At 39.4% G+C, this 288,358-nt stretch overlaps 4 protein-coding genes and 1 non-coding gene across 5 annotated transcripts; 1 reads left to right on the top strand and 4 right to left on the bottom strand.

The window, feature by feature from the left end:
* Nucleotides 1-10,694: 10,694 nt before the first annotated feature.
* LOC138083519 (glycerophosphodiester phosphodiesterase domain-containing protein 4-like) lies at nucleotides 10,695-139,267 on the bottom strand. The gene is made up of 14 exons (XM_068977379.1): nucleotides 139,085-139,267; nucleotides 134,989-135,092; nucleotides 108,244-108,337; nucleotides 102,087-102,146; nucleotides 91,184-91,282; nucleotides 91,020-91,113; nucleotides 90,120-90,197; nucleotides 88,670-88,815; nucleotides 88,204-88,286; nucleotides 68,682-68,832; nucleotides 28,802-29,023; nucleotides 27,701-27,855; nucleotides 20,452-20,599; nucleotides 10,695-10,781 (listed from the first exon to the last, which is right to left on the bottom strand). The coding sequence occupies exons 1-14, from the start codon at nucleotides 139,265-139,267 to the stop codon at nucleotides 10,695-10,697; spliced, it is 1,704 nt and encodes a 567-aa protein (XP_068833480.1).
* A 40,627-nt stretch (nucleotides 139,268-179,894) lies between these two features.
* On the bottom strand, nucleotides 179,895-275,722 carry PAK1 (p21 (RAC1) activated kinase 1). The gene is made up of 15 exons (XM_068975900.1): nucleotides 275,576-275,722; nucleotides 256,633-256,843; nucleotides 244,283-244,383; nucleotides 240,085-240,232; nucleotides 235,000-235,037; nucleotides 222,924-223,040; nucleotides 219,690-219,864; nucleotides 217,325-217,388; nucleotides 206,059-206,107; nucleotides 199,629-199,741; nucleotides 196,102-196,219; nucleotides 191,433-191,532; nucleotides 187,193-187,389; nucleotides 184,630-184,767; nucleotides 179,895-180,022 (listed from the first exon to the last, which is right to left on the bottom strand). The coding sequence occupies exons 2-15, from the start codon at nucleotides 256,820-256,822 to the stop codon at nucleotides 179,936-179,938; spliced, it is 1,635 nt and encodes a 544-aa protein (XP_068832001.1). The 5' UTR covers nucleotides 256,823-256,843; nucleotides 275,576-275,722; the 3' UTR covers nucleotides 179,895-179,935.
* LOC138084281 (phosphatidylinositol N-acetylglucosaminyltransferase subunit Y) lies at nucleotides 257,856-258,434 on the bottom strand. Its single transcript, XM_068978473.1, has one exon. The coding sequence runs from the start codon at nucleotides 258,432-258,434 to the stop codon at nucleotides 258,219-258,221; it is 216 nt and encodes a 71-aa protein (XP_068834574.1). The 3' UTR covers nucleotides 257,856-258,218.
* Nucleotides 258,523-258,890, bottom strand: LOC138084280 (protein preY, mitochondrial). Its single transcript, XM_068978472.1, has one exon. The coding sequence runs from the start codon at nucleotides 258,865-258,867 to the stop codon at nucleotides 258,523-258,525; it is 345 nt and encodes a 114-aa protein (XP_068834573.1). The 5' UTR covers nucleotides 258,868-258,890.
* Nucleotides 264,279-264,351, top strand: TRNAG-UCC (transfer RNA glycine (anticodon UCC)). Its single transcript has one exon. It is a non-coding gene; the product is annotated as a tRNA-Gly (tRNA).
* Nucleotides 275,723-288,358: the final 12,636 nt, after the last annotated feature.

A 288,358-nucleotide genomic window follows, 5' to 3' on the forward strand; every position in this document is an offset into this window, starting at 1 on the left:
TGGACCTAACTGAAGCAGAAGATATTAAGAAGAGGTGGCAAGAATACACGGAAGAACTCTACAAAACAGATCTTCACGACCCAGATAATCATGATGATGTGATCGCTCATCTAGAGCCAGACATCTTGGAATGTGAAGTCAAGTGGGCCTTAAAAAGCATCACTATGAACAAAGCTAGTGGAGGTGATGGAATTCCAATTGAGCTATTTCAAATCCTGAAAGATGATGCTGTGAAAGTGCTGCACTCAATATGCCAGCAAATTTGGAAAACTCAGCAGTGGCCACAGGACTGGAAAAGGTCAGTTTTCATTCCAATTTCAAAGAAAGGCAATGCGAAAGAATGCTCAAACTACCACACAATTGCACTCATCTCACATGCTACTAAAGTAATGCTCAAAATTCTCCAAGCCAGGCTTCAGCAATATGTGAACCTTGAACTCCCTGATGTTCAAGCTGGTTTTAGAAAAGGCAGAGGAACCAAAGATCAAATTGCCAACATCCGTTGGATCATGGAAAAAACAATAGAGTTCCAGAAAAACATCTACTTCTGCTTTATTGACTGCGAAAGCCTTTGACTGTGTGGATCACAATCAACTGTGTAAAATTCTGAAAGAGATGGGAATACCAGACCACCTGACCTGCCTCTTGAGAAATCTGTATGCAGGTCAGGAAGCAACAGTTAGAACTGGACATAGAACAACAGACTGGTTCCAATTAGGAAAAGGAGTACGTCAAGGCTGTATATTGTCACCCTGCTTATTTAACTTTTATGCAGAGTACATCATGAGAAACGCTGGACTGGAAGAAACACAGGCTGGAATCAAGATTGCCGGGAGAAATATCAATAACCTCAGATATGCAGATGACACCACCCTTATAGCAGAATGTGAAGAGGAGCTAAAAAGCCTCTTGATGAAAGTGAAAGAGGAAAGCGAAAAAGTTGGCTTAAAGCTCAACATTCAGAAAACAAAGATCATGGCATCCGGTCCCATCACTTCATGGGAAATAGATGGGGAAACAGTAGAAACAGTGTCAGACTTTATTTCTGTGGGCTCCAAAAGCACTGCAGATGGTGACTGCAGCCATGAAATTAAAAGATGCTTACTCCTTGGAAGAAAAGTTATGACCAACCTAGATAGTATATTCAAAAGCAGACATTACTTTGCCCGCTAAGGTCTGTCTAGTCAAGGCTATGGTTTTTCCTGTGGTCATGTATGGATGTGAGAGTTGGACTGTGAAGAAGGCTGAGTGCCAAAGAATTGATGGTTTTGAACTGTGGTGTTGGGGAAGACTCTTGAGAGTCCCTTGGACTGCAAGGAGATCCAACCAGTCCATTCTTATGGAGATCAGCCCTGGGATTTCTTTGGAAGGAAAGATGCTAAAGCTGAAACTCCAGTACTTTGGCCACCTCATGCGAAGAGTTGACTCATTGGAAAAGACTCTGATGCTGGGAGGGATTGGGGTCAGGAGGAGAAGGGGACGACAAAGGATGAGATGGCTGGATGGCATCACGGACTCGATGGACGTGAGTCTGAGTGAACTCCGGGAGATGGTGATGGACAGGGAGGCCTGGCGTGCTGCAATTCATGGAGTGGCAAAGAGTCGGACATGACTGAGCGACTGAACTGAACTGTATGTTAATCCTATATTCTGCCACCTTGTTGGATTCATTTATCAGTTCTAGTAGTTTTTGTATGGAGTCTTTAGGGTTTTCTATATATAATATCATATCATAGCAAAATGACCATTCTACCTCTTCCAATTTAGAAACTTATTTTTCTCTTTCTTATCTAACTGCTATGGCTAGGACTTCAATAGTATATTGAATAGAAGTGTTGAGAGTGGACATCCTTGTCTTGTTCTAGATTTTAGAAGGAACGCTTTAAGCTTTCACCACTGAGTATTGTGTTGGCTGCAGGCTTGTCATAAATGGCTTTTATTATCTTAAGATATATTTCCTCTATACCTACTTTGGTAAGAGTTTTTATCATGAATGGATGTTGAATTTTGTCAAAAGTTTTTCTCCATCATATATCATATTGGCAATCTCTCTCTTATCTTACTACAAGTTTATAAATTTTATTAATCATCTCAAGAACAAACTTTTTATTTTCTCTGTTTGTATCTTTTGTATGTCTTTGATTCCTGCTGTCTTTATTATCTCCTTTTACTTAGAAAATATTTACTTAATTTTTTTCTAGATTTTTAAGGTAGAAACAATGAATACTAAACCAATCATTCTTCTAAGATTTAAACTTAGAAATTTCCCTGTAAGGCCTGCTTTAGCTATACCACAAAACTTTTGCTACTGTACATGCATTATCCTTTAAAGTATTTTCCAACCTCTTTTTTTTTTAATTTATTTAATTGGAGGCTACTTACTTTACAATATTGAGGTGGTTTTGCCATATATTGACATGAATCCACCACGGGTGTATGTGTGTTCCCCATCCTGAACCCCCCCTCACACCTCCCTCCCCATACTATCCCTCTGGGTCATCCAAGTACACCAGCCCTGAGCACCCTGTCTCATGCAATGAACCTGGACTGGCGGCCTGTTTCACATATGATAATATACATGTTTCAATGCTATTCTCTCAAATCACCTTACCCTCGCCTTCTCCCTCAGAGTCCAAAAGACTGTTCTATACATCTGTGTCTCTTTTGCTGTCTCGCATACAGGGTTATCATTACCATCTTTCTAAATTCCATATATATGCATTAGTATACTGTATTGGTGTTTTTCTTTCTGGCTTACTTCACTCTGTATAATAGGCTCCAGTTTCATCCACCTCATTAGAATTGATTCAAATGTATTCTTTTTAATGGCTGAGTAATACTCTGTTGTGTATATGTACCACAGCTTTCTTTTCCATTCATCTGTGGAAAATCCCATGGATGGAGGAGCCTGGTAGGCTGCAGTCCATGGGGTCGCTAAGAGTCGGACACAACTGAGTGACTTCACTTTCACTTTTCACTTTCATGCACTGGAGAAGGAAATTGCAACCCACTCCAGTGTTCTTGCCTGGAAAATCCCAGGGATGGGGGAGCCTGGTGGGCTGCCGTCTATGGGGTTGCACACAGTTGGACACGACTGAAGCGACTTAGCAGCAGCAGCAGCAGCTGATGAACACTGATGTTATTTCCATGTCCTGGCTATTATAAACAGTGCTGCGATGAACATTGGGGTACATGTCTCTTTCAGTTCTGGTTTCCTCGCTGTGTATGCCCAGCAGTGGGATTGCTGGGTCATAAGGCAGTTCTTTCCAGCTTTTTAAGGAATCTCCACACTGTTCTCCATAGTGGCTATACTAGTTTGCATTCCCACCAACAGTATAAGAGGGTTCCCTTTTCTCCACACCCTCTCCAACACTTATTGCTTGTAGACGTTGGGATAGTAGCCATTCTGACTGGTGTGAAATGGTACCTCACTGTGGTTTTGATTTGCATTTCTCTGAAAATGAGTGATGTTGAACATCTTTTCGTGTGTTTGTTACCCATCTGTATGTCTTCTTTGGAGAAATGTCTGTTTAGTTCTTTGGCCCATTTTTTGATTGGGTAGTTTATTTTTCTGGAATTGAGCTGCAGGAGTTGCTTGTATATTTTTTAGATTAATTCTTTGTTGCTTCATTTGCTATTATTTTCTCCCATTCTGAAGGCTGTCTTTTCACCGTGCTTATAGTTTCCTTCATTGTGCAAAACCTTTTAAGTTTAATTAGGTCCCATATGTTTACTTTTGCTTTTATTTCCATTACTCAGGGAGATGGGTCATAGAGGATCCTGCTGTGATTTAAGTCAGAGAGTGTTTTGCCTATGTTCTCCTCTAGGAATTTTATAGTTTCTGGTCTTACGTTTAGATCTTTAATCCATTTTGAGTTTATTTTTGTGTATGGTATTAGAGAGTGTTCTAGTTTCATTCTTTTACAAGTGGTTGACTAGTTTTCCCAGCACCACTTGTTGAAGAGATTGTCTTTTCTCCACTGTATATTCTTGCCTTCTTTGTCAAAGATAAAGTGTCCATAGGGGCATGGATTTATCTCTGGGCTTTCTATTTCGTTTCATTGATCTATATTTCTGTCTTTGTGCCAGTACCATACTGTTGATGACTGTGGCTTTGTAGTAGAGCCTGAAGTCAGGCAGGTTGATTCCTCCAGTTCCATTCTTCTTTCTCAAGATTGCTTTGGCTATTCGAGTTTTTTTGTATTTCCATCAAATTGTGAAATTATTTGTTCTAGTTCTGTGAAAAATACTGTTGGTAGCTTGATAGGGGTTGCATTCAATCTATAGATTGCTTTGGATAATATACTCATTTTCACTATATTGATTCTTTCAATCCATGAACATGGTATATTTCTCCATCTATTTGTGTCCTCTTTGATTTCCTTCATCAGTGTTTTATAATTTTCCATATATAGGTCTTTTGTTTCTTTAGGTAGATATATTCCTAAATATTTTATTCTTTTTGTTGTAATGGTGACTGGAACTGTTTCCTTAATTTCTCTTTCTGTTTTCTCATTGTTAGTGTATAGGAATGCAAGGGGTTTCTGTGTGTTGATTTTATATCCTGCAACTTTATTATATTCACTGATTAGCTCTAGTAATTTTCTGGTGGAGTCTTTAGGGTTTTTTATGTAGAGGATCATGTCATCTGCAAACAGTGAGAGTTTTACTTTTTCTTTTCCAATCAACCTCCTTTATGATTTATTGTTTTTAATACTCAGTGTTTAAGAAATACACTAATTTCTGGAATCTAGAGGTATTTATGGATGTCATATTAATGTTTGTCTCTAATTTAATTTTGCTGTGGTGATGGAAGATATTCTGTAAGGTTTCAGTCTTCTGAAATTCATCTATTGATGACACTTTCTACATCTTTTTATTTTATGCATTCCTTAATTACTGAAATTTTACATATTTTTACTACTTTTGTCTTTTAATCTTAATGCTTACCTTATAAGTGATTGAACCCCTGCCTTTATTATATATGTATATTTTCCAGTGAGATTTTAATTACTGCATGTTTTCTTATTATCATTTAGTGTCATTTTTTTTTCAGTTTAGAGAAGTCCCTTTAATATTTCATGCAGAACAAGTATAGTGGCAATAAACTTCTTTAGCTTTTGTTTATCCTAAAAACTCTTAATCTCTCCTTAATTCTGAATGTTAAACTAGCTGTGTAGAGTCTGTGATGGGAAGTTTTTTCCTTTCAGCACTTTGAGTATATCATGACACTCCTTTATTATCCAGAGTTACTTTTTTTCTCTTGCTGCTCTAAGGATTCTCTTTATTCTTAACTTCTACAATTTTAGTTGCAATGTGTCTTATGTGTGTGTCTCTTTGGTTTCTTCTTATTCATAGCTCTTTGGGCTTCCTGGACCCAGAGGTCTGTTTGCTTCCCCAGATTAGGAAATTTTTTAGTCACTATTTCTTAAAATAATTTTTCTGGTCCTTTCTTTCTTCACCTTCTGTGACCCATATAATGCAAATGTTATTCCACACAGTGTTGTCCTAAAGGCAACACATGGTATCTTCACTTTTGAAAATTCTTCATTTTGCTGCTCTGTCTGAGGCAGTCCCACCATTTTATCTTTTAGCTCACTCATTCGTTTTTCCACCTCATCTACGCTGCTGTTGAGCACCTCTAGTGTATTTTTCAGTTTAGTCATAACTTCTCTTTGGTACTATATTTTCTATTTCACTGTTAAAGTTCTCACTGTGTTTATCCTTTCCTGAGTTTGATGAGCTACTTATGATCATTATACTGAAGCCCATCAGGTGGACTGCTTGTCTCAGTTTCATTTAGTTTTTTTTCTGAGGTTTCTGTCTTGTTCATTTGATTGGACTATATTCCTCTGCCTCCTCATTTTCCTTTTCTGTTTCTTTCTATGAATTAGGTAAATCATCTCTCTCTCCCAGGCTGTTGAAAGGATTGTCATGTACTCTATTTGAAGAAACATGCCAGGTACACTTGAAAATACTGTATATTCTATAGTTCTTGGGTAAAATGTTATATGCCATTAGGTCAAAGTGGCTGAAAGTGTTCAGACTTCTATATTTATTCTTGTTTTATTTTTTGTGTTTAATTGGTATTTTAAGTACTAAGTGAAAAATATTAAAATCTCCAACTATGATCTCTCTTTCAGTTGCTGACTAACATGTTCGGAAACTCTTTTACTAACTGAAAACAGTTATAACTACAATGTCTTCCCTGATATACTGACATTTTCATCATTATGAAATCTTTGTTTCCAGTAATTTTCCATGTTTTAAAGTTTATTTTTTCAGAAAATATTTTTTATATTTATTGTTTGCATGGCATATCACTGTCCCAATCCTTTCATTCTGTAATCTATTTGAACCATTGTATTTGAAACATTTGTATTGTAGACAGCATATGGTTGGGTCTTGCTTTCTTCCTATCTTACATGAAGTCTTTACTTTTGAGTATTTGTTTCATTGATATTTAATGATTAACAAAGTAGTTGAATTAATGATGACCATGTTTCAACTTGTCTCCTAATTGTTTCATATGTTATTTTTCCTTCTTCTGTCCTTTTTTCTCTGAATTCACCTACTCTAAAGAGATATTCTCCTGCTGGCATTGAAGAAAAATCTGCCACATTTTGAGAGGACAAAATGATGAGGACTGGATACAGTTTCTAAACTCAAATCAAAACCCAGTCAACAGTAATCATGAAAACAGGAGCACTTTAGTCCGACAACTTTAAGGAACTAAATCAGTCAATAACCAGTGATCTTGCAAGTAGAATCTAAGTCTCAGATGAGATTGCTGCCGAGGTGAACACCTCAATGTTAGCCTGGTGAGACTCTATGAAGAGGACCAGACAAGCACATGCTTAGACTCCTGACCCACACAAACTCTGAGATGATAAATCTGTGTTGTACTGAGCTACCAAATTTGTGGTAATTTGTTCTGCATCAATAAAAACCTAATATATACAGAAATATAATCTATCCAAATGAAGCACAGACATTAAACAGGCTAAAAATAAAAATGAACCGAGTTTTGCTAACTTATAGGAAACTAAGAAAGAAGATAGAGGCAAAAAAAATTCTGAAAATCAAAGACTGAAAAAAACTATACTCTGATCTAAGGATCTCTGAAAACTCTAAGCAGGATGAACACACACACACACACTCACTCATATACACACTTAAACACAACAAAATAAACTATAATAAAATTACTGAAAACCAATAATAAAAGAAGCAACCTTAAAAAGCAGCCAGAGAAAAAGGACATATTACCAGTAGATGAACAATGATTTTTTAAATGGAAGATGTTTTTATAAGACTTTTCATAAAAACTATATGAGACAGGAGACAAAGGATGAACTTCTTTAAAGGGCTGGAAAATGTATCCTAAAGCTAGGGAGGTGATGAAAGCCGTCTGGAGGCAGCATTAGGTGCAGCAGTATATGCCCATCTTGGAGGTGGTCATGGTACAAGATGTGAATTATGCTTAAGTGTTCAAAGCTCTGTTCTCAACCTAAATGAATCTGGGCTGTGGTTTTGGCTTCTTTTCGGTCATCTTTGTACCTTTTCTGATTCTGAACTCGGCCCCAACCCTTCTAGGAGTTGGGGTGAGCCCCTAGAAGTGTCTCTTGGAGGTACTCAAACAGCTTTTCAACACATTTACGTAGATCAAAAAAAAAAAATTGGTTTCTCTAAATGGGTAACTGGAAACGCTATAAAAAACAGGAAACTTTTCAATTTATTTCTTATTTACCTTATTTCTTTATCATAATTTCAACATGGTGTGAAGCTGAGGTCAAGTTAACTGTACTTTCTAAGGCATTTTAGATATGTCTTTTATCCCAATTTAAACAGATCTTAGAGTTTTCCTTGAAAACTTCTCTCATTCATGCATTCCTCAGCTATTCCATATTCTGTTCATTTCTTCACTGGATTATTGTTACAGGCTGAATTCTGTGCCCCACATTGATATGTTGAAGCCAGAATCTCCAGTGCCTGAAAGTCTAACTATATATGGAAACTGGGCCTTTGAAGAGGTAGCTGAAACGAGGCCAATGGGGTGGGCCCTGATTCAATCTGACTAGAGTAGAAAAAATTTGAACACACTGAGACACACTGGGCAGTGGTGGGTAGAAGTGTGTGCACAGAAGAAAGGCTATGTGAGGACACAGCAAGAAAGTGGCTATCTGCAACCAAAGAAAGAGGCTTCAGAATAAACCAAACGTGCTGATACATTGATCTTTCACCTCTACCCTCCAGAACTATGAAAAGAATCAACTTCTGTTATTTAAGCCCCCTCAGTTCAGTTCAGTTCAGTTCAGTCAGTCAATCATGTCCAACTCTTTGCGACCCCATGAATCGCAGCACGCCAGGTCTCCCTGTCTATCACCAACTCCCGGAGTTCACTCAGACTCTCGCCCATCGAGTCAGTGATGCCATCTAGCCATCTCATCCTCTGTCGTCCCCTTCTCCTCCTGTGGTATTTTGTTTTCATAGCCCTAGTGTACTAATATAACTACTAAAAATCGTAAGGGAACTGGAACATGGCCTTCAGACTTCTTACTAGCTAGCAGAGTGATCCAAAAATCCATAGAACTCAGAGTTACTTGAGATGTCTCAGTCCCTTAAGAGATTTGAGTGAATATGGCTTAAGCCTTCAGTTTCACAGAATGAAAATACATTTCTTTTCATTTATTTCATTTAATTCCCTTTCATTTGAGTTGTTCTGCTGAATAAGTTGTTCTGCTATTCTATCCTTTTACACAGAAGTCTAAGCATATTGCTGCCTTGTTTGAAACTCATTTGCCATCTCCTGATTGCTTACATGCAAAGCCTATGTTCTTTTCAGCATGTCCCCTCCACAATTTTCTCCCTCCACCTTCCAACATACATATCACAACTAAAGTCACCTATAGCACCCAGCCCTGATGAGCGTGGCAGCCTCACTGTCTTATACCTAGGCATTTGGCCCAAAGGTATCAATTGCTATGCCTTTGCCTACTTCCTCACCACTCTCTGTGGGCCAGTCCTCTCGTCTCTTGATCCACCCTCCATAGGCAACTTTAAGTTCCTTCAGTCTCTCTCACAGTGCTTGGCACAAAGTGGATACTCAATAACTATGTGATAATAAATGAACCAGTGAACAAAAAATATCAATTTCAAAACCTTCCAAGGAGTGTCAACACTTAGAAGATAAAAGTCCACAATGAATCCTGATGCCAGGGGCCCCCAGAATCTGTGCCCAACCTATTTATCCCAACTTCTTGGTGGTCCCCACTCCCCAATTTCAGACTTCCTTCAACTCTTGTCAGAAACATTAGGGCAGGCCCAGAATCCTGGAGGCAATGGGTAGGGATAATGAGAGTGGGCTAGGCCTCTAACTTTACCTGTGTGAATGCTGGTGCTCTTGAGGAATTTTTCTTGTTTGCTCTCTTTCCACCTGGAAGGAAGCAGAGTATCCATGAGCCTCATGGATCTACTCCAAAATAGGCAACAATTCAAGGCAGTGGCCAGAAAAGAACATTATCCAGTTAAATTCTATGTTAAACAGAGGGTTTGTAGTTTCCTCCTTTTTAAAGGATAACTCAAATGAGGAAAAAATGGGCATGATGAGATCTAAAAACCATGGTCTCCTCTAGCTAAAAATTCTTCTACCAGATGTTCCATCTCCCACCCTGAACTCTGGAATCTTGTAGCATTTTCCCCTCAAGAATTCTCGAATGTCATTTTCTCAGACAAATACAAAAACTATGGCCTGGAAAGGGGCAGTGATTTCCCCAGGGTCATCCAGCAACTATGGGAAAAGCCAGGACCAAAACCCAGGTCTCCTGGAGGGTGAGGTTGCTCTTTACACAGCACCCTGTGAACCATCCTGTGGAAGGTGGGAAGGGAGAGGCACTTGTTCTGAACAGCCTTCAACTCCAGTTCTCTCCCAACTGATCCACAGGGGATCTGCAGTAAGTAACAGGCTTTGATTAAGCTTTAGCTATGTCAGTCACTCCGGAGAAGGCAATGGCACCCCACTCCAGTACTCTTGCCTGGGAAATCCCATGGATGGAGGAGCCTGGTAAGCTACAGTCCATGGGGTCCCAAAGAGTCGGACACAACTGAATGACTTCACTTTCACTTTTCACTTTCATGCAATGGAGAAGGAAATGGAAACCCACTCCAGTGTTCTTGCCTGGAGAATCCCAAGGACAGGAGCCTGGTGGGCTGCTGTCTATGGGGTCGCACAGAGTCAGACACAACTGACATGACTTAGAAGAAGAAGAAGATGTCAGTCACTCAGTGGCATCTGACTCTTTGTGACACCGTGAACTGTAGCCCCCCAGGCTTCTCTGTTCGTGGAATTCTCCAAGCAAGAATACTGGAGGGAATTATTCCCTTCTCCAGAGGATCTTCCTGACAAAGGGGTCAAATTCAGGTCTCCTGTATTGTAGGCAAATTGTTTACTATCTGAGCCACCAGGGAAGCCTGTGAGAGTCCTTATTCTTAGAATATGGTCTCAGGTAGAGGCAGGAGAAGGGGTGTGAAGGCAGCACGAAAAGAAATCGGAAGTTCCGATGAGAAAACACTGTCTCCCTGAGGACTTGCCACATGAGATTATGGGACGAATATAACTGTTTTTCTTCAAACTTCCTTAAAACGATTTATATTTTTATTCAGGGGGAAAATCATATAAAATTACAAATATATGCTTACCAATGAAAATAAAATATGGCAACAATGAAAACTGCAGAAAGAATATCCGTGAGAATCCACACAAACAAATAGTACTTCGGTGTCTGCAAAGCAGAGAACACAGTTAAGGACTGACAGCTGAAAGGGAATGTAGATCATGTGGGTCAGGTCCCTTGCTTGGCTGTCAGGGATGGAGCAGGGTCAGAGCAGGGAGAGGAACCTTGATTGCTGAGGTTGGTGTCTAACACAGAGAATACCTGCTGCCAACCTAACATGTAATCTCCCCTTACATGTCCCGAGGTCTCTACAAGGACTAAAACACTTCACACAATTCATTTCCCTGGACGGTCAACAGAGGTCTGAGGGAGTCGCAGAGATGTCACAGAGCAACTCTTCTCTAGATGCAGGACTACAACCCAAGATCCTTGGCTTCCAGTGCTCTATGTGTTCATGGCACAGCTTCCCAAACCTGGCTGTGCATCCAAATCTACCTGAGCCACAGCCTTTCTTACTACAGCTTCCTGGGCCTCACTACAGACTCAGAAGTTAGAATTTCAGCATTTCTTTACAAGCTCCCCAGGAATAAGCAAACAGTCATTGAACTAGAATCCTTCTTCTAAATTGTCATGCTTCAAATCAGTTCAGTTCAGTCACGCAGTTGTGTTCGACTCTGCGACCCCATGAATCACAGCACCCCAGGCCTCCCTGTCCATCACCAACTCCCGGAGTCTACCCAAACCCATGTCCATTGAGTTGGTGATGCCATCCAGCCATCTCATCCTCTGTTGTCCCCTTCTCCTCCTGCCCCAATCCCTCCCAGCATCAGGGTCTTTTCCAATGAGTCAACTCTTCCATCAGGTGGCAAAGTATTGGATTTCAGCCTCAACATTAGGCCTTTCAATGAACATCCAGGACTGATCACCTTTAGGATGGACTGGTTGGACCTCCATGCAGTCCAAGGGACTCTCAAGAGTCTTCTCCAACACAATCATTCAAAAGCATCAATTATCTGGTGCTCAGCTTACTTCACCATCCAACTCTCACATCCATACATGACCACTGGAAAAACCACGGCCTTGACTAGACAGACCATTGTTGGCAAAGTAATGACTCTGCTTTTAAATATATCTAGGTTGGTCATAACTTTCCTTCCAAGGAGTAAGCATCTTTTAATTTCATGGCTGCAGTCACCATCTGCAGTGATTTTGGAGCCCCCCAAAATAAAGTCTGACACTGTTACCACTGTTTCCACAACTATTTCCCATGAAGTGATGGGACCGGATGCCATGATCTTCATTTTTTGAATGTTGAACTTTAAGCCAACTTTTTCACTCTCCTCCTTCACTTTCATCAAGAGGCTTTTTAGCTCCTCTTCACTTTCTGCCATAAGGGTGGCATCGTATGCATATCTGAGATCATTGATATTTCTCCCGGCAATCTTGATTCCAGCTTGTGCTTCTTCCAATCCAGCGTTTCTCATGATGTACTCTGCATAGAAGTTAAATAAGCAGGGTGACAATATACAGCCTTGATGTACTCCTTTTCCTATTTGGAGCAGTCTGTTGTTCCATGTCCAGTTCTAACTGTTGCTTCCTGACCTGCATACAGGTTTCTCAAGAGACAGGTCAGGTGGTCTGGTATTCCCATCTCTTTCAGAATTTTCCACAGTTGATTGTGATCCACACAGTCAAAGGATTTGGCATAGTCAATAAAGCAGAAATAGATGTTTTTCTGGAACTCTCTTGCTTTTTCCATGATCCAGCGGATATTGGCAATTTGATCTCTGGTTCGTCTGCCTTTTCTAAAACCAGCTTGAACATCTGAAAGTTCACGGTTCACGTACTGCTGAAGCGTGGCTTGGAGAATTTTGAGCATTACTTTACTAGCATGTGAGATGAGTGCAATTGTGCAGTATTTTGAACATTCTTTTGCATTACCTTTCTTTGGGATTGGAATGAAAACTGACCTTTTCCAGTCCTGTGGCCACTGCTGAGTTTTCCAAATTTGCTGGCATATTGAGTGCAACACTTTCACAGCATCATCTTTCAGGATTTGAAATAGCTCAACTGGAATGCCATCACCTCCACTAGCTTTGTTCGTAGTGATGCTTTCTAAAGCCCACTTGACTTCACATTCCAGGATGTCTGGCTCTAGGTGAGTGATCACACCATTGTGATTATCTGGGTTATGAAGCTCTTTTTTGCACAGTTCTCCTGTGTTTTCTTGCCACCTCTTCTTAATATCTTCTGCTTCTGTTAGGTCCATACCATTTCTGTCCTTTATTGAGCCCATCTTTGCATGAAATATTCCCTTGGTATCTCTAATTTTCTTTAAGAGATCTCTAGTCTTTCCCATTCTGTTGTTTTCCTCTATTTCTTTGCATTGATTGCTGAGGAAGGCTTTCTTATCTCTCCTTGCTATTCTTTGAAACTCTGAATTCAGATGCTTATATCTTTCCTTTTCTCCTTTGCTTTTCTCCTCTCTTCTTTTCACAGCTCTTTGTAAGTCCTCCCCAGACAGCCATTTTGCTTTTATGCATTTCTTTTCCATGGGGATGGTCTTTTTTTTTTCCTTTATAAATTTTTTTTATTTCTGAAAGGTCAGTAGTAGTGTCTCCTCTTTCGTTTTTTTTTGTTTTTATTTTTAATTTTAAAATCTTTAATTCTTACATGCGTTCCCAAACATGAACCCCCCTCCCACCTCCCTCCGCATAACATCTCTCTGAGTCATCCCCATGCACCAGCCCCAATCATGCTGTATCCTGCGTCAGACATAGACTGGCGATTCAATTCTTACATGATAGTATACATGTTACAATGCCATTCTCCCAAATCATCCCACCCTCTCCCTCTCCCTCTGAGTCCAAAAGTCCGTTATACACATCTGTGTCTTTTTTGCTGTCTTGCATACAGGGTCGTCATTGCCATCTTTCTAAATTCCATATATATGTGTTAGTATACTGTATTGGTGTTTTTCTTTCTGGCTTACTTCACTCTGTATAATCGGCTCCAGTTTCATCCATCTCATCAGAACTGGTCTTGATCCCTGTCTCCTGTACAATATCACAAACCTCCATCCATAGTTCATCAGGCACTCTATCAGATCTAGTCCCTTAAATCTATTTCTCACTTCCATTGTATAATCATAAGGGATTTGATTTAGGTCATACCTGAATGATTTAGTGGTTTTCCCCACTTTCTTCAATTTATTTCTGAATTTGGCAGTAAGGAGTTCATGATCTGAGCCACAGTCAGCTCCTGGTCTTGTTTTTGTTGACTGTATAGAGCTTCTCCATCTTTGGCTGCAAAGAATATAATCAATCTGATTTCAGTGTTGACCATCTGGTGATGTCCATGTGTAGAGTCTTCTCTTGTGTTGTTGGAAGAGGCTGTTTGCTATGAATAGTGCATTCTCTTGGCAAAACTCTATTAGCTTTTGCCCTGCTTCATTCCGTACCCCAAGGCCAAATTTGCCTATTACTCCAGGTGTTTCCTGACTACCTACTTTTGCATCCTAGTTCCCTACAATGAAAAGGACATCTTTTTGGGGTGTTAGTTCTAAAAGGCCTTGTAGGTCTTCATAGAATCGTTCAACTTCAGCTTCTTCAGCGTTACTGGTTGGGGCATAGGCTTAGATTACTGTGACATTGAACTGTTTGCCTTGGAAACAAACAAATCATTCTGTCATTTTTGTCATATTGCTTCAAATAAACATACTGAAATTACAGTTCTTAATTAACACATCCATTTCTCTGGGCTCCTTGCCTGAATCACTGGTTTCACAGAGCTCCATATTTTAGGTTATCTTGCATGAGTTTTTTTTTTTATCTCCACAGCCTTCTGGTTTTTTGTTTTGGCTACACTGGATCTTCGTTGCTGCACTCAGGCTTTCTCTAGTTGCAGTGAGTGTCGTACTCGGGCTTCTATGTGGAGCTTCTCCTGTTGTAGAGCACAGGCTCTAGGAGCAGGGGCTTCAGTAGCTGCAGCACACGGGCTCAGTAGTTGTGGCACACACCCAAGCTTAGTGGTTCTGTGCAGCCTGTGGAATCTTCCCAGACCAGGGATCAAACCTGTGTCCCCTGCATTGGCAGGCAGATTCTTACCCACTGCACCACCAGGGAAGTCCTTAACTCCCTAGTTTGATTATCCCTTTTCACCTTCATTGCCTCTCCTCTAATATTACCTGATGGTACTGGGACTACCATTTTTATTCTTTCATATGCCATTTCTAATTTATCCAAAGGTCTTTCCTTGGACTTAATAACAGTGATAATAATAACAACAACATGAGCAATCATGATAATGATGAGAACAACAACTAACATTAATGAGAACTTAAAGGAGCTAAGGAAATGTCTGAAGCACTTTAAGGCTATTTTCACAGCTTATCCTCACAACAGCTCTACTAGACAGGTACATTAGAAGCTCTTAAACCACTTCCACTAAACTGAGGTTCTTAATCCCTTCTGGGAACCTGACTGATAGATGTTTTGGCCTTCTCCAGGATGCCCATAAGGTGAGCTGTACAGGCACCAAGAATCAGTTATCCTTACTACCCAAATGGCTTAGAACAGTTGTACCAGTTGTTAACAACTATGCAGTGTAATTTGATTTAGGTCATACCTGAATGGTCTAGTGGTTTTCCCTACTTTCTTCAATTTGAGTCTGAATTTGGTAATAAGGAGTTCATGATCTGAGCCACAGTCAGCTCCTGGTCTTGTTTTTGTTGACTGTATAGAGCTTCTCCATCTTTGGCTGCAGAGAATATAATCAATCTGATTTCGGTGTTGACCATCTGGTGATGTCCATGTGTAGAGTCTTCTCTTGTGTTGTTAGAAGAGGGTGTTTGCTATGACCAGTGCATTTTCTTGGCAAAACTCTTATTAGTCTTTGCCCTGCTTCATTCCACATTCCAAGGCCAAATTTGCCTGTTACTCCAGATGTTTCCTGACTTTCTACTTTTGCATTCCAGTCCCCTATAATGAAAAGGACATCTTTTTTGGGTGTTAGTTCTAAAAGGTCTTGTAGATCTTCATAAAACCATTCAATTTCAGTTTCTTCAGCATTACTGGTTAGGGCATAGACTTGGATATCTGTGATATTGAATGGTTTGCCTTGGAGATGAAGAGATCATTCTCTCGTTTTTGAGATTGCATCCAAGTACTGCATTTTGGACTCTTTTGTGGACCATGATGGATATTCCATTTCTTCTGAGGGATTCCTGCCCGCAGTAGTAAATATAATGGTCATCTGAGTTAAATTCACCCATTCCAGTCCATTTTAGTTCGCTGATCCCTAGAATGTCGACGTTCACCCTTGCCATCTCTTGTTCGACCACTTCCAATTGGCCTTGATTCATGGACCTGACATTCCAGGTTCCTATGCAATATTGCTGTTTACAGCATCAGATCTTATTTCTATCAGCAGTCACATCCACAACTGGGTACTGATTTTGCTTTGGCTTCATCCCTTCATTCTTTCTGGAGTTATTTCTCCACTGATTTCCAGTAGCATATTGGGCACCTAATGACCTGGGGAATTCCTCTTTTGGTATCCTATCATTTTGCCTTTTCATACGGTTCATGGGGTTCTCAAGACAAGAATACTGAAGTAGCTTGCCATTCCCTTCTCCAGTGGACCATATTCTGCCTAGATCTGATAGATAGAGTGCCTGATGAACTATGGAATGAGGTTCATGACACTGTACAGGAGATAGGGATTAAGACCATCCCCATGGAAAAGAAATGCAAAAAAGCAAAATGGCTGACGGGGGAGGCCTTACAAAGAGCTGTGAAAAGAAGAGAGGCGAAAAGCAAAAGAGAAAAGGAAAGATATAAGCATCTGAATGAAGAGTTCCAAGGAATAGCAAGAAGAGATAAGAAAGCCTTCCTCAGCAATCAATGCAAAGTAATAGAGGAAAACAACAGAATGGGAAAGACTAGAGATCTCTTCAAGAAAATTAGAGATACCAAGGGAACATTTCATGCAAAGATGGGCTCAATAAAGGTCAGAAATGGTATGGACCTAACAGAAGCAGAAGATATTAAGAAGAGGTGGCAAGAACACACGGAAGAACTGTACAAAAAAGATCTTCATGACCCAGATAATCATGATGATGTGATCACTCATCTAGAGCCAGACATCTTGGAATGTGGAGTCAAGTGGGCCTTAGAAAGCATCACTATGAACAAAGCTAGTGGAGGTGATGGAATTCCAGTTGAGCTATTTCAAATCCTGAAAGATGATGCTGTGAAAGTGCTGCACTCAATATGCCAGCAAATTTGGAAAACTCAGCAGTGGCCACAGGACTGGAAAAGGTCAGTTTTCATTCAAATCCCAAAGAAAGGCAATGCAAAAGAATGTTCAAAATACTGCACAATTGCACTCATCTCACATGCTAGTAAAGTAATGCTCAAAATTCTCCAAGCCAGGCTTCAGCAGTACGTGAACCGTGAACTTTCAGATGTTCAAGCTGGTTTTAGAAAAGGCAGAGGAACCAGAGATCAAATTGGCAACATCTGCTGGATCATGCAAAAGGCAAGAGAGTTCCAGAAAAACATCTATTTCTGCTCCATTGACCATACCAAAGCCTTTGACTGTGTGGATCACAATCAACTGTGGAAAATCCTGAAAAAGATGGGAATACCAGACCACCTGACCTGCCTCTTGAGAAACCTGTATGCAGGTCAGGAAGGAACAGTTAGAACTGGACATGGAACAACAGACTGGTTCCAAATAGGAAAAGGAGTACATCAAGGCTGTATATTGTCACCCTGCTTATTTAACTTCTATGCAGAGTACATCATGAGAAACGCTGGACTGGAAGAAGCACAAGCTGGAATCAAGATTGCTGGGAGAAATATCAATAACCTCAGATATGCAGATGACACCACCCTTATGGCACAAAGTGAAGAGGAGCTAAAAAGTCTCTTGATGAAAGTGAAAGAGGAGAGTGAAAAAGTTGGCTTAAAGCTCAACATTCAGAAAACGAAGATCATGGCATCCAGTCCCATCACTTCATGGGAAATAGATGGGGAAACAGTAGAAACAGTGTCAGACTTTATTTTTGGGGGCTCCAAAATCACTCCAGATGGTGACTGCAGCCATGAAATTAAAAGACGCTTACTCCTTGGAAGGAAAGTTATGACCAACCTAGATAGTATATTCAAAAGTATAAACATTACTTTGCCAACAAAGGTCCGTCTAGTCAAGGCTATGGTTTTTCCCGTAGTCATGTATGGATGTGAGTTGGACTGTGAAGAGGGCTGAGTGCCGAAGAATTGATGCTTTTGAACTGTGGTGTTGGAGAAGACTCTTGAGAGTCCCTTGGACTGCAAGGAGATCCAACCAGTCCATTCTGAAGGAGATCAGCCCTGGGATTTCTTTGGAAGGAATGAGGCTAAAGCTGAAGCTTCAGTACTTTGGCCACCTCATGCAAAGAGTTGACTCATTGGAAAAGACTCTGATCCTGGGAGGGACTGGGGGCAGTAGGAAAAGGAGACGACAGAGGATGAGATGGCTGGATGACATCACGGACTTGATGGACATGAATTTGAGTGAATTCCGGGAGATGGTGATGGATAGGCAGGCCTGGCATGCTGCAATTCATGGGGTCACAAAAGTCAGACACGACTGAGCGAGTGATCTGAACTGAACTGATATATGGAATCTAGAAAGATGATACTGATCAACCTATTTGCAGAGCAGCAATGGAGACACAGACATACAGAACAGATTTATGGGCACAGTGGGAGAATGGGAGGAAGGGGCGAATTGAAAGAGTTGAAACATTACCATATGTAAAATAGACAGCCAGTGGAATTTGCTGTATGACACAGGGAGCTCAAATCCAGTGCTCTGTAATAATCTAGAGGGCTGGGATGGGGTGAGAGGTGGGAGGGAGGTTCCAGAGGGAGGGGACATATGCATACCTATGGCTAATTCATGATGATGTATGGCAGAAACTAACACAATGTTGTAAAGCTATTATCCACCATTTAAAAATAAATTTAAGTAAAAAAATAAAATATATCAGTCAGGATAGTTTAAAACATGTTTCAGTAATAAAGCAAGACAAAAATTTCAATGAAAAAAGTCTACAACAAATTATGGAGAGGATGTGGAGAAAAGGCAACCTTCTTGCACTGTTGTTGGGAATGTAAACTGACACAGCCACTATGGAGAACAATATGGAGACTCCTTAAAAAACTAGGATAAAACTACCATATGATCCAGCAATTGCACTACAAGGCATATACCAAGTTCAAAACCTGACAAAATCATAATTCAAAAAGACACACGTACCCCAATGTTCACTTTGCACTATTTGTAATAGCTGGGACATGGAAGCAACCTAGATGTCCATCAACAAATGAATGGATGAAGAAGTTATGTTACATACAAAACAATGGAACGTTACTCAGCCATAAAATGGAATATATTTGAGTCAGTTGTATTGAGGTGGATGAACCTAGAGCCTATTATTATTATACAGAGTGAAGTAAGTCAGAAAGAAAAAAAAACAAATATCATACATTAATGCATACACATGGAATCTAGAAAAATGGTACTGATGAATCTATCTGCAGGGCAGGAATAGAGGTGCAGAAATAGAGAACACATTTGTGGACACAGTGGGGGAAGGGGAGGGTGGAATGAATGAGAAAGCAGCACTTAAACATATATACTTAAAGTTGCCCTAACTCAAAAAATAATAATAATAATAATAATAAACATATATATTACCATTTGTAAAACAGATAACTAATGATGGGAAGTTGCTGTAAAACACAGGGTGCTCAACCCAGTGCTCTGTGATGACCTAGAGGGGTGGGGTGGGGTAGGGTGGTAGGTGAGAGGGATGTTCAAGAGGGAGGGGACATATGCATATTTATGGCTTGATTCACATTGTTGTATAAAAGAAACCAATACAACATTGCAAAGCAATTATCCTCCAATTAAAAAAAAAAATAACCTATCTAAGAGTGACTAAAAATGCTATGGGATCTGAGTGAGATCTCATTCAGGGGAAGGGAAAGACCCAGCTCAGAGCAGTTTAAACAGTCAGTGGAGAGAAACTGTTTTCTTATGCTGACTGTCCCACTCAGTCTACACAGTCTATACCAATTAGAAAAACAGGCTCTGCAGTCATTAAGTGGTTAGGTAAGGTTCCCTCCACAAGTAATAAGTGAAGGGATTTAGCTGGGATTACAACTGAAGACTTCAAGTCCTCAATTCTCTTGCCACAGTAGTAGCAGGACAGAAGAGAAAATCAAACTAGGTGGCTGGACACTTGCTCATCTTTTCAAAAGCATTTTGCTTAGGACACACAGTGCTTACTTTGGAATCAAGTGCACTGGGTTTTCTCCCCACACCTCATGCCACTGTTATTGTTGCCGTGCCTTCAGGAAAGTGAGACTGCAGTAACACACCTCTGGAGTCAGACTTCATTCTGAATCTTGCATCATGTGACACTTCATATTCTCCACAAGGATACTCCCAGTGGCTAACTCAGAGGTTTAAAAACTACATAATGCATGAAAGGCACATTGTGAGGATTCAATAAACAGCAATTAGTATACCAATATTAATTTCCCCCTGAAAATCACAGAAGGATCTGGGTGAGAGAAGGGAGAATGGCACATCTCCAATCTCACATAAGTCTTTTCTTAAGTAGCTACCCTGGGGAGTGCATAATGGGCAATGTCAGGGTTGATGGGGGACAGAGACTCCTATTGGACCAGACTTGGAAGGACAATCTGGACAACCAGCTCACCATGAAGTAGGAAGGTTGAGTCATCTCATTCAGGACCTGAATGTTGTCTGTGGTCACGGAGGGAATCCTGGAGCACCAGGCCAGTGAGAAGAGCCAAGGTTCATTGACAAGATATAAGTTGATGCTGATGTTAGCTGCTCTATATTCTCTAGGGAAAATAAAAAAGAACCCACAGGAGACTCAGAGTTAATCTCACTCTCATCACCTAAGAGGGAAACAGTCACTACATTTGAGAAAGGATGTTGCCTACATCACCAGAAGTAGGTGATAGTAGGACAACCTATGATATGACATGCAGAATTAGCTCATATTGCAATGAGATAAAGGACTGAATTTAATACCTTTGCTACTATGCCAGCAGTAGTATTTTAGTAAATTGGCTTCCTCAAGGAAAGAAAAGTGAGGTAGGGAAGAAAGGAGGGGAGAGAGGGAGGGAGGAAGGTAGGAAAGAGAGAGAGGGGGAAAGGGAAAAAAAGGAAAGTCCTAACAAATTCCTAATGGAACTTGTCAATTTCCATGGTATAAATACTCACAATTTGCTCCCAGAAGCTGATATGCACCAGCTCCAGTACACTATTGGGCAGCAAATGTACTTATTTCCATCAGAGCACTTACCGTCCTCTACTCTATGTGCCTTCCTATCAATCTTCTCTACTTAACTGTAAGCAAATTAAAAGCAAAGACCATGTCTTACTCAACTCTGAATAGTCAGTGCATGCGTGCTAAGTCACTTTAGTCCTGTCTGTCTATGACCTTTTGGACTATAGCCCACTAGGCTCCACTGTCCATGGGATTCCCCAGACAAGAATACTGGAGTGGGTTGCCATGCCCTCCTCCAGGGTATGTTCTCAACCCAGGGATAGAAAATGCATCTCTTAAGTCGCCTGCATTGGCAGGTGAGTTCTTTACCACTAATGCCACCTGGGAACCCTCTGTATATCCAGTGGTGGTGGTGGTGGTTTACGTACCATAATACCTGCCTGTAGAAATAGTTAAATGAAGGAATTAATAAATGAATACTAATCTGGTGAATATTTAAATTTCAAATATAAAAAAACTTCACAAGCATGAGTAGGGGGGATGGTACACAGTACTTTCCAATGGCAGAATGAAATGTCAGTAAATATTTGTGTACTATCTGTAGAAACAGTAGAAGAACATCAAGTCAAGTAGTCATTAGAGATTAAATTTCTCAGAAAATACATCATGTAAGTGCTTTTGGAAGACTTTTTAACCCTGAGATGTTATAACATATTGAAAACAGCTCTGCACAAGCCTGGGGTTGAATTCCAGCACTGTCACATAATAGCTTGGCAATTTCTTAGGCTCAGTGTATAAATAAAAATAACCATACAGCCTTTACAGGAGTGCTTGCAATTAGTTACCCAAAATGTTAGCCTGTGTCTAAGAAAATTCTACACATCATTTAAAAATAAATGTATCATGGATCAGAAGAATCAATATAGTGAAAATGAGTATACTACCCAAAGCAATCTGTAGATTCAATGCAATCCCTATCAAGCTACCAACAGTATTTTTCAATAAGCTAGAACAAATAATTTCACAATTTGTATGGAAATACAAAAAAACTCGAATAGCCAAAGCAGTCATGAGAAAGAAGAATGGAACTGGAGGAATCAACCTGCCTGACTTCAGGCTCTACTACAAAGCCACAGTAATCAAGACAGTATGGTACTGGCAGAAAGACAGAAATATAGATCAATGGAACAAAACAGAAAGCCCAGAGATAAATCCACACATCTATGGACACCTTATCTTTGACAAAGGAAGCAAGAATATACAGTGGAGAAAAGACAATTTCTTCAACAAGTGGTGCTGGGAAAACTAGTCAACCACTTGTAAAAGAATGAAACTAGAACACTTTCTAACACCATACACAAAAATAAACTCAAAATGAATTAAAGATCTAAATGTAAGACAAGAAACTATAAAACTCCTAGAGGAGAACATAGGCAAAAACTCTCTGACATAAATCACAGCAGGGTCCTCTATGATCCACCTCCCAGAATACCGGAAATAAAAGCAAAAATAAACAAATGGGATCTAATTAAAATTAAAAGCTTCTGCACAACAAAGGAAACTATAAGCAAGGTGAAAAGACAGCCTTCAGAACGCGAGAAAATAATAGCAAATGAAACAATTGACAAAGAACTAATCTCAAAAATATACAAGCAACTCCTGCAGCTCAATTCCAGAAAAATAAACAACCCAATCAAAAAACGGGCCAAAGAACTAAACAGACATTTCTCCAAAGAAGACATACAGATGGCTAACAAACACATGAAAAGATGCTCAATATCACTCATTATCAGAGAAATGCAAATCAAAACCACAATAAGGTACCATTTCACGCCAGTCAGAATGGCTGCGATCCAAAAGTCACAGTTTAAGTGTTGGAGAGGGTGTGGAGAAAAGGGAACTCTCTTACACTGTTGGTGGGAATGCAAACTGTTCTCCATAGTAGTACAGCCACTATGGAGAACAATGTGGAAATTTCTTAAAAAACTGGAAATGGAACTGCCTTAATAACCCAGCAATCCCACTGCTGGGCACACACACAGAGGAAACCAGAATTGAAAGAGACACGTGTACCCCAATGTTCATCACAGCACTGTTTATAATAGCCAGGACATGGAAACAACCTAGATGTCCATCAGCAGCTGAATGGATAAGAAAGCTGTGGTACATATACACAATGGAATATTACTTGGCCATTAAAAAGAATACATTTGAATCAGTTCTAATGAGGTGGATGAAACTGAAGCCGATTATACAGAGTGAAGTAACCCAGAAAGAGAAACACCAATACAGTATACTAACGCATAAATGGAATTTAGAAAGATGGTAACGATAACCCTGTGTGCGAGACAGCAAAAGAGACACAGATATATAGAACAGTCTTTTGGACTCTGTGGGAGAGGGAGAGGGTGGGATGATTTGGGAGAATGGCATTGAAACATGTATAATATCATATATTAAATGAAAAAATAATAATAATAAAATCCCATTCAAAAAAATAAATAAAATTTTTTTAAAAAGACACAAAGCAGTTCAAAGACAATTAACATAAAAAAAGAAATGCCACAGAAACATTAATTATAAGAAAGCCAGTGTGGCAATATTAATAAAAGCAATTTTTAGGCAAGAATTATAACCAGAGAGAAGGGACATTTCATAATGAAAGGATGGTAATAAATCCAAGAAAATAATCTAACAATTCTAAATGCAAATACACCTTTAAAAAAGTGTTTAAAATATGAGAAGCCAAACAACCACAATAATCACAATAACAACAACAAACACAGCCAAAGGGAGAAATACAGAAATCAACAGTCAGCTGGAAATATTACATCCCCTTTTCTACAACTGACAGATGAGGCACAGGAAGTCCTTAATTTCTCTCTGACTAAAGAGGTTGCTCCCAGAAGGAAGAAGGAAGAAGTCATGGTCTAATATCCTTGTCAACATGATATCTACATCTTTTCTAAATAGAACAATAATATTTGCTAGAAAGAGAGGTCTTTATATATAGAATATGTTCTTTAATGGATGTTCTTGGTTGTTTACTTTTTATCATATATTTTGTAAATAAACACAGAATGTGGATTTATGAGGTACGGGTCCCTGGACAAGGTCACAAAAGCTATGCAAGTCTCTGGGAGTATTAAATGCAGATGTTTTATAACTCAAATGTTCTCCTTCAAAGTGAAATAATCCCATAAAAACACATTTGGAGCCTGTATCTATTACTGTGGGCCATAGGGAATGTGTCCAATAAAGGAAGAAACCTGCAAAGTTGAAATCAATGTCTCTGACCTCTCCTTGCTTTGTCTGAGCCTCCTGACTGCCTTCTGTATCTTTGAAATTAATAATAAAACTTAATAGTAAGTTCTCTGATGTGTATGAGTTTGATTTGAAACCTAATGCTTTGTGTTAACTCCACAGAAAAAGCAGAAGGAAAATGCAGTATAAAATACTTAAAAAGACTATTAACCAATTTAAATTATATATTTTGGAAATTAAACCAACCCCTGTTGGAATCATTTGTGGTTATTTTTTCCCAGTCTGTAGGTTGTCATTTTGTATTCTTTCTGGTTTCCTTTGCTGTGCAAAAGCTTTTACGTTTGATTAGGCCACTTGATTTTCTAATAGGACTCAGGATATGACTGACCCTTCTTAAAGTCTGATGTCAGCTGATCCTATTCCCATATAACTATGGCCAAGGAATAACTTTTAAAAATTACTAGTAAAAGCATTAACACTAGGGAATCTGTCAAACCTATATTTAAAACTCAGTGTGGTCCCCCACTGACCAATTATATGGACTTTGGGGAAATATTAACACCTAACCTCCCCGAACTTTTCCTCATTAAAGATAAGATTCCCCATTTGAAACATGGGGAGTGATGCTAATTTATAGAGCACAGCATGTAACGATGGTGATGATGAAACAACAGGTAACATTTACTGTGTTCATATATTTGCCCATCATTTTGCTCTGTGCATGTATGTAGTATGTCACTTAATCTTTTAACCATTCCATCACGTTATTGTTATCCCTAATTTACAAATGAGAAAACTGATTATTAAAACTTGTCCAAAGTCAAACTTGTAGCTGATGGGTAAGCCAGAATTTTAAAAAGAGCCTGTGGTTAACCAACGGAACTTGACATATAATAAAGGCTCAGTAAGGGAAAGTTATTATAATTATTTTTCAACTACTAGATTAATCTAAATTATGATTAGCAGAGAAAGAAATCACCTTGGAATCATTTTTTCTTTGATAAAAAGTAGAAAGGAATAGACATACATTCAAAACAGAGGAATAGTTGGGCAAAGAAAAATCTTCTACATAGGAAAGAGAGGTAAAATATGTATAATTTTCTAATGTCGAAAAAATATATATAATTTTATGGTCAACTGCCCCATAGCCCAAGAGGCTGGAAAAGCCAGAACATGAAAAGAGGTAAATCCAATAGCCTAGCTCATGACTTGAGATACAAAAATGAATCTAGAGGAATTTCTGTAGCTCAAAGAGATTTTGGAGATAGGGAGATACATATGTATATCTGGACAAAACACATATATATGTTCAGTCTCTGAATCATTTAGAATCATCTGGAAAGAACTTTCCAATATACAAGCTGGATTTAGAAAAGGCAGAGGAACCAGATATCAAATTGCCAACATCTGCTGGATCACAGAAAAAGCAAAATTCCAGAAAAACATCTACTTCTGCTTTATTAATTATGTTAAAGCCTTTGACTGTGTGGATCACAAAAAACTGTGGAAAATTCTTCAAGACATGGAAATACCTAACCTGCCTCCTGAGAAACTTGTATGTGGGTCAAGAAGCAACAGTTAGAACCAGACATGGAACAATGGACTGGTTTCAAATTGGGAAAGGAGTACGTCAAGACTGTATACTGTCACCCTGCTTATTTAACTTATATGCAGAGTCCATCATGCAAAATGCCAGACTGGATGAAGCACAAGCAGGAACCAAGATTGCTGAGAAAAATATCAACAACCTCAGATATTTAGATGGCACCACTCCAATGGCAGAAAATAAAGAGGAACTAAACAGCCTCTTGATGAGGGTGAAAGAGGAAAGTGAAAAAGTTAGCTTAAAACTCAACATTCAAAATACTAAGGTTATGGTATCCCATCCCATCACTTCATGACATATAGATGGGGAAAAAGTGGAAACAGGCTGATTTTATTTTATTGGGCTCCAAAAGCATTGCAGATGGTGACTGTGGTTTTGAAATTAAAAGATACTTGCTCCTTGGAAGAGAAGCTATGACAAACCTAGACAGTGCATTAAAAAGTGGAGACATCATTTTGCCAACAAAGGTCTGTATAGTTAAAGCTATGGTTTTTCCAGTAGTCACATATGAATGTGAGAGTTGGACCATAAAGAAGGTTGAGTGCCAAAGAACTGATGCTTTCAAACTGTGATGCTGGAGAAGGCGCTTGAGAGTCCCTTGAATGACAAAGAGATCAGACCAGTCAATCCTAAAGGAAAGTGAAAGTCACTCAGTCATGTCCGACTCCTTGTGACCCCATGACTACACAGTCCATGGAATTCTCCAGGCCAGATCCCTGGAGTGGGTAGCCTTTCCCTTCTCCAGGGGATCTTCTCAACCTAGGGATCAAACCCAGGTCTCCCACATTGCAGGTGGATTCTTTACCAGCTGAGCCACAAGGGAAGCCCAAGAATACTGGAGTGGGTAGCCTATCCCTTCTCCAGCGGATCTTCCCTACTCAGAAATCAAACTGGGGTCTCCTGCATTGCAGGCAGATTCTTTACCAACTGAGCTATGAGGGAAGCCCCTATCCTAAAGGAAATCAACCTGAATATTCACTGGAAGAATTGATGCTGAAGTTAAAGTTTCAATACTTTGGCCACCTGATGCACAGAGCCAACACAATGGAAAAGACACTGATGCTAGGAAAGACTGAGGGCAGTAGAACAGGGTAACAGAGGATGAGATGGCTGGATGGCATCACTGACTTAATGGACACGAGTCTGCGCAAGCACCAGGAGACAGCGAAGGACAGGGAAGCCTGGTGTGCTGCAGTCTATGGGGTCGCAAAGAGTCAGACATGACTTAACGACTGAACAACAATGACTAATGTAAGCAGTGACTATCAATAATTAAATCTGAAAAAGTTACCATTCTCAGGTGCTTTTAATTCTGAAAACTCTGTCTCTGACTATGTAATTATAAATGTGGTGATGGAGAATTTCAGTTTCTTCTCATGTTTGGCTGTTTTAAGGGTTTTTCTAATAATGATTTGATTATGTTTCAAATTACATCTATGAGAAATCTGGCTATCTGGATTACAAAGTTATTTATTAGGTATTTCAATCCATCTGGTAATGGCAGAAGGAAATCAACTCAACTTTCTGAGTTCTTACTTTTCAGTGATCACTTTATATAACAACAAAAACACCAAGCACATAAAAGGGTGTGCTGATGAGAGACTGAAGCATAAAGGAGAAGAGGCTGAAGAGCATGTTCCGGGAACAGAGTGTAACTTTGATAAATGTTTGTTGGCACAGAGTGAGGGAAGGATAAGAAGATGAGGACAGGGGATTCCAGAAAGATAACTACACATGGAAATCCTGAGATAGGAGGAGGAACCTACGTAGCTTGGCTGGGATGCAGATTTCCTGCAAGTAAGGCAATACGTGCTGAGGAAAATGTGGTCAAACACTTACCTCATCCCATTGTAGAACAAGTTCTTGTAGTCAGCGTTTATTCTAGTGATATTTTCTTTTGTGAGGCGTTCAACAGGGAGTAACCGGCCCACTTGCTGAAAACCAGGAGCTTTTTTCTTGACATACTCCCTTTCAAAACTTGGCAACCAAAAAATCTGTAAGGAGAAACAGGAAGTCTTTCAGTGGATAATCAGCTGTCTAGGCACAAACAGATCCTACGTAGAATGGGAGGAGCCCCAATCCAGCATAGGTAACAGTCTCTAAGGAGCAGAGAGATTCTAGACCTTGGTGAAAGAGTCAACCTCGCTAATACTGTCTATTCTTATAAAGAGGCTTTATAAGAATTCTTATAAAGGGGCTTTCACCAGGGTTGTTCTGGAGCTGAGTTTTCCCAGTTAACATCATGGAACCAAGGGTCATCCATGTCACCACACTAGCTAAAGTAAGTATGGAAGAAAGATTAGAATCATAAACACATCCTCTGACTGATCCTAAAAATCATCTTTGTGAGAGGTCCTTTCCTGCCAACAGGGAAGGCTATTATGACTCATCTGTGGAAATAGTTCCGTTTGCAAAAAAAAAAACCCACATATTTGTTTCTTTCATAACATTCTTCCATATTCTGAGAATTTGACATTTGGAATGACTCCCCAAATGCAGAGTAGCTTCTGAAAAACAAGATGAACAAATCTCTGCTCAAATAAGAACCAGATGTCCTTTCTATATTATTAATGATAGCCAAGTCCTCAAAGTCTTAAGCATTCCATACCCAGGCCCTTTCTAATAGATATATGTTGGTGATGGTGCAGGTCACATCATACAGCCATTAAACACATATTCCCTTTTAACAGAGGGGTGACATTTCATTTGGCTTTGAATAACAAAATACTCAATGTTTTCCCCTACTGATACAAATTTAACGGGGTCATTCTTAGATTGCCGAATATAGCTGCATAAAATAGTCATCTTCATATTTACAGGGAGCAAAATTATTTAAGGATCCCAAGGAAAAGCTACAAGGTAGGTTAGATTCAACTGCTATGGTTGTGGGACATGTGACCCACCCACCAACCTCTATCATAAATACTGAGATAGACATACCAGATGTTGCTCAATCTGAGAGTCAAGGATTATGCTTACTACATGGCGGACATACAAAGCTCTGAGAGAATGATTTGGTGCAGGGCCATTAAGATCAAAGATCACAAACTTTTTTTCCTTCTGTGCAAGTTCCAATAATTCAGTTAGCTTTGGAATCTTCTGATTTCCTGCTCTTTCCCTGTCAGCCTTTGATAAGGGTTTCATACCAAAAAATGGTTTGACCTAAAAATACATAAGAGAAAACACTGGCTCCCATCAAAAGCATTTTCCAATTCTCCTTCTTTTAGCCCCACACCAATTACCATTTAACCCACCCATCAGGCCCTCTGTAATACTGGTCCTGAGATAAGAGTTGCCAAGAAGAGAAATTAAATGTAATCTCCATAGGTAATCATGGTATTTGGAATGATTTATTCTATATTGTAGAACCTATACTGTTGATTTATTCTATATTGTTGTATTTGCACTGAAGGTCTCCTCATGTTCTTGTCTTAAACTTCCTTTTCAATCTTTTTTTCTATAACTCTCCTCAAAGTATTACAATTCCTTTTCAGGCACACTGGCTTCCCACACATTCTCTCACTGTTCTGGTTTTGTGTAATGGAAAGAAAGCAGGCTTTGTCTTCAGACTGAATTGGACTCAAGCCCAGTGCTGCCACTCATTTGTCTTCCTTACCATATCCACCTGTTAAAACCCTACCCTCAAACTGCAAAACCCAGTTCAAATGCTACCAACTTCATGAAGTGCCCACTTAAATATTCCTAAACTAAAGAGACTTCAATGGTGTTAAACCACAGTTACCAATTTTTATGCCTTTGTATGTTTCATCCTGCCTTCTAGTCATTTGTATATATCCTAGATCAGGTTCAAACCCCAGCTTCATGTACTTCTTGCTGTGTAACAGTGGTAAAACTATTTAAAATTTCTAAGTTTTCATTACCCTGATATAAGATGGAGAAGGGGAGAGTAATATGTGTATTTCTAGGATTATTCTGAAGATCAAAAATAATCAAATATTTACCAGGTCTAGCAGCATGTCCAGTACACAGAGAAGTGCACAGTTCATAATAGTTCCCTCACTCTGTACTGGTTCTACTGGAGGGCAACTCCCTAATGGCAGGCACTGTCATAATTTCTTTGCCGTACACAGCATTTTATTTTATTCCTCAGTACATACATGTATTGGCTATTTAACATAGCTACTTTTATTGTCATTTGCCAACTTTAGATCATTTGTGTGTAAAGTCAGTGATTAAACACTGTCTCTCAGGAGAAAGACACAGTAGCTACACCTCACATATTCCCAAGACTAAAATAATATTTTTCTCTATACAACTTTGTCTTCTCTCTCCTTCCCACCCTATTTATTTTCCTTCCTTTACTTCCTAAGCAACCTGTCTTTTCTCACCTTTTTCTCAAGAAAGAGTCAATCACACTGAACATTGTTTCCATGCTATACCTGAAGGCAGATTGTAAGTGTGGAATTAAACCCTTCCACATCTGAGTTGAGGTCTATAATTAAAGGTCTTCTTAATCCTCAGGAAAAACAGAAATTTGCTTTGAAATACAAGATATTGTTAGATTCTATCAGATCTAGACCAACTGATTCACTTAATTGTTAGAACTTTGTGTGGGAAAAAAAAGTTGTTAAAAGAACAGGATGGGAAAGATGAAGAAAAGATTTAAATAGCCCAGCTGTGCATAATTTTTTCAAAGTCCTGGAAGGGGTTAAAAAAAAAAAAGAAATGCACTATACAAGGACATTTATTTCTGAAGCCTTTAATGATAAAGTGAATGAAAAATACAGAATAACACAACTATAAAGATTAATCAATAGAAGAGTTTAAAACCAGATTTCAGTAATCTCTAAACAGCATTATGAGGTAGATCTAATATCTGATGTAAATTGAGCCTCTTTTTATATTAGGTTAGCCAAATTCCAGGTTTTCCATATCATAGAAATATTTTGGCCAACCCAATATATAAAATGAGTGGACTTATTCATAAAAATAAACTGGAATAGGACAATACCAGTTTAGATTATCTCCAATATAAAGTTGAACATTTTCAAAACAATAATAAAAGACCCTTGGTCCTCTATGCCTATGCTTAGAAAAATTACAAGTAGAAGGGCCATCGAATGATCCAACATATTATACTGGTTTAGAAGTCTGAAAATTTATAAATTCAGCCCAATGATGCCACTTAGAGGGAAACAATACAGCTCAACAGACAATTATGAGAACTACATGTAAGTATCAATGAACAATACAGTTCTCTTGTTGATATAGGTACTTTTATTATTAATCTCACTACCATAAAAAATCAGATTGCTAAAACCAAGAAGCTGTATTTTCTATCAATCCTAGGTCCTTTTCCATGTCCTTTTCTATAAATGACATAGGAACATTCCTTTCTTCTCCATGGCATATTCTTATTGTTAGGAATCTACTTTGCAAAAGGAACCAGCAAAAGAAATGTACCACAGACAAATAACTATCAGGAGTCACAGAAAATTCTATACACATTATTAAATTATATCTGTGAACATTAGTATACTGATTTTAAAAAACAATCAGATAATTATCCGTGGTACTTAGCAACTGAATAACAACAACCAGAATCCCTGAGGGGAAAAGAGGCAGAATAGTTAGAGTCAAACTCCTAAGAGTTCACATTGACTCTATTGACATTGTTGCCTAAAATCCTGTTAATGCTGAAGTTGGAGCAGATTTAAGTCAACTTTGCTGTTTTTGTTCAGTTGCTAAGTCATGTCTGACTCTTTTGTGACTCCACAGACTATAGCCCTCCAGGATCCTCTGTCCATGGGTTTGCCCAGGCAAGAATATTGAAATGGATTGCCTTTTCCTTCTCCCAGGGGATCTTCCCAGCCCAGGGATCGAACCTGTGCCTCCAGCATTCCTATACTGGCAGGCAGACTGTTTACCACTGAGCCACCAGAGAAGCCAATATAACAAAGATTAACTATCCCTTGTCCAAGCAATGTCTATTTTACATGTTTTTTAAAAACACCAAAACTGAGGTGGTGGTCCTCCACCAATATCTGTTAGCTATTAACCAAAGATTTATACTTCATTTTCTAGCACTGCTTAACCTGTATGTACTCTCTTTGGTTCTATCTTTACCTTCTTTCATGTTCCAGCTAATAAAGATAGCCACTATTTATTGCTTTCACCAGAGCAAAATCAACAATTTACCTGAAAAGTTATGTTTCTATCATTTACAGAAGGCCCACTCTACTTTCTCAAGTCTTAAACAAAAGATCTTAAGGATATGCAGTAATCTCGTATCATAACTTGAAATTCTAAGACTTACTCTGTAATTCTATTGTCACAGTTTCTAAGGAGAAATTTTAACTCCACAAAATAACAGTTCATCATACAGAATTCAGCAAACTTACTCTGTGAAGGGCCATACACTAAAGATTTTTGGTTTTGTTAGTCTCTGTCACAACTAGTCAACTCTATTATAAAACAAAAGCAGCCATAAACAATTAGTAAGTGAATAACCATGGCTATGTTCCAATCAAACTTTATTTATGGAAATCGAAATTTGAGTTTTATATAATTTTAACATGTCAGGAAACATTATTCTTCTGATTCTCCTTCAACCATTCAAAAACACAAGAACCATTCTGAGCTCACAAGCTGTACAAAAATAGTCGGTGTGCTGCATCTGAACAGCAGGCCATAGTTTGCAAACCCCTGGATCCAGGTCATGACACTAGCTAATGAGAGACATAATTTAATGAGAGATTGCAAATTAACCAAATTATCCATGGTCAAATACTGAAGACAATTAAGATGATTTCTGGGATTAACTGGATATTACAGAGTATAGGTAGCAAGCTTTTTTGAAATACACAGGTGTGTTGACTTACACAAACATCTTAGAACCATTCTCACAAAACACAGGAAACAAAAAGACCTTTAGCAGTCTCAAAATATTTCTTCCAGATCATCAAAATCTTTGTTTTTGAAAGTAAAATGGAAGGCCATAGTCCAAGGGTATTAATTTAACAATCTGATATACATCAAAAAGTCTGCCTAATAATGTCTTATCCCTGAATCCAAAGCTTTTTATCTTTGGCTTAGAAAAACATGCAGTCTTAGCAAAACTAGTCTAATAGTCTTCAGACCTCACACTAGGTTCATTTTTCTAATTATGGTACCATATTCAATGTAATCCCTCTTGCTAACTTAAAATATCCAGTATTTTTAATTTAGTTGATTAATTACCAAATACTAACTTTCTTGTTCTCATATTACCATTCACTAATATCACACTCTTACTACAGCAACTGCATCATCCTAATCAACAAAGGAGAATCTCATCATTTCCATAATTTGAGAACTGTCCATACATGGAACATATCTTTTAGATGCCCCTAAATCAAATCTTGGTTTAATGTTATTTACTGTCGGTTAAACTTAAAAAGTTATGACCAACCTAGATAGCATATTGAAAAGCAGAGACAGTACTTTGCCAACAAAGGTCCATCTAGTCAAAGCTATGGTCTTTCCAGTGGTCATGTATGGATGTGTGAGTTGGATTGTGAAGAAGGCTGAGCACCGAAGAATTGATGCTTTTAAACTGTGTGTTGGAGAAGACTCTTGAGACTCCTTTGGGCTGCAAGGAGATCCAACCAGTCCATTCTGAAGGAGATCAGCCCTGGGATTTCTTTGGAAGGAATGATGCTAAAGCTGAAACTCCAGTACTTTGGCCACCTCATGCGAAGAGTTGACTCATTGGAAAAGACTCTGATGCTGGGAGGGATTGGGGGCAGGAGGAGAAGGGGACGACAGAGGATGAGGTGGCTGGATGGCATCACTGACTCGATGGACGTGAGTCTGAGTGAACTCCGGGAGTTGGTGATAGACAGGGAGGCCTGGTGTGCTGCGATTCATGGGGTCACAAAGAGTCAGACACGACAAAGAGACTGAACTGAATTGAAACTTAAAAATGAAAAAAGGTAATAACAGGTCAATTATGCAATTTTTCTAGACTCTCTTATAGAATCCCAAATACATTCAGCTCAGCTCAGTGAGTGCCCCCGACCCTGCAGCAGGCCACTGCAGACCCACACCACCTCTGGAGACTCCTGGACACTCACAGGCAAGTCTGGGTCTATCTCTTGTAGGATCACTGTTCCTTTCTCTTGGGTCCTGTTGCGCACAAGGTTTTGTTTGTACCCTCCAAGAGTATGTTTCCCCAATCATGTGTAAGTTCTGGTGGCTCTATGGTGGGGTTAATGGCAACCTCCTCCAACAGGCCTTATGCCACACCCATGTTGCCTGCACCCACATCCCCTGCCCCTGCAGCAGGTCACTGCAGACATGTACCTCCACAGGAGACACTCAAACAGTCAAAGGCAGTTATGTCTCAGTCTCTGTAGGGTCTCTTGGTGTGCACAAGGTTTTGTTTGAGCCCTCTGAGTGTCTCTGGCGGGTATGGGGTTTGATTCTAAATGCAATTTTGCGCTTCTTACAGTCTTTGCTTTAGTTTATGATAAGTGAAAATACAAACAAAGCTAGTGGAGGTGATGGAATTCCAGTTGAGCTGTTTCAAATCCTAAAAGATGATGCTGTGAAAGTGCTGCACTCAATATGCCAGCAAATTTGGAAAACTCAGCAGTGGCCACAGGACTGGAAAAGCTCAGTTTTCATTTCAATTCCAAAGAAAGGCAATGCCAAAGAATGCTCAAACTACAGCACAGTTGCACTCATCTCACACACTAGTAAAGTAATGCTCAAAATTCTCCAAGCCACGCTTCAGCATTATGTGAACCGTGAACTTCCAGATGTTCAAGCTGGTTTAGAAAAGGCAGAGGAACCAGAGATCAAATTGCCAACATCCAATGGATCATGGAAAAAGCAAGAGAGTTCCAGAAAAACATCTCTTTCTGCTTTATTGACTATGCCAAAGCCTTTGAATGTGTGCATCACAATCAACTGTGGAATATACCAGACCTCCAGACCTGCCTCTTGAGAAATCTGTATGCAGGTCAGGAAGGAACAGTTAGAACTGACATGGAACAATAGACTGGTTCCAAATAGGAAAAGGAGTACGTCAAGGCTGTATATTGTCACCCTGCTTATTTAACTTCTATGCAGAGTACATCATGAGAAACACTGGGCTGGAAGAAGCACAAGCTGGAATCAAGATTGCCGGGAGAAATATCAATAACCTCAGATATGCAGATGACACCACCCTTATGGCAGAAAGTGAAGAGGAACTAAAAAGCCTCTTGATGAAAGTGAAAGAGGAGAGTGAAAAAGTTTGCTTAAAGCTCAATATTCAGAAAACTAAGATCACAGCATCCGGTCCCATCACTTCATGGGAAATAGATGGGAAAACAGTAGAAACAGTGTCAGACTTTATTTTTTTGGGCTCCAAAATCACTGCAGATGGTGACTGCAGCCATGAAATTATGATGTATGGCAAAACCAATATAATATTGCAAAGTAATTAACCTCCAATTAAAATAAATAAATTTATATTAAAAAAATAAAGACATGGCAAATATTTCCAACCAGTTTGTTGTATTATAAGGCAATAAAAAATAAATAATTAAAAGACGCTTACTTCTTAAAAGGAAAGTTATGACCAACCTAGATAGCATATTCAAAAGTATAGACATTACTTTGCCAACAAAGGTCCACCTAGTCAAGGCTATGGTTTTTCCAGGAGTCATGTATGGATGTGAGAGTTGGACTGTGAAGAAAGCTGAGTGCCAAAGAATTGATGCTTTTGAACTGTGGTGTTGGAGAAGACTTGAGAGTCCCTTGGACTGCAATGACATCCAACCAGTCCATCCTAAAGGAAATCAGTCCTGTTGTTTATTGGAAAGACTGATGCTGAAGCAGAAACTCCAATACTTTGGCCACCTCATGGAAGAGTTGACTCATTGGAAAAGACTCTGATCCTGGGAAGGATTGGGGGCAGGAGCAGAAGGAGACAACTGAGAATGAGATGGCTGGATGGCATCACCAACTCGATGGACAAGAGTTTGAGTGAACTCCGGGAGTTGGTGATGGACAGAGAGGCCTGGTGTTCTGTGATTCATGGGGTCGCAAAGAGTCGGACACGACTAAGCGACTGAACTGAGCTGAAGTGAGTGAAAATAATGAATGTGGTATCACTTAAATGCACTAAAGTTTTGACAAAGTTGGTTCAGAAATAAATTCATTGAAGATGTTTTAAAGTCCTCTGAATCCTTTACCAACAAATATTACTGCAAGATTACAATTCAATTTTCTCTTCATTAAAATGACAAACTGATCATTCAGTATTCACTCTTCTCCTTAAAATATGGACTAAATCTTTATTTACATGTGGGTCATCTGTCCAAATAGTAGAGGTCCTATATTTTCCCCCAAATAACTGTGTGCTTTGGGTTAACTTTGGCATGCCTGGTATTGTTTTTAAATACAAACAAAAACTCACTTCTGAAGAAACTCAAGTCCTTAAAATTATGTTACCTTCTGCTATTTTTATTTTAGAACACTGTATTATTGGCTTAGAGAGTAAAACTACAAACATTTATTGTTCTCAAATACTTAATATTCTTGCATGACCAATCCACGGTAGTTAACATTTTTTTATATCAACTTCCAAAACCGGACTCTAATTTCAGAAATATAGAACTCCTTGAACACAGGAGTTAGAGGTGCTGATCCCCACACAGTTAAAAATCTGACTATAACTTTATAGTCAGTCCTTTTTATCCAGTTCTGCATCTGCAGATTCAATAAACCACAGATGGTGTGGTACTTAGCATGCATTTTTTTAATCTGCATAAAAGTAGATCTATGCAGTTCAAGCCCATGTTGTTCAAATGTCAACTATAAAACTACTAAATACTTCTGCAACCCAAATTATGTGTCATCTCTTGGATCAGTTAGTTCAGTTCAGTCGCTCAGTCATGTCCAACTCTTTGCAACCCCATGAATCGCAGCACGCCAGGCCTCCCTGTCCATCACCAACTCCTGGAGTTCACTCAGACTCACGTCCATCGAGTCCGTGATGCCATCCAGCCATCTCATCCTCTGTCGCCCCCTTCGCCTCCTGCCCCCAATCCCTCCCAGCATCAGAGTCTTTTCCAATGAGTCAACTCTTCGCATGAGGTGGCCAAAGTATTGGAGTTTCAGCTTCAGCATCATTCCTTCCAAAGAAATCCTAGGGCTGATCTCCTTCAGAATGGACTGGTTGGATCTCCTTGCAGTCCAAGGGACTCTCAAGAGTCTTCTCCAACATCACAGTTCAAAAGCATCAATTATTCAGTGCTCAGCCTTCTTCACAGTCCAACTCTCACATCCATACATGACTACTGGAAAAACCATAGCCTTGACTAGATGGACCTTAGTCGGCAAAGTAATGTGTCTGCTTTTCAATATGCTATCTAGGTTGGTCATAACTTTTCTTCCAAGGAGTAAGCATCTTTTAATTTCATGGCTGTAGTCACCATCTGCAGTGATTTTGGAGCCCCAAAAAATAAAGTCTGACACTGTTGCCACTGTTTCCCCATGTATTTCCCATGAAGTGATGGGACCGGATGCCATGATCTTTGTTTTCTGAATGTTGAGCTTTAAGCCAACTTTTTCACTCTCCTCTTTCACTTTCATGAAGAGGCTTTTTAGCTCCTCTTCACTTTCTGCCATAAGGGTGGTGTCATCTGCATATCTGAGGTTATTGATAGTTCTCCCGGCAATCTTGATTCCAGCTTGTGTTTCTTCCCCAGCGTTTCTCATGAGGTACTCTGCATAGAAGTTAAATAAGCAGGGTGACAATATACAGCCTTGATGTACTCCTTTTCCTATTTGGAACCAGTCTGTTGTTCCATGTCCAGTTCTAACTGTTGCTTCCTGACCTGCATACAGATTTCTCAAGAGGCAGGTCAGGTGGTCTGGTATTCCCATCTCTTTCAGAATTTTACACAGTTGATTGTGATCCACACATTCAAAGGCTTTGGCATAGTCAATAAAGCAGAAATAGATGTTTTTCTGGAACTCTCTTGCTTTTTCCATGATCCATTGGATGTTGGCAATTTGATCTCTGGTTCCTCTGCCTTTTCTAAAACCAGCTTGAACATCAGGAAGTTCACGGTTCACGTATTGCTGAAGCGTGGTTTGGAGAATTTTGAGCATTACTTTACTAGCGTGTGAGATGAGTGCAATTGTGTGGTAGTTTGAACATTCTTTGGCATTGCCTTTCTTTGGGATTGGCAAAGTATCAAAGTTGATTTCTTCATGCTATACAAATTATAGTACTTACAAGCAAGAAGGATGCCAGAAACAATTAGATATGTTTGCTGTGCTCCATATTACTTTTAATCTTGGCACTATTCCTTGTTTTGAAGTCTTTGTTAAGTATATGATTATCATTATAAGCCAACAGTCAAATGGTTTTCTAGAGTTGGCTGTTTCAATTTGCATTTCCACCAGCAATGCATGGGAGTCCAATTGATCCATATTCTCTAAGGTTTTTTAAAGTCATTCTATAGGTTTTACAGTAATATCTCATTGTGGCTTAAACTTACATTTTCTTAATGATTAATTGAGCATCTTTTCATGTGCTTATTTGTTATCCACGTACCATTCATTCATCTTTGGTCAAGCAGTTAATCAAATATTTGGCCATTTTTTAAATGGCTTAATTTTTTATTTTTGAATTTGAGTTTTTAATATATTCTAGATAGAAGTCCTTTGTCAGATATGTGATTGGAAAGTACTTGCTCCCAGTTTGTGTCTGTGAGAAAACAATGTATTTCACAGGGCAAAAGTTTTTCGTTTTGATGAGGATCAACTTATCATTTTTTTCTTTTAAGGATCATGCTTTTTTTGTTCTAAGAACTCTTTACCTAATCCAGAGTCACTGCAATTTTCTTCTACATTTTCTACCAGAAGTTTATGCTGAACAAGAAAAATAAAATATTTTATTTTTTAGTGTCATTTATTCATTCTATGGTGCTCTTTTTTTCATGTAGATCCAAGTTTCTGACCTACATCATTTTCCTTCTCTCTGAAGAACTTCTTTTGATGTTTTTTCCAAGGTAATTCTCTTGGTGACAAATTATGTTTTTGTTTGAGAGAGTCTTCAGTTCTTTAATTTTGAAGAATAATTTTTCTTGATATATAATTTTAGGTTAGTGGGTTTAACTTTATAAATAGTATATTTTTTTTTCTTATTTTCATGGTTTCTGATGAGAAGTCTGGTGTAATTCTTATCTTTGGTCCTCTATAGGTAGGGATTTTTATCCCTCTCTTTGCATCCTTTTGTCTTTGGTTTTCTGCAATTAAATATAACATGGTTAGATACAGATCTTTTTGGTGTTTATCTTGCTTGTTGTTGTCTGAAGCTCCTGGATGTGTGGTTTTCAATTCGCTTACATTCTTTGTTGTTGTTTTAAGGAGAGGAGTGACAGCTTCCAAGCTCTTTGCATATCAAAGTTAAAACTGGACCTCCCCTTTGTTAGATTAAGGGGGTTGGGGGGTGGTTCTTTAAACAATGACTGTATTCTGTGTTCACTCTAAACTCACCTATTAATTCTTGGATATTTTTGTAGATTCCTTGGTATTTTATACATAAACAATTAGGTTCTCTGCAAATAGAAATAGTTCTATTTCTTCCTTTGCAATCAGTATGCTTTTTTCCTCACTTATTGCACAGGCTAGGACTAACAACATGATGCTGAGTAGAGTGATGAGGCATGCTTCCCTTTTCCAGGTCTTATGGAAATGAATTCAGTCTTTCACCATTTAGTATAACGGTAGCTGTTAAGAAAGTTTCTTTCTATTTTCAGTTTTCTGAGAGAATCTATCACGACTGGATGTTTAACTTTATCAAATGATTTTTCTGCATATATGAAGATGATTACATTATTTCCTTCTTTGTATATGTTAATATTATAAAATTTGCTGATGTTCAACTGTGAACCAGATTTGCACTCTCAGGATAAAACCCTTTTGGTCATAACATATTATTCTTTTTATATATTACTATATTCAGTTTGTTAATATTTTGTTGAGGACTTTTACATTTTATCCACAAGGGATATCATTCTCAAAATCTCTTCAAATGCCCGGAACTTCCCTCGTGGTACAGTGGCTAAGACTTCATGCTCCCAATGCAGAGGACACAGGTTCAAGCCCTAGTCAGAGAACTAAGATCCAACATGTCCCATGGCACAGCCTAAAAAATATTTCTTCAAATGCCTTTTTAGAGATCTGTTATCACAGAAATGCTTATATCACAAAAATGTATTAAGAGATTATTCTTTCCTCTTCTATTTTGTGGAAAATATCTGTAGAATAAGAAATAGTCTAATTTCTTCTTGTGCATTTTGTAGAATTTGCCAGTGAATACATCACCGAATGGAATTTTCTGTTGGAAGTATTTCCACTACAAATTCAGTTTATTTAACAGATATAATACTATTTAGGTTATGTACTTCTTCTTGAGTGACTTTAGGTAGTTTGCATCTTTAAAGAATTGTTCCATTTCATCTAAATTGTCACCTTTATTAGCATAGAGTTGTTCATGGGAAATACTGTGCTGTGCTCAGTCGCTCAGCCGTGTCCAACTCTTTGCAATCCCATGGAGTGTAGCCCATCAGGCTCTTCTGTCCATAAAGATTCTCCAGGTAAGAATACTGGAGTGGGTTGCATGCCCTCCTCCAGGGGATCTTCCTAATCCAGGGATCAAACCCAGGTCTCCAGCATTTCAGGCAAATTCTTTACCAGCTGAGCCACCATGGAGGCCCAAATCCCAGTTGACTACAGACATTTATCAATTCTATTGATCAAAAGAACACATTTTTGTTTCACTGATGCTTTCTGCTTCTCTGTTTCTATTTCATTGATTTCTGTTGTTTATTATGTCTTTTCTTCTGTTTATTTTTTGCTTAATTTGCTCTTCTTTTTCTAATTTCTTAAAGAGACAGCTTAGATTATTTATTGGAAACTCTTAAAATAAGCAGATAATCCAAGACTTTTCCTCTAAGCATTGTTTAGTTGTAGGCCACCAATTTTAATATGCTGTATTTTTATCTTCTTTCAGTGTAAAGTATTTTCTAACTTTCCTTGACAATTATCTTTTACCTATGGGTTATTTAGAGGGTTTCTTTTTTTTTAATATTTGGGAAGTTTCCAATTTTAAAAAAGAGCCAAACACAAATTCTAGAGTCAAAGAACTCAACAAATGCAGTAGAATTCACTGAAAACAGAGTAGGTCAGATGGAAGAGAGAGTAAGTGAGCTAAGACAGGAATCAAAAAATAATTTGAGCAGAAGAGGAGAAAAAACTAAGATTTTGAAAGTTAAAAAAAAAAATCCCTGCAAGAGCTATCATACTCCATTATGAGAGCCAACATAAGAATAATAGATACACCAGAAAAAGAAGAAAAAGAAAGAGGGCATAGGAAATAATAGCTGAGGAATTCTAATCCTGGGCAAAGACCAAGACTTACAAATCCATGAATTTAATTGTACATCTTATTATCTCAATGCAAAAAGACATTCTCTCAGACTCATTATAAGGAAGCTATCAAAAGTCAATGATACAGAAAAAAATCTTAAGGACTGCTGTGAGGAAGTGGAGGGAGAGTAACCTAAAACAACAACAACAAAAACCACTAGACAATCATCAAATTTCTCAACAGAAACTCTACAGGCAAAGAGGGAGTAGAATGACACACAGAAAATACTGAAAGCTAAAAATGCCAGCATAGTCTACCAAGCAAAGTTATCCTTCAGATATGTAGAAGAAATAAAGGCTTTCCTAGATAAACAAAGGCTGAGGAAGTTCACCTCCATTAAGCCTGCCCTACAAGAACTGTTGAAAGGAACTCTTCTATCTGAAAAGACAAAAGTACACAAAACTCTGAGTAAAGTGATAAACAGGACTAGGAAAATGTAACTCTATTTTAGAAAAGGTTTAAACATTTAATTATAGCATAAACGTTAAAGGAAAAAAAATCACTAATACAAACTAAAGCTACTGTATTTCAGTTGAACTCACAGCATAAGAAGAGATAATTTCTGGCAGCAAAATTATAAAAGGGGAAGAACAAAAGGATAGGATGTGTACGAGTAAATGAAGATAAATTGCTATCAGTAAAAAAGAACTTTAATTTATGAGATATTTTATGCAACCTCATGGTAACCACAGGGCTTCCCCAGTGGCTCAGTAGTAAAAAATCCTCCTGCAATGCAGGAGAAGCAGGAGACACAGGTTCAGTCCCTGAGTGTGGAAGATCCCCTGGAGGAGGAAATAGCAACCCATTCCAATATTCTTGCCAGAAAAATCTCATAGACAGAGGAGACTGGAAGTTTACACTCCACAGGGTTGCAAAGAGGCAGACATGACTGAGCAACTGAGCACTCCCAAATGCATGGTAACCACAAAATAAAAACATTTAAAAGGGGGGAAACTGAGCACACTATCATGGAAAACCACCAACTGAAAGAGCCATACAAAAAGAAAGCTATACACAATGGTACTGATGAACTTATTTGTAGGGCAGGAATACAGACACAGATGTAGAGAACAGTCTTGCGTGGGAAGCAGTGGGTGGGACGAATTTAGAGGGTAACACTGAAGTATATATACACTGCCATGTATAAAACAGATCACTAGTGGGAAGCTGCTAGATAACACAGGGAGCCCAGCTCAGTGCTCTGTGAAGACCTATACGGGGTGGATGGTTGGGGGGGTAGCTCAAGTAGGAGGGGATATAAATAAATACTTATGGCTGATCTGCCTTGTGGTACAGCACAAACCAACACAATGTTGTAAAGCAATTATCCTTCACTTTAAAATAAAATTTAAAAGTTGTTTTTTAATTTTTAGAAAAAGCTTTACACAGAGATTGGCCAAGATGACAGAATAGGAAGACCTTCAGTTCACTTCCTCTCATGGGTTCACCAAAATTACAACTATTTACAGAGCAACTATTGATAAGAAAGACCAGAATTGAGCAGGAAAAAAAAATCTGCAAGTAATATATAAAGAAGAAATGATGAGACATATAGAAGGAGTGAGGTCAAATTTCCCTGCTGGGCAACCCACAAATGAGAGATTAACTGCAATTGTACAAGTTTTTCCCAAGAAACAATGGTTCTAAGTCCTAAACTGGGCTCCCCAGCCAAGGGGTCCTGCACCAGTAAGATTAACCCCCCCAGAACATTTGTCGATGGAGGCCAGCAGGCTTACTTTTGGGAGACCCAGAGGGTGGTGGAAAATAGAGACTCCATTCTTAAAGGGTAAACACGAAACCTTCCATGATCCAAGGCAGAAGCAGAAGTTTGAAAGAAACCTGGTTCAGACATATTGGCTGATCTTAAAGAGTTTTCCAGAGACAAGAGGTAACTAGAGCTTAGACTGGAGACAAAGACACTGTAGCAGCCATCTTCAACAGCTCATTCTACCACATCGACATTGGTACTGTCAAGCACCATTTTTCAATCCTCCCTCAAGTTTATTAGCACTGGGACCCAGCCCAACCTACCAGTCTGTCAGCACCAGTATTGAGACACGTCAGTTCAGTTCAGTTCAGTCGCTCAGTTGTGTCTGACTCTTTGCAATCTCATGAATCACAGCACGCCAGGCCTCCCTGTCCATTACCAACTTCCAAAGTTTACTCAAACTCATGTCCATCAAGTCGGTGATGCCATCCAGCCATCTTACCCTCTGTTGTCCCCTTCTCCTCCTGCCCCCAATCCCTCCCAGCATCAGAGTCTTTTCCAATGAGTCAACTCTTCCCATGAGGTGGCCAAAGTACTGGAGTTTCAGCTTCAGCATCAGTCCTTCCAATGAACACCCAGGACTGATCTCCTTTAGGATGGGCTGGTTGGATATCCTTGCAGTCCAAGGGACTCTCAAGAGTCTTCTCCAACATCACAGTTCAAAAGCATCAATTCTTTGGTGCTCAGCTTTCTTCACAGTCCAACTCTCACATCCATACATGACCACTGGAAAAAGCATAGCCTTGACTAGACGGACCTTAGTTGGCAAAGGTCTCTGCTTTTCAATATGCTATCTTGGTTGATCATAACTTTCCTTCCAAGGAGTAAGCATCTTTTAATTTCATGCTGCAATCACCATCTGCAGTGATTTTGGAGCCCCCCAAAATAAAGTCTGACACTGCTTCCACTGTTTCCCCATCTACTTCCCATGGAGTAATGGGACCAGATGCCATGATCTTAGTTTTCTGAATGTTGAGCTTTAAGCCAACCTTTTCACTCTCCTCTTTCACTTTCATCAAGAGGCTCTTTAGCTCCTCTTCACTTTCTGCCATAAGGGTGGTGTCATCTGCATATCTGAGATTATTGATATTTCTCCTGGCAATCTTGATTCCAGCTCATGGCCAAGCCAACTACCAAGGTGGGGACATAGCCCCACTCACCAGCAGGCAGGCTGCCTTATGACACCCTGAGCCAACAGGTGACCATGACACAGCCCATACACTAGACAGGCACTAGCCCCAGGACCTCTAGGCCCTGCTGCCAGAGATCCTAGAACCCAGCTCTGCCAGAAAGTGGACTGGCACTAGCTCTAAGACTCAGCTTCAACCACTGGTTGGTGGGAATCAGCAACAGGATCTCCTGGGCACAGAGCCTACTGACCAGCAGGTGAACACCAGCCCCAGTACCAGTGCAGGACCAGAACATGCCATAGCAGGGCCTAAAGCACACATCAGCAGGCTGTTACCACCCTAGGACTCTATAGGTCACAGCCCTACCCACCAGAAGGCCAACACCAATTCTGAGACACATTGGGCCCCTCATCCAGCTGTCCCAGGATACAGTTCCACCCACTAGTGGGCTTACAAAAGCTTTTGGACACCTTGAACTTCACAGTTAGTTGTGTAAGAAACCAGCTCCACACAACAGCAGGCCACACCAGCTCTAGGACCCACAGGACCCTGCAGCCAGAGATCTCAACACCTGATCCTACCCACCAGTGAACTGGCACTAGCCCATGATGGCCCAGGCCCTGGCCACACTAACAAGTCACATTAGCACCAAGATACCTTAGATTTCTCAGTAAGTCAGTTTGGCATCAAGCCCTACTCACCAGCAGTCCAGTACCAGTTTTGAGACACCTCAGAAACCACAGTCAGCCATGTCAGGAACCAGTTCCCCCAACCAGCAGGCCAAAAAAGTAGTAATAGCAAGTTCATCTGCGGTAAGTATTAAGGGATACAAAACAGAAAGAATAAAATATAACATCAAAAACCATGCAGAAAGAAAACTGAAATTCAAGATTTTTACAATGTGTTAGAAATTAAGAGATTAGAAACTTTAATCACACACACCATTGCTATTATAAACCTGACAGTAACCAGAAGCCATAAATCTACAACAGATACACACACAAAAAAGAGAAAGGAATCCAAACATAACACTAAATGCAGTCATTAAATCACAAGGAAAAAGGACAAAAGAAGATGAAAGGAACAAAAAAAACTATAAAAATAATTAGTATATTGTTATTTAGTCACTAAGTTATATCCAACTCTTTTGTGACTGCCATGGACTGTAGTCCACCAGGCTTCTCTGTCCATGGGACGTCCCAGGCTAGAATACTGGAGTTCCCATTTCCTTCTTCAGGAGATCTTCCTAACTCAGGGATCAAATCCGTTATCTCCTGCATTGGCAGGCAGATTCTTTACTGCTGAGCCACAAGGGGAACCTGGTAATTAGTATATACCCATCAGTAATTAAATATAAATGGACTAAATGTATGGATGTGAGAGTTGGACTGTGAAGAAGGCTGAGCACTTAAGAATTGATGCCTTTGAACTGTGGTGTTGGGGAAGACTCTTGAGAGTCCCTTGGACTGCAAGGAGATCCAACCAGTCCATTCTGAAGGAGATCTACCCTGGGATTTCTTTGGAAGGAATGATGCTAAAGCTGAAACTCCAGTACTTTGGCCACCTCATGAGAAGAGTTGACTCATTGGAAAAGACTCTGATGCTGGGAGGGACTGGGGGCAAGAGGAGAAGGGGACAACAGAGGATGAGATGGCTGGATGGCATCACAGACTCGATGGACATGAGTCTGAGTGAACTCCGGGAGATGGTGATGAACAGGGAGGCCTGGCATGCTGCGATTCATGGGGTCGCAAAGAGCCGGACACAACTGAGCGACTGAACTGAACTGAAATTTATATTTAGTCCAACCAAAAGACAAAGAGTGGCTGAATGAATAAAAAAACAAGACCCATATATATGGTACTTACAAGAGATTCACTCCAGATCTAAGGACACACATAGAGAAAGGAGGAGGTGGAAAAAGACCCTGTGTGAAAATGGACACAAAAAGCCAGGAAGAAATAGAAAATATCAACAGACAAATTATGAGTACTGAAACTGAATCAATATTAAAAAAAAAAAAATTCCTAACAAAATCCAGCATCACAGGGTTTCAATGTTGAATTATATCAAACATTTAGAAAAGAGTTAACATTTATCCTTCCCAAAACATTCCCAAAAACTGCAGAGGAAGGAATGCTTCTGAACTCATTCTATGAGTCCAGTATTACCCTAATACCAAAACCAAAGATAGGACACACACAGGAAAAATTACAGGTACAAAAATTCTCAACAAAATATTAAAAACTGAATTCACAACACATTAAAAGATCCATACACCATGATCAAGTGGGATTTGTCCCAGGGACATAAGAATGCTTCAGTATCCACAAACCAAACAATATGATACACCACAATGACAAGCTGAAAAACAGAAATGATATGATCATCTCAACAGATGCAGAAAAGCTTGTGACAAAATTTAATATCTATCTATGATAAAAAGACTCTCAACAAAGTGGTATTAAAGGAATATATGCAAACATAAGAAAGACCATGTATAAGTCCACAGCTAACATCATATCCAAAGGTGAAATGCTGAAAGCATTTCCTCTATATCAAGATCAAAACAAGGATGCCCACTCTCACTGCTTTTATTCAGCATGGTATTGGAAGTACCAGCCATAGCAATGAGAGAAGAAAAAGAATCTAAATTAGAAAGGAAGAACTAAAACTGCAAATGACAAGATACTATACAAACAAAATCCTAAAGCCACCAAAAAACTACTAGAACTCATAAATAAATTTAAATAATTATAAATAATTTATAAAATTTATAAATAATTTTTATAAATAAATTTATAAATAAATCTGGTAAAGCTGCAGGATACAAATGAACTATCAGAAAGAGAATTAAGAAAACAATCCCATTCATCATTGCATCAAAAAGAATTAAAAACCTAGAAATAACTAAGAAAGTAAAGAATTGAACTCAGAAAAGTACAAGATGTTGATGAAATAAATGAAGACAATACAAACAGATGGAAGGATACACAGTGTTCATGGATTGGAACATTAAAATATTGCTAATATAACAATATTAATAAGTCATCTATAGATTCAATGCAATTCCTGTCAAAATTTCAATGGCATTTTTCATATATCTAAACAAATAATTTAAAATTTTTCATGGAAACACAAAAGAGACTGAAGAGCCAAAACAATCTTTTTATTTTTTTTTACTTTATTTTACTTTACAATACTGTATTGGTTTTGCTATACATTGACATGAATCCACCAGGGGTGTACATGAGTTCCCAAACATGAACCCCCCCTCCCACCTACCACCCATATCATCTCTCTGGATCATCCCCATGCACCAGCCCCAAGCATCCTGTATCCTGCATCTAATATAGACTGGCGATTCATTTCTTACATGATAGTATACATGTTTCAATGACATTCTCCCAAATCATCCCACCCTCTCCCTCTCCCTCAGAGTCCAAAAGTCCGCTCTACACATCTGTGTCTCTTTTGCTATCCCGCATACAGGGTCATCATTACCATCTTTCTAAATTCCATATATATGTGTTAGTATACTGTATTGGTGTTTTTCTTTCTGGCTTACTTCACTCTGTATAATTGGCTCCAGTTTCATCCATCTCATTAGAACTGATTCAAATGTATTCTTTTTAATGGCTGAGTAATACTCCATTGTGTATATGTACCACAGCTTTCTTATCCATTCATCTGCTGATGGACATCTAGGTTGCTTCCATGTCCTGGCTATTATAAACAGTGCTGCGATGAACATTCGGGTACACATGTCTCTTTCTATTCTGGTTTCCTCAGTGTGTATGCCCAGCAATGGGATTGCTGGGTCATAAGGCAGTTCTATTTCCAGTTTTTTAAGGAATCTCCATACTGTTCTCCATAGCGGCTGTACTAGTTTGCATTCCCCACCAACAGTGTAAGAGGATTCCCTTTTCTCCACACCCTCTCCAGCATTTATTGCTTGCAGACTTTTGGATCGCAGCCATTCTGACTGGTGTGAAGTGGTACCTCATTGTGGTCTTGATTTGCATTTCTCTGATAATGAGTGATGTTGAGCATCTTTTCATGTGTTTGTTAGTCATCCGTATGTCTTCTTTGGAGAAATGTCTAATTAGGTCTTTGGCCCATTTTTTGATTGGGTTGTTTATTTTTCTGGAATTGAGCTGCAGGAGTTGCTTGTATATTTTTGAGATTAGTTGTTTGTCAGTTGCTTCATTTGCTATTATTTTATCCCATTCTGAAGGCTGTCTTTTCACCTTGCTTATAGTTTCCTTTGTTGTGCAGAAGCTTTTAATTTTAATTAGATCCCATTTGTTTAGTTTAGCTTTTGTTTCCAATATACTGGGAGGTGGGTCATAGAGGATCCTGCTGTGATTTATGTCAGAGAGTGTTTTGCCTATGTTCTCCTCTAGGAGTTTTATAGTTTCTGGTCTTACGTTTAGATCTTTAATCCATTTGAGTTTAATTTTGTGTATGGTGTTAGAAAGTGTTCTAGTTTCATTCTTTTGCAAGTGGTTGACCAGTTTCCCCAGCACCACTTGTTAAAGAGACTGTCTTTAAACCATTGTATATTTTTGCCTCCTTTGTTGAAGACAGGGTGTCCATAGGTGTGTGGATTTATCTCTGGGCTTTCTATTTTGTTCCATTGATCTACATTTCTGTCTTTGTGCCAGTACCATACTGTCTTGATGACTGTGGCTATGTAGTAGAGCCTGAAATCAGGCAAGTTCATTCCTCCAGTTCCATTCTTCTTTCTCAAGGTTGCTTTGGCTATTCGAGGTTTTTTGTATTTCCATACAAACCTTGAAATTATTTGTTCTAGTTCTGTGAAAAATACCGCTGGTAGCTTGATAGGGATTGCATTGAATCTGTAGATTGCTTTGGGTAGTATACTCATTTTCACTATATTGATTCTTCTAATCCATGAACATGGTATATTTCTCCATCTATTAGTGTCCTCTTTGATTTCTTTCATCAGTGTTTTTTTAGTTTTCTATATATAGGTCCTTAGTTTCTTAGGTCTTTAGATATATTCCTAAGTATTTTATTCTTTTTGTTGCAATGGTGAATGGAATTGTTTCCTTAATTTCTTTTTTTACTTTCTCATTATTAGTGTATAGAATGCAAGGGATTTCTGTGTGTTGATTTTATATCCTGCAATTTTACTATATTCACTGATTAGCTCTAGTAATTTTATGGTAGAGTTTTTAGGGTTTTCTGCGTAGAGGATCAGGTCATCTGCAAACAGTGGTAAAGGCTTTTTTAATCATGGAAGGCTTTTACACTTTGTTCATTGTTTTTTGACATGATCATGTGAATTTTATTTTTCATTTTGTTGATACGATGAATTATATTTATTGATTTTGTGCACATTAACTTGTCCTTGCATCTTAGTGATAAATCCCTCTTGGTCATGGTATATAATTTTTTTTATGAATCCTTGAATTTGGCTTGCTATTATCTTGTGGACAGTTTTTATACCTATATTTATCAGGACTGACTTCCCTCATAGCTCAGTTGGTAAAGAATCTGCCTGTATTGCAGTAGTCTGCCTCCAATGCAGGAGACCAGGTTCACTTCCTAGGTTGGGAAGATCTTCTGGAGAAGGAAATGCAGTCTATTCCAATATTCTTGCCTGGAAAATCCCATGGATAGAGGACCCTGGTGGGTTACAGTCCATGAGGAGTCACAAGAGTTGGAAATGACTTAGTGAGTAAACTACCGTATTTATCAGGACTATTGGTTAATAGTTTTCTTTTCTTGTGGTTTTGGTATAAGGCTGACTTCATAGAATGAGTTTGAAAGTGTTCTCTCTTCCTTGATATTTTGGAGAGTTAGGGGAGAATAGGTCTTAATTATTCTTTAAATGGTTGGTAGAATTCATCTTTAAAGTCATGTGGTCTTGGAGTTGTATGCATGGAGAGATTTTTGATGACTGGCTCAACCTCTTGACTCATTATTGATTTGTTCAGATTTTCTATTTATTCCTGATTCAATCTTGATATATTGTGTGTTTCTAGAAGTGTAATATTTCTGTAGTATTAGTTGTAATGTCTCCTCTTTCATTTCTAATTTTAATTGTTTGAGTCATCTCTCTTTTTTCTTAGTTAGCAAAACATTTGTTTTTTTTTTTTCTTTATCTTTTCAAAGAACCAGCTTTTAGTTTCATTGATTTTTTTCAATTGTTTTTCTGGTTTCTATTGTATTTATTTCTGCTCTGATTTTTTATTATTTCCTTCCTTTTGCTAACTTTGGGCTTAATTTGTTCCTTTTTTCCTAGTTACTTGAGGTGTAAACCTAGGTAATTTATTTGAGATCTTTCTCATCTCTTACTATATGCATTTGATATAAGCTTTTCTCCTGGAAATGCTTTTTCTGCATCTTATAAAATATGGTATGTTGTTTATTTTCATTTTGTTTTGAGATAGTTGTTAATTTTCTTTGATATGGTGCTCATTTGGAAATGTGTTGTTTAGTTCCCAAAGATTTGTAGCTCTACTTTCTTTTTGTTGTTGATTTCTGATATCATACCATTGTGGTCAGAGAGAAGTGCTGGTATTATTTCAGCATTCTTAAACTTGCTAACATGTTTTTTGTGGCCCATATGACCTGTCCTGGAGAATATTCTGTGTATACTTGAGAACAGTAACAGTATGTATTCTACTGATGTAGAAAGGAGTGTTCTATATATGTTTGTTCATTTCATTTGTTCTAAAGTATTGTTCAGTTCCATTGTTTTCTTGTTTTCTATGTGGCTGATGTTTATTGTTCTTAGTGCAGAAAGTGAAGAGGAACCAAAAAGCCGCTTGATGAAAGTGAAAGAGGAGAGTGAAAAAGTTGGCTTAAAGCTCAACATTCAGAAAATGAAGATCATGGCATCTGGTCCCATCACTTCATAGGAAATAGATGGGGAAACAGTGGAAGCAGTGTCAGACTTTATTTTGGGGGGCTCCAAAATCACTGCAGATGGTGACTGCAGCCATGAAATTAAAAGATGCTTACTCCTTGGAAGGAAAGTTATGATCAACCTAGACAGCATATTCAAAAGCAGAGACATTACTTTGCCAACAAAGGTTCCGTCTAGTCAAGGCTTTGGTTTTTCCAGCGGTCATGTATGGATGTGAGAGCTGGACTGTGAAGAAAACTGAGCGCCGAAGAATTGATGCTTTTGAACTGTGGTGTTGGAGAAGACTCTTGAGAGTCCCTTGGACTGCAAGGAGATCCAACCAGTCCATCTTAAAGGAGATCAGTCCTGGGTGTTCATTGGAAGGACTGATGCTGAAGCTGAAACTCTAATACTTTGGCCACCTCATGCGAAGAGTTGACTCATTGGAAAAGACTCTGATGCTGGGAGGGATTGGAGGCAGGAGGAGAAGGGGACAACAGAGGATGAGATGGATGGATGGTCACTGACTCGATGGACATGAGGTTGGGTAAACTCTGGGAGTTGGCTATAGACAGGGAGGCCTGTCCTGCAGCAGTTTGTGGGGTTGAAGAAAGTTGGACACAACTGAGCGACTGACCTGAATTGAACTGAAGTACCCTAATGTTCTTAGCATATCCTATTCTCTCTTTCTTCCCTAAGTCCTTGGGTATTGTAAATATATATGATTGCTATATCTTCTTGATATAGTGACAGCTTTATCATTATATCATCATATATATTTATTTTTATCTCTTGTTATCATTTTTGGCTTGAGATCAGTCTGTCCTAAGTATGGCTACACCCATTTTCTTTTGGTTATCACTTGCTTGGAGTATTACATTGTACCCCATTCACTTGGATCCTGTGTGTGTCTTTATAGCTGAAATGAGTGTCTTGAGTCAGCATATTGCTGGGTCTTGTTTTTTTAATTCATCCAGCCACTCTGTGCCTTTTGATTGATGAGTTCAATTTGATCACATTTAGGGTTACTCTGTTTCTGTTGTGTTACATTAATTTGTTTGGTTTACTTTGTAGAGTCCATATGTAAGTGAAAATACACAGTATTTGTCTTTCTCTATATGATTTATCTCACTTAGCATAATACCCTTCAAGTTCTTTGTTGCAAATGGAAAGATTTCCTTCTTTTTTGTGGCTGAAGAGTATACCATTGTATATATATACTATATAGAAGAGTTATACCATTGTGTGTGTGTGTCTGTGTGTGTATATAGCATATCTTCTTTATCCATTCATATGTTGATGGATACTTAGGTTGCTTCCATATCTTGGCTATTAAAAATAATGCCATTATGAACATTGGGATGCATGTATCTTTTCAAAAGAGTGATTTCTTTTTCTTTTGATATATATGTGTGGGATTATTTCGTGGCTCTCTATTCTGATCCATTGATCTATATATTTGTTTCTGTCCCAGTAACATATCGTTTTGATTACTGTTCCTTTGTAGCATAGTCTGAAATCAGGGAACTTTATTCTTCCTGCTCTTCTTTCTCAACATTGTTTTGGGTTTTCTATGTAGAGGATCATGTCATCTGCAGTGAGAGTTTTACTTCTTCTTTTCCTATTTGGATTCCTTTTATTTCTTTTTCTGCTCTGATTGCTGTGGCAAAAACTTCCAGAATTATGTTGAATAGTAGCGGTGAAAGTGGGCACTCTTGTCTTGTTCCTGACTTTAGGGGAAATGCTTTCAATTTTTCACCATTGAGGATAATGTTTGCTGCGAGGCTTGCATTCCTATACACTAATAATGAGATAGTAGAAAAAGAAATTAAGGAAACAATTCCATTCACCATTGCAACAAAAAGAATAAAATACTTAGGACTATATCTACCTAAAGAAACTAAAGACCTATATATAGAAAACTATAAAACACTGATGAAAGAAATCAAAGAGGACACTAATAGATGGAGAAATATACCATGTTCATGGATCAGCAGAATCAATACAGTGAAAGTAAGTATACTACCCAAAGCAATCTACAGATTCAATGCAATCCCTATCAAGCTACCAGTGGTATTTTTCACAGAACTAGAACAAATAATTTCACAATTTGTATGGAAATATAAAAAACCTCGAATAGCCAAAGCAATCTTGAGAAAGAAGAATGGAACTGGAGGAATCAACTTGCCTGATTTCAGGCTCTACTACAAAGCCACAGTCATCAAGACAGTTATGGTACTGGCATAAAGACAGAAATGTAGATCAATGGAGCAAAATAGAAAGCCCAGAGATAAATCCATGTGCCTATGGACACCTTATCTTTGACAAAGGAGGCAAGAATATACAATGGATTAAAGGCAATCTTTTAACAAGTGGTGCTGGGGAAACTGGTCAACCACTTGTAAAAGAATGAAACTAGATCACTTTCTAACACCATTCACAAAAATAAACTCAAAATGGATTAAAGATCTAAACCTAAGACCAGAAACTATAAAATTCCTAGAGGAAAACATAGGCAAAACACTCTCCGACATAAATCACAGCAGAATCCTCTATGATCCACCTCCCAGAATTCTGGAAATAAAAGCAAAAATAAACAAATGGGATCTAATTAAAATTAAAAGCTTCTGCACAACAAAGGGAACTATAAGCAAGGTGAAAAGACAGCCTTCAGAATGGGATAAAATAATAGCAAATGAAGCAACTGACAAACAACTAATCTCAAAAATATACAAGCAACTCCTGCAGCTCAATTCCAGAAAAATAAACAACCCAATCAAAAAATGGGCCAAAGACCTAATTAGACATTTCTCCAAAGAAGACATACGGATGACTAACAAACACATGAAAAGATGCTCAACATCACTCATTATCAGAGAAATGCAAATCAAGACCACAATGAGGTACCACTTCACACCAGTCAGAATGGCTGCGATCCAAAAGTCTGCAAGCAATAAATGCTGGAGAGGGTGTGGAGAAAAGGGAACCCTCTTATATTGTTGGTGGGAATGCAAACTAGTACGGCCACTATGGAGAACAGTATGGAGATTCCTTAAAAAACTGGAAATAGAACTGCCTTATGACCCAGCAATCCCACTGCTGGGCATATACACCAAGGAAACTAGAATTGAAAGAGACATGTGTACCCCAATGTTCATCGCAGCACTGTTTATAATAGCCAGGACATGGAAGCAACCTAGATGTCCATCAGCAGATGAATGGATAAGAAAGCTGTGGTACGTATACACAATGGAGTATTACTCAGCCATCAAAAAGAATACATTTGAATCAGTTCTAATGAGGTGGATGAAACGAGCGGGTTATACAGAGTGAAGTAAGCCAGAAAGAAAAACACCAATATAGTATACTAACACATATACATGGAATTTAGAAAGATGGTAACAATAACCCTGTATGTGAGATAGCAAAAGAGACGCAGATGTACAGAATAGACTTTTGGACTCTGTGGGAGAGGGAGAGGGCAGCATGATTTGGGAGAATGGCATTGAAACATGTATAATATCATATAAGAAACGAATCGCCAGTCTAGGTTCGATGCAGGATACAGGATGCTTGGGGCTGGTCCACTGGGATAACCCAGAGGGATGGTATGGGGAGGGAGGCGGGAGTGGGGTTCAGGATTGGGAACTCATGTACACCCATGGAGGATTCATGCTGATGTATGGCAAAGCCAAAACAGTATTGTAAAGTAAAAAATATATTTTTTTTAAAAAAAGAAAATCAAAATGTAGACAAAAAAAAAGAATAAAGTCAAGTCTCCATACAGAGACTTGTACATGAAAAAAAAATTATTTTATTGAAGTATAGCTGATTTACAATGTTATGTTAATTTCTGCTGCATGGCAAAGTTTAAATTATATACATATATACATTCTTTTTTATATTCATTTTCACAGGATATTGATATGGCATGAGTCCCTGTGTTACACAGTAGGGCCTTGATGTATATCCATTCTATATATAATAATTTGCATCTGCTGATCCCAAACTCCCAATCCACCCTTCCCCATACCTGATCCCTCCTGGCAACCACTCTATGTCTATGTGTTTGTTTCTGTTTGGTACATAAATTCATTTGTGTCACATTTTATATTTCACATATAAGACATAGCATTTGGCATCTGTCTTTTTCTTTCTGACTCACCTTACTTAGTATGATAATCTCTAGGTCCATTATTTCATTGTTTTTCACAGCTGAGGACTATTCCACTGTATATATGAATCACATCTTCTTTATCCATTCACCAAAAGATGAACATTTAGATTGTTTCCACATCTTGCAATTGTGAATAGTGTCCCTTTGAACATACAGATGTATATATCTTTTTGAACTACAGTTTTTCCTGAATATGTGCCCAGGAGTGGGATTGCTGCATCATATGGCAACTCTATTTTTAGTTTTTTGAGGAACCTCAATAAAGTTTTGGAGAAGGCAACGGCACCCTACTCCAGTACTCTTGCCTGGAAAATCCATGGACGGAGGAGCCTGGTAGGCTCCTCCATGGGGTCACTAAGAGTTGGACACGACTGAGTGATTTCACTTTCACTTTTTACTTTCATGCATTGGAGAAGGAAATGGTAACCCACTCCAGTGTTCTTGCCTGGAGAATCCCAAGGACAGGCGAGCCTGGTGGGCTGCCGTCTATGTGGTCACACAGAGTCAGACATGACTGAAGTGACTTAGCAGCAGCAGCAGCAATAAAGTTTTCCATGGTGGATACACCAATTTACATTAGGGAAGGCACTCTTGCCTTGTTCCCAATCTTAGAAGAAAAACATTCATTTTTTTCACCATTAAGAATGATGTTAGCTATAGGCTTTTAAAAGTTCTCCTTTGTTAGTTTAGGTAAGTTCTCTGCTATTCTTACTTTTAAGAGTTTCTAATCACAAACAAAATGTTTGCTGAATGTTGTCAAATGCTTCTGTGGCAACAATCTAAGGTATCATGTAGTTTTCTTTCAGTTCAGTTCAGTCGCTCAGTCGTGTCCGACTCTTTGCAACCCCATGAATCGCAGCACGCCAGGCCTCCCTGTCCATCACCAACTCCCGGAGTTCACTCAGACTCATGTCCATCGAGTCAGTGATGCCATCCAGCCATCTCATCCTCTGTTGTCCCCTTCTCCTCCTGCCCCCAATCCCTCCCAGCATCAAAGTCTTTTCCAATGAGTCAACTCTTCGCATGAGCTGGCCAAAGTATTGGAGTTTCAGCTTTAGCATCATTCCTTCCAAAGAAATCCCAGGGCTGATCTCCTTCAGAATGGACTGGTTGGATCTCTTTGCAGTCCAAGGGACTCTCAGGAGTCTTCTCCAATACCACAGTTCAAAAGCATCAATTCTTCGGCGCTCAGCTTTCTTCATAGTCCAATTCTCACATCCATAGATGACCACTGGAAAAACCATAGCCTTGACTGGCTGGACCTTAGTCGGCAAAGTAATGTCTCTGCTTTTCAATATGCTATCTAGGTTGGTCATAACTTTTCTTCAAGGAGTAAGCATCTTTTAATTTCATGGCTGCAGTCACCATCTGCAGTGATTTTGGAGCCCAAAAAAATAAAGTCTGACACTGTTTCCACTGTTTCCCCATCTATTTCCCATGAAGTGATGGGACCAGATGCCATGATCTTCGTTTTCTGAATGTTGAGCTTTAAGCCTAATTTTCACTCTCCACTTTCACTTTCATCAACAGGCTTTTTGACATTGACTAGATTTTTATTTTTTTTTACTGTTGAATGAGTCTTGTACTCCCAAGAGGGACCTAATCTTGATCATGATATATTCTCTTTTTTCTGTAGTCATGGATTTGAGATGCTAATATTTTATCAAAGTGTTTTCTATATTCTTAAGTTATAATTATCACTGATAAAGAAGGACATAATATTATGATTAATTTTCTATTACTACTGAAACAACACAAATTTAGTGACAATAAAAATGTATTATTTTATAATTTTACAGGCTGGAAGACTTATCTAGGTTTCATTTGACTAAAATCAAGATGTCAACAGGGCTGTTCTCCTCTCTAGAGTCCCTTGGAGAGGGAAAATCCATTTGCTGCTTATTCAGGTTGTTGGCAGAATTTAGCTCCTTGTGGTTCTTAAGACTGAGGTCACCTATTTCCTTGTTGTCTATCGACTAAAAGTCATCTTCATCTTCTAGAGGCCACCAGCATTTCTTGGCTCACAGCCCGGTTTCTTCATTTTCAAAAGCAGCAACAGTGGGTTGAGTCTTTCTCATGCTTTAAGTATTTCCAGCCTTTTCTCCACTGATGCAGCTCTCTGACTGCAACTAGGAAATGTTCTCTGTTTTTAAGGACTCATGATTAGATTGGGCCCACCAGGTTAACCCAGGATAATCTCATCAACGGAGAATCCATAACCTCAATTACATCTGCAAAGATCTTTTTACTATGTATGACAATACACTTACTGCTTTCAGGAATCAGGGCATGGCTTTCTTTGGGAGGCCATTAGTCTGTCGTGAAAAAGGCAGATTCTCCAAGGAGACATCCTAATCCTACGTATGTCTGCTCTTAAGAACAGAACTTCAAAATACATGAAGGAAAAAAAAAAAATACATGAAGGAGAACTGACAGATCCAAATACACACACACACACACACACACACACATATATATATAAATCAACACGTATGGTTGAAGACATCATTATTCCTCTCTCAGTAATGGCTGAGGGTCTGACACAACTGAGTGACTTTTCATGCATTGGAGAAGGAAATGGCAACCCACTCCAGTGTTCTTGCCTGGAGAACCCCAGGGATGGGGGAGCCTGGTGGGCTGCCGTCTATGGGTTCACACTGAGATGGACATGACTGAAGCAACTTAGCAGCAGCAGCAGCAGCAGTAATGGATAAAATAGGCAGAAAATTCTCAAGAAGAGAGACAATCTAAACATTATTAGTCAACTTGATTTAATATTTATAAAACAATTTCCTAAATTCATCTCATATGCTCTTAGAATATTAAGACAGGCCATATTCTGGACAATAAAATGAATTCTAGTAGATATGAAAGAACAGCAATCACACAAACTAAACTCTCAGATGAGAATAGGATTAAACTAGAAATCAATAACAAGAAAATAACTTCTGAGACATCTGCAAATGTTTAGGAATTTGAAAAAACATTTCTAAATTACCCATGGTCAAGGGAGAAGGATTAAGGGGAAATTTTTACATATTCAGAAGTAAATAAAAATTAAAATGTAACATATCAAAATCTGTACAGGATTACCTTGGTGGTACAGTGGATAGGAATCAGCCTACCAATGCAAAGGGACACAAGTCCGATCCCTAGTCCAGGAAGACTCCACATACTGTGGAGCAACTAAAGCCCATACGCCACAGCTACTGAAGCCCACACACCTACAGCCTATGTTTCACAACAAGAGATGTCACACAATGAGAAGTCCTTACACCACAATGAAGAGTAGCCCCCACTCACTGCAACTAGCGAAAGCCGGTGGGCAGCAGTGAAGACCCAGCACAACCAAAAATAAATAAATGAATGACAAAATCTGTGCGATGCCACTGAGGCAGTGCTTAGAGGTAAATACAATAAATGCTATGATGGAAAGAAAAAAGACTTAAAATCAGTAACCCAAGTTTCTACTTTAGCAAACTAGAAACAAAAGAAAAAATGAAACTCAAAGCAAACAAAAGAGTCCATATTATAGATAACCAATGGGAATCTGCTGTATGGCTAAGAAAACTCAAAGAGGGGCTCTGTTATCAACCTAGAGGGGTGGGGTGGGAAGGGAGATGGGCGGGAAGTTCAAAAGGGAGGTTATGGTACTGGCACAAAGACAGAAACATAGATCAATGGAACAAAACAGAAAGTCCAGAGATAAATCCATGCACCTATGGACACCTTATCTTTGAAAAAGCAGGCAACAATATACAATGGAGAAAAGACAATCTCTTTAACAAGTGGCATTGGGTAAACTGGTCAACCACTTGTAAAAGAATGAAACTAGATCACTTTCTAACACCATTCACAAAAATTAACTCAAAATAGATTAAAGATCTAAATGTAAGAACAGAAACTATCAGACTCTTAGAGGAAAACATAGGCAAAGCACTCTCTGACATAAATCACAGCAGGATCCTCTATGACCCACCTCCCAGAGTAATGGAAATAAAAGCAAAAATAAACAAATGGGACCTAATTAAACTTAAAAAGACAGCCTTTACAATGGGAGAAAATAATAGCAAATGAAGCAATGGACAAAGAATTAATCTCAAAAATATACAAGCAACTCCTGCAGCTCAATTCCAGAAAAATAAGCGACCCAACCAAAAAAACGGGCCAAAGAATTAAACAGGCATTTCTCCAAAGAAGACATACAGATGGCTAACAAACACATGAAAAGCTGCTCAGCATAACTCATTATCAGAGAAATGCAAATCAAAACCACAATGAGGTACCATCTCACTCCAGTCAGAATGGCTGCTATCAAAAAGTCTATAAACAATAAATGCTGGAGAGAGTGCAGAGAAAAAGGAACCCTCTTACACTGTTGGTGGGAATGCAAACTAGTACAGCCACTATGGAGAACAGTGTGGAGATTTCTTAAAAAACTGGAAATAGAACTGCCATATGACCCAGCTTGAAAGAGACACATGTACCCCAATGTTCATCACAGCACTGTTTACAATAGCCAAGACATGGATGCAACCTAGATGTCCACCAGCAGACAAATGGATAAGAAAGCTGTGGTACATATACACAATGGAATATTACTCAGCTATTAAAAAGAATGCATTTGAATCAGTTCTAATGAGGTGGATGAAACTGGAGCCTATTATACAGAGCAAAGTAAGTCAGAATGAAAAACACCAATACAGTATACTAATGCATATATATGGAATTTAGAAAGATGGTAACAATGACCCTATATGTGAGACAGCAAAAGAGACACAGATGTAAAGAATAACTTTTGGACTCTGTGGGAGAAAGTGAGGGTGGGATGATTTGAGAGACTAGCACTGAAACATGTATATTATCATATGTGAAATAGATCGCCAGTCCAGGTTCAATGCATGAGACAGGGCACTCAGAACTGGTGCACCGGGATGACCCTAAGGGATTGATGGGGAGGGAAGTGAGAGGGAGGGTCAGGATGGGGAACACATGTACACCCATCGCTGATTCATATGAATGTATGGCAAAAACCACCACAATACTGTAAAGTAATTAGCCTTTAATTCAAATAAATTGAAAAAAATTAAAAAATTTTTTTAAATCAGCTTTAAAAAAAAAGGGAGGGGATACATGTATACCTATGGCTGATTCACGTTGAGGTTTGACAGAAAACAACAAAATTCTATAAAGCAATTATCCTTCAATTTAAAAAAATAAAATTTTAAAAAAGCAAACAAAAGAAGCAAAATATAAAGATTTGAGTAGAAAGCTATGAAACTTGACAACAAAAGCAGTAATCAAAGAAATCTTCCAGTTCTTTTGACAATGTCAATGGAATTGATCTATCTCTAGCCAGCTGAACAGAAAGGGGAAAAAATTACAAATTATGAAAAGCAGGGATAAAAGAGGAAATATAAACACTGGTCCCACAAGCATTAAAAGGATAACTAAAAATAAACAACTTTGTCCATAAATTCAACAACTTAATGCTACAGACTAAGTCCTTAAAAGACAAAAGCTATCAACAATCACTGAAGAAGAGATAACTTGAAGGACATATATCTATGAATAAAATTGACTTTATAATTAACAACCTTCCAAGAAAACTTGAGGCTCAGGTGTGTTTATAGTTGTATTCTACCAAATACATAGGAAGAAATAACACCAATTCTACACAGCTTCCTCCAAGTAACAGAAGAGGACAGAATATTTTCAACCCATTTATGAGGTCAGCATTATCATAACACCAAAACCAGATAATGACATTATCAGAAAAGGAAACTGTAGACCAATATCCTTCATGAAAATCTTGGGAATTTTAAATTGCAAATATTACAGTTTGTTAGTTATAGAAACACTATTTGGTTCAAAAAATTTATTGGAGTATAGTAGATTTACAATGTTGTGTTAGTTTCAGGTGTAAAGTGAATCAGTTATACATATACATATATGTATGTATGTTATACATACATATATCATATGTATACATATATCCACTCCTTCTTAAATCTTTTCCCATATATGCCCTTCAGAGTATACAGTAGAGTTCCCTGTGCTATACAGAGGGTCCTTATTAGTTATCTATTTTATATATAGTAATGCATATAAGGGAGACGGCAATGACAACCCACTCCAATACTCTTGCCTGGAAAATCCCATGGATGGAGGAGCCTGGTAGGCTGCAGCCCATGGGGTCGCAAAGAGTCGGACACGACTGAACAACTTCACTTTCACTTTTCACTTTCGTGCACTGGAGAAGGATATGGCAACCCACTCCAGTGTTCTTGCCTTGAGAATCCCAGGAACAGAGGAGCCTGGTGGGCTGCCATCTATGGGGTCGCACAGAGTCGGACACGACTGAAGCAATTTAGCAGCAGCAGCAGCAGCAGCAGCAGCAGTACATATATCTCAATCCCAATCTCCCAATTTATCCCTCCTCCATTACTCCCTGGTAACTAAAACCTTGTTCTCTACATTTGTAACTCTATTTTTGTTTTGTAGGTAAGTTCATTTGTAGCCCCCTCTTTTTTAAGATTTCGCATAAAGGCACTATCATATGATACTTTTCTGTCTCTAACTTACTTTACTCAATATGACAATCTCTAAGTCCCTAAATGTCAATCTACAGAGGAATGAGTAAAGAAGATATGGTACATATATACAATGCAATATTACTCAGCCATAAAAAGAATGGAATAATGCCATTTGTAGCAACACGGCTGGAACTAGATTTTAATAGCTTTTTAAAAGTCCGTTTCTATCTAAAAGTCCCTATCAGTCTGTCTTTCCTGAACTTTTTTTTAATATAAATGTATTTATTTTAATTGGAGGTTAATTACTTTACAATATTGTATTGGTTTTGCCATACATCAACATGAATGAACTTTTAATGAGCAGTTTTGCTCCTGGTTTTAAGCTACATTTCCCTGCTTTTGTGTATGCCAAGAAATTTTATTACTGGCTGTTGGACACTGTGACTGCTACACTGTTAGAGGCCTGACATTGTTGTCTCTTTTAAAGTGCAGTAAAAAAATTTTGGCAGGCATTTTGATTACCAGCAAATCAAATGGATATTGTTTAGAGCAGATCTAAAGGCAATTTTAATAGCCTTTAATCTAGGGCTTATTTATCCCTATAGCTAGGTGTGACCTTTCCAGAATTTTTACTAAAGGCCCCGTGTGTCCAACAAAGCCTATCTTCTAATATGGCTAGTTAGAACTTGAATATTTTCCAGATCCATGTGAGTTCTTAGAACGATTCCGCTAAAAGCTCCCTAGTAGTACTCTGCCCAGCCTTGGGGAGCTTCACTCTACTTGTGTGCCTCTTAGGTATCAGCAACATACTCAAGCAGACCCCACACAGATTTCCAGAGGTCTTTCTCTGGAGAGCTCTCTCCTTTGGGTACTCTTCCCTCAAAATTGCCACCACCTCTATCTCAAAAAAAAAAAAAATCCAGTCTCTCCTCAGCTCCACAAGACCACCATGCTTTGCTTAGGTTCCTCCTGCTATATGACAGCTAGAATATGCCTCCAGGCAGAATATGAGGGCAATTATAATGCTCTATTATTCCCTACTTTCACAGCTCCACACTGACTGTTGTCCAGCATCTAAGAATGGATATTTCATATGTTTTTTCTGGTTTTCTAGCTATTTATGGCAAGATGACACAGCTAACACCTGTACACTGTCATGGTCAGAAGTAGATACATCCATGCTTCATATATGGTTCGACACTATTATAAAAACTGCCCACATGTTAAGATATGACAGGAGCTGTAAAATATAAAAAGGGAAACTTTATCATCCCAGTCAATATTTTGCAGGTAAAATAAAAATATAAATACATTTCAGAGTTTGACAATTTTTTAAGTTTTAAAGAATGGACTGGAAGAACCAGGAGAGCTGCTAATGTTTTCAATGTCCATAATATGTTCTTACTCCTAAAGGAAACAGGCCAAATCTTCTATATAGTTATGTATTATATTCGGTTAGGTAGGCGTCCCTGGTGGTTCAGATGGTAAAGAATCTGCTTGCAGTGTGGGAGATCTGGATTTGATCTCTGGGTCGGGAAGATTCCCCTGGAGAAATAAATGGCAACCCCCTCCGGTATTTTTGTCTAGAGAATAACATGGACAGAGGAGCCTGGCGGGCTACAGTGCATGGGGTCACAAAGAGTCACACTAATAGTATTTGATTTTCCTTTCTGACACTGTTGTTTACTATAATAAATTAAATAGATTCAATTCAGTTATCAAGTGGTTTCTTCTTTCTTCCCATGATTGTCTGAAGGTTTTTTATATAAGATACAGATCAAAAATTGGAAAGGCCAAACTCAAAATCTTGTTTAAAAGGACTGTACAGACACTCTTATCTTTTGATACACAAAGAACAAACTCATAAAAAGGCTTCCTAGTGTAAGCTGACACTGTCATCTCAATCAGACACCAATCCATCCGTATCAGAGGACTGAGGCACAATTCCAAAGATTAAATTTCAGAGTAGAAGCAGATAACTTCATGGAAGCACACTGATAACCCTAGATATAGCAGGACATTACCTATGCCAGATTGAATGAACTGATGAGGTCAACCTAATCATGCTTATTCATTTTGGAATTTTATTGGTACTCTTTTTAATATTCTATTTTCTAATGGGCATATGAGAAAACCCATTCTCTTTTTTACTTTTCTCTAATTCTTCACTTCAGTTCAGTTGCTCAGTCGCATCCGACTCTTTGTGACCCCATGAATTGCAGCACACCAGGCCTCCCTGTCCATCATCAACTCCCAGAGTTCACTCAAACTCATGTCCATCGAGTTGCTGATGCCATCCAGCCATCTCATCCTCTGTCGTCCCTTTCTCCTCCTGCCCCCAATCCCTCCCAGCATCACAGTCTTTTCCAATGAGTCAACTCTTCGCATGAGGTGGCCAAAGTACTGGAGTTTCAGCTTTAGCATCACTCCACTGATCTCAGTTCAGTTCAGTCGCTCAGTCGTGTCCGACTCTGCAACCCCATGAATCGCAGCACGCCAGGCCTCCCTGTCCATCACCATCTCCCAGAGTTCACTCAGACTCACATCCATCGAGTCCGTGATGCCATCCAGCCATCTCATCCTCTGTCGTCCCCTTCTCCTCCTGCCCCAAATCCCTCCCAGCATCAGAGTCTTTTCCAATGAGTCAACTCTTCGCATGAGGTGGCCAAAGTACTGGAGCTTCAGCTTTAGCATCATTCCTTCCAAATTCTTACCTTGTGAAAAACATCTCTTTGTATCTTGTTTTCACTATCCCTCAGAATTCAGGTACAAATACTTTTTACTGAGTCTTTATGTCCCATGACAATGCAGTCATTTGCATGAGCTTAAATAAAAATCTGTCCTTTCACTGGGATATAACTGGAAAAATTTATTGCATAATCAAAGCCATACCTAATGGATGATATTTGAGAATAAATTTCATTTAGTACGATATGGCAAGCCCCCAGTCCCCACTAAGGACACAGATAAAATTGGTATTTGGACCAATGCCTATGAGGCTTCCTAGGCAAACTGTCTCAAGTCCACTGTTGTACACTGTTCCAGCATTACAAATAGTAAGAAAGCCACTGACTTGAAAGAAAAGGAGAGAGGAATTTGTCCACATTTGTAAGTGTAGAGGTAAAACCTGGCATAAATGAATTTAATTTGTAAATAATAGTGATAAAAAGACCTCTGGGATAATAGACTGCTAAAAATAAAATTCTAGACTCTCTACAAACTTTTGTGATGGAATCTAATTTAAGTGGCCTGAGCAGTTGTCTAATATGATCCGACTCTAGATTTGCTAGAACCTTATGTGTGTTAAGTGACTTTTAACTACACCGATGTAAGTTAATGAAGCCACATGATGCAAAATCCCAATGAGACCAATCTCACTCTATAGAAGTTATTTATGATCCCAAGAGGAGACTTACATTACTCAAAACTTAGCAATAAGGCAAAAGATAATATCATGGTAACACACTATTTAACAAGCACACCTAAGGGTCATCTGACTCTTAAGGAAATGTACCTCTCTTTGAATTATTAGGGTCAGACTATGTAAAGTTAGATGGTGACTCATAGATAACTAATAAAAGTGGAAATAATTTTTGTCCAATAGAAATGTACATGATTTTTTATAAAAAAGATAACTCCAAAAGGATGTCTTCATTGTCATATAGTATATTAACAAGGTAACATACTAGGTTTGTATCCAACTTAACAATGTGATTTCAGCATTTCTTTGTTGCTTTGACTATAGGCATGTTGAGTTCTTACTTCTTTTAAGTGTCGTTCTGCTTATTTCATTAATGTGCTAAATAACATTATAATCTGCTCACTATAAGCATGAGGATTGCATTTTTATACTTTTGAGATTTTTTGAGATTGAAGCTTTTGAACTGTGGTGCTGGAGTAGACTCCTGAAAGTCCCTTGGACTGCAAGGATATCAAATCAGTCAATCTTAAAGGAAATCAACCCTTAATATTCATTGGAAGGACTGATGCTGAAGCTGAAGCTCCAATACTTTGGACAGCTGATGCAAAGAGATGACTCACTGGAAAAGACGCTGGTTGTGGGAAAGATTGAGGGCAGGAGAAGGGGGCGACAGAGGATGAGATGGTTGGATGACATCACCGACTCAATGGACATGAGTTTGAGCAACCTCTAGGAGGTGGTGAAGGACAGGAAAGCCTGGTGTGCTGCAGCCCATGAGGTCACAAAAAGTCGGGTATGACTTAGTGACTGAACAACTTTTGAGACTTATACTTTCACAAAAGGATATAAAAATGCTCCACAGAAATGTTGGCTTTACTAGTAAAATAAGAACTCAACTGATCTTCCAGGGACAATTTGCAGAACTTCTGTATCTCTTTTTATTTCATTATTCAGTTCAGTTTAGTCGCTCAGTCATGTCCAACTCTTTGTGACCCTATGGACTGCAGCACACCAGGCTTCCCTGTCCATCACTAACTCCCACAGGTTGTTCAAACTCATGTCCATTGAGTCGGTAATACCATCCAATCATTTCATCCTCTGTCATCCCTTTCTCCTCCTGCCTTCAATCTTTCCCAGCATCTGGGTCTTAATGAGTCAGTTCTTTGTACCAAGTGGCCAAAGTATTGGAGTTTCAGCTTCATCATCAGTCCTTGCAATGAATATTCATGACTACTGGAAAAACCACACATGACTACTAGAACAACCATTATAGATCACACTAATTTTCACAAGCAATCTCAAGAATAATAACTATACCAACAAATTTAAGTTGTGCCCAACTCCTTGCAACCCCATGGACTGCAGCCTGCCAGGCTCCTCTGTCCATGGGATTTTCTAGGCGAGAATACTGGAGTGGGTTGCCATTTCCTTCTCGAGGGGATCTTCCTGACCCAGGGATTAAACTTGAGTCTCCTGCACTGCAGGCAGACTCTTTACCACTGAATCACCAAGCAAGCCCCTGAATAGATCAGCTGATCTTCCAGGGACAATTCCCAGAACTTCTATATCTGTTTTTATTTCCCTATAGATAAAACTATTTAATTTTCACAAGTAATCTCAAGAATAACTTCACTGTCAAATAATCAACTCACCACCACCATCAATTCATAACTATAACCAACCAACAAAGAGCACCCAGAAAAACCTTCGCAAATCAAAGAATTTCTTTGCTCTGAAAAATTATCCAAGCTTACGAACCTTTTAAATAATGTGCCAACCCACTTTGACTACTTCTGACCACACAGGATGCAAGCAAAGAAAGCTCTACAAACAAACCTAAAAATAAATCCCCCTAGATAAATATATTTGAAGTCAAGGTTTCAGAATACTCTTCAGTAACCAGACTAAAGGCATAACTAAACACTGCAAACACACTACCCAGATAAAACAAAACTACTAATCCTAAAACATACAGATAACATTACTAAAATAACATACCCAATCCCATCGCTTATGGTAAGTAAGACTTTTACAAACCATACATTACACAACAAATATTTTAACAGCCTTCTCATTTGGAATACATATTTGTCAAAACATTACCTATGGCTATCAGGGCTTCCATAGGCAGCACTAGTGGTAAAGAACCCATCTGCTGAAGCAGGAGATTTAAGAGATGTGGGTTTGAACCCTGGGTCGGGAAGATCCCCTGAGGAGGAAATGGCAAGCCACACCAGTATTCTTGCCTGAGGGACTTTCATGGAAGTCCAGTCATTGAATCTGCTTGCCAATGCATAGTATTCTTGACTGAAAAATCCCATTGGCAGAGGAGCCTGGAGGGCTACAGTCCAGAGGGTCACAAAGAGTCAGATACAAATGAAGCGACTTAGCACATGGCTAATTAAACCAATACAATTAAACCAACAATGGAGCCTCTCTAGTCTGTATATTTCTGTTTATTCCTATATGATGAGACATATGCAGAGCCTACATACACATAGAAACCTGGAATATCAGATGTATCCCTTTATTTCTCACATGGAAACAGCATTTGTAGGCTACGTACTCATATGAAAATAAGTATTCTGAGTTGATACAATCATTACAAATCAATGTTCAGCTATCCCTTCAGTAACACATCTTAAAAGAAAGAATTTCAAATGGATAAGTATCTCTTTATGTAAGTCTTTACTTTTCACTTTCAAAATGAAAAAGGATCAAATCGGTCTTCAGGATTAACATCAAATGTAAATAAATTCCATTCCACCTAGTACACAATCAAAAGTCCCTGAAGATTTATTTTCCTAATTATACAACTTCCTGATAGGAGAGCCATTACCACAGCTGATCTCTAACTATTGTAGCTCTGCTACCATAGGTGCTAGCAATTTGAGTGCCTGCTGTCTGTCCTGCTCAGATGTTTGTTGTCAAAATCAGACTGAAAATGAGTATATCTGATAGGTGAAACCTAGGTCACATGGATTCCCTGTAGACATGATAACCTGGAAAATGTAAGTTGCTTTTTCTTTACCTATGTTCAGAAGGCAGGCTTGACTTTTATCACATGTAAATCTGACTTTCTATTCAGGATAATTCTAAATTCTCTAACTTATTATTGAAACACTGCCAAGAATCAAACTCAGGTCTCCCACATTGCAGGCAGATTCTTTACCATCTGAGCCACTAGGGAAGCCCTAAGTTCAAGAAATTATTGGATTAAAAGGAAGTAAATGACAAGAATAAGTTTAAAGCTTGTTTTCAGAACTTCCAGCAGCAATTAGACTGACTACATTACTGGAATAACATTCCTGCGAATTCTAACCATACTCATGCTACCAAACTGGGATGAAATTGTGTGCACACCTGCCTATCCTCATCTAAAGGCTTTATCTCCAGGAGCAGCACATGACCTCATACAGAAAAGGGAGTTCAAGGCAGGTTTCTTGAAGTGGAGAACATGTCTTACCGGAGCATGTGAAAACCATTTGCCTGCATTCAGAGTCGACAGGAAATCCCAATCAAATAAGGATGGGTGTGTCAAAGAGGCATTTGGCAGGACCTCCTTGATATTGGTTGTTCTTCTCAGGTCAGAGTCATGCATGAGAAAAGGCACATGATCATAACTGCAGGCAGAGGGGGAGAAGAGCAGAAGAGGTGGATAGACTGAATTCAGCCACCCTGACAAACAGGGTTCTCAGAAAGCCTATCAAGCTCACAAGTCTTACTAGGTTCCTTACTCCCTCCCTTATCTTAGCAAAGGATTAAGAACAGGAATTTATACTTTGATATGAAAATTTTTCTGCCCAAGGAAGCAATCTTTTGTAATGTACAATAAGCCTATTGTGCTGTGCTTAGTTGCTCAGTCATGTCTGACTCTTTGTGAACCCATGGACTGGATCCTGCCAGGCTCCTCTGTCTAGGGGGATTCTCCAGGCAAGAATATTGGAGTGACTTGCCATGCCCTCCTCCAGGGGATCTTCCTGACCCAGGGATCGAACCTGGGTTTCCTGCACTGCAGGCTGACTACCATCTGAGCTACAAGGAAAGCTCCATTAAGTCTATTAGCTATGGTGAAAGAGTAACCTTCCTACCAAGGGAATTTATATATCTAGAAAACAATAGGTAGAGTAGTCATCTGAGAGTAAGGTAAGTGAGAAGTGAATGTGGCAAGGTCCTGAAGTCCCTAGGACCATACTAAACAGGCACGTACACAATCCTCCTATGTTTTTTCTGACTCATTTCCCAATTGGCAACTGCCCTGAGTAATTCTGGTCCTAGATTCTCATATCAGGTGGCATCATCAGAAAAGTTTATTATCTGAAAACTTCTGTTACAGCTATTTGCCTTGAAGAATATGTTTTTATGAAAATCTCTCTTTTTTTATGATTAAAATATACATGATGAGAACTCTGTAACGATCATTAAGGAGTAACAGGATTGAGACCTAGTCCCCTGCCCATAAACAACTCGAAAACTGGACAAAACTAGAGAATTAACTTTTGTAGGAAGTGGACAATGGGGAGCACAGTACAATTATTTCTGAGAAAAGGCAAACAAATGAAATAGGCTTTACCATTACCCAAGCTTCCTTCTTGCAGGTAAATACTGGAATTTGGCATGGGACAAGGTGGGCATGCATGATAAGTCGACTCAAGTTGGGTCTCACTCTCTGCAACCCTATGAACTATAGCCCAGCAGGCTCCTCTGTCCATGGGATTCTCTAGGCAAAAATACTAGAATGGGTCGCCATGCCCGCCTCCAGGGGATCTTCCTGACTCAGGGATCAAACCTGAGCTCGTACATCTCCTGCATTGTCAGGCGGGTTCTTTACCACTAGCACCACCAGGGAAGCCCATGGAGCAAGGAGGGGAGCATCTAAAAAGTATCCAGCCACTTACTGAAATGAGAAGAAGATAAGATTAAGGAGAGGTCAAGAAAGCTAGAGTCCCATAGGGAATGGAGGTATGCAAAAAGAAAGCATTCTGGAGAAATATGTACAAGGATCCCTTGAAGTATGGCTAAATATCAATTTGTAAATGTACAGAGTAAAACTCTTATGAAGCTTGTCAAGAATAACTTCCAAGGAAAGGAAAATAACGAGAAAGTCCTAAGACAATTTACAGAGCTCACAAAGGGATGTAATTCATTCAAGCTCTATCAGTGGCATGACCTCAGTAATAACAAAGATACATCTTTGAGATGGGAATAATTTAGAACTAGAATTACTTTAGAATCTCCATAAAAGAACTTAAAAACAATCCTCCAAAGGATCAAACTAATCTTCAAGTAACTTAATTGTCTGCTAGAACAAGCACAAAATTCTTTAATGGAATACAAAAAAATATACCACCCAGAATGGTAAAGTCACAATGTCTGGCTTATAACCAAACTTTACCAGACATGTAATGAAGTATAAAAATGGGCTGGTGCTCTGAGATGACCCAGAGGGATGGTATGGGGAGGGAGGTGGGAGAGGGGTTCAGGATTGGGAACACGTGTACACCCATGGCAGATTCATGTTGATGTATGGCAAAACCAATACAATATTGTAAAGTAATTAGCCTTAAATAAATTTTTAAAAAATGTAACCATAACCTAGAGAAATTACTCAGTAAAGACAAACTTGGAAATGACAGAGGTGACAGAATTCATAAACAAGAATATTAAATCATGATAAAAAATAAAACGATGTATGTAATAGATGGAAAGGAACACATGAACATATGAAGACATAACTCTAAGAGTCAAAAAAGAAATAAATGGAAATTCTAGAGATAAAAAAATAACTGAAATGAAAATTTCACTAAATGAATTTAACAGCATATTTAATATTACAGATGATGTAAAGATCAATGAATTTGGAGGTGCAGCAGTAGAATCTATCCAAATGAACTGTAAGACAATATCAAGCAGTATTATATACATGCAGTTGCAGTCCTAAAAAGAGGGAAGGAACAGAAAAAAATCTGAGGAAGTAATAGTAAAAATTTCAAAAATTTATAAAAGTTAGGCATCAACAGATCCAACAACACTGATGAATACCAAGAAAAGTAAATATAGGAGTGCACATACCGCTATGTGCATGTGTATGACTGGTGAAAAATTGGTGAGGAAAAGAAAATTGTAAAAGTAGCCACAGGGAAAGAAAATACATATTTAGATAGAAATAAAGATAAGTATATAGCAGACTTTTCAACAAAAAATATGAGATATGAAAAACAATGAAACAATGTATTTTAAATGGTGAAGGAAGAAAACAACTATTAACTTAAAATTCATCAAAAATGAAAGGAAGAAGAGATGATGCTGGAAAGATGACAGAGTACAAAGCATCAGGAATCTGTCTCCCCACCTAGACAACAACTGCATTCAAAGACTGTCTAATGTAATTCTCTTGGAAGTTTGGAGTACATGAAAGGCGTTCAACTTCCATGGGAAAACTCAGATGTAAACTGGGGTTAATTTCAGTCAATTCCAACTCTTAGCATAATAGCAGCTACTCATTACCCACCCCTATTCACATGGCAAACAACTGTGGACAGGTTCCTGGAGTAACTTGCACAGCAGCTGGTGAGTGCCAAGGTGGCAAAAAAAATCCTCTATTCCAAATATAGGGTTTCTCTGCTCTGGTCACTGGTTACTTCTTGTCACAAAAGAGCAGAGATAAGACTGTTGTTGCACCTTCTTCCGCTGTTGCAAAGCCCTAGCCCTCTAACAGAAGTGACTTTCATAAGATTTAAAGGGCAGCACCCTTTTCAATGCTCATTTATGTTCCTCCTTTTCTCCTATTGTAAATCAGCCATTAAACAGTAGCTTTATATTAAAGAGCTCTATATTAAAAACTTAAAATATTAAAAATATCTGTACATACAAATGGAGAAAGCAATGGCAACCCATTCCAGTACTCTTGCCTGGAAAATCCCATGGACAGAGGAGCCTGGTAGGCTGCAGTCCATGGGGTCGCAAAGAGTCAGACATGACTGAGTGACTTCACTTTCACTTTTCACTTCCATGCACTGGAGAAGGAAATGGCAACACTCCAGTGTTCTTGCCTGGAGAATCCCAGGGACGGGGGAGCCTGGTGGGTTGCCATCTATGGGGCTGCACAGTGTCAGACATGACTGAAGTGACTTACAGCCGTAGCAGCAGCAGGGCATACAAAGAGAAATTAGAAAGTGACCATACATGGCCAAGGGAAGATCAGAAAAACCTAAAAAAATACTCAAGTTTACACCTCAGGCTGATCCATGGCACAGAGACATCTAATAAAAATTAAAACAACAACAACAAAACCCAGCAAACCCAAAGGAAGGGGGAGAATCTCATTTCCAGTATTACCATACTACTCATCTCAAATGCCCAGTTTTTAACCAAAAAAAAAAAAAAATCACAAGACTGACAAAAACAAAGTATGGTCCATTCAAAGAAAAAAAATCAACAAGAACTGTCCCTGAAAAAAAGCTAATGGTAGATATACTAGATAAAAACTTTAAAACAATCATATTAAAGACACTGAAAGAACTAAAGAAAGATGTGGATAAACTCAACAAAATAATGCATGAATAAAATGGAAATATTAATAGAGATTTCTTAAAACAGAAAAATAAACCAAAAAGTTATAGAGTTAAAAAGTACAACTGAAATGAAAAACTGACTACAGGGATTCAAAGGCAGATTTAAACAGGCAAAAGGAAGACTCACTGAACTAAAAGATAAGACAATCCAATTTATTGAATATGAGAATAAAAAAAGATTATGTAAGAGCTAACAGACTCTAAAGGATACCCCAACATCAAAGCCAGATAAACATACTACAAGAAAATAAAATTATATACAATATCCCTCAAAAACCTCAATAAAATAGCAAATAGAACTCAGCATTGTATTAAAAAGGATTATATGTGAGATTTAGTCCCCAAATCCAAGAATGTTATTGAAATCCATCAATGTAATAAACCACATTAAAAGAATGAAAGAGAAAAAAACACACAATGTTTCAAGTGATATGGAAAAGGAATTTGACAACATTCAACAGCCTTTAATGATAAACATTCTCATCTAGCTAAAAATAGAAAGAAACTACACCAAAGTAATAAAAGACATATATGAAAAAGCCATGGCAAACATTATCACCATGGTGATGACAAAAAGCTTTTCCTCTAAAATTAAGAACAAGGTTAGGAAGTGTGCTTCTGGCACTTCTACTCAAAGTGACGCTAAAAGTTCTAGCCAGAGCAATTGAGCAACACAGAGAAATAAAATGGATCCAGGTTAGAATGGAAGAAGCTAAAATTACTTCTGTTTTCATATGGTATTACCTTATATGCTCCCTTCATAGATCATGGTCTTGTCATTGGTGAAGGGGCCTGCATAATTTCAATGAAGCTATGAGCCATATGATGCCATGCCACCCAAGACAAATGAATCACTGTCGACAGTTCTGACAAAATGCAGTCCACTGAGAAGGGAATGGCAAACCACATCAATATTCTTGCCTCAAGAACCCCATGAACATTAACAGTATGAAAAGGCAAAACGATATGACACTGCAGATGAGCCCCACTGGAGAAGAGCAGAGGGCAGTTACTAATAGCTCCAGAAAGAATGAAGCTCCTGGGTTAAAGTGGAAAGGATGCTCAGTTGTGGATGTGTCTGGAGGTGAAAATAAAGTCTGATGCTGCAAAGAATAATGCAGCATAGGAACCTGGAATGTTAGGTCCATGAATCACGGTAAATTGGACGTGGTCAAACAGGAAATGGCAAGAGTGAACACTGACATCTTAGGAATCAGTGAACTAAAATGGACAGGAATGGGCAAATTTAATTCAGACGACCATGATATTTACCACTCTGGGCAAGAATACCTTAGAAGAAATGGAGTAGCCCTCACAGTCAAGAAAAGAGTCCGAAATGCAGTACTTGGGGGCAATCTCAAAAACAACAGAATGATCTCAGTTCATTTCCAAGGCAAACCATTCAGTATCACAGTAATCCAAGTCTACGCCCCAACACTAACGCCAAAAGACCTAAAGTTGACCAGTTCTATGAAGACCTTCATGACCTTCTAAAACTAACATCAAAAAAAGATGTCCTTTTCATCACAAGAGATTAGAATGCAAAAATAGGAAGTCAAGGGACACATGGAATAACAGGCAAGTTTTGCTTTGGAATACAAATTGAAGCAGGACAAAGGCTAACAGAGTTTTGCCAAGAGAACACTCTGGTCATAGTAAAACCCTCCTCCAACAACACAAAAGATGACTACACAAAGACATTACCTACAGGTCAATACTAAAATCAGATTGCTTATATTCTTTGCACACAAAGATAGAGAAGCTTTATACACTCAGCGCAAACAAGACCTGGAGCTGACTGTGGATCAGATTATCAGCTCCTTATTGAAAACTTCAGGCTTAAACTGAAGAAAGAAGGGAAAACCTCTAGGCCATTCAGGTATGACCTAAATCAAATCCCTTATGACTGACTATACAGTGGAGGTGATGAACAGATTCAAGGGATTAGATCTGGTAGACAGAGTGCCTGAAGAACTATGGACAGAGGTTTGTAACACTGTACAGGAGGCAGAGACTAAAACCATACCAAAATAAAGAAATGCAAGAAGGCAAAGTGGTTGTCTGAGGAGGCTTTACAAATAACTGAGAAAAGAAGAGAAGTGAAAAGCAAGGTAGGAAGGGGAAGATAAACCCAACTGAATGCAGAGTTCAAGAAAATAGCAAGAAGAGATAAGAAGGTCTTCTTTATGAACAAGGAGAAGAACTGTAGAGAAACACAACAGAATGGGAAAGATTAGAGATCTCATCAAGAAAATTGGAGATACCAAGGGAACATTTCATGCAAAGAGAGTAAAGTTGCTCAGTCGTGCCCAACTCTTTGTGACCCCATGGACAGTAGCCTGCACCAAGCTCCTCCGTCCATGGGATTTTCAAGGCAAGAGTACTGGAGTGGGTTGCCATTTCCTTCTCCAGGGAATTTCCCAACCCAGGGATCAAACCCAGGTCTCTAGCATTGTAGACAGATGCTTTACTGTCTGACCCACCAGGGAAGTCCAATATTTCATGCAAGGACGAGCACAATAAAGAAGAGAAATGTAAGCACCTTACGGAAGCAGAAGAGATTAAGAAGAGGTGGCAAGAATACACAGAAGAACTATACAAAAAAAGATCTTAATGACCGGGATAACTATGATGGTTTCAGACATTCTGGAGTGTGAAGTCAAGTGTGTCTTAGGAAGCATCACTATGAACAAAGCTAGCGGAGGTGATGGAATTCCAGTTGAGCTGTTTCAAATCCTAAAAGATGATGCTGTGAAAGTGCTGCACTCAATACGCCAGCAAAATTTGGAAAACTCAGCAGTGGCCACAGGACTGGAAAAGGTCAGTTTTCATTCCAAACTCAAAGAAAAGCAGTGTCAAAGAATGTTCAGACTACCCGAAAAATTGTACTTATTTTGCGTGCTAGTAAGGTTATGCTCAAAATCCTTCAAACTAAGCTTCAGCAGTACATGAACCAAGAACTTCCAGATGTACAAGGTGAGTTTATAAAAGGCAGAGGAACCAGAGATCAAATTGCCAACATTTGTTGGATCATAAAGAAAGCAAGGCAATTCCAGAAAAACATCTGCTTCATTGAAAAAGCCTTTGACTGTGTGGATCACAACAAATTGTGAAAAATTCTTAAGAGATGGGAATATCAGGCCATCTTACCTGTGGCCTGAGAAACTTGTATGTGGATCAAGAAGCAACAGTTTGAACCTTATATAGAACAACTGACTGGTTCAAAATTGGGAAAAGAATAAGACAAGGCTATATACTGGCACCCTGTTTCGCTTATATGCAGAGTATATCATGCAAAATGCAGAGCTGGATGAATCACAAGCTGGAATCAAGACTGCTGCAAAAAATATCAACAACCTCAGATGTAAAGATGATACCACCCTTATGGCAGAAAGCAAAGAGGAACTAAAGAGCCTCTTGATGAAGATGAAAGAGGAGAGTGAAAAAGCTGGCTTAAAACTCAACATTCAAAAACCAAGATCATGGCATCTGGGCCCATCACTTCATGGCAAATAGAAGGGGAAAAGTGGAAACGGTGGCAGATTTTATTTTCTTGGCCTCCAAAATCACTGCGGACAGTGACTTCAGCCAAGAAATTAAAAGATGCTTGCCCCTGGAAGGAAACCTATAACAAAGCAGAGACATTACTTTGCTGACAAAGGTCTGTATAGTCAAAGCTATGGTTTTTCCAGTAGTCAAGTACAGATGTGAGAGTTGAACCATAAAGAAGTTTGACTGCCAAAGAATTGATGTTTTCAAACTACAGTGCTAGAGAAGACTCTTGAGAGTCCCTTTGATTGTAAGAAAATCAAACCAGTCAATCCTAAAGGAAATCAACCCTGAATACTGACAGGAAGGACTAATGCTGAAGCTGAAACTCCAATACTTTGGCCACTTGATACAAAAAGCCAACTCACTGGAAAAAACCCTAATGCTGGGAAAGACTGAAGGCAAAAAGAGAAGAGGGCAGCAGAGATGAGACGATTAGATACCATCACAGACTCAATGCACATGAATTTGAGCAAATTCTGGGAGATAGTAAAGGATAGGGAAGCCTGGTGAGCTGCTGTCCTCAGGGTCACAAAGAATCAGACATGACAATGACTGAACAACAAAAACTCTTACATGCAGAAAAGCCTAAAATTTCCATAACAAAAAGAAACAGAATAAATAAATTTTACAAAACAGCAATACCAAGGAAACAGCCAAAAATCAGCTGCATTTCTATACACTAAGAATGAAGAATCTTTGTACAGGTTCATGAAGTAACTTGCAAAGCATGTTAAGACTCAGGGTGTCAAAGAGAGATCCTATACTCCAAACATAAGAAATCTCCACTCTGATCACTAATTACAGAAATTACAAAAACAATCTCATTTAAAATGGCATCAGAAAGAATAAAATACATAAAAGAATGAACTTAAACAAAGGAGGCCAAAGATTCATGCAATGAAAATGAGAAAATATTTCTGAAAGAAGTGGAGGAAGACAGATAAATGTAAACACATCTTATGTTTATGGATTGAAAAAATTAACAATGTTAATATGTTACTATTAACCAAAGCAATGAGAAGATTCACACAATTCCTATCAAAATCTCAGTGATTTCCCCCTAGTTTTATTGAAATATACTTTACATACAGCACTGTAAAAGATTAAGGCATACAACATAATTATTTGACTTACATCCATCACAATATGATTATACTAGGTTTAGTGAACATCCATCATCTCATTCAGATACAATATTGATGATGTTGTTGTTTAGTCACTAAATCATGTTCAACTCTTTTGCAACCCCATGGACTATAGCCCGCCAGGCTCCTCTCAGTCCATAGTTTCCTAGGCAAGAATACTGGAGTGGGTGATCATTTCCTTCTCCTGGGGATCTTCCCAACCCAAGGATCAAACCCACGTCTCCTGCATTGGCAGGTGGCTTCTTTATCACTGAGCCGTCGAAGAAACACTAGATACAACATTAAGAAAATAAAAAAATATTTTCCTTAATTATCTTTAGCATGTTACATATTACATCCCTATATTTATTTGTCTTGTAACTGAAAGACTGTACTTCATCTCGTTTCACCAATTTCACCCCTCCTGTCTCTGAGTCACAAATCTAGTCACTGTCTCGAGTCACAAATCTGACCTCCTTTTCTATGAGTTTGTTTGGTTTTTGTTTGCTTGCTTGCTTTTGAAGTATAATTGAAGAATAACTGAACTACAACTATATTAATTCCTGGTGCACTACACGGTAATTTGATATTTCTGAACATTTAACAATGATCACCATTAAGCCTAGTTGTCACCTGTCACCAAAGATATTACATGATTATATTCCCCACACTGTGCATTTCATATCTGTGATTCATTTTGTAACTGAAAGCTTGTACCTCTTAAGGTCTTTCACCCATTTCTCACCTCTCCACAAATCTCGTCCCTTCTGGCAACCATCTGTTTGTTCTCTGCATCTATAACTAACTCTGTTTCTATTGGTTATGATTGTTCATTTGTTTTAGGTTTGACATATAAATGAAATTTTACAGTACTTGTCATTCTCTGACTTATTTCACTTGGCATAATGTCTCTAGGTACAAACGTGTTGTCACAAACGGCTAGTTTCATTCTGTTTATGGCTGAGAAATACTGCATATTTACATACATTATTTCTTCTTTATCCAATCACCTATTGATGGGTACTTAGGTTGCTTCCTTATCTTGAATGTTGTACATAATGCTACTATAGTGAACACAGTGGGGTATATATCTTTTCAAACTGGTGTTTTCATTTTCTTCAGATATACAACTAGAAGTGGAATTGCTAGAATATACAGTATTTATATGTTTAATTTATTTAGGAACTTCCATATTGTTCTCCACAGTGCCTATACCAATTTACATTCTCATCAATAGTACACAAGAGATCCTTTCTCTCCACATCCTTGCCAATATTTATAATTTGTTATCTTTTTGTTAATAGCCATTCTGACATGTGTGAGGGGATATCTCATTGTGGTTTTGATTTGCATTTCCCTATTGATTAGTGATATAGAGCATCTTTCCATATGTCTGTTGGCCACATGAATGTCTCCTTTAAAAAAATGTCTATTCAGGTCTTTGGCCATTTTTTAATTGGTTGTTTCTTTGATGCTGACTTGTATGAGTTCTTTATATACTTTAAGATATTAATCACTTGTCAGATATGTCATTTGCAAATATCTTCTCCCATTCAGTACACAGCTTTTTCAATTTGTTGTTTCCTTCACTGAGAAAGAGCTTTTTTCATTTGATGTTGTCTCATTTATTTTTGCTTATGTTTCCTTAGCCTAACAAAACAGACCTCCCTTCAAAATTCTAAGACTTAAGTCAAAGAGTACATTACCAATGTTTTCTTCTACAAGTTTATGTTTTATGATCTTACACCTAAGACTTTAATTCATTTTGAGTTTATTTTGTATATGGTGTGAGAAAGTGGTACAGTTGTCCCAACACCATTTTCTGAAGAGTCTTTCCTTTCCCCATTGCATATTTTAGTCTCCATGGATATATACTAACTGCCTATATAACTATGGACTCATTTCTGGGCTCTCTATTCTGTTCCACTGATTTATGTGTGTTTTTGTGCCTACATCATCCTGTTTTGATTACTGTAGCTCTACAGTATACTTTGAAGAAAGTCTTCTATCTTAAGACTGTTTTGGGTACTCAGAGGTTTTCTGTGTTCCCATAAAAACTTTGGAATTATTTGTTCTAGATCTGTGAAAAATTCCATTGTCATTTTAATAGAGATTTCACTCAATCTGTAGATTCCATCTGGTTGGTATGGTCATTTTAACAATATTAATTCTTCCAGTCCATGAGCATGGTGTATCTTTCTATACTTCTCCATTATCTGCAGTTTCATTTATTGTGTCTTGCAGTTTTCAAAGTACAGATGTTTTAGCTCCTTAGTAAGATTTGTTTGCAGGTATTCTACTCTTTTTTATGTCATTGTGAATGGGATTATTTTCCCTTTCTGATAGTTATTTTAGTACATAGAACTGCAATATATTTCTGTGCATTAATTCCATAGACTGAGACTTTACCAAATTCATTAATGCGTCATTGATAGGTCCATAGCAATCTCTTATGCTCCTTTCTATTTTTATGCTGATTGTTGTTAAGTTTCCCTTATTCATTTCTCACTTTATTGATTTGCTGCTGCTGCTGCTAACGCACTTCAGTCGTGTCCGACTCTTTGCAACCCCATAGACAGCAGCCCACCAGGCTCTGCTGTCCCTGGGATCCTCCAGGCAAGAACACTGGAGTGGGTTGCCATTTCCTTCTCCAATATATGAAAGTGAAAAGTGAAAGTGAAGTCACTGAGTTGTGTCCAACTCTCAGCGACCCCATGGACTGCAGCCTACCAGGCTCCTCCTACTATGGGAGTTTCCAGGCAAGAGTACTGGAGTGGGGTGCCACTGCCTTCTCTGTTATTGATTTAGGTCTCTTTTTTTTTTTTCTTGAAGAGTTAGGCTAAAGGTTTAACAATCTTGCATCTCTTTTCAAAGAACCAGTTCATACTTTCAGTGATCATTTCCATTGCTTTATAATGTCTCTTTTACTTGTTTCTGCTCTCAGCTTTATGAAATCCCTTATGATTATACAGTGGAAGTGAGAAATAGATTTAAGGGCCTAGATCTGATAGTTAGAGTGCCTGATGAACTACGGAATGAGGTTCGTGACATTTACAGGAGACAGGGATCAAGACCATCCCCATGGAAAAGAAATCCACAAAAGCAAAACGGCTGTCTGGGGAGGCCTTGCAAATAGCTGTGAAAAGAAGAGAAGCGAAAAGCAAAGGAGAAAAGGAAAGATATAAGCATCTGAATGCAGAGTTCCAAAGAATAGCAAGAAGAGATAAGAAGGCCTTCTTCAGCAATCAATGCAAAGAAATAGAGGAAAACAACAGAATGGGAAAGCCTAGAGAACTCTTCAAGAAAATTAGAGATACCAAGGGAACATTTCATGCAAAGATGGGCTCAATAAAGGACAGAAATGGTATGGACCTAACAGAAGCAGAAGATATTAAGAAGAGATGGTAAGAATACACAGAAGAACTATACAAAAAAGATCTTCAAGACCCAGATAATCACGATAGTGTGATCACTCATCTAGAGCCAGACATCCTGGAATGTGAAGTCAAGTGGGCCTTAGAAAGCATCACTAAAAACAAAGCTAGTGGAGGTGGTGGAATTCCAGTTGAGCTGTTTCAAATCCTGAAAGATGATGCTGTGAAAGTGCTGTACTCAATATGCCAGCAAGTTTGGAAAACTCAGCAGTGGCCACAGGACTGGAAAAGGTCAGTTTTCATTCCAATTCCAAAGAAAGGCAATGCCAAAGAATGCTCAAACTACAGCACAACTGCACTCATCTCACACGCTAGTAAAGTAATGCTCAAAATTCTCCAAGCCAGGCTTCAGCAATATGTGAACCGTGAACTTCCTGATGTTCAAGCTGGTTTTAGAAAAGGAACCAGAGGAACCAGAGATCAAACTGCCAACATCAGCTGGATCATGGAAAAAGCAGGAGAGTTCCAGAAAAACATCTATTTCTGCTTTATTGACTATGCCAAAGCCTTTGACTGTGTGGATCACAATCAACTGTGTAAAATTCTGAGAGATATGGGAATACCAGACCTCCTGACCTGCCTCTTGAGAAATCTGTATGCAGGTCAGGAAGCAACAGTTAGAACTGGACATGGAACAACAGACTAGTTCCAAATAGGAAAAGGAGTACGTCAAGGCTGTATATTGTCACCCTGCTTATTTAACCTGTATGCAGAGTACATCATGAGAAAAGCTGGACTGGAAGAAACACAAGCTGGAATCGAGACTGCCAGGAGAAATATCAATCACCTCAGATATGCAGATGACACCACCCTTATGGCAGAAAGTGAAGAGGAACTAAAAAGCCTCTTGATGAAAGTGAAAGAGGAGAGTGAAAAAGTTGGCTTAAAATTCAACATTCAGAACACAAAGATCATGGCATCCAGTCCCATCACTTCATGGCAGATAGATGGGGAAACAGTGGAAACAGTGTCAGACTTTATTTTGGGGGGCTCCAAAATCACTGCAGATGGTGACTGCAGCCATGAAATGAAAAGACGCTTGCTCCTTGGAAGAAAAGTTATGACCATCCTAGATAGCATATTCAAAAGCAGAGACATTACCTTGCTGACTAAGGTCCATCTAGTCAAGGCTATGGTTTTTCCAGTAGTCATGTATGGATGTGAGAGTTGGACTGTGAAAACGGCTGAGCTCCGAAGAATTGATGCTTTTGAACTGTGGTGTGGGAGAAGACTCTTGAGAGTCCCTTGGACAGCAAGGAGATCCAACCGGTCCATTCTGAAGGAGATTAACCCTGGGATTTCTTTGGAAGGAATGATGCTAAAGCTGAAACTTCAGTACTCTGACCACCCCATGTGAAGAGTTGACTCAATGGAAAAGACTTTGATGCTGGGAAGGATTGGGGACAGGAGGAGAAAGAGACAACAGAGGATGAGATGACTGGATGGCATCACTGACTCGACGGACTCCGGGAGTTGGTGATGGACAGGGAGGCCTGGCGTGCCGCGATTCATGGGATCGCAAAGAGTCGGACATGACTGAGCGACTGAACTGAACTTTTGAGTTTTGTTTGATCTTCTTTTTCTAATAATTTTAGGTGTAATGTTATGTTATTTTTGTTTCCTAAGGTTGGCTTGTAGTACCACAAACTTGTCTTAAAACTGCTTTTGCCTCATTGCATAAATTTTGGATCACTGTTTTTTCATTTTGCTTCCAGGTATTATTTTTTTCTTCTTTGATTTCTTCAGTGACTCATTGGTTGTTTAGTATCATTCTTCAGCCTCCACATGTTTGTATGTTTTCCAGGTTTTTTTCCTTCTAATTGATTTATAAGCTTATAGCACTGTGGTTGAGAGAGAGGTCTAATATAACTTCAGTGTTGTTAAACTTACTGAGGCTTGTTTTATGGCCTAGCATGTAATCTGTCCTGGAGAATGTTTGATTTGCATTTGAAAAGAAGAGGTATGCTGCTGCTTTTTAATGAAATTTAATGGAATGTGATGCTGCTTATATATCTATATATATATATAGCTAAAATGGGAGACCACTGTGATCTTAGGAGACAAATGCTGCCATTACTTTTAATACTTGGATGATAAATTCCTGTTGTAAATGCAATGGTAAGTGGTTTGAAGGGGCAGTCTGTAGGAAAATCAATTGTTAAAAAGAATATGCCACCTTCATACGGGCTGTCATTAGGTGCCATAACTGCAGCTTGCCAAGGAAATGTATCTGTACCAAATGGACCTGAAGAAACACTGCTGAAGGCTCATGGGCTAAATCATTAAGTTCCTTATTAATCTGTTTCAATACCACAGTCTGGGCTTTTCATCTGACTTCTCAATATCTTGTTGTGTACTCAAAGGTGTGGCCAACCAGCCGATTATCCTAGTGACTGGGAAGGATTGCCTCACTGTCCCAAATCAGCTCTGCCAGACATAAGTGCAGAAGGGCTAGGGCCTTCCTCAAGCCACTGTCGGCCTTCTCCCCATGCAGTAATCGGTCCTTCCTGGTCCTACAGGGCTCACAAGCACAACACAGCCACAAGATGTCTGGCCTGACATCGTATTTTACACCTTCTTATTTTGTGCATCCCTTAACTACTTATTGCGGACATAGATGACTTTCTTACTTTTACCTTGCAACCTTCCTACTAGCTTTATAAGTGAATGATCATCTACCTTTACTGTGTATTTGCCTTTACCAATGAACTTTTTCCTTTCAAATTTTTCTATTTCTAGTTGTGGCTTTTTCCATTTAGAGAAGTCCCTTTAACATTTCTGGTAAAGCTGGTTTCATGGAGCTGAATTCTTTTAGCGTTCAGTTCAATTCAGTCACTCAGTTGTGTCCGACTCTCTGTGACCCCATGGACTGCAGCACACCAGGCTTCCCTGTCCAACACCAACTCCAGGAGCTTACTCACACTCATGTCCACTGAGTCGGTGATGCCATCCAACTATCTCATCCTCTGTTGTCCCCTTCTCCTCCCATCTTCAATCTTTCCCAGCATCAGGGTCTTTTCCAGTGAGTCAGTTCTTCACATCAGGTGGCCAAAAAATTGGAGTTTTAGCTTCCAATGAATATTCAGGACTGATTTCCTTTAGGACTGACTGGTTGGATCAAACTTTATTTCACCTTCAAATGTGAGTGAGAAGCTTGTAGAGCATTCCTGGTTATAGATTTTTCCTGTTTATTGTTTTAAATAATTGACCTTCATGGCCCGCATAGTTTCTGCCAAAAACTTGGCTCAAAATCTTATAGGAATTCCTTTGTACATAACGTTTTGCTTTTCCCTTGCTGCTTTTAAGATTTTCTCTTTAACTTTTGCCATTTCAATTACAACTTGTCTTGGTGTGAACTTCTTTGGGTTTGAGCTGTTTGGTATTCTCTGTCCTTCTTTGACTTGGATGTCTGTTTCCTTTTCAAGGTTAGGAAAGTTTTCAGCTATTATGTCTTCAAATATATTCTCTGCACACCTTCTCTCCCCTCTTTCTGCTGCTGCTACTTGCTGTTTAATCACTAAACCATGTCTGACTCTTTGCTACCCCAGGAACTATAGCTTGTCAGTCTCCTCTATCCATGGGATTTCCCAGGCAAGAATACTGGAGTAGGCTTCCATTTCCTTCTTAAGGGCTTCTCATTATGAGAACCCCCTCCCAAATGTGAATGTCAGTATGCTTAAGGTTGTATCAGAAGTCTCTGATTGTTGTTCAGTCACCAAGTCACGGCCGGTTTGTCATGACTCCATGGACTGCAACATGCCAGGCTTCCCTGTACCTCATCATCTCCTGGAGTTTGGCCAAGTTCATGTCAATTGCATCAGTGATGCTATCCAACCCTCTCAACCTCTGTCACTCTCTTCTCCTTCTGCCTTCAATCTTTCCCAGAATCGGGGTCTTTTCCAATGACCTCTTTGCATCAGGTGGCCAAAGTACTGGAGCTTCAGCTTCAGTATCAGTCCTTCCAATGAATATTCAGGGTTGATTTTCTTTAGGATTGACTAGTTTGATCTCTTGGCCAGTCTAAGGGACTCTCAAGAGTCTTCTCTAGCACCACTGCTGCCAGTGTCTATGTGTCCATGATGAGTTTCAACTACCTCCTGTCTCTCCAGATGGTTCTCAAAGATCATCAAGTGAGTCTGACCAAAGATTCTTTCAAATCACTGTTTCTGCCCTGAATCTCACAAATGTGTGAACGCTTGTGTTTTCTATTTAAGTATGGAGTCTCTATTTCCCACAGCCCTCTGGCTCTCCCAAAAGTAAACCCTACTCACCCAAAGTGAAATGCTCTTGGGGTTCATCTTCCCAGTGCAAGACCTCTGAGGTGGGAATCCCAATGTAAGGCTCAAACTCCTCACTCCTTGGGAAGAACCTCTGTGATAATACTTATATTTGCATTATACCTACCCTGGGGTATAAAGTCTTAACTATACCAAATCACTGCCCCTCCTACCTGTCTCACTGTGGTTCCTTCCTTATATCTTTATTTGTAGAAAATCTTTTCTGCTAGTCTTCAGGTCATTCTCATGGATAGTTTCTCTGTAAGTAGTTGCAGTTCTGGTGTGCCCATGGAAGCAGACAAGCTCATGGTTATCCTACTCTCTTATTATCTTGGCCTCCAATGACATTTTTTGAAGAAAGAAAAAGTCATCCTAAAATTCATATGGAATCACGATGGATCCCAAACCAAAACAATCTTAAAAAAGAAAAAACTAGAGTACTAACACTTCTTGATTAAAAACTTATTACAAACCTACAGTAATCAAAACAGTAGGGTACTGGAATAAAGACAAACAGACAAGGAACAGAACACAGTCCAGATATAAACCCTTGCATATATGGTCAAATGGCTTTTGGCAAGGGTAGCAAGACCATTCAACAGAGAGAAAAAAAACAATCTTTTCAACAAATGGTGCTGGATATTCACATGAAAAGAATAAAACTGGACCACTGCCTAACATCATATACAAAAACTCAAAACGGATCAAAGAACTAAATGTAAAAACTAAAACAATGTATCTCTTAGTAGAAAATACAGGGGAAAATATATTTGGCAATGATGTGGCAATGATTTCTTGGATATGAAAATAAAGATACAGGCAACAACAATGTAAATAAACTAATTGGCCTTCATTACTATTTAACATTTTGTGCATCAAAAGACAATATCAATAGAGTAAAAAAGCAATCTACAGAATGGGAAAATATTTTCAAGTTAAATATGTGATAAATGATTAATATCCAAAATATAGAGAGAACTTCTAAAACTCAACAGCAAAAAAATACAACCCTAGAAAAGAATCTGAAAAAGGACAGAGACAGATAGATGTGAATCATTTTGCTATACACCTGAAACTAACACAGCAATATAAATCAACTGTATTTCAATTTTTTAAAATCAAATTCAGAAAACTAAAAAAACAAAAAATTCAAACATGGGCAAAGGACTTGAATAGACATTTCTCCAAAGATTATAGATAGATAGTGAATAGAGGAAAATATGGTCAACATTAGTTATCACTAGGGAAATGCAAATCAAAATTATAATGAGATATCATACTTCACATCCACTAGATGGCTCCCACCAAAAGAACATAAAACAACTACTGTTGGCAAAGATGTGGAGAAATTAGAAGACTTCTACACTGTAAGTGGGGACATACAATGATGCAACTACTGTGGAAAACTCTAGGACAGTCCTTCAACAAATTAAAAAGAGAATTATCATTGTAACCCAGCAATTCCCTTTCTGGACATACACCCCCAAAGAACTGAAAGCAGTCTCAAATAGATATTTATACACCCATGTTCAAAGCAGCATTATTAACTATAACTAAAATATAAAACCAACCCAAGTGTCAAAACTGACGAAAGCAAAATGCAAGTGTATATACATATATGTGTGTGTGTGTGTATATATATATATATATATATATATATATATATATGGTAGAATATTATTCATCCTTTTAGGATGGCAATTTTGAAATAAAATATGAATGAACTTGAAGACTACAAGACTAACTGACAGACATGCCAGTCACAAAAAAAATCACATACTATATGAATTATACATTTATATGAGGTACCTAAAATATAGACAAAGTCATGGAGACAGAAAAGTACAATGGAGTTTCTAGGGGCTGGGGGGTGGGGGAGGAGGGAATGGGGCATCATTGTTTAATGGGTCTAAAGCTTTAACAAGATGAAAAGAAGTCACAGAGATAGTTGGCTGAAGTTTCCGCAACATTAAAAATATGTAAAATACCACTGATACATACATCTTAGAATAGTAAGCATAGTAAATTTAATGTTCTGTATTTTACTTCAAAAAATTTTAATTGAAAAAATGAGGCCAACACAAAATATTTACTTGGCAAAGCAACCTCAATGACCTAATTGTCTTCTTAGTGAGTAGGTACATTTCAAAGTAGAGAAATGAAGAATTAAATATATGTATGTTCATAAAGCATACATGTTATTAATATTTGTACTTGAATCTTTGGGTATTTGGCATTTTAAGTAAATTTTAAGTAAAATTATCTTTAAGGCAATTTGGAAAGTTTACCTTTGTAAATCCAATTTAAAATATGAAATTGAGTAACTGATCTAGATTTGTGATTATAAATTCACATCTCATTTATAAAAGGATTTGAAATATATCAAATAATGTATATAGTTATACATTTAATGTGCTAGATTTGTAAGAATTACTCAAGTAGTCTGAAAAGACTGAAACTGCAGTACCTAAAAAAGAAAACACATTAAATGCATAATTGCAGTTTAAAACATCTAAAGCATTTAACTAAAATGCCTAAGTATTATTCAAAGGCCCTGGAAAATGTTATTTAAAATGTTAAGATCCATAAAAGGAATAAGGTTCTATGTAAACATGCCATGTCTCCTTCACTGGCTGGGAACAGCTCTTGGACAGAACTCTATCTCACTCATCTCCCCCTCCCTAGCACTCAAAAGAAGGATATAGTAGGTGCCCAGGGAATGCTAACTAATTAATTAAATAGATTGCTAAGATAGGGCATGGGGACAAGTTGTAAGCATGTTGGCAGGGGACACAAATTTGAGCTATTTGTGGAGACTATATAGAGTGTGTGATTTATGAGTCTGTGATTGAGAATGTAGGGGTGCAGATATGTGGTTTGTAAAGGAGAAGTGATTTATGTATGTGTGTTATCTACAGATGTACCCGGTTAATAAGGGAGAAACTTCCCAGGGCTTGCCCTCTCTACAGCTTGGGCCAGGCTAGAGTCATCCACTGGTCTTTTCTCCTCCCACTCTGGTCCCTTCTTTCCTACCTTATATGTACATCACTCTCCAGTCCATAGGCCCCATGTTCAACAGCCTTCTCAAAGGACATGATGGTATTCTCAGGCCCCAGCTGTGGAAGAAAAGGACATTAGGCCTTTAATTTCACAGTCTTTTCTGCTGACATCCCTTTTAGGGTAGTGACAGGGCCCAGTAAGAAAGGACTTTAGAAAGCAAAATTTGGTTCCCTTGGCTCTTTGTTCAAAGAACCTGCCTACATTCTTGTCTACCAAATCTAATTCAGGGACTCTGCTCATCTGAGGCAATATCACTGGACACAATAAAGAGAAATGGACTGATAATTAGGTTAGTCCAAGTCCAACCTCTACAATTAATTACTTATTCTTGTCATTTCAAGTCAACCCCTTTACTTCTCCAGGGGGTTCTGAGGATCTGATGGGCCCTCTACACCCATGCACACATTTACTCACCCACATTCTTCATGCTCAGACCTACCATGGGTGCACCTCTATGTCCAAAGAAGTCCGGCTTGGATGCCAATTTATTCTTCTCCTGAACGCAGGGAGAAAAATTCCCCAATGGAAGCAAATAGAGACACAAAAGGATAAGAAAAAAGGGCAATCCAATAGCCACTTGTAGAGCTGAAAAAGTTGAAGGAGGAGGAAGTAAGGGGGGGAAAAAGCAAACAGGAATGGAGAACCATCCCAAGCAACTATCCCCAAGCAACAACCAATAAATACTCAGTCCATGGGTTCACTAACTCTGTAGACTCACTGATTTACTCTATATTTCTTTCATATCCTTATGTTCTCTCAGTGATTTGAAAACACAGGAATATCCAAATATAAGCATTATTATTAAGTCACTACTGTTACAAATTAAATTTACAAAGGAATGAATTGTACAAGAGGTGGGAAGCAAAGGAAAAAGAGGGACTGTTAAGGAATATCTTCTCAGAAAGAGGAGTTTAGTTGGTTCTGAGAAAGCCAGGAAGCCCTTTAAAAATAAGCTTTGTTAGTCACTGAGTCATGTCTGCCTCTTTGTGACCCATGGACTGTAGCACACTGGGCTCCTCCATCCATGGGTTTCCCAGAGAGGAGACTGGAGTGGACTGGCGTTTTCTTCTCCAGGGTCTCTTCCCAACTGATGGATCAAACTCACATCTTCTGCATTGGCGGGTGGATTCTTTACCACTGAGCCACCAGGGAAGGCCAAAGATAAGCTTTAAATGCCTCTATTTCAGGCAGTAAGGTAGAATAGAAGGGATAGTGCTGATGTGTGTTTGGTTGTGTGTCCAACTGTGACCCTTTGGACTAGCCTTCCAGGCTTCTCTGTCCATGGGATTTTTCAGGCAAGAATACTAGAGTGGGTTGCCATTTTCCTACTCCAAGGGTCTTGCTGACCCAGGGACTGAACCTGAGTCTCCTGCATGGCAGGCAGATTCTCTACCTACTAAGCCACTGGGGAAGCCCAGACGGGATAGTAGTTGACAGAAATGTGAATTCAACGTCAGATGCTACCACTTTCTAACTGTGTGACTCAGACATGTTGCTTAACCTCTCTGGGTCTTCATTATCTTCATTCTGAAAAATGGAGCTATCTTGCTACCAACATCTACTTCATAGAATTGATACAATAGTTGACACCACAGGTACTCAGTATTTTGTGCTCGTTCTCTCTCTCTCTCTCTCTCTCTCTCTCTCTCTCTCTCTCTCTCTCTCTCTCTCTCTCGCTCTCTCTCTCTCTCTCGCTCTCTCTCGCTCTCTCTCACACACACACACACACACACACACACGCACACACACACACACAGAGCCTGACCATAATACCTATTTATCATTGGCCATTTCCCACTTACTACTTTAGACCTCTGAACATTTTACCCATTTGTAAGTTTTAAAATTACCACCTATGTCACTTTCGAACATAGATCTTCAACTCTAACCTCTCAACTTTGTGAGCACATTACACCTCTTGTTTCTTTTTCTCTCATTACATGTCATCTGGTATCTTCTGATTCTAGCTAAAATTTAGGAAAAGAAAAGAGTTAATTATTGTTTCTTCTAAGATCTTGCCCCCAGAAACATTTCCTAAAATTCACCCTCCACCTACAATATATACACATATACAAACACACAAGGGCAACACTGCAATCCTAGTCTTTCTCTTGCCTGCATCTGTACGAACAAGTAGAATGCAAGCAACTCCTTGTTTAACCAGTAATCAAAAAGACACAGACAGAAGGTCCTCCTGGTTTCTCAGTAAGGGTGTGGAGAGATAACTCCATTCTCAAAACAGTTTCAAGTACACCTCTGATTCTTATTTGTTTCCATGATATTAGGACAAAGAATGGAGAGGAACAGAGGCACATATTTCTGCTTCTGGGGAAGTTCCCAGATGTGACAGGGACTCACACACTTCTACTCTGAGTTACTAAGATGTACCCATGGATATCTGCACCTGGTTCATGAGTTGAAACTAGTAATATTTAAATACAAACTTAAAGAACTGGGATTTATAACATCATTCTGGTCAAATAAAACTACCTCTATTCTCTCCCTAATCCCAATCCATTTCAAGACAGTCAATGTGTAACAAAAGAGAGAAAATTCTTATTTTTCTAGAAGAAGAATCCCTCTTGACAAGAAGATTGGTTTGATCAGGGAAATGCTATGATAGGTCATGTGGGGTTGTCTAACTATACGGAGCTTGACTGAGTAATAAGCTGAATGAATTTCAAAGAGGTATACTGGTGGCTACCTATCCAGCTTGTTTCACTGAGTAAGGTACAGAAGTTAAAGGCAGAACTGAAAGGATCAGGCAAGGTTTCACCCACAGAACATACCTTCTCCTTCCAAATGGATCAAGTAGAAAGCCAAAGGCCATGAAAGAATAACCATCATAGCTATGCTGCTCAGGTGTATGTAGGGAGCAAAGACCTGGGAGAAAGCCAAAAGTCAGGCTGAACACATTTGAACAGACAGGGCTACAACTAAGAATGGTGCTTACCTGCAGTGACAGCCCAACGGTGAGCCATCTGTCCTTCCAGTAAGTGAATAAAATCCAGAAAAAAAATGAGCATATCACAATCACTAGCAGAATCAGGGTCTGGGGAAACAAAAAGAATTTCCTGACTTCCAAGCACTAATCTTGGATGAGAACCATCCTTAGGAAATGTATGTGTGCCTATAGTGTCTGGGTCCTCATTTCCTCATCCTTTTAACCTAACCAACCTGCAAATGCTCAATATTAGATGAATTCAATAATTTACCTTCTTTGCTTTCTGGAGAAAAAAAATTACACAGCTATGTATATGGCCTGATACCTTTACTAACTTATCATCTCCACCTCAGCTGGGCCTGGCATGTCTCACTCAGCTTCAATAATGGCTATTATAAATATTCACTACTCTTTTATATGACTCAATATGGTAACAAGTAAAAAATATTTTATAAGTAAGTACCTTCTCAGTGAATGTTTTCCCCAGCTGACTGTAAGTTTCAAGAGGTCAAGGACAATATTTGTTTATAATTATATCTTCACTGCCTTGCAGAATATGTCTGATTCATATAAAATACCCAGTAAACATTTGTTGAACAGATGAAAAGTATCTGTTAGCCAGAACACTAATTATTTCATTGAGAAAGAACACTGAGACCAAGAATATACAACTTTAAATTTCTCTCCTTCAAATATAGTTTTTCTGCTTCTATGTTGCCTGTAAAGAATACTTGGTTCCCACTCTCTCATAATCTCTATATAAAAGCAATTGATTCCATAATTAAACCTTCTCAAAAAATAATTCCAGGTTATACTGCCTTCAATGGTTAATTTTCCAAACATTTAAGAAAGAAATATTTCCACTTTAACAAGCTCTCCTAGAGAATAAAAAAGAGGGAATGCTCTCTAACTTGTCTTATGAAGCCAACAAAACATTGATATTCAAATTCAATAAGGACATTACAAGAGAGAAAAATTATAGTCCAATTTCTCCTATTAACAGATGCAGAAATCTTAACCTATTAGCAAACCAAATGCATTACAACACAAGGGTTTGACTGTCAAATAAGATTCATATGAATCTTCTGTGATTCTGTGATCACACCCAACACCAAACTTCACTAATGATTGAAATGATATAGTCAATTAAAGATAAAAATTTTTCTTGTGGAAAAATCTGATTCTATCAAATGCAGCTATTCATAAAAATGTCTTTCCTCTCCTATATTAGGATACGTGCTGATCCTGGACTTAAAATATGAGGTGTGTTTTTTGTAGCAATATTTTTTGGAATCCATTTTCTTGAATAATGGAAATAAAAGCAAAAATAAACAAATGAGACCTAGTTAAACTTAAAAGTTTTTGCACAGCAAAGGAAACCAAGAACAAAATGAAAAGACAATCCACAGAAGAAGACAAAATATTTGCAAATGCTGCAACTATCAAAAAATGAAACAACCCAATCAAAAATGGGAAGAAGACCTAAACAGACCTTTTGCCAAAGAAAACATATAGATAGCCAACAGGGAAATGAAAAGATGCTCAAGAGCACCAATTATTAGAGAAATGCAAATCAAAACTACAATGAGGTATCAACTCACACCAGTCAGAATGGCTGTCAAAAAAAGTCTACAAATAATAATTGCTGGAGAGGTGTAGATAAAAGGGAACCCTCCTAAACTGTTGGTAGGAATGTAAACTGGTGCAGCCATGGGAAAATGGTTGGAGGTTCCTTAAAAAACTAAAAGTAGAGCTACCATATGACCCTGCAACACCACTCCTGGGTATATATCTAGAGAAAAACATGGTCTGAAACAATACATGAACCCCAATGTTCATTGCAGCACTATTTACAATAGCCAAGACATGAAAGCAACATGAATGTCTATCAACAGATGAATGCACAAAGAAAATGTGGTACACAGATACAATGGAATCTTACTTAGCCATTAAAAAAAATGAAATATTGCCAAGTGCAATAACACAGATGAATCTAGACCTTGCCAAACTAAGTATGTCAGATTGAAAGGCAAATATCATATGATTTCATTTATATGCAGAATCTAAAAAAAGATACAAATGAAGTTATTTACCAAACAGAAATAGATTCACAGACACAGAAAACAAACTATGGTTGCCAAAGGGGAAAGGAGAAGGGGAGGGAAAAAAGAGGAGTTTGGGATTAACAAATACACATTACTATATATGAAATGGATTAAAACACAAGGATCTACTGCATAGCACAGGGAACTATACTCAACGTCTTATAGTGATTTATAATGGGAAAGAATCTTAAAAAGAATATATATGCATGTGTGTTTATAAATGATCACTTGGCTGTACCCCTAAAACAACACTGTAAATCAGCTAAGCTGTTGTTTAGTTTCTAAGTTGTATCCAATTCTGGGTGACACCATGCACTCAGCACGCCAGGTTTCCCTGTCCTTCACTATCTCCCAGAGTTTGCTCAGACTCATGTTCATTGAGTCAGTGATGCTCTCTAACCATCTCATCCTCTGCATTCCCTTCTCCTTTTGCCTTCAATCTTTCCAAGAATCAGGGTCTTCTCCAATGAGTCAGCTCTTCACATCAGGTGGTCCAAAGTATTAGAGCTTCAGCTTCAGCATCAGGCCTTCCAATGAATATTCAGGGGTGATCTCCTTTAGGATTGATTGGGGTCATCTCCTTTAGGATTGACTGGTTTGATCTCCTTGCAGTCCAAGGGACCCTCAAGTCTTCTCCAGCACTACAGTTTGAAAGCACCAATTTTTCAGTGCTCAGCCTTTTTTATGTCCCAACTCTCACAACTCTCACATGACTACTGGAAAAATAATAGCTTTGTTTAAAAGGACCTGTGTCAGCAAAGTGATGTCTCTGCTTTTTAATACACTGCCTAGCTTTCTCGCAACTTTTCCTTACAAAGAGCAAGCATCTTTTAATTTCATGGCTGCAGTCACCATCTACAGTAATTTTGGAGCCCAAGAAAATAAAATCTTTCACTCTTTCCACTTTTTCCCCTTCTATATGCCATGAAGCAAATCAACTATACTTCAATAAAAAGAAATTTGTTAATGTGAGGTGTGTGTTTTGAGCAAAATGTATGGAAACTTCGATTCACGAAGGAGCCTTTTGAGTTATGGAGCATCCTTATCTTATATCCCATTAATTATGCAACTTGGGTCAGCCATGTCTCCCACCATACAAATTTATAAATTTCAAGATTATTTACAATAAGCAACCCAAATATACCAGGTTATATTCTGCTAGAAATTTTCATAGATAAAAATTCTTCATTATCTTTTGACTAATAACTATTTTTAGTATGTTTAAATACCTTCGGTATGTTTATAAAGAGTTTTGATTGTGGTCATTCATTCCTCTTTGAACATGCCTAAGTGGAAGGAGAATAGTTTACAGGCCTGGTACTAACCCTTTCCTTCCAGGTTTATTCTTTGCACACTAAAAATGAAACTCCAAGCTCCACAGAATCCCTGTTGTCAACAGAAGCAATCTCTCCTCACAAGTCCAGGAAACCTAATCCTTCGATGGATGAAGCCCTGACTAAGGTGGTCACCTTTCAAGGGGGTGCCCATTCTTTCTCATACCTCACCTGCATCACTTTCCATTGTCTCAGGTCAGTTCAGTTGCTCAGTCGTGTGCGATTCTTTGCAACCCCATGAACTGCAGCATGCCAGGCCTCCCTGTCCATTACCAACTCCCGGAGTTCACCCAAACCCATGTGCATCGAGGCGGTGACTACATCCAACCATCTCATCCTCTGTCATCCCCTTCTCCTCCTACCTCAATCTTTCCCAGCATCAGGGTCTTTTCAAATGAGTCAGCTCTCCGCATCAGGTGGCCAAAGTATTGGAGTTTCAGCTTCAACATCAGACCTTCCAATGAACACCCAGGACTGATCTCCTTTAGGATGAACTGGCTGGATCTCCTTGCAGTCCAAGGGACTCTCAAGAGTCTTCTCCAACACCACAGTTCAAAAGCATCAATTCTTCGGCGCTCAGCTTTCTTTATAGTCCAAGTCTCACATCCATACATGACTACTGGAAAAACCATAGCCTTGATTATGGACCTTTGATGGCAAAGTAATGTCTCTGCTTTTTAATATGCTGTCTAGGTTGGTCATAACTTTGCTTCCAAGGAGCAAGCGTCTTTTAATTTCATGGCTGCAATCACCATCTGTGATTTTGGAGCCCAGAAAAATAAAGTCAGCCACTGTTTCCACTGTTTCCCCATCTATTTCCCATGAAGTGATGGGACCAGATGCCGTGATCTTCGTTTTCTGAATGTTGAGCTTTAAGCCAACTTTTTCACTCTCCTCTTTCACTTTCATCAAGAAGCTTTTTAGTTCTTCTTCACTTTCTGCCATAAGGGTGGCGTCATCTACATATCTGAGGTTATTGATATTTCTCCCGGTGATTTTGATTCCAGTTTGTGCTTCCTCCAACCCAGCATTTCTCATGCTGTACTCTGCATATAAGTTAAATAAGCAGGGTGCCAATATACAGCCTTGACGTACTCCTTTTCCTATTTGTCTACAGACTTATAATCAGAATTAGACCTAAGAATACTTCAAGAGATGGCTTTATTAAATTCATTGACCAAACTCTACAGTCTATGTACAAAAAAATTCCTAAGATTGTTAAAACAAGGAGAAAAGAATTCAAGACTGGGCTAAACTTATGTACGTATGGGCTTCTCTTGTGACTCAGCTGGTAAAGAATCCGCCTGCAGTGCAGGAGACTGGGTTCAATCCCTGGGTTGAAAAGATTCCCTGGAGCAGGGAAAGACTACCCACTCCAGTATTCTGGCCCAGAGAATTCCATGGATTGTATAGTCCATGGGGTTGCAAAGAGTCGGACATGACTGAGCGACTTTCACTACGTGTGTGCGTGCGTGCGTGCGTGCATGCGTTTGTGTGTAATTTATTTATTTATCCATCCTAAAGGAAATCAACCCTGAATATTCACTGGAAGGACTGGCGCTGAAGCTGAAGCTCCAATATTTTTGCCACCTGATGCAAAAAGCCAACTCACTAGAAAAGACCCTGATACTGGGAAAGTTTGAGGGCAATGGATCACTGACTAAATGGACATGAGTTTGAGCAAACTGAGGAAGATAGTGAAGGACAGGGAGGCCTGGTGTGCTGCAGTTCATGGGGTGCAAAGAGTTGGACATGACAGTGACTGAACAACAACAAAATGTTGATAAGTGTGCACTTACCAGAGATTCTGAATTCACTATACCAGAATTCAGGTATTATATATTGTAAAATGATTCTAACTGCTTGTTTCATTTTCTGAAACCTTGGCTCAGTAGTGGCCTGCACATGCAAAATGTACACTGGGGAAAAGACAGTCTCTTCAATAAGTGGTGCTGGGAAAGCTAGAGTGGTACATGTAAAAGAAAGAAGTTAGAACATTTTCTCACACCATATATAAGAATAAACTCAAAATGGATCAAAGACCTAAATTTAAGACTGGAAATAATAAAACTTCTAGAAGAAAACACAAGCAATAACACTCCCTGATGTAAGTCATAGAATATTTTTTGGGTTCATCTCCTCAAGCAAGGGAAAAATAAATAAATAAATAAATAAGACCTAATTAAAATTAAAAGCTTGTATACAGCAAAGGTCCATACCATTTCTGTCCTTTATTGTGCCCATCTTTGCATGAAATGTTCCCTTGGTATCTGTAACTTTCTTGAAGAGATCCCTAGTCTTTCCCATTCTATTCTTTTCCTCTATTTCTTTGAATTGATCCCTGAGGAAGGCTTTCTTATCTCTCCTTGCTATTCTTCGGGACTCTGCATTCAAATGGGTATATCTTTCCTTTTCTCCTTTGCTTTTCACTTCTCTTCTTTTCACAGCTATTTGAAAGACCTCCTCAGACAGCCATTTTGCTTTTTTGCATTTCTTTTTCCTGAGGATGGTCTTGATCCCTGTCTCCTGTACAATGTTATGAACCTCTCTCCATAGTTCATCAGGCACTCTGTCTATCAGATCTAGTCCCTTAAATCTATTTCTCACTTCCACTGTATAATCATAAGGGATTTGATTTAGGTCACAGCTGAATGGTTTAGTGGTTTTCCCCACTTTCTTCAATTTAAGTCTGAATTTGGCAATAGGAAGTTCATGATCTAAGCCACAGTCAGCTCCTGGTCTTGTTTTTTCTGACTGTATAGAGCTTCTCCACCTTTGGCTGCAAAGAATATAATATATCTGATTTCAGTGTTGGCCATCTGGTGATGTCCATCTGTAGAGTTTTCTCTTGTGTTGTTTTCTTCAAGAAAATTAGAGATACCAAGGGAACATTTCATGCAAAGATGGGCTCTATAAAGGACAGAAATGGTATGGACCTGACAGAAGCAGAAGATATTAAGAAGGGGTGGCAAGAATACACAGGAGAACTGTATAAAAAAGATCTTCATGACCCAGTTAAACAACATGGTGTGATCACTCACCTAGAGCCAGACATCCTGAAATGTGATATCAAGTGGGCCTTAGGAAGCATCACTACTAACACAGCTAGTGGAGGTGATGGAATTCCAGTTGAGCTATTTCAAATCCTGAAAGATGATGCTGTGAAAGTGCTGCACTCAATATGCCAGCAAGTTTGGAAAACTCAGCAGTGACCACAGGACTGGAAAAGGTCAGTTGTCATTCCAATCCCAAAAAAAGGAAATGCCAAAGAATGCTCAAACTACTGCACAATTGTGCTCATCTCACACGCTAGTAAAGTAATGCTCAAAATTCTCCAAGCCAGGCTTCAACAGTACGTGAACCGTGAACTTCCAGATGTTCAAGCTGGTTTTAGAAAAGGCAGAGGAACCAGAGACCAAATTGCCAACATCCACTGGATCTTCGGAAAAGCAAGAGAGTTCCAGAAAAACATCTATTTCTGCTTTATTGACTATGTCAAAGCCTTTGACTGTGTGGATCACAATAAACTGTGGAAAATTCTGAAAGAGATGAGAATACCAGACCATCTGATCTGCCTCTTGAAAAACCTGTATGCAGGTCAGGAAGGAACAGTTAGAACTGGACATGGAACAACAGACTGGTTCCAAATAGGAAAAAGAGTACGTCAAAGCTGTATATTGTCACCCTGCTTATTTAACTTCTATGCAGAGTACATCATGAGAAACACTGGGCTGGAGAAAGCACAAGCTGGAATCAAGATTGTCAGGAGAAATATCAATAACCTCAGATATGCAGATGACACCATCCTCATGGCAGGAAGTGAAGAGGAACTAAAGAGCCTGTTGATGAAAGTGAAAGAGGAGAGTGAAAAAATTGGCTTAAAGTTCAACATTCAGAAAATTAAGATCATGGCATCTGATCCCATCACTTCATGGGAAATAGATGGGGAAACAGTGGAAACAGTGAGAGTCTTTATTTTTCTGGGCTCCAAAATCACAGATGGTGATTTCAGCCATGAAATTAAAAGACGCTTACTCCTTGGAAGCAAAGTTATGACCAACCTAGACGGCATATTAAAAAGCAGAGACATTACTTTGCCAACAAAGGTCCATCTAGTCAAGGCTATGGTTTTTCCAGTAGTCATGGATGTATGTGAGAGTTGGTCTATAAAGAAAGCTGAGCACCAAAGAATTGATGCTTTTGAACTGTGGTGTTGGAGAAGACTCTTGAGAGTCCCATGGACTCCAAGGAGATCCAACCAGGCCATCCTAAAGGAGATCAGTCCTGGGTGTTCATTGGAAGGTCTGATGTTGAAGCTGAAACTCCAATACTTTGGCCACCTGTTGCAAAGAGCTGACTCATTTGAAAAGACCCTGATGCTGGGAAAGATTGATGGCAGGAGGAGAAGGAGACGACAGACGATGAGATGGTTGGATGGCATAACTGATTCTTGGACATGAGTTTGGGTGGGCTTGGGGAGTTGGTATTGGATGGGGAGGCCTGGTGTGCTGCAGTTCATGGGGTCGCAAAGAGTCAGACATGACTGAGCAACTGAACTGAACTGATACAGCAAAGGAAAAAAAAATCAACAAAATGAAAAGACTATCTTTTGAATGAGAGAAGATATGTGGAAATCACATGCTTGATAAGGGGTTAACATCCAAAATATATAAAGAGCTCATACAGCTCAACATTAAAAAAAGAAACAACCCAATTTAAAATCGGGCACAAGACCTGAATGACATGTTTCCAAAGAAGACATAGAGATGGTGAAAAGGGCACATGAAAAGATGCTCAACATCACTAATCATCATAAAAATGCAAAGCAAAACCACAGTGAGCTATCACCTCACACCTGTCAGAATGGCCATTGTCAAAAATTCAACAAATAATAAATGTTGGCAAGGATGTGGAAAAAAGGGAATCCTAGTACACATTGGTACAAATGTAAATTAATACAACCACTATGAAACACAGTACGGAGGGTCCTCAAAAGAATTGAAAACAGAACTACCATATGTTCCACCAATTCCATTCCTGGGGTTATGCTAAAGAAAATGAAAACATCAATTCAAAAAGAAATATGAACCCCAATGCTCATAGCAGCTTTATTTACAATAGCCAAGATGGGGAAGCAACCTAACTGTTCATCAACAACAGATGAATGGATAAAATGATGTGATGAGTGTGTGTGTGTGTGTGTGTGTGTGTGTGTGTGTGTAGTTACACACAATGGAATACAACTAGGACATAAAAATGGAACTTTTCCATTTGCAAAAAATGGATGGGCCTGGAAGATACTATGCTTAGTAAAGTACATCAGACTGAAAATGAGAAATACTGTATGTTTTTATGCATATGCAGAATATACAAAATAAATGAATGAATATAATGGAACAGAAACAGACTCACAGATACAGAAAACAAACTAGTGGTCACTAGCAGAGAAAGGAGTAGGGGAGGAGCTAGATAGGGAAAGGGGATTAAGAGACACTAACTACTAGATATAAAACTTAGCAAGATACAAGGATGTTATGTACAGCACAGGGAATATAGCCAACAGCTTATAACAATTTTAAATGGAATATAATATAAATATATTGATTACTATGTTACATACCTAATACTAATATAATACTGTAAACCAACTATACTTTAAACATATAAATATAAATATATTGATTACTATGTTACATACCTAATACTAATATAATACTGTAAACCAACTATACTTTAAAAAAAAAATGGTAGCCGATGCATTATAAAATTGGGATGCCAGCGATTTCTTGGTGTAATATGGAAGAAAGAATTCAATGGTTTATTGAGAAAAGGTTTCTGGAATGCTATCACCTATAATAAGCTAAACCACACCACACTGGGCTCTATGGGCGGTCTCAGAGGACACTGAAAAACACATAGTGAGAAAGTGTCAGCGTCCTTGAAAAGCACCAGAGTGGCCATGTTTTATGCCTGGATAAAGGTGAGGGGTGTTGCCACTCAAACTGGCTTCCTGAGTTCAAAAGCAATGATGAGATTCTACTGTGGCAGAGGCCAAGTAGCAGCACTCACTGCCAGCAGCAAGGTAAGCATGGTTTCTGTAAAAGGCTAGAATGATCATCAGAATGGTACAACCTATAGGGTTATAACTTGGTAGTAACTAACTGATAGTGCTGTCCCAATTCCAAAATAGATGGTGATCTCAACAGGCCTGTTTATGTACTTTTCAGTCTACACTCTTTTCTTGTAAGAACTTACAACTTCAATTTCCATCTGTTCTAATCCTTAAATTTATATTTTCAGTTCATACTTTCCTTTTGAAAAAGAGGAAATTTAAGGAGATCACTCAGAGAATTTGACATGCTCCTGGATTTGAGGAAATACAAGGAAAACCATGCCTTAAAAAAAGTCTATAAATACCAAGAGGCTGTGCTGGAGATGCTCAAGCCCATGGCAGTATAAGACAAGACAGGCAGTGTTGGAAATGAGCTGCATGTCTTCAGATGTTGGATCAGTAATGACTGCTTCCTCAGAACAGGTATGGATCCCTTGTAATTGCTAATATAACTTTAAAGGGCTTCAAACTAAGGGAGAGTCAAAAGGACCTCAGCAGAGAAGCATCAGGGCATATAGGAAGACAGGCATTCACTTCACCAAGAGAGTTGCAATCAAGGTTCTCAACGTTAGAAAGTGAAAGTGAAGTCGCTCAGTCTTGTCTGACTCTTTGTGACCCCATGGACTGTAGCCTACCAGGCTTCTCCATCCATGGGATTTTCCAGGCAAGAATACTGGAGTGGGTTGCCATTTCCTTCTCCAGGAGATCTTCCCAACCCAGGGATATTGAACCCCGGTCTCCCGCATTGTAGGCAGACACTTTACCATCTAAGCCACCAGGGAAGTCAGCAGAAGGGTCTCTGAAAATACACATGGAAAAATCCATGCGGTTAAGAGCCAACAACTCCATTAACTTGGTCCTGATAGAACCAACCCCTCCGTGTGGGACTGTGTTCTTTTATCCTATCTCTCCTTCCCCTGAGCCATACTCTGGAAGAAAGATAAAAGGACAATCATGCTCTTTCCACCATTGCAAGTTCCCAGGCCTGGGTCATGTGAAATTGGGGAAGGGAAATACTTCAAGAAGTTGGAGTGAAGTGAAATTTTTAATGAATGAAACTAGACTGTTCTTGTGACTATAAAGGACTGGGAAAATAATGGAGGTTGCCTAAGATTTTACGGGAATGAGAAGAACAGAGTCACAGAGTCCAGAGTAGGGAGAAAAAATAAAGTTGAGGTTCAGTTCCTTCAGTACATCAGTTACCTTTCTTACAAATTTAATGATTTCAACTGAAACGGTGTAAGTAGTCTTTTTCTATAAGGGGAACAACAAAACAAAGGGAAGCTCTTTATTTGACACAATGCTAAAGAGGCACATTCAGTCCTGGTCTCAGGACTCCAATGAAGATTCAGATGTCCTACCTTATGACACCAGTGCAGGTACAATTCAATCCCCTCCCAAAGCAACAAAATCCCAAGTACCTGAAAAAAGAAAAAAAAAAGATTATATTGAAATCCCCAAGATGCTGCCAAAAACTCTTTCCTGAATTCAAAATTCTTTCAGAGTCTGGTATTACATTCACTTCTTGCTACATCAGCAGTTTTCATATGCTGGGAATTTGCCATTCTGTTCCTCTGCTAAAAAGCTCTCCCCCTTCCCATGCCACTGAAGCTTCAAAGAAAGTTCACGTGTCACCTCCTACTTGTACCTTTCACCAGCAACCCCTGGAAGAATTTATCATCATCTTCTCTGGGATTTTGCAAAGTTAGTGTACTGATATCTTTCTTGAGTTCCTACCAATTTCTTGGTAGGTATTACTCAGTCACTTCTTAGAGAACAGAGGTCAGGGGTCAGCCTTTCCAAGGGTCATCTAAAAAACCTTTCTTGAGGAGCCAGTGCCACTGTTGTAACTACTAGCCACTATCATTAACATGGGTATTTAGGCAATAAATCCTAGATTGAATTTGAAGCTAAATCTAACCAGTCACCAAGTCAGTGTGGAGACAGGAACAGAAAAACAGAGTCCTCAGATGCTTAGGATATGAATGAGAGAATGTATGAGACAGATTTTTATCAAAACAATTTCACAAATATAGTTCACTTGTTCTTTATTCAGCCTTATAAAATACCATTCTATTAAATATTATCTTGCTCATTTGGAAGAAAAGAAACTGAGGCTCCACACCACAACTTCCAGGATGATTTTCCTAAATAGCAATCTGATTTATGCTTAATGCACTAGCTCACTTTTCAGGCCTTCCAAGGTCTGTTACAAGCCTATCTAAAATGATGTTATTCCTTTATCTTCAACATCCCCTGGGTTCAGTTCAGTCACTCAGTCGTGTCCGACTCTTTGTGACACCATGGACTGCAGCACATCAGGCCTCCCTGTCCATCACCAACTTACAGAGTTTACTCAAACTCATGTCCATTGAGTAGGTATTGCCATCCAACCATCTCATCCTCTGCTGTCCCCTTCTGTTCCTGCCTTCAATCTTTCCCAGCATCAGGGTCTTTTCAAATGAGTCAGTTCTTCGCATCAGGTGGCCAAAGTATTGGAGTTTCAGCTTCAGCATCAGTCCTTCCAAAAATCAGGACTGATTTTCCTTAGGATTGACTGGTTGCATCTCTTTGCAGTCCAAGAGACTCTCAAGAGTCTTCTCCAACACCACAGTTCAAAAGTATTAATTCTTCAGCGCTCAGCTTTCTTTATAGTCCAACTCTCACATCCATACATGACCATAGTTTTGACTAGACAGACTTTGTCAGCCAAGTAATTTCTCTGTTTTTAAATATGCTGTCTAGGTTGGTCATAGCTTTTCTCCCAAGGAGCAAGTGTCTTTTAATTTCATGGTTGTAGTCACAATCTGCAGTGATTTTGGAGCCCAATAACAGAGTCTGTCACTGTTTCTGCTGTTTCCCCATCTATTTGCCATGGAGTGATGGGACCAGATGCCATGATCTTAGTTTTCTGAATGTTGTTTTAAAGCAGCTTTTTCACTCTCCTCTTTCGCTTTCATCAAGAGACTCTTTAGTTCCTCTTCACTTTCTGCCATAAGAGTGGTGTCATCTGCATATCTGAGGTTATTGATATTTCTCCCAGAAATCTTTTTTTTGGGGGGGGATACACAAGATTTCTTTATTTTTAAGGAAGAAGTTACTCAAACAGTAAAAGAAAATAAGTAAATGGCCAGTGTTTCTCAAAATAGTTTTCAAGAGACTTAGTGTGTTGCTTGTACACATAAACACCTGTGTTCACTTCAAGACAAAGACAAATTTTTTACACTTCCAAGAGAAATGAATATCATAAAAGCAGAATTCATTACCATATGTAAAATAGATAACCAATGCAAGTTCCAAGCATGAAGCAGGGCACCCAGAGCCAGTGCTCTGGGACAACCTAGAGGAGGGAGGGATGTGGGAAGGGGTCCCAGGATGGGAGGGACACATGCACACCCGTGGCAACTCGTGTTGATGCATGGCCAAATCCATCACAGTACTGTAAAATAACCATTAAAATTAAAACAAATTAATTGAACATTAAAAATTAATGAAAATTATTTTTTTAATTTAAATTTATTTTAATTGGAGGCTAATTACTTTACAATATTGTATTGGTTCTGCCATACATCAACATGAATCCGCCAAGGGCATACACGCGTTCCCCATCCTGAACCCCCCTCCCACCTCCCTCCCCGTACCATCCCTCTGGGTCATCCCAGTGCACCAGCCCCAAGCATCCGTATCATGCATCGAACCTGGACTGGCGATTCGTTTCTTATATGATATTATACATGTTTCAATGTCATTCTCCCAAATCATCCCACCCTTGCCCTCTCCCACAGAGTCCAGAAGACTGTTCTATACATCTGTGTCTCTTTTGCTGTCTTGCATACAGGGTTATCATTGCCATCTTTCTAAATTCCATATATATGCATTAGTATATTGTATTTGGTGTTTTTCTTTCTGGCTTATGTCACTCTGTATAATAGGCTCCAGTTTCATCCACCTCATTAGAACTGATTCAAATGTATTCTTTTTAATGGCTGAGTAAAACTCCATTGTGTATATGTACCACACCTTTCTTATCCATTCGTCTGCTGATGGACATCTAGGTTGCTTCCATGTCCTGGCTATTATAAACAGTTCTGCGATGAACATTGGGGTACACGTGTCTCTTTCAATTCTGGTTTCCTCGGTCTGTATGCCCAGCAGTGGGATTGCTGGGTCTTAAGGCAGTTCTATTTCCAGTTTTTTAAGGAATATCCATTCTGTTCTCATAGTGGTTGTACTAGTTTGCATTCCCTCTCCAGCATTTATTGAGTCTAGACTGTTGGATCACAGCCATTCTGACTGGCATGAAATGGTACCTTACTGTGGTCTTGATTTGCATTTCTCTGATAATGAGTGATGTTGAGCATCTTTTCCTGTGTTTGTTAGCCATCTGTGTGTCTTCTTTGGAGAAATGTCTAATTAGGTCTTTGGCCCATTTTTTGATTGGGTCGTTTATTTTTCTGGAATTGAGCTGCAGGAGCCGCTTGTATATTTTTGAGATTAGTTGTTTGTCAGTTGCTTTATTTGCTATTATTTTCTCCCATTCAGAAGGCTGTCTTTTCACCTTGCTTATAGTTTCCTTTGTTGTGCAGAAGCTTTTAATTTTAATTAGATCCCATTTGTTTATCTTTGCTTTTATTTCCAATATTCTAGGAGGTGGGTCATAGAGGATCCTGCTGTGATTTATGTTGGAGAGTGTTTTGCCTATATTCTCCTCTAGGAGTTTTATAGTTTCTGGTCTTATGTTTAGATCTTTAATCCATTTGGAGTTTATTTTTGTGTTTGGTGTTAGAAAGTGTTCTAGTTTCATTCTTTTACAAGTGGTTGACCAGTTTTCCCAGCACCACTTGCTAAAGAGATTGTCTTTAATCTATTGTATATTCTTTCCTCCTTTGTCAAAGATAAGGTGTCCATAGGTACGTTCTCCCAGCAATCTTGATTCCAGTTTGTGCTTCATTCAGCTCAGCATTTCGCATGATGTGCTCTGCATATAAGTACCCCAATGTTCATCGCAGCACTGTTTATAATAGCCAGGACATGGAAGCAACCTAGATGTCCATCAGCAGATGAATGGATAAGAAAGCTGTGCTTCATATACAAATGGAGTATTACTCAGCCATTAAAAAGAATACATTTGAATCAGTTCTAATGAAGTGGATGAAACTGGAGCCTATTATACAGAGTGAAGTAAGCCAGAAAGAAAAACACCAATACAGTATACTAATGCATATATATGGAATTTAGAAAGATGGTAATGATAACCCTGTATGCGAGACAGCAAGAGAGACACAGATGTATAGAACAGTCTTTTGGACTCTGTGGGAGAGGGCAAGGGTGGGATGATTTGGGAGAATGGCATTGAAACATGTATAATATCATATAAGAAACGAATTGCCAGTCCAGGTTTGATGCGTGATACGGATGCTTGGGGCTGGTGCACTGGGATGACCCAGAGGGATGGTACGGGGAGGGAGGAGGGAGGGGGGTTCAGGATGGGGAACACGTGTATACCTGTGGCGGATTCATGTTGATGTATGGCAGAACCAATACAATATTGTAAAGTAATTAGCCTCCAATTAAAATAAATAAATTTATATTTAAAAATAAATAAAAATAAAAAGACAGTCTTGCAGGAGAAGACAAAATTTAAAAAAGAATAAGCAGTAACAATATTCAGCCATGACGTACTCCATTCCCAATTTGGAATCAGTCTGTTGTTCCATATCCAGTTATAACTGTTGCTTCCTGACCTGCGTACAGATTTCTCAGGAGGCAGGTAAGGTGGTCTGACATTCCCATCTGTAAAAGAATTTTCCACAGTTTGTTATGATCCACACAGTCAAGGGCTTTGGTACAGTCAATAAGGCAGAAGTAGATATTTTTCTGGAACTCTCTTGCTTTTTTGATGATCCAGTGGATGTTGGCAATTTGATCTCTGGTTCCTCTGTCTTTACTAAATCCAGCTTGAACATCTGGAAGTTCCCAGGTCACATACTGTTGAACCTGGCTTGGAGAATTTTGAGCATTACTTTGCTATCATGTGAGTTGAGTGCAATTGTGCAGTAGATTGAACATTCTTTGGCATTGCCTTTCTTTGGGATTGGAATAAAAACTGACCTTTTCCAGTTCCATGGCCACTGTTGAATTTTCCAAATTTGCTGGCATATTGAGTGCAGCACTTTAACAGCTTCATCTTTTAAGATTTAAGGACTATTATAACTTTATATCTCATACCTGTCACTCTGAAGTGCCCCACATGCAAACAGAAACTGCACTTGTCTTGTTGATTTCTGTATCCTCAGTATTTATCACTCATATAATAAGCAACACATTTTGTTGAATGAAAAATTAAGGCAAATATTAACTGATTTGGGGGTTGGGATCTTCTATATCAGACAGGAAATCAGTGGAGACAAGGAATCATGAAATCAGAGAAAGATATATATGCCCCATGTATAAAAGGGCACTGAAAAACTCCAGTTAACTAAGAATCAGTCTCACAAGCTTTCCACTTCTTCAAATTCTTCTATTTCCTGGCCTGAATTTCTCATACTACATGACCTTACTGTGTCAAGAAACACAGGCAGGGTCTCTACTGCCTAAACATATTTGCTAAAATGTATTCTGCACCCGGACTAAGTGAAGTCACTCAGTTAAGTCCAACTCTTTACAACCCCATGGACTGCAGCCTACCAGGCTCCTCAGTCTATGGAATTCTCCAGGCAAGAGGACCAGAGTGGGTTGTCATCTCCTTCTCCAGGGGATCCTGACCCAGGGATTGAACCCGAGTCTCCCATATTACAGGCAGACACTTTACTGTCTGAACCACAGGTTAGTGCACCTGGACTAGTTCAGTTCAGTTCAGTTCAGTCGCTCAGTCGTGTCAAGTGGGCCTTAGAAAGCATCACTACGAACAAAGCTAGTGGAGGTGATGGAATTCCAGTTGAGCTGTTTCAAATCCTGAAAGATAATGCTGTGAAAGTGCTGCACTCAATATGCCAGCAAGTTTGGAAAACTCAGCAGTGGCCACAGGACTGGAAAAGGTCAGTTTTCATTCCAATCCCAAAGAAAGGCACTTGGACTAAGGGACTAGCAATTGTGCATTAGAACAGGTTTGACATGCTAGCTAACTTATAAGACCCATAAAGACTTACTCTTAGGGGACAGGCTATGGAATGAGTAGTTCAATATGTAAAGGTACTGCCACGTGAAGGGGTGAGCATCTAAAATGATAATACTAAGTGAACCAGGAAATAGACTATCAAATAGGAGAAGAGAAGAAGGATGTTCTACCACTCTTTCTAAGGGTCAAAATGGTAAGACACATCCTCTAACAGCACAAGCCTTTTTGCCTCCATCTATCCCTCCTGCCTAATATTCAAGTGGCTAATGTAAATGCCAACTCTGCTAAGTGTGATCTGAGGTTCTGAGGGCTCCCAGCACCAACTGAGAACCACGCCACAGACAGAGCACTTAGTGAGGCTACTCATGAAAGGAGTGGGAGAAACAGAAGACATTACTCACCAACAACAATGATGTGTAGGCAGCCAGAATCCCCAGGAAACTCAGTAAGACAATGGACCAGAAGAACCAGAGTCCTGTACCTATAAAAATGACCCTGCAAAAATAAGTTTCAATCCTTAAAATACAGTAAAAAAAAAAAAAAAGTAGCATCCACATCAAGGATAAGGCAACAAGACCAAGTAGATGAGGTATAAGAAAACAGAGGGAGACAAGAGAAGCAATTTGGGAACAGATGTGTGGAGAGCTTTGGGGATATTTAGTGGAGAACTTTTAACTTTGCCCTATAGGTAACTGGGTACTTTAAATGGGGCTCTGTATAAGCGGTATCATTTTTTAAAAGTTATTCAGAATATATATTCAAAACACATATTCTCTTTAAAAAACAATATGATATAGAAGTTCTGGAATTCTAAAAGAGAAAAAGTCTACTGCCTTAATAAAACTTAACACTTTCTATTTTGGAAGGTTTCTGGTTCATGTGAATGTACGTTTTATTATATAACTGCAAGCCACCATGTTAATTTCTCTATCCTGTGTAAGATATTTGACCTCTTTAAAAACTGTCTTGACATGTTCTATTCCTAAGGGAGATTATGAGAGAAAACTGTTAATGATAATCTAAGAGAAACAGGATTAAACTTGTTCCACGTATTGTATGTCAAAACTGTTTTAGACTGTTCAAGAAAACAAAGATTACCTTCTCACCATATAAAACCTGGAGAAATTATATTTTAACAATACAGACCTATAACTTGTCTTACTGCACTTTGAAGACATTGCATTTTTTACAAACTGAAGGTTTGTGGCAACCATACATCAAGCAAGACCATTGGCATCATTTTTCCAACAGCATTTGCTTACTTCCTATCTCTGTATCACATTTTGGCAATTCTTGCAATATTTCAAGATTTTTCATTTCTATTATATTTGTTGTAGTGATTTGTGATCAAAGATTTTTACTGTTACTACCACTATTCGCTGAAGGCAAGTAATAAATAGCTATGGTTAGCTTTCTAGCAATAAAATAATTTTTAACTAAGGCATGAAAATTTTTTATAAATAATGCTATGGTACACTTACAGACAACAGTATAGTATAAAAAGAACTTTTATGTGCACTGAGAAACCAAAAGACTGTGTGATTTGCTTTATTCCTATATTCACTTTACTGCTGTGGTCTGGAAATGAACCCTCAGTATCTCCAAGATATGCCTGTATAAAATATAGATGTATGAACAAAAACCACATTACAAATAAGTAAAGAAATTCTCTTTGGTGAGGAGTTATACATCAAGAAGAAATGTAATATGCAAGCAGCTATCTGAGCAAGAGCTATCCCAGATCAAGACGCTAAGAGTACTCTGTAAAAGATGAGCTCACAGACGGCAATCAAATAAGGACTGTCAACAAATTCAAGCAGTATGTCAATTAAAAGAATAACCTGAATACTAAAAACATAATTAATAGAATGATCAGAAAAGAGGCACAAAATTATCAAGATCTTCAGAAAAATAAAGGTCTCACATTCATATAACTAAAATAGATGTTTTAAAACAAGCACATTAACTATCAAAACAATAAAATGGAGATCTTAGAAAACTTGCAAGATAATCTTTAATGGAAAAGGTCTGAAAAATATATATATATGTATGCACGTGTGTGTGTGTGTATATATATATATATATATATATATATATATACACATAGTTGAATCACTTTGCTTACACTTGTAAATTAGCTATTTTGTTGTTGTTTTAGTTGCTAAGTTGTATCCAACTCTCTGTGAGCCCTTGGGCTGTAGCCCCCCAGAGCTTCTCATACAAGAATACTGGAGTGGGTTGCCATTTCCTTCTCCAGAGGATCTCCCTGACCCAAGGATCAAATCTGCACCCCTTGCATTACCAGGTAGATTCTTTACCACTGAGCTACCAAGGAAGCAAATTAGCTATATTTCAATTTTTTTTTAATGAAAGAGGGACTTAATAGTTGTTGAGATACAGTCAAAGAATTCAGCAAACTGCTTAGCCAAGTAATGATACTGACTTCATTTTCCAAGTGAAGAAGTTAAAGTTTACCATTTAATGGTGCCTCTATCTTTCCTAATCATTTCTCTGGCCACATCTATTTTCTTTCAGTCCCTTTGAACATAAAAGGTCTTCTTTTGTACATTCAATCACATGTAAATATTGATATTGTTATAGTTTAGTTCAGCTCAAAATCCTCTCACCAAATTCAGGTAAAGTTACCACCCACTCACCATGAAATGCAGGAAGAATTTTACATGTTTTTTTTTCTTTTTCTCCTTCCACCTTCTACTTCTTCTTGACCGATGGATTTGTACTCACTATAGGTAGTAATAGTCAGGTAGCACAGAAATGAGAAGAATAAAAAGGTGTTTGTTTAGCTGAGTGGAACTGAAAAAAGTGGAGGGGGTGATCCTAAGAGGACGGAGGAATAGGACAGGGAGACAACCTTCTCCCCCACAAATCCATGGAAAGAACATTTGAATGCTGAGCAGATTCCACAAAACAACTTCTGAATGCTGGCCGAGGACGTCAGGCACCCAGAGGTAGCCCACTGTCTTCTAAAGGAGGTAAGAAAAAATATAAAAGATAAAAAAAGAGACGAAAGAGGTAGGGATGGAGATCCGTCCCAGGAAAGGAGTCTCAAAAAAGAAGTTTCCAAACACCAGGAAACACTCTCACCGGGGAGTCTGTAGCGAGCCTTGGAACCTCAGAGGGCAACATAACCAGGAAGAAAAATAAATAAATAATTAAAACCCACAGATTATGTGCCTAATGGCAACTCCCAGCGCAGAAGCAGAGCAGACGCTCACATCTGCCACTAGCAAGCAGGGACTGGACAGGGAGGTGCGGGCTGCATTGGTTAGGGTAAGGACCAGGCATGAATGCCACAAGGGCTATCTGAGGAAACTATCTTGAGATAGCAACCCAGACAGTGGGATAGCTATCCCATGAAAAGCCCTAACCTAAGACACCCCCAGGCCTGCTCACAGAACAAAGGACCGAGCAGAGCTAGCCAGCTGTGGACAGCCCATCCCTTGCCGGAGACAGGCAGGTGAGGGCAGCCAGAGCAGGTAGGGGGAAACTGCAGCCCCAGAGAGGCATCATCTACCAAGCTGCAAGCAGGCTTCGAGCTAACCAAGACTTTTTGGGATTCTGGACGGTCGACATCTACCAGGAGGGTCACAGCCCGAGATCAGCTCCCCAGAAGAGACATACGGCACACCTGAGAAGGTGCACCGGTTGTACACCCAGAAAACTGAGCGGCTGGGACGCGGGAAGCAAGAAGATGCAGCCCCCAACTGGGGGGCGACTGTACTCGCCAAGCACCTGGTCACCTGACCTGCTCAGACCTGGAAAGGGCACAAAACGCAGGCCCAACCAAGTCTGTGCCTTTGTGGAGTACCCGAGTACCTGAACCTGAGCGGCTTAGACGTGGGAAGTGCACACAACCCAGGGCCTGCCCCAGACAGTTCCTGGCAGAGCAACCTAGAGCCTGAGCAGTATAGACAGGGAAAGCACACACACTGTGAGCAGGGGCAAACCCAGTGTGGCCGAGACACTGCGAGCCCACTCCCCACACACACACCAATGATATTTGTTTGCAGTGTTCCTCCCTCCCCACAGCATGACTGAACAAGTGAACCTAAAAAAGTGATCACCACCGACTCCTTGTATCAGGGTGGAAATTAGACACTGAAGAGACCAGCAAACAGAAGAAGCTAAAATACACAGAGGGAACTACTTTGGAAGTGACAGGTGCAATAGATTAAAACCCTGCAGTTAGCACCGACTACATAGGAAGGAGCCTAGAGATCTTGAGAAGTATAAGCCAGATCAAGGAACTATCTAAAGATGAACTGACCCCACACTGTCCACAACACCACCAGAGAAAGTCCTAGATATATTTTTACTATTATCATTTTTAAAATTTAAAACAAATTTTTTAAGTCTTCTATTACTCCTTTTCCATTTTTATAACCTACTATTACTTTGCCAAAAAAAAGACCCTATTTTTAAAGCAAGCTTCATATATATATATTTCATAATTTTTGTGACTTGTTTTTTTCTTTAATATTGTATTTTTGAGAATCTAACCTCTACTCTAGATTTTTAATCTTTGCTTTTTTTGGTATTTGTTATCAATTTTGTACCTTTAAGAACCCAATCTTCAGTACCCATTTTTACTTGGGAGCGAGATTACTGGCTTGACTGCTCTCTCCCCCTTTTGACTCTCCTTTTTCTCCACCAGGTCCCCTCTATCTCCTCCCTCCCGCTCCTCTTCTCTACCCAATTCTGTGAATCTCTTTGTGTGTTCCAGGCTGTGGTGAACACTTAGGGAACTGATTACTGGTTAGATCTGTCTCTCTGCTTTTGATTCCCACTTTTATTCTCCTGGCCACCTCTGTCTCCTTCCTCCTTCTTCTCTTCTCTGTGTAACTCTGTGAACATCTCTGAGGGATCCAGACTGTGGAGAGCACATAAAGAAGTAAATACTGGCTATCTTGCTCTCTCCCCTTTTGATTCTCCCTCTTCTCCTAGTCACTTCTATCTCCCTCCTCCCTCTTCTCTTCTCCATGTAACTCTGTGAATCTCACCAGGTGTCCCTCACTGTGGAGAAACTTTCCATCATTAACCTAGATGTTTTATCATCGGTGCTGTATAGATGGAGAAGTCCTGAGGCTGCTGTAAGAATAAGACTGAAAACCAGAGGCAACAGAGATAAATCCACGCACCTATGGACACCTTATCTTTGACAAAGGAGGCAAGAATATACAATGGAGAAAAGACAATCTCTTTAGCAAGTTGTGCTGAGAAAACTGGTCAACCACTTGTAAAAGAATGAAACTAGAACACTTTCTAATACCATACACAAAAATAAACTCAAAATGGATTAAAGATCTAAACGTAAGACCAGAAACTATAAAACTCCTAGAGGAAAACATAGGCAAAACACTCTCCAACATAAATCACAGCAGGATCCTCTATGACCCACCTCCCAGAATATTGAAAATGAAAGCTAAGATAAACAAATGGGACATAATTAAAATTAAAAGCTTCTGCACAACAAAGGAAACTATAAGCAAGGTGAAAAGACAGCCTTCTGAATGGGAGAAAATAATAGCAAACAAAGCAACGGACAAAGAATTAATCTCAAAAATATACAAGCAACTCCTGCAGCTCAATTCCAGAAAAATAAACGACCCAATCAAAAAATGGGCCAAAGACCTAATTAGACATTTCTCCAAAGAAGACATACAGATGGCTAACAACAACATGAAAAGATGCTTAACATCACTCATTATCAGGGAAATGCAAATCAAGACCACAATGAGGTTACCATTGCACACCAGTCAGAATGGCTGCTATCCAAAAGTCTACAAGCAATAAATGCTGGAGAGGGTGTGGAGAAAAGGGAACCCTCTTATACTGTTTGTGGGAATGCAAACTAGTGCAACCACTATGAGAACAGAATGGATATTCCTTAAAAAACTGGAAATAGAACTGCCATACAACCCAGCAATCCCACTGCTGGGCATACACACCAAGGAAACCAGAATTAAAAGAGATATGTGTACCCCAATGTTCATCGCAGCACTGTTTATAATAGCCAGGACATGGAAGCAACCTAGATGTCCATCAGCAGACGAATGGATAAGAAAGCTGTGGTACATATACACAATGGAGTTTTTACTCAGCCATTAAAAAGAATACATTTGAATCAGTTCTAATGAGGTGGATGAAACTGGAGCCGATTATAGAGTGAAGTAAACCAGAAAGAAAAACACCAATACAGTATACTAATGCATATATAAGGAATTTAGAAGGATGGTAACAATAACCCTGTATGCGAGACAGGAAAAGAGACACAGATGTATAGAACAGTCTTTTGGACTCTGTGGGAGAGGGCAAGGGTGGGATGATTTGGGAGAATGGCATTGAAACATGTGTATTATCATATATGAAATGAATCGCCAGTCTAGGTTCGATGCATGATACAGGGTGCTCGGGGCTGGTGCGCTGGGATGACCCAGAGGGATGGTATGGGGAGGGAGGTGGGGGGTGCGGTTCAGGATGGGGAACACATGTACACCCGTGGCGGATTCATGTCAATGTATGGCAAAACAAATACAATAATTAGCCTCCAACATAAAGTTATATTTTTTTTAAAATAAACATACCAAGGCATTCAGACAAAAATGACTGTTGGATAATAAGAATTTTAGAAATTGACAATGAATAGCTTATAATGAAGAAGGCAACGGCACCCCATTCCAGTACTCTTGCCTGGAAAATCCCATGGATGGAGGAGCCTGTTAGGCTGCAGTCCATGGGGTCCCGAAGAGTCGGACACAACTGAGCAACTTCACTTTCATTTTTCACCCTTATGCATTGGAGAAGGAGATGGCAACCCACTCCAGTGTTCTTGCCTGGAGAATCCCAGGGACAGGGGAGCCTGGTGGGCTGCAGTCTATGGGGTCACACAGAGTCGGACACGACTGAAGCGACTTAGTAGCACCAGTACCAGCAACTTATAAATGTGTGTTTCTAACATGTTCTGTTCCTTTTAACTTACAATCTTGATTATATTAAGAATTTTCTAAACTCACTTGCATTTAAAGCAGAATAAATTCTGAATCAGAATAATAGAAAAAAAGAAAAAAGTGTTTCTTGGTCGTCACATCTTTAAACTGGGATTATACAATTGCTCAAGATTATGCAGTAGACTTCACTCCACATGGATTGTCTACTTCAGGATTCTTCTGACTTACTCTTTTCAAGCAGTTTCCTCTGTTCTACAACATTGCTTTACATCTCTCTAGCAGAATCATCACACATCTTTTTGGATGAAGTCCTTCTCATCCAATAGACACAGTCTTTGTCTGGCAGCCCAGTCAACCTTCTCATCTAAATCCAGTCTCTGCACTCATATTTAAAGAAACTTTCTAGGACCCTTTCCTTGCATTCCCAGAGATACAAGGTACAGATTATTTGCATGCTCTCCCAATGTTTACCATACATACCACAATGCTTATCAGCAGAATCAATTGTCAGATGACAGCAACTCTGAGGAAAAACAAAAGACACAACCAGTTCTACATGAGGACACACACAAGCCATGGAACTTTTGTCTGTCTACTACCATGTCAAGAGGTGATGATGTTGTCCAGTTGCTAAGTTGTGGCCGATTCTTTGCAACCCCGTGAACTGCAGCATGCCAGGCTTGCCTACCCTTTACTATCTCCTGGAGTTTGCTCAAACCCATGTCCATTGAGTCAATTATACCATCCAAACCTCTCCTCTGTCACCCCCTTCTCCTACTGTCCTCAATCTTTCCCAGCATCACGGTCTTCTCAAATGAGTTAGCTCTTCACATCAGGCGGCCAGAGACTGGAGCTTCAGCTTCAGCATCAGTCCTTCTAATGAATATTCAGGGATGATTTCCTTTAGCATTGACTGGTTTGATCTCCTTGTTGTCCATGGGACTCTCAAAAGTCTTCTCCAGTGCCACAATTGAGTATCAATTCTTTGGCACTCAGCCTTCTTTATGATCCAAATCTCACATCCATACACAGCTACTGAAAAAAAACATAGCTTTGACTAGAAAGACTTCTGTCGGCAAACTGATGTCTCTCCTTTTTAATATGCTGTCTAGGTTGGTCATGGCTTTTTCTTGCAAAGAGTAAGGGTCTTTTAATTCCGTTGCTGCTGTCACCATCTGCAGTGATTCTGGAGCCCAAGAAAATAAAACCTGTCACTGTTTCCACTTTTTCCCATCTATCTCCTGTGAAATGATAGGACCAGATGCTATGATATTAGTTTTTTGAATGTTAAGTTTTAAGCCAGCTTTTTCACTCTCCTCTTTCACCTTCTTCAAGAGGCCTTTTAGTTCATCTTTGTTTTCCACCATTAGGGTGGTATCATCTGCCATCATCTGAGGTTAATCATATTTCTCCCAGTATTTGATTCTCTCATATTTGATTCCAGCTTGTGAGCCATCTAGCTCAGCATTTTATGTAATGTATTCCCCATATGTTAAATAAGCATGGTAAAAATATACAGCCTTGATGTACTGCTTTCCTAATTTTGAACCAGTCCATTGTTCCATGTCCAGATTTAACTGTTGCTTCTTGACCTGTATACACGTTTCTCAAGAGGCCAGTAAGGTGGTCTGGTATTTTCATCTCTTCATGAATTTTCCACAGTTTGTTGCGACTTAAATTGAAGAAAGTAGGTAAAACCGCTAAACCATCACGTATGCCCTTATTCAAATCCTTTATGATTATACAGTGGAAGTGAGAAATAGATTTAAGGACCTAGATCTGATAGATAGAGTGCCTGATGAACTATGGAATGAGGTTCGTGACATTGTACAGGAGACAGGGATCAAGACCATCTCCATGGAAAAGAAATGCAAAAAAGCAAAATGGCTGTCTGGGGAGGCCTTACAAAGAGCTGTGAAAAGAAGAGAGGTGAAAAGCAACGAAGAAAAGGAAAGATATAAGCATCTGAATGCAGAGTTCCAAAGAATAGCAAGAAGAGATAAGAAAGCCTTCTTCAGCGATCAATGCAAAGAAATAGAGGAAAACAACAGAATGGGAAAGACTAGAGATCTCTTCAAGAAAATTAGAGATACCAAGGGAACATTTCATGCAAAGATGGGCTCAATAAAGGACAGAAATGGTCTGGACCTAACAGAAGCAGAAGATATTAAGAAGAGGTGGCAAGAATACATGGAAGAACTGTACAAAAAAGATCTTCACGACCCAGATAATCATGATGATGTGATCACTAATCTAGAGCCAGATATCCTGGAATGTGAAGTCAAGTGGGCCTTAGAAAGCATCACTATGAACAAAGCTAGTGGAGGTGATGGAATTCCAGTTGAGCTGTTTCAAATCCTGAAAGATGATGCTGTGAAAGTGCTGCCCTCAATATGCCAGCAAATTTGGAAAACTCAGCAGTGGCCACAGGATTGGAAAAGGTCAGTTTTCATTCCAATCCCAAAGAAAGGCAATGCAAAAGAATGTTCAAACTACCACACAACTGCACTCATCTCACATGCTAGTAAAGTAATGCTCAAAATTCTCCAAGCCAGACTTCAGCAATACGTGAACCGCGAACTCCCTGATGTTCAAGCTGGTTTCAGAAAAGGCAGAGGAAACAGAGATCAAATTGCCAACATCCACTGGATCATGGAAAATGCAAGAGAGTTCCAGAAAAACATCTATTTCTGCTTTATTGACTATGCCAAAACCTTTGACTGTGTGGATCACAAGAAGCTGTGGAAAATTCTGAGAGAGATGGGAATACCAGACCACCTGACCTGCCTCTTGAGAAATCTGTATGGAGGTCAGGAAGCAACAGTTAGAACCAGACATGGAACAACAGACTGGTTCCAAATAGGAAAAGGAGTACGTCAAGGCTGTATATTGTCACCCTGCTTATTTAACTTCTATGTAGAGTACATCATGAAAAACGCTGGACTGGAGGAAACACAAGCTGGAATCAAGATTGCCGGGAGAAATATCAATAACCTCAGATATGCAGATGACACCACCCTTATGGCAGAAAGTGAAGAGGAGCTAAAAAGCCTCTTGATGAAAGTGAAAGAGGAGAGGGAAAAAGTTGGCTTAAAGCTCAACATTCAGAAAATGAAGATCATGACATCTGGTCCCATCACTTCATGGGAAATAGATGGGGAAACAGTAGAAACAGTATCAGACTTTATTTTTGGGGGCTCCAAAATCACTGCAGATGGTGACTGCAGCCATGAAATTAAAAGACGCTTGCACCTTGGAAGAAAAGCTATGACCAACCTAGATAGTATATTCAAAAGCAGAGACGTTACTTTGCCGACTAAGGTCCGTCTAGTCAAGGCTATGGTTTTTCCTGTAGTCATGTATGGATGTGAGATTTGGACCGTGAAGCAAGCTGAGCACCTAAGAATTGATGCCTTAGAACTGTGGTGTTGGAGAAGACTCTTGAGAGTCCCTTGGACTGCAAGGAGATCCAACCAGTCCATTCTGAAGGAGATCAACCCTGGGATTTCTTCAGAAGGAATGATGCTAAAGCTGAAGCTCCAGTACTTTGGATACCTCATGTGAAGAGTTGACTCACTGGAAAAGACTCTGATGCTGGGAGGGATTGGGGGCAGGAGGAGAAGGGGACGACTCAGGATGAGATGGCTGGATGGCATCATGGACTCGATGGACGTGAGTCTGAGGGAACTCTGGGAGATGGTGATGGACAGGGAGGCCTAGCATGCTGCTATTCATGGGGTCGCAAAGAGTCGGACACGACTGAGCAACTAAACCGAACTGAACTGAACTGCGATCCACACAAAGGTTTTAGTGTAGTCAATGAAGCAGAAGTGGACTTTTTCTGGAATTGTCTTGCTTTTTCTGTGATCCAAACGATGTTGGCAATTTGATCTCTGGTCCCTCTACCTTTTGTAAATCCAGCTTGAACATCTGGAAGTTCTCAGTTCATGTACTACTGAAGCCTAGCTTGAAGGATTTTGAGCATAATCTTGCTAGCAGGTGAAATGAGTGCAATTGTATGGCAGTCTGAACATTATTTGGTATTGTCTTGCTTTGAGATTAGAATGAAAACTGACCTTTTCCAGTCCTGTGGCCACTGTGAGTTTTCCAAGTTTGTTGGCATACTGAATGTAGCACTTTAACAGCATCATCTTTTAGAATCTGAAATAGCTCAGCTAGAATTCCGTTACCTCCACTAGCTTTGTTCGTGGTAATGCTTCCTACGACCCACTTGACTTCACAGTCCAGGATGTCTGGCTCTAGGTGAGTGACCACACCATTGTGGTTATCTGGGTCATTAAGAAATACACAGTTCTGTGTATTCTTGCCACCTCTTCTTAATATTTTAATACTCTTAATATCTCTGCTTCTTGTTATTTTGATCCTTTATTGTGCCCATCTTTGCATGAGATGTCCCCTTGGTATCCTCACTTTTCTTGAAGAGATCTCTGGTCTTTCCCACTCTATTGTTTCCCTCTATTTCTCTTCATTGCTCACACAAGAAGGCTTTATTATCTCTCCTTGCTATTCTTTGGAACTCTGCATTCAGTTGGGTATATCCTTCCCTTTTCCTTTGCCTTTTGCATCTCTTCTTTTCTTGGCTCTTGTAAGGTCTCCTCATACAACCACTTTGCCTTCTTGCATTTTTTTTCTTGGGGATGATTTTGGTCACTACCTCCTGTACAATGTTATCAACCTCTGTTCATAGTTTTTCAAGCACTCTGTCTACTAGATCTAATCCCTTGACTCTCTATTTATCACCTCCACTGTGTGAAGGGATTTGATTTAGGCCTCAATGGCCTAGAGGTTTTCCCTACTTTCTCCAATTTTAGACTGAATTTTGCAGTAAAGAGCTGATGATTTGACCCACAGTCAGCTCCAGGTCTTGTTTTTGCTGACTGTATAGAGCTTCTCCATCTTTGGCTGCAAAGAATATAATCAATCTGATTTAGGTATTGATCATCTGATGATATCCATGTGTAGAGTTGTCTTTTTTGTTGTTGGAAGCTAACTCTTATTAGCTAATGTTAACACCTTAGCTGATGGTGTTGCTTCATATTAGCTTGGCATCAATGATATTGCCTGGCATCCATTTTGTTTGTCCAATGGGCCACAGAGACCACCAATTGACAGTAGCACTCTCAGGTGCTAGTGATCTAGACATGATATAGACAGCAGCCCTTAGTCATAAGCAAATAAAAGTTCTTGATATGACTTTCCCAACAGCCCTTGTGGTCAACAGTCTTCATGTTTCCCAGCACCTGTATGCTTTATGTGTCCCTTAGACAAGACTCTCATAGGGCTTACAAGAACTTTCCTCTTATAGAATGACCTAACCAATATGGTCCTAGCCCAGGAATCACAAAGCAGCCTAGCCATAGACCCTAATAAAGGCATGTGCCTAGGTCCTGCCTCACTCTCTGTCTATATTCTCCCTTGACGTTCCTGTGTGGGCCCAAAGCACTGTGTACTTTCTCCAGTACCTACAAATAATAAACTTCTCTATTTTAATTTGTCTTGCAGTCTGTTGCTGAACCATCTTATTGCTTCAGCTCACCATCTAGCACCCTGAGCTTCACACAACAAATGGTGGTATGATCCCTCACCGAGAGCCAGATATCATGGAATGCATAGTCAAGTGGGCCTTAGAAAGCAGCACTACAAACAAAGCTAGTGGAGGTGATGGAATTCCAGTTGAGCTGTTTCAAATCCTGAAAGATGATGCTGTGAAAGTGCTGCCCTCAATATGCCAGCAAATTTGGAAAACTCAGCAGTGGCCACAGGACTGGAAAAGCTCAGTTTAAATTCCAATTCCAAAGAAAGGCAATGCCAAAGAATGTTCAAACTACCGCACAATTGCACTCAACTCACATGCTAGTAAAGTAATGCTCAAAATTCTCCAAGCCAGGCTTCAGCAATACGTGAACTGCGAACTTCCAGATGTTCAAGCTGGTTTTAGAAAAGGCAGAGGAACAAGAGATCAAATTGCCAACATCAGCTGGATCATGGAAAAAGCAAGAGAGTTCCAGAAAAACATCTATTTCTGCTTTATTGACTATGCCAAAGCCTTTGACTGTGTGGATCACAACAAACTGTGGAAAATTGTGAAAGAGATGGCAAACCAGACCTCCTGATCTGCCTCTTGAGAAATCTGTATGCAGGTCAGGAAGCAACAGTTAGAACCAGACATGGAACAACAGACTGGTTCCAAATCAAGAAAGGAGTATGTCAAGGCTGTATATAGTCACCCTGCTTATTTAACTTATATACAGAGTACATCACAAGAAATGCTGGGCTGGATGAAGCACAAGCTGGAATGAAGATTGCCAGGAGAAATATCAATAACCTCAGATATGCAGATGACACCACCCTTATGGCAGCAAGTGAAGAACTAAAGGGCCTCTTGATGAAAGTGAAAGAGGAGAGTGAAAAAGTTGGCTTAAAACTCAACACTCAGAAAACTAAGATTATGGCATCTGGTCCCATCACTTCATGGCAAATAGATGGGAAAACAGTGACAGACTTTATTTTGGGGGGCTCCAAAGTCACTGCAGATGGTGACTGCACCCATGAAATTAAAAGACGCTTTCTCCTTGGAAGAAAAGTTATGAGCAACCTGCTGCTGCTGCTGCTGCTGCTGCTAAGTCACTTCAGTCATGTCTGTGTGTGACCCCATAGACGGCAGTCCACCAGGCTCCCCTGTCCCTGGGATTCTCCAGGCAAGAACACTGGAGTGGGTTGCCATTTCCTTCTCCAATGCATGAAAGTGAAAAGTGAAAGTGAAGTCACTCAGTCGTGTCTGACTCTTCGTTCCCCCATGGACTGCAGCCTACCAGGCTCCTCCATCCATGGGATTTTCCAGGCAAGAGTACTGGAATGGGGTGCCATTGCCTTCTCCTATAACCTAGACAGCATATTAAAAAGCAGACATTACTTTGCCAACAAAGGTCCATCTAGTCAAAGCTATGGTTTTTCCAGTAGCCATGTATGGGTATGAGAGTTGGACCATAAAGAAAGCTGAGAACCAAAGAATTAATGCTTTTGAATGGTGGTGTTGGAGAAGACTCTTGAGAGTCCCCTGGACTGCAAGGAGATCCAACCAGTCCATCCTAAAAGAAATCAGTCCTGAATATTCATTGGAAGGACTGACGCTGAAACTGACACTCCAATACTTTGTCCACCTGATGTGAAGAACTGACTCATTGGAAAAGACCCTGATGCTGGGAAAGATTGAAGGTGGGAGAAGAAGGTGATGACAGAGGATAAGATGGTTGGATGGCATCACCAACTCAATGGACATGTCTGAGTAAACTCCGGGAGTTGGGATGGACAGGGAGGCCTGGTGTGCTGCAGTCCATGGGGTCACAAAGAGTCAAACACGACTGAGCAACTAAACTGAATTCAGTAAAGTCATAACACATTTCCTCCAACCTTAGATAAAAAAGGTGAGCCACAGAAAAAGTTCATGCCTTTCATCATTTAGCTACATTTAACTAATCTGTCCTAGGATATGAAGAAGCTGAAGCAGACCTGGCAGGAACAAGAAAAATGTGGGCCAAAGTGCTTCCCCATGCCAACTAAGTGAATTACTAGATACTGACATTACACGGAAGCCATCAAAATGCCTGGGTGTATCAGTAATCTTCAGAGTATAAAGAAATAGCTATGATTCACTTCCTGCTTCCAAACTAAATGAATTTCACCTATAACTAATCCTAACCCAATCTTATACTGGGAATGGAATTGTGAGAAATATAGACTTGGTTTTAAGTGGACCCCATTATTACACTACCACAGTCTACTCATGGTCAACTTGGTATTCATACACACCTCTATTAAGCATCCTTGCTTTCTATCTTACACGATGTGATTATCTCTCAAACAACCAAAACTATACCAATCCTCTCTCCAAAAAAGGATACAAAGTTCCTTTATCACCTCTATGGGATGTTTACACCTCTAATTTAAGTACTGATATATATGGTTAACTACTATGAATGCATCTTATTTTTGATGGCAGAATGAAAGAAGAGAAAAATCTATAGACACACACACACACAATTCCACTCCCATGATCATTGTCATTTAGTATCATATGAGTGATGATGTTAAATGTAAAAGGAACTTTGCAGATGTAATTAAGGTTAAAATCAGCTGACTTTAAAATAGTCAGTCAAAGTGGCTATCATCACAAAATCCACAAACAATAAATGCTGGAGAGGGTGTGAAGAGAAGGGAACCCTCCTACACTGTTGGTGGCAACGTAAAGTAGTACGGCCACCATGGATAACAGTATGGAGGTTGGTATAAAAATTAAAAATAGAGCTACCACATGATCCTCAGTCCACTTCTGGACATATATTCAGAGAAGAACATAGTCTGAAAGAATATATGCACCCCAATGTTCACTGCAGCACTGTCCACAACAGCCAAGACATGGAAGTTGTGTCTAGTGATAGAAGCAATGTCTATCGACAGAGGGACAGATAAAGAAGTTGGGGCACCTATTAATATATACAATGGAATATTAATGAGCCATTAAGAAGAATAAAATAATGCCATCTGAGCAACATGGATGGACCTACAGATTGTCATATTGAGTGAAGTAAGTCAGAGAAAGAGAAATATTGTATGATATCCCTTATATGTGGAATCTAAAAAAAAAAAAAGATACAAATGACCTTACAAAACAAAAATAGACTCACAGACTTAGATAATGAACTTATGATTATGGGGGGAGGGGCTGTTAGCAAGTTTGGGATCAACATGTACACACTGTTATATTTAATGGATAACCAACAAGGATCTACTGTATAGCACAGGGATCTCTGCTCAATGTTATGGAATAATGGGAAAAGAATTTGTAAAAGAATAGATACATGTATATGTATAACTGAGTCACTTTGCTCTACACCTGAAACTAATACCACATTGTGAATCAACTATACTCCAACAAAAAATTAAAAATTTTAAAAAAAAGAATAAATGAAAAAATTAGGGAGATTACTCTAGATTATCAGACTGAATCCAATGTAATTACATAAGCTCTTAGATGAGAAGTGGAAGTCACAGAGATGATAAAGGAGAAGTCAGAGACATTGGGAGTGAAAAGGACTAGAAACACCACTGCTAACTTGGAAAATAGAGAATGTCACAAGCTAGAAGTTGAGAACAACTCCCATCTGACAATCATTCATGAAAGAGCACTTCATTCCTACAACCAGAAGGAACTGGATTCTGCCAACAATTTGAATGAACCTAGATTGCAGCCATGAAATTAAAAGATGCTTACTCCTTGGAAGAAAAGTTATGACCAACCTAGATAGTATATTCAAAAGCAGAGACATTACTTTGCTGACTAAGGTCCATCTAGTCAACGCTATGGTTTTTCCAGTGGTCATCTATGGATGTGAGAGTTGGACTGTGAAGAAGGCAGAGTGCCAAAGAATTGATGCTTTCGAATTGTGGTGTTGGGGAAGACTCTTGAGAGTCCCTTGGACTGCAAGGAGATCCAACCAGTCCATTCTGAAGGAGATCAACCCTGGGATTTCTTCGGAAGGAATGATGCTAAAGCTGAAACTCCAGTACTTTGGATACCTCATGTGAAGAGTTGACTCATTGGAAAAGACTCTGATGCTGGGAGGGATTGGGGGCAGGAGGAGAAGGGGGCGACAGAGGATGAGATGGTTGGATGGCATCACTGACTGGATGGACGTGAGTCTGAGTGAACTCCGGGAGATGGTGATGGACAGGGAGGCCTGGTGTGCTGCGATTCATGGGGTGGCAAAGAGTCGAACACGACTGAGCGACTGAACTGAACTGAGAAGTGCATTCTCACTCAGAGACCCAGGTAAAAGTTTAGGTTAGTGGACAACTTGACTTCATTATGAGATCGGAAGCAGAGTACCCAACCAACCATGCCTGACATCTGACCCAAAGAACTATGAGGAAATAAATGGGTATTGCTTTAGGCTACTGAATTTGTGGTAATTCGCTATGGGAGCAATGGAATACTGCCCAATAACTCTATCTGTAGCTTTAGAAACAATGGGACCTCACTCTTGTGTTTTAATAACTTTTATCTGAAGATGAAGTATTGCTGTGAGGACTCTGCCTGCTTCTGAGTATTTTATTCCAACTATGCATTTCAAACCTAGAGAAATAACCACAGGGTGGGTTTTGGGATACCAATGATTACCTACCTCCACTGATTATTCTGAGTGGTGAATTATAGTGCTGCTTTATATCTCTAGAAATTTGTATCAATTCAGAGTCAGTACCCAGTACTGTCCCAAAAGTACTCTTGGCCTGGTACACAACCACCCTGGTAAATAGCCAGACCTTCCTCGGCAGGTGAACTATACAGTTCTGTATGGGCAGATCACTTTATGCAACAAGGTTCTTCCTCAAGGATTTCTCTTCATTCAAGAGCTATTTTACTTGGTAAATGAAATACAGGATAGGAACAAAGAATAGGAAAACAACAGGAAAAAACTAACAAAACTAAGGCTTCATTGTTTGAAAAAATACACATAATTGACAAAGCATCAATAAGACTAACCAAGGAAAAAAGAGGATCCAAATAAATAAAAATTTAAATTTAAAAGGAGTCTCTACAACTGAAATCACAGAAAAGAACATAATAGATGACTATGAACAACTTTGATGCTTTCAAACTGTGGTGCTGGAGAAGACTCTTCAGAGCCCCTTGGATAGAAAAGAGATCAAACCAGTCAATCCTAAAGGAAATCAACTCTGAATATTCATTGCAAGGACTAATGCTGAAGCTGAAGTTCCAATACTTTGGCCACCTGATGTGAAAAGCTAACTCATTAGAAAAGACCCTGATACTAGGAAAGATTGAAGGCGGGGGGAAAGGGGCAACAGAGGATGATATGTTTGGATGGCATCACTGATTCAATGGACATGAGTTTGAGCAAATGCCAGGAGATACTGAAGGACAGGAAAGCCTGGCATGCTGCAGTCCATGGGTCAGAAAGAGTTGGATACAACTGAATGACTGAACAACTGAACAACAAAATGAATGACTGTATGCCAACAAACTGCACAATCTAGAAAAAAGGATAAATTTCTAGAAACAGACAATCTACCAAGACTGAATCATGAAGAACTAGAAAATCTGATCAGAGTAAGATTTGAAGTAATGAGAAAGGAGAGTGAATCAGTAATCAAAAACCTCCCAAAAAAAGAAAAGCACATGACCAGTTGCTTCCCTGGTAGAGTTTAAACATTTAAAGATGAATTAACATCAATTCTTCTCAAACTCTTAACAAAAGCTGAAGAGGACAGAACACTCTCAAATTCATTTTAAAAACTTCTTTTTAAATGTTTGTTTAAAAAAAAAAAACATTTTTTAGCAGCATTTCCATGATATAAAAGCCAGAGAAGGAAAGAAAAGAAGACAAGGAAAGACAAGAAAAGAAACTACAGGCCAAAATCTCTGATGAATATAGATGCAAGAATTGACAACAAATTACTACAAGTCAAATATAACAGCACATTAAAAGAATCATACACTATGATCAAGTGGGATTTGTCCCTGTCATATAAGAATAGTTCTCTACACACAATATGTCATCATCACATTAACATATAGAATGAAAGATTAAAATCATATTATCATTTCAACAGATGAAAAAATAGCATCTGACAAATTCAATCTCCATTCATGATTAAAAAAAAACTCTCAACAAACTGGGTATAGAAGTCAATAAAATAAATGAAATAAAGTCACATATCACAAGCCCACACCTTACTCAATGATGAAAGTTAAGAGCTTTTCCTGTAAGATCAGGAGTAAGACAAGACTGTACACTTTCAACACTCCTATTCAACATAGTACTAGAAGTCCTAGTTAGAGCAATCAGACAAAATAAGAGAAAGAAATAAAAGGCATCAGGATTGGAAAGAAGTAAAACCTTCTCTATGCGAAGATGACATTTTTTATAGAGAAAATATTACAGACTCCATCAAAATGCTGGAAAGATCAGATTAATTATAGCTAAAGTTACAGTCAGACATGACTGAGTGACTGAATTGAACTGAACTGAAAATTGCAGGATACAAATATACAAAAATCTGTTGCATTTCTACATACTGATAACAAATACATAGAAAATTATGATCAACAACCTCAGTTATATAATCATTAACAAAAATAAAATACTTAAGAATAAATTTAATCAAGGACCTTAAAGAGCTATCCACTGAAAATTATAAGACATGAAATGAAAAGATACCTCATGTTCATAAACTGAAAGAATTAATATTGCTACAATTTCCATACAACTGAAAGCAATCTATAGACTGGATGCAATCCCTATCAAAATTCCAATAGCACTTTTTATAGAAATAGAATAAACAATCCTAAAATATGTATGGAACCACAAAAGATCCCAAATAGCCAAAGTAATACTGAGAAAAAAGAACTAAGCTGGAGACATTACACTTTCTAATTTCAAACAATACTACAAAACTATAATAAATAAAAAAGTAGAGTATTGGCACAAAAACAAACACCAGATCAATGGGATGCCACAAAAAGCCAAGAAATAAACCCATGATTATACATGGTCTATTATTTTATGACAAAGGAGATAAGAACCAGGATATTCAATCAGGAAAGGACAGTCTCCCCAATAAACAGTGTTGAATAAACATGCAAAACAGTGAAACCAATATCTTACACCACATACGGAAATCAACTCAATATGCATTGAATTCTTGAACATCAAACCAAAGAACTTCTACAAGAAAATATAATCAGTAAGTTCCTTAATATCACCCTAGATGATTTTTTGTTTTAATTTGACATCAAAACCAAAGGAATGAAAGCGAAAACAAACAAGGGTAACTACATCAAACTACTTCGTCTGCATAGCAAAGCAAATGGGAGAAAATATTTACAAATCATATATCTGATTAACAGATTAATATCCAAAAACATATAAAGAGTTCATACAACTGAATATCAACTAAAATAATCCAATTTTAAAATAGAGAGGATTGGAATAGACATTTTTCCCAAGAAGACATACAGGCCACAGGTATATAAAAAGGTATTCAACAACAACTAATCATCAGGAAAATGCAAATCAAAACAATTAGATATAACCTCATCTTTCTTAGAATAATTACTACGAAAAAGACAAAACATAACAAGTGTTTGGAAGGATATGGACAAAAGGCAACCCCTGTGCACCACTGGCTGGAATGTAAATTGGTGCAGGCACTATGGAAACCAGTATGTAGGCTCCTCAAAAAAAATTAAAACAGAGCTATCATGTAATTCAGGAATTCAGCTTCTCGGTTATTTATGAAAAACACTAACTTTAAAAGATATATGCACGTCTATGTTCACTGCATCATCATTTACAATAGATTAAAAGAATTAGATCTGAAAGACAGAGTGCCTGAAGAACCATGGACTGAGGTTCGTAACACTCTACAGGAGGCGGTGACCAAAATCATCCCCAAGAAAAAGAAATGCAAGAAGGCAAAACAGTTGCCTGAGGAGGCCTTACAAATAGAAAAGGAGAGAAGTGAAAGACAAGGAGAAATGGAAAGATATATCGATCTGAATGCAGAGTTCCAAAAAATAACAGGAGAGACAAGAAAGTCTTCTTGTGTGAACAATGAAAAGAAATAGAGGAAAGAAATAGAATGGGAAAGACTAGAGATCTCTTCAAGAAAAGTGGAGATACCAAGGGAACATTTCATGGGCACAAAAGGTGGGCACAACAAAGGACAGAAATGACAAGGACCAAACAGAAGCAGAAGATACTAAGAACAGGTGGCAAGAATACACACAGGAACTGTACAGATGAAGTCTTAAAGACCCAGATAACCATGATGGTGTGATCACTCACTTAGAGCCAGACATCCTGGAGTGTGAATTCAAGTAGGCCTTAGGAAGCATTACCACGAACAAAGCTAGGGGAGGTGACAGAATTCTAGGTGAGCTATTTCACATCCTAAAAGATGATGCTATTAAAGTGCTGCAGTCAGCAAAGTTGGAAAACTCAGCAGTAGCTGCAGGACTAGAAAAGGTCATTTTTCATTTCAATACCAAAGAAAGGCAATGCCAAAGAATGTTCAAATGACTGTATAATTGCATTCATTTCACATGCTAGCAAGGTAATGTTCAAAATCTTTCAAGCAAGGCTTCAATAGTATGCGAATCGAGAACTTCCAGATGTTGGAGCTGGATTTAGAAAAAGCAGAGGAACCAGAGATTAAATTGCTAACATGTGCTGGATCAGAGACAAAGCAAGAGAACTCCAGAAAAATATCTGTTTCGGCTTTATCAACTACACTAAAGACTTTGATGGTGTGGATTGTGACGAACTATGGAAAATGCTTAAAGGGATGGGAATACCAGACCACCTTACCTGCCTCCTAAGAAACCTGCATGCAGGTCAAGAAGCAACAGTTAGAACTGGACATGGAACAATGGACTGGTTGAAAATTGGGAAAGGAGTACATCAAGGCTATATGTTTTCACCTGCTTATTTAACTTATATGCAGAGTATATTCTGAAAAATGTTGGCCTGGATGAAGCACAAGCTGGTATCACAATTGTTGGGAGAAACACCAACAACCTCAGATATGCAGATGACACCACCCTAACGGCAGAGAGAGAAGATGAACTAAAAGGCCTCTTGATGAAAGTGAAAGAGGGAAGTGAAAAAGCTGGCTTAAAACTCAACATTCAAATAACTAATATCATAGCATCTGGTCCCATCATTTCAGAGCAAATAGATGGGGAAAAAGTGGAAACAGTGGCAGATTTTATTTTCTTGGGCTCCAAAATCACTGTGAAAAATGACTGAAGCCATGAAATTAAAAGACGCTTGCTCCTTGGAAGGAAAGTTACGACAAACCTAGACAGCATATTAAAAAGCAAAGACATCACCTTTGACAACAAAGGTCTGTCTAGTCAAAGCTATAGTTTTTCCAGTAGTCATCTATGGATGTGAGAGTTGGACCATAAAGAAGGCTGAGTGCCAAAGAATTGATGCTTTTGAACTGTGGTGCTGTGAAGACTGTTGAGAGTCCTCTGGACAGCCAGGAGATCAAACCACTCAATCCTAAAGAAATCAACCTTGAATATTCATTGGAAAGACTGATGCTAAAACTGAAGCTCCCATACTTTGGCCACTTGATACAAGAGTCAACTCACTGGAAAATACCCTGATGCTGCGAAAAACTGAGAGCAGGAGAAGAGGACGACAGAAGATAAGATGGCTGGATGGTATCATTGACTTGATGGACGTGAGTTTGAGCCAGCTCTGGGAGCTGGTGATGGACAGGGAAGCTGGGCATGCTGCAGTCCATGGGGTCACAAAGAGTCAGACACGACTGAGTGACTGAACAATAATGATATAGAAACAACCTAAGTATCCACTGAAAGATAAATGAACAAAGAATATGTTGTGTGTATATATAATAGAATATTCAGCCCTAAAAGAGAAGGAAATCTTGTCATTTGTGACAACCTGATGAACCCTTGAGGGCACTGTGATTAGTGAAATACGTCAAACAGAAAGACAAATATATTATGATCTCCCTTGTATGTCGAATCTAAAAAACAAAAAAAATAAGCTCATAGATAGAGCAGACTGGTGGCTGCCAGAGGTGAGGGTGGATGAAATGAGTGAAGAGAGTCAAACGATACAAACTTCGAGTTATTAAATAAGTAAGTCATCACAATGAAACATACAACATGGTAACTAGACTTGATAATATTGCATTATATATTTAAAAATTACTAAGAGAGTAGACATTAAAACTTCTCATCACAAAAAAACTTGTAATTACGTGCGGTGATGGATGTTAAAAAGATTTATTATTGTGATCATTTTACAACATATACAAATATCAAATCATTACGTTGTATCCATATAAAACTAGCAAAATATTACAACTCAATAAAACATTTTTAAAAATTGATGGAAGTTTTACTTTAAAAGAAAACAATTTTGTATCTCAAGTCCTTTGGAATAATTTAGAATGGATCCGTAAGTGAAGACTACATGTAAACTAAAGAAAAATCAGTAAAGATCCCACAAAGTAAACAAAGCAAAAAAACTGAAAAGTAAATAAATTAACCAGTTCTGGAATTTAATGAATGATTAAATTAAAATAAATTCCATCTATAAAATTAAAAATGATCAAAATTAGAACATTTATTGCTGTCAATGGCATGTTAAAACAGAAACTCCTATATCTTTATTGTGAATGGAAATTACTAGAATCTTTTGAGAAAATAGAGGCATAATCAATTTTACTATTGTTTATTCTTCATAACTCAATACCACTTATGGAAATCTATCGTAAGAATGTCAGTTACAGCACAAAGATTTCTCTGTGCTCTCATATTAGAAAAATTCATAATGCCTAAGAACAAAGAATAGCAAGAAGAGATAAGAAAGCCTCCCTCAATCATCAGTGCAAAGAAATAGAGGGAAACACAGGATGGGAAAGAGATTTCTTCCAGAGAAGGCAATGGCACCCCACTCCAGTACTCTTGCCTGGAAAATCCCATGGACAGAGGAGCCTGATAGGCTGAAGTCCATGGGGTAGCGAAGAGTCAGACACGACTGAGCGACTTCACTTTCACTCTTCACTTTCATGCATTGGAGAAGGAAATGGCAACCCACTCCAGCATTCTTGCCTGGAGAATCCCAGGGACGAGGGAGCCTGGTGGGCTGCCATCTATGGGGTCGCACAGAGTCAGACACGACTGAAGTGACTTAGCAGTAACAGTAGCAGAGATCTCTCCAAGAAAATTAGATAGCAAGGAAACAATTCATGCATCAGTTCAGTTCAGTTCAGTCACTCAGCCATGTCCGACTCAGCGACCCCATGAATCACAGCATGCCAGGCCTCCCTATCCATTACCAACTCCCAGAGTTTACCCAAACTCACGTCCATTGAGTTGGTGATGCCATCCAGCCATTTCACCCTCTGTCATCTCCTTCTCCTCCTGACCCCAATCCCTCCAGCATCAGGGTCTTTTCCAGTGAGTCAACTCTTCACATGAGGTGGCCAAAGTACTGGAGCTTCAGCTTCAGCATCAGTCCTTCCAATGAACACCCAGGACTGCTCTCATTAAGGATGGATTGGCTGGATGTCCTTGCAGTCAAAGGGACTCTCAAGAGTCTTCTCCAACACCACAGTTCAAAAGCATCAATTCTTTGGCACTCAGCTTTCTTCACAGTCCAAGTACCACATCCATACATGACCACTGGAAAAACCATAGCCTTGACTAGACGGACCTTTGTAGGCAAAGTAATGTCTCTGCTATTTTTTTTTTAATTTAATTTTGGCTGCATTGTGTCTTAGTTGCAGAGCACGGGCTCAGTTTTTGCAGCCTGCGGCCTTAGTTGCCCATTAGCATGTGGGAATCTTGGTTCCCTGTCCAGGGATTGAACTTGTGTCCCCTGCATTGCAAGGCAGGTTGTTAACCACTGGACCACCAGGGAAGTTCCTGTCTCTCCTTTTGAATATGCTATCTAGGTTGGTCATAACTTTTCTTCCAAGGGGTAAGCGTCTTTTAATTTCATGGCTGCAATCACCATCTGCAGTGATTTTGGAGCATAGACTGGCTCAATAAAGACAGAAACAGTATGGACCTAACAGAAGCAAAAGATATTAAGAAGAGGTGGCAAGAATACACAGAAGAACTGTAAAAAAAGATCTTCATAAGCCAGATGATCATGATAGTGTGATCACTCACCTAGAGCCAGACATCCTGGAATGCGAAGTCAAGTGGGCCTTAGGAAGCATCACTATGAGCAAAGCTAGTGGAGGTGATGGAATTCCAGTTGAGCTATTTCAAATCCTAAAAGATGATGCTGTGAAAGTGCTACACTCAATATGTCAGCAAATTTGGAAAGTCAGCAGTGGCCACAGGACTTAAAAAGGTCAGTTTTCATTCCAATCCCAAAGAAAGGCAATGCCAAAGAATGTTCAAACTACCACACAACTGCACTCATCTCACACACTAGGAAAGTAATACTCAAAATTTTCCAATCCAGGCTTCAACAATATGTGAACCATGAACTACCAGATGTTCAAGCTGGTAATAGAAAGGCAGAGGAGCCAGAGATCAAATTGCTAACACCCACTGGATCATCGAAAAAGCAAGAGAGTTCCAAAAAACATCTATTTCTGCTTTATTGACTATGCCAAAACCTTTGACTGTGTGGGTCACAACAAACTGGAAAATTCTGAAAGAGATGGGAATACCAGACCACCTGATCTGCCTCTTGAGAAATCTGTATGCAGGTCAGGAAGCAACAGCTAGAACTGGATATGGAACAACAGACGGGTTCCAAATAGGAAAAGGAGTACGTCAAGGCTGTATATTGTCACCCTGCTTATTTAACTTATATGCAAGAAGCACAAGCTGGAATCAAGACTATGGGAGAAATATCAATAACCTCAGATATGCAGATGACACCACCCTCATGGCAAAAAGTGAAGAAGAACTAAAGAGCCTCTTGATGAAAGTGAAAGAGGAGAGTGAAAATATTGGCTTAAAGCTCAACATTTTAGAAAAATAAGATTATGGCATCCAGTCCCATCACTTCATGGCAAATAGATGGGGAAACAGGGGAAACAGTGGAAACAGTGACAGACTTTATTTTGGGGGGCTCCAAAATCACTGCAGATGGTACTGCAGCCAAGAAATTAAAAGACACTTGCTCCTTGGAAGGAAAGTTATGACCAACCTAGACAGCATATTAAAAAACAGAGACATTACTTTGCCAACAAAGGTCCCTCTAGTCAAGGCTATGGTTTTTCCAGTAGTCATGGATGTATGTGAGAGTTGGTCTATAAAGAAAGCTGAGCGCTGAAGAATTGATGCTTTTAAACTGTGGTGTTGGAGAAGACTCTTGAGAGTCCCTTGGACTGCAAGGAGATCCAACCAGTCCATCCTAAAGGAGACCAGTCCTGAGTGTTCATTGGAAGGACTGAGGCTGAAGCTGAAACTCCAATACTTTGGCCACCTGATGCGAAGAACTGACTCATTTGAAAAGACCCTGATGCTGGGAAATATTGAAGGCAGGAGCAGAAGGGGATGACAGAGGATGAGATGGTTGGATGGCATCACCTACTCAATGAACATGAGTTTGAGTAAACTCTGGGTGTTGGTGATGGACAGGGAGGTCTGGCATGCTGCAGTCCATTGGGTCACAAAGATTTGGACATAACTGAGCAATTGAACTGCACTGAACTGAACAATAAAAAGTGGTTTAAGTAAATGTATTAGAGTACTTTCATGTCAGGACATATTTTTAGACCACTTTGAATGATATTCATTAAGAGTTTTAACAATCTGTCCAAATGTGTGTAACTATTTTAAGCAAAAAGAAAAAGCAAAATTATATATCTGGCATGAGTAAAATAACGTAAAAGTAAGCATAGAAAAAAAAAACTGGAAGTATATCAAGTGACTGTTACTCAAAAGTAAAACTAAGTTGAATTTTATATTTTCTACTTTGTATTTTTACATTTAAAATAAAAACCATGTATTACTTCTATAAAAAGCTCTTCCATTTTTAAAAAGCCCCATACTCAAACACATCCCTTTTACCCCCAAATATCAAATAATGGGTAGGATTTTCAACAATCAGGTCAGAAAAACTGAAAGAGCTAGGAGTAGTTCAGAGTAGGAATCGGGCTACAGAGGATGCTATCTCTGTCTCCAGAGTCTTCAGAAGCCCAGTAGGGACAGAAGGCAGAAGCAGAGGCTGGAGGTGAGGTAGAGACATCAGGGTTCATGGACAAAGATCATGAAGATGGACTGGTGTAGGCATCAGTAACCCAGACAAAAGGCTGAGGAGCAAGGTATCAGGGAGTCACCTGAATAGAAGGACTGGGGGCACTGGAAGCACAGAGAAAGCTTCCTGATGGGCCAGATTTGGTCAAAGAGTGAGAGTGAGCAGGGAATGGAGGTACCGTAGCTGAGGGTGCTGAGCATCCTTACTCCTCCCCAGAGTCAGGCCTCCAATCCACCAGCTGCAAAAAATCCAACTTTGTCCACCCTCCCTCTTATGTCACCAGATCTTTTCAGCCTGAAGTAAGATCCATGTGGCTATTAGACCAAAGAGTCCTTACACAAAAAGAAAAAAAACCAGTGAAACTCACCAGTCAAAGCTGTTGTATTCATTTGATGATTCTACCCACACGAACACCAAAAGCACAGACATGCAAAATGAAATGACCAGATATGGGTAAAATAATCGTTCTCCCTGGAAATAGAAAGAAGAAAGTATAATTAAGTTCCATTTACTCATGGTATCTCAGAAACATCTGCATACAATCATCAGAGGTCTGCATAGCTGTAGTGCAGCATTACCCTCCCTAGGCTAGAGAGACCTCTATATTCTTTTATCCCTATGGAAGCTTGTATAAGCCTGTTTATAACATTTACTACACTGAAATGCAATCATGTTTTTATCTGATGCAAATTTCTTCTTTGAGGAAAAGGAACTTTTGTTACAAATCTCTGTATTGCCAGTGTCTAGCACGGTTCCTTAAATGCAGCTGGCTCTTTGTAACCATCTGTTGAATTCATCCACCTCCTGTCTACCAAATGTTTGTTCAGTGATTCATTCACTGAGTCATTCATTCATTCATTATTCATCAGGTCATTTAGCCATTTATTTTCCCAGATTTGAGGAAGGGGAGAAGTAGGTTAGGGAATAAACCTTTTTTTTTTTTTTTTTTTGAGTAGTTTATCTTGCACAAAAACAAGGCCAGAGATTTCAAAAGCTACTTTCATTTTCTTCATTTCTCAATATAGTTATATAAGGTATTGGTAACCTCATGTTGCAGAAGAAAGAACTAAGTCTCAGAGAAGTAAAAGTAATTCACTCAAGGTCACACAGCCAAGAAGTATCAGATGCATTGCCCAGATCTGTGAGGCCAAAGCCAAGATGGAGGATATCTTTATGGAGAAGGTGTACAAACTGAGCCTTGAAGGTAGCTCCCTGCACTGAAAATTATATTACAAGTCAACCAAATCAGAGGTTGTCAAGCCCTTCCTGGGAACACTAGGTTTAATTTGCTACCTGAGTTATAATCCTAACATTTCTATATCACATGGATGAAAAATTCTGTTTCTTTGTGTCTTTCACACTGCTTGTATTCTGCAAAACATGGATTTAATAATCCCTGCCTTGTGCAAAATATGGGGTTACTGTGAAGTAAGAATTAAGAAATAAAATAGAAAACAGAGAGTACTGAAAGACCCATTCTGATGAGAGACATTATAGGTATCAAGGCACTAAACCACAACTTCTGCAGTGTAGGAAGCTGAAGAGAACAGGTTTTGACTCAGGTTATACTCACTCTCTACATAAAATATGTGTTGACTTTGATAAACATGTATCAGATAAAGTTACTCCCCTGCTTACAAGACTCCCAGATCTTCCCACTATACAAAAATATAATCCCAACTCCTTGCCACGAGCCAACGGTGCACATGATCAAGCCTTGTCCACCCCTGACCTCATCCCACTCTACACATCGACTCCATTTCTGAACTCCAGCCACGCTGGCTTTCTGTTTCTAGAATATGACCAAATCTGTTCCCACCTCAACAGTTTCACAGTTCCTGGTTCCTCTTCCTGGGGTATTTTTGCCCTCAGATGTACACATGGCTGGTTCCACCTTTATATTTAAGAGATTGCTCACATGACATTGCTTCAAAGCATCTTCTCTAACCAGGTTCCCATCCACCTAACCCATTTTCCTATGTATTATCTTCAAAGCTCTTATCACTGTCTAAAACCATCTTTCTTCATTACTGTTTATTATCTAACTCATCCCACTAGAATGTGAGGTATAGGAAGGCCAGAGGCCTTAGTGGTCTTACTCACTTACACACATTCAATAAACTTGTTCTTGTTGAATAAACACATCTCCTTATTTTGATTCTCACTGTTGTCACTCTTGCTCAAAAATTCAAAGGCTCCCCACTGTTTACAGGACAAAGTTCAAATATTTTAGGCTGACATAAAGATGCTACATGATTAGATTAAAATATTCCTTTCCAATCTGATCACTTACCATTTATCACCTTACCTGCACATAAATTCAATACTGGAAATTTGTTTTTCCCTAAACACACCACTGTGCTGCTCTATCTCTGGACTTCTGAGTACTGCATTTTCTCCACCCAGAATCCCCTATACCATCATTCCTATAAGTGGAAGATGACTTCACAGTCAGTGACTCCAAGAACAGTAAAATGACAGCTAACATTTATTTAGTGCTAACTGTATGCCAAGCCCAGTTCTAAGTATTTACACATTTTATCTCTTCTTTCCTCCCAACAAACTCCATTGGTGGGCACTGCTGATACCCTCTCCATCATTTAAATGAGGAATCAATCACTGGAATGTTAGGTAACTGGCCAAGGTCCCACAGTGGTTAAGCTCTAGTTTGGAGATAGTCAATGATGAAGTCATAAATTGAATCCAGCCAGCCTTTCCCCAGAACACAGGAATTTGTTTTTTTGCTATATGCTAGACTTCTTCCCCTGAGCATAAACAGGGCCTTGAGAATTGCCCAGGGACTTTGAAAATTGTATAGTTTAACGCCCTCTGTAGAGAGGCTCAGAGATGGCATATAACCAGCCCTAAAGCAGAGCTGGAACAAGCACCAAAACGTACTCCCAGGCACTGGTCCAGGGACTTTTCCATTATACCACACTGCCTCCAATGCCACCTTTCCTAGGAAACCTACATTTTTCTTTCACTCAATATCCTCTATAGCTCTCTTATAACTTACTTCATCATTCCTAAGTAATAAATATTTGTTGCATCAATTTACTGTTCTCCATTTTTACCATCACTTCACTAATCCAGGACACCAACATCTCTAACCTTGATTACTACTGTTGCTTTTCTCTTTGAAGGCAAACACACCTTTCTGCATTACTTTTGTACTGTCTAATGCATCTTCCACATGATCCAATAACCATTCCAAAACATAGTTCAGAAAACAATAGCAGCTTAAAATCTTTAGGGACTCTCAATTCCCTACATGGAAGAAGTCAAATTCTTAAAACCATACTGCATCTACCAGCTTCCTCTCTACGTTCACTTCCCATCACTTCTCCATTCATATCTTCTGCTCCACCTAAAATAAACCTCAGACCAAGCCTTTTGACTCCTCCTCCAATACCATTTCTTTTGCCACCCTCTATTCTTTATCTATCCAATTCTTAATCACATGTCACATTCTAAACAAAGTTATTTTCAGGTCCTTCCCTTATAACATGGATACAGACGTGCATGCATATGAATACACACACACAATTATACCATTTTTCTCAGTATATTGAGATTAAATGTATACTTGTCTTTTCCTCCAGTAGACTGTGAAATCCTTGAGTAGGTACAATGCCTGAGGAACTTGTGTTGTCCTCAGTCACTGGTATAGAAACCAAGTATCTGGAGAGGGGGGGCGGATATATGGACTGAAGGACACTCATGCCTAATGGGAAACCTCCCATTCCCAGTGCTTTCCTTGAGCTCCCCATGTCAGACAACAGAAATCAGTAATCCAACTGGTCAGAATACCAGACCCAGCTAGACCGAGTTTATAATTAAGTGAAGATACATAATATGGCCGTCCTTTTCTCACATCAGTGTACTCATCATTTCATCTCTTACATCAAAGTGCCCAGCACAGAGGCCCAAAATATGGTTTAAAGAAAGAAAGAGGTGCTCAATGAGGATATACCACATGCTACCACTCAGCCTTACCAGTGATCCTTCATTAGAGAAAATCAAATACTTGCCTGACCAATAATAAAGGAGCACCTTATTTTCTACCGGCTGGTTTTTGTTTTTCATAAGCACAGCTCCTTTCATAAGCACAACTCACACTGAAGAGAGATTTAAGAATTCAACTATTCCTATACTCCACAGCCAAAAACATCTGACTGACCTAGATCTTACTTTTTTCTTCCAGGTTCACTTATTAATAAAAGAAAAGATGAATAAGTTAATAACAGAATGACAAGAAAGAAATTAATAATAAAAGTGAAAGAAAACAAGCACATGTTTCAGGAAAAGTAACTGTGGCCCCAGAATTGTGGCAGACCTTTCACAGAAAAGCTAGAGCCCCTGCCCAGTCCTGAAGACTTTAGTGAGCCTGTATGAGGATTGGAACCAGCCCATGTTTCCCAAATTAAGAAAATGTGATCCAGCTTCTTCCCATCTCTCTGTACCAAAGAGCAGCACTGTCCATGTTTAAATTTTTTCTCCTGTTTGATTTTCCAGTGGCAGCTGTAGCAGCCAATAATGGTAGTAACAAAGCATTTGTGGTTGAAGATGTGTAAAATCCACGGAGTATCCTTTTTTTGTTTTCTTGTCTGGCTCTGAGGTTCAATCTTGTTGGCCTTCATAGGCATGGTTCACCTTTTTGCTGTAATGACAAATAAAACAATCAGGATCTAGTAGTTTCTTCAAATGTTTCCTACCCTACCATTCTATAGAAAGTTCCATCAAAATAGATGGATTTAAAAAATTTTTTACCATCTAGGATAATGCACTAGATTTGGTATAGGAGATGAGAGCTTCATCCTATCTCTCCCATTATCTACTTGAGTGTTTCCTGCAGTCATTGCACCATTCAAAGTTTAGTTTTCCCAGCTCTAAAAACAGGACCATGTTCTCTGCCCTAGACAACTAACAGACACTGAAGGCATCAAATTCAATAATATGGAAAGTAAAAATTTTTTTAACTTTATTATGCTCTTGAAATAACCTGAAAACTTAGGCAACACAAAGGAGTTACATCAAAAACACAGTCTTTGACTAATAAGTGACTCAGACACACAGCTGCCTACCCTTCATAATCCAGATGCTTTAAAAGACTGATAAAGAGAAAAACCTCAAAACTAGCTAGCAAAGAAGACATACTACATGTAGAGGAAAAAAGGTAAGAATGTCTTCTTAACATTCTTTCAACAACAAAGATTTCTCATTGAAAACAACACAAGCCAGAAGACAGAGGAGCAACATCTGTAAAGAACTTAAAAAATGAAAAAAGTTAACCTAGAATTCAGAACTCAGCAAAAACATAAAAGATGAATGTGAAATAAAAACCTTTTCAGATATTTGAAACAGTAAGAATTAATCAATAAGTGATTTATACTATGAGAAATTTTAAAGAAAGGCATTGAGTATGAAGGGGAAAAGTACCTGGTGGGAATCCACATCTACATAAAGGAATAAAGTACACTGAAAATATTAAATATATCAATGGATATAAAATACTGTTTTTATTTTTTTAATTATTTCAGAATTTAATAAACTGTTTGAAGCAGAAGCAAAAAAAAAATGACTATTGTAGCTTATAACAACTATAAAAGTAAAATGTATGACAATGATTCCAAGGCCAGGAGCAGAAAATGAAACTACATTGCTGTATAGTTCTCATACTATATATAAAGTGGTGCAGTATTACTTGAAAATAGAGTCAAATATGTGAAAAAAAAAAGTATGCTATAAACTTCAAAGTGATCTCTGGAAAAAGGTGCACATATATAATAAGTCAAATAGGAGATAAAATGAAATCATAAATATTACTCAATCCAAGAGAAAACAAGAAAAAAAAGATACATAGAACAGGAGAACAAATAGGGAGCAAATAGTAAATGCCAGATTTAAGCCTAAATACATCAGTGTGTGTTAGTCACGCAGTCATATCTGACTCCTTGCAACCCCATGAACTGTAGCCCACCAGGCTCTTCTGTCCATGGAATTCTCCAAGCAAGAATACTAGAGTGGCTTGCCGTTTCCTTCTCCAAAATACAGCAGTAATTCCTTTCAATGCAAATGAACTAAATGCTCCATTTTAAAAAACAACAAAATTGACTAACTGGATTAAGAGAACAAGCAACAAGCAGCTCCTTACAAGAGTTTGGTTTGTTAAGATAAATTTAGAAAAAAAAATGGAAAAAGACAGTCCAGTACTTAGGACTCTCTGCTCTCACTGCCAAGGGCCTGGGTTCAAACTCTGGTCAGGGAACTAAGATCCCACAAGCTGCATCGTGCAGCACAAAAACAGGAAAAAAGAAAAAGATACACCTTGTACATGTATCAGCATTCAACTAGCAGGATAATGCCATGGACCAAGCATGGACAAAACTTCAATCACATATAACAAAAAGTTTCTGCTACTCACACATCTGAGCTGATCTGCTATCCATTCTGGTGATCTAGACTGGCCTCAGCTATTACGACCAGACAACTCTGCTCCATGTGTCACTCAACCAGGCTGACCTGAGTATGTTTTCATGGTGATGGAAGTCATCCAAGAGAGCAAGCCTCAATGTGCAAGCCCATTTCAAGCTTCTGCATCAAGGGATGTCTTGAAGTCAAAGTCAGCTCATGGTAGAGGACACAGTACAGTTGCATGGCAAAGGGTGTGAACACAAGGGTGTAACTAAAGGAAGGATGAAAACTGAAGCCAAATGATATAATCTACCTCACTATATTATCATTAAATCAAAAAACTTTGAGGCAAAAGCATTAGCAGAGACAAAGAGTGACATGTATAATGATGAAGAAATATTTTTAAACATTTGTGGGCACCTAATTACATAGCCTGTGAAGGAGAAATAGACAAATCCACAACCACGGTAGGAAATTTAGCACACTCCTCTCAATAAATGATATAATAAGCAGATTTAAAAAGTGTCTGTAAGGATACAGAAGATGTTAACATTTAATTAATAAACTAGTTTTAACTAACATTTATAAAAACTGTACTCAATGACTGCAGAGTTTTATGTTCAAGCGAAAATGTATCAAAAAACACAATTAAGCCGGAAATCAGTAAGAAAAAGAGACCTAGAAAATCCCACACTTGAGAATTAAACACCATATTTATAAAAACCCATGGGTCAAAGGAAAATGACCACAGCTGAACTGAGAAAACAGTCTGAACTGGTTGATGAACTTACATGAACTTGTTGTGAACAAAAGTTCTGTGTCTGGGAGGAAGGTAAGCTGCTTGAATACTAAATAAAAGGCAACATTTAAAGCAGAATCATTACCATAACCATTTTCCATATGTACAGATCTCTAACTTTGTGTATATCAGCCAGAGTAGCCAAGTTCATATGAAAATCAATAATATTTAAGGAAAGATCAATAAATATTGTTTCCCTTGCAGCTCCTTCTGAGATTTCCAAACGCATGTATTCAACAGCCTATTGAAATCTCCACTTAAATTTCTTACAAGCATTTCAAACTAACATGTCCAACACTGAATCCTTCACTTTCCCTCCAAAACCTATTCCTCCTGAAGTCTGTCCCATTTCAGTAAATGACACCACTCTTCACCTACTTGCCTGAGGCGAAAAGGACTGAGCTACCAGAAGAACTCACCCTCACCCCATAAAAACTAGAAAACTGGGAAAATATATATATAACTACTATAAGAGGTCAAAAAGGCAGCGATGAGCAGTGATCCTCGATTAGAGAAACCAACGAACATGCCTTTCACACCTGCAGTGACTTCTACATAAGCCGAGGCACCGGGCATGTAGCGGAGCTTGGTGGGCCCCCCACCCATCCCCCCTATTCACCCTCCCTCACTCCCCCACTCTTCACCTCCCCCAACCCCCGTCTCAGATGGGGATTGGGGACTGGCTCAGGTCCTCAGCATCCTCTGTAGAGCAGAGAGGATAATGGTAGCTTCAGCTTAACTGGAGGACGTGGTGAGGATGAGCAGACAGGATAGAGTGCCTCAGGTGTGCCTGCCAACTTGAGAGTATTAATGTAGCTTTCTCTTTCTGGAGATGCTTAAGGGGGAAGTACTTATGGTGACTTCACCACAGGAAACCTAAATCTGGAATTCAAGCTGGAGGGGCCGACATCTCTCAAGCTGAAGGAGCCGACATCTCTCAAGATGGAGGCCAAGCAAAATAAGACGCACAAGGCTGGAGCGCGGTGGGCGTGGCCAGGGGCGTGGCCTCGGGTGCCTAGTCAGACGCTAAGACTGAATTTAAAGCCAACCGCAAACCTTAGCTCAGACCATCACGCTTTAAATGTTTTTTAAGGTTTGCCGTGTTTATTTTATTTTTGGTTCGTCTAAAAATACTATTTTCGTTCTTCTAAAAATAACATAAACTTAGTTCTTGTTAATCACTTAGTTCAGGCATTTATATTCTAGCCCAGTTATTCATAGTATTTTTTAGCTATTTTTTCTTGCCCTTTTTTCCCCCAAGCTGCTTCAAAAACAGACCTGTGTAGTTTTGTTTCTTTGTTTAATCTTTGATTCACGCAGCTATTTCTCTAGCTCTGATTTTATTTCTGAGCTCTAAATTCTTGTACCCATCTTCCTGCTGGTCATCTTCATCTGAATGTCCTGGGGTAGACATGTCAAATTCAGCAAACTCTCACCTGAATTATCTTTCCCTTCTAATCCCCTCCATCACCTGTGAGTGCTTCCAGATTGCCAAATAACAAGATCTGAAACCTAGGCCTCATTCTTAACTCCTTCTTTTCCTCTGCAAACCCCCCTCCCTCCTAATAGGAACCAAGTTCTGTTTGTTATACTTCCTATTCATTTCTATCCATGTCTCCTAGTCCGTCTTTTTCCATGTTGATTTCAATGCCTCCTAGGCCTGTAATCACCTCCCTGGGTACCAACTGCTTAGTATTGTTATAGTAAGCCTTTAAGGAAGTTGTAGTTACTACAGTTGACTCCCAAAGAATCTCACTACTTCCAGTTTACCTTCCCCAAAATCTACCTTTAAAACATCAGGTAGTAAGTGATCTACAGGAGTTAGGCACTAATTGCCTTAATGTGTTTTAGTGTATGGTGTTCTAATTGGCATGCTGTGTGAAGCATTACCCAGATTGTACAAAGAGGAGGCCTTATGCAGACAACATTTAGCAACTGTGTCGGTTGGCTGGTCAATTAATTTGACATCTGGCAACCTCTGCTGCTGCTGCCGCTAAGTCACTTCAGTCGTGTCCGACTCTGTGCGACCCCATAGACGGCAGCCCCCCAGGCTCCCCCATCCCTGGGATTCTCCAGGCAAGAGTACTGGAGTGGGTTGCCATTTCCTTTTCCAATGCATGAAAGTGAAAAGTGAAAGTGAAGTAGCTCAGTCCTGTCCAACCCTCAGCGACCCCATCGACTGCAGCCTTCCAGGCTCCTCCCTCCAGGGGTTTTCTAGGCGAGAGTACTGGAATGGGGTGCCATTGCCTTCTCCGCTGGCAACCTCTAGTGAGAACCAAAAGCTGTTAGCCAACATAAATTTCCTTGACCAATCGCAGTCCCATAGAAACTACAGAAAAAGAAAAGGACCTCAGCAAGAATAGAATATTTTTTCTCTTTTTCAGATTACAGCATAAATTCAAGCTTGAGAGGATGAAAATATTAAATATATATCTTTAGAAAAATGACCTAAAATTTTTTAGAAGTTTCATTGCAGTCAATAACTACTCTAAAGAAAATTAAAATGTATACAAATAAAAGGAAAAGTGTGAAAAGCTTAATGACAACATAAGTTAAGTAGCAAAGAAAAAAAGAAAAGAAAATGATTTTTCTATATATTACAAATAAAACTGGACAGTTATTTGACATTTGTTTTCAACAATTATTTTTACAAACTATATGCTCAAAGTTTAGAATTATACAATTTTACTATATTTTTCAGTTCAGTTGCTCAGTCGTGTCCAACTCATTGCGACCCCATGAATTGCAGCACGCCAGGCCTCCCTGTCCATCACCAACTCCCGGAGTTCACTCAAACTCTTGTCCATCGAATCGGTGATGCCATCCAGTCATCTCATCCTCTGTAGTCCCTCTTTCCTCCTGCCCCCAATCCCTCCCAGCATCAGAGTCTTTTCCAATGAGTCAACTCTTCGCATGAGGTGGCCAAAGTATTGGAGTTTCAGCTTCAGTGTCACTCCTTCCAAGGAACACCCAGGACTGATCGCCTTTAGAATGGACTGGTTGGATCTCCTTGCAGTCCAAGGAACTCTCAAGAGTCTTCTCCAACACCACAGTTCAGAAGCATCAATTCTTTGGTGCTCAGCTTGCTTCACAGTCCAACTTTCACATCCATACATGACCACTGGGAAAACCATAGCCTTGACTAGACGGACCTTTGTTGGCAAAGTAATGTCTCTGCTTTAGAATATGCTGTCTAGGTTGGTCATAACTTTTCTTCCAAGGAGCAAGCATCTTTTAATTTCATGGCTGCAATCACCATCTCCAGTGATTTCGGAGCCCCCCAAAATAAAGTCTGTCACTGTTTCCATTGTTTCCCCATCTATCTGCCATGAAGTGATAGGACCAGATGCCATGATCTTCGTTTTCTAAATGTTGAGCTTTAAGCCAACTATTTCACTCTCCTTTTTCACTTTCATCAAGAGGCTTTTTAGTCCCTCTTCACTTTCTGCCATAAGGGTGTTGTCATCTGCATATCTGAGGTAATTGATATTTCTCCCAGCAATCTTGATTCCAGCTTGTGCTTCTTCCAGTCCAGCATTTCTCGTGATGTACTCTGCATACAGGTTAAATAAGCAGGGTGACAATACACAGCCTTGATGTACTCCTTTTCCTATTTGAACCAGTCTGTTGTTCCATGTCCAGTTCTAACTGTTGCTTCCTGGCCTGCATACAGATTTCTCAAGAGGCAGGTCAGGTGGTCTGGTATTCCCATCTCTTTCAGAATTTTCCACAGTTGATTGTGATCCACACAGTCAAAGGCTTTGGCATAGTCAATAAAGCAGAAATAGATGTTTTTTCTGGAACTCTCTTGCTTTTTCCATGATCCAGCAGATGTTGGCAATTTGATCTCTGGTTCCTCTGCCTTTTCTAAAACCAGCTTCAACATCTGGAAGTTCATGGTTCATATATTGCTGAAGTCTGGCTTGGAGAATTTTGAGCATTACTTTACTAGCGTGTGAGATGAGTGCAATTGTGCGGTAGTTTGAGCATTCTTTTGCATTGCCTTTCTTTGGAATTGGAATGAAAACTGACCTTTTCCAGTCCTGTGGCCACTGCTGAGTTTTCCAAATTTGCTGGCATATTGAGTGCAGCACTTTCACAGCATCATCTTTCAGGATTTGAAATAGCTCAACTGGAATTCCATCACCTCCGCTAGCTTTGTTCATAGTGATGCTTTCCAAGGCCCACTTGACTTCACATTCTAGGATGTCTGGCTCTAGATGAGTGATCATACCATTGTGATTATCTTGGTCATGAAGATCTTTTTTGTACAATTCTCCTGTGTATTCTTGCCACCTCTTCTTAATATCTTCTGCTTCTGTTAGGTCCTTAGCATTTCTGTCCTTTTTATCAAGCCCATCTTTGCATGAAAAGTTCCCTTGGTATCTCTAATTTTCTTGAAGAGATCTCTAGTCTTTCCCATTCTGTTGTTTTCCTCTATTTCTTTGCATTGATCGCTGAAGAAGGCTTTCTTATCTCTTCTTGCTATTCTTTGGAACTCTGCATTCAGATGCTTATATCTTTCCTTTTCTCCGTTGCTTTTCACCTCTCTTCTTTTCACAGCTATCTGTAAGGCCTCCCCCATCAGCCATTTTGCTTTTTTGCATTTCTTTTCCATGGGGATGGTCTTGATCCCTGTCTCCTGTACAATGTCACAAACCTCTGTCCATATTTTTAATTAACCCTATAAAGCATAGTATTAGTCCCTGAAATTAAGATATTAAATAATTAAGTATATTTCAAAACCAAATGTAAATGTATAAATAAATACATACAGTATGAATGAGAATATCATGGCCTTAACTCTTGAAGCACGTAGCACAGAACTTGATATTCTGATAAATTTAGTTGTAACATCTATAACTTTTATAATGAGGCCTAGTTGATTAAGATCAATATATATTAACAAGACAACATAGGCATAGAAGGATGAATGACATATGGTCACACTCTGAATGAGTGGATGTCCATCTAGTAGAGTGGATGTCAGAAATAATGATCAAATGTGATAAATACCTTGTATGATGAACAAATGAGAGCTTATAGATGTTCCATTAAAAGTCATCACTTTGCTTTTGCACAGCAAAGGAAACTATAAATAAGGTGAAAGACAACCTTCAGAATGGGAGAAAATAATAGCAAATGAAATAATTGAGAAAGGATTAATTTCCAAAACATACAAGCAGGTCATACAACTCAATACCAGGAAAACGAAGAATCCAATCTAAAAGCGGGCTAAAGAACTAAATAGGCATTTCTCCAAAGAAGACATACAGATGGCTAACAAACACATGAAGAAATGCTCAACATCACTTATTATTAGAGAAATGCAAATCAAAACTACAATGAGATATCACCTCACACCAGTCAGAATGACCAGCATCTAAAAATCCACAGATAACAACTGCTGGAGGGGATGTGGAGAAAAGGCAAGCCTCTTGCACTGCTGGTGGGGATGTAAATTGATACAGTCACTATGGAAGACAGTATGGAGATTCCTTACAAAGTTAGGAATAAAACCACCATAAGACCCAGCAATACCACTTCTAGGCATTTAGCCCAAGGAAACCAAAACTGAAAAAGACACATGTACCCCGATGTTCATTGCAGCACTGTTTATAGTATCTTGGATGTGGAAGCAACCTAGATATCCATCAACAGATGAATGGATAAAGAAGCTGTGGTACATATATGCAATAGAATACTACTCAACCATAAAAAGGGACACATTTGAGTCAGTCCTAATGAGGTGGATGACCTAAAGCCTAATATAAAAAGTGAAGTAAGTCAGAAAGAGAAAAACAAATATCATGTACTAAAGCATAAATATGGGATCTAGAAAGATGATACTGATGAACCTACTCACAGAGCAGCAATGAAGATGCAGACATAGAGAACAGACTTATGGACAAGGGCAGGGAAAAGGAAGGAGAGGATGAGAAGAACGGAGAGAGTGGCATGGAAGCATATACATGAACATATGTAAAATAGATAGCCAATGGAAATTTTCTGTATGATTCAGTGACCACAAACTGGGGCTATGTAATAACCTAGAGGAATGAGAAAGGGTGGGAGGTGGAAGGGAGTTTCAAGAGGGAGCGGACATATGTACACCTATGATTAATTCTTGTTGATGTATAATAGAAATCAAACAGATATTGTAAATCAATCATCAATCAATTAAAGATAAAAAAATAATTATTAAAGGAAAAGTAAATAAAATACAAACCTGAACATGGTTAAAATTCATTCCTAAGCTCCCTAAATTGGATCCTACCTTTCTCTCCAGCTTCATCTTCCCCCTTACTCTCCTTCATTCCCACTCATATTGAAACCCCAGCAAAAGCAAATCCCTTGTACTGCTCCCCTAGATCACTATGTACGTTTATTCATGATGTCCCTACTTCCAGGCTGACCCACTTCCCATCCTCAACTTTCACCTGGCTAACACCTCTTGTTAGTGTAAGACTCAGTTTAAGAAGTCTTCTCTGATCATCACCACCTATTCCTCACCAGCAAACTTGGTTAAATACTTGCTCCTCTTGTCCTGTATGTCCCTTGAAATGGTTGCACCCACTGAGATTAGGTAGCAAGCAAGGGATTAAGCAATCTTTTGTGATATGAAGATTGTCTGGAACTTCATTCTGATTTCTTCTTTAGACATCTTTTCCTCTTTTCATATCAACAGAGAATGAGGCATAGGTCCCATTAGGGCAAATACAGACCTGATCCTGTCACTCTTGGTTTTAAAGCAGAGGCAAGCAAAACAAAACTAAAGCACGCAAAACAGAATGTAGAAAAGGCCACCAAAGAGCTTATCAAATAAGTCTAATTATCACATTCTTATTTCGAAGAACCTTAGTATTCAGTTAATCTCTATGGGAGGCTTTAACTTTTAACTTCCCTGTTAAAAATCAGGAATGAAAGTTGACTTCAGGACATGATGTGTTTTACATAAGAAACCACAGATTCCCACTGATACCTAGGAAAGGTTTTTTCCCCAGCTTTATTGTCCCAACAGAACTAACTCAATTTTGTAAATTCATTATAAATCTAATTAAATTGTTCTTTTGTAATTATTTGTATTATTTTAAGTTTGATGGACCCTTTCCAATCCAGATAAAAGTATGATGAACACAAAAGATTGTGTTGGAAGAGTTAGTACATTTTAAGACTCCTTCATAACTACAAACTGAAAGTTTGCTAGTCATTTCTTCAAAACTCTCTTTTCCTTCTGCAGAACATAAGCTTTTAGTCCAAAAGTTTCCATAAGGAGCAAGCTGACCTGTGATTTTTCCTTTTTCCCTAGTGATCATTGTTACACTACCATCTGAGGGGAAAATCTACTAAAAACAACATAAGAGAATTTGTAGTTTGCTATAGACTGTAAAGCCTAATTCAAATACTTTAAAAATGTATATTTTTTTCTTCTCTCTCTCTCTCTCTCACACACACACATACACATACTCACAAAGTCGTTTGCTATTTAAACACCCAGACTGATGCATGGTCACCTAGGTTGTGTGTACAGAAATTTCACAGCAAAATATAAGAGGCTTATATGTTATACAACATATTCTTTTACATAAGAATATATAATATTAGTATATAATATATATATATATATATACACTTATAAGAAGTATTATAAAAGTGTAGCAAATTCCTAACTTTGCCTGCTTTTGAAAGTCTAGGCAATAGGTATCTCAACTTTTTTTTTTTCTAATTACTATAAGAGCAATTTTATTGCTCACTACTTGGACTGAAGGATGAGTCAGGAGTTACAAGTCAGGAGTTGTTTTAAATAAAGGTTATCTAAATATTAAAATTGATAAAATTGACACAAAGAAAGGGATAAACTTGAGACCTATGGATACATGTCACCTCACCAGCTGATGCTAGCCTCTGATTTCTCTTTCTTGGCAGCATCCTGGGGCTTGATATACATTCTAGCCCATATGTGCAGCAGTATATCAAGCCCAAAGTTTGGGCATTATCACTACTAAATAAATACGATATTCGTGTTTTAAGAAATATCCTTATTTTAAAAAAAGAGTCTCCTTTTAAATGAAAGATCACTGAAATTAATGCTTTGCTTTTAATATACCATGATAAAGAAATATTGAACTGCAAGTCTGAAAGAGATACTAAATATTAATATTAGGGCTTACTCTCAGCAATTTGGCAAGAAAGAAAAAGAGGCCCAGCCAGGATTTTGAACAGAGTAGCCTCAAGCAGCCTCAAGTAGATACAGGTTTTTATAAGTGTTGATTGACTATTGATTCTGTGGCCAGGAACCAGTTATTGGCTAAGATGTGCCTAGTTGTTGGTTCTTCTATAAAACCTTCAGTTTAGTACCAATAAGAAAGTATGAGGTATAAAGCATCCTGAAAAACCGGGTTGTTGTTATTCAATTGCTTATTCATGTCTGACTTTCTGACCCCACGGACTGCAGCACACTAGGCTTCCCTGTCCTTCACCATCTCCCAGTGTTTGTTCAAATTCATGTCCATTGAGTTGGTGATGCCATTCAACTATCTCATCCTCTGTCACCCTCTTCTCCTCTTGCCCTCAATATTTCCCAGCATTGGGGTTTTTTCCAATGAGTTGGCTCTTTGCATCAGGTGGCCAAAGTATTGAAGGTTCAGCTTCAGCATCAGTCCTTCCAATGAATATTCAGGTCTGATTTTCTTTGGGATTGACTCTTGTTTTTCTTTTTTAGTTAATTTATTTTCATTGGAGGCTAACTATTTTACAATATTGTGGTGGTTTTTGCCATACATTGACACAAATCAGCCACGGGTATATGTGTGCCCCCCATCCCAAAACCCCCTCCCACCTCACTCCCCATCCCATTGCACTGGGTTGTCCCAGTGCCCTGTTTCATGCTTCGAACTTGGACTCTTCATCTATTTCACATATGGTAATATACATGTTTCAGTGCTATTTTCTCATATCATCCCACCCTCTCCTTCTCCCAGAGTCCAAAACTCTGTTCTTTGTATCTGTGTCTTTTTTGCTGTCTTGCATATAGGGTCGTTGTTACCATCTTTCTATATTCTATATATATGCATTAATATACTGTATTGGTGTTTTTCTTTCTGACTTACTTCACTCTGTATAATAGGCTCCAGTTTGATCCACTTTCATTAGAACTGACTCAAATGTGTTCTTTTTAATAGCTGGATAATATTGCATTGTGTATACATAAACCACATCTTTCTTATCCATTCATCTGCCAATGGACAACTAGCTTGCTTCCTCATCCTAGTACACAGTGTTGCAATGAACACTGAAATACACATGTCTCTTTCAGTTCTGGTTTCCTCAGTGTTCATGCCCAGAAGTGGGATTGCTGGGTCGTATGGCAGTTCTATTTCCAGTTTTTAAAGGAATCTCCACACTGTTCTCCATAGTGGCTGTACTAGTTTGCATTCCCACCAACAATGTAAGAGGGTTCCCTTTTCTCCACACCCTCTCCAGCATTTATTGCTTGTAGACTTTTGGATAGCAGCCATTTTGACTAGCATGAGATAGTACCTCATTGTGGTTTTGATTTGCATTTTTCTGATAATGAGCGATATTGAGCATCTTTTCATGAGTGATGTTGAGCCATCTATATGTCTTCTTTGGAGAAATGTTTAGTTCTTTGGCCCATTTTTTGATTGGGTCATTTATTTTTCTGGTATTGAGCTGCATGAGCTGCTTGTACATTTTTAGATTCTTTGAAAGTTGCTTCATTTGCTATTATTTTCTCCCATTCTGAAGGCTGTTTTTTCACCTTGCTTATAGTTCCCTTCATTATGCAAAAGCTTTTAATTAAGTCACATTTGTTTATTTTTGCTTTTATTTCTGTTACACTGGGAGGTGGGTCATAGAGGATCTTGCCGTGATTTATGTCAGAGAGTGTTCTGCCTATGTTTTCCTCTAGGAGTTTTATAGTTTCTGGTCCAACAGACTGGTTCCAAATAGGAAAAGGAGTACATCAAGGCTGTATATTGTCACCCTGCTTATTTAACTTCTATGCAGAGTACATCATGAGAAATACTGGACTGGAAGAAATACAAACTGGAATCAAGATTGCCGGGAGAAATATCAATCACCTCAGATATGCAGATGACACCACCCTTATGGCAGAAGGTGAAGAGGAGCTAAAAAGCCTCTTGATGAAAGTAAAAGAGGAGAGTGAAAAAGTTGGCTTAAAGCTCAACATTTAGAAAACAAAGATCATGGCATCCAGTCCCATCACTTCATGGGAAATAGATGGAGAAACAGTAGAAACAGTGTAGAACTTTATTTTGGGGGGCTCCAAAATCACTGCAGATGGTGACTGCAGCCATGAAATTAAAAGACGCTTGCTCCTCGGAAGAAAAGTTATGACCAACCTAGATAGTATATTCAAAAGCAGAGACGTTACTTTGCCGACTAAGGTCCGTCTAGTTAAGGCTATGGTTTTTCCTGTAGTCATGTATGGATGTGAGATTTGGACCGTGAAGAAAGCTGAGCGCCTAAGAATTGATGCCTTAGAACTGTGGTGTTGGAGAAGACTCTTGAGAGTCCCTTGGACTGCAAGGAGATCCAACCAGTCCATTCTGAAGGAGATCAACCCTGGAATTTCTTTGGAAGGAATGATGCTAAAGCTGAAGCTCCAGTACTTTGGCCACCTCATGCAAAGAGTTGACTCATTGGAAAAGACTCTGATCCTGGGAGGGATTGGGGGCAGGAGGAGAAGGGAATGACCCAGGATGAGATGGCTGGATGGCATCACGGACTCGATGGATGTGAGTCTGAGTGAACTCCAGGAGATGGTGATGGACAGGGAGGCCTGGTGTGCTGCGATTCATGGGGTCGCAAAGAGTCGGACACGACTGAGCGACTGAACTGGAACTGGAACTGGAACTGGTCTTACATTTAGATCTTTAAGCCATTTTGAGTTTATTTTTGTGTATGGTATTAGAAAGTGTTCTAGTTTCATTTTTACAGGTGGTTGACCAGTTTTCTCAGCACCACTTGTTAAAGAGATTGTCTTTTCTCCATTGTATATTCTTGCCTCCTTTGTCAAAGATAAGGTGCCCATAGGTGCATGGATTTATCTCTGGGCTTTCTATTTTGCTCCATTGATCTATATTTCTGTCCTTATGCCAGTACCATACTGTCTTGATGACTGTAGCTTTGTAGGGTAGTCTGAAGTCAGGCAGGTTGATTCCTCCAGTTCCATTCTTCTTTCTCAAGATTGCTTTGGCTATTCAAGGTTTTTTCTGTTTCCATACAAATTGTGAAATTATTTGTTCTAGTTCTGTGGAAAATACCATTGCTAGCTTGATAGGGATTGCTTTGAATCTATACATTCCTTTGGGTCGTATACTCATTTTCACTATATTGAGTATTCTGATCCATGAACATGGTATATTTCTCCATCTATTTGTGTCATCTTTGATTTCTTTCATCAGTGCTTTATAGTTTTCTATATATAGGTCTTTTGCTTCTTTAGGTAAATTTATTCCTAAGTATTTTATTCTTTTTGTTGCAATCATGAATGGGATTGTTTCCTTAATTTCTCTTTCCGTTTTCTCATTCTTAGTGTATACGAATGCAAGGGAATACTGTGTATTAATTTTATATCCTGCAACTTTACTATATTCATTGATTAGCTCTAGTAATTTTCCAGTGGTATCATTAGGGTTTTCTATGTAAAGGATAATGTCATCTGCAAACAGTGAGTTTTACTTCTTCTTTTCCAATCTGGATTCCTTTTAGTTCTTTTTCTCCTCATTGCTTTGGCTAAAACTTCCAATATTATGTTGAATAGTAGTGGTGAGAGTGGGCACTCTTGTCTTGTTCCTCAATTTAGAGGAAATGCTTTCCATTTTTCACCATTGAGGATAATGTTTGCTGTGGGTTTATCATTTATGGCTTTTATTATGTTGAGGCATGTGCCGCCTATGCCTGCTTTTTGGAGAGTTTTTATAATAAATTAGTGTTGAATTTTGTCAAAGGCTTTCTCTGAATTTACTAAGATAATCATATGGTTTTTATCTTTCAATTTGTTAATGTGGTATATCACATTGGGAGAAGGAAATGGCAACCCACTCCAGTATTCTTGCCTGGAGAATCCCAGGGATGGAGGAGCCTGTCGGGCTGCAATCTGTGGGCTCACACAGAGTCGGACACAACTGAAGCAACTTAGCAGCAGCAGTAGCACATTGATTGATTTGCAAATATTGAAGAATCCTTACATCCCTGGGATAAAACCCACTTGGTCATGATGTACGATCTTTTTAATATGTTGTTGGATTCTGTTTGCTAAAATTTTGTTGAGAATTTTTGCATCTATGTTCATCAGTGACATTGGCCCTATAGTTTTCTTTTTTGTGACATCTTTGTCTGGTTTTGGTATTAGGGTGATTTTGGCCTCACAGAATGAGTTTGGCAGTTTACCTTCATCTGCAATTTTCTGGAACAGTTTGAGTAGGATAGGTGTTAGCCTTTCTCTAAATCTTTGATAGAATTCACTTGTGAAGCCATCTGGTCCTGGGCTTTTGTTTGTTGGAAGATTTTTTATTACAGTTTCCATTTCTGTGCTTGTGATGGGTCTGTTAAGATTTTCTATTTCTTCCTGGTTCCGTTTTGAAAAGGTATACTTTTATAATTCATCTGTTTCTTCCAAGTTGTCCATTTTACTGGCATATAGTTGCTGATAGTAGTCTCTTATGATCCTTTATATTCCTGTGTTGTCTGTTGTGATTTCTCCATTTTCATTTCTAATTTTATTTGATTCTTCCTTTTTTTTCTGAGTCTGGCTAATGTTTTGTCTATTTTTTTTAATCTTCTCAAAGAACCAGCTTTTCGTTTTGTTGATTTTTCTACAGTCTTCTTTTTTCTTTTTCATTTATTTCTGTTCTAATTTTTATGATTTCTTTCCTTTTACTAACCCTGGGGTTCTTCATTTCTTCTTTTTCTAGTTGTCTTAGGTGTAAACTTAGGTTATTTATTTGATTTTTCTCTTGTTTCTTGAGGTAAGCTTGTATTGCTATGAACCTTCCTCTGAGCACTTCTTTTACTGAATCCCATAGGTTTTGGGTTGTTGTGTTTTCATTTTCATTCGTTTCTATGCATATTTTCATTGTCTTTTTTATTTCTTCAGTGATCTGTTGTTTATTCAGAAGCATGTTGTTCAGCCTCCATATGTTTGTATTTTTAATAGTTTTTTTCTTACAGTTGACATCTGATCTTACTGCATTGTGATCAGAAAAGATGCTTGAAATTATTTCAATTTTTTTGAATTTTACCAGGGCTAGATGTATATGGTGGAGAAGGCAATGGCACCCCACTCCAGTACTCTTGCCTGGAAAATCCCATGGACGGAGGAGCCTGGTAGGCAGCAGTCCATGGGGTCGCAAAGAGTTGGATGCGACTGAGCGACTTCCCTTTCACTTTTTACTTTCACGCATTGGAGAAGGAAATGGCAACCCACTCCAGTGTTCTTGCCTGGAGAATCCCAGGGATGAGGGAGCCTGGTGGGCTGCCGTCTATGGGGTCACACAGAGTCGGACACGACTGAAGTGACTTAGCAGCAGCAGCAGCAGATGTATATGGACCAGAATGTGATCTATCCTGAAGAATGTTCCATGCGCACTTGAGAAAAAGGTGAAATTCATTGTTTTGGGTGAAATGTCCTATAGATATATCAATTAGGTCTAACTAGTCCATTGTATCATTTAAAGTTTGTGTTTCCTTGCTAATTTTCTGTTTATTGATCTATCCATATGTGTGAATGGGGTATTAAAGTCTCCCACTATTATTGTGTTACTGTTAATTTCCCCTTTCATACTTGTTAGCATTTGGCTTACATATTGAGGTGCGCCTATGTGGGTGCATATACATTTATAACTGTTATATCTTCTTCATAGATTGATCCATTGATCATTATGTAGTACCCTTCCTTGTCTCTTTTCATGGTCTTTATTTCAAAGTCTATTTTATCTGATATGAGTATTGCTACTCCTACTTTCTTATGGTCTCCATTTGCATGAAATATCTTTTCCCAACCCTTCACTTTTAGTCCGTATGTGTCCCTTGGTTTGAGGTGGGTCTCTTGTAGACAGCGTATATATGGGTCTTGTTTTTGTATCCATTCAGCCAGTCTTTGTCTTTTGGTTGGAACATTCAACCCACTTACATTTAAGGTAACTATTGATAAGTATGATCCCATTGACATTTACTTTGTTATTTTGGGTTCAAATTTATTAATTTTTTTCTGTGTTTCCTGTCTAGAGAAGATCCTTCAACATCTATTGAAGAACTGGTTTGGTAGTGCTTAATTCTCTCGGCTTTTGCTTGTCTGTAAAGCTTTTGATTTCTTCTTCATATCCAAATGAGATCCTTACTGGGTATAGTAATCTTGGTTGGCTTTTCTCTTCCATCACTTTAGGCAAGGCAATGGCACCCCACTCCAGTACTCTTGCCTGGAAAATCCCATGGACTGAGGAGCCTGGTGGGCTGCAGTCCATGGGGTCGCTAAGAGTCGGACACGACTGAGTGACTTCACTTTCACTTTTCACTCTCATGCATTGGAGAAGGAAATGGCAACCCACTCCAGTATTCTTGCCTGGAGAATCCCAGGGACGGGGGAGTGGGGTGGGCTGCCGTCTATGGGGTTGCACAGAGTCGGACATGACTGAAGTGACTTAGCAGCAGCAGCACCCAACCCTTTCTAGCCTGAAGAGTTTCTATTGAAAGATCAGCTATTATTCTTATGGGGATTCCCTTGTGTGTTATATGTTGCCTTTCCCTTGCTACTTTTAATATTTGCTCTTTGTGTTTGATCTTCATTAGTTTTATTAACCTGTGTCTTGTGATGTTTCTTTGTATTGATCACTGAGGAAGGCTTTCTAATCCCTCCTTGCTATTCTTTGGAACCCTGCATTCAAATGGGTGTATCTTTCCTCTTCTTCTTTGCCTTTCACTTCTTTTCTTTTCACAGCTATTTGTAAGGCCTCCTCAGACAATCATTTTGCCTTTTTACATTACTTTTTCTTGGGGGTGGTCTTGATCACTGCCTCCTGTACAATATCACAAACCTCCTTCCATAGTTCTTCAGGCACTCTGTCTATCAGATTTAATCCTTTAAGTCTATTTGAAACTTCCACTGAATAATCATAAGGGATTTTATTTAGGTCATACCTGAATGACCTAATGGCTTTCCCTATTTTCTTCAATTTAAGTCTGAATTTGACAGTAAGGAATTCATGTTTTAGCCACAGTCAGCTCCTGGTCTTGTTTTTGCTGACTGTATAGAGCTTCTCCATCTTTGGCTGCAAAGAATATAATCAATCTGATTTCGGTACTGGCCATCTGGTGATGTCCATGTGTAGAGTCATCCCTTGTGTTGTTGGAAGAGGGTGTTTGCTATGACCAGTGCGTTCTCTTGGCAAAACTCTATTAGCCTTTGCCCTGCTTCATTCCGTATTCCAAGGCCAAATTTGCCTGTTACTTGAGGTATCTCTTGACTTCCTACTTTGCATTCCAATCCCCTATGATGAAAAAGACATTTTGGGGGGTGTTAATTCTAAAAGGTCTTGTAGGTCTTCATAAAACCATTCAACTTCAGCTTTTCAGCATGACTGGTCAGGGTATAGTCTTGGATTACTGTGATACTGAATGGTTTACCTTGGAATGAACAGAGATCATTCTGTCATTTTTGAGATTGCATCCAAGTACTGCGTTTTGGACTCTTTTGTTGACTATGATGGCTAATCTGATTCTTCTTAGGGATTCTTGCCCACAGTAGAGGATATAATGTCATCTGAGTTATATTCACCCATTCCTGTCCATTTTAATTCGCTGATTGCTAAAATGTTGATTTCCACTCTTGCCATCTCCTGTTTGACCACTTCCAACTTGCCTTGATCCATGGACCTAACATTCCAGGTTCCTATGCAATATTGCTCTTTACAGCATCACACTTTATTTCCATCACCAATCACATCCACAACTGGGCATTGTTTTGCCTTCGCTCCACCTCTTCATTCTTTCTGGAGTTATTTCTCCTGTCTTCTCCAGTAGCATATTGGGCACCTACTGACCTGGGGAGTTCATCTTTCAGTGTCATTTCTTTTTGCCTTTTCAGACTGTTCTTGGGGTTCTAAAGGCAAGAATACTGAAGTGGTTTGCTATTCCTTTCTACAGTGGACCACGTTTTGTCAGAACTCTCCACCATGTCCAGTCCATCTTGGGTGGCCCTACACGGCATGGCTCATAGTTTCACTGAGTTAGACAAGACGTGGTCTGTGTGATCAGATTGGTTAGTATTCTGTGATTGCGGTTTTCAGTCTGTCTGCTGTCTGATGGAGAAGGATAAGAGGCTTATGGAAGCTTCCTCATGGGAGAGACTGACAGGGGGAAACTGGGTCTTGTTCTGATGGGCGGGGCCATGCTCAGTAAATCTTTAATCCAATTTTCTGTTGGTGGGCAAGGCTGTGTTAGCTCCCTGTTATTTGACCTGAGGTCAAATTACAGCGGAAGTAATGAAGATAATGGCCACTTCCTTCAAAAGGTCCCATGCACACTGCTACACTCAGTGCCCCCAACCCTGCAGCAGGCCACTGCTGACCCATGCCTCTGCCAGAGACTCCTGGACATTCACATACAAGTCTCAGTAATCAATGTAAAGAAACAGAGGAAAACAATAGAATGGGAAAGACTACAGATCTCTTCAAGAAAATTAGAGATATCAAGGGAACAGTTCATGAAAAGATGGGCACAATTAAGGACAGAAATGGTATGGACCTAACAGAAGCAGAAGATATTAAGAAGAGGTGGCAACCATATACAGAAGAACTATACAAAAAAGATCTTCACAACCCAGGCAATCACGAAGGTGGGATTACTTACCTAGAGCCAGACATCCTGGAATGTGAAGTCAAGTGGACCTTAGGAAGCATCACTATGAACGAAGCTAGTGGAGGTGATGGAATTCCACTTGAGCTATTTCAAATCCTAAAAGATTGGGCCTTAGGAAGCATCACTATAAACAAAGCTACTGGAAGTAATGGAATTCCAATTAAGCCATTTCAAATCCTGAAAGATGATGCTGTGAAAGTACTGGACTCAGTATGCCAGCAAATTTGGAAAACTCAGCAGTGGCCACAGGACTGGAAAAGGTCAGTTTTCATTCCAATCCCAAAGAAAAGCAATGCCAAAGAATGCTCAAACTACCGCACAATTGCACTCATCTCACACACTAGCAAAGTAATGCTCAAAATTCTCCAAGCCAGGTGTCAACAGTATATGAACCATGAATTTCCAGATGTTGAAGCTGGATTTAGAAAAGGCAGAGGAACCAGACAAATTACCAACATCCACTGGATCATCGAAAAAGTGAGGGAGTTCCAGAAAAACATCTACTTCTGCTTTATTGACTATGCCAAAATTGTTGTGTATCACAACAAACTGTGGAACATTCTCCAAGAGATGGGAATACCAGACCACCTTACCTGCCTCCTGGGAAATGTGTATGCAGGTCAGGAAGCAACAGTTAGAACTGGACATGATTCCATATCGGGAAAGGAGTACGTCAAGGATATATATTGTCATCCTGCTTATGTAACTTATATGCAGAGTTCATCATGAGAAATGCTGGGCTGGAAGAAGCACAAGCTGGAATCAAGATTGCCAGGAGAAATATCAATAACCTCAGATATGCAGATGACACCACTCTTATGGCAGAAAGCGAAGAACTAAAGAGCCTCTTGATGAAAGTAAAAGAGGAGCATGAAAAAGTTGACTTAAAACTCAACATTCAGAAAGCTAAGATCATAGCATCTTGTCCCATCACTTCATGGCAAATAGATGGGGAAACAATGGAAACAGTGACAGACTTTACTTTGGGGGGCTCCAAAATCACTGCAGATAGTGACTGCAGCTATGCAATTAAAAGATGCTTGCTCCTAGGAAGAAAAGCTATGACAAACCTAGACAGCATATTAAAAAGCAAAGATATTACTTTGCCAACAAAGGTCCATCTAGTCAAAGCTATGGTTTTTCCAACAACAGTCATATATGGATATGAGAGCTGGACTATAAAGAAAACTGAGCACTGAAGAATTGATGCTTTTGAACTGTGGTGTTGGAGAAGACTCTTGAGAGTCCCTTGGACTGCAAGGAGATCCAACCAGTCTGTCCTATAGGAAATGAGTCCTGAATACTCATTGGAAGAACTGATGCTGAGGCTGAAACTCCAATATTTTGGCCACCTGATGTGAAGAACTGACTCATTTGAAAAGACCCTGAGGCTGGGAAAGATTGAAGGCATGAGGAGAAGGGGACAACAGAGGATGAGATGGTTTGATGGCATCACTGACTCGATGGACATGAGTTTAAGTAAGTTCCAGGAGTTGGTGATGGGAAGGGCAGCCTGGTGTGCTGCAGTCCATGGGGTCGCAAAGAGTCGGACATGACTTAGCAACTAAACTGAACTGAACTGTGGTGTTTTGCCTTGGGTTTATCCTATTTAGGACTCTCTGGGTTTCTTGGGCTTGGGTGGCTATTTCCTTCCCCATTTTATGGAAGTTTTCAACTATTATCTCCTCAAGTATTTTCTCATGCCCTTTCTTTTTGTCTTTTTCTTCTGGGACACCTATGATTTGAATGTTGGGATGTTTAACATTGTCCTAGAGGTCTCTGAGGTTGTCATTTCTTTTTTTTCTTTTTTCCTCTCTGGTTCATTTATTTCCACCATTCTATTTTCCACCTCACTTATCCTCTCTTCTGCCTCAGTTCTTCTACTGTTGGTTCCCTCCAGAGTGCTTTTGATCTCAGTTATTGCATTTTTCACTATTGATTGACTCTTTATTTCTTCTAGGTCCTTGTTAAACATTTCTTGCATCTTCTCAATCCTTGTCTCTAGTCTATTTATCTGTAACTCCATTTTGTTTTCAAGATTTTGGATCATCTTTACTACAATTATTCTGAATTCTTTTTCAGGTAGACTCCCTATCTCCTCCTCTTTTGTTCAGTTTGGTGGGTATTTATCATGTTCCTTTACCTGCTGAATGTTTCTCTGCCTTTTCATTTTCTTTAGATTCCTGTGTTTGGAGTGCCCTTTTTGTAGGCTGGAAGTTCATGGTTCCTCTTTATTGTGGAGTCTGCTCCCTGTGAGTGGGGTTGGACTAGTGGCTTATCAAGGTTTCCTGGTTGGGGCAGCTTGCATCTGTGTTCTGGTGGTGGAGCTGGATCTTTTCTCTCTGGATTGCAATGAAGTGTCCAGTAGTGAGTTTTGGGGTGTCTATGGGTCTGGCGTGGCTTTGGGCAGCCTGTCTTTTAATGCTCAGGTTTCTGTTCCTGCTTTGCTGGAGAATTAGCATGGTTTGTTTTGCACTAGAATTTGTTGGCTCTTGGGTGGAGATTGGTTTCAGTGTAGGTATGGAGACTTTTGGGTGATGTCTTATCCATTAATGTTCCCTGGAATCAGGAGTTCTCTGATGTTCTCAAGTTTTGGAGTTAAGCCTCCTGCCTCTGGTTTTCAGTCCTTCTCTTACAGTAACCTCAAAACTTCTCCATCCATATAGCACTGACAATAAAACATCTAGATTGATGGTGAAGCAATTCTCCACAGCGAGGGACACCCAGAGAGAGTCACAGTTACACAGAGAAGAGAAGAGGGAGGAGGGAGATAGAGGTGACCAGGAAGAGAAGAGGTGGAGTCAAAAAGGGAGAGAGCAGTCTAGCCAGTAATCAGCTCCCTAGGTGTTCTCCACAGCCTGGAACACCCAGAGAGATTCACAGAGTTAATCAGAGAAGAGACGGGGGAGGGAGGAAATAGAGGTGACCCAGAGAAGAAAAGGGGCAGTCAAAAGGGGAGACAGCAATCAAGCCAGCAGTCACATCCCTAAGTGAAAATGGATACTGAAGATTAGATTCTTAAAGGTACAAAATTGATAACAAATACCAAAAAGCAAAGATTAAAAATCTAGAACAGAGGTTAGGCTCTCAAAAATACAATATAAAAAAATACAAAAATTAAATATATATATGAAATTTGCTTTAAAAATAGGGTCTTTTTTCCAAGGTAATAGTAGGTTATAAAGATGAAAATTAAAGGAGTAGTAAAGAATTTAATTTAAAAGTGATACTAGTAAAAATATATCTAGGAATTTCTCTGGAGCTGTTGTGGGCAGTGTGGGGTCAATTCAGTCTCAGACAGTTCCTTGCTCCAGCTTGCACTTGTTCTCAAGGTCCACAGCCCCTCCAATGTGCAGGGTTAACTACAGGGTTTCAATCTGTCGCATCTGTCACCTCCAGAGCGGTTCCCCCTTCCTTGTTTATTTTGGCTTCCTCTGTTTGCTAAGTCTCTTCCGTGTCTCACTTCCTTCCTGACACAAGGGGGCGAAGGTGGTCACTTTTATTTAGGCTCACTTGTTCAGTTGTGTTGTGGGGAAGGAGGGACACTGCAAACAAGTATCACTGGCATGTGTGGAGAGCGCTCACGGTGTATGGACCACACTGGGTTTGCCACAGCCCAAGGCAGCATGTGCTCCCAGGTTTACACTGCTCAAGCTCCAGGGTACCCTGCAAGGGCACTGACCCAAGTGGGCCCTGTGTTTCATGCACTTTCCAGGTCTAAGCCTCTCAGGTTCTCGGGTACTCCGCAAGGACACAGACCCGGTTAGGCGTGCATTTTGTGCCCTTCCCAGGTCCAAGCAGCTCAGGCAACCAGGTGTCCGGCAAGTGCCCTGTCCCAGGTGGGCTGTGCATCTTAATCACCTCCCCGTTTCCAGCCACTCGCTCAGTTTCCCAGGGGCACCACAAGAGCACCATCTCAGGTATGCCTCCTCTGGGGAGCTGATCTCAGGCTGCGACCCTCCTGGCTGATGTCAACCATCCAGGATTCCAGGAAGACGTGGTTAGCAACTGGGAGCTTGCTCACAGATTGGTAGAAGATGCTGTCTCTGGGCCCAAGATTGAGGCAGCCCCTTGCCTCTCTGCCTCTGGCTGTGGCACGCCTGCCTCTCTGCCTCTGGCGGAGGATGGGCCTGTAAGTAGCCAGCTAGCTCTCCTTCGATATTTGCTCAATTCTTTGTTCAGTAGCAGGCTGGGCTGCGCGTTAGACCCTTGTACAGAAAAGTTCTTTTTTTTCTCTCTCTGGCAATCCCACAGTTTGGATTTCTATCTCACATTGGCTCCCTCAGATTGTCCTCAGGGCATTCAGGCCCTGTCCTTACCCTAAGGACCTATGATGCAGCCCATGCCTCCCTGCCCAGCCAGCCCCTGCTTGCTAGTGGCCTTCGCAAGCATCTGGGTTCTTTCTCCACTGGCAGTTGCAGTTAGGCGCTTATTCTGTGGTATTTTGTTTTTTTTTTTTTTTTCTCCTGGTTATGTTGCCCTCTGAGATTCCAAAACTCCCCACAGACCTGCCTGTGAGAGGGTTTCCTACTGTGTGGAAACTTCTCTTGCTTCACAACTCCCTCCCCAGAACAGGTCTCCATCCCTCCTCCATCTTTTGCCTCTCTTTCTGTCTTTTATATTTTGTCCTACCTCCTTTTGAAGAGAATGAGCTGCCTTTCTAGATGGCTGGTGTCCTCTGCCAGTGTTCAGAAGTTGTTTTGTGGTATTTGCTCAAAATTCAAATGATCTTTTGATGAATTTGTGGGGGAGAAAGTGGTCTCCCCACCCTATTCCTCCACCATCTTGGGACCGCCCTCTAGGATTGACTGGTTTAATCTCCTTGCAGTCCAAGGGACTCTCAAGAGTCTTCTCCAGCACCACAGTTTGAAAGTATCAATTCTTCGGCACTCAGCCTTCTTTATAGTCCAACTCACATATCTGTATGTGACTACTGGAAAAACCACAGCTTTGACTATACAGACTTTATTGGCAAAGTGATGTCTCCACTTTTTAATACTTTGTCTAGGTTTGTCATAGCTTTTCTTCCAAGCCTCCTGACAACCCACATGATTCCAAGCATTATAAAATAGGACTGCATTTGCTATGTGTCAGGGATTGTGTTAAAAGCTTTGCATACATCATTTTATTTCCTTGGAGACTTAAATACCATTGTACTCATTTCATAGACCTGATTTTTGTATGATGTCCCTTGTATAAGGTGAAGAATAGGATTTATGAGCCAACTATATGCTGTCTTCAAGATACTCACTTCATATATAACAATACAGGCTGGATTCAAGTAAATGAATGGAAAAAGTTTTATCATGTAACTTTTATCATGTATCAAAGGAAATCAGAAGCTACATTCATATCAGATAAATTATATTTCAGAACAAAGATTATTACTAGAAATAGAAGGACATTATATAGTGATAAAAGGGTCAATAATCCACAAAGAAGATATAGCAATTCTAAATGTGTATTTGCAGCAGACAACAGAATTGAAAAACATGTTAATGAAAAATTGGTAGAACTGAAAGGAGAAATGGACAGATCCACAATAACAGTTCAAGTCTTTAATACCCAAATCATAATGGATAGGACAATTAGACTGAGAATCAGCAAATATTTAGAATTCAACAACAACATAAACAAACAAGATCTAATTGATGTTTATAGAATATTCCACTCAACAGTATCAGCATATGCATTCTTTTCAAGTGTGTATAGCACATATAAAACATTGGCCATATTCTGTGCTTTAAAACAAACCTCAACAAATTTAAAAGGTCTTAAGTCATACACAGCATATTGTCTCATACACTGGAATCAAACTGGAAATCATAACAGAAAGATAACATAAAAATCTACAAATATTTGGAAACTAAACCACACACTTCTAAATAATCAATGGGTCATAGAGTAAGCCTCAAGATAAATTTTTAAAACACACTGAACTGAGTGAAAGTGAAGGTACAACACAAAAAAATTGTGGGACATACCTAAGGCTGTGCTGAGAGGGATATTTATTGCATTAAATGCATAAATTAGAAAACAGGAAGTTGCAGATCAATAACCTAAGCTCTCATCACAAGAAATCAGAAAAAGAAGAGCAAAATGAATCCAAAGCTAGCAGAAAGAAGGAAATTATAATAAAGATGTATGAGGCAGGAGTGAAGTAGGCGTGGCTATAAATAATATGTGGTAGTAGAAATGTTTGCATTTTTATTATATCAATGTCAATATTCTGATTGTTACACTGTCCGATAGTTTTGCAAGGTATTACCAGGGAGGACACTGGATAAAAAGTATGTGGAATACCTCTGTATTGTTTCTTACATTACATGTGACTCTATAATTATCTCAAAATGAAGTTAAATTTTAAAGACAAGAAACAAAGTATTTTGTAACACAAATATAAAAACAATAATTACCCAGAATATGCAAAGAATTTCAACACATAAAATATTTTTAAATGACAAAGTGGAGAAAAATGAGGAAAGGATTTGAAAAGGCACGTCACAAAAGAGTAAAACCATTATGAAATACTACAACAGATGCACCAGATTGGTTACAATGAAATGGTCTGACAGTATCAAATGTGAGTACAAGGTTGAGCAATTTGTATGGAGTCCCACACTGGTGGGAGACTAAATTGGTACAACTTCCTTGGAAAACTCTTAGGCATTATCTTAAAATGTTGAAGAAGTATGTGCCCTGTGATCTAATAATTCCACACGTAGGGTATCTTCTAGATAAATGTGTGCTTATGGGCAGGATAAACATACAAGAATGTTCACAGCAACATTCACAGTAAAGTTCACAGCAACATTACGTGTCATAGCCCCAATTACCAAATAACTCAAATGCTCAACAGAAGAATGAATAAATAATGTCCACAAATTCATACAACTGAATAACATAGAGCAAACAAACCCAGATGATCAGATAGTATATACACCAGGCCTCTAGAATAGGATTTATAGGAAGAAACCAACAGCAGGTTTAGAAGCCCCTGTTGCTCACTGCATTTGGAGTCAGCACACAGGAATAAAAGTGACCCTGGTACTGGCATGAATGTGGCTATACAGTGTCTCTTAATCAACTCCCTCCTTACATACCGCCAGTAAGGAAGGTTGTTTCTTCACAAAGAAAGAGATTTAAAAACCACAGAGTGGCTGCCTGACAAGGCTGTGATTCAATAGATGGTGTGACATGGCAGAACCATGGCTCCTAGCCCTGTTCACCACTTTATCATACATTAGGCAGGAGTGCACAGGCTCTTTCCTGACAAAGTAAGGAGTAAAGGCCATGTCTTGATATGGTAGACAGCATTCTAGTACAATTGATTTCCTTAAGCATTCAAATGTAGCTAGTTTCCATGGCTCAAAAGCTAACTCCTTAAAAAAAAAAAAAGCTAACTCCTTTTCTGGGAGGCCAGCCTGCAAAGTGAAAGTCACTCAGTCGTGTCTGACTCTTTGCAACCACAGTCCATGGAATTCTCCAGGCCAGAATACTGGAGTGGGTAACCTTTCCCTTCTCCAGGGGATCTTTCCAACCCAGTGATCAAACCCAGATCTCCCACATTGCAGGCAGATTCTTTCCCAGCTGAGCCACCAGGGAAGGCTGCAAAGAATCTTAGGTAGGTTAGCCCTTATTTCTCAACCACTGTTGTTCTCCACCTCCAATTTTGGTGTGGCCTGTATGCATCATACCCCATTCCATTAGTAATATATACCATTTCAAGCTATAGGCAACACTGGAGAATGGTTAGTATAGTTTCTAGGGCAGCGTTATCAAAGTTGAACTGTTGGAGCCACCTTGAGGGCTCATCTGCAGACTGCAGATCCACAGAGGTCAATGAAAATTTGCATTTCAGAAGAGTTCTCTGGTGATGTTCATATTGCTGGTGCAGGAACCACACTTTGAAAATCTTTGGAATAAGGAAAGCCATGAATAGTCCTTTCCTGAACCAGGGCCTTAGGGAGTTTAGACTCAGACAAGAAATGAGGTCCCAGAGTTCTGAATGGGGTACAACAGATAACTATACTGCCTTCCCCCACATGCACAATATGGATTATCCTCCTTGCCACTAATCATGATTCATAAAAATACGTTGTGTTGATTAGGACACAGACAGTCCTTTGGCTATAAGATTGTGAAGATCAGTTCTGTGACTTAACTGTACTCTGTTTAAAATAACAATAACAATAATAAATAAAAATAAAATCATCCTGGCTAAGGAATTCAGGCTAATCCACTCAGTAGCTAGCGCAGTCTCATAAGCTATTGGTGTGTTCAGTCTCTCAGTCATGTCCAACTCTTTGTGACCGCATGGACTTCAGCCTGTCAGGCTCCTCTGTCCATGGAATTTTCCAGGCAAGAATACTGGAATTGATTGCCATTTCCTTCTCAAGGGTATCTTCCTGACCCAGGGACCGAACCCATGTCTCTTATGCCTCCTGCATTGGCAGGCAGGTTCTTTACCAATAGCACTACCTGGGAAGCTAGTCATAAGCTATTTAGCCATGAATAACTGGCAGATTTCCTATCGTCTTCAGCCTCAATTACCCCCACCCAGAGGTAAGCCTATGTAGTGTCCTCCCCCACCCCAAAGCCAACTGGGAAATTTTCCCTTTACATCTGAGTCAGGTGGTAGCTATGGGCCAAAAATCACAGAAGACATGAAACAGCTCAGTTATCACCTCAAGTTCCGGGTTATGTTCCATGAAAGGAAACAGGCGACAGCCATTTGATCACACTGGAAAACAGTCTGGGGTGGGGTGTGGTGGGGTGTGGGTGTGTGATTCATACTTACAGGACCTGAATAAAGACTAACCAAGACTTGTAGAATTACTCCCAAGTCTCCAGTCACCAACAATCCTGTTATCCCAGGAGGTGGTTCACTTCAGTTCAGTTCAGTCTCTCAGTCATGTCCAACTCTCTGCCACCCCATGGACTGCAGCACACCAGGCGTCCCTGTTCATCACCAACTTCCGGAGCTTGCTCAAACTCATGTCTATCAAGTCAGTGATGCCATCCAACCATCTCATCCTCTGTCGTCTCTCATGTCTGTCCTCCTGCCTTCAGTCTTTCCCAGCAGCAGGGTCTTTTCCAATGAGTCGGCTCTTCCCATCAGGTGCACGAAGTATTGGAGCTTCAGCTTCCGTATCACTCCTTCCAATGAATACTCAGGACTGATTTCCTTTAGGAATAACTGGTTTGATCTCCTTTCAGTCCAAGGGATTCTCAAGAGTCTTCTCCAACACCACAGTTCAAAAGCATCAATTCTTTGGCGCTCAGCCTTCTTTATGGTTCAACTCTCACATCAATACACAACTACTAAAAAAACCATAGCCCTGACTAGATGGACCATTATCAGAAATGTAATGTCTCTGCTTTTTAATATGCTCTGCCTTTTCTAAGTTGGTCATAGCTTTTCTTCCAAGGAGCAAGCATCTTTTAATTTCATGGCTGCAGTCACCATCTGCAGTGATTTTGGAGCCCAAAGAAAGAAAGTCTGTCACTATTTCCATTGTTCCCCCCTCTATTTGCCATAGAGTGATGGGACCAGATGCCATGATCTTAGTTTTTTGAATGTTGAGTTTTAAGCCACCTTTTTCACTCTCCAGTTTCACTTTCATCAAGAGGATCTTTAGCTCCTCTTAGACACTCCATAAGGCTAGTGTCTGTCATCTGCATATCTGAGGTTATTGATATTTCTCCTGGCAATACTGATTGATTCCAGCTTGTTCTTCATCAAGTCCTGCACTTCACATCATGTACTCTGCATATCAGTTAAATAAGCAGTGTGACAATACACAGCCTTGACGTACTCCTTTCTCAATTTGGAACCAGTCCATTGTTCCATGTCCAGTTCTAACTGTTGCTTCTTGAACCACATACAGATTTCTCAAGAGGAAGGTAAGATGATCTGATAGTCCCATCTCTTTAAGAATTTTCTGCAGTTTGTTGTGATCCACACAGTCAAAGACCTTGGCATAGTCAATAAAGCAGAAGTAAATCTGGAACTCTTGCTTTTTCGATGATCCAGTGGATGTTGGCAATTTGATCTCTGGTTCCTCTGCCTTTTCTAAATCTGGCTGGAACATCTGGAAGTTCTCAGTTCACATACTGTTGAAGCCCCGCTTGGAGAATGTTGAACATTACTTTGCTAGCATGTGAGATGAGTGCAATTGTGCAGTAGTTTGAGCATTCTTTGGCATTGCCTTTCTTTGGGATTGGAATGAAAACTGATCTTTTCCAGTCCTGTGGCCACTGCTGAATTTTCCAAACTTGCTGGCATATTGAGTGCAGCACTTTCACAGCATCATCTTTCAGGATTTGAAATAGCTCAACTGGAATTCCATCACCTCCACTAGCTTTATTCATAGTGATGCTTCCTAAGGCCCACTTGACTTCACATTCCAGGATGTCTGGCTCTAGGTGAGTGATCACACCACTGTGGTTTCTGGGTCATGAAGATCTTTTTTGTATAGTTCTTCTGTGTATTCTTGCCACCTCTTCTTAACATATTCTGCTTCTGTTAGGTCTATACCATTTCTGTCCTTTATTGTTCCCATCTTTGCATGAAATATTCCCTTAGTATCTCCAATTTTCTTGAAGAGATCTCTAGTCTTACCCATTGTATTATTTTTCCCATTCCATTATTCTAGTCTTTCCCTCTCTATTGTTCAAGAATCTTGTCAGCCCAGGAAGTGGGGAAACAAGTAAACATGGGACATAGCAGTCCATTGTTCACAGTGAATTTCCTAGGCAGGTAGTGGGTAGTAATCCAATGGAGTAGGATAGGAAACTGGAATGCTTCAAGCTCTCCTTACTGCATCTAGTAACTGATCCAGCATCGTGACAGATTAACAAAGAGGCCACTATAAATAAGAGATGCATGGAAGGAAACAATGGAAAGATTATGCAAGCATCTTTTAATTTCATGGCTTCGATCACCGTCCACAGTGATTTTGGAGCCCAAGAAAATAAAGGACCTGATCATACTGACACCATGATCTTCGAGGTCCCAGCCTCCAGGACAGTGAGAAATAAATTTCTGTTGTTTATAAGCTGCCCAATCCATGGCATTTTGTTAAGCAGCCTGAACAAACTGACAGCCTCCCAAGATTCCCTGCCTTTGGCATACATGTACCTTTTCTCAGTTGTTCAGTCATGCAGAAATCTAAGTACTGTGTTGTTGTTGTTCTGTTACTAAGTTGAGTCCAACACTTTGCAACCCCATGGACTGCAGCAGGCCAGACTTCCCTGTCCTTCTCTTATATCCTGGAGTTCAATGAAATTCATGTCCACTGAGTCAGTGATACTATCTAACCGTCTCATCCTCTACCACCCTCTTCTCTTTTGCCTGCAACCTTTCCCAGAATCAGTGTCTTGTTCAATGAGTTGGCTCTTCGTATCAGGTGGCCAGTATTTGGAGCTTCAGCTTCAGAATCAGTCCTTCCAGTGAATATTCAGGATTGATTTCCTTTAGGATTGAATGGTTTGATCTCCTTTCTGTCCAAGGGACTCTCAAGAGTCTTCTCCAACACCACAAGTCAAAAGCATCAATTCTTCGTCACTCAGCCTTCTTTATGGTCCAGATCTCACATCCATACATGACTACTGGAAAAACCGTAGCTTTGACTATACACACCTATGTAGGCAAAGTGATGCCTCTGCTTTTTAATATGCTGTCTAGGTTTGTCATAGCATCTCTTCCAAGGAGCAAGCAGTTTTTAATTTCATTGCTTTCATTAATTTCAATCCACAGTGATTTTGGAGCCCAAGAAAATAAATTCTGTCATTGCTTCCACTTTTTCCCCTTCTATTTGCCATGAAGTGATGGGACCAGATGTCATGATCTTACTTTTTTGAATGCTGAGTTTTAAGCCAGTTTTTCACTCTCCTCTTTCACCTTCATCAAGAGGCTCTTTAGTTCCTCTTTACTTTCTGCCATTAGGGTGGTATCCCCTGCATATCTGAGGTGGTATCATCTGCATATCTGAGGATAGTTCTCTCAGCAATCTTGATAATCAGATTGTAATTCATCCAGCCCAACATTTCGCATGATGTTGATAGCTTATGGTGAATGATGTTCGATTGGTGATCTCCGAAGATTTAGCTTTGGGATCAGAGACCAGGCTTGATCACTAAGAGCTTTTGTGTGGCAGAAGTTTTATTGTGGTGAAAAAGGACAGAAAAAGCTTCTGACATAGACATCAGAAGGGGAAAGGAGAGTGGCCCCCTTGCTAGTCTTATCAAGGCCTTACATACTTTTACCAGATTCAGTCATATGTCTTAAGATAACAAGATTAGTCAGAAGGTTCCTGTTAAGAAGAAACATGTCCTTGAGCAAGATACATTGTTGTCATATAATCATTAGTACAGAGCTTAAGGAAAAACATACCCTTGAGCAAGATGAGTTGTTTTGTTGTGTAATCATTAGCTCTGGATTTGAAAAAAGTTAGTGTTAAAGATTGTTGTCATAACAACTCAGAGCTTAAGACAAATCTTATGTGACTAAGACAAAGCAATATAGAAAAAAAGTTTGTCCCTTTCTCCTCCTCAAGAGGCCCATACCCCTTTCTCCTCCTCAGGGACCCCAGACTTCTTATCAACCTATGTAAGAATTAGAAACAGTGACAGACTTAATTTTCTTGGGCTCCAAAATCACGGTAGAAACCATGAAATTAAAAGATGCTTGCTCCTTTTAGAAAAGCTATGACAAACCTAGACAGTATATTAAAATGCAGAGGCATTACTTTGCCAACAAAGGTCCATCTAGTCAAAGCTATTGCTTTTCCAGTAGTCATGTATAGATGTGAGAGTTGGACTATAAAGAAAGTTGAGAGCCTAAGAATTGATGCTTTTGAACTGTGGTACTGGAGAAGACTCTTGAGAGTCCTTTGGACGGCAAGGAGATCCAACCAGTCAATCCTAAAGAAAATCAGTCCTGCATATTCATTGGAAGGACTGATGCTGAAGCTGAAACTCCAATACTTTGGCCACCTCATGCGAAGAACTGACTCATCTGAAAAGACCCTGATGCTGGGAAAGATTGAAGGCAGGAGGAGAAGGGGATGACAGAGGGTAAGATGGTTGGATGGCATCACCGACTCGATGGACATGAGTTTGAGCTCCAGGAGTTGGTAATGGACAGAGAAGCCTGGCGTGCTGCACTCCATTGGGTCACAAAGAGTCAGACATGACTGAGCAACTGAACTGAACTGAAGAATTACTTCTCTCAATGTACTCTGCAAGGGAGTTAAATAAATAGGGTGACGATATACAGCCTTGTCGTATTCCTTTCCCAATTTTGAACCAGTCATTGTTTCATGTTCAGGTTTAACTACTGCTTCTTGACTCGCATCAGGTTTCTCAGGAAATAGGTAAGGTGATCTGGTATTCCCATCTCTTTAAGAATTGTCCACAATTTGTTGTGATCCACACAGTCAAAGACTTTGGCATAGTCACTAAAGCAGAAGTAGATTTTTTTTGGAATTCCCTTGCTTTCTCTGTGATCCAGCAAATGTTGACAATTTGAGCTCTGATTTCTATGCCTTTTCTAAATCCAGCTTGTACATCTGGAAGTTCTCGGTTCACGTACTGCTGTAGCCTAGCTTGAAGGAATTTGAGCATGACCTTACTAGCATGTGAAATGAGCACAACTGTCTGGTAGTTTGAACACCTTTCTTTGGCACTGCCCTTCTTTGGGATTGTAATGAAAATTGACCTTTCTTGTGGCCATTGCTGAGTTTTCCAAATTTGCTGACATATTGAGTGCAGCACTTTAACAGCATCACCTTTTAGGATTTTAAATAGCTCAGCTGGTATCCCATCACCTCCACTAGCTTTGTTCATAGTGATGCTTCCTAAGGCCCTCTTGACTTCACACTCCATGATGTCTGGCTCTACGTGAGTCGTTATTCCAATCCTTAAGAACTTTTTTGTATAGGTCTTCTGTGTATTCTTGCCACCTCTTAATCTCTTCTGCCTGTTAGGTCCTTACCATTTCTGCCCTTTATCATGTCCATCCTAGGATGAAATATTATATTGGTATCTCCAGTTTTCTTGATAAGATACCTGGTCTCTTCAGTTCTATTGTTTTCCTCTACTTCTTTGTTCTGTTCTTTAAAGAAGGGCTTCTTAGTTGGATATATCTAAGGTCCTATAGTGAAGGGGTCTTACAGATGTAATTAAGTTCCCAAATCACTTGACTTTAAGACAGTGTGATTGTCTAAGTGAGATTGGCCTATTCATATAAGCCCTTTAAAAGCCATTTTCTCTGGCATTGCAAGAGAAAAGTGGAAATCAAAGAGCTATGTTCTGGCTGGTCTAGCAGAAACCAAACATTCCTTTTGTGAATTGCCTGTGGGATCCATGTGGCAAGAAGCTTCAGGCAGCCTTTAGGAGCTCGGTCCTCTGCTGACAGCTAATAAGAGAAAGAGGACCCCAGTCCTACAAGTAAATTAATTCAACCAACAACCAGAGAGACTAGAAGATGACTCCAATCCCCACATGAACTACAACCCTAACACCTGGATTTTCAGCCTGATGGGAAGCTTGAGCAAAAATCCAGCCGGAACCAAGCAGAACCCTGTGCCACCCACCTCACCCCAGTACAAAGGCCCCTTCCAAATCTTCTGCCTTTTCTTTATAGAAAAGCTGAAGTCTTCCAGGCCTTCCTGAGTCACAAATGAGAAGGCTCAAGCAGCTAATGATTAGGACAACAGAATCACAGATTCATGTCTGATGCTTGTTCTTGAGTTGTTCTACAGATACTGTAATTGACATCAGAGGGTAAAACAACTGTAGGATGACTGGATTGCAACCATGCTATGAACTGCTCCATACTGAGTAATACTGAATCTATGGCTAGCACAATTCCAAGAACTGGCCTTAAGAGAATGGGATTAACACTATAGTTTAATAATCTATATATTTGTGGACATCAAAATAATTGTAGTTTGTTCTGCCTTTATATGTAAATAGGCAACTATAATCATCAGCAAAGAGATGGTACAGACCCATGTCAATATTTTCCACTCAAGAACATGGTGCCCTATGTCAACATGATAGAGTTATAGAAGACCAACCTTTGCCCATAATCCCATAGAAATGGAATGATGTTCTAACAAGTGGGGATTTGTAAGCGGCTTTCGGCAGGAAAGAGCTCACTGCAGGGTGCACCCTTTTGTCACTAACCTTAACCAGGCACCCTCATGCTCTATTTATCTCTGGCCCTGGCATACCTTTCAAATCTTTTGATCACACAATATCTTGCCTAATCTGCTGGCTCTTTCTGTAGATCAAAGAAGTAGAAATGAATTAACCAATGATCAGATCTCTTCCCCTTCAGTAATTTTGTGAATAAACTGTGTGAACAAAATAGCATCTAAAAAAAAAATATCACAAGAAGTTGGCAAGCCTGCACATGAGCCTGTATAGTGGGGGATGGTGACAACTCTAACTCCCATCATTTCAATGATTAACTGAGATTACTTCCCTTTTTCCCTTTAAAAACTTCCAGGGAGGAGCAGAATCACTGGAGATGGTCTTCAGGAGACAACAAATCCACCATCTTCCCAGATTGTTGACATTCTGTTTAAAAGCAACTCCTTTCTAACATTTGTCTCTCTCTCTCTCTCTCTCAATTACTGATTTTTGAGCAAAGAGCAGTCTGACTTGATTTGGTAACATAACCACATCATGCTCCACCATGCTCCTTTATCATGACCTATAGAAACTGAGACAGTTTCTGTTGTTTTAAGCCATGATGTTTGTGATAATTTGTCACGCAGCAATAGAAAACTAATATATAGGGGACAGATGTGTTCAGTACCCATAAAGAATTAGACAAGTAGTGATTATCTGAGTAGACAGTTTCAGAGTTCTGGTTCCACACTCTGAAGGCAATGAAATGTAAGGAAACTTGCTGTTAAGTTTCATGGACATGAAGAATATTCACTATGTGGGTGGATGTCTAGATATCCCTATAGTAAATGATACTGAACAAAAGTTTGTGTGGCTTAGGGGTAAAGAATCCACCTGCCAATGCAGGAGATGCAAATTGGACCCCTGGGTGAGGGGATCTCCTGGAGGAGGAAATAGCAACCCACTCCAGTACTCTTGGCAGGAAAATCCCATGGACAGAGGAGCCGACCAGGCTACAGTCCACAGGATCTCAAAGAGTCAGGCATGACTGAGCAACTGACCACGCAGGCACAGATGCACAGTAAGTCCAAACAAACCCAAACATCAGAGTTTGGAGCAGAGAAAGGCTTACTGCAGGGCAAAGCAAGGAGAATAGGTGGCTCATGTTCAGAAACCCCAACTCTCCAATGCTTCTTAGGGAAAAGTTTTTACAGGCCAAAATTTGGGATGACGGTTGCAGGGTGTATGACTCCTTCTGATTGGTTGGTGGTGAAGTAACAGGTCAGTATTCCAGGAATCTTGTGTTCAGTCTAAAGTTGCCATCCTCCACCTGTGTGGGGGCTTTAGTTCCTACAGAAGTAGTCAAAGACACTTAATGTATATCCTTTGAGAAGGAACCAGGATCCGGTTTTTAATGGCTGCACTACAGCTTCTTGATTGTTCTTCCTTTGTTTCTGCATTTCCTTACTTTGCTGGCTAGAAACTGCTTGAATCTACTCTTTGGAACTCAGGAATGTCTAGAAGGCTGAAGCCTAGATCCTGCAAATAAGAAACTAGGAATACAGAATCACTCTTGTGTCCAGCAGGGCCCAACGGGGTCCTGCTTGATTACATAGACAGTCATCACTCTAATGCTTAAATTGTTGGAAAGTTCACAGCAGAGCTAATGCTTGTGAAACACTGCCCCTGAGATGGAAGTTGAACCGACATGATGGGACTCAAACCTAGCCAAAAGCCACATTGGGACTTGAACCCATGGTCTTTTAACTGAGATCACACAACTCATCTCAGGACTCAATGAAGCTCAGGTTCTTTATGACTCATCACAGAAAGAAATTAGTGAGAGACAAAGCCATAGATATGAAATGGATTTACTTAGAGAGATACACATTCCATAGACAGAATGTGGTTCATCTCAAAAATCAAGAACAGCCTTGGGGTAAATACACTCCACAGACAAGAGTGTGGGCCATCTCAGAATATGAGAAGCCCTGAAATATGCTGTAGTTAGTTACGGGCTGGGTAATTTCATAGGTTAATGAGTGGGAAGATTATTCCAACTATTTCAGGGAGAGGGTGGAGAGTTGCAGGATTGGGCCATCACCCACTTTTGGCCTTTTATAGTTGGTCTCAGAACCATCATGGCACTGGTGGATGTGTCACTTAGAATATGCTAATGCATTATAATGAACATATAATGAGGCTCAAGGTCTACTGGAAGTCGAATCTTCTGCCATCTTGGTTCTAACCAGTTTTTGTCATATTCTATGAATCTGAGTGAATTCTGGGAGTTGGTGATGGACAGGGAGGCCCGGAGTGCTGCGATTCATGGGGTTGCAAACAGTCGAACACGACTGAGCAACTGAACTGAACTGAACTGAACTGATGGCTATGTCAAATTCCCTGAGGTTCTCAATTCCTTTGCCAGATCCCCAGGTTGGGAAATCTACTGTGGGCCCTAGAACTTTTGCAACAGTGCAGGAACTTCTTTAGTATAAGTGTTCTCCAGTTTGGGGTTGTCTGCTCAGAGGCTCTATGGTAGGGCTAATGGCAACCTCCTCCAAGAGGACTTCTGCCACACACTGTGGAAAATTCTTAAATAGATGTGAATACCAGACCACCTTACCTGCCTCCTGATTATGCAGGTTAAGAAGCAAGAGTTAGAACCAGATATGGAACAATGGACTGATTCCAAATTGGGAAAGGAGTACATCAAGGCTATATATTGTCACCCTGCTTATTTAACTTAAATACAGAGTATATCATGAAAAATAGCAGGCTGGATGAAGCATAAGCTGGAATCAAGATTGATGGAAGAAATATCGATAACCACAGATATGCAGATGATACCACCCTTATGGCAAAAAGCAAAGAGAAACTTAAGAGCTTCTTGATGAAGGTGAAAGAGGAGAGTGAAAACCTGGCTTAAAACTCAATATTCAAAAAAGTAGGATCATGGCATCTGGTCCCATCACTTCATGACAAACAAAGGAGGAAACAATAGAAACAGTGACAGACTTGATTTTCTTGGGCTCCAAAAACACTGCAGATGGACACTTCAGCCACGAAATTAAAAGACACTTGCCCTTTGGAAGAAAAGCTATGACAAACCTAGACAGCATATTAAAAAGCAGAGACATTACTTTGCCAACAAAGGTCTGTCTGGTCAAAGCTATGGTTTTTCCAATAGTCATGTACAGATGTGAAAGCTGGACCATAAGGAAGGCTGAGCGCCAAAGAATTGATGTTTTTGAACTGTGGTGTTGGAGAAGACTCTTGAGAGTCCCTTGGACTCCAAGGAGATCAAACCAGTCCATCCTAAAGGAAATCAATCCTGAATATTCACTGGAAGGACTGATGCAGAAGCTGAAGCTCCAATACTTTGGCTACCTGACACGAAGACTGAGGGCAGGAGAAGGGGACGACAGAGGGTGAGATGGTTGGATGGCATCACTGACTCAATGGACATAAGTTTGAGCAAGCTCCAGGAGATGGTGAAGGACTGGGAAGTCTGGCATGCTGCAGTCGATTGTGTTGCAAAGAGTCAGACATGACCCAACTAATCAACTCTAAAATTCCAGAGAGGCAATTAACAAACAATTTTCAGCCCTCATTAGACTAACCAGTTTACCACTGCAGTCTAAGAGTGAGGAAGTACAATCTTTGGATCTTCATCATTTCTTGTGGAACATTATCTAATATTCCTTCTGTCTTACACAGAAGCAATCCAATCATACTTGTCCTTTCAGTAACTACAGGAGGATCTCCTGTTGCTCTGCATTTTTCTTCATAACACAGTATCAGGTCTCACTAATCATCATTTTTGACCCCCTGATCTAAAAGCCATAATCACATAGCGTTATAAGAGTTGTCAGCTGACCAGTCCTCCCTGGAGTTATCACCTTCATCTGGAGGTGGGAATGGAGAGTGTGATGGTTAATTCTGTCAACCTGACTGGGTCATCAGGAGCCCCATATCTCATTAAATGTTATTTCTGGGTGTGCCTTTGAGGGTGTATCCAGAAGAGTTTAGCATTTGAATTGATGGACTGAACAAAGGAGATGTGCCTCCTCAAGGTGGGTGGACATCATTCAATTAGCTGACAGTCTGAACGAACAAAAATGTGGAGAAAGGCTATTCTCTGACTGTGCCAGTACGACATCGATCTTCTCCAGCAAAGGGACTCAGTCAAAAATATAAACATATATCCGTTCTCTTCCAAACTCCCCTCCCATTCAAACTGCCACATAACACTGAGCAGAGTTCCCTGTGGTATACAATAGGGCCTTATTGCTTATCCATTTTAAATATAGCAGTGCAGACCTGCTTTTTTTGGCCATGCCACCCACTCCAAATCCCAGGGACGGGGGAGCTTGGTGGGCTGCAGTCTATGGGAGTCGCACAGAGTCGGACACAACTGAAGCGACTTAGCAGCAACAGCAGCAGCACAGCATGCAGGATCTTAGTTCCCTGACCAGAGATCAAACCCATGCCTCCTGCAGTGGAAGGCATAATCCTAATCATTAAATCACCAGGGAATCCCCTAGACTTCCACTAGAATCTACACCACTGCTCTTTGACTGTCTGGTCTTCAAACTACACCACTGGCTTTCATGGGTCTTCACCTCTGCAAAAGTGTTAAGAATAAAGAATACACAATAAAGTAAATATATAGTGGTAAAGCAGCATCTTATCTGCAACTTAATCTCAAATGATTCTAGAAGAAAGAATATTTTTATAATATATATATTTTTTCTTAACTTAGAAAAAATCAAAATAAAAAATTAGAAAAGAAGGGAAGGGAAAAGCGAAAAAAAGGCATACACCAAATAGAATATTTTCATCTCCTTTTATTGAAGGAAATAAAACTGCAGAGGCAGTGGTACCTCAGAGCATGACAAGGTAGCCATTGGGGCTAACATGACAAGCCACAATGCTGGCCAGGGGTCCTACCATAATGAGAGGACCAAAACCACAAAGATAGCAGGAGGTAGCAAACATCCCCAACACCCAGTGCAAGCATTTCCATTTGCAGAGAGCTTGGCCATGCAATGTAAAAACAGGGTTCCCTCATAGCTGGCAGACTATCATCTCAGGCCAACAAATCCATCCAAAACTAACATGTAGTCTCAGATTTGGAGTTCTTTCTCTTTGACCCAGAGATCAGGGCAATCAGAAGATGAGTTACTCTTTTAGCTCCTTGTTGCAGATGGAAAAACATGCTGAGTTCTTCAAACATCACATAGGTATAGCTGGACAGGTGCTGATGCCCAGCTTTGTTCTAAAAGCAGCTTTTTTTTTTTCCTTGACTTCTCACACTACTCTCACCCAGCATGTGCTCTAAGAAACTTCTCAATGTTCTAAACAAGGGCAGAATGGGGGCAGCAGCCTAGGGGAATTTAGGGAGTCAAAAGCTACTACATAGCCAAGATCATTTCACAAGAAATAGCATGGGAACACGACTGGATCTAGATCCTCCCAAAAAGATGCTTGAAGCATATACAAAGAAAAACATGGTAGCTCTCCCACCCATATCAGGATCAGCTGTGCCAAAGTCATGGTCCAGAAAGAAGAGCCATTCATGTCCTGGCTGAATATTACCCACATGGCATTCCTTGGGCTATTCTAATTTTCAAGTACAATAATGTGTTTGGGCAGTCTGATAACAGAAAAGCAAGCACTGAAAAATATCTCAACTGATCACAAGTTGATAATGTTATAAAGTCAAAATTCTATATAGTCAAGAACTGATTGGCTGGTGCGGGGTGGGGCAGAAATAGGGAGTCCAAGGATTTATTCATGTAAGTCTTTGATCATAAATCACCCTCACATCCGCAGGTTGGGAGCAAATTCCTTATTTTAAAATGGCCATCATCCAATTAGTCAATTGCAGTTCTCTTCAATGCTGGACACATGGTTTTCAAGGATCAGTCTTGAGAGCACTAGACCAGGAAATGGGAGGAGAAGGCAAGGAAGAGCAACAGGGGTTGGAATTTCCAAAATGAGCATTTATTTCACAGAAGGCTTGGCACAATGAGGCTGGGGTGCTGTGGTTTTAGTGATTGTTCTTGGTTGCCTCCTTTGCAGCAGCAATCAGTGGAGTGAGGCTGGAGAGAGGCTTGGCAATCTTCAGAAATTGATGCTAGAAAGGAGAAAAAGAACAAAAGACTCATGACAATTTACCATTCTTCTTTAGCAACCGTTACAAGATTTTCAGGGCATCCATGTTTGTATACTGTGCATATCATCAACTTCAAATTGAAGGACATCTTTCAAAGATAACATATCATTTTGAAGAACTGTTTGGCAATATCTACCTACAGCTAAACACATGTCTATCTTATATCCCACCAATTCCACTTCTAGATATATTTCAAGAGAAGTAAGTTTTTTAATTCACCAGAAGACACACACATAAATGCTCACTGCAGTTTTACTTATGACAGTCATAAATGAAAGAACCTAAATGTCCAAGAGACTGAAAGAGTGAGTAACATTATACTCATAGAATACTATACAAAAATTACAAAGCAATGAAAAGGAATAAGTAATTGATACACTGATAATAGGATGAATCCCACAGAAGACATGCTGCATGAAAGAACACATACATAAGAAGAGTTTGTACTGTATCATTTCCTTAACTGATCATGACCCAATGGTACACTCCAATTCTGCATTTCAGAAGAACTGATTTGGGAATTTGTTGTTCTATCCTTGAGTTTAGTAAGGTTAATTAACCCAGGAAGGACTTGGTCCTTTTCCAAAATACTTTCACTGGGCTATACTGTGGGCCATACCCACAACCATTAAAGACCATTGTGGAAAAAACACCATTTAAAAATTACTTTTATGTTTTCAGTAAAAAAACATTATGGAAAACGATCATCACAGAACTCTGAACGCACAACTAAAAATGACTTTTCTTCATTTACTAGTGAAAAGGCTTTGTGTCTTGAGGGTATAGGCTGTTTCTCCCCTTGGATAAGAAACATAGGAACTAACTAACGTATTTTCTTTCTGTTTTCACTACCAGGACACTAAGAACCAAATTTGATGTTTAAACAAAACTATTTAACACAAATGATTAGTATGTTTGATTCTTCTGGCCATCCCAAGTCTCTTTTATTAATCATATTGTATATGTGTATACACACATTAAATTTTAAAATTTCTATATTTCTGAATATAGAAATATCTACAAATATTCTTTGCTAGAAGTGCTTCAAATTTTTTTTGAACAGAGATGGGATTCAAAGAGGTACTGAGAATAAGAAACTATTACTACAAAAGGAATAAAAGATCTTGGCTAAATTACAAAGATATGAATTCCAACTAAAGCCCCTATGTATTTCTATCCATATATATCATTCTCACAGGACAAACAGATGGGAAGCTTTCATGATCTGAGATTCTGAAAGTCATTGTTTAGAATATTTACAATGTACAGTAACAAGTTAAAGAGTCAGTGTTCTCAGACTGCATGTTTATACAACTCCTCTGAGTTGAGAAAGCAGCATGATCCAACACCCAGTTAGGAGGCCTCAGTTTTCTTCTCTGTGAAATGAACAAATCAGACAAGATAAGCCCTAAGGTCTTTCCAGCTTAACACTCGGAACCAGGCAGTGGCCAAGAATATACACACTTGAGAGCCAAATACACACAGATTTAAATCCTGGGTCCACTACTTCTCAGTTACTTTTTAATCATGCAAAGTTATTGAACACTTGAAATCTCAGTTTCCTCACCTGTAAAAATGGGAATACAAAAACCTATAAATCACAGGTTTATTAAAAAAGAATAGGTTAAAAAATATGTAAAATCCTTAGTGCCTAGAATGTGGTAAAGATTGAACACAATGCATTTATTATTTGTCATGTATTATTATATCAGGAAAAAAACTCGAGAGGACATTAATCTTTCAGTAACTATGTTTTAATACCTAGTTAACAATATCATCTTGAGGCTTAGACTATTTGCACATTTTCCAAAGCTTGCTGTTTCCAGAAAAAACTTCATATGAAAGGAAAAGGCTCCTAACCTGCGTGTTATAAGGAGGTTTTGTCCCAAAGGATGCTAGAAACTAACGGGTTTGGTAGAACCCAGATCTCTTATCTAATATATCAATGCTCTGTAGTCAGTAACTCTGATTACAAAGAGATGCTAAATATCTACAGAAGGTAACATTTCAATGAAGGTTTAAGCAATTCCATTCAATTCAACAAACATCTTCTGAATACCTATTTTTTAATTGAAGTATAGTTGATATACAATGTTAGTTTAAAGATTAAACAACAAATTGTTGTTGTTTAATCACTAAAGTTGTTGTTTAATCACTAAGCCATGTCTGATTCTTTTGCAACTCTGTAGACTGTAGCCCACCAGGCTCCTTTGTCCATGGGATCTCCCAGGCAAGAATACTGGAGTGGCTTCCTATTTCCTTCTCCAGGGAATCTTCCCAACCCAGGGATTGAACCTGCGTCTACTGCATTGGCAGGCAGATTCTTTACCGTTGAGCCACTAGGGAAGCCCATTGCATAAATCACAGGTATAAAATATAGTGATTCACAATTTTTATAGGTTACATTCCATTTATAATTATTATAAAATATTGGCTATATCTCCTGGGTTATACAATATATTCTTGCAGCTTGTATTACATGTAATAATTTGTGTCTCTTAATACCCTACCCATATAATGTCCCTCCCCCACTTTCCCTCTCTCCACTGGTAACCACTAATTTATTCTCTATATCTGTGAATCTGTTTCTTTTTTGTTATATTCACTAGTTTATTTTACTTTTTAGATTCCACATATAAGTGATGTCATACAATATTTATTTTTCTGTCTGACTTATTTCACTTAGCATAATATCCTCCAAGTCCATCCATGTTGTTCCAAATGGCAAGATTTCATTCTTTTTTATGGTTGAGTAGTATTCATCCACCCCTGGAGAAGGAAATGGTAACCCACTCCAGTATTCTTGCCTGGAAAATCCCATAATCCTGGTAGGCTACAGTCCAAGGGGTCGCAAAGAGTCGGACATGACTGAGCGACTTCACTTTCAGTATTCATCCACATCTTCTTTATCCGTTCATCTCCTGATGGACACTGAGGTCACTTACATATCTTGGCAATTATAAATAATGTTGCTATGAACACTGAGTTGCATGTATCTTTTCACATTAGTTTTTGTTTCTTTCATATATATACCCAGGACTGGAACCACAGGGTCATATCATAGTTCTATTTTTAGTTTCTTGAGAAACCTCCATATTGTTTTCCATATTGGCTGTACCAATTTATATCCCCATCAAGTGTGTAGGAGGGTTCCCTTTTCTCCACATCCTTGTCAACATTTGTTATTTGGATTCTTTTTGATGACAGCTATTCTGACAGCTGTGAGGTGATTTCTCGCTGTGGTTTTGATTTGCATTTCCCTGATACTTAGTGATATTGAGCATCTTTTCATGTGCCTGCTGACCATCTGCATTTTCTCTTTGGAAAAATGTCTATTCAGGTCTTCTGCCCACTTTTTAACTGGGTTGTTTGTAGGGGTTTTTTTTTCCTGAATTGTATGAGCTGGTTATATATTTTGGATATTAATGCTTTATCAGTGATATCATTTGCAAATGTTTTCTCCCACTGAATACCTATTTTGATTCAGGTCCCAGGTAAGAGGAAACCAAGGATTAATAACATAGAAGTTATGATCTACTAACAGTAAGGAAGACAGAATTGTTCATAGTTAGCTTTAATTTGATGCAGTATGGTACATCCTGCCCTGCCCTGCCCTGCAAAAGTTTTATGACTTTTGTATACTGACTGACTGTGCAAATCTACACATTTCTCATCGTCAGTAAGTTGCATGTCACACTTATTAAATCACCAGTTGGCAATGTAGTAAAATAACACTAGTAATGAGAAATTGTAACTGAAACATAAATGCTAAATATAGATAATGTGGTCAACTAAAAGCAAATTTTGAAACCATATGAAATAATCATGCTATAACTTCAGCATTAAGCTGGTGGAATATATAAGGCTTGGTAAACCCCCAACTTCAGGTTCCCCACAGCCTATCAGGATCTCACTCCAAACAAGCAGACTATAGGGACCTTCCTGGTGATCCAATGGTTAAGACTCCAAGCTTCCACTGCAGGAGGGCACAGGTTTGATCCCTGGTCAGGGAACTAAGGTCCCTCATGCCATGTGGCATGGCCAAAAAATTGAAATAAATGAACAAACAAGCAGACTATCATTCCCACCATCTGCAAGGGTTTCCATGAAGAAACTGGGAAGACTTGAAATGTTGCACTATCCTCTAAATGAATGTCTTCTGATATCCTTTCCTAAAAATCTATCTTTTGAGTTTATCCCAGTAAAATATACCTTGTATAAGATTTGCATGTCAAAAAATTTTTTCTCATCAAGACTCAAACTCTGCTAGACTAATTCAGGCAGAACATAACAAGCACCAAAGGAAGATATAGGCAAAGTTCAATAAGAGCTCAGAAAATAACTCTGTAAGATACAGCCTAGAAAAGTACAGAGTTTTAATAGCCTGAGGAAGAGCCCAAGGGAGTAACATCAGCAAAGGTCCAGGGATGAAAAAGATGAGGGAAACAGGAGTGTGGGACGTGCTAGGAGAAAAGCCTAGTTCTATAACAGCCATACAAAAATGCAGCAAAAAAGCCTTGGTTATGTGATTCTCTGAATTAGGTACCTCCCTACATAGGGACAGTTACCTGCAGCAGTTCTTTAGCCGAACCTCTCTTCTCCACATCCATCTCAAGACAGCGGTTCAGAAAGTCTCGGAAGATAGCTGACAGCTTCTCTGGGTTCTGAAGCTCTGGGGTCCCATTGGTGGCAATGAGGTACAAGGCCTGGAAATACAAACAGAATTGCCCTGGGCTCTACCTGGGATTCTTTCCTTGTTCCCAGACAGGCCCCGAAGAAATATGGTCGGCTGCTTTCTGCCTTCAGAAGACAAAGAGGCAGCTTTGGTATAATGGAGAGAATATGACTTAAGAGCCAAATTTCCAGTGAATTTCTAACTTCCTCGTCTGTAAAACAGGGATGTTAACAGTGCCTATCTCACATGTCTGTAAAATAAAACAAGATAACATATTGAAAGCATTTCATAAGCTTATGAAGTGTGTTACAGATCCAAGGATTTATTATTATTGATTTAAATCTAAATGGTTTACTATACATTTAGCCTAATGAGTTAAACACCTGCCCATTTACTGAAGGAAATTTATTATTCCTGGTGCCATCATCTCAGTCATCTAAAAACTGATCTCTTCTAGCAGGAAAAGAATATATAAAGGAACTATTCTGTAAAGGAGCAATCTGTTTCACTGTTGCCATCTTGGTTCTCTAATATGAAGCCATATCCTGGGAAAGATAAAGAAAAACATCATACTAAACCTTTTAAAGCAATCTGAACTTTATTTCATAAGTGTTTACACAAACACTATCTCATTTAATGACCATAATAACTCTGGGTAATAGGCAGAGCAAGAATTATCATCCCCATTTCACAGATAAAGTCCTAAAACATAAAGAGATATGCTTGGGATCGTGCTGTTTACACAAGCTTATGTCCTCTGACTTTGATCCCAGTCTCATTTCTGTTACTACTATTCATCATCATTTTCAAGGCCACTCTAACGTGGAGGAAGATGAGTGGCATGTGGATCCACAGGGCAATACTGGGAGGCAAGGGAAGAAACTATGGAAGGTAGTTTCAGTTTGGTACACTAAAACACTTTTCAATAATCAGGGCTATCCAAGAGGTAACTGGCTAAAACTACATGACTGTTGATTAGCGACAAAACTCTGGGAATTCTTGCACTGAGTGAGAGGTTGGAATAAATAACAAAATAAAAACAATCAGAATAACTCTCATATTTGCCCATGATCAAAATTATCAACCTACTTGTATCTGTATTCACTTACACTGCTTTCCCTCTCCTATTATAATAACAAACTGTCCAAGTTCTAATTTGATGATCTTTACCTCAGTACTTGATCCAACCCCCCGATCTACTTAACGATATCGCTATCTCTCCTACAGACGTCACATCCCTCTTGTACATGACCGTTTTCCTCTCTACTAGATAATTCTCATCAGCACAAAAACATGCTATGATAATATCATCTTCAAAACAAAAAACAAAAAAAGAAAACCCCCCCTAGTCTCTACTTCAAGATATGGCTCCACTCACTTCTCTGTTAGCATAACTGCAAAATTCCTCTGAAAGAAAACAATGAAAAGTAACTGCTTATACATGTCATTTCTTCACTCTGGTGGATTTACTCTAATCAGGCTTTTGTTCCCATCACTCCAGTGAAACTGACTGTCAAAGTCATCAACAACCTTCACACGGGCAAATCTAATGATCATTACTTCGCATTGGCTTAAATGCAACTTAGTCACATTTGACACACTGGTCCATCCTCCTTCTCGAAACACTTGTCCTCTTGGCCTCCAGGACACGTCTCTCAGTTCTGCTTCTACCAGGAAGGCTGCCCATTGATCAACTTTGCTGGTTCCTCTAATTTGTAAATATGAGAGTATCCCAGGTCTCAGTACTACCTCTCTCCCTAGGTGAGTGATCTCATTATCATCTACCTCTGATTTTTAAATAAACCAACCATATAATACCTACTAATAAATTTGTATTTCGAGTCCTGAATGCTCACTCTTGAACTCTGAACTCTTATGCCCAATTCTACTCAATACCTCCATTTAAGATGTCTAATAAACATTTTAACTTAACATGGTCAGAACCTTGTCCACTCTGCTCACTCACTTCAGGGACATTAGTCTCCTTGGTTTTCCCAAGGATGTATCAAGTATGTTCTCTAAACAAGTTCTTTATACACTTGATAACTTGAAAATTCTTACTTCAGATTAATCTCAAAGCTCGTTCCTTTTTTCATTTTTCTTTTTACTTTTTCATTCCTTTTTTCTCTTCAGATGTCTCCTCAGATAACTTATAAGAGAGGAAGTCATTCTCCACCTATAATAAAACAGCATACTTCTCTGTCCTTCCCCCTCTTACTCTCTTAAGCCCCTTACTATTTCTTTCACAGCTCTTATCTTCTGTTACTATATATTAATTTGTTTTATTATTATCAGAACAGTTTCTTGCCCATAAGAACTCAAATAATCACTGAATATATGAATGAATGACTGCTAATTTACATTTTAAGCATGCATACTTTATCACTGCCTAGTTTGATCCAGAAAAGAGAAATCCAACAGCCCAAACATCTTGATATGGGACTAGTAACACTCACTCTCAGAGGGTTTTCATTGAGGTATGGGGGCTCTCCTTCAATCATTTCAATGGCCATGATGCCCAAGGACCAAATGTCAACCTTAGGCCCATAGGCTTTCCGGGTCACAACCTCTGGTGCCATCCAGTACGGTGTTCCCACCATGGTGCTGCGTTTGCTCTGCTCTGGGGTGATCTGAGCACAAAATCCAAAATCAGCTGAAAAAGAAAAGACAGAAACGGTTCATATGCAGAGTGTTTCTTCTGTAAATACTGTGTGCCTACCCCAGGGTATCAAGCTCTGCCAGTGTCCTAACCACTACATCCCTTGTCTCTCCAAAACTGGAGTCACATAACTGCCACCTTCATATCCAGCTCCTAGGCTGTGCCCTGGTCAGACTTTAAGGAGGAACATGAAACATCATTTCTGCCTTCCTACTCCTCCTCAAACCATAAACACTAGCATTAAAGGCTAAGCTGCCCATTTTGACATTTATTACCTACCCAAATTCTGCTTTCTTCCTGAAAACCATCCCCATATACCAGTATCTGGTTACTAGGTCCTTATTTAATTTCTCAGGCATGAAACCCTAATCATCTATAACTAGGCATGAAAAAATGTGGTCCACTAGAGAAGGGAATGGCAAACCACTTGAGTACTCTTGCTTTGAGAACCCCATGAACAGTATAAAAAGCCAAAAAGATAGGATACTGAAAGACGAACTCCCCAGGTCGGTAGGTGTCCCATATGCTACGGAAGATCAGTGGAGAAACAATTCCAGAAAGAATGAAAAGACGGAGCCAAAGCAAAAACAACACCCACTTGTGGATGTGACTAGTGATAGAAGCAAAGTCCGATGCAGTAAACAGCAATATTACATAGGAACCTGGAATGTTATGTCCATGAATTAAGGCAAATTGGAAGTGGTCAAACAGGAGATGGCAAGAGTGAACATAGGCATTTTAGTAGTCATCAAACTAAAATGGACAGGAATGGGTGAATTTAACTCAGATGACCATTTTATCTATTGTTGTGGGCAAGAATCCCATAGTAAAAATGGGGTCGCCATCACAGTCAACAAAAGACTCCAAAATACAGTATTTAGGTGCAATCTCAAAAACGACAGATTGATCTCTGTTTGTTCCCAAGGCAAACCATTCAATATCATGGTAATCCAAGCCTATGCCCCAACCAGTAAGGCTGAAGAAGCTGAAGTTGAATGGTTCTATGAAGACCTACAAGACCTTCAAGAACTAACACCCAAAAAAGATGTCCTTTTCATTATAGGGGACTGGAATGCAAAAGTAGGAAGTCAAGAAACACCTGGAGTAACAGGCAAATTTGGCCTTGGAGTACAGAATGAAGCAGGGCAAAGGCTAATAGAATTTTGCCAAGAGAATTCACTGGTCATAGCAACACCCTCTTCCAACAGCACAAGAGAAGACTCTACACATGGACATCACCAGATGGTCAACACCAAAATCAGATTGATTATATTCTCTGCAGCCAAAAAGGGAGAAGCTCTATACAGTCAGCAAAAACAAGACCAGGAGCTGACTGTGCTCAGATCATGAACTCCTTATTGCCAAACTCAGACTTAAATTGAAGAAAGTAGGGAAAACCACTAGACCATTCAGGTATGACCTAAATCAAATCCCTTATGATTATACAGTGGAAGTGACAAATAGACCCAAGGGATTAGATCTGATAGAGTGCCTGAAGAACTATGGAAGGATGTTTGTGACACTGTACAGAAGACGGGAATCAAGACCATCCCCAAGAAAAAGAAATGCAAAAAAGCAAAATGGCTGTCTGAGAAGGCCTTACAAATAGTTGTGAAAAGAAGAGAAGTAAAAAGCAAAGGAGAAAAGGAAAGATATACCCATTTGAATGAAGAGTTCCAAAGAATAACAAGGAGAAGAAAGCCTTCCTCAGATATCAGTGCAAAGAAATAGAGGAAAACAACAGAATGGGAAAGACTAGCAATCTCTTCAAGAAAATTAGATATACTAAGGTAACGTTTCATGCAAAGATGGGCACAGTAAATGAGAGAAGCAGAAGATATTAAGAAGAGGTAGCAAGAATACACACAAGAACTATACAAAAAAGATCTTCATGACCCAGATAATCATGATGGTATGACCACTGACCTAGAGCCAGACATCCTGGAATGTGAAGTCAAGTGGGCCTTAGGAAGCATCATTACGAACAAAGCTAGTGGAGATGATGGAATTCCAGTTGAGCTGTTTCAAATCCTGAAACATGATGCTGTGAAAGTGCTGCACTCAATATGCCCGCATATTAGGAAAACTCAGCAGTGGCCACGGGACCAGAAAAGGTCAGTTTTCATTCCAATCCCAAAGAAAGGCAATGCCAAAGAATGTTCAAACTAATGCACAATTGCACTCATCTCATATGCTAGTAAAGTAACGCTCAAAATTCTCCAAGCCAGGCTTCAACATGCATGAACTGTGAACCTCCAGATGTTCAAGCTCATTTTAGAAAAGGCAGAGGAACCAGAGATCAAACTGGCAACATCCATTAGATCATCGAAAAAGCAAGAGAGTTCCAGAAAAACATCTACTTCTGCTTTACTGACTACACCAAAGACTCTGAGTGTGTGGATCACAACAAACTGTGGAAAATTCTGAAAGAGATGGGAATACTAGACCACCGAACCTACCTCTTGGACATCTGTATGCAGGTCAGGAAGCAACAGTTAGAACTGCACATGGAAGAACAGACTGGTTCCAAATAGGAAAAGGAATATGTCAAGGCTGTATATTGTCACCCTGCTTATTTAACTTATATGCAGAGTACATCATGCAAAATGCCGGGCTAGATGAAGCACAAGCTGGAATCAAGATTGCCGGGACAAATATCAATCACCTCTGATACGCAGATGACACTACCCTTATAGCAGAAAGCGAAGAAAAACTACAGAGCCTCTTGATGAAAGTGAAAGAGGAGAGTGAAAAAGTTGGCTTAAAACTCAACATTCAGAAAACTAACATCATGGCATCTGGTTCCATCACTTCATGGCAAATAGATGGGGAAACAGTAACACACTTTATTTTGGGGGGCTCCAAAATCACTGCAGATGGTAACTTCAGCCATGAAATTAAAAGACACTTGCTCCTTGAAAGAAAAGTTATTACCAACGTAAACAGCATATTATAATAAAAGCTGAGACATTACTTTGCCGACAAAAGTTCCATCTAGTCAAAGCTATAGTTTTTCCACCAGTCAAGTGCGGATGTGAGAGTTAGACTATAAAGAAAGCTGAGTGCTGAAGGATTGATGTTTCTGAACTATGGTGTTGGAGAAGACTCTTGAAAGTCCCTTGGACTACAAGGAGATCCAACAAGTCCATCCTAAAGGAAATCAGTCCTGAATATTCATTGAAAGGACTGATGCTGAAGCTGAAACTCCAATACTTTGTCCACCTGATGTGAAGAACTGACTCCTTGGAAAAGACCCTGATGCTGGGAAAGATTGAAGGCAGGAGAAGGAAACGACAGAGGATGAGATGGTTGGATGGCATCACCGACTTGATGGACATGAGTTTGAACAAGTTCCAGAGTTGGTGATAGACAGGGAGGCCTGGTGTGCTGCAGTCCATGGGGTCGCAATAAGTTGGACACGACTGAGCGACTGAACTGAACTGAGGCATGACCCTGCTTTAATACGTTCCTCCTCTTGTGCCCCAGGGTAGAGACTGCTAACAGTCCTCCCATAAGCTGCCCATCCACCTGTGACACAATCTCTTTCTCTGGATTCTTGGTCCTTACACTTCTGAACAGAAAGTTCTGCCTGCAGTTATATTATATTGCTATTATATGTTCACTTAATTACAAGGCCTTCAATAAGAACTGTGTGTTCTTATTCACATTTTTCATTCTCAGATGGCCAACCACATAAACAGACATTTTATAAAAGTTTGCTAAATGAATGACTGAATGAAAGTTATTACACTAAACTCTCTTTTCTAATTATGTATTTTATGTTTCCCATAGTAGGTTGAGAACTACTTAAATATAGGCAAAAGTATCCTTGTTGCCCATCACAATAAATGTTTTTCATTTAATGTATAAATGAGTGGGGGGAAAATGTCATCCTATATAGTGCTGAGTAACATAAAGTGCCGGCATAACCAAGGAAATAGATTCTTTGGTGAGTCTTGTAGCTACTCTCATAGGATTACCATCCCAGAGGAGACAGGGTCTCAGAGAGAAGAGAAGTGATTATCACTCCTACTCACTTAGCTTGACAGAGCCATCCATTCCCAACAGGATGTTGTCACTCTTGATGTCTCTATGAATAACTTGGTTTGAATGCAGAAACTCCAAAGCTTGCAGGCACTGTTGAAGTGATGTGGGCAAAAGGGGAGAGAAAGGACAAATAATTATGAAGACTTACAGAAAATCACTAATCCAACCTCCTCATTTTATGATAGCAAAAGTGAGACCCCAGTGAGTAAAAGAACTTACTCCAAATAAATGGAAGAGGCAGGTCTAAAATCTAGTCTCTTGTCTCATTACTAAACATACTTTTTTTTTTTTAATACTCGGTGTTGCCTCATACTTTTCTTATAAGATACTTGACCACAGTGTATTATAACATAGCTTGTAACAGTTTTAGGTACAGGAATTCCTCCAGAGTATTTTAGAATTGTTTACAGAACGTTAGCACCTTGACAAAGAACCCAAGGCAAAAAAAAAAAAAAAAAAAAACACTGAGGAAGAATGGAAAGGAATTTGTAAAGAAAACACTACAGGAAAATGACAAATAAGAGTCACATTTGGGAAACTAAACAAATGGAAAGATACTAGAAGCCGTGAATTTAGGAAGATAATCTTATTTTGGTGAGGTAGTTTGTACTGTTTGCTGTATTCTGCTTTTTACATTCCCATAAACATCTGCAGACAAATGTCCAGCAGGCAACTGCAGGTGTGAATCTTGAGTGCTCTAGAGAAGCTGGACTTGAAATAAACGTTTACAAGTCTTTCAAGTTACGGTAACGGTTGAAATTGGCAAATGCTACAGTAAAGAAAGAAGAAAGAAAAGAACCTTGGAAATAAGGTTCTGTAAAAGGTGAGGGTCAGAAAAGATGCTATAAAGGTTACTACTAAATCTATTAGGAAGTTCATAACCCAAAGCTAAAATTTAGAGGCTTCCACCAATTAAAAAACATGAAAAAGATGCAAACCAATTAGAGGACAGTACTGAAATATTCTCACCTTAATACTTTACTTTCTAAGAATACATCAATGGCTAAATTAAAAACAAATCAATATCCAGAAGCGGCTTTTCCCTGGAAAAGTAAGACCTGTTTTCCTAAGGAAGCTGGAGACTTTGGCCTCTGGATGTCAAAAATTATAAACAGAAAGGATGATTTCTAGAAATTGGAACCATCATGCATTGCTGGTAGGAATATAAAATGGTACAGCCACTGTGGTAAACATTTTGGCCAGTCCTCAAAATATTAAACATAAAGTCTCTACATGACCAGAAGATACGCTCCTAGGCACATACCCAAGAGAAGTAAAAACATATTCAACCAACACCTTATCCATGAATGTTCACAGCACTATTCATAAGAGTCAAAAAGTAGAAATTATCCAAATGTCCATCAGCTGATGGACAGGCAAATAAGCAGAATCTTACTTGTTAATAAAAGGACATATGCTATAGAACAGATGAGCCTTCAAAATATTACACTAAGCAAAATGAGCCAATCAGAACACATATCACCTTTATATGAAATACCTGGAATAAGCAAATCAACAGAGACACAAAATAGACTAGTGGCTGCATAGGGCTGGAAGGGATGGGAAACAGGCTGGGCGGGGGCAGCAGGGTGGGGTGACTGCTAATAGGTATGGAGTCTCTTTTTCAGTTCAGTTCAGTTGCTCACTTGTGTCTGACTCTTTGCGACCCCATGGACTGCAGCACGCCAGGCTTCCCTGTCCATCACCGACTCCCGGAGCTTGCTCAAACTCATGTCCATCAAGTCAGTGATGCCATCCAACCATCTCATCCTCTGTCGTTTCCTTCTCCTGCCTTCAATCTTTCCCAGCATCAGGGTCTTTTCCAAGGAGTCAGTTCTTCACATCAGGTGGACAAAGTATTGGAGTTTCAGCTTCAGCATCAGTCCTTTCAATGAGTATTCAGGACTGATTTCCTTTAGGATGGATTTGTTGGATCTCCTTGTAGTCCAAGGGACTTTCAAGAGTCTTCTCCAACACCATAGTTCAGAAACATCAATTCTTCAGCACTCAGCTTTCTTTATAGTCCAACTCTCACATCCGTACTTGACTGGTGGAAAAACCATAGCTTTGACTAGATGGAACTTTTGTCGGCAAAGTGATGTCTCAGCTTTTATTTTAATATGCTGTTTACGTTGGTAATAACCTTTCTTTCAAGGAGCAAGTGTCTTTTAATTTCATGGCTGAAGCCACCATTTGCAGTGATTTTGGAGACCAAAAAAATAGTCTGTTATTTCCCCATCTATTTGCCATGAAGTGATGGAACCAGATGCCATGATGTTAGTTTTCTAAATGTTGAGTTTTAAACCAACTTTTTCACCCTCCTCTTTCACTTTCATCAAGAGGCTCTTTAGTTCTTCACTTTCTGCCATAAGGGTGGTATCATCTCCATTTCTGAGGTGATTGATATTTCTCCCAGCAATCTTGATTTCAGCTTGTGCTTCATCTAGCCCGGCATTTTGCATGATGTACTCTGCATATAAGTTAAATAAGAGGGTGACAATATGCAGGCTTGACGTACTCCTTTCCCAATTTGGAACCAGTCTGTTGTTCCATGTCCGGTTATAACTGTTGCTTCTTGACCTGTACACAGATTTCTCAGGAGGCAGGTCAGGTGGTCTGGTATTCCCATCTCTTGAAGAATTTTCCACAGTTTGCTGTGATCCACACAGTCAAAGGCTTTGGCATAGTTATTAAAGCAGAAGTAGATGTTTTTCTGGAACTCTCTTGCTTTTTCAATGATCCAACAAATGTTGGCAATTTGATCTCTGGTTCCTCTGCCTTTTCTTTTTTTAAAAAAAAAATTTTTTTATTTTTACTTTATTTTACAATACTGTGTTGGTTTCGCCATACATTGACATGAATCCACCACGGGTGTACATGCGATCCCACACATGAACCCCCCTCCCACCTCCCTCTGCCTTTTCTAAATCCAGCTTGAATACTGTTGAAGCCTCACTTAGAGAATGTTGAGCATTACTTTGCTAGCGTGTGAGATGAGTACAATTGTGTGGTAGTTTGAACATTCTTTGTTTCTTTTTAGGGTGATGCAAATGTTCTAAAACTGATTATGGTGATAGCTGTATAAACTAAATATACTAATATCTTTTAAATTATGTACTTTAAATGGGTGAATAATATGGTATGTGAATTATATCTCAATAGCAGTATTTTTAGAAAGGTGAATTATCTCTATGAGAACTTATGGATAATAGTAATGCCATGTATTTGCATAACATTTAAATGTTTTTCCAAATGCTTTTTGATCCACATGGTACCCCTAAGGTATACACAGTATGAATGCTGCAATTCCTAAGATAAATCACTTGAGACATATTGATTTCCCCAAACACACATTTGCATGTATCTCAATCAGTAAAAGTCAGTTCTTCGGATGACTGAAATGAATAACATCTTAGTTATTACAGTAACTCTGCATTTCCAAAGGTCCCGAGAATACAGATACATAGTTTATCTATGATATTAAATTTCATGGGGGAAATGTGATTAGGAAAAAACGTCTTGAAAGTTTCCTGGTGGGGGAGGGAGAATAATGAAACAAATTTGAACACCACCTCAGTGGTACAGTAAAGAAAATAACTCAGATCTCCTCAGATCCCAGGCCTGTGTTAATTCCATTAACCTACCTGTGTATGTGTTCTAGATCCCAGGGTTTTTAATGAAAAGATGATAATATTTTCTAGGACAGTAGTGATTTCACATGACTTTATTTTTCCTAATATTATTACAAAACTATGTAATTTCATCTGCATGATTCTAATTCCTCTATCATCAAACCCTAGGCATACTCATCCCCATAAAACTCTGAGTCTAATCTTCTAACCACTTAATCATGCTCTCTTTCCCTAATTCCCAAACTTTTATACTATAAGGCTATGAGAAAGTTTCAGGCTTTTATCAGCAAAGCATCCAATACACTCAACTTCTCCAAATACTCCCTTCATCCTCTTGCTCTAATGAAGATGTGGCCATCCCCTAAGGACACTGCTTCTCATGTAGGCCTTCCCAAGGTTTTTATTCTCCCTCCTTATACAAGCATTTTACAGACTTTAGATGTTTGACAGCAACGAGGAGAGAGAAGAATACTGATTTAAACTTTGTTTCCTATTCCTTTTGCCTGGAAGTATTTTACCCTAAATTTCTGCTTGGCTTACTCTCTCATATCATTCAGATCTTTACTCAAATATATGGCAAAACCTTCCCTGACTATCTGAAATAGTATCTCTTCTGTCACTATCTCTTTACTCTGCTTTATTTCCTTTATAACACATGAATAAAGCAGGAAAGCAGAATAAAAAAATATGACTAAAATTATACCCATATTAAAGAGATAAAGGAAAATAAATGCTCACAGAAGCTATTTCTAAGAGGCTGAAATAATACATGATTATATATATGTATGTATGTGTGTGTGTGTATATTCATATATATATATATGAACTTTCTTTTAGAATATAGTTAAAGAAAAAAGAATGATGATAAAAATCTCAAAACAGGTATCATAAAAGGATGATGGGAGAATACAACTAATTTCTCCCACTTCTACAGTGCCCAGGCTGAGATCCCATCAGATGCAGAACCCTGAGATACATAGATATGGAAGCCATTTCCTGCTCAAGTCTAATTGGCTGTTGACCTTACCTCACGGCACACAGCTGCAATCTGACCTTCGTCCATGCAAGTTTCCGTTACCACGTCTGTCAAAGAACCTCCAGCCAAATATTCCATGACAACCCACAGCTCATCTCCCACAAGGTAACTGCAGGGGTAAAGGTAAAAGGTGAGTAGGAATAGGGTACACTGAGCCATAGCAGTGGCTTTCAAAGGACAAGCATATACACAGAGTGACTATGCATTTCCCTCAATTCTGAAAGGGTCTAGGGTCCTTTTTTCTGAAGAAAAGCAGAATCTATGGGACCGTTTCACTAGCTTGATATCTCTTAAGGATTCGACTAGAGAAAACAAGGCAGACTGTCCTGTGAAGCCCCAAAAGGTAGAACTAAAATCACTAGGTTGAAGATGCAATAAAATTTCATTTCATCACAACACAAAGCAGTATTTCTTAAAATCAGGCATGGTTCCCACACCTCTAGAAGCCTGAAAGCAGAGAGTACCCAAACATCTGATGAAGATGGGATTTGGAGTCCATGTTATCAATATTAGGGAAGTCACTAAACATCCTTGAGAGTTCTACTAGATTTGAGATCCATGAGATCAGTACCAGGTCATGTTCAAGATTTCATCCCCAGAGGGAGTGGCACGGTAAATATCATTATTTACTGAATAAATCAATGAGTAAAATAAAAGATAACTGCAAATGTTAAATAAAGTAATAGTTATAAAAACCATTAAAAAGCTGTAGAGTTTTATACACACAGCCATTCTGCTGACAATGATCTCCGTTTTGAACATCTCTGATTATAAGAAAGGAATAAATTCAGTAAGGATTACAGAACCAAAGCCTCTTCTGGAAGCCAAGGGTTTCCAATTTAGTACTGTATCACTAGACAGACTGTGGGGCTGAGAAGGGCTAAAACTGAAAGTTTCACTCAGGGACTGGATCACTCAGCTCTGTTATATGATAAGTAAAAAAATCACTTAGCCTGTCAGTTTTCTCTGCTACAAAATAAGACAAATAAACAACAAAGATAGTCTAGAGCTCTACAAACTCTTGCGCTAGCTTTAGACAAAGGAGGCAGACTGAACTGGCTTGAGCTGTGTGGCATGTCATATCATCTTCATCCCCATATCGGGACTACTGCTGGGCAGATGGGAGGCTACTGGAAAAAATAAACAGTCTCAAGTAAAGGATAAGATTTAAATCATATTCTCTTGCCTATTAATCAATTCAGTCCTTTTTCTATAATATTATGCATTCTCTGTACATCAAAGTCTTGAAGTTTTTTAATGTCCATGAAGAATAAATGTAACAGATTAATTTCTCCTTCAACAATCTCTTAGGAGAAGACTGCGGGGACTTGGACCAAAAGAGACTTCAGGCCTGGGTTAAAAAGCCCTCTACTGCCATAAGCCTATTTCATCCCTGACAAAGAATGTGCATTTATAGACCATCCCCCAGCACATCAAAAAAACATCTGTCAACTTGGACTGACTGGGGGGAAAACACAAGTGTACAAAAGATTATGTGGACACTGACAAAGCAGAGTCCCTTTAGCTGGGCCTCACATAATGTTCTCAAGACCAGATTCATGTTGTCTCAATTACTATGCAGCTATACACTGTGCCAAGGTACCATCAAAAAAGCTTCAGAGCATCCCATATTTAGAGAAGAAAAAATATGAATGGAGTTCTCCTCTGGGAACTCAAAAACCACAGACTCTCAAATGTAGCACCTTCACTGAATGTTCAGCTTAAGAGTACCCACTCTTCTCCTCCAGCAAGAATTCCTAGGTATGTTTTCGTATACCAGACTACAACTGATGACAGGGACTGAGCCTAATTTATTTCTGATTACAGAATATAACAAGCCTCTGGAAACACTGGCAAAGGCATGATAAACAATTTATAAACCTTCTAATCCCATTCCCAGAATACAGATTCATTCAAGCACATGCATTTTGTTGTTTACTTACCTCCACTAATGAGGAACTCACTATTTTATGAGATAGGCCATACCCTTAAGACAGCTTTCATTTTTCCTTATCCTGAGCCAAAATGTAGTATTCTTATAACCTTCAGAAGCTTATCCATGCTTTATTCTCCATATAATAAGTTCTTAAAAGAGATGGGAGGATGAATAACTTCAGAGGATTCTTCAGAGCCAGTCATGACCTACATCATGGAGAGACTATCATCTCCAAAACAGAGAAGGCCAAAGTCCACCTCCTTGCCTCTTTAAAGAAATGAACGCTTACCACTTTTAGATGCAGAACAAGAAATCTGGCACAATTTGGCAGCAATGAAAACAAGTTGGCAATGCATGATAAATAGTAAGAAAAATTACTCAGAGTCTAAGACTTGGTCCAATGTCACCTTCACCTCTGATGCGTCTGAAACCCAGGCAAGAAGCAATTTCTTTTGTTCAGATATGGTAGAAAAGAACATAATATGATGGAAAGGGCATGGACGTTGATGCTAGGAATATTCAAATCCAAAACCCTCATTTGCTACTTACTGGCTTACTGGTCTTGGACAAGTTATTAACTTCTATGAATCTCAGTTTCTTCATCTGTAAAATACAGACAATAAACCCTACCTCATAATGAGATACTGCTATTCACAAAAGTGCTTAGTACAAAGAAAAGCATAACACAAATATTAGCTACAACTCTTATTATTACCTTAAAGAGCAGAATTCTTACAGGCTGGAAAGATAGGTTAAAAGAATCAAAATGGAATTTAATGAAGATAACCAAAAATCTATGTTACCAGTTTTAGGCAAGCTCTACAGGCTGGAAAGATAGGTTAAAAGAATCAAAATGGAATTTAATGAAGATAACCAAAAATCTATGTTACCAGTTTAAGGCAAGCTCTACAGGCTGGAAAGATAGGTTAAAAGAATCAAAATGGAATTTAATGAAGTTAACCAAAAATCTATGTTACCAGTTTAAGGCAAGCTCTTGTTAAGAAAAAAAAAAAAAAAAGGATCAGAGATTTGAACTGACTACATACTTACTAGGGGTCAACAATGAAAACAGAACACTTTAAAAAAATTTTCTTTTTTAATGAACAACAACAACAAAAAGAATAAAATCAAGTTCCATAGAGTTTAGAACAAAGGAGGGGTTGCACTGTCTCCATACAGCTCAAATCTCAAGGCTCAAATCTCAAACAAAACTACTGAATGTCACATTTTAAGATAATGCAAACTACAAATTATTCAGCAGGGTAAGCAGGATCAGGAAAAGATTTGAGATGCAGAATGATTTAAAGACCTTTGCATCTGACTCAGGCAGACGGGCTGAAGGCATTCCCAGGGGCAGGACCAGCTGGGAGAAGCCATAGGGTGGTAGGGTTCAGCCTAACCCAGAAGACTGTGCGCCAGATAGAGATGTCCAGCAACATGCAGGCTCAGAGGCACAGAGCTGAGCACCTTAAAAGATTCTTGAATGGAAACAGTTCTGAGTATTGGTGTTGCCTTCTCTAATAGCACTACCATCCATCAGTCCCAAAGGCCTTATTTCTCTGACAGGACTACCACTCCATACCTGTCCAAGTAGTTCACAATATTTGGGTTCTTGTTTTCCCTCATGACCAGGATCTCATTAATAATCAGCTCTTTCTTCGGCTGCTGCTGAAGGTTCATCTGCTTAATGGCCACCTGAAATCAAAGTATACCAGTGTATAACCAGAGTCACTCCAAATTTACTGAGCACCTACTAAGTACCAGACATAAACACTTAGGAGACAGAGATGAATAAAATATGGTCTGAGCCCTTGAGGAACTCACAGTTTATCACTGGAGACCAATGGTACTCAATGAAAAGTCTAGCAATATCATCTGGGAATGTGCTGGAAATGAAAATTTTCAGGCCCCAACCAAACCTACTCAATCTGTAACTCTGTGGGTTTTTTTTTTTTTTTTGGGGGGGGGGGGGTGCATAGTTTGCACAAATTTTCTATTCAGTGGAAAAGTTCACTTGCTAAGTATAAAGATCATTTATTACTTGGCATTGGTATTGGTGTCACTGGAGGTGAGGATAAGACATGGTTATGAAGAATTTAAATGAGGAAGTAAAAGAATTTAAAAATTGATCTTTCCATTCATCTCTCTACCTTCTTAGATCTCTACTTAATCCAAGCTCAAGTACTGATAAATAGGGACTTCCTTTTCCTCAAAAACCCTGTATTTTAACAAGCCCTCCAAGTAATTTGGGGGTTCCCTGGTAACTCAGACAGTAAAGCGTCTGCCTGCAATGCAGGAGACCCAGGTTCGATTCCTGGGTCGGGAAGATCCCCTGGAGAAGGAAATGGCAAGCCACTCCAGCACTCTTGCCTGGAAAATCCCATGGATAGAGGAGCCTCGTAGGCTACAGTCCATGGGGTAGCAAAGAGTTGGACACGACTAAACGACTTCACTTTCACTTTCCAAGTAATTCTAATGTGAACCAAAGTTTGAAGATCAAACTTGCTACAAAATACTTATATTAGAAAAAACACTTTTAAAACTCACAATATAAAAGAGGTGTGCTTTAACAAAGCCCACACAAAATGTTACAGAAACATAAAACTGGCAAGGACTCTTTCACACGATCAATGTAGAGGCTTCATAAAGTGGAGATGCCTTTTCAAACTGTGGAAAAGTAAATCAGAGTTAACCAGGTTAAGAGAGAATAGAAAAAGGGGATCCTTAATGTTTATGTATGAAAAAGATCTTGATAGGCTTTTTGTCTATAGAAATAAACAAATTTTCACATAATACCAACTTAAGGAATATGTTAGTTTCCAAGACACTTTTGCATCCATTTTTGCAGTGTGTCAGGTACTACATAGAATATTCTCAAATGTATTTCATTTAATTCTCTGAGACATGTTATAACTTAAATATTACTACTGACCATGTTTGACAGATGAGGAAATTGTAATTCAGAGAGGATATGTGACTTGCAAGCACAACAATTCAGTAGCAGAGTCAGGATTAGAATCTCAAAAGCAATTCCCATTTATTCTGCACACGGAGCCAGATTAATCTTCCCCACTGTACACATTTGATAACACTCTCCCAGATTCAAAATTAAAAAGGTTCCTGTTCCTAGAGATGTTCCTTGGCCCAACATTCAAAGTCCTTCTGATCTGACCTCTATCTTACTTCTCACTATATTCTTTCATATGCTACAATGAAAGATGTATGCTCATATCTGAGCCTCTCTCCATTTGGAACATCTTACACTGTTTTCACATGTTCAAAACCTTCTTATACTTTGTATCAGACCAAAAGAAATTTCCTTCTCCAAACCAGAGAGGTTTTTTGCCTTCTTTAAAGCCCTGTAAGACCATATTTACACACGTCTTGTGGAACTCACCACATACTGAATTGTATGATGATTAGTTAAGGTGTGTATCTCGAGACATGTGAGAGCTCGTTTGAAAGCTCAGAATCCCTGGTGCCAAGCATAGGGCCTGATACAGTGTGTGTTCAGCAAATCTTTTTGGCAATGAAGAGGAAAAGACAGAATTCAGTGGGTTGATAAATACTTTGTTTTTAAACCACAAAGAGCATCAGCAATAGGCTACTTCATCCCACAGGACTAGACTTTAAATTATTTAAGTGTTTATTTCCTAGAAACATCATCGAAGAACATGAACATTTAACAGAACAACTACAACTAGTCGTTCTAGAATCATCCAGAAAAGTAAAGGATGAATAATTCAACTTTTATGGGAAAACTCCACACTCTATTATTTCTTCAAATCAAGTATGGACAGTCTTCTGCCAAGAGTCATTTATCAGTAAGAAAAGAAACTATTTTTTTTGAAACATTTTGACCACCTCCACTCCCTACTCTAAGTGAGAAAAAATTGCTGGAAAATCCCATGGACGGAGGAGCCTGGAAGGCTGCAGTCCATGGGGTCACTGAGGGTCGGACACAACTGAGCGACTTCACTTTCACTTTTCATTTTCATGCACTGGAGAAGGAAATGGCAACTTACTCCAGCATTCTTGCCTGGAGAATCCCAGGGACAGGGGAGCCTGGTGGGCTGCCATCTACGGCATCACAGAGTCGGACACGACTCAAGTGACTTAGCAGCAGCAGCAGCAGCAGCAGCAGGGTCTCCTATCAGGGAAGGCGTCTGGTCTGGCTACAGTTTTCCGTAACACCTGATGATTAGCTTTTTCTAACATCTGAAGAGGAAAACATTGATCTAAAGGCCCATCACATTAAGACTGTAAGCCCTTATAACACATATTAAGATCTGGACCCTGTGCCACCCTGGAGGATGAGACAGAGCTTGTGAACTTCACAGAGGTCACTGCTGGCAGCAGCAAAGGAGAAGAGAAGCAGGCCATGGATGACAGAGGAGGGGACAGTCCTTTCCAACAGCTACTGACTAAACATGGGCTAGGCTAAACACCCTTCACCTGATCAGATCCCTCTTAACTCAAGCCAGCAGAGCTGGACTTGAACTCTGAGGGCCTAAGCTCTGGGGCTGATTCTGTCACTTCCCAGCCTTGACCAATCACAAGCTCCCTGAGCCTCCATCTCTTTATCAATATTAAGGATAATAATCCCCACCCTGATTTCCCTCCTCATAGGATTCTTTTGGGGACTAAAAGAAATAGTGGCCAATGTGTTACTCATACGTAAGAAATTTAAATAATACAGTAATACAACAGTGAAAATGCTAATCACTGTCATAACTGCATTTGATGAGTACTTGGCACAGAGCAGCAAGAATGACAACATAATCAGCAGGAATGACAGCAAAAACCAACCACTCTCCCACCACAGTGTTAGGTGCTCAACTGACAAGGTCTCTGTAAAACAACCCTGTCAAGTGAAAATCATCCTCTGCATTTTCAGATAAGAAAATAAAGACTAAGACTTACAAGGAAGTTGCCCAAGGTCATAATCAATGCCTTCAGGCTTATACGACTTCAAAGCATCTTCCAGTCTATTTTCTCTATTATACACATTCCCTCTAAAAATAGGCTTGAAAATTAATTGTCGGATGTGTAACTAGAAGACTTCCACCACTAACATGCTAATCTTCCTCTATGTGACAGGCAATAGCTCTCTTTTCCCATCGGATAACTCTCAATATGCAGTCACTCACAAAGACAGAGCATCCCGCCAGCTCCACTAAAGATTTATACTCCCTGGGGGAGAAAATGAGGCCTTCCTGGCTACACTGCACTAGCTGCCCTAATGGACTTGCTTCCATTCATAGTTTTGTAACCACAAAGCAAGCACATGACATCAAGCTTGTTTCCCGTGACCAGCTTCTCACACATGCAACTCCAGACCTTCAATGAACCAGCCAGCACCAGGCTGTCTCCCATCAAGGGCTGTGAGGCTCCAGAGGTCAAAATATGACAAAAGGCCATGGTGCCAAACCTTGCTGCAGCCTAGCAGTCAAGAAAACACAAGTTAAGATTTTTGAATCAAAAGATTCTAACCCAGTCCTTGCTAACTGCTGGCAGTACAACCCCGCAAAAATTACTTTAACTCCAAGCCTCAAATTCCTCATCAGTAAAAAGGAAATAATACTGCCTACTGTGTAGGGTTCTTTTTAGTATTCGTATAACCTCCTCTTTTCTATCTCTGCCTCCAATATAGCATATTTTAAATCAGCAAAATGATACCATCCTTCCTTCCTTGTTTACCATTATTTCAACACAGGTTTCTGTCAGCACTGTAAGAGTTTTATATGTACACAACAGAAAGTATGGTTTCTTACACTTATATATAATATATATGCATGTGTTTTTAATGTCTGAATCTTTCATAGTTCTTAGCGTAAGTGTAGTATAAAGTAAATGATCAGTAAACACTGTGTGAAATAAATATGTGCAGATAAAAGTTAATATATATGTAATTCTTAGTTTATGATGTATTTTTCACATGCATTGCTTCACTCAACAGTCTTGTGAGGTGTACGTTATCATGCATATTTTATAAAGAAATAAAATTCAAGCTCCAGAGGTCAAACGACTTTTCCAAGCTTTTGTAAGTAAGTAAAGGTAAACATCTGGGCTTCCCTTGTGGCTCAGCTGGTAAAGAAGCCGCCTGCACTGCGGGAGACCTGGGTTCTTTCCCTGGGTTGGGAAGATCCCCTGGAGACGGGAAAGGCTACCCACTCCAGTATCCTGGCCTGGAGAATTCCATGGACTATATAGTCCATGGAGTAGCAAAGTGTCAGACACAACTGAGAGACTGTCACTATCCACTAAAGGTAAATATCTAGTTATCTGGTTCTCACATCAAAGAACAATTAATAAACCTTCAACATAATTTTTTTTGAAGTTGACTTACCCTCAGTGGAGCCTCAATATTTGCCTCAGACACTTGTAAAAGCCTGACAAGAGCATAGTGAGTTATGTGACTTCTCCAGTACATCATGGGGTTTCAACCAAGAAACATACACAAGCAGGTCCTAGTAGCCTCCCTCAGAGGAGGCCAACTTTATTTTCATTGGAACAAGAGGTGCCTCTCAAGTTCTGAGCCCCATTAGTCTTTGAACTAAGACCTTTCCCAGGTAACTCCCATCCACAACCCACCTGCCAACATTCCTGCTCTGCAACCAAAGAGTAAAATGCAAAGAAAACTTTAAGCATTCTAGATTCCCTTCCTGGCTTCCTTCTGCTGAAGATAAGATCTTGGGTCATCAGGCCTTAGCAATAAGATTAGAGATTTCCCAGCTTATGAAACATGAGACAAAGAGGTGCCTCCAAATGAGAACTTCAATGTCTACCGGAATCCTAGGCACAGAGTAATGGAAGACCCACTAGATTAGAGACAAGAGACAAGGTTTTAAATCTCTTCTGTATCAGATTTCTCTCCTAAACACCAAATTTGTAAAAATAACTGTCCACCAGGCAGTTTCACAAGGTCTCTTAGGCAGTATCTAACTTCTTCAAATCTATATTTCCTCTGATCACTCACTTGGGCTTCCCAGGTGGTGCTAGTGGTAAAGAATCCACCTGCCAACACAGGAAACACAAGAGATGCAGGTTTGATCCTCGGGTGGGGAAGACACCATGGAGAAAGGAATGCCACCCACTCCAGTATTCTTGCCTGAAAAATTCTATGGACAGAGTAACCTGGTGGGCTATATTCCATAGGGCCACAAAGAGCAGACACAACTAAGAATACACACACACACATACACACATCACTCACTTGTGAGTCATCCTCACCTTCACCAAATTCTGTCAAATCTACTTAAAGTGAAACTTTAGTCACTCAGTCCTGTCCGACTCTTTGAGACATGGATTGTAGACTACCAGGCTCCTCCATCCATGGGATTTTCCAGGCAAGAGTACTGGAGTGGGCTGCCATTTCCTTCCCCAGAGTATCTTCCCAACCCAGGGGTCGAACCCAGGTCTCTCACATTGTAGGCAGACATTTCACCATCTGAGCCATCAGGGAAGTCCCTCAAATCTACTTAAGTGAACTCGCTCAGTTGTGTCCGACTCCTTACGACCCCATGGACTGTAGCCTATCAGGCTCCTCCGTCCATGGGATTTTCCAGGCAAGAGTGCTGGAGTGGATTGCCATTTCCTTCTCCAGGGGATCTTCCCAACCCAGGAATCAAACCTGGGTCTCCCGCATTGCAGGCAGACGCTTTACCATCTGAGCCACCAGGGAAGCCCTCAAATCTACTTAAGTACCTCTCAAATACATCACTTTTCCCCATTTATAATGTGCTGCCACCTTAGTCCAGACATCATCTCTCACATGGAATTACCCAATAACCTGCTGAGTCACCTGCTCCACTCTTATCTCTTCCAATCTTTTCACATTGCAGCCACAGTAACTTTCCAAAACCTGTAAGTTTCACCATGTTGAAAGAATTCTAGTCTACAATGGTAAGAAACTAGAAGAGTCCTTGTTGAGCTAAGAAGGGCTAAAACTTAACAAAAAAGAGTAAGAAACAGTAAAACTGAAGGAGTAGTAGTTGGTGGTGGATACTTACCTCCTGTCCTGTGGCTACATCCATTGCAGTGTACACAGTGCCCGAAGCACTGAACAGGTGTGGGAAAGAAAAAAAAACCAGGTGTTAGATGAGGTGACATTTGTCAAATGAAGCTCTCCACACACAATCTAGCAATGCAAGTGTTAATAAAAATAGTAGCAAAAAATGATCCTCCCCGTTGTCTCTTCCACTCTCATGAAAGGCAGTATGTAGCAACAAAGAGAATATAGGCTCGAGTGGCCATCAGGAAGTGAGGAAATAAAGTAGGGACAGAGGAAGAAAGCAGAGAAATACTGGAATAATGCTACAAAAGTGAACATGTCCATTCTAAAGGACTAAAAATCTCACTTTATGCTTATAACCATGAACTCTGTATATCTGTGAGTGGTATGCAACAATATTTGTAACCTTACATGACAATGTGTCAGATTTACATGATGCGATTGGAAGAAAATTAAAATCCTATGCAGTGCAAAAATGTATTCTTGGCAAGCCCTGTGATTATGCTTCCCAGAGAAGTCATGTCAATTCAGGGAGAAAAGTCACTTTTAAGTTTGCCTGGAAGCCAGAAATTATGGTCATCATCTTCAAACTACAACTCTTTCGTTAGGATTTTATTGTAGCTACATGTCAGGAAGTTGAGATCAAAGATATGGACAATCAAATAAGGACTGGATTCTCTACATTAGCACTTACTTCCTCATTACTAATCATCCTACCTCTAGCCATCTTCTGTCGTAAAACTGATGTCTATATTCCTGTCCCCATTCCCCCTTATCCCACCAGATGTGCCATTCTTAAAGGGCAAAATGCCCAGGCCTCACAGGACTGGACATTTTCAGACTTCTTCTCCATAAGTATAGAGGAAAGCTACTCAGGCCCACTGGTAGTACTAATTGTTTCTACCTCCAACAGACATATAATGAGACACATGAATTCCAAGTAAAACAAACAAAATTCTTCACTCTTAAAGGGAAGAAAGAAAAAAAACATGAAAAAATTATAATAGTGCCAATTTATCATATATATGTAATATGTATAGCTTTTTTAATATTTTTTTTATTGAAGGTTAATTGCTTTACAGAATTTTGTTGTTTTCTGTCAAACCTCAACATGAATCAGCCATAGGTATACATTTATTCCCTCCCTTTTGAATCTCCCTCCTCCCTTCCCATCCCACCCCTCTAGCTTGATACAGAGCCCCAGTTTGAGTTTCCTGAGCCATATAGCAAATTCCCACTGGCTATCTATTTTACATATGGTAACGTTAAGTTTCCATGTTACTTTTTCCATACACCTCACCCTCTCCTCCCCTCTCCCCCCATGTCCATAAGTCTATTCCCTATGTCTGTTTCTCCACTGCTGCCCTTTAAATAAGTGATTCAGTACCATTCTCCTATATGTGTTAGAATACGATATTTGTCTTTCTCTTTCTGACTCACTTCACTCTGTATAAAAGTTTCTAGGTTCATCCACCTCATCAGAACTGATTCAAATGTGTTCCTTTTTATGGCTCAGTAATATTCCATTGTGTATATGTACCACAGCTTCTTTATCCATACATCTATCGATGGACATCTAGGTTGCTATCATGTTCTAGCTATTGTAAATAGTGCTGTAATGAACAATGGGATACATGTGTCTTTTTCAACTTTACTTTCCTCAGGGTACATGCCTAGGAGTGGGATTGCTGGATCATATGGTGGTTTTATTCCTAGTTTTTTAAGGAATATCCATACCATCTTCCATAGTAGCTGTATCAATTTACAATCCCACCAACAGAGTGAGAGCATTACCTTTTCTCCATGCTCTCTCCAGCATTTATTGTTTGTAGACTTTTTGATGATGGCCATTCTGACCAGTATGAGGTGATATCTCATTGTGGTTTTGATTTCCATTTCTCTAATAATGAGCAATGTTGAACACCTTTTTATGTGTTGTTAGCCATCTGTGTGTCTTCTTTGGAGAAATGTCTGTTTAGGTCTTTTTCCCACTTTTTGATTGGGTTGTTTGCTTTTCTGGCATTGAGTTGTATGAGCTGCTTGTATATTTTAGAAATTAATCCTTTGTCACTTGTTTCATTTGCTATTATTTTCTCCCATTCTGAAGGTTGTCTTTTCACCTTGCTTATAGTTTCCTTTTCTATGCAGAAGCTTTTAAGTTTAATCAAGTCCCACTTGTTAACTTTTGTTTTTATTTCCATTACTCTAGGAGGTAGGTCATAGAGGATCTTGCTTAGATTTATGTACTGAGTGTTCTGCCCATGTTTTCCTCTAAGAGTTTTATAGTTTCTGGTCTTACATTTAGGTCTTTAATCCATTTTGAGTTTATCTTTTTATACAGTGTTAGGAAGTGCTCTAATTTCATTCTTTTAAATGTAGCTGTCCAGTTTTCCCAGCACCATTTACTGAAGAGGCTGTCTTTGCCCCATTGCATATTCTTACCTTCTTTGTCAAAAATAAGGTACCCATTGGTGCATGGGTTTATTTCTAGGCTTTCTACCTTGTTCCATTGGTCTATATTTCTGTTTTTGTGCCAGTACCATACTGTCTTGATGACTGTAGCTTTGTAGTATAATCTGAAGTCAGGAAGGTCGATTCCTCCAGCTCCAGTTTTCTTTCTCCAGACTGCTTTGGCTATTTAGGGTCTTTCATGTTTCCATATGAATTGTGAAATTTTTTGTTCTAGTTCTGTGAAAAATGCCATTGGTAATTTGATAGGGATCACATTGAATTTGTAGATTGTGTTTGATAGTATAGTCATTTTCACAATATTGACTCTTCCTACCCAGGAATGGAATATCTCTCCATCTGTTTATGTCATCTTTGATTTCTTTCATTAGTGTCTTATAATTTTCTGTGTACAGTTCTATCCTGGAGAATGTTCCATGTGCACTTGAGAAGAAGGTGTATTCTTCTGCATTTGGATAGACTGTCCTAAAAACATCAATGAGATTCATCTCATCTAATGTATCACTTAAGATTTGTGTTTCCTTATTAATTTTCTGTTTTGATGATATGTCCATTGGTGTGAGTGGGATGTTAAAGTCTCCTACTATTATTGTGTTACTCTCAATTTTTCCTTTTATGTCTTTTAGTGTTTGTCTTATGTATTGAGGTGCTGCTATGTTGGGTGCATAGATATTTACAATTGTTGTGTTGGACTGATCCCTTGATCATTATGTAGTGTCCTTCCCTATCTCTTGTAATATTCTTTATTTTAAGGTCTATTTTGTCTGATATGAGGATTGCTACTCTAGCTTTCTTTTGTCTCCCATTTGCATGGAATATATTTTCTCATCCTTTCACTCTCAGTTATATGTGTCTTTAGTTCTGATGTGGGTTTCTTGTAGATAGCACAAATATGGGTCTTGTTTTTGTATCCATTCAGCCAGTCTGTGTCTTTTGGTTGGAGCATTTAATACATTTACATTTAAAGTAATTATTGATATATATGTTCCTATTGCCATTTTCTTAATAGTTTGGGGTTAATTTTATAGCTCTTTTTTCTTCACTTGTATTTCTTGACTATATAAGTCCCTTTAACATTTGTTGTAAAGCTGGTTTGGTGTACTGAATTCTCTTAACTTCTGCTTGTCTGAAAAGCTTTTTATTTCTCCATCAATTCTGAATGAGATCCTTGCCGGGTATAGCAATCTTGGTTGTAGATTTTTCCATTTCAATACTTTAAATATATCCTGCCATTCCCTTCTGGAGAAGGAAATGGAAAGCCACTCCAACACTCTTGCCTGGAGAATCCCATGGACAGAAGAGCCTGGTAGGCTACAGTCCATGTGGTCACTAAGAGTCCAACACAACTGAGCGACTTCACTTTTACTTTTCACTTTCATCCACTGGAGAAGGAAATGGCAACCCATTCCAGTATTCTTGCCTGGAGAATACCAGGGACAGAGGAGCCTGGTGGACTGCCGTCTATGGGATCACACGGAGTTGGACACAACTGAAGCGACTTAGCAGCAGCAGCAGCAGCATTCCCTTCTGGTCTGCAGAGTTTCTGCTGAAAGATCAGCTGTTAAGCATATGGGGTTTCCCTTGTATGTTACTTGTTGCTTCTCCCTTACTGCTTTTAATATTCTTTCTTTGTGTTTAGTCTTTGTTAGTTTGATTAGTATGTGTCTTGGGGTGTTTCTCCTTGGGTTTATCCTGTATGGGACTCTGTTCTTCTTGGACTGATTGACTATGATTGACTACGACTTCCTCTTCCATGTTGGGGAAATTTTCAACTATAATCAGTTCAAAAATTTTCTCATACCCTTTCTTTTTCTCTTCTTCTTTTGGGACCCCTGTAATTTGAATGCTGGTGCATTTGATATGGTCCCAGACGTCCCTGAGACTATCGTCAGTTCTTTTCATTCTTTTTACTTTATTCTGCTCTTCAGAAGTTATTCCCACCATTTTATCTTCCAGTTTACTGATTCGTTCTGCTTCAGATATTCTGCTAGTGATTCATTCTAGAGTATTTTTAATTTCAGTAATTGTTATGTTTGTCTCTGTATGTTTATTCTTTAATTCTTCTAGATCTTTGTCAATTGATTCTTGCATTTTCCCCATTTTGTTTTCAAGGTTTCTGATCATCTTTACTATCATTATTCTGAATTCTTTTTCAGGTAGTTTGCCTATTTCCTCTCCATTTACTTGGACTTCTGTGTTTCTAGTTCGTTCCTTCATTTGTGTAGTATTTATCTGCCTTTTCATTATTTTTTTTTAACTTATTGTGTTTGAGGTCTCCTTTTCCCAGGCTTCAAGGCTGAATTCTTTCTTCCTTTTGATTTCTGCCCTCCTAAGGTTAGTCCAGTGGTTTGTGTAAGCTTTGTATAGGTGAGATTTGTGCTGAGTTTTTTGTTTGTTTTTCCTCTGATCAGCAAGGCTGAGTGAGGTGGTAAATCCTGTCTACTAATGACTGGGTTTGTATTTTTGTTTTGTTTGTGTTTAGATGAGGCGTCCTGCACAGGGTGCCACTGGTGGTTGGGTGATGCCAGGTCTTGTATTCAAGTGGTTTCCTTTGTGTGAGTTCTCACTATTTGATGCTCCCTACGGTTAGTTCTCTGGTAGTCTAGGGTCTTGGAGTCAGTGCTCCCACTCCAAAGGCTCAGGGCTTGATCTCTGGTCAGGAACAAAGATTCTACAAGTGGTCTGTTATGGCATTAAGTAAGATGAAAACAAATATCCAAAAATGAGAAATCAAAGATGAACCCCAGACAAATGGCAGTTACAAAATCAGGCAAATAATAATTAAAATAAATGGAATATACACATATACATATATACCCAGGAGCAAAGTCAAAACAGTCCAACAAAAATAAAGTCCAGTAGATTGACCCAGAAAACAAAGGAAATCAAAAATTATATTTACCAGTTAAGAACAAAATTAACTAAAGTGCAAACTAGAAAACAAAACTAAAGCAAAGTGCCAAGTGGGGAATAAAGCAATGAAAACAAAAATAACAAATATGTTGTGAGGAAAGGAAAGAAAAAAAGAAATAAAAGATATGCAAAGTTAAATAGAGATAGATGAAGAAGATTTATATACATTAAAGATTAACTGCAAGGGGAAAAGAACAGTAGGAAAGGCAAACAAAGGAATAAATATAGAAAAAATACAATAGATTTTTTAAAAAATTATAAAAAAGAGAAAAGAAAAAAAATCAGAAGAAGAGAAAAAAAAGGAAACTTCCACAGAACTGCAAAAGTCCAGTGTAGAAGCAGAGGTTTATAACAGTAATAAAAAATGTGACTGTCAGAATGACCATCATCAAAAAGTCTACAAAAAATAAATGCTGGAGAGGGTATGGAGAAAAGGGAACACTCTTGCATTGCTGGTGGGAATGTAAACTGATATAGCCACTATGGAAGATGGTATGGAGACTCCTTAAAAAGCCAGGAATAAAACCACCATATGACCCAGCAATCCCACTCCTAGGCATATACCCTGAGGAAATCAAAACTGAAAAAGTCACATGTACCCCACTGTTCACTGCAGCTCTACTTACAATAGCTAGAACATGGAAGCAACTTAGATGTCCATCGACAGGTGAATGGACAAAGAAGTTGTGGTGTATGTGTATATATATATATATATATATATATATATATATATATATATATACAATGGACTATTACTCAGCCATAAAAAGGGACACATTTCAATCTGTTCTGAGGTGGATGAAACTACAGCCCAGTACATAGTGAAGTAAGTCAGAAAGATAAATATAAATATCGTATGCTGCTGCTGCTGCTAAGTTGCTGCAGTCGTGTCCGACTCTGTGCGACCCCATAGACGGCAGCATACTGACATATATATATAGAATCTGAAGTGACAACACTGATGAATGATTTTCAGGGTGGCAATGGAGAAACAGATGGAGAACAGACCTATGGACAAGGTGGGAGGAGAGGAGGGAGAAGGGGAGATGTATGGAGAGAGTAACATAGAAATTTACAATACCATGTGTAAAACAGATAGCCAATGGGAATTTGCTGTATGACTCAGAGAACTCAAACAGGAGTTCTGCAACAGGCTGAAGGGTGGGGTGGGGAGGGACATGGGAGGACATCTGGGAAGGAAGGGACATGGATATACCTATGGCTGATTCTTGGTGATGTATGACAGAAGACCACAAAATTCTGTAAAGCAATTATCCTTCAATTTAAAAAAAGAAACATAAAAAAAAGTGAATATATGTATAACTGATTCACTGTGCTGTACAGCAGAACACTGTAATTACAACATTGTAAACCACCTATATTCCAATAAAAATTTAAGAATTAAAAAAAAAGTGACAGAATATACATATACATATACACCCATAAGCAAAATCAAAACAGTCCAACAAAAATAAAGTACAATAAATTAACCCAGCAAACAAAGGAAACCCAAAATTACATTTACCAGAACAAAACTAACTTTAGCACAAACTGGAGAACAAAACCAAACCAAGGTGCCAATTGGGGAATAAAGCAATGAAAATAAAATTAACAAATACATTGAGAGGAAAGGAAAGAAAGGAAAGAATTGATATGTAAAGTTAAACAGAGGTTAATAAAGAAGATTTATATACATTAAAGATTAACTGCAAGGGGAAAAGAACAGTAGGAAAAGCAAACAAAGGAATAAATGTAGAAAAAATAATATTTTTAAAAAATTAAAGAAAGAGAAAAGAAAAAAGAAAAAAAGGGAAAACTCCACAGAACTGCAAAAGCCCAATGTAGAGACAGAGGTTTATAACAACAATAAAAAATGTCACTGAGGAAAAAAAAAAGAAGCTCAAAAGCTTAATTAGATTTCATAGTGCCAATAAAATCAACAACAACAGAGGGGGGAAAAAAAGAAAAAAAAAATCCAAAAGAATCTACAGAACAAGTCAAAAGATAATAATAATAAATGTTTTTCTTGAATCATTGCTGTCAAGAGTCCTTTCTCTCACTGGTAGTCACAGTCCACCTCACCTCCCTAGGATTCCCTCCAACACTCTACTGGTCTCTGTACCTGCTGTGGGGGCAGCTCAGATTCTAATCTGGTCCTACTCCTGTGTGTTCTTGCCTCCAATGTCCACAGCTATCAGAACTAGTGCATTTTCTTTTGTGGGAGCTCTCAATGTCCTTCTATACATTCCATAGACACAGAGTCTGCCTAGTTGACTCTGTGGATTTAATCTGCAGCTTGAACAGCTGGTGGGAAGGTTTGGGGTCTTCTTCCTTAGCCACATTGCCCCTGGGTTTCAATTGTGGTTTTATTTCCACCTCTACATGTGGGTCGTCCACTGGGGTTTGCTCCTGAGGCTGCTCTGGAGGACTTGGGTTTGCCCCTGTGAGGGCCAGGTGTGGAGGTGGTGCAGTTGCTTGGATCACAGGGGTTCTGGCAGCACCAAGTACTTAGGGGAGTTGGAGGCTAGGGCAGCAGGAAATATAGTGCTCTCGAAGGGTATGACAACCAGTATTGGCCAATATGCTCCAATATTCTTGCCTGTAAGAACCCCCCTCCCTAACAGAGAAGCCTGGCAGGCCACAGATTACAGAGTCACAAAGAGTCAAACACTACCGAAGCGATCCTGCCAGCATAGATGCAAGATATTTTTTGCCTGTGGCAGCTCTGCCCCACTGAGAGTTGAGCATGAAGGTGACGCAGTCGCTTGGCTTATGGGGACCCTGGCGATGCCAAGTGTGTGGGGACACGGACTGCCTTTGCAGCAGGAGTTATGGCCCTATCAGAGTCTTTTTTCGAGCCTCTTATAGCTGGCTATCAGAAGACCTCTTTGGCCAGTTTTTCTCCGTAACTCCGCCCGTTCAGGCACTTAGAAGGCTCCCTTGCCTGGGATCCTACCCTGTTGTTCAGTGCATCAGGCACATAGAGGGGCCCCCTGGCTGGGGTCCTATTCTGTAGACCAGCACATCAGGCACTTAAAAGGGCACCCTGGGTGGAGTCCTACTCTGTAGTTCAGTGTGTCAGGCATTTGATGGGCCAGCCTTTCTACTGTTCAGCAGCTGATGTTGGCATGTGTAGAGACAGAAGCTATGGTGATGGCTCCACCCCTCTATGCGTGACTCAGCAGTATCATCTTGCTTCCATGGCTCCCTGGCTTTCCTCCACCAGCATTTCCCACCACAATCTCTTCCCTCACATCCCCCCCATTTGTCTCTCTGCAGTCAACAGCAGCCCTCGCTCTGGGATTGCTCACAATCTCTAAACTCCAACTCCCAGCCACTACGCCTTCCAGGGGACCTGCATTCCTGTCCAGGGTATGTATGGCTATAGCAAGGACTGTCTGATTCTCATTTCATTTAGGCTCCCACAGATCAGCTGTCTTACTCTCAGCCTTAAATGTTTCTCCTCTGGCTCAGATAACTGCCCGGATGTGGGGATTGGACCCTTGCTTCAGTTCCCCCACTGGCTGAGGGTCCAGTCCTACTAATACTCCTGTTTCTCCCCCTAGTTGCTTCATCCTTCCGAGTTTTGCATGGTTCTATATATTCCTTCCACTGGTCAGGTACTCCTGTCCACTCTCAGCTGGAATTCTGCATGCACATCTGTGTCTGAAGGTGTATTCCTGACATATCCATGGAGAGAGATGTAATCTACATTCACCTACTCTGCCATCTTGTTTCTTCTAAGATTTTTTTAGGTGGACCATCTTTAAAGTCTTTATTGAATTTGTTACAATATTGTTTCTGTTTTGTTTTGTTTTTTGGCCCTGAGGAATGTGAGATCTTAGCTCCCCGACTGCAACCAGGGGTGCAATATCATACCTGCCCCCCTCCACTGGAAGGCAAAGTGTTAACAACTGGACCACCAGGGAAGTACTCCATGTAGTTTTAAAATAATGGAATGTGGAAACATCAGCATAGATGCTTAATAAGTCTTGCAATCCTCTCTTATCACTAACATATCTGGCAAATAAGCAAGGACAAAATTTTTGCAGATAGTGCCTATTTATGGGCCACATACATCTGCATATGCATATATATAAAATATATAATCAACAGTTTGGGAGGTGGAAGACCCTGAATCCACAATCCCTCTCCCTTAAATGAAGAAACTGATGTCCAGAGATAGGACCTGACTTATCCACACTTGTCTGTGTACCTTTCTTCTACATTCTTAGTATCTCCATGTAATTAGCTAAAGAAAATACCATCCCAGATTACTCACAGGCAAGGAAAATAATGTCTTCTCATTGTGTTAACTATCTTACACTAGGTCAGACTCAGAAAAGCATCTCTAATAGCAGAAGCACTGGACCAGGGAAAAAGGAGATCCACTCAAGTCCAGGGCTACTTTGAGGATTAAATTGAACAACAGATGCAAATAACATCTGCAAGCTATAGAATACTGTACAAATACAACATCAGTATACTATGCATTACTTTATCTTATTTCAAAAGTTCTTAGATATATAAGAAAGAAACCTGAGGAATTCGCTCGCATTCCAGTGGTTAAGAATCCACCCTCCAATGCAGGGGATTCAGGTTCGAGCCCTGGCTGGGGAATTGAGATCCCACATGTCTCAGGGTAACTAAGCCCACATGCCTCAACTAGAGAGTCCATGTACTGAAAACTATGAAGCCCATGCACCACAACTATAGAGCTCACACACTCTGGAGACTACACAACACAACACGAGAGAAGCCACCATTCCGCACCTAAAAATCCCACATGCTGCAAGGAAGATCCCGTGTGCCACAACTACAGTGCCACAATTTTTGATGCCCTGATGCATCAAAAATTTAAAAAGAAAGAAAAAACAGAAAACTTCAGTGACTTCATTAACAACAATGCTTTCATTCATGTAACACTGAGAGCTTTCTACAAGCCAGATAGTTTTTTCAGTTTCTTTTTAATTTTAGCTAATTGGGTATCTCTATAGAAATCTCATTCATTTTCTTTTTTATATAAAGGCATAACTTACCTAAACTAATCTGCACAAATCTTAAGTATAGAACTTGATGATTTTTCAGTATGTACACACCTACATGTTCACCATCAACCCCTCAAGGTTCCCTCATGCTACTTCCTAATCCTCCCAAACACAACCATTATTCTGACTTACATTAGCATGTATTATTTCTGCCTGTTCTTTAATTCCATATTTAAAAAATCACACAGTATTTGCTCTTTTATATCTGGCTTCTCTTGCTCAAAGACACTTTTAAGACTTATCACAGTATAATTTTTTGTCTATCTCCTTCTGTAGATATGAGGGTCTCTCTGAAAGCGGATACAGTCCGATTCATAGCTGTGCTCATGGCACCTAGTATCTAACAGAGATTCAGCTAAGATTTGCTGAATCAGTACACTGAGGTCAGAATACAAGATCCATAAAAGGAACCAGAGTAAGAGATATGATTTCTGTCATCCACTAGAAAAACAGGTCCCATATACTAGCAGAAGAGTCTGAAAGTTCTGTCTTCCATTTCATATTAGTGCTGGTAAGTCTCAGCACCAGGTAAACAAGGTTAATATGGAAAAGCAGAGCTATAATTTGGGAAGAAGGTTTTTGTGCTAAGAAAATAAATGGTTTTCGCACTCTCAATGCAGGGATATTTTTAGCAACAATGTCAGCTAATGGTACATCTCACATATTAAAACATAATCTGGAAGCCTGAGATCAGCCTAATAAAACACCTTCAGATGGGCGAGGGGTGAGGTGGAGAATGAAGAAAAAGGTTTATAAGAGGCAAAACAAAAGCAAAAGCATATATATCAGCACATTTTAAGTCATTTTTCTAGGAAATATAAGGCGCCTACTAACCCTTGTCCAATCTTCTCAAACCGTGTGTATTTCTTCTTAGGATCGCCCACACTCACTATGCTCCCTTTGAAAGAAACAGAGAACATAAATCAGTTTTTCCCAGATCGACAATACAAAACAAGCTCCATGTTCCCCCAACTCTGAGCCAGCAAAGTTTAAAGAACTATCTCCAATACCCTAAAACCACACTAAGGCGCTTAGCTTTCCCTCTTAAGTTTCAACCAAAAGTTTCACCTCCTTACCACTTTTATTAATAGTACCCTAATCTACTTCTAATCTCCTAAAAGTTATTTCATTCATTTTTAAATTCATCAATTCAATAAACATTTACTAATTTAATATGCTCATTTATTATGCACTAAGCCCTAGGTTGAGTGCAACAAATGAAGACCCAGTCAATGGACCCAACAGATGAGACCCAGTTAAGACAGTCTCTGCTCTCAAGAAGCTGTAATCTCATACAGGAAACAGATACCATGTATAAAGTTCCATGAACATATAATAATTGCTGTGATACAGAAAAAAGCAAAAATATAGACCAGAAAGGCCTCAGAAGGGAAATGAACCTGTACTAATTTTTACCGGGTTAGAAGGATTTTGCCAGGGAGAGAAAGTCAAGAAGGGGTTACAAAAAAAACTATTTCAAGTGCAAAAGCACAGAGGTATGAAAAAGTTCACAGTTTCAAAAAAAAGTCTTCTGAAGATGGTAAAACTGAGCCCCACCAAAGGGAAGATACTTCCCCTCAAGGTCACACAGCAAACTGGTGTCAGAGTTAAGATTAGGACTTCAGGTTTGGTCTCCCAGTCCAAAGCGCTTTCCAATAATATCAATTACTAGGATTTGATACTTTTCAAATACATTATCCCATTTGATCTACAAATGAGACAGGGATTAACATTCCTATTTAAGAGATGAGAAAAAGGATGGCCAGGAAACAGTAGAAAATTGCCAAAGACCCAAGTTAATGATCTCACCTGTGCTAGGGCTTCAACCCAAGGATCCTGAACTCTCAGGCCAATCTGTTTTTGCATAATCCTATGTTCTAAGTATTACTGTTTCTGAAAAAAAATCTGATTCAGAGAAAAAGAATATATACAAGAGCAAACAGATGCCAAGGTAAGTGGCTTTTCTTATTTCATCATTTCATAAGGGCTCTGGGTAAGGGTGAGGCTTCCCTGGTGGCTCAGACAGTAAAGAAATCTACCTGCAATGCAGAAGACTCGGGTCGCATCCTGGGGACAGGAAGATCCCATGGAGAAGGGAATGGCTATTCACTCCATACTCTTCCCTGGAGAATTTCATGGACAGAAGAGCCTGCTGGGCTACAGTCCATGGGATTGCAAAAAGTTGGACATGACTGAGCAGCTAACACTGGGCAAGGGCAACTTTGGAGAGAATTTTTTTAAAAAGTCAAATAAGAATTATCAGGATGAAATTAAAAGCCACTAAGCTGAGGAACCAGAAACCTCAGCTTTAGAAAGCAATGCCAGGGGGCAGACTTCACCAGATCAGTCACATCAAATCCTCTTTAGAAGTAGATAAGTTCAAAGAATAAATCAAAAGCCTTGTCAGATGTTTTTTTTCAAGCCTACAGGCCAACCCATTCCTTTCTTCTCATATGAATTCTCCTGCAGATTACTGAAAAAGAGAAACAACCTGCCCTAATATTTCTCATCACTAAAGAAAGCAAAACAGGAGTTCCCACCTGACTGCAAGAAATAGCATGCTCTGATTACAGGAGCACAAGCTGCATGCTAATCCCAGATCTGTCACTTTTTGGCTTTTTGCAGAGTATTTAGCATTCCTAGCCTCAAATAACTTAACTGCAAAAAATAAGGATTATAATGTCTGTCTTCACAGGGCTAAAATGAGGAATAAATGTTCATTTGGTACATATTGCAGGCTCACAAAATGTTAGTTTCCCTTCCTTCTTTTTCTACAACCAAATGGCAGATCCGTCTTCTGCCAACAGAAACATCAATAATCAACACAGCACTCTTCCTCACCAGGTTTACACAAGGCCTCAGTCTTTGTCAACACAACCTTTCAGATTATATTGTAAGTAAAAGCTATTTTATATCTCCATAAGCCATGCCTGTGGTAAGTGATTCCCAGCCTTTGAAGTGGGCTATTCACATACTCTCATCATATTCCCATCCTAACATAGCATCTAATTAGGGCTGGTGAGACAGAGGAGGTGGGTATAGGGATGGGTGAGAAGAGGCACAGTCTGGCAAGATATAAAGCACAGCCGTCACTGACATATACCTAGCATAGAACCTAGATCTTTATAGCAACAGAATTCTCTTTGTGCTCAACCAGTCACATACCGGAGGGAAATTAAAAAACCTACAAAGTGCTTACGTAATTTCTCCAAGATCTCCTCATCAGACATCTTAGGCTTCTTCTTCTGCTTCTCAGTATTCCGGGTCAGAGCATCAGGTGGAGTGGTATTATTCTCAGTAGGTGAAATGGGAGATGTAGCCACATCCCGAGTTGGAGTAATAGGAAGTGGTTCAATCACAGACCGTGTGTATACCTGCATTATTGGTGCAAACATTTGGTGAGGCCAGCCTCTCTTAGATTTATGTGTTAGAACATCCAAAGAACAAATCTCAGTAAACTCATCTCTTCTCCTACTCCTTTGGGGTGCCACTGCCTTCTCCATAGAGTTGCTAACGAAGAGTGTCCTAGATACTCTTCCTCTATGCCCAGGCTGTGGGAATGGAATGATCTTCCTTGCTCTCACTTTTTACAACAAGGGTTAGTGAGAGTCTGAGCACTTAAGATAATCAATAGAAGCTACACAACTCTCACTATAAAGAGTTCAAAGGACATCCTATCATTAGATGGGAATCCCCTTCATCTGCAAAATTCTGTTCTTTCCCAAGCTGAAATGAATATCCTGTATTCCTACAGTACTTTTCACTCCTAATATATACAACACTGAGCATTACCTTCATTTGAGTTACTCCCTCTTTAAATCCTGAACACTCACAGAGAAAAAACTGCAATTGTTCTTTTTTAAGAGGCCATAAGATAGAGTTATTTAGATTACAGACTCTGGAACCTGCCTGCCTGGACTTAAATTCCAAATCTTATTCTTACCATTTGTATGACTTTGGGCAGACTACTTAACTTATCTATGCTTTAGTTTCCTTGTCTGTAAAATAGTGATGCTAGTGATACATATCTTACAGAGTAGTTGCTGCTGCTGCTGCTACTGCTAAGTCACTTCAGTCGTGTCCAACTCTGTGCGACCCCATTGATGGCAGCCCACCAGGCTCCCCCATCCCTGGGATTTTCCAGGACCGGAGTGGGTTGCCATTTCCTTCTCCAATGCATGAAAGTGAAAAGTGAAAGTGAAGCCGCTCAGTCGTGTCCAACTCTTAGCATGCCATGGACTGCAGCCCACCAGGCTCCTCTGTCCATGGGATTTTCCAGGCAAGAGTACTGGAGTGGGCTGCCATTGCCTTCTCCATAGAGTTGCTAATAAACCATAAATTAATTAACGTGAAATAAGCAGCATCACATTCAGGAAATATTAAGCTTTCAAATTTCAGCTAATATTATTATACTGCCTATTCATTCATTTCCTTAATAAGCATTTACTGAGAATCTGTTCTTTGCCTTGCTGTACAAAATGCTGCCCCATCCACTATTTCTGTGAAGGAAGTCTTGGAGAAAGTCCTAACTACAAGGCAGAAAAAGACAAATATCAGAAAAAAAGAACAATCTATACACTACTGAGGTTTAGAAGAAGTGATCACATGTTCTACCATCCATCCCAAGAGATGCTTCAAGGCATTTATCACTTTTTTCATAAAAACATCACAACAATTTTTGGGTTAGTCTAAAAGCCCTATGAAGACAGAGAATCTGAGTCGTTCATCACTGCACTTCTATATCTAACCAGTCATCTAACAAAAAGTAAGCATTCAGGTAAAAGTTTCATGAATCACTAAACAAATAAATGGGGTTCTTCAGCCGGATTTTGAAGGATGGACATGGTTATAATAGGCAGAAATGGAAGAGAACTTTCCACTAACTTATTGTTAGTGGAAATAGCAATAAGTTGAAACATTGAGAGCAGACACTATTGTTTCTTTACTGACTACTCCTGCATAGTGATTTCTTAATCTTCTATTCTTGCACATGTAGACAAACTATATCCCTGGCACCTAAACATGAATTTCATGCCTTGTCCTTCACCTTTAGTTCTGACATGGCTCCTTGAGGGGAAGAACCCTGCCTTTTCCTTCTCTAACATTCTCTTTTTCTGGCTCCCAACACAGGTCTGCTCATATAAAAAAGGCCACTGTACTATGCTGGAATATAACCTGGACCTGGGGTAAATTACCTGCTTTCAGTTCTGGCCATTTTGCTTAGAGACTTTGGATAGATCAATTTACCTCTCCAAATCTTCTTCTTCTTCTATAAATTAGGAATTAACAGTATCTTTTTGGGGGGAATGCTATGAAGATCAAATTTATCAGTTCATTCAATACTGCCTTTCTAAAACCTTTTAAGAACTATGTTAAGCACTGCAAACACACACACACATATATAGATAGATATATTTCCTCTACTTGTAAGGAATTCATGGTTTAATGGAAAAATTTTTTTAAATGAACATGCTTGCAAATCGAAAAAACCTTTCCAATGTGACATCTCTTGACAACTCTCTGATTCTGAAGCTCATTTTCCTTAAAGTGAGTTTGTAACCTATAGAAGCGGTGATTCCACAGATTCTGCTTATAAATTATAATTCTAAAAGGTCATCTAATCCCCTTGAATTGTCTCCACAGCATCTCCCATACTCAGTCAACCAACATCTGCTTGAATACTTCCATGAATTCTCTAGTTCAGAGAATCTTTTTTGTATTACCACAGAGTTTAAGCCCTAAATCATTTTTTCATTCTGAAGTTTTTGTCATAATAAAAAATCCAAACAAAGAAACACTAGTAGTATCATCTAATGATAGATCAGTGCTCAGTGATGCTAAAACATGTAAAACGCAGATTATGTAAAGTAAGGGCAAAGGGACCATGGCTATGATGAAATGAAAGAACCTCAAAGGAAGTTAAATAAAAATTACTGCCAATATCCAGCATCAAAATGCACTCCTGATGTCCAGGATATTAATAGCACTAATGTTTCTACCAATTCTCTTGAGTCTTTCAGTATCATCAATAATGTCTTAAGAGCCTGAACACTGGACTTTAACAGAGAAGAAAGATCTATAGCAGGCTAATTTGTTGCTACCTAGGAGACGGGAACAATTTATGTTACTTCTACACTAAGTAACACTAATTCTGTATATCTTCCTGTCTGTAAAGAAAGTAGGGCTAAGTTGGTACAAAGACCAACTATTCAGGACACCTTGGGACTATCTGCAAACCAATGATAAATAAATACACCACTTCCTGTCTTTAATCATACAGAAAGTACCTTTCAATCAAGGTAATTTGGTTATTTCACCACCTCCAAAATCTCAGGACCCCTACCAGAGTATTAAACTTCTAGACCTTGGCACCCATCCCTTACTCCCCACCTCCAAACTCTAATAAATCACAAAGACTCACACAAAGACTCACAGATTTTGTGTGCTCTGGGCGTGGAGCAATCACTGGAGGTGGGGTAGCATCATCATCATCATCTTCATCTTCTGAAACTGGTGGCACTGCAGGGGTCTCAGACACCGCCTTCACATTCTGCACAGTGACAAAAGCCAGGTTCGTTAGGTTAAGCCAACACGGAACTTAAACTACCAGGGCCACCTATCTCCCAGAAGAAACCTTCTCCTGACACTCTTTCTGAAACACACATCAGCCTCCAATCTCTCCACCTTTGTAGCTGGCCTCAGGAACTCAGCCATCTCCCCTTCTTTTAGCTACCACTCCCCCTTCAGTCCCTGGAGGGCTTCCTTCTCCTACCCAAAGCCTAACTGTGGATGGGGAAACCAGCTTCTCTACCTGCCTACCCCAAACCAAACCCTGAAGACAAGCTCATATTTCTTTCTTCTCTATGAATTTTACTCTGTGCTGAACAGAGGATAAAGTACTATATATAGGAAAGGGATCAAGAGTTCAGAATTTTACAAAGTTTATCATTATAATTCTGTAGCCCTTTCTGATATGGTAAATAGAAGTTCTGAAAGGTCTTTGCCTCTCCTTTTCCTTCTTTACCAAAATATACTGCATCCCTTATGCTATCAGGTACCCTCACCTCAACCTGCAGATACCGAACATCACAAGAAGCAATGAGATTTTCTTGTCACAAGAAGCAATGAGATTTTCCCCAGATCAGATGCTACCTATTTCCTTAAGCTTCTGCCCTGTCTTGGAATGACCCTTACCAGCACCACTAATTGAATCTGCTATAATCTGAGAAACTTGATTTTCCCACGCAAACTATAACAAAGCTGGGCCAAGACTGGCAGGTTTCAGGGCAAGACCAGGCAAAAAGATCATACCATTACTGTTTATAATACATGTTCAAGAGATAAAATAGCTTCAAAATATGAGATTTTTGATAGAGATTAAATGATTATAATATAGGACCAGAGAAGCAATAGAGATCTTTTAGTAGATATTGATATAATTCAACAGTTTCAGATATTTTCAGACCATCTACTTTGTGCTCAGTTAAGATACTGTGATGGATGTTTTTGATATAAATGTACTAAGATGAAAAAGATGGTCCAAGTCCTAAAAGTAGCTCACCATCTGATGCAGGAGACAGACGGACGGACAATTCCCCTTCTGCTGCCATTTGAGGCCGCTGGAGAGAGGAATGTCAGAACAACGTGGGATAAGTGAAGGAACTTATTTAGCTAAATTATTATACTAGAGTTATGTGTGGGAGAGTGGCCTTTACCACATTTGACATACTAAATAAGGAAAGCTGGCATCCTCATAGATTCCAACAGGAGCTCCAGTGCAGGACATAACTAAAAAACTGCCAGTGACAGGCGTTTGTAAGCAACTAGTTTTAGTGACTACAGGCAGTGAATCCATCCTCTCAGCTTCAAGTTTCATCACTTGAGGAATGTGGAGGTGATGACTGGTATAATTTGAGGGGTGCCCTTAAGTCACTTTCAGTTCTAAAATCCAATAGTAGCTCCTTCCCTGTGAAAGCACATATTTTGATACTTTTCCACTCTAATTTGTTTTCCCCCTAATATTCCACTCAACAGAATTTAACTAGGAACCCAAAATGAGAATGAAGTTAACTCAGCAGCCTCTCCATCTTCTTGGGGCCCTAGGGCTACCCACTGTAAACTATAAACACCAAGTGTGTTGCTTCCTAAAACTGTGGAGGAGGAGATTTCATCACCTTCCATAGCAACACATTCTGGTTTCCACATGTGATGGCTTTGGGTGGTTGTATTAACGACTATCAGAATCAAGAGATAAAGGTTTCTTTCCCAGAATTTTATTTCTTATCCCTGTGTCTTTTGCCAAGGGTATCCCACTTTAAGCCAAAGTTCTCATCCATAAAATGGAAATGATGACAAGAAGCTCTCTGCCTACCGTAGAGGACCACATGGAGAAAGAAATGAAGTGATGTGGGTATAAAAACACTCAGTTAAAAAGATGTAAGGCATCAATTAAATTATCATTATGGCTAATAACCACAAACCTCTTTTTCAAAAGTGACTCCAACTCATCCACTGATTCACTATAGATAAAGTGCCTGGTCCTATGTCTTACATTTTAGAAGAAGATATATTTAAAATTCATCACTAAATTGCCAGGTAGTAGTAAGAAACATGTGAGAGTAGAGATTGATTGAAAGAAAGGAATTATTACCTTAGATATAAGTAGTCATGGAAAGGCCTCTTTAATGGCCAGAACAAAATGAGAAAACAAGTCATCAGACCCTCTGGGAGAAGAATATTCCTGGCAGATGGAAGAGATACAAAGACTCTGAGAAGGGAACATGCTTGGAATGTTCCCGAAACCTCCAGGCGCCTACATATACTACTGAAAAGTGCTTATCATTTTAAAACTGCTGAACTTTGTGTAAAAACATAGGGATCTCTGATGTTCTGGCCCAGGATTTCTCCCATCCATCCCACCCTAGCTTCATTAGAGCAGGGTTTCTTCCAGGGAAGGCAGGCTGCAACTATGTGGTCCAAGAGGTCTCACTTTCATTTGGAGGAGTGAGCAGTGCCCAGGCCCAGTGGGGCCATCAGTGGAAGTAACCTCCCAGAGACGGCAGCAGGAGAGGGTCAACCGCTGCTAGCCTGAGACTGCAATCCTGGATAGGGCAAATGAATTCTGGCCAAGACTGCTCAAAGATACAGCAGACATTAGAGAGAGGTCCCACACTAGTTATACATGCCTGACTCTGTGCACATACATAAAAGCTTCAAAAGGGACAAGCAGAAAGTTAAAGTTTCTGGACAGCCCTCAAAGAGATCTCAATAATGAGCAATGATATAGATTTTAACAACACTGTCAATCAATGCACCCTAAATGACATATACAAAACATTCCACCCAAGTTCTGAAGAACACACATTACTTTTAACCACTTATGGATAATTCTTCAGGATAGAATATATGCTGGGCCATAAAACATATCTCAATAAATTTTCAATGACTGAAAACACACAAAATGTCTTATTTAACCAAAGTAGAATTAAATTAGAGATAAACAACGACAAAAAATTTCTCCAAAGAAGATAAACAAATGGCCAATAAGCACATGGCCAATACTCAACATCATTATTAGGAAATGCAAATCAAAACCACAGTGAGATACCACTTCATAACCACTAAGATGGCTATAATCAAAGGACAGACAATAACAAATGTGGGAGAAGATATGTAGAAATTAGAAGCATCCTAATGTTGGTGGGAATGTAAAAAGGTGCAGCCACTGTAGAAAACAGTCTAGCAGTTCCTCAAATGGTTAAACATAGAGTCACCATGTGGCTTAGAAATTCTACTCCTAGGTATATACCAAAGAGAAATGAAAACACAGATCCACACCAAAGTTTGTACATGAATGTTAGTATGAGCATTATTTATAATAATCAAAAAGAAGAAAAAAGCCAAATGCCTATCAACTGATGAACAATCAATACAATAAAATATTATTCAGACTTTTAATAAAAAGGAATGATGTCCTGATACATGCTAGAACATGGATGAAACTCACAGGTATTATACTAAGTGAAAGAAGCTAGACACAAAAGACTACATGGTCTATGAGTCCATTTATAGAAAATGTCTAGAAAATGTAAGTTTATACAGACAGAAAGAATATCAGTGGTTTACTAGGTAGGGTTGAGCATGGGAGTTTGAATGAACTGTAAAAGAATACTAGGGAACTCTTTGTGGTGATGGGAATATTCCAAAAATAGATTGTAGAGACAGCTGCACAAGTCTATATATTTAATACAATCATTGAATTGTACAATTCAACTAGCATGAATTTTATAATATATAAATAACAGTCAATAATGCTACCTTTTAAAAGTAAAAATTTTAAGTTATATGCAAAACCAGCAGGTTCTTATCTTACATTTTATATAATACAGATATTTAAGGAGTTAAAGTAAAAATTCCTCAGGAATGCCTAATAAAGATGGCAGATTGAACATAGGCATCTATTTCTTAAAATTTCATTCAGTTCAGTTCAGTTCAGTTCAGTCGTTCAGCCGTGTCTAACTCTTTGCGACCCCATAAATTGCAGCACGCCAGGCCTCCCTGTCCATCACCATCTCCCGGAGTTCACTCAGACTCACGTCCATCCAGTCAGTGATGCCATCCAGCCATCTCATCCTCTGTCGTCCCCTTCTCCTCCTGCCCCCAATCCCTCCCAGCATCAAAGTCTTTTCCAATGAGTCAACTCTTCGCATGAGGTGGCCAAAGTACTGGAGCTTCAGCTTTAGCATCATTCCTTCCAAAGAAATCCCAGGGCTGATCTCCTTCAGAATGGACTGGTTGGATCTCCTTGCAGTCAAAGGGACTCTCAAGAGTCTTCTCCAACACCACAGTTCAAAAGCATCAATTCTTCAGTGCTCAGCTTTCTTCACGGTCCAACTCTCGCATCCATACACGACCACAGGAAAAACCATAGCCTTGACTAGACGGACCTTAGTTGGCAAAGTAATATCTCTGGTTTTGAATATGCTCTCTAGGTTGGTTATAACTTTTCTTCCAAGGAGTAAACGTCTTTTAGTTTCATGGCTGCAGTCACCATGTGCAGTGATTTTAGAGTCCAAAAAAATAAAGTCTGACACTGTTTCCACTGTTTCCCCATCTATTTCCCATGAAGTGATGGGACCAGATACCATGATCTTCGTTTCTGAATGTTGAGCTTTAAGCCAACTTTTTCACTCTCCTTTTTCACTTTCATCAAGAGGCTCTTTAGTTCTTCGCTTTCTGCCATAAGGGTGGTGTCATCTGCATATCTGAAGTTATTGATATTTCTCCCGGCAATCTTGATTCCAGCTTGTGCATCATCCAGCCCGGCATTTTGCAGGATGCACTCTGCATATAAGTTAAATAAGCAGGGTGACAATATATAGCCTTGATGTACTCCTTTCCCAATTTGGAACCAGTCTGTAGTTCCATGTCCAGTTATAACTGTTGCTTCTTGACCTGCATACAGATTTCTCAGGAGGCGGGTAAGGTGGTTTGGTATTCCCATCTCTTGAAGAATTTTCCACAGTTTGCTGTGATCTACACATTCAAAAGCTCTGGTCTAGTCCATAAAGCAGAAGTAGATGTTTTTTTCTGGAATTCTCTTGCTTTTTCAATGATCCAATGGATGTTGGCAATTTGATCTCTGGTTCCTCTGCCTTTTCTAAATCCAGCTTGAACATCTGGAAGTTCACAGTTTACATACTGTTGAAGCCTGGCTTGAAGAATTTTGAGTATTACTTCACTAATGGCACCCCACTCCGGTACTCTTGCCTGGAAAATCCCATGGACGGAGGAGCGTGGTAGGCTACAGCCCATGGGGTCACAAAGAGTCGGACAGACCGAGCGACTTCACTTTCACTTTTCACTTTCATGCACTGGAGAAGGAAATGGCAACCCACTCTAGTGTTCTTGCCTGGAGAATCCCAGGGACAGGGGAGCCTGGCAGGCTGCCGTCTATGGGGTCGCACAGAGTCAGACACAACTGAAGCGACTTAGCAGCAGCAGCAGCAGCGTGTGAGATGAGTGCAATTGTGCAGTAGTTTGAGCATTCTTTGGCATTGCCTTTCTTGGGATTGGAATAAAAACTGACCTTTCCCAGTCCTATGGCCACTGCTGAGTTTTCCAAATTTGCTGGCATATTGAGTGCAGCACTTTCACAACATCATCTTTCAGGATTTGAAATAGCTCAACTGGAATTGTATCACCTCCACTAGCTTTGATCGTAGTGATGCTTCCCAAGGCCCATTTGACTTTGCATTCCAGCATGTCTGGCTCTAGGTGAGTGTGAGTGATCATACCATCGTGATTATCTGGGGCATGAAGATCTCTTTTGTATAGTTCTGTGTATTCTTGCCACCTCTTCTTAATATCTTCTGCTTCTCTTAGGTCCATATCATTTCTGTCCTTTATTGTGCCCATCTTTGCATGATATGTTCCCTTGGTATCTCCAATTTTCTTGAAGAGATCTCTAGTCTTTTACATTCTATTGTTTTCCTCTATTTCTTTGCATTGATCACTGAAGAAGGCTTCCTTATCTCTCCTTGCTATTCTTTGGAATTCTGCATTCAAATGGGTATAGCTTTCCCTTTCTCCTTTGCCTTTAGCTTCTCTTCTTTTCTCAGCTATTTGTAAGGCCTCTTCAGACAACCATTTTGCCTTTTTGCATTTCTTTTTCTTAGAGATGGTCTTGATCACTGCCTCCTGTACAATGTCATGAACCTCCATCCACAGTTCTTCAGGCCCTCTATTAGATCTAATCCCTTGAATCTATTTGTCACTTTCACTATATAATCGTAAAGGATTTGATTTACCCAACAGGTAAATACTGTTAATATTTAGTGTTTAGCCTTTCAAGGGTGGTAAACTAGATCATCACATGTTCAAACATACCTTTATGTTGACCTCATGCTTGAAAGCTAGTTTGATTAGGTACAGAATTCTTGGTTCTAAATAATTTTCCTCTTACCTCCAAAAATACTGCTCCTTTGACCACTACTGCTAATGAGCCACATTAGCTGTGTTTTTATTTTGAAAGCTTTGAAAATATTTCTCTTTATTCTTCGGTCTCTTTACAGTTATCTGACATGGTAACTGGTAGGCTCTTCCATCTGAAGACTCATACCTTTCTTTAGCTGAGAGATTTTTCTTCCATTATTCCTTTATTTTTTCTACTCTAATGTCTTAATCCTCTAGTTCTTCCTGAATTTCACTGAATAATGTCCTATATCACTTATGCTTTAATTTTCCATATGTCTTTATGTTTTATATCATTAATCCACCTTTATGTGCATTTTTTAATCCTTAGAAATTTATTTCTTTAATCATATTTTTAATTTCTAAGAATTATTTTTTTATCCTATGATTGCTGTAATCCATGGGTCCCCAACACCAGGGCCACAGCCCAGTACCAGTCAATGGTTTGTTAGGAACCAGGCTACACCACAAGAAGTGAGCAGCAGACAAGCAAGCAAGCCAGCCAGTGAGCAAAGCTTCATCTGTATTTACAGCCACTCTCCACGTCTGCATTACTGCCTGAGCTCCACCTCTTGTCAGATCAGCAGCGGCACTAGATTCTCACAGAAGCACAAACACTCTTGTGAACTGCACACATGAGGGATCTAGGATGTGTACTCCTTATGAGAATCTAATACCTGATCGGAGGTAGAGTCAAGGCAGTGATGCCAGTGCTGGGGAGTAACTGCTAATATAGATTATCATTTGCACAGTAAATGTAATACACTTGAATCATCCCCAAACCGTCCTCACTCCCTTGCCCCTAATCCATGGAAAAATAGTCTTCCACAAAACTGGTCCCTAGAGCCAAAAGGTTGGGAACCACCGCTCTGATTGTAGCGTGTTTTGGGAAATGCAGTATCTATAAAACCTTTGAATATACTGGGTTGGCCAAGATGTTCATTCCAGTTTTTAAAACATCTTATAGAAAAGCCCAAATGAACTTTTTGGCCAACCCAATATTAGAGTTCTTTTTAATTTTCTTTCCTGAGTTATCAATTTCCTCTGGCATCAGTTTCATTTCTTTATCATGGTCCTTCTCTTTAATGCTTTGTTCCTCTCAAGTGTCTAGAGATCAAGTCTCTAGGCTCTCCGCTCATATTTATCAGTGAAAAATCAGACTAATCAGTGTATACACCTAGCATGTGCTTCCTCTGTAGTCATGTGAATGTGCTTCTCTGCTGTCTCTTCCTCTGAATGGGCAATCTGATGCAGTCTGTATATGAGTTATACAGATGAGGTAACTGACAAGTATCATTTCAGAGTGTGTCAGCATGGAAGAGTATGTATGGTAGAGATTCCTCTTCTCCCAGTTATCAAAAGCATAAGAAATTTATCCTTGGGATGCAGAAATTTAATGTATTTTTTTCCACTGCAGAACTACTTTTCCTTTTCCTCTACTTTATACCTGCTGTAGAGATTTGTAGTTAACTCCAGTTCTGCTGTTTCTCTCTCAGGCCCCTGTACCCATATCAGGCATTCTCCTGATATGGGTAATTTACAAAGAGGCAGTGTACTTTCTTTAGAAAAGTGTCTTTTAAGCTTAGGATCAACCTTCTGATACCTTTTGCTCACTTAACATGGAGGCTGATCCAGCTTTTTCAATTACAGAATTTAAATTAATTTACTCTTGAAGATGACCCAGGACTCTTTCCTGTTTTTTATATATAGACTCTCACACCATTTTCTCTGGAGGGACACTTACTTTCCTAGGATTTTTCTCTTCCACATACACAGAGCAGCTGTACTTTCTGCTGCTCCAGTCAATCTGATCTTATCTGCTTTCTATCTTCCATAAATTTCCAATAGTGGTTCATTAATAAGCATTGTATTGAATTTACTTTTTATGTATCTTTTCTGAATTTAAGAAATTAAGCATACCAAGAGAGACAGAGATATGAATTCATCCCACTACACAGATCCAAATTCCAGAGGTATCTTTCTAAAATGGTTGTTGTTATTCAGTAGTTCAATCATATCCAACTCTTTCTGACCCCATGGAGTGTAGCCTGCCAGGCTCCTCTATCTATGGGATTTTCCCAGCAAGAATACTGGAGTGGGTTGCCATTTCCTTCTCCAGTGGATCTTGCTGACCCAAGGACTGAACCCACATCTCCTGCACTGGCAAGCAGATTCTTTACCACTGGGCCACCAGGGAAGCCCTTTCTAAGATGGTAGTTTAGACTAAAATAAATATCTAACTACATTATTTAAAATACTTCCTATTTAAAATACTTCCTTAGCTCAAGTGGAGAGTCCCAGTTCTTTCACCTAACATGACACATCCTTAACAATGTGGCTTTTGTTCATGCTACTTCACACAAGAAAGCATTGATTGCCCTTTTCTCTGGCTGGTATCATTGCCTACATTTACCTGACACTGTGTTACTTACCTGACACTGTGTTATCAATCCTTGTTTATGTGTTCTGATTCCTCACTAAGCTGGGAGATCAAGAGCAAAGACCTTACCCATCCTTGACTCTTGGGCACTCACGGAGCCTATAACATAGCAGGTGATCATTTTATAAATGAGAGCTCAGGCACTAAAATGCTAAATAATCTGAGAGATGGATCTCAGACCAATGAGCCACAAATAAAAAGAATTTTAGAACTAGAAGAAACATTAAAGGTTATGTTTATTAAATGAATAAACTGTGAGGGCCCAAGAACCTCGTGCCAACTATCCTGTACTACCAAGCAGAATAAATCACTCCATCAAATATGACCCTCATTGTATGTTATTCATGTACATCTCTTGCAGCCCTCATCCTTATGTTAATTTTTTCTCAAGGACTAAGATAATGCAAAAATTTTATCTCTGTATCACCAATACCTGGGCACAAAGAAAGTGCTAAATAAATATCAATGGTTAAATGTATAAATGAATGTTGCGGAGAACTTAATATTGTACCGGTTTCTACTACTAATTCATTCAAGAATAGGAAGCATGTCACGTAATCTCTGAGTCCCAATTTCTTGTGTCATGGAGATTACAGTATCATTCAAATACTTCCAACATCAAATGGAATGATCTGTGTGAAACCAATATGGAAAACGATGCCATGCTATCACAGGACAAACCATATCCCCACATATAACTAGTAAGGAAATAAAAAGGACTGAGCCACAGGGATAATGTTCTGAATTGGGGAGAAAATGTCCTTGACAATCTGGTGGTTTTAATTGTAGATACTAAAATCAGTACAGGTTTTTACAAACCAGGTGTTATCCTCTCTGCCATATGGTATGAGCCCCAGGGCTCCTCCTCCTCACTAAGGAACAACAGACTGAAGGCTTTACTGCAATCTCCTTTATAAGACCTCTCTGACATCTTTCTCAGCTCCCTGCCACAATGGGGAAAAAAACCCAGGACAGAGACTGAGAAGACCCTAGTTCTAATCTGGTTGTATCACAATAGCAATTATGAGTCTCTAGGAAAGTCTGTTTCCTACCTGTTAAGTGGGGATGATAATTTCTTCACAAGGTTAATTTGTGAGGACTAATTATGTTAACATAGATAAGTTACTGGGCTTCCCTCATAGCCCAGTTGATAAAGAATTTGCCTGCAATGCAGGAGACCCAGTTTTGATTCCTGGGTTGGGAAGATCCCCTGGAGAAGGAAATGGCAACCCATTCCAGTGTTCTTGCCTGGAGAATCTCATGGACAGAGGAGCCTGGCAGGCTACAGTCCATGGGGTCATGAGAGTCGTAAATGACTTAGTGACTAAACCACCACCATATAAGTTACTAACACAGTGCCTGGCACATCTTAGCTACTCAATAAATAATAGCTGCTATTTCGCCTTGAAAAGCATAAAGACATTTGAGCCACAAAGTACAGTTCAGCTTAGTTTAACATCCCTTCTTCAACAATTTACAACTCAATAATGGGGAGAAATTTTCAAGGATCTTAACATCAGCAAGTTCTTCACCACCTTTTAACTGTATCTCTTCCATTTGATGAAAAATGAATCAGTGGAAAGCAAAATGAACTGGGAATCAGTTACGTATTGCCAATAACCCTTCTCAATTTCAGTTTTATCATCTATTATACAAGGATAATAACCTGTCTCATTAAACTCCTGTGAAGATTAAAAGAGAACCGTGAATATGAAAGGAGCCAGAATGCTACTGGCAATGGACATGTGAACTTTTTTTTTTAATCACTGATTACAGTATAAAATGACTCAGAATAAACGAATCTCCAATGCTGGAAGCATGATTCAACGTTTTTGGATTGTGACTCAGTATTGTGTTAGAATGTATGACTCCTCCACTTAAGATCCTTCAATAGCTTGCTATTACCTTTAAAAGTTAAAATTCCTTACATGATCTGACCTGCCTACACTTCACATTCCAATCATAACAAACCACTCGCAGTTCTCTGTACAAGCCAACCTCACGAACCTCCTTGCCTTACCACATGCTATTTACCTCTGCCTGGAATACATTTGTCTCTTTATTATTCTTCCCCAAGATAACTAACTCATTCAGTTCAGACTTCACCATCAGGAAGCTTTCCTTAAACATCCAATCTTTTATTCGGTATGTGCCATAGTATAATTTTATTCAGTATTATATCGTTATGTGCCACATGCCAAGGAACCTGCAACTGACAGGTGAGACATAGTTCCTGGCCTCATGAAGTTTTAGCATCCTATACTGTAACTGTTTGTGCCTTCATGACACTCACAAGACTGGGAGATCAGGAGTTTGATAATGTCTGATTCATCCCTATACTGTCACTTCTCCACAGAAGACCTGGCATAGAATAGCAGCTTTGCAAATGTTTAGTAAATCAACATAAAATAACCAACTCTGCACAGAGACAGCACTAGATAAAAAGAATAGCAGTAATCTAGTATAATAAGCCACAGCTTACTCATTATAAGACCCTTTCAAATACATCAATACTTCATCACATAATCTGCTTTAGAAAAAGGAATTGGTAAATTGTGAAGGTCAGAGGGACCCATGAGGTCATCAATGACTTCTACATATTCCTTCAAGTGATAGGACATTCACTACAACTTCAGAGGACAGAATGAATGACCTTAAATTAATAGAATCTGCTCCCTTCAACAATTAATCCTAATCCTGGTTTTGTAAACTCAATTAACCCCAAAGAAGGAATTCTCTTTTAAATGCAGCTATTTGAGGACATTTCCAGGTAAGGCAAAGTGTATAGTCCTCAGTCTACTGAGGAAAAAACTGAAGCTCAGAAAGGCAAATTGGCTTTCCTAAGGTTCAAAGCTAAAACTGAAAACTGAGTCTAGCAGCCAGCTCTGGTTCCAGGGTTAGGATTTCTAGAGCATTAATAAATGAAAGCTGGAAGGGATATCTACTGGTTATTAAGTTCAGGTCCTTTACTCTGAGGCCCAGGGTGGGAGAGTGACCAAGATGAGTGCTCACCAGCCCAGACTCTGCATCTACCACACTGATCTGATCCCTAAAAATCATACCTGCCCATATCAGAATAGAGGAAATAAAGGCTTACCAAAGTGTTAGAAGAATTATAATCCTCAGCTGATTTATCTGCAAAAGAAAAAAGACAAGTGATTCAGTCAGTAAACAATTACAGTGAATCCTTTCTTGAGACTTAGGAAGCCTATTCAGTAAAATACTTGCCAAGCTTAGAATAACAGTGTTACTGATACTACAGTCCCAATACCATGCTAAATACTTTATACACATTACCACCTCTAATCCTTGCTACAACTGGGTACTATTATTATGTCTACTTTTATAAATTTGGAAACTGACATTCAGTGAAGTGATTTGTCTACAAATCATTTAACACACAGGTTATTTGGAGTCAAGATTTGAATTTTGGTCTAATTCTAAATACTATGCTAGAACTATATCTACATTATCAAGCCTCAGTGATTAAGGAAATTACCTCCATTCTAAGAGAAATGGAAAGAGTCCATAACTGGTATCACCCCGAGATGTCTATAACAAATCATGACCAGCATGCAGCTTCAGCTTTTAGAAAGGATCCTTCTATATCCATGTCTATTCCCCACAAGGAAAGAAACACTAAGCCTTAGGAAAAGAGCTTTCTGGGTATCTCAGCTGATAAAGAATCTGTCTGCAATGCAGGAGACCCTGGTTTGATTCCTGGGTAGAGAAGTTCCCTTGGAGAAGAGATAGGCTACCCACTCCAATATTCTCACCTGGAGAATCCCCATAGATAGAGGATCCTGGTGGGCTACAGTCCATGGGGTCGTAAAGAGTCAGACATGACTAAGCATCTTAGCACAACATAGTCATGTCAAGTATAATTAAACGTATGGTCTTATTTCTGACACTAGATCTAAACTCCCTCAATATCACCAAATTTTATTAATTCTGAGGTATATATTTTTTTACATTAACATCTCTGAAACACAGATGTGTCCTACAGTCAAAGGTATTTCATGATTTAATTGGCAGCTTCTTTTTTCTTCATGTATGTAAAATAACAATGCATCTCACAATCAATGATATCTTAAACTTGATAAAGTATGAAACACAAACCCAATCTAGCAAGAAAATAAGTTTAAACACCAAGTATTATGTTTGGATTTATTCTTTAATTCCTAGAAGTCCAAGAAGAAATTGATTTCATCAGTTCACCACCAATGGAATTAAGGAGAAGAAATATTATATCAAATCCTACATCTACCTCACCAAGAAACAAGCCCAGATAATGTCCAAGATCTCACATACATGAAAGTGTCAGGTATAGCTCCTGTGATCCTATGACAAATTATGAACCCACAAACTGTGATAATATGTTCTTAAAGCAACCCCTGAATGGCAAGCTGTACCCCAGAGAAATCAAATCAGGATATAGCTTAAACCTAATTCACTTGTTTTTCTTCTCCAAAAGCATATTCCATACCAAGTAGAATACTATGCCCTCACTGCACCACCTCCAACATTCCGTACTACTACTGTTTGTGAGGACTGGGTATTCTGGTAATAAACATATCTCAATCATATAAAAGAAGAGTAAGTTTGTACCTTCTAAATGAGATGTACAATTTCAATATATAAAAATTAAATTTTATAGCACAGAATGACACAGCAGAAAGCACTTCCAATCCCTTCACTGTACAAATAAATAAACTAAGGTTCAGAGGAAAAGAAACCGGTTTAAGATTACATAAATCAAATGCTACAAATCCATGGCAAAGAGGACTAAAACCCAGAACCTGAGATTGTCAGTTCAGTTCAGTTCAGTCACTTGGTTGTGTTCGACTTTTTGCGACCCCATGGACTGCAGCACGCCAGGCCTCCCTGTCCGTCAGTCCTTCCAATGAATATTCAGTCCTTCCAACTTCAACATCAGTCCTTCCAATGAATATTCAGGACTTATTTCCTTTAGGATGGACAGGTTGGATCCCATTCCAGTCCAAGGGACTCTCAAGAGTCCTCTCCAACACCACAGTTCAAAAGCACCAATTCTTCGGTGCTCAGCTTTCTTTTTAGTCCAACTCCCACATCCATACATGACCACTGAAAAAATCATAGCCTTGACTAGACAGATCTTTGTTGGCAAAGTAATGTCTCTGTTTTTTAATATGCTGTCTATGTTGCTCATAACTTTTCTTCCAAGGAGTAAGTGTCTTTTAATTCCATGGCAGCAATCACCATCTGCAGTGATTTTGGAGCTAAAAAAAATAAAAGTCTGCCACTGTTTCCACTTTTTCTCCATCTATTTGCCATGAAGTGATGAGATCAGATGCCATGATCTTTGTTTTCTGAATGTTGAGCTTTCAGCCAACTTTTTCACTCTCCTCTTTCACTTTCATCAAGAGGTTTTTTAGTTCTTCACTTTCTGCCATAAGGGCGGTATCATCTGTATACCTGAGGTTATTGATATTTCTCCCTGCAATCTTGATTCCAGCTTGTGCTTCATCCAGCCCAGCGTTTCTCACGGTGTACTCTTCATATAATTTAAATAAGCACGGTAACAATACACAAACTTCACGTACTCCTTTTCCTACTTGGAACCGGTCTGTTGTTCCATATCCAGTTCTAACTGTTGCTTCTTGACCCGCATACAGATTTCTCAGGTGGTCTGGTATTCCCATCTCTTTCAGAATTTTCCACAGTTTATTGTGATCCACACAGTCAGAGGCTTTGGCATAGTCAATAAAGCAGAAATAGATGTTTTTCTGGAACTCTCTTGCTTTTTCCAGGATCCAGTGGATGTTGGCAATTTGATCTCTGGTTCCTCTGCCTTTTCTAAAACCAGACTGAGGTTGTCGATCTAGTCTAAATTTTGCTTATCACATTACCTATGAGTTGGTAGAGAAAATAAAGTGCTAAAAAAACAGGAAACAAAAAAAATTGGCATGAAAAATTGCACTTTGGTTTTAGACAGCAAAGGATTTAAAGACCCAAGTTGAAAACACACTTACATCACTGATGTATCACTCAATTGATATGTTAAGGCTTTATGAATAAATCGCTTACTTCCCCTGAGCCTAAATAATTTCTCTGAGTATGCAAAATGTGGGTAACAGTACTTGTGCTGCCAGTCTCTCAATGTCATCCTGAGAATCAAATGAGATAATTTATGTGCAAGCATATATAAATTGAAGTAGTGTTGGCATAATTAATATAAGAATAGTATGAGAAGAAAGGAAATAGGAAAATGAGAGATAGGACATTTAAAATAACTGTGCCATAAAAAATGAGATCTACTGTATAATACAGAGAACTATATTCAATATCCTATGATATACTGTAAAGCAATTATCCTCCAATTTAAATTTTTAATAAATATTTTTTTAAAGGAAAAAATATCATATGATAAACCATACTGGAAAAGAATATTTTAAAACAGAGTGTCTATATAACTGAATCACTTTGCTGTATAGCAGTAACTAACACAACACTGTAAATCAATTATACTTCAATAAAAAAATAACTGTGGTAGATTCATGTCAATGTATGGTAAAACCAATACAGTATTGTAAAGTAAAATAAAAATAAAATTTAAAAAAATAATAATAACTGTGACAAATATACAGTTTTGCCTGGAGCTGCTTTGGTCTTCAACTTACAGAAAACAAAAAATCCTTCAATGTTATTCATTTATGCATACATGCAGGAACATACACACAATTACCTGAATGTGTATATCATATACTCATATTCAATCATATATACTTAAAGTGGACTTTTTATATTCCAAACATACAGAAACCCACAGAGTTGCTTCCATAAACATAAACAGTATTTGTACATATCTACACACATACACATAAAAAGAGATTATTTCAAAGACTCTGCTACTGAGGCTTTCAAAACCAGCTCCTAATCTGACATCTCCATGACAAACTCTTAAAAACACAAACCCTAACCTAGAAAACTTTCCAACCCATGATCCCTCAAACCCAATACTGCCTTGGAATAACTCACTCCCTCAATGGAAGAAGTGAGATAGATCCAGAGCGGACAGATATCAGGAAGGGAATATGCTAGGGACATGTATAATGCTCTGCTGGGCACCACTATGCAGAATGAGCAAAGCTGCAGTTTGTCATCCTCACCATCTGTGCCCTTTGCTACAAGCCAGACACTTGCTGGGAAAAGCATCCTTCAAAATCAGTTAGTTCATCCTGGTTCTCACTATCCCCAACAACACTGACCTTTAAAAGAGACAACAGTAACACCAGCATTAAGCACTGAACTCAGAATTAAGAATAGTGGTTAGGAGACTACTAATTTAGGCACAATAGAAAGGCATTTGGGGCACTAATGTTTGCAAAACAAGACGAAACTGGAAGTGGTATATACTAGATACTACTTGCCCTAAAATTCTAAGATGCTATATAAAGGGCAAGTTTTCAGAAATGTAGGCCTTCTTAGGGCTTGCTTAAGAAAAGAAAAATCTCTCTGCCATGGAAGGAGGTGTTTCGAGTAAGAGTTACTAGAAGCAAGTGGTCATTCCTAGTCCAGGAATTAGGAGACCTGGATTCTAATCCCAATTCTGGTATGAAAAACATTCTGAAAAACACAGCCCTTTATACAGAGACAATGAATACATCTAAAGAAGATTTATTATTATTTGGCCTTTTTTCATTTGACTGATAAAAATTAGTTTCTTGAGGAAGAAATTGGGCTTGCCTACTTAAATGTGTTATCACATAACTTACTGATATTGAAAATGATGATAACAATGGCTACATTTCCATGGTGCTGTTTTATAACCTACAAAGAATTTTCACATCAATGAGCTCATTTATTCTCATTACAACCTCTTGAGATAGGAAATAATATCCCCATTTTGAAGCTCAAAGAAATGAAGTAATTACTAAAACCTAGTCAGTATCAGAATCCAGATTTTCAAGCACAAAGTCTATGTTTTTATACATAATATGACAGTATTTTTTAGAAACATGGAGTTTTAAAGACCCAAGTTCAATGCAAAAACCCAATATCGTAGCTCTCAAATTTCAAAATTCCATCTTAGTAAAAGTGCCATCTCTACTCTTCCCATAATGTTCTTCCTTCACATCAATGGGCATCCAATATAAAAACATTTTTTTTTCCCCCTAGACTGTCCTAGACACAATCTCCATACCTGTAAAGCTCATATACTTCTGGCTGTTGGAGGTCTTCTTTGAGTTATAAAATTCCAACACATCCAGAACAGCCTGCGGGTTTTTCTTCTGCTCCGACTTAGTGATATTTGATGTCTGAAGCAAGCGGGCCCATTGCTCTGGCATCCCCTATAAGAGAGATATGCAAGGCTGTCAGCAAGGCACAGTCACAGGGACCCTGAAGCAAATTCAGAACTCACTGTGGAGTGGAAGATTGGTTCAAGATGGGGAAGCAGAGGACATGTGCTCACCTCCCCCTCCAAAACTCACAACTAACTGCTGAACAGTTAGCTAGTTTGCTGGAACCCACCAAAAAAAAAAATCCAAAGACAAAGGTGTAGCCACAATGAGACCGTAGGACAGGCACAATCACTGTAAAACCAAATCCAATATCTGCCAGGTGGGAGACCTACACAGAAGTTCTGCCACTGTTGTGAAGGTTCTGAGCCCTACGTCAGGCTTCCCAGACTAGGAGTCTGGCAATGGCACTAGGAATCCCCAGAGAATCTGACTTTGAAAGCCAGTGAGATTTGACTACAGAATTTCCACAGGACTAGGGGAAACACACTCTACTTTTGGAGAGCACACACAAAATGTTGAGCCCAACAGGACCCAGGGAAAAGGAGCAGAGACCCCATAGGATAATGAACCAAACCTATCTGCTAGTGCTGCAGAGTCTCCTGAAGAGGCAAGGGGCGGCTGCAGCTCACGGCTGCAGCTCTGGGTGGCAAGGGCACTGGCAGCAGCACTACCCATTGGCATGAGTGCTCCTGGAGGGTGCCATCAGCCCTATCATAGAGCCTTTAGCCTCCAGGGTTGGGTCACCTCAGGCCAAACAACAAACAGGGAGGGAACACAGTTCCACTCATCAGCAGACAAGTGGATTAAAGTCCCTGCCCACCAGAGCAAAATCAAGAATACTATACCCAGTGAGGCTCTCATTTAGATTTGACATGGAAATCAAAAGATTTAAAGACAAGCAAAAACTAAGAGAATTCAGCATCAGCAGACCTGCTTTGCAACAAATGCTAAAGGAACTCCTCTGGGTGGGAAAGAGACTGTGTGTATGTGTTAGTCACTCAGTCGTGCCCGACACTTTGCGACCCCATGGACTACAGTCCACCAGGTTCCTCTGTCCATGAGATTTTCCAGGGAAGGATACTGGAGTGGGTTGCCATTTCCTTCTCCAGGGGATCTTTTAGCAACTTTAAAAAAGAAAACGTGTGTGTGTGTGTGTGTGTATACACGTATTGTTATATCAAAACCTCATGGGTGCAGCAAACCCAAAAACTACACTGTGTGTTAGTCACTCAGTCATATCTGACTCTTTGCAATGCCAGGCTCCTATGTCCATGGGATTCTCCAAGCAAGAATACTGGAGTGGATTGCCATTTCCTTCTCCAGGGATCTTCCTGACCCAGGGCTTCAACCAGGGTCTCCTGCATTGCAGGTAAGATTCCATAGATACACATAAGAAATAGCAACCCAAACACAATACTAAAGATGGTAATCAAACCACAAGAGAACAAAGGAGGAAGGGAAGAAAAGAGACCTATGAAAACAAACTCAGAATAATTAACAAAATGGCAATAGGAATATACATGTTGATAATTACCTTAAATGCAAATAGATTATATGTGCCAACCAAAACACAAAGACCAGCTGGGTGGATACAAAAACAAGACTCATATATATGCTGTCTACAAGAGACTCACTTTAGACCTAGGGATACAAACAGACTGCAAGTGAGGGGTTGGAAGAAGGTATTCCATGGAAATCAAAATTAAAAGAAAACTAGAGTAGCAATACTCATACCAGACAGAACAGACTTTAAAACAAAGACTATTAAAAGAGACAAAGAAGGATACTACATAATGATCAAGGGATCAATCCAAGAAGATATGAAAACTGTAAACATATATGCACCCAACATAGGAGCACCTCAATATATAAGGTAAATTTTAACAATTGTAAAAGGGGAAATCAATAGTAACGCAGTAGTAGTGGAAATTCAGCATCATTAATATTAGAGAAATGCAAATCAAAACCACAATGAATATTACCTCACACCAGTCAGAATGGCCATCATCAAAAAATCCCCAAACAATAAATGCTGGAGATGGTATGGAGAGAAGGGAACCCTCCTACACTGTTGGTGAGAATGTAAATTGGTACAGCCACTAAGGAGAACAGTATTGAGGTTTAGTTTAAAAAACTAAAAATAGAGCTACAATATGACCCTGTAACCCCACTCCTGGGCATATATCCAAAGAAAAATATGATCTGAAAGGATACGTGTTTCCCAATGTTCACTGTTGCACTGTTTACAACAGTCAAGAAATAGCCAACAGAAGCAACCTAAATGTCTGACAGAGGAATGGATAAAGAAAATGTGGTATAGACAGACAATGGAATATTACTCGGCCATAAGAAAGAATGAAAGAATGTCATTTGCAGCAACGTGGATGGACCTACAGATTGTTATACTGAGTGAAGTAACTCAGACAGAGAAATATCATATGATACCCCTTATATGCAGAACCTGAACAGAAACAATACAATTAAACCTACTTACAAAACACAAACAGCCCCACAACCTTAGAGAACAAACTTATGGTTACCGAGGGAAAGGATAGGGAGGTTAGGGATAGTTAGGGAGTTTGGGATCACCACCTACACACTGCTATATTTAAAACAGATAACCAACAAGGTCCTACTGTATAGCACAGGGAGGTCTGCTCAACGTTACGTGGCAGTCTGGATGGAAAAGGAGTTTGGGGGAGAATGGATACCTGTATATGTATGACTCAGTACCCCTGCTGTCCACCAGAAATTCACAACATTGTTAACTGGCTATCAGTCATTTCAGTCGCTCAGTCATGTCTGACTCTTTGCAACCCCATGGACTGTATCACACCAGGCTTCCCTGTCCATCATCAATTCCCGGAGCTTGCTCAAACTCATGTCCATCCAGTCGGTGATGCCATCCAACCATCTCATCATCTGTCATCCCCTTCTCCTCCTGCCTTCAATCTTTCCCAGCATCAGCATCTTTTCTAATGAGTCAGCCCTTCGCATCAGGTGGCCAAAATATTGGTGCTTCAGCATCAGTCCTTCCAATGAATATTCAGGATTGATTTCCTTTGGGATTGACTGGTTTGATCTCCCTGCAGTCCAAGGGACTCTCAAGAATCTTCTCCGAAACCACAATTCAAGAGCATCAATTCTTCAGTGTTCAGCATTGTTTATGGTCCAGCTCTCACATCTATACATGACTACTGGAAAAAGCATAACTTTGACTACACAGACCTTTGTTGGCAAAGTAATGTCTCTGCTTTTTAATATGCTATCTAGTTTTGTCACAGCTTTCCTTCTAAGGAGCAAAACTCCAATATAAAATAAAAACGATTTTTTTTAATTTTTTTAAAAGAACTAACTTTGAAAACTGATAGCAGCTAAAGATGAGTTTAGTCATTCCCTTCTCTGCCCTCAGAGCTTCTCACAGGCCTCTCTTACAAGACATCTTACTGTATCAGTTAACTTCTTGAGATGTTTGCTCCTCACCAGGCTATTACTCCTTTAAAGCATGAACCTTGTCTGATTTGTTTCTGGATCATCAATGCCCAGCACAGAGTCCCTGCCAAAAGGCCACTTAACCAAGGTCTATTTAAGGAACGGAGATTCAAAGGCTTCTCTGGTACAATTCTGGAGGTGCACAAACAGTCCCTCTCAAGAACATGAAAAGATAGTAATAAGGGTCTCAGGCAAAGACAGAGACATCAGGAAGTCTGGAAAAGATTAAATCTAACAGTGCATAGCCAGAACTCTGAAAATATATCTCTGCATCTTATGTATTAATTCAAGTTCTTCATATGTATTAATATTCACTGTGGCCTCACAGCAAACTGATCAGTTAGGTACTATCATCCTTACTTTACAGATAAAGATGCTGAAGCATAGAGACTAAGTTATTCACCCAAGATCAAATGGTTAGTAACAGCAGCAGTCAGACTCAAATCCAGGCAGTCTGGCCCAGGCCCTAAGTTCTAAACCACTATTCTATGCTACCTCCCTAGGCTAGGGCCTCAAAGAATCTTAAGTCCAAATATTTGTAATCATCAAGGGTGCTGCATTAAGCAGGTGCAAAGACCAAACATCTTTCTGTGACCCAAAACTTACTGTAAACTCGCCTGTGACAGCATCAAAACCAACGTGAATCGTGTGCTCAAAATCTGAAGGAAGAGAAATCTCTGGCCGTTCCTTCTCCTTCTTTTTATTTGCTGCAAGAGAAAAAGGAAAAAGGAGATAAAAACAAGGATATGACTTTATTTATTTATTTAGCTCTTTATTTACTTAGCTCTTTTGTTGAGTTCTAAGCTCTTTTAAAGGCCAAGGACTATGATACAAATTCACCTGTGTATTTAGAGCCCAAAACCAGACCTAGATTGAAGCAGATGCTCAATTCATGATTAAAGGTTTAATTTTTCATTGAACTAAAGTAAGGCAGGAGCAGAAAGAACATTTATCAGAATGTCCTGGTTTTACCACTAATGAGTCTGTTGATCCAGGGCAAGTAACTTCCTTTTTCTGAACCCTGGTTTCCCCACCTGCAAAATGAGAAGACTCAAGTAAATGGTCTCTAAAGAGCCTTCCAACCCAGACATCTTACATTCTATGAGCTTCTAGAACCTGCTTCTACCTTTTGATTCTTGATTACGGATCACTTTAAGGTTCTCCACATTATGGAATTTTAGATTTAGAAATTGCTGCTTAAAATGAGTATCTAATAATTAATTAAGTGCAATGATTCAAGTTACTTTTCTCTATTATAATTGATTTACAATATTAGTTTCAGGTGACCAACACTGTAATACAATATTGCTATAAACTATCCTCCATTTAAAGTTGTTATAAAATATTGGCTATATGCCCTGCACTGTAAAATATATCTCTGTATCTTATGTATTAATTCAAGTTCTTCATATGTATTAATATTCACTGTGGCCTCACAGCAACCTTATCAGTTAGGTACTATCATCCTTACTTTACAGATAAAGATGCTGAAGCATAGAGACTAAGTTACTCGCCCAAGGTCAAATGGTTAGTAACAGCAGCAGTCAGACTCAGATCCAGGCAGTCTGGCCCAGATCCTAAGTTCTAAACCACTATTCTATGCTGCCTCCCTAGGCCAGGGCCTCAAAGAATCATTAAGTCCAAATATTTGTAATCATCAAGGGTGCTGCATCAAGCAGGTGTTCTGCTGATCTGGCACAAAAAGCTTCAATATTTACAGAGTTATTGTGCCCTTGTCATACTCTTGTGTTCCCCTCAAATTCATATATTCTAACTCCCAGTACCTCATAGTATGATCTTATTTGCAAACAGAGACATTGCAGATATAATTATTTAAAACATGATTAGTTCATACTGAAGTAGGTTCAATCCCTAATCCTGACAATGTCCTTATAAAAAGGGGATATTTGGAGACAAATGCACACAGGAGGAGATAAATGCAGAGATCAGAGCAGTACTTCTTCAAGCCCAACAAATTTTTCCTCAGCTCTCAGAAGGAACCAACCCTACAAACACCTTCATCTTGGACTTCCAGCCTCCAAAACTGAAACAATAAATTTCTTGTTTAAGCTCCTTGTTTGGGGTAATTTGTTGCAGCAGCACTAGCAAATTAACATAGCCCTCTCCCAACTAAAAAGAATTTCGGGTCTTGGTATTAGCTAGACCTAGTCCTTTGGAGCCTCAATGCAATTGTGTAACAAGTAGGATAGTGATACTAGTGCCCATGTGACAGAAGAAACCAGAAGTTTCAAGAAGTTAAGCAGCCTTTCCAAGGTACAGAGCAAGTTAGCAGCAGATCTGGGGCCTTCAGATCTGAGGTCTTCAGGCTTCCAGCCCCAAAGCCTTTGTATTCTGTCACTCCTACTATATATAAAATAAATAATGAGGACCTACAGTATAGCACAGGGAACCCTACTCAATAATCAATAATGGCCCACATGGGAAAAGAATTCAAAAAAGAGTGGGTATATGTATGTCAGATTCACTTTGCTATATACCTAAAACTAACACAGCATTGTTAACTAACCTCAAAAAAAAAACTTTTTAATAAAATATTGAGTTGGAAAAAATTTTCATTCAGGCTTTCCTCACCATCTTACAGAAAAATGCAAATGAATTTTTGGCCAACCCAATAAAAACTATAATTTCACACACACACACACACACACAATTCAATAATAAGAAAACAAACCGATTAAGGACATAGGCAAAAGACATGAAGAGACACCTCACCAAAGAAGATATACAGACAGAAAAGATACTCAGCATCATATTTCATTAGGGAACTGAAATTAAAACAGTAAAAACCGCTACACACCTACTAGAATGCCAAAATCCAAAACTGACAACAACAAATGATAACAAGAATATGGAATAACAAGAATTTTCATTCATTAGAACTGGGAATGCAAAATGGTTCAGTCACTTTGGAAGGAAGGTTGGCAGTTTTTCAAAAAATTAAATATACTCTTAATCCAGCATTCGTGCTCCTCCATTATTTACCCAAAGGAAATGATAACTTATTCACACAAAAACTTGCACATGGATGTCTGCAGCAGCTTATTCATAATTGCCAAAACTTGGAAGCAACCAAGATGTCCTTCAGTAGGTGAATGGATAAACTGTGACACATCCAGAAAATGGAATATTTTTCAGCACTAAGAAGAAATGAGCTATCAAGCCATGAAAAGATAATGAGGAACCTTAAATACACACTACTAGGTGAAAGAAACCAATCTGAAAAGACTACATACTACATGATTCCAACTATCTGACATCTGAAAAGGCAAAACTATGGAGACAGTATAAAGATCAGTGGTCGCCAGAGATGAGAGTGGAAAGAAGGATGAATAACCAGAGCACAGAGAAATTTTAGGGTGATGAAAATATTTTGCATGATCTATAATAGTGGATACGGAGAAGGCAATGGCACCCCACTCCAGTACTCTTGCTTGGAAAATCCCATGGATGGAGGAGCCTGGTAGGCTGCAGTCCATGGGATTGCTAAGATTCACACACGACTGAGCGACTTCACTTTCACGCATTGAAGAAGGAAATGGCAACCCACTCCAGTGTTCTTGCCTGGAGAATCCCAGGGACAGAGGAGCCTAGTAGGAAGCCATCTGTGGGGTCGCACAGAGTCGGACACAACCGAAGCGACTTAGCAGCAGCAGCAGCAGCATAATAGTGGATATTTGTGCGTGTGTAGGCCACCTCATGGGAAGAGTTGACTCATTGGAAAAGACTTTGATGCTGGGAGGGACTGGGGGCAGGAGGAGAAGGGGACGATAGAGGATGAGATGGCTGGATGGCATCACGGACTCAATGGATGTGAATATGAGTGAACTCCAGGAGTTGGTGATGGACAGGGAGGCCTGGCGTGCTGCGATTCGTGGGGTTGCAAAGAGTCGGACACGACTGAGTGACTGAACTGAACTGAACTGAACTGATACATATGCATATATATATTTATTCAACTCACAGATTCACAACACCAACAGTGAAGTCTAATGTAAAATATGGATGTAAAGTGAATATGATGTGCTGATGTAGGTTCATCTATTGTAACGAATGTACCACCCAAGGACGAGATGTTAGTAGTGAGGTTAGATGTGCATATGTGGGGGCAGAGTGTTTACAGGAAATCTGTGTACTTTCCACTCAATATTGCTGTGAAACTAAAACTTCTATAAACTTTTAAATAAAGATTTTGAGAACTCTGCTCTACAGACTTATATCCTCTACTTTATCTCCCACTACAGGAAAACCTTCTTTTACTATGCTTGGAGTTACTATACTTCACAAACTGACAATTTGTGGCAACCTTGCATTACCAGATGATGGTTAACATATTTTAGTGATTAAAAGTATTTTTCAATTAAGGTATGTACACTGTTTATTTGGAGAAGGCAATGGCACCCCACTCCAGTACTCTTGCCTGGCAAACCTCATGGACAGAGGAGCCTGGTGGGCTGCAGTCCATGGGGTCGCGAAGAGTCGGACACGACTGAGCGACTTCACTTTCACTTTTCACTTTCATGCAGTGGAGAAGGAAATGGCAACCCACTCCAGTGTTCTTGCCTGGAGAATCCCAGGGACGAGGGACCCTGGTGGGCTGCCGTCTCTGGGGTCACACAGAGTTGGACATGACTGAAGTGACTTAGCAGCAGCAGCAGCAACACTGTTTATTTTTAAATAGATATCTACTTAATACACCACAGTATAGTGTAAACATAACTTTTATATTCACTTGGAAATCAGAAAAATTCACATGATGCTCACTCTACTGGGGTAGTCAGAACTAAACCCACAGCATCTCCAAGGCATGCTTGTACTTAGGTTTCGTACAGTCTACACCAAATACCAGTAGTAATGGTCCACCATTAGCACATAATGTGCTCTTCCACACCTCTTGACTTTTTCTCTAGTTACTCTCTTTGCCTGTAAATCCTGTCTTTCCTTTTCCCTTCCCTTGCCACACCACCACACAAACCCTTTCCTTTATCCTTGTCAGGTCTCAGCTTAAAGGTCATCTCTTCTGTGAAGTCTTTTCTCATCTCTGCACTGGGGTGTTCACCTTCCCCACTGTTCCCACATCCATGACAGTTATTGCCTACTTTCAGAGTTTATTTTTCTAAGCAGACTCAGTTCTAAGTGCAGGGATCATGTCCAACTTATCATGAATCCCCATCAGCTAAAAGCCAGGCATAAAACAGGTGCTCAGACACTAAGTGAAGAAAGGAACAAATGATCAGACACCTAACTCAACCTGGCAAGGAATCTAAGGAATCTGCCTAAGACATGCAAATTCTCTTCAGGGCAGGATTATATGTTTCATTTTGACCAGCTCTGACCTGAAGTACACAATCCTGTTTTAAAATGCTGTTCTATGGTAGCTCAACACACTGGCCAAAAGATATTATGAAGTCCTAATGCCTCCAATAGACCCAATACAACCCTAAAGAAAGGCAGCTTTTGGCCGAGGTGGGAGCTAGGGAAGGAGAGGACAAAAAGGTCTAAAAAATCCAGGCCAGTTTTGCCTCTACTACACCACGTAGTCCAGGTTGTCAGCTTTCTCATCTGAAAAATGTAGACAATAAACTAGATGATCTTAAGTGCCCTTCCAGCTCCTACATTCCAAATGTCTATGAAAACAGAAAGATCAGCACGCTCAAAGCCCTGTAACTACATCTCTTCCTGACAGAGTATCCCACGGTTTTAATAGGTACTTTATATATATCATCTCATATAATCACCACAATCCTGAGAATCAATTTTTACTTGGAGACTATGAAATTGAAATATGGACTTGTCTACAGTTATGGAAGTAATTTAAATTTTAAAAAAGGTGGCTTCAGAGCCAAGGCCCTTTTCTACTACTTTACCCCCTCTAAACAATTTCAAGCTGCATCAAGAAAACTTCCTCTGTTATGAAGAGGAGAAATAACATTAAAGAGTTAACCACATATAAGATACTAGAATATTTTCCTTAATTGTCATAATCCTATGGGATATATTATTACTACTGTCATTTTACAGATGAGGAAACTTAAAAGCAGTTAAATAATTTGCTCAAGCTTATACAGCTAGTAAGAGATGAATTTGAACCCAGGTCTGATTCCACAGGTTCTTCCCTTAGTATCTTAAGAGAACCATTTGTCTATATTCCAACTGCTAGGGTTTAAGCTATTTTTACATTTGGCAATTTTCCTTCCAGAAGCAGATGCTTTGTGAAAGGCAAGGGCTTGCTATGGCCCAAATTAAGCATTCATTTACGACATAAGTCCATCTGTCTTACTCATAGCTAGAATGCACTGTTCCTAAATTTCTCCTGATCTAGTCAGTTAAAAGATTGTAGGGAAGAACACTTTTACATTATTTTTATGTTTTACTTAGGTTTTCCAGATCTAATATTTTTATATATTATTTCTATGATATGTTATTAATATGCCATATAATATATCCATCACAGGCATAGAATGTCAAAAGGAACCTTGGTAATGGAAACAAAGAGAGTGGTTCACACGATGAATAGTCTATAGAAAAGAACCCCTGGGAAATGAAATCACTTAACACTTGAACATATAAAGAATATCTGAGATTAGTTTCAAGAGGCTTATCATTTTGGCCTCAGCTTCAAATATTGAGTACTTGTTCCAGAGATCTAGGCCCATATCCAGAGCTTAGAGTTCTGCTTCTGACATTACAGAGAACTCTTGAGAACTTCTTGGGAAACCTTTCCTTGGGTCTGCTTAGTCCTAGTACACAAAATTTTTTAATGTGGCCCCCTCCAACAGCCCTGTCTAAACCAACTGGAAATACAGCCTACATACAAAAAGAGAAAGGTATTTTCCAGGACCACTCTTCAATTCATTCTTGGAGGAACCTCATTAAGAGTTGTTATCTTGTACATCTCAAACAACTTTTAGGTGTTAATCACAGATTTCAAAAGAAAACCATGACAGCAAGCAATAATAGCCACAAAATTACTACCAACTGTTAATAAAGCTTCAGTTTGAATCTTTAGTATTAATAACCCAATCAGGGACTTCCCTGGTGGTCCAGTGTCTAAGACTCTCTGCTCCCAATGCAGAGGCCCCGGGTCCCATCCCTGGTCAGGGAACTAGATCCTACATGCCACAACTAAGATCCAATGCAGACAAATAAATAAATAAATATTTTAAAAATAATAATAATCCATTCAACAACTCTAAGGGATAAATATTATTATGTACCCATACGACAGGTTGATTTCCCACGTGGCTCAGATGATAAAGTGCCTACCTGCAATGCGGGAGACCCAGGTTTGATCCCTGGGTCAGGAAAATCCGCTGGAGAAGGAAATGACAACCCACTCCAGTACATTTGCCTGGAAAATTCCATGGATGGAGGAGCCTGGTAGGCCACAGTCCATTGGGTCACAAAAAGTCAGACACGACTGAGCGATTTCACATTCACAGGTTAGATAATCAAGAGGAAGAAAGGTAGAGCCAAAGGTCACAAAGTCAGGGATGGTCAATGGTAATAACCTCAAGGGCCCGACTCCAACATAGCTTCTTCTACATGCACTGTGCCTTCCCTATATTGCAGACTAAGTGAATATGAATGGATGTCATTAAATGCAAATTTGTTTTAAAATGAGTAAAAAGAACTAACCAAATCAGTTCTACCAAAGGCATTAGTCTGAACATCTATAGGATGGGAGCCTTCAAACAGTACATTGGTGTCTGAGGACTTAGAACAACTAAAGACCCAGTCCAGAAGTTGAGACAATATGTCAAATGCCAAACTCCATGCAACTATGTGTCATATGAACTTGGGCAAGTCCTTGACTCTCTGAGCACAAAAGTTATCACAGCTGTAGAGTGGAAAGGTCCCTGGAATCATAAAGAGCTACAATCTCACATCAGCCACTCCTAACTAGACCTTGGTTAAGTTATTTAAATTGAGTTACCTCAGTTTGCTGTCTACGAAGTGTACCATTTATCTCCATGAAAAACTGGTATATTTCCAACCATCAAAGCTCCTAATATAATAAGTGAGCCAAAGAACTGATGGTCTAAAATTGCGGTGCTGGAAAAGACTCTTGAGAGTCCCCTGGACAGCAAGGAGATCAAACCAATCAATCCTAAAGGAAATCAACCCCAAATATTCATTGAATGGACTGATACTGAAGCTCCAATACTTTGGTCACCTGATGCAAAGAGCTGACTCAATGGAAAAGACCCCAATGATGGAAAAGATTGAAGGCAAAAGAAGAGGGCAGCAGAAGATGAGATGTTAGATAGCATCACCAACTCAATGGACATGAATCTGAACACACTCTGGAAGACAGTGGAGGACAGAGGAGCCTGGTGTGCTGTAATCCGTGGGGTCACAAAGAGTCAGACACAACTGACAGACTGAATAACAACAAATGTTATGCTTATTACTATTGTATTAGTACTCTTTGTTATTTCTACATTTATTACTATTATTATTTTAAGGATCAACTGAGATAAAGAGAATGCATGTGCTTTATAAAAGCTAAAGAGCTTTACAAACATGAATTATTATTAATAAAGGAAAGTGTCAGAGTAGGATTTACCCACCCACTCATTAAGACAGAGAAATTGTGACTGAGGAAAAAGAATGAATCACCTGATTTCATGAAACCAGAGATCACAGACTTAAAGAAATAAAGTGGAAAAAGAAGTCTGCAACCCCATCCATCCTAATATTAATATTAAGCCTATCTTTGGCTAATTCCATTTGACTTCCCGGTAGCATGGGAAATAAGGCTGACACTGCAAAATCCCAAGTTGCAGTACAGCTATCCAAGTTCCAGTACAAAGCATTGACTTTTTTTTTAAGATTTATTTTTAAGAAGCCCCTCTCATGGGTTCAGCTGAGCCAATCTGAGCTCAAGGCAGTAAAACACTCCAAACTTGGAGAGATAAATACTGATGTAGTCCAGTTTTAAAATTAACTTAGCTAAACTCTTCCCAAGCTTGGAGAATTCCACTTTGGTTGTGAAAATGCAGCCAGAAAAAAATTCCAAACTAAATGCTGAAGAACTTCTTAGAATAAACCAAAGGCTCCAGATCCTAACCACAGGAACCAGACTTTCCCACATGGAATTCTACAACTCAGCGCCACCTATCACAGGCCCTCAATTACAGCTTCTCACAATCATTTATGCATCCCTCCAGGCACACACTAAAGCTATGTTGGAGGTCAGCATTAGGTAATGACTACAGACATTTTACCCATTGCCAGCTCAAGTCTCAACCACTAAGGCAGCCCACCGAGAACTCTTCTTTCTCTTCTCCAAATCCCCTTAGACCCCAAGACTGTGTGCCTGCTCAGTCACTTCAGTTGTGTCCAACTTTTTGCAACCCTATCGACTATAGCCTGCCAGGCTCCTCTATGGAAATTTTGGCTCCAAAAGTATGGGTAGGACCCAAGCATCAGTATTTCAAAAAAGAACCATGAATGAGTCAGATGTGTAATCTGGGTTGGGAACAGTTAACAGATAGTATTCTGTGACGTGGTAGATACTTTACAAAGATTTAGTTTCACACTCATTCCTTCCACCTTCCAGCTGTAAGACCTTGATCAATTTACTTTTCTCTAAGCTTTAGCCTCTCCAACTGAAAATGAGTTGTTATAGATACCAGATCAAACAGGAAATGAGGTTTCCCTTTAAAAAAAATCATATTTCTGTAGTGTTTTACAGTTTAAAAAATGCTTTTACATCCACTACGTGAAATGACAATAGCCTACTCATAATATGGGATGACTGGGAATTATAATTATTCCCACATTACAGTTAAGGATACAGGGATTAAAATAAACAGGTAAAAGGACATAAAAAAAATCACAGATTTAATAAATGTTAGAGGTAGGACTCAATTCAGGTTCTCTAAATTCAATTCTAGCTCATTACTCTGTGTAACAGGTATAAAGTTTCAAATAATTTATGAAGAGCATACTACTGCAAAGACTGCCAACACTGCTATGGATCCTTCTAGGATTAAGTTAAGCACAAAGAGCAGGTCAACAAATGCCTATTGGTTGAATGAAATCAAGCTGAATAAAATTTCCAAACAAAGGGAAAAAAATTCATTTATTTCATTTTGATGTATGCATTAATTACAGCCATCTAATAGGGCTTCCCGGTGGCTCAGATGGTAAAGAATCTGCCTGTAATGCAAGGGACCTGGGTTCGATCCCTGGGTTGGGAAGATCCCTTGGAGGAGGGCATGACAACCCACTCCAGTATTCTGGCCTGGAGAATCCTGATGGACAGAGGAGCCTCGTGGGCTACAGTCCAAAGGGTCACAAAGAGTTGAACATGACTGAGTGACTAAGTACGGCACAGCAAAGTATTAACGCAAAGGAGTAAAATCTATGTGTTCAGGGTATGTATAGAAAATCCAAAACTAGGGAGTGAAAAAGAGGCCACTATATCATTTCACAAGAACTTCTCATAACTATATGCTTTCTACCTCTATGCTTTGAACTTCTGGAAAACTTATATGCTTTGATCTTGAGCTATGAGTTTTATTTTCAGACCAGATTTGGCCTAGGGTTACTCAACAAGGATTTCTAGAAGAACCTCTGCATCTACAGCTTTATTGCTGATCAAAATACTTCACAATGGCCTAGTTTTGTTTCCCATAATATATAACCTGATCTAACTTCATATTTATATCTCATTTATATAATTACAGGATTTCAAAACTGTAAGAGACTGTATTTCAACTTGTTTGACTGATTTTTTATTTTTTGATTACTTTTTACTGAATGAAAGATTATTTAAATTCTATAGTACTTTATGATTTTCAAATGTTTCACACACATGATTTCATATAATCCCATAACAACCCTCTTCCCTCTTCCTTCTCCCTGCTATGGTATCATTAGTGCGGTCCCCATATCTGTGTGGCTGTAATATTTTAGATGAAGGTACTTAAGTTCACAGATAATACCTGACCCAAACCAGGCAGCCAATTTATGACAGAACCAAGACTATAACAATATCTAGATCTCTAGCTCCCCATTCAATACATAAGGTCATCCCCTCAGTTTCCAATGATGTCTAAATGGCTCCATCAGCTGTTTTTTTTTTAAACAAGAGTTTTACTGAGATAAAATTCACATACTATAAAATTCACTCAGAGTGTAAAATTCAACCGGTCAATATGTTCGCAGAGCTGGAGAACCATTCCCACAATCAATTTTAGAACATTCTCATTATCCAAAAGGAAATCCCTGAGAAACTACTGTATGGCACAGAGAACTCTACTCACTGCTCTGTGGTGGCCAAATGAGAAGGAAATCAAGAAAGAGGACATATATGTGTATCTTTAGCTGATTCACTTTGTGTACAACAGAAACTAACACAACATTGTAAAGCAACTATACACCAATAAAAAGTAAAAAAGAAACTCCACACCTCTTAGCCATCACTCCCTAATCCCATTCACTGGCTCCTACAACCCTAGGCAACACTCTTTTACTTTTTATCTATGAGTTTGCCTGAATAATTCATATAAACAGAATTATATAATATGTGGTCCTTTGGGACTGGTTTCTTTCACCAGTTTTCAAGGTTCACCCATCTTGTAGTATGAATCAGGGCTTCATTTCTTTGTTACCAAATATTATTTCTTTGTATAGATATATAACATTTTATTTACCCATTCATCCTCAATGAATATTTGAGCTGCTCCCGCTTTTTGGCTATTATTAACAATGCCACTATAAATATTCATGTACAAGTTTTTGTGTTGACATAATTTTTCATTTCTAGCTCATACGGGTAACTCTTTATGTATTTTTTATATAAGTTCCTTATTAGATATATGATTTGGGAATTTTTCTCCCACTCTGTCGGTTATCTTTTCACTTTCTTGAAGAAGCACAAAAATGTTAAATCCCAACCTTTCCTAGACACAGGAAACTAAAAGTCAAAGGAGTTAACTAACATACTTAAGGTTAGAGAGCTATTAAGTGATAAATCCAGGATTTGAACCAGGGCTACCTAAGTGAGAAGTTCATGATAACTATTTGCAGACAAAAGGGCAATTTTTTCAGCATGCCATAAAAACAAAGCCCTACAAACATGGCTGAGAACTTTACTTCATTTCAACAGCCACTTAAATATTTGGGTAGTCAAACCAAAGTCATTTATTCACGTGGACATGCAACCCTCTATTTCACTATCTTATTCATAGGATATCAGTGACTTCATTAGATACACTGTTAAAGTCCTGATTATTCTAAAAGATTTATTCATGAAGAGGAAATGAGCCCTGGCTGCACTACCTGGTTTGTGGGAACTTAGTTCCCCTACCTGGGATTGAACCCAGGCCTCCAATGAAAGTGTCAAGCCTTAACTGAAAGTGTCAAGCCTTAACCACTGGACTGCCAGGGAATCAGGGAATTCCCTAGCATTACTTCTTCTTAGTGAAGTCATGCTAAGTCCTACATTTTTTATCTCAGCTATTACTTGTCTTTCTTACTGATGTTTAATCCTTAAATCTGGGTTTAAGTCTAGGACATATGACTAAAGAAGGGGCAATCAAAAAAATCTGGGAAGACCTTCCAAATGAAACTAGTTTGGGGAGAAAAAATTTCCAAATGAAGACATTTCAATATTTCTTATATTTTGTGAGGTCATAAACAGTTATGAACTTAAAAAGTAAGCAAATTCAGATTGACTAAGATCTAATATATCAACAGCATAATTATTTTCCTCAAATTTTGCTCAGATATAATTAATAGAGTATAAGAATGGGTCTATTTTCTATTCGACTTCAGTCATTTCAGGAAAAAAGACAAAGAAACTATTTAATGAGAAAAAAAGGGGATTAAAAGAACATTCAGTAAAAGAAGCAACAAATATTTTATTCAGGTTACAAAAAAAAATTTAAGTATACAAATGATGAGAAAGAAATGAAATACTGTACTTTTATCTCCAGGTAAGATGGCTCGGTAAAATCGGTCCTTTTTTTTCTTCTCCTCTGGGTTTGGTGGCAGAGGTTTGGAACCGTGGTTTAGGGTTCCAGCGTCTTTGCTGCCAGCTCCAATCATAGTGCTGGTATTTCTCATCGGAGGGGCTGGAGGTTTGTCTTGAATGTCTAGGCCGTTATTTGACATCGTCACCACGAGCAGCAGCTACTGGAATCGGAAAGAACATACCTCTTAATTATTTTTGAGCAAAAGGAAATACATTTTAGAAATTTTAGAAAAATCCAAATTTTACAACCCTTCCTCCAGGACTCACCTCAAGCCCTTCTACTACATTCCATGACTACTGCTGTCTTATTTAGTTCACCATATTCAAAGATGGAATACCTACTCAGTCCTAAGCACTGCTGAAAATTCACAAGGTTCTTGCTTTTCTCTTCATTCTCCTATCTAAGGCATTCGAAAGTACAAAAAAACCACAATAATGTGGTTTAAAAGGCAGAAATGTGGCCTAGCTAAACTGAGTATGAATCCATGTGCTATGTATAGGCTTTAGAGAAATTCCTTAATCACTTGGTTTCCATTTATACATTCACATGAAGATTAAATAAAAGTGCCAACAGCATTCCACATAGTGAGTTCTCTGCCAAGTCTTAATTTCGTTGCCTTAGAAAAATCATTCCTTCTCTGGTAGGAACTGTATCACTATATCAAAGGTCAGTAATACTGCTAGCTTTGTAAATGGTTTTACTGAAACACTGTCCCATACATTCATTTACGTATTTTCTATGGCTTCTTTCATGTTCCAATGGCAAAGGTGAGTAGCTGTAACAGACCTAAAATATTTAGATTGTTCACAAATCTAAAATATTTGCTGACCTGTGACCTTTATCATCATCTCTCCAGGATCTCCTTCCACTAAAATTTGACCTTGTTCTAAATATATGATGATCCACACATAACCATCTTATCCTATACAGCACTGAATTTACAGGCAATTTCTAATGCTTCTGAGAAATAGAAGGAATAAAATCTAAAAGAAAGCGGGAAAAATCCCCATCACATAGAATCAATAGTTTTATTTTTTTTTTTTTTGTTTTTGTTTTTTTTTTTTTTGAAATTTCCATTTTATTATAGTTTTACATCACATTAGTTCAACTGCATTTCTCTACAACTACTCCAACATAGCTCCTTCGGAATTAGTCGTCGTTAACATGTGACATTACCAAAGCCTTTGAATCTAAAATAAATGTAAAATTTCAAAATAGTAACTTCTAATTATGAATGGGATAAGCCATCAAGTGATGGTTGGGGCTGTTAATTTCCAACAAGACACTTTGTTGAAATGTTCCTTCTGATACCCCAGGTATAAATGAGAACCTTCAAAAAACAAGGGCAGAACCAAAATACAATAAACATGCCTCTGCAGCTTAAGCCTCTCATAGACCTTAGACCCCTGACAGAAAGCTAGGCAAAGCATCTTTCCTGCAAATTAAGCGGGTTTCCCAGTATTCCCATGTGGACAAGCCTTCAGAGACAGGCATCAAGCATATCTTTAGCATATACCATCTTGGCTCTGGCTGCGTTAATTATGCCTGAAGAGTTTAATACCCATCCAAGTCCAAAGGTGGAAGAACACATAAACAGGTACGGTAATCGGCAAGAGCAGACTGTAAAAGCACAGACTGGTGGTGCTAGTGCAGCCCTGAGGGAAGTCGTCTTCCACAGAGGCTGAGTAAAACAGTCCTGCCAAAGACACCAGTGGAATCAGGACAGTCAGCGTCGGAAGAGACAGAAACATCCTTCTCCTCCACTTATCACCCGCCACTCTGACTTTTTAAAAGGTAGGTGGTATTTAGATTGTTGTGTGTGTTGTTTTTAAGTATGATCTAATGCTGCTCCACTTCTTCTTGCTTCTTATTTTGATGTGTCATCCTAGCTGCCTGTGGTATCATATTAGGAATCCCATCAATAATTGGATAGGCTATTCCTAACTCTTCATTAATCAATTCATTTGTCGATGCTTCATATCTGAGCGGCTTCTTGGAGAGCGGACACACCAGGAACTCCAGCAAGGCCTGGTCGAAGGCGCGGGGCGGTTTCTCCGTCCTCTCGCTCTTGTCTGCGGACGGCCGCGAGCTGGACGCGTGCAGACACCTCAGGGCGACCGCGGACGGCGGCGCGCGTGTCCCTCGCAGCGCTGACGCGAGCCGGGCGCACACTCCGCTCAGCATGGTCTGGCAGCCGCGACCGGGCCTCTGCGCCCCCTCGGCCACCCGGGCAGCTCTCGAATCAATAGTTTTAATGAAGATAGATGTTATTACCTTAAACAGGCTTGACAATAGATATAAATATATCCAGAGTTAATAAAGTTTTTCATTATTCTTCCATACTACAATGGAAATTATATCTTTAACCATGACTATTTAGAATGTATGCTCCTTAGAGTCAAATACAACAGTGCTTTAGAAACTACAGTTTCTAGTTTAAAAAAAAAAAAAGCATAATAATCACCAAGAACTTTTCAGAAATACAAATGTATTTGTTTGACCCCCATAAATTCTGATTTAGTATGGCTGGCCATAATTAAGGCCAAAATCTTATAATGTTAAAACTTAGTGATCCCAGTGACTGCCAGAATTGAATACCACTGCTTTAGAAGTCAATTACTTTAATACTATGGACAAAATTGATGAATTGTGGTACTGGAGAAGACTCTTGAGAGTACTCTGGACTGCAAAGAGATCAAACCAGTCAATCCTGAAGGAAATCAACCCTGAATATTTATCAGAAGGACTGATGCAGAAGCTGAATCTCCAATACTCTGGCCACCTGATGAGAAGAGCCAACTCACTGGAAAAGACCCTGATGCTGGGAAAGATTAAGGGCAGGAGGAGAAGGGGGCGATAAAGGACGAAATGGTTAGATAACCAACTCGATGGACACAAACCTGAGCAAACTTCAGGAGACAGTGAAGGACAGGGAATCCTGGTGTGCTGCACTCCATGGGGTCACAAAGATTGGACACAACTTAGCAACTGAACAACAACAACAAATGGACAAATCTATAGTAGTCTTTTTAACGTTTTCTAATAAATGCAGAGCTAAATGATCCCTCACATCCATTTTTTCCCCAATCCTTTCTCCACGTGTCATCAATGACCTTAAAACACTCACACTCTACTCAAAACCTTTCAGTAACATTCCGAAATAAAAGCTCAAGTTCCTTAGCTTGCTTTTGAAGGCCCTTCCATTATTTACCAGTTCTACCCATCAGCTTCATTCCCCACCACTACCACTCCCTCTAATTCCCCTCACATTCTAGCCATATCCTACTTCTCTAACTCCTTTAAATGTACTGCAGCTTTCACACTTTCATTCCTTTGCACATGCTGTTCCCTCTGCTTAGAATGCCAACTTTCCTATCCTCGAATTCACTCATCCTTCACCTGCTATTTCTTCTAAGAGGCCCTTTTGAAATGTTCTCATCTTCAAGAAGTTAAGGTCCCCTCCTCTGGACTCCCAAGACAATAGGTATATTTCCAGGTTATCATATTTATTTTTACTATTATGTTATAATTATCTTCACCAGGAGCCAGAATGATACCCAGAGGTCAGGCACAATTTTGTCACCTTTGTAATCCAGAAGAGTCTAGTATAATATCTGACTTACAGTGGATTCAATAAATATTTTTATTAATGACAGTGATATATACCTTGCCTTAAGGAGTTCAGTACAGATGAAATTTTAAGGTCCTTCACAGTCTGATAATGAACTGCCTCACAAACTAAGCCACCATACCTGAACACAGCTTACAGTCAAATTACACTTCAGAAATCTCTGTTCTCTTGAATTTGTCAAGTAGTCTCTTACCCTCCTCTTGCCCCATCCCACTTCCCACCACCTAATGCTTCTTATCGATGATTTCTCTCTCTTCTGACTGATGGAAAACTTTACTCATCTTTTAAGGCCAAATTCAAACTTCGTCTATTTATATAATTCATCCTGACCTACCTCTGACAAACTAACTGCTCCTTACTTCTCTTTTTGAACAAAAGAAATCAAGTAGCAAGGACAATCTTGTTAATCTAGAGCAACTCTCTGGGTGGTGCACTTTTTACCCATTTCTTCCAGTTTTATTTTGCAGATCTGCCTTCATTTTCCCTCCCAAACTCCAATGCAAGTCCCTCAGCTCCTCCAAAGAGAATTTCTACCGGCTCAGTTCTCAAGTGTACCTTCCCACTCCGGACTGCCAGTTCCAAAATTACACTCCCTGCAGCCACCTGATACCCTCAGCAGGCCCTTCTTTGCCTCTTAAGTCCTTCAGCCAAAAGCTTCATTGAATATAACTCCTTTTCAGGATCACAGCCCAGGAAAATGCCAAGAAAGGCTTCAGTCTTTCTGATAACGCTTTTCTTCATTTTTCAGCTCTTCCATTGTGTTTGCTAAAGCTGAAACTCCAATACTTTAGCCACCTGATGCGAAGAGCTGACTCATTTGAAAAGACCCTGATGCTGGGAAAGATTGAGGGCAGGAGGAGAAGAGCATGACAGAGGATGAGATGGTTGGATGGCATCATCAACTCAATGGACATGGGTTTGGGTGGACTCCAGGAATTGGTGATGGACAGGGAGGCCTGGCACGCTGCAGCTCATGGGGTCACAAAGAGACAAACACGACTGAGTGACTGAAGTGAAGTAAAGTGACTGTGTTTGGAAAACTCCTGGTGGTAGATCTCTACTTTCCAAAGTATTCTCAATTATTAAAACCTCAAATCTATTGCTGGAATACAACCTTTGAATCCTCTGTACAGTATTTTAGCCCATGTCATCTAGCCCATACTTGAAAACCTCCAGTGATAAGAAATCTATAGTCTCACAAGTCAGCCTATTCTATCATCAGTGATCTCATTTAGAGAGTTTTCATTTATATTAAGTTTTTATCTTCTCACACTGAATTGCAATTATTTGTTTATACATTCACCTCTCCCTACAATTCTCATCCCTGACAGACTTAAGATTATAAACTCAAGAACAAACTTCAGTCATTTCACAATCCCCAATACCAGTCCTGGCACAGAACAGGTAATCAGTAAAGACTTGGTGAACAAATGAACAAACAAGTGACCAAATAAAATAATAACAAATGAACAAATAAACACTACTTGCACCTATTATTCCTAAATCCTATCTCAGGGCAAGTCAGAAAAGGCCTACTGCCTCTTACTCAGACAGAAATTTAGGTACCTGAAATCATCTCTCAAGACTCCCCCAAAATCTATTTTCTCAATGCTAAACATTGCCAGTACTTTCAACAACACTCACAGAACACAAGTTTGTGCTTTTTTGAACCTTCCCTTTGCACTTACTTGGACTAAGTATTTCTGTACTACTTTTCAGCTTCTCTGAAGCCCTCCAAACAGTCCTTTCCTGTGGCTTCTCCACAAGTCTTTACTCTCTTTACACTTCATAGATCCATTCACAGGTCATTTTGTTCATCTATACCTAGCACAATAATCAGAACATTTTAATAATCAGAACATCAGAACCTAGCATAGTAATCATAACCTACACTATCGTAAACTTTGTTTATACGAAAACAAGTCCAAAATTTCAATCCTGAGAGGAAAAAGAATTACACTTGACTCTTGAATATCATGACCAAATATATCATAAATCTTCTAGCAATCTCTGCAGGTCAAAGATTTGGGAAGATGACAAACCAATGCCTTCTGACAAGCTGCAAGATAAAGCTAAGCCCAAGGCCAACATTAAGAATAAGGGTTCAGATAGCATCACTTATCTATCATAGATGACAGACAGAGAGAAAGACAGAACGACCATGTTTTACCAATGCTCCAGAGCCTCAGAGAGTCTAATAATTTATAAGCAACTAATTATACTGAAGTATTAATTATTAATCAACTGAATGACTCTATAATAAATGCAGGTTCACTGTAAGGTTTCAAAAGGGCCACTGGCAGGGTGATAGAGTAAAAAGATGACTGGAGTTAAAATCAGATGAAATTTAAGTCCTGGCTCTGCTTTTCACTTGCTATAGTTCTAATAGAAGCCTCTATATCTATGAGCTGCAAACTGTTGTTTCCCTTGAGCAGTCTCACGACAGATATGGGTCAAGAGGCAACCAAGGAGAAGGAATGATTTATGTCTGTTTTTCTGTAAAAAGGATATAAAAACATATTCACGCATGCTCAGTTGTGTCTGACTTTATGACCCCAGGGACTGTAGCCCGCCAGGCTCTGCTGTCCATGGAATTTCCCAGGCAAGAATACTGAAGTGGGTTGTCATCTTCTACTCCAGGGGATCTTCCCATCCCAGGGATCGAACCTGCATCTCCTGCATCTCTTGCATTGGCAGGCAGATTCTTTACCACTGCACCACCTGGGAAGCTCAATCAAGCATGCTATAAAAAGCATGAAGATATAGTGCTGAAGTAGACAAAAGGGAAAGAAAACACTTTTCAAGTAGCCACTATGTGCAAGTATACTTTCAGTCAGTTCAGTCGCTCAGTCGTGTCCGACTCTTTGCGACCCCATGAATCGCAGCACGCCAGGCCTCCCTGTCCATCACCAACTCCCAGAGTTCACTCAAACTCAAGTTCATCAAGTCGGTGATGCCATCCAGCCATCTCATTCTCTGTCGTCCCCTTCTCCTCCTGCCCTCAATCCCTCCCAGCATCACAGTCTTTTCCAATGAGTCAACTCTTCACATGAGGTGGCCAAAGTACTGGAGTTTCAGCTTTAGCATCAGTCCTTCCAAAGAACACCCAGGACTGATCTCCTTTAGGATGGACTGGTTGGATCTCCTTGCAGTTCAAGGGACTCTCAAGAGTCTTCTCCAACACCAAAGTTCAAAAGCGTCAATTCTTCAGTGTTCAGCTTTCTTCACAGTCCAACTCTCACATCCATACATGACTACTGGAAAAACTATAGCCTTGACTAGACAGACCTTTACATACTAAATAAAACCAGACGGATTCAGACGAATGTGCTCACCAACAACCACTTCTTTCTACTTTATCACATCTGGATTCCACAGCCACTAGTATAATACACAGTCAAGATAATCAAAGATTTTAAGATACCCATAATATCAAAGCCAGAAAAAATCTTAAAGGTCATCTAATCTGATCCCCTTACACAACAGGTAAGAATACAGAAGTCCAAAAAGCACAGAGAAATTGCCTAAGACTACACAGAAATTTAAAAGTGAGGACTGGAACCCAAGTCTTCAGACATGCTGCCAAAGGATTTTCCAACTATACTTGAGGTAATTCTAGCCCCTCTGTACCTTCACTGACCTGAACTATGCTACTTCTGATTTACATTTAGATCAGTCAAATCTAGCCAGTGGCAAATATAGAAATATATAAACACATTTAGGCTGGACTTGAGATTGATATTTACTAAATGTCTGCCATGAGGTAAGCAACAAAAAAGATAAAATAATTTCCTGTTCCTCAAATAAGTCAAGTGAAAGTTAAGTACACCTTTTACTGCAGCTGTAGGTTCTTCATTCAAGTATAATTCAAACAAATAATTTTTAATGTGTACTTACTTATAAGGTTCTATGCCAGAAACCAGGGATATAGAGATTATATAAATGAGTAGGGGCTTAGGGAAATTCCCTGGTGGTCCAGTGGTTAGGACCCTGTGCTTCCACTGCAGGGAGCCCAGGTTAGAACCCTGGTCAGGGAACTAAGATCTTGCATGCTATGCAGCGCAACCAAAAAAAAAAGAGTAGGGGCTTAAAGAATAAATGGGTCAGATAGTAGTCTTTGACTCTAGACTATGAGAATTCGCTTGGGGCTTTTTAAAATACCAGATGAAGTACTTAAGAGAAGAAGTATGCTAATGCCCGCAATTTACTTTGAAATGCATTTTTTAAAAATAAGATACATTAATAGCTGATCATAGGGATGTGATATAATATACATGTTAATATATAATGGAAGTGATAAAGCAAGTTAACATGAAAATATTAATGACATAAGAATCTATATGGTGATTATATAGGCATTCACTATAAAATTCTTTCAACTTTGCTGTATGTTTCAGATTTTCCTTAAAAAGGGAGGGAGGGGTGGATACCACTGCTTGAACTCTGATTTTAATTGGTCTGGGATAGGCCCAGACACTGAAATATTACCTTGACCAAGGAAAACAGACAATAAATAAATAGAATGATTTTGATAGAGAACAATGATGGCAAGTACACTCCAGACCATAGGAATTACATAAGTGTGAGAGTATGGCGTTGTAGAATGTAACATGAAAGTGAAAAAAATAGGACACAGCAGAGAGGGCCTTTTATTTTCTGTAACACATACAGCTATAGTCAGAAAAACGGTCCCTTCTAAGCAGTTCTGGATCTGTACAATGAAGCTCCATGTTAAAAATAAAAGATGACATGGTTGATTAAGAAAAGACTGAGAGATGACAATGAGAAAGGAGATATGGTCTGGAGGAGGGGACCAGCTGCTATTTATCTGTACTGAGGATTCTGTGGTGCCTTGAGCTCACACAATGGGACTTGGAGCTTAGGAGAGGCCTCTAAATGCCTAAACAAAGTTGCCAAAATTCTTTAAAAGTATCCCCATAGAAGCTCCTGGACTAACTGTCTTTACAAACAGGGTTTCAGACATCACTTAGGTCTGATATTTTAATTACTAACATTAGTGGAATTTACAAGAAAACTTGGAAATCTGGTTGGTATTCTTTTCCTCATGCAAACATTTATTCATCTCCTACTTTTTGTCAAGCTGTGTTAGGTGCTGGGGGATAAAATAGTGAATAACTCAGAAGAAAAATCTCAGAGATGCTGCCAGTCACCCAGGGTCACACAGCTAGTGGGCAACAGAGCCAGGGACCTGAAATGAAATCTGTGTGACTACAGAATCACCTCTCTTTCCACGGTACCATACCTTACTGTTCACTCAAGAGGCAAAGGAATGGACTACATAACCTCTAATAATACCTCAGGCCATTATTTAAATGAAGATGGGAAAGGAAAAAAGAAATAAAACCTATCTCATATATTAATCACATTTTTCAGTTCCAATAACTTAGAGCTGCTGAGACTTGCATGACCAGCACTCCACCCAAGACTGGGGAGTGCATGCCCTTGACACCTGGTTATGAGAATCTGATCTTTAATTAAATCGTGCCAGGAGGTTTTCTTTGGCAGGAGCCTAGAATGTTGCAGTCTTGAATTTGCTGAGGGATGTCCTTCTGACAAGTCAAAGACATTCCCGCTATGCAGCCTCCAGTCACTTGCACTGGTTTAGCAACAAGAAAGCAAGTGCTGAGATAGTAGGGAGGGAGGAAAACTGGAAGCTGGTTCTCAGCACAGAAAAACTACTTTAATTTCTGACCCCCAGTTTCCTCTTTGGTAAAATACAAGTAAGATTGTCTTTTTCACAGACTTATTATGAGAATTTAAAAGCATATATAAAGTCCCCAGCATGCTGTCTGACACAAAATAGATATTCAATAAATACCTTTTATCTCCAATTACCGAACCAGTTTCATCTCTTTTATGGCTAAACTTCTCATTCCAGCCCAATATGATTTCATGCTCTTGCCTTTGCCCACACTGTTCTCTCTGCTTAAAACATCCCAACTTGTCTGCCAAGAAAATTCCTACTCATTCTTCAACGCCCAGCTTGACTCACTTCCTCTACGAAACCTTCACACAGCCCTCCTATTTCTACCTTGCCCCAAATTTAATAGCATTTTATACATAATTCCGTGCAGCAGGTTCCATATTTCATGATATTAATCTCACCAGTCCATGAACAAGCCCTGGAACAAAACTAAGTACGATTAATGTCTATGTCCCCAAGACAGCACAGACCTGGCACAATTAGGTAACTAGTAATGGTTCACTGACTAAGGTAGCCTGGTTTAGAGAAGAAAAACACAGGGGCTGGAAGTATCTTATAAAGTCAGCTAATTCAAAATTTTTATTTTATAGTTCTAATATGAAACCCATGGGGTATGCAACTTACCTAAGTTCATTCAATCAAACAGTGCAAAGGACATGACTAGCCTGATTATTCAGATTCTCTTAAAAATACTTTTTCCACTAATTATAACTTGAGACAGAATGAACAAAGAGCTGTACCTGGAAAACGTGAAAAAAATTGTACCTGTAAAGCAAAATGGAAAAAGCAGAGAGATACGGAGTCAAAGATTTAACTTACGCTGACCTATACCTTCACCCACCCCTCACCCTACCAATAATACCACACATCTTCCTCACTCTTATCACCCCTGCAGATGACTTGCAGAAATCAACACCAAAGGTCTTATAATCCTCTTCTATCATCTTGGGCAATTCCTGACCTGCATCTCCAATGCAGGAGACAGAAGAGACGTGGGTTCAATCCCTGGGTCAGGAAGATCCCCTGGAGCAGAGGATGGCAACCCACTCCAGTATCCTTGCTTGGAGAATCCCATGGAGAGGGGAGCCTGGAGGCCTACAGTCCACAGGGTCACAAAGAGTCAGACACAACTGAACCGACTTACCATGCACACAGCCCAAGTTAACGATTATTCTCATGATCACACCCTAGACTTTATCCCCAAAATGTTCATTGACTGATATCTAGAGTGAATCATCCAAACAAAACCTCCTATTCATGTAGCTCACCTGTTCAAGAACTTCCAAAAGCATTTCTAGACTTTATTTTGAGCTTCAATCCACTATCAGTTAGTCCCTACTGCCATCACTTCCTTTTTTCCCTAAACATAAATCACTTAAACATCAAAAAACATCAACTCTCTAAAACTCAAAAACAAAAACATGAACAACCCAATTCAAATATGGGCTAAGGATTTGGACAGACATTTCTCCAAAGAAGATAAACGCATATAAGCCAATAAGCACATAAAAAGGTGCTTAATATCACTAATATTTAGGGAAATGCAAGCCAAAACCACAATGAGATACCACCTTACATCCATTAGGATGGCTACTATCAAAAAAACAAAACAAAACAGAAAATAACAAGTGTTGATGAGGATGTGGAGAAACTGGAACCTTTATGCATTGCTGGTAGAAATATAAGATGGTATAGCCACTACGGAAAATAGTAAACAGTTCCTAAAAAAATTAAAATATTATAGAATTACCATATGATTCAGCAATTTTAATTCTTGGGTATATATCCAAAAATATTGAAAGCTGAGTCTGGAAAAGCTATGTGTACACTCATGTTCATAATAGAATTATTTACAATAGTTAAAATGTGGAAGCAACTCAAGTGTTCATTGACAGATAATGGATAAGCAAAATGTGGTATGGAATGGAATATTATTCAGAAAATGAAGGAAATTCTACAACATGCTACAACATTGATGAACCTTGAGGATTTTATGCTCAATAAAATAAGTCAATCACAAAAAGACAAATATTGTATAATTCCATTTACATGAGGTACTTAGAGTACTCAAAATTATAAAGACAGAAAGTGTAATGGTGTTGACTAGGGACTGGGGAAAGGAAAGAATGAGAAGTTGTTGTTTAACAGGATAGAGTTTCAGTCTTACAAGATAAAAAGAGCTACGGGGATGGATGGTAGTGACGCTGTGCTGTGCTGTGCTTAGTCACTCAGTCGTGTCTGACTCTTTTCAACCTCAAGGACTGTAGTCCACCAGGATTCCTCAGTCCTTGGGGATTCTCCAGGCAAGGATACTGGAGTGGGTCGCCATGCCCTCCTCCAGGGAACCTTTCCAACCCAGGGATCAAACCCAGGTCTCCCGCATTGCAGGCGAATTCTTTACAGTCTGAGCTACCAGGGAAGCCCAAGAATACTGGAATGGGTAGTCTATCCCTTCTCCAGGGCATCTTCCTGACCCAGGAATCAAACCTGGGTCTCCTGAATTGCAGGCAGATTCTTTACTGGCTGAGCTACCAGGAAAGTTCCATGGTGGTGATGGTTGTACAATAATGTACTTTTAACACCACTGAATGGTACACTTCAAAGTTATTAAGATGGTAAACTTTATATTATGTGCATTTACCACAATAAAAAATAAAAAAGTAAGGAGAATTAGAATTTTCATCTAATAAATACACTATAATGTGCCGAAAGTGCACAGTGGTATCAACAGTCATATTACCCCATTAATCCAGGGTAAAGATCAGTAAAATGAGACTTAAGATATTAACTGTGGACACGGGATAACTGACACTCAGTAAAATTTGTAGGATAATAAGATGGCTTATAATAGAATTTCTCTGCACATGTATATACTAAACCACCCTGATCAAAAAACAAGAACAATCTACCCCCTTGCCTCCTCTTCCTTTTCAAAATTCAAGTGGCAAAATCCCAACTTCAGAATAGTTGAGCTTAACTCTCTCCAAACTGCCTCTATACTAAAAGAGCTGAGTATCCTAGAGAACACTACCTGGTTGACTGCTTTAGCTTGAAAATTATGATGCTCTTCCTACTTAATATTGCTGCTGCTGCTGCTGCTGCTGCTAAATCATCAATTGGGATGCTCATCCACCCCTTCCCTCAGGCAATGATCCAACTTTCAATGAGAAAACCGAAATCTGCTCAGGAGACCCTCTCACCTGGAATGTTCTCCTTCAGCAGCTACATTAACCTCCCTCTCTCTCTCTCACACACACACACAAAAACATATTCAGTCATTCAGCAAATATTAATACTCATTTAGCATCTATAATGTACCAATTCTAATCTAGCTGTATAGAACAAAGTCACTGTGTCCATGGACTTTATGGATTGATTAGTAAGAGAAGCGAAGAAATAAATAAATAAATATACAATGTCAAGTCCATAATGAAAATTAAACAGTAGTTCATGTGAATATAAACGGACAGCGATGGGGGTGGTACATACGATAATGATCAGGACAGGATTCTCTGAGGAAAAGACACAAGACATGGATGAAATGCAACAGCAAATCACAGTAATATATGGAAGCATTTTAAGCAAAGAGAGCAGTAAGCACAAATGTCCTAGATAAGAATATTTGGGGCATACAGAATAGCAAAAAGGCCAGCAATACAGAAGTTGAGTGAACAAGGAGAAATGTGGTTAACAGTTTAAGAGTAGAGATGTAGCCAGAGGTCAGAATATGCTGGACCTTACAGGCCACAATAAATTTGGATTTTGTAGCAAGTGTGAGAAGACACTCAAGAATTGATTTATGTTTTGAATAAACCACTATGGCTGCAGAGTACTGACTGCAGAGGAGCAAAGGAAAAGCAGAGAAACAATTAAGTTATCACAATAATTCATATGAGAACTGATGGTGGCTTAAATGGATCGCAGTAGGCAGAGAGTACTTTGAAGGTAGAGCCAAATGACTTATTTAGAGACTAAATATACAGTGTAAGAAAAAAAGGAAAAACCAAGATCTCTAAACTTTTGGCCTGAGCTAGAATACTGGATGAATATAAATATGCTATGCATCTCCTATTCAAAGACACACACACACACATCCCTTAACATTCACATACTCCTCCAAACACTATTTATTTCTTTGTTCCCCTTCATAACAGAGCTTCTCAAAAGAACTGTCTACTTATACTATCTCCACTTCCTCCCCTTCTGTTTGTCAACTAACACCCTACTATTTGGCCAAAAGTAGTCTTGTCAAGCCTCCTTGTCAATCATCTCCATGTTGCCAATCAAACAGTCGGTACTCTGTCCTCATCTTGCTCAACCTCCCAGCAGTATTCAGTGTAACTGACCTCCCTTCTCTTTCAAATGCTCTACCTTTTTGGCTTCTAGGAAAGCACGTTCACCTAACTTTCCCTCTATATTTCTGTCCATTCCTATCTCCTTTGTAGACTCTTCCTTCACTAGCTATCCTACACATGTCCCAGGCTAGGAAGCTCCTTTCCTCACATTACACTCTGTCCTAGATGTTCATCCATTCCCATGACTTAACATATCATCTATATGTTGATGAAACCCAAGTTTTTATCTTTAGTCCCAAAGCTTTTTCAGACCAATAACTATCTGTTAGATCAGCAGTCTCCAACCTTTTTGGTGCCAGAGACGGGTTTCACAGAAGACTATTTTTCCACAGACAGGGTGGGGGTGCAGAGCGGGGATGGGGAGCTTCAGTTCAGGTGCTAATGCAAGTGATGATTCAGGCAATGTAAGTGATGGAGATGGGCAGACGAAGTCTCACTTGCTTGCCTCCTGCTGTGTGGCACAGTTACTAACTTGGGCCCAAGAGTTGGGCACCACTCTTTTAAATATTTTGCCTGCATGTCTCAGTTCAGTCGCTCAGTCATGTCTGACTCTTTGCGACCCCATGAATCACAGCATGCCAGGCCTCCTTGTCCATCACCATCTCCCAGAGTTCAATCAAACTCACGTTCATCGAGTCGGTGATGCCATCCAGCCATCTCATCCTCTGTCGTCCCCTTCTCCTCCTGCCCCCAATCCCTCCCAGCATCACAGTCTTTTCCAATGAATCAACTCTTCACATCAGGTGGCCAAAGTACTGGAGTTTCAGCTTTAGCATCAGTCCTTCCAGTGAACACCCAGGACTGATTTCCTTTAGGATGGACTGGTTGGATCTCCTTGCAGTCCAAGGGACTCTCAAGAGTCTTCTCCAACACCACAGTTCAAAAGCATCAATTCTTCGGCACTCAGCTTTCTTCATAAGTACCCTAAAGCTAATTTCAACAAATGGAATTCTGGGTTTTTACAACATCTATCATGAATCTTAATTATATTTGCTTACTTATTATACATCTCTCTCACTAAACAGTAAGCTTCACAAAGGAGCAACTCTGTCGTATTTATCAATGTATACATAGAAATTAAATAGGGCTTAATAACAGTAAACACCAAGATTTACTAGACCTTCTCTGTCTAGTAATAATTCACATGCTAACAGGAGAGACAGATACATAAACCCCAATGACAGTACAACCTGGTAAGTGCCACTATGAGTAGCAAGAGGATGCACATGAATCCAAAAAAGGGGCTGTTAGAACTATACTCAATATTTTGTGATACTGATAAGGGAAAAGAAGCTGAAATATATATATATATAGTTACATCACTTCACTGTACACCTGAAACTAACACAACATTGTAGATCAACCACTCTTCAATGAAAAAAAATAAAAACAGAAGCCCTTAACAGCCTAGGAGTCAGGGAAGACTTTCTTAAGAAGGTAACTTCAAAGGTATTTCTGCAGGATAAAAGTAAGTATAGCTATAAAGTACCTACTATATACTTTCCTTTTTTATATATAATTATTTTAAACTTTATAACTCAAGATATTTAAAAATATCTTCTATTTTATATATGAATACTAGAAAGATTAAAAACCAACTACTTAGTAGGTGAACTGAGGTCAGTTTAGTTTTAATCCCTTTCCCCTTCCTTCTTTTGTTTTGTTTTTTGCTATAGCACAAGGTATCACTAAAAATACTTCTCATGCTTGCCACCTACCATTTGTTTGACCTTAAAGAAAACACTGTGTTTCTCAGGTGGTGCTAGCGGTAAAGGACCTGCCTGCCAACGCAGGAGACATAAGAGACGTGGCTTCAATCCTTGAATCAAGAGGATCCCCTGGTGGAAGACCTGGCACCCCACTCCAGTATTTCTGCCTGGAGAATCCCATGGACAGAGGAGCCTGGCCGGCTACCGTCTCCAGGGTTACAAAGAGTCAGACACGACTGAAGCAACTTAGCACACACACACACAAAGAAAACACTAAACCTCTCAACCTCAGTTTTCAATACAGGGCTCAATTACCAGTCTCTAAAGCAAAGTATCCTCTTCCTAGCCCCTTTCTTTCATTATTAAGGATTGAGGCTCAGTTTTAAACTAGTCAGTGAACAACCCTTGGCATTTCCTCCAGGTTGCAACATCTGAGCATTTTTCATGGCTGAAAATACACTTAGGAACAATCACAGTAACATCTATGCAGCACTTCACAGTTTACAAAGTCTTTTCACACATTTATTATTTCATTTGATCCTTACCAACCCTATCAGTTATTAAATACCTATTTTACAGAGGCCAATGGAAATAAAATGCTTCACCTAGCTCCATTTGGTCTCTCGGCTCTACAGTCTGCCAGAAATTGAATTAAGAAATTGGAGGGGTGCAGAAGGGGAGGGGAGTACAAATGACTCATACAGGGAGCTCAGCATCAAGTCCCCCAAGTGGCCCAGAGCCAGGAGAAGTTAACAAGGAAAAAGTGTATTTCTCTTCTAAAATAATGAGCGTTTGGCCATGGCACAGTGACCTATCACAGGAGTCTGTTCTTTTTTCATATCAGCAGCACCTAGAGTCTAGCCTCACAGATAGGCAGAAAGGAAAACATAAGAAAACCCTCTGTACACTGTATGTACACACAGAGTCAGAAGATAATGTGGTATAAAAGCACAGGTATCACCTTTAGAGAAGACCTGAGTTTAGGGTCTAGCTCTGCCACTTACTGAATCAAAAGTCCCCTCCTCTGCATTATTATAGTTCCTTGTGTTTCTCTTACATCACATATCATTATCACATGAGGTTTCAGATACCCACTCTTAGACTTGCACTGGAAGTCAGCAACTTAGTTCAATTTCCATTTTTGCATCCCCAACACCTGGTACCAAAACTAACATAGATGGTTCAGAGAAGGTTTAAGGATGAACAGATATCATATTCAAAGCTTTTTGTACATAAGCACACTGTCTAGACAGTAAGTATATGTATAATAGCAATCTTGCCTTGTTATCTCTGCTTTCCCTCTCACTGTCCCAGACTGAGGACACTCCTGAAAAAAAGTTTACTGAGGAGAAAACAAGCCCAAAAAGCTAGTTTTCAGAGAGAAAGAAAATGAATGTATATGGTCCTCTTTCCCAGACTACAGTGTTTCCCAATATAGCAATCTCTAGCCCTAAACAACCCCTATCTTATCCAGGCCACTCTTCTTCAAAAGACCACTGTTCTTCTCCCTCAGGATTCCTCCTTCTCTCCCTCCAACCCTCTTCTTTCCTAGGTTCACAGGTCTGCCTCCCTTCCTTCAGGTCAGCAAAGCTTCTAAGCTGCTAAAGAGTCTTTGTGTGTCTCCTAGTTGCTCACCATTTCCCTGGTGGCTCAGATGGTAAAGCATCTGCCTACAATGAGGGAGACTGCAGTTCGATCCCTGGGTCAGGAAGATCCCCTAGAGAAGGAAATAGCAACCCACTCCAGTACTCTTGCCTGGAAAATCCCATGGACGGAGGAGCCTGGTAGGCTACAGTCCATGGGGTCACAAAGAGTGGGACATGACTGAGCAACTTCACTTCAGTTGCTCATCTCACTAAAGGAAGTTAGAGCCTCCAGAAAACTCTTGCCCTTCTCCCATCCCAGTTCCTAAGTCCTCCCCGTTCCATCTGGCTTACTCATTCTGCCTCTGGGAAATGAGGTAGGGGACAAATCCAAGAAGAAAGACTGCTTACTGTTGGGCCCAAAGCAAGGCAAAGAGGCAGTAAGGAGAGACTGGAGCTTGGGGAAGATAGATTCGTCGTGAAAGGCAAAAGTAAGGGAGGGAATAGTGTTTGGATTTCACTAACACCATAGCAAGTCCCTGCAAACCAGTAACCTGCCAAGAATGAGAAAGCTGGACCAAAAGGAAAAGAGAAGAAAGCCTAACCAAGAAGAGAAGGACACAAGAGAAAAACTGGCTATGGAGGGGAAAGAACTAGAAAGGGAAAGTACGAGAGAGAGGGGAGCAGGAAAAAGAAAATGGGAATGGGAGAAAAAGTGGGTAGGGCACAGGATAGGAAAAATGATCAGGAGTAGGAAGTAGAAAGGCAAGTGGTGAGAAGATAAGGTGGTAGAGTCATAGAAAAACTGGGGGAAGAAGGCAGTCCAAAATCATCAAGGTAGGTTAGTATCAGCCTGACATGTGTTTCTTGGTGCCAGATGATCATGATTAAGACATTACACAGTCTCAAGGTCTGTCATTAGCTCGACATTCTAAGGAGGAAGTTCCAGAGAAGACAGCTACGATTAAAGCAGCTTTATGCCCAAGTATCAAAGAATCGGCCAATTTGGAAAAAAAACTATTAATATACCTTGACCTGCTTCTTCCCAGCTCTGTCTCCCTACGACCAATATACCTACACTCAATACTTTAAAAATCACGATTCTTAACTTCTGCCTTGTCCATGAAGTCACAGAGTCCTGAGCAGCCCAGTAAGATGCCATTCAAAAGACTGGATGGAAGAAAAGGTACCAAAATCTGTTTCCCAAGTTTGCCTATCTCCTACAGTGTTGAAGGGGACATTTCTGCAGTCTACTCTAGGGCTTTTACCAACTTGCCTGTCCAAAAGGCAGTTTGGCAGTCTGAAAATGCCAGTCACAAACAAAATGTCAAGCCCTTCGCTGCACAGATAAGGAAACTGAGGCCCACAAACTCAGCAGGCAAGATGCTTTACCATCTGAGCCACCGGGGAAGTCCTTAAAGGCTGCCTAAACAGGACTAATTCCCCTTCACCCCAGGTCTCTCATCTCTCAGTTCACTCCACCTCTTAACAAGTCATTTATAATACACTGCCCTTCCTCAGCACCAGAGAGAAAAGCCCCCTCGGTCCGGCAAGACAGCAGCTAATCCAAAGCAGGCGGAAGCATCACCCCAGCCGCCAAGCAGAAGGGTGCTTGCAAAGGAGCAAGGATCCTCAGGCAGAGCAAGTTCCCCAAAACCAGCTTCCCCTTCAGAGCCTTCCCTACCCAGGGCTCTGGTTCCAGCCCTGGCCTAGCCCTGAGTGGGCTCATCTGAGCATTCCACCATAAACCCGTTCTATTACTTAGGGTCTCTTAAGGGAAGAGACCCTAAGTCTACCGGACCCGCGTCACCACTCCCCGGAAACCAGCAGAGCCGTCCCCCCTCCCCAGCACCGCTCAGCTAAGATGCCCCAGGGTGGGCCAGCATTACCTGGTCAGGGGAGCCGGCCCCGGCATCTCTGCCTGCGGTTTCTGTCGCAGAGCCGCACCTCTCCCACGCCTGGTCGGCCCGCGACACCCAGGCTCCACCAAGGCAGCTATACTTGGCTAGGGCCGGGCTCGCAGCAGCTCAGCCGCCGGAGCTCTGGCTCCGGGGTGCAGCACACTCCCGCCCTCACAGGGCGCAGCAGAGGCTCCGCTCCGGGGTTGGCGAAGCAGAAGGGGCGGGGAAACAAGGGAGGGAAGGAGGCGGGAGAAAACCCGCTTCTGCTTTCAGTAAAGAAGCTCTGAGGGAAAGGGGAGAGACTACTACCTTCCCATCCCCTCCGCTATTCTCCTCCACCTAGTCTTCAGCAGGGGGTACTTCTCAGTGAATCCAGGCTTTCCCGGGACTGTGTGAGCTTCCTGGGTGGGCCCCAGAGTCAAGAAAGAGAACCAGAGCTCTTCTGTGCCTTTGCTTCTCCAGCTGGGTCTGGATCCAGGACAAGTCAAATCAAACCTATCATTCTATATTAGGCTTCAAGCAAAGAAACTAACCCACCCACGCCCCAAACAAAGGTGTCAGGTTCTAATTCGAATGCCCCAGGGGAAACACTGGGCGGGTGCTTATAGCTGCTTCTAAGCAAAGAAATCTCTGTAGCAGCTACCATTTATTAAGTGCTATTCTGTACCAGGTACTTCACAAAATGTTATGTCTATATAACCACAACCTTACGAAGTAGTTGTTTGTTGTTTAGTTGCTAAGTCGGGTCCAACTCTTTTGCAACCCTATGGGCTATAGCCCTCCAGGTTCCTCTGTCCGTGGGATTTCCCAGGCAAGAATACTGCACTGGGTTGCCATTTCCTTCTCTAGCAGAATCTTCCCAACCCAGGGATCCAACCCACCTCTCCTGCACTGGCAGGCAGATTCTTCCCCACTGAGCCATCAGGGAAGCCCCACCAATTCACATGTCTCAAAACTGAGTTCTGGGCTTCCCTGGTGGCTCAGTGGTGAAGTCTGCTTGCCAGTGCAAGAGACATGGGTTCAGTCTCCGGTCTGGGAGGATCTCACATACCACAGAGCAACTAAGCCAGGGTGTCACAACCATTAAGCTTGTGTTCTAGAGCCTATAAGCTGCAACTCCTGAGCCCACGCGCAGCAACTACTAAAGTCCATGCCTCTCTGTAAACTTCTAATTCTACCTCCAAGAGCACTCAGAAAGCATCCTTCAGTGCCAAGTCATATTAAATGCTTTCAGATATGTGTATATGATGATGTATCAAGGCCATGCACTTTTTCTCTTCTCCAAAATAAACACATTCAGTTCTTTTAATCATCTGCTCATTCAACAACTATTTAAGCAAATTGTACAAGCCACCAGAGACACACATATCATCAAAGAGGACCACACCTTCAAGGAGTTTATCATTTTGGTATGCTGGTTTTTAACTCTCCCTATGTATCAAAATTATCTGGGAAGGTTTAAGTATATATACTTAAGTCCTAGTACAGAGGTTTACTAAATTGGTCTGGGATATAGCCTAGGCAACATATCTTATGAATATAACTCTAGCTATATAGAGGTATCTACCAGAGGACTAATACTACAGCTACAGAGATAAAGGCAGCATGTTACTGGTGAAAGAATAGACAAATATATCAATGGAACAGAATAGAGACCCTAAATATGCACACACAAATACAGTCAACTGCTACTTGACAAATGAGCAGAGGAAATTCAATGGAGAAAACAGCCTTTTCAATAAATGGTGTGAGAACAACTTGACCTCCACCTGCAAAAAAATTTAGACACAGACTTTACACTTTTCACAGAAATTAACTCAAAATGTATCACAGACCTAAATGTAAAATGCAAAACTATAAAAAAAAAAAGTCTAGAAGATAACAGAGAGAAAATCTAGATGACTTCAGACAGGGTGATGGCTTTTTATACAACAAAATCACAATCCATAAAAGAAAAAGCTGAAAACTTGGGCTTATTTAAAAATTAAAACTTTTGTTCTGCAAAGACCCTTTAAGAAAATGAAATGACAAGCCATAGACTTGGGAAAACATTGCAAAATACACATATGCTAAAGGATTTATATTCCAAATATACAAAGAACTCTTAAAATTCAACAATAAGAAAACACACAACCCAACCAAAAAATGGACAAAAAATCTAAACAGACACCTCATCAAAGAAGATATAGAGATGGCAAATAAACACATGAAAAGATCATCCCCCATGTGTCATTAGGGACTTGCAAATTAAAACACCACTAGATATCTATTAAAATGGCTAAAACCCAAAACAGTGACACCACCAAATATTGCTGAGGATGTGGAGCGACAAGAATTCTCATTCACTGCTAAGGGAATGTAAAATAGTACAGCCACTTTGAGAAACAGTTTGGCAGTTATAAAGCTAAATACAGGCTTACCAAACAATGTAACAATTGCACTCCTAGTTATTTATCTAAATGAGTGAAAAATCTATCCACAAATATTTATTGCAGCCTTATTCATAATTGTCAAAATTCAGAAGTAACCAAGATATGCTTCAAATAGATGAACTGATAGACAACATCCATAGAATGTGTATTAAATTCAGCAATAAACAGAAATGAACTATTAAAACATTAAAAGATCTTTACCAGTTCAGTCACCAGGAAAGCCCATTAAAAGACTTAGAAAACCCCAAATATATACTGTTAAACGAAAAACATTAGTCTGAAAAGGCTGACTCCAATTTTAGAATATTCAGGAAAAGGAAAAACGAGATGCAGCAAAAAGATCAGTGGTTGCCACACACGAAGAAAGTCGTGGCAAGGATGAGTAAGTGAAACACAGGACATTTTTTATATAGGAAAACTATCCTGTGTGATACTATAATAGTAGATACCTGATACTATGTATTTGTCAAAATCCACAAAACTGTACAACACAAAGAGTGAACCCTGATATAAACTATAGGCTTTAGTTAATAATAATGTACCAATACTAATTCATCAATTGTACCTACTAACGCAAGATGTTAAGCACTTCCAGAGGAAGTGCTGGGAGCAGTGGGACAGATGTGGAGTATGGTCTTTGCACTTTTTTGTCAATTTTTCTACAAGCCTAAAACAGCTCTAAAAATAAAATCTATTAAAATAAAAAATAAAGGGAAAGTATCAAACAAAAAAAGACATATAAGATAAACTTCATTATCTTTTTATTAGATTCATTAGGCATAAAATTACCCTGTCAAACTGTTGTACAAGTTTCTGCTGCTGCTAAGTCAATTCAGTCGCGTCCGACTCTGTGCGACCCCATAGACGGCAGCCCCCCAGGCTCCCCCGTCCCTGGGACTCTCCAGGCAAGAACACTGGAGTGGGTTGCCATTTCCTATACACTCTCAATTTCTATGCTTACCTCATTCCAGACTGTGAAGAGTTCAAACTCCACTTTGAGTAGTGATGCTTTAGGGCACTTTCCACTAAATACAGTTCTGTCTGCAATGAACCTCTTATTGCCTGGTTCCCCATGGGGAATATGACAGTCTATGTGCAGTCCATCTTCTATAGAATGTAGCTGGACTATCACCTCCATTAACTATACTTAGTACTTCCAATAATTCAGTCTGGAGCTGCACTAGCTTTAAAGTCACAGTAGTACCTTTGGCTGACATTGGGCTTAGGCAGCCAAAACCACAATTTTCTTAAGTATAGCATCATGCTAGGTCTCCTCTAGGGTCCCCATATGTCGCCATTTCTTTGAAACTTAAAATGTAGAACTTCACTGTCATCTTCCTTAAATTTCATCTTTTTGGCTTCAATCCACCTTGTCAAGCTCCCTTGCTCTCTCATTCACTCTCCTCTCTCTCGTGCCATCTAGCACAGTAGCTTTTCTTTCCATTCTTTATCACCTGCAAATTTAATAAGTACTCTATCTCTTCAACATTCGCAAGAAAGAGCAGATTCAGGCACCTTCTGTTTTTAGACCTCAGTTCTCAAAAACCAGATGCTGTTTTGGTGACAGAAGGCAGACCAGCCAATTCACATGCTGTCTCTTTCAGAGGTGAGCTACAGGAAGCTTAGCTAAGCTTGGTACCTCTGATGAAATGAAAGACACGTGAAATTTAGGTATATTAATCAGAAGCCAGCATTTTATTTATTACTAAGGGCTAATAGATTATAACCAAGAAAGAAACTATTGGCTAAATACATGAAAAAGCAGAATCAGATGAAGTAGAAGGGACTTTAAAAGACTAAACTATATATTCAAAGAAAGAAATTAAATCTAAGATATATAATAACATGCCCAAGTTTACAGAAGTTGGCAGTTGACTTCTTTTAAGTCCAATTACTCCTTGCATTTATACAGTCTCTGGTTTTTACAAAGTAAAAAAAAAATCACAAATTATTCTTTCAATCCAAAGACCTTGACCAGTGATGTTTTGTTTATGAAGTCATCTTAGCCTAATCAGGACCTTTCAGGTCATTTAGATGCAAGCACTGTTTGGTTCAGTTCAGGTGCTCAGTCATGTCCGACTTTTTGCCACCCCACGGACTGCAGCATGCCAGGCTTCCCTGTCCATCATCAATTCCCAGAGTTTATTCAAACGCAAGTCCATTGACTTGGTGATGTCATCCAACCAACTCATCCTCTGTCATCCCCTTCTCCTCCTGCCTTCAATCTTTCCTAGCATCGGGGTCTTTCCCAATGAGTCAGTTCTTCACATCAGGTGGCCACAGTATTGGAGTTTCAGCTTCAGCACCAGTCCTTCTGATGAATATTCAGGATTGATTTCCTTTAGGATGGACTGGTTGGATCTCCTTGCAGTCCAAGGGACTCTCAAGAGTCTTCTCCAACACCACAGTTCAAAAGCATCAATTCTTCGGCACTCAGCTTTCTTTATAGTCCAACTCTCACATCCATACATGACCACTGGAAAAACCACAGCTTTAACTAGATGGACTTTTATTGGCAAAGTAATGTCTCTGCTTTTTAATATGCTGTCTAGGTTGGTAATAACGTTCCTTCCGAGGAAAAAGCATCTTTTAATTTCATGGCTGCAGTCACCATCTGCAGTAATATTGGAGCCCCCAAAAATAAAGTCTCTCACTGTTTCCATTGTTTCCCATCTATTTGCCATGAAGTGATGAGACTGAATACCATGATCTTCGTTTTTTGAATGTTGAGTTTTAAGTCAAGTTTTTCATTCTCCTCTTTCACTTTCATCAAGAGGCTCTTTAGTTCTTCTTTGCTTTCTTCCATAAGGGTGGTGTCATCTGTGTATCTGAGGTTATTGGTATTTCTCCTGGCAATCTTGATACCAGCTTGTGCTTCATCCAGCCTGGCATTTCACATGATATACTCTGCATCTCAGTTAAATAAGCAGGGTGACAATATACAGCCTCAATGTACTCCTTTTCCAATTTGGAACCAGTCTGCTGTTCCATGCCCAGTTCTAACTGTGGCTTCTTGACCTGCATACAGATTTCTCAGGATGCAGGAAAGGTCATCTGGTATTCCCATCTCCTGAAAAATTTTCCACAGTCTGTTGTCATCCACACAGTCAAAGGCTTTGGCGTAGTCACTAAAGCAGAAGTAGATGTTTTTCTGGAATTCTCTTGCTTTTTCGATGATCCAATAGATGTTAGTAATTTGATCTCTGGTTCCTCTGGGTTTTCTAAATCCAGCTTGAACATCTGGATGTTCATAGTTGATGTACTGTTGAAGCCTGGCTTGGAGAATTTTGAGCATTACTTTGCTAGCATGTGAGATGAGTGCAACTGTGCAGTCGTTTGAACACTCTTTGGCATTGCCTTTCTTTGGGATTGGAATGAAAACTGACCTTTTCCAGTCCTGTGGCCACTGCTGAGTTTTCCAAACTTACTGGCATATTGAGTGCAAGACTTTCACAGCATCATCTTTCAGGATTTAAAAGAGCTCAACTGGAATTCCATCACCTCCATTAGCTTTGTTCATAGGGATGCTTCCTAAGGCCCACTTGACTTCACATTCCAGGATGTCTGGCTCTAGGTGAGTGATCACACCATCATAGTTATCTGGATCACTAAGATCTTTTTTGTATAGTTCTTCTGTATATTCTTGCCACATTTTCTTAATATCTTCTGCTTCAGTCAGGTCCATACCATTTCTTTCATTTCTTGTGCCCATCTTTGCATGAAATGTTCCCTTGGTATATCTAATTTTCTGGGAGAGATCTCTAGTCTTTCCCATTCTATTGTTTTCCTCTATTTCTTTGCATTAATCACTAAGGAAGGCTTTCTTATCTCTCCTTGTTATTCTTTGGAACTCTGCATTCAGATGGGTATATGTTTCCTTTTCTCTGTTGCCTTTTCCTTCTCTTCTTTTCTCAACTATTTGTCAGGCTTCCTCAGATAGCCATTTTCCCTTTTTGCATTTCTTTTTCTTGGGAACACTCTTGATCACTTCCTCCTGTCACAAACCTCTGTCCATAGTTCATCAGGCACTCTATCTATCAGATCTAGGCCCTTAAATCTACTTCTCACTTTCACTGTATAATCAGAAAGGATTTGATTTAGGTCACATCTGAATGGTCTAGTGGTTTTCCCTACTTTCTTCAATTTAACTCTGAATTTGGCAATAAAGAGTTCATGATCTGAGCCACAGTCAGCTCCTGGTCTTGTTTTTGTTGACTGTATACAGCTTCTCCATCTTTGGCTGCAAAGAATATAATCAACCTGATTTCGGTGTTGACCATCTGGTGATGTCCATGTGTAGAGTCATGTGTAGAGTCTTCTCTTGTGTTGTTGAAAGCGGGTGTTTGCTATGACCAGTGCGTTCTTGGCAAAATTCTGTTAGCCTTTGACCTGCTTTGTTTTGTACTCCACAGCCAAATTTGCCTGTTGCTTCAGGTATCTCTTGACTTCTTACCTTTGCATTCCAGTCCCCTATATTGAAAAGGACATCTTTTGGGGGTGTTAGTTCTAGAAGGTCATGTAGGTCTTCATAGAACCGTTCAGCTTCTTCAGTATTACTGATCGGGGCATAGACTTAGATTGCTGTGACACTGAATGGTTTGCTTTGGAAACAGAGGTCATTCTGTCGTTTATTAGACTGCATCCAAGTACTGCATTTTGGACTCTTTTGACTACAAGGGCTACTCCATGTATTCTAAGGGATTCTTGCCCACAGTAGTAGATATAATGGTCATCTGAGTTAAACTCACCCATTCCAGTCCATTTTAGTTCACTGATTCCTAAAATGTCAATGTTCACTCTTGCCATCTCCTGTTTGGCCACTTCCAATTTGCCTTGATTCATGGGCCTAACATTCCAGGTTCCTATGCAATATTGCTCTTTACAGCATCAGACTTTACTTCCATCACCAGTCATATCCACAACTGGGTGTTATTTTTGCTTTGGCTCCATCTCCTCATTCTTTCTGGAGTTATTTCTCCTGTCTTCTCCAGTAGCATATTGGGCACCTACCGACCTGGGGAGTTCATCTTTCAGGGTCCTATCTTGTTGCCTTTTCATATGGTTCATGGGGTTCTCAAGGCAAGAATACTGAAGTGGTTTGCCATTCCCTTCTCCCATGGACCACATTTTGTCAGAACTCTCCACCATGACCTGTCCGTCTTGGGTGGCCCTACATGGCATGGCTCATAGTTTCATTGAGTTAGACAAGGCTGTGATCCATGTGATCAGTTTGGTTAGTTTTCTGTGATTATGGTTTTCATTCTGTCTGCCCTCTGAGGGATAAGGATAAGAGGCTAATGGAAGCTTCCTGATAGGAGAGACAGACTGAGGGGGAAACTGGGTCTTGTTCTGATGGGTGGGCCCATGCTCAGTAAAACTTTAATTTTCTATTGATGGGCAGGGCTGTGTTACCTCACTATTATTTGATCTGAGGCCAAACTATGATGGAGGTAATGAAGATAACGGCAACCTCCTTAAAAAGGTCCCATGCATGCCCTGCTGCACTCAGTGCCTCTGACCCTGCAGCAGGCCACTGCTGACCCACACCTTGTTGGAGACTCCTGGACACTGGGGGACAAGTCTGGGTCAGTCTTTTGTGGGATCACTGCTCCTTTCTCTTAGGTCCTGGTGCATACAAGGTTTTGTTTGTGCCCTCCAAGAGTCTGTTTCCCCAGTCCTGTGTAAGTTCTGGCAGCTCTATGGTGGAGTTAATGGCGACCTCCTCCCAGACTTCCTCCAACCTCTGATATTACCAGCTAAACATAAGAGGATGTCAGTCAATGATGATGATTTTGGTTCTCTTAAAACAGTCAACTAATATACCATGCTTTCTTGTATTTAGATGATAGAGTCAACTGTCTATTAAGGACTATGAAGTGAGGCAGAGTATAAAATAAATAAGCAAACAATAATAGCTTACCAAAATATTTCAAGAAAAGAAATAAGCAATGGAGGGATGGGAAGAGCAGGGAAAGGCAAGAATCTATTCAGTGGCAGTCAGTTCCAAAGCAACTAACTAAATCAAAATGTACTTGAAGTTCAAACAAGGCAAAAAAGTACAGAGAAGGAAGACATCAATTACATCTGTAGAGCTGGAAGTTTTGTAAAGGAGAGAGTATCTGGGCTGGGTTTTAGGAGTAGAATCTTCACAGATAAAGGTACTGAGAATAGGGGTGAGGATAGAGAGTCATCTTGAGGGAACCACAAAAGCAAAGGCCCAAAGAATGAAAAAACATGAGCTCTATTTAGGAACAGTAAATAATCTAGACATTCAAGGAAATAGTAAATAATCTCATTATTCATTCATCATTTTCTGAATCTATTCTATATGCTAGATTCAGTGCAGTCACAAAGGATGAAAACATGAGGAGACCTATTTCCTACCTTCAAAGACAGAGCATTTATAAAGACAACAAAAGACAAATGTGTCACTGACAGTCAGACTTAAAAGATCCAAAAATCTGTTGTTTCTTCACTTGTCCCCCTTTCAGTAAATGGTAATTCTACTCTTCCAGTGACTCAAGCCAAAAAATCTGATTCATCTTTGACTCCACTTTTCCTATCACCTTCACATCAAGGCCACCAGTAAATTCCAACAACTCTACCCTCAATATAGATCTATAATCCAATCACTTCTCATCACCTTTACTTCACTGTTACAACCTTGGTCCACACCATCAGCAACTTTTACCTAGAATAGTGTATAAGCATGTATGTGTGTGTGCTCAGATGCTCAGTCACGACCAACTCTTTGCAGTCCCATGGACTGTAGCTGGCTCCTCTGCCAATAGAATTTTCCAGGCTAGAACACTGGAATGGGGTTCCATTTCCTACTCTAGAGGATCTTCCTGACTCAGAGATAGTGGTACTCAGTATTTCAAGGCCAGGAGGAGAAATTTTTCTCCAAAGGAGAAATTTGGCCATGTCTAAAGAAATTTGTGTTGAAACAGCTGAGGAGGTACTTCTGGCATGTAATGGGTAGAGGTTAAGAATGCTACTAATTACACTATAATGCATAGAAAAGCCCCTCATAACAAAAAATTATCTGACCCAAAATGTTAATAGTGCCACTGTGGAGAAACTCTGGTTTAGAGTATTGCAGCAGACTCTTAACAGATCCACTCTTGCCTTCCAAATGATCCTTTTACAATATAAGTCTCAGACCACATCACTCTCTTCTGCTCAAAATCTTCCAGTGGCTTCCCAAATCACTCAGTGTAAAAGCTAAAGTCCTTATGAAGACCTACAAGGCCATACATGATCTTACTTCTATCCTCCTCCTCCACCCCTCATCTTACTCTGCTGTATCTCTGACCTGGTCTCCTTCCCCCTCCTTCACTCACTCTGCTCCAGGTATAATGGCTTCTACCAACAGGATAATACACTCCCACCTTTGGATCTTGGTACCTTTGGTCACCTGCCTAAAAATATTTCTCCCCAGATATCCATATGACTTGTTTTCTCAGCCCCTTCAAGTCTCTACTCAAATATCACTTCATCAGAGGTCTTCCCTGACTACTCTTTATAAAACAAAAACCTCTTTTCACTCCATCTCTGCACTCTTTATTCCCTCCTACTCTCCTTTATTTGTATGCACAGCACTTAACATCAACTGACATATTTATTTGCTTATTGGTTGACTCCCACCAATAGAATAAATGCCCCACAAGCAAAAACTTTTCCTTTATCTTCAGACCTAATAACTATTCCTTGCACACAGTAGGATGCAAGGAATAGTAATGACTGAATAAGTAATGACTGAATGAATAAATGAAACTGGAGAGACCAGTCAGGAAGAAACTAGAAAGAACAATGAAGGCCAGAAAAGAAATGTGGATGTAATCTTAGGATTGGCCTAAAGAAGTGATTGCCCAAGAGTGATTATCTTGTCATTTGTCATAAAAATCACCTTGTCTTCTCTACCAAGTAGACAGTCTATTTTGTATCAGTATAAGAACATTATAATAATCAGAGGTACCCAAGAATGAAATGGATAACATTTAAGGTATTAATACCTCCAATCAACCTCTCAGCAGGGAGGATGCAGTAACAAAGCACTCTCCCATAATTTCGCCCTCTGGCTTATCCTTTTGAACTCTGTTCAAATGTCACCACCTCTAGAAAGGTTTCCCAGAATCCCTCAAACAGTTAGTCATTCTACTTATGGTCCTCAGAGCAATCTGCCCACTTATCCCAATTTACTAGAAGTGTTTGTTAATATATTATTATGACTGAATTGTGCTCCCTCCCCCACCTCCAAAACTGATAGGCTGAAGCCCTAACCCTGTGGTGAGCCCCCGCCAAGCCACGCCTCCACAGGAGACCCTCCAACACTAGAAGATAGTTTTGGTTCAGTCTCCTGTGGGATCACTGCTCCTTTCCTCTGGTTCTTGGCATGCACAAGATTTGTTTGTGCCCTCCAAGAATGGAGTCTCTGCTTCCCCCGTCCTGTGGAAGTTCTGTAATCAAATCCTGCTGACCTTCTAGGTAGGATACCCTAGGGATTCCCAGGCCCTTTGTCAGATTCCCCAGGCTGAGAAGCCTGACATGGGGTTCAGAATATTCACAACAGTGGGAGAACTTCTTTGGTATTATTGTTCTTCAGTTTGTGGGTTACCCACCCGGCAGTATGGGATTTGATTTTATCATGATTGCGCCCCTCCTACCGTCTTGCTGCAGCTTCTTCTTTGACTTTGGATGTGAGGTATCTTTTTTTGGTGGGTTCTAGTGTTCAACAGCTAGTTGTGATTCTCTTCTGCTCTCGCAGTAAGAGATAAGCACATGTCCTTCTACTCCACCATCTTGAATCCACAGTCTCAGATTTATGTGTATTTACTGAATGCTTTAAGTACCAGATAGTACCCTAAGCCTTTATGCCTTTGTTCATGCTGTTATTTCTGACTGGAATGGCCTTTTCTCTCTTTGTTTCCTGGAAAACTCTTAATCTTCAGGTGTCCTCTAACTGGCCCTCTCTGAGGCAGTCCTGCCCAAAAGTTTTAGTAGTTCCTCCTCCCTTAGGACATTAGAGCACTTTATGGAAACTCCTCTCACTTATTTACCACAGGCATTGTGTATATCCAGCCAGAATATAAGTCTCATTGGTAAGGAAATGCTTCATTCACTCATTTCTGTTCCCTCAGTACTTAAAGCCTCATACATAAAAGGTTCTCAACAATTACATCAACTAAATCCAAGCAAAACTGAAAAATAAAAATATAATGTATCTTCTGGCACAGCCATCCAATTTCTCTTTGTCTTGCTCTGACTCCTCTTATATCCCAGGATATATTCTTATTTCCAAGGCTGCCTTAAATATCTCTCCTAAATATTTAAAACGCTGCAGGAGCACAAGCGCTTCTTTAAAAAGATGATTATAAATAAGTTCTTTATAAACCCAAAGCAGTTTGAAGGTCCACCACATCAAAGCAAAAGATAATGGTATGTTCCAACTGAAGGACTCCTAGACTCCAAACACTTTAAAACATGGATTTTTCTTTAGTGACCTCCCAATCCTTCTTGCCACTGAAAATTTTCTTCTTAATTAAGCTTAGACTCCAACCATAGTGTTCCACCAGGTCAGTCAAGGCTTTAGAAAAGAAGTACCCTCTGTAACAGCCGTCTTTCACCTTTTTGGCACTGTGTGCTGTGCTTAGCTGTTCAGTCGTATCCGACTCTTTGCGACCCCATGGACTGTAGCCCGCCAGACTCCTCTGTCCATGGGGATTCTCCAGTCAAGAATACTGGAGTGGGTTGCCATGTCCTCCTCCAGGGGATCTTCCCAACACAGGGAATCCTCCAGGGGATCTTCCTCCCACATTGCAGGCAGATTCTTTACCATCTGAGCCACCAGGAAAGTCCTTTTGGCACTAGTGACCACTTTTGTGGAAGAGCATTTTTCCACAGATGGGGGGTGGGGAAAGGGAGGATATGGTTTCAGGATGCTTCAAGTATAGTACGGTGCCGGAGGCCACCACGGGAGATCCCACCCATGACAAAGGTCATGTGGAAGAGAACTGTTAAGCAAGGCTTCAGAACTCAAGGGGCTCCCTAGGCTTTCTCGAGCATCTACCCCAAAACCAGAATCTGTCTGTTTTACTGTTTCATGACTTTCACCAACTCCTCTGACATTAACAGGGGGCTAACCCTGACCACTTTTCTCTGGAGGAAATCAACTTAGGGCTATAGCTAATAAGTCTCTTGGACATGAGAGGAATATTTCAAATCAAACCCTCTCTGTTAGCATTCTAGCTTGCTCAGCAGGTATATCCAGATTCTTACAGCTATGCATACAATTATTTACAGCCTCCCAGCTGTGAGAGGCACGGAAAGCCTAAAACAT

Source organism: Capricornis sumatraensis, chromosome 8 (assembly GCF_032405125.1).
Source record: "Capricornis sumatraensis isolate serow.1 chromosome 8, serow.2, whole genome shotgun sequence".
NCBI classification, from domain to species: domain Eukaryota; kingdom Metazoa; phylum Chordata; class Mammalia; order Artiodactyla; family Bovidae; genus Capricornis; species Capricornis sumatraensis.

Excerpts from the sequence above, each read along its gene's own strand:
- PAK1 (XM_068975900.1), bottom strand. The coding sequence starts at position 256,822 with ATGTCAAATAACGGCCTAGACATTCAAGACAAACCTCCAGCCCCTCCG. Across the intron at positions 223,041-234,999 it reads ATAATTCTTCTAACACTTTG|AATGTGAAGGCGGTGTCTGA; the intron begins GTAAGCCTTTAT and ends GTCACTGTGCAG. Across the intron at positions 184,768-187,192 it reads TCAATGAAAACCCTCTGAGA|GCCTTGTACCTCATTGCCAC; the intron begins GTGAGTGTTACT and ends TTGTATTTCCAG.
- LOC138084281 (XM_068978473.1), bottom strand. The coding sequence starts at position 258,434 with ATGTTTCTGTCTCTTCCGACGCTGACTGTCCTGATTCCACTGGTGTCT.
- LOC138084280 (XM_068978472.1), bottom strand. The coding sequence starts at position 258,867 with ATGCTGAGCGGAGTGTGCGCCCGGCTCGCGTCAGCGCTGCGAGGGACA.
- LOC138083519 (XM_068977379.1), bottom strand. The coding sequence starts at position 139,267 with ATGCCTATGAAGGCCAACAAGATTGAACCTCAGAGCCAGACAAGAAAA. Across the intron at positions 91,114-91,183 it reads CCGTTGGGCTGTCACTGCAG|GTCTTTGCTCCCTACATACA; the intron begins GTAAGCACCATT and ends GCTTTCTCCCAG. Across the intron at positions 68,833-88,203 it reads GAGAGTGATGTACATATAAG|TTATGATCATGTGCCTTTTC; the intron begins GTAGGAAAGAAG and ends CTCTGCCTGCAG.